This window comes from Leopardus geoffroyi, chromosome D3 (assembly GCF_018350155.1).
Source record: "Leopardus geoffroyi isolate Oge1 chromosome D3, O.geoffroyi_Oge1_pat1.0, whole genome shotgun sequence".
NCBI classification, from domain to species: Eukaryota; Metazoa; Chordata; class Mammalia; order Carnivora; family Felidae; genus Leopardus; species Leopardus geoffroyi.
In genome coordinates, this window is record NC_059339.1 from 40,564,027 (window position 1) to 40,794,693 (window position 230,667).

The window sequence follows — 230,667 nt, forward strand, 5'->3', positions numbered from 1 at the left end:
CCACTCGTGCTGTTTCTCTCTCAAAAATAAATGTTAAAAAAAAAAGTGCCTGGTACATAACAGGTGACTGATAAATATTGGTTTAATGATGATCAAGATTATCTCAGATTTTCCCCTTTTCTTAAACATATAACGATTCTCCACCTGGTTTGATACCGCATGGTGACCTTAAGCTTGGACACGTGCTTTGGCTTTTCTAAACTTCAGCTCTCATAAAAAAAGCAGGAATAACATCTGCCCTATCTACCTCGTGTGCTGTGAGGATCAGATGATAAACGTGAAAGCTCTCATGAAGTGCAGAGCACTATACTAGACCATGACAGTGAAACTGCTCACTCATTTTAAAGAGGATGGAAAGGAAGCCCAGAAAAATTAAGTGGCGGCAAGTATTACATGGTATGTAAATGCATTGATTTCTAGCAGATAAAATACCGAAACAACACTTTTAAGAGAGGGAGAGGTGTTGAACAAAATTGGGAAAACCTTAGTTTGGTTTTTTTTTAAGGTTTTTTTCTCTATTATATTGTCTGGCTTTGAGGATTTTAAATGAACTCCATAGCAGCCTTGTCTGTTCTTCAGTCCTTGCCTATAGTCTATAGTTTATATACTACATGAACTGCCTTCAAACATAGTATTGCTTAAAATCTGTTTTTTAACTGGATACTTTCCTGAAATTCTGTTCAAATCAATTTCTGCAAGTTATTTTAAATGTCAATGACTACAAAATTATGTTAGAATGTAATGGACATGTCTTGACCTTTTAAGCATTTGGGGCTTTTTGCAGGACTATAAACTCTGGAGTTAGGCACCCAGGTTGGAATCCCACCTCTCACTTACCACAAGTGACTCTGATCAATCACTCAACTATGCAGAACTCAGTTCCCTCACCTGAAATACAGCACTAATAAAAATCTATCTCACAAGATTGTCGGGAAGTCAGTGAAAATCATCTGTGTGCAGTGCTTCACACATAGCAAATGTTCCTTTACTATTCATCAGAATCTTCTTAGGCTCTAAGATCCATAAACTGTTCAATGTCTTCTCAGATATATTCTATATTTATCATTCAATAAACATCTGCCTTACCAAAAAGCATTAAAAACACAAAGGTATGAGTTTTTACTGAATAATGATGTTAATTTGTACTTAAAAGCTCTGAAGGGGCACCTGGGTGGCTCAGTTAGTTGGGAGGCCGACTTCGGCTCACGTCATGATCTCGCAAACTTTGTGAGTTTGAGCCCCACATCGGGCTCTGTGCTGACAGCTCAGAGACTGGAGCCCGATTCGGACTCTGTGTCTCCCTCTCTCTCTGACCCTCCCCCGCTCACACTCTGTGTCTCTATCTCAAAAATAGACATTAAAAAAAATTTTTTTTTTAAGTTCTGAAGAACATTGTCCCACATAACTGAAAAATCAGCTTTACCATGAAATTTGAAATCTGTGAACTTGAAAACCTGAAAAAAAAAAAAAAAAAAAAAAAGACTGCCCCAACTACTTTCCATTATATTCCATTTGAGTCACCATAATCTTTATTTCAAAATAGTGTTTTATTATATAAAAATGTAAAAATCCAGCAAAACCAGAAATACCGGATATATTTTCCTGGGCTTTCACATTTGTTGATTTTTATTCGCAATCTCTTTTTCAGAACAATTTACAACCTCAACCCCATTTGCAGTCTGATTATACAAGTGCTAAATGGCAGAAAGGTCTAGAATAAATACATCAAAAAAAGAGGCAAAGCCGTGAAACTAAGTTGCATGCAACAGGTCTATGCGGGTGGGGGACAGTGTCTAGGAGATAAAACAGAGAAAAACAAAGCAATTGGAAGGTTTTAGCTGAAGTTCTTTCAATCATCTTTGTCTTTTGCTCCATGTTTAAGGATGCGCGTGAACTCGATGTAATTGAAATTCCCCTTTTTGTCGATAGGCGCTTCTCTGTACAGCTCGTCCACCTCCTCATCCGTAAACCGGTCTCCCATCGTTGTCAGCAGCTCTCTCAGGTAGTCTTCCTGGATGGTGCCTGGAAGGCAGTAGAAACGGGAGTCACGAACACTTCCTGGCACTGAATGGTTCATTTCTAAGCTAGGTCAGTGTTACAAAATATTTCAGGATATCCACGTGAACAAAAGAAACTAGCGAACTAAGGCAATATGTAACTACATCATCTTTGAGAGTTCTTTCATTTTAAAGGCTCAGTTTGTAGGTTATAATGCTTACACAATTAATTTGAAGCAAGTGTTTTTCTCTAGAGGAGGAAAACAAAAACCCTCTGTATTTCAGAGATGTAAAGGAAAACAAAAAGGCAGTTGCCCAGAAAAATGGACAGTACCGGCCAAGACCAAATGTGCCAGAGGGGTAGTGCGGTTATGACAAGTCTGGAGACGAAAGCAGGAAGGAGGTTGCAAGGTACATCTGAGGAAGTGTGTGGGTGGCTGAGGAGACGGTTAATGGAAAGGAAAGGGGAAAAGGGGAGGAGTAAGAAAATGTGAATAGCTAGGCTTTACGATTTAAAATGAGAGAGAAAAAAATATTTTAATTGTTCAAGTTAGTTCCCTATAATTTTTGGAGAGACTGACAGTCTCTTGAAGAAGTAGTTTTATTGTCCAAGAAATACTATTCAACAGACAATTCTCCATTTGGCTTTCAGGAAGCTCAGAACCAAATTGAAAGATTAACACCTCAAACTGGGAGCTTTATGACCCACATACCTGTGACCTACCCATTCTCGGTCATACTGTCCTACTATAAATGATAGTTGATTCATTTTTTTTTTAAGTTATATTTTATTCGAAAAAAAAGTGGGGGGGGTTGCTTCTGTGTGGCTCAGTCGGTTAAGTGTCCGACTTCAGCTCAGGTCATGATTTTGTGGTTTGTGGGTTGAGCCCCATGTCGGGCTCTGTGCTAACAGTGCAGGGTCTACTTGGGATGCTCTCTCTCCTTCTCTCTCTGCCCTGTCTCAACCGCACTCTTTCTCTCTCTCAAAATCAATAAACTTAAATAAATAAATAAAGTTATATTTTACTCAGTTTTTTCATTTCCTAAGAAGTATTTCATATAGTCTGGAATGAGGGTGGGCATGAACAAAGAGCACTCACCAGTTGCTTCTTCATCAAAGCAAGCAAAAGCATTTCTGATGACATCTTCCGGATCTGTGCCGTTTAATTTCTCACCAAACATCGTAAGGAACATGGTGAAATTTATGGGCCCCGGAGCCTCATTCATCATGGCATCAAGGTATGCATCGGTTGGATTCTTCCCTGTAAGATTTTACATTTTAACATTTAAGGGCAAAGAACTCATTTCAACACATAATTATTTGTTATTGTTATGCTCCCAGCATATTTTTAAGTTACATCATCATCACATGAAACTATTTCTTTCAATTAACTTGCAATAAGAACATTTTAAAAAGACAAATTTTTGACAATGTAAAAAAATCTTTGATACATCATTATAAAAATGTATTGTGGGCTTAGGTTGCATGTTTTTCATTCATTGATACTTTCTGCAACTTGTCCTTCACTATTTTTCATCAAAAACAAGCACCAGAGGGGCACCTGGGTGGCTCAGTTAGGCACTGGACTTCTGATTCCAACTCAGGTCAAGATCTTATAGTGGTAAGATTGAGCCCTGCATCAGGCTCTGCACTAGACGTGGCACCTGCTTGGGATTCTCTCTTTCTCCCTCTCCCTCTGCCCCTCTGTTGCTTACATGCTAGCACCCTTTCTAAAAACAAACAAACAAACAAGCAAACAAAGAAAAACAAGCACCTGAACCCATGAACCAGGCAATGCCACAGTTTTACATCTTGAATGTTGATAATGTTAAAGGTCCATCAGGGCATTTCAATGCCAGTTGTTTAAAAATTTGAAATAATTCATATTTCTTTTTTTATATGTTTATTTTTGAGAGAGAGGCAGGAAGGACGGGGGACAGAGGATCTGAAGTGGGCTCAGCGCTGACAGCAGAGAGCCCGATGTGGGGCTTGAACTCAGAAACTATGAGATCACGACCTGAACTGAAGTCAGATGCTTAACCCGACTGAGCCACCCAGGCGTCTCGAAATATTCATATTTCCAATTGTGGCACAGTTGCCCATGAATTAGTATTTTCAAAAATTTTATTTATAAGTTGGTCATTTAAGCTAAAACTACTAGGTTGGCTTAGAATCCTGAGCTCATTTTAAACAACAGTATCTATTACTCAGTGGCCAGACATATATGCAAATGCTGTTTACTCATATGGCGGAACTAGTTTAGTATTGCTCATAATGGGAAATCTTAATCTCGGTTCCAACTAAGAACGCTTCTCCCCATGGAGGGAGATTCCCCTGACCCTTCCTTTGAAGTTAGGAGAAAGTCCCCAGGAAGGGCCAATCACGGTAGGAATAACAAAGGGCTCCTCTTTGTCCAGGCATTTGTGAGGCCCCCCATGGTATAGGAAAAGTAGCTGTGAAAGAAGGAAGCATCTAGAATTGTGGGTTTCTTTTTTTTTTTTTTAATTTTTTTTCAACGTTTATTTATTTTTGGGACAGAGAGAGACAGAGCATGAACGGGGGAGGGGCAGAGAGAGAGGGAGACACAGAATCGGAAACAGGCTCCAGGTTCTGAGCCATCAGCCCAGAGCCCGACGCGGGGCTCGAACTCACGGACCGCGAGATCGTGACCTGGCTGAAGTCAGACGCTTAACCGACTGCGCCACCCAGGCGCCCCTAGAATTGTGGGTTTCAATACCAGTTCTGCCACTAGCTTTGTTACTTGAGAAAAGGAGGCAGTTGTCTAGGGTTTATTTTTTTTTATCTGTAAAATGGACTGGTTAAACTTGGTTTCTGAAAAGTCCCTCCCAACATTGTTTGTAATGATTCTCTATGAAAAGAATATCTTAAGTTAGATGTTCATATCTAAGGAGAATATCATACCCAACTAAGTGCTAACAATCAAATCTAGAACTGTGGTTCATACGTAGTTTTCATCCTGGGAGTTTGGGCGAAATATGAATGCCAAGTTGGCATCTGTCTTACTATAGATTACTTGTCTCACTCATTACACCTATTCAACATACCAATACAAAAATTAGCCCAACATTAATTTTAAGATTCACTGAGTAAGTGAAAGGAGCTAAAAAGATCTACTTTTCTACCTTCAAGTTTAATTCAACTCTCTTCCCCAATTTTTTGGGAAAAAGTCTAACCCAAAGGTGTCAAGAGAACATGGGTACAGGAAAGACATGGGGATTAAAAATGAATTGGTTTAGGCTAAGCACCTATGAACCCATTCAAGGCATCCAATATAATTTGTTGATCTGAAAGATAAATAAATACGTATCTTTAAAGGCATGGGGCTCCCCAAAATGGAAGGCCCCAAAGTCAGCCTCTTACTCTACCATCCCTCACTCATCCAACAAAAATTAACTGAGCATCTATTATGAGAGGGCACAGGTTTGAGTGTTCATTCTTTGTAATACAACTAAGTCCTTCAATTTTCTTCTGTGGCCTTCTTCAGTAGTGGCGCACCCAAAAAGCGTACACTTAGCTATTTTGAGTGTGAAAAGCACTGGGATCCAAACTACCTCCAAGGCAACAACTTAGTTCAGTATCCTGATTCTACTCTCACTCTGACTAAAGAAAATGTTGCAAAATGTTAACTATTGGTGCATCTAGGTAAAGGGTGTATGCATGTTCATTACACTGTTCTTTCAACTTTTTGCAGGCTTAAAAATTTTCAAAATAGGGACTCCTGGCTAGCTCAGTCAAAAGAGCTTGCAACTTCGTTTTTTTTTTTTTTTTTTTTTTTTTTTTTTTTTTTTTTTTTTTTTTTTTTTGAGCATGTACCTCTTGGTCTTGGCATCATGAGTTCAAGCCCCACGTTGGGCATACAGATTACTTAAAAATAAAATCTTAAAAAGTGTTTTTTTCAAAATAATATATCAGAAACAAAAATAAAATAGAGGAACAAAATTATGTTGTGTTACTAAGAGGGAAAAAAATAACACCCTCATTTTTTGCCCTGTGGCCCCTGTTCTGGCTAACAGACAAACATAAGAAAACTCCAGAGTGCAGACAGAGCCTAACTGTAGGCTATCTGTGACCTGCACTCTCTTCCCTGCCCAGTCTATAGAGAACTCCTAGGTTTGCCATTTCTAACTGTAAAGTCACTGCTGACTTGGGATAGAACATGGAAGACCTTCCCTCCCATCTTTCTTTTTAAGATCACAACAAACAACAAAATCATACAAGGAATAATAAATTAACACCCATAAAACCAAGTAAGGTGCCCGGACAACCAGAGGGCAGTTTATGTTTGCTTTAAATCTTGTTATTTTTACATTTTATTTTCTTCAATTATAAAAAAGTTATAAATAAAATCCTCTTATGACTGGCCAATCCCAACACGGCACTTCCCACCCAGACATCTCTCAATAAGCCTTCGAGGAATACTTACTCATGATGCAAAAAATAATTCAGAAAACACTGAATTATTATTTTGGGGAAGTGGGCATATTAAGGATATAAAAGTCTACCTAGAGAAGCAAGCATATCATGCAAATCTTCCTTGTCAATGAAACCATCTCTGTTCTGATCAATCATGTTGAAGGCCTCTTTGAATTCCTGAATCTGTGACTGGTCAAACATGGCGAACACGTTGGATGTTGCGCGCTGGGGACGCTTCTTGGTGGTCTTGGTCTTTGCCTTTTTGCTCGACATGGTGGCTATTTAATTCTAGAGTTAAAAAGAAGAAACAAAGCAAAGGAGAATGCATAAAACATAAAACAAAAAAGAACCTGTAACACCTAAAAGTTAGCAAGTAAAAATATCTTTTAAAAAGAATATTTATTTCGAGGGAGAGTGACGGTGGGGGGTGGGGGGAGGGTGTGGGTGGGGAGGGGCAGGGAGAGAGCATGAGAGAGAGAGAGAGAGAGAGAGAGAGAGAGAGAGAGAGACTCCCAAGTAGGCTCTGTGCTGATGTAGGGTTTGACCCCACGAACCATGAAATCATGACCTGAGCAGAAATCAAGAGTCAGATGCTTAACCAACTGAGCCACCCAGGCACCCCAGTGAGTGAAAATAGGTTACTGTAGAATTATTACTTCAATTGGGTAAGAATACATATACATTTAAGCTTTATTTCCAATGTGACAGTTAAATGGCTAGGAAAAAAGCAGTTTTGAAAATTTTAAGAAACAGAAATCATTATATAGGTTGTCCCCAAATTCCATGAAACCCATTTTTATTGAGTGGAAATTAGTTTAAAAATACATACCAATAGCCAGCATTTACTGAGTAGCTTACTATGTGCCAAGCACCGTTAAGAGGGTTTGGGGCTCTCCTAAAGAGAAATGCTCCAAAGCTGACATTTTACTTTTTACAAGGACTGTCCCATTGAATCCTCATAACAATCCTATACAATAGGCACTCTTCTTTTTACTCCATTTTACTACCAATGTTGCATAAACTCTCTGAGTCTTGGTTTTTCAAAACAGTGTGGAAACCAGGGAAGCTCACTCGATCTTCAGTTTTACAGCAAAACACAGCCTCTAGTTCAGTGCAAGTGAGACTTAAATGAGAGGACATTTGTAGAGACTAGTATAGTCACTGTATGGTACATGTTCAAAGGCTCTCATCTTTAAAAAATTATCAAAAGCTACTCTTTTTTTCATTGCTTTTTAGAAGTCATCTCTATGCCCAACGTGAGGCTCGAACTCAGGACCCTAAGATCAAGAGTCACATGCTCTACTGACTGAGCCAGCCAGGCATCCCAAAACCTATGGCTCAATCTTGCATCCCTTCCTTTGACATTTCCCCTTTCCTTTGACAAAAACTTTTAGAATACCAGTGTAATACTCAACTATTTTCATTTTCTCATCTTTTCAATCACTCCTCAATTCTCTGTAATATGGCTTTGGTGGCAGCCTCCAACACTCTATTGAAAGCCACCAATAATTTAAAGTCATTTTTTTTTTAATGTTTGTTTATTTTTGACAGAGAGAGAGAGAGGCAGAGCATGAGTGGGGGAGGGGCAGAGAGAGACGGAGACACAGAATCTGAAGCAGGCTCCAGGCTCTGAGCTCTCAGCACAGAGCCCAATGCGGGGCTCGAGTTCATAACCTGAGCTGAAGTCGGACGTTTAGCTGACTGAGCCACCCAAGCACCCCATAAATGTCAAATAGAATAAACACATTTCATTCCATTTTTTATTTGCAGTTTCAAATAATGTAGATAAACGCAACACAAAAATACTATCAGCTTTGGGATTAGAAAGTCCTGAGTTCAAATCTCAGCTCCACCATTACTAGCTACATATTATCTTGGAAAACCCAGAGGCACCAGAGCCATTTTTCAATCCAATGTCTTATTCCATCTTCACAATTGCCCTATGAGATAGGTATTATTTAGGTTAAAATATAAAATCAATGGCCCTGTGTAGTAAACAATTTTGCTCAAAGAGAGTCTTGGCCTTTTCCCTCTGCTCCTGGGAGGTAATCTCTAAGCCTGTGGAATGTCCTGCTGACATCAGGGTCTTGGGTCATATCAGACAGCCTAATAATGTAATTTATTGTGGGGGCTTTGGGTCATGTGTTATCAGTTTGACCACTCAAGGGGCTGGAGACTGAGGTCAGCCACAGAGCTGCTGACAGTATTTATGTGATAGAGCCCCAGTAAAAACTATGGATATCAGAGATCAAGTAAGCCTTCCTAGTTGGCAATACACCATGCATATTGTCACATCTTATTGCCAGGAGGGGTCAACACTGTCCAAGGAAGAGGACAACTGGGGGCTCTGCATTTGGAACCCTCCTGGACTACGCAACATACATCTCTTCCCTTGGCTGATTTCAATCTGAACCCTTTTACTGTAATAAACCATAACTAACAGTATAACAGCTTTTAATGAGTTCTGTGAATCCTAGCAAAATTATCAAAATTAAGGGTTGTCTTGGGGACCCAAACTTGCAACCAGTGTCAGAAATGAGGGTGGTCTTGGGGACTGTTCTCTAATTCTGTAGCCCCATAGTGTGAAAGCAGATGACTAGATGGGACAATGGCTGACCAAGGCAATTTTGGACCTGGGTCTCTAGGACTTTTAGTCTTAGACTTAATTTTTTTGGTATTGTTTTTAAGATTGTAATCTCTACACTCAATGTGGGGCTTGTATTCACAACCCTGAGATTAAGAGTTGCATGCTCGAGGGGCGCCTGGGTGGCGCAGTCGGTTAAGCGTCCGACTTCAGCCAGGTCACGATCTCGCGGCCGTGAGTTCGAGCCCCGCGTCGGGCTCTGGGCTGATGGCTCAGAGCCTGGAGCCTGTTTCCGATTCTGTGTCTCCCTCTCTCTCTGCCCCTCCCCCGTTCATGCTCTGTCTCTCTCTGTCCCAAAATAAATAAACGTTGAAAAAAAAAAAAAAAAAAAAAAGAGTTGCATGCTCGAGTCTTGGACTTTTAATCTACATTGTTTACTTTTCTTTTTTCAATTAAAAAAAATACACCACTGGGTATTCTAAAGCTTGGCTTAGTGGTGCAGGTTGAAGTACATCAGCCTTAGAGTTTCTCATTCTAACATTCCAACTCCTTCCCTACCCCACATACTTGTCCTGAATAAATGTTGATTTTCTCTTCTGTCCTATAACTTAGCTTATTTCAGCTTAGTTATATTGAAGGTTAGAGAAAGAATGTGGTCCACCAGCAAGGCACTTGACTATGCTTTAATTCTTCTTCCCATTCCAAAACTGTTGGATCAACATTTTTTCATGCTAAAAATCCTAAGATTCTATTTCTTCAAGTCATAGTATGTACATAAGACAGTAAATAGGAAGGCAAGAATTAGTTCTCTCAGTATCCACAAATTATGTTTGTAATAGTCACTGAGAAAAAACTCCCAAAGAGTAAATTTTTATTTAAAAAAAAATTGGTTGTGTCATGCTAACCTTACAGCTACCCAAAATATTTAAGCATTTCTGAAGCTTATTTGGAGTTCAGGAAGCTGCTGCCAAGATGAGATTAAACACGCAAAATTTTTTTATTAGGGGAAATGCCTGTGAGAGAGAATGGGGAAGTAACCAACAAGGCTGGAAAAGCCCTTAGATAGTGAGCCAAGTCTGACCCCTAGAGTGAAGGAAACAGGGAAGGAAAGCGAAAGACAAGAGCAATTCACTAAATGACCCTAATCAAAATATGTTACAGAGCAGATAATAGGCTCAATATAACACCACAGTTTCTTTTAAAAGTTTTTTGTTTTTTTTTTTTCTTTCTGGGGCGCCTGGGTGGTTCAGTCAGTTAAGCATCCGACTTTGGCTCGGGTCATTATCTCACGGTTCGTGGGTTCAAGCCCCGCATCACGCTCTGTGCTGACAGCTCGGAGCCTGGAGCCTGCTTTACATTCTGTGTCTCCCTCTCTCTCTGCCTCTCTCTCAAAAATAAACATTAAAAAAAATTAAAAATTTTTTTCATTACCTCATGTTAAAATAGTACACATTTTAAATAGTACACATTTATACACATATAAGGTACCTATAGACACTACACACATATGCACATAAAATATGAGCTGATAATAAAATATCAGCTGAAGAGTGAAGCCAAGTTGTAGCAAAACAATCAATCTCAAAAGAACTCTACCCCCAAAAGAAACTACATTCCTCTTTCTCCTTTTCTTCTGAGATAAGTATCTTGGCTTTCTCTACTTTCTCGCTTCCCACTCACTCTCAACCCACCACAATCTGGCTTTTCTCCCCTCTACTGCAACTGCTTTCAAACTGCCAAATCCAGTCTAACTCATTGGATCCCTCTGCTGTCTCTGACACCATTTTATCCCTCTTGGCCTTGGTGAACAGTAACAGTAGAAATGAACTGTACAAAATGGAAAGAGAATGCAAGGTTCCCAACCTTGTATACCTTCCACTCCTGATGAAGTAACATGGGGCAAGCTGAGGGCAAAGTACAGGCCAACAGCTCCCCCCCGCCCCCAACCCAGGTGGGACATGTATGATACTCCTTGGACACTCCAGGCTACCCAAAACCAGGAAAGGACAAAAAACCCAAAAATAAACAAACAAAAAACACCCAAATGGTTAAACTGATAAGAGTCCCCACTAGTTTACCAGAAAAAGGCAATCCCATCATAGCCTGAAGTCCAGGAACTCCCTGCCACTTAATGTTAATGCTTTGCTAGAGGGAAAAACAACCTTAGGTTGACAATAATAGCTAGGCCTCCAGTAAGTCTTTAGTATGTGAAAGTCTCTTTGGAAACTCCCTGTACCCCAACTCCATAAACCCATAACCCCCCACACTTACAATGCACAGGCCCTGTCCCCATGCCTTAATAAAATCACCTTTTTGCACCAAAGACTTCAAGAATTTTTTCTTGTCCATTGGCTCCGGACCTCACAGACCCCACCCCAAAACCTCATCACTCTCAGGAGGGAAACTCCTAAATGTTATACTGGAGAGGTTCATTTATGTTAAATATTTGGTTGACTTGGTGATACCAACTTACACTTCTCTCAGTTCTATTTCTATGATTGGTCCTCTTCCATTTTCTTGTTAGGCTCTTATCTTCTCCACTCACCTAGGTATTCATGTTTCCCAATATTCTAGCAGTCCATGGCTTATTAAAATTCTTTCCATTCTGCTTTCCTTGGATGATCTCATCAACTCTCACTGGTCTGACAACATTCAATGGCTCCCAAATCTGTATCACCAGGCCTGACCTTTCCCTTGGCTACAGACTCCAAAGTCCAACTGCTTATGAAAGGCACTCATTTGGACATCCCACAGACACTCATAATCAATGTGTTGAAAAGTGAATTCATTATCTTCCCACTTCTAAATTGTCTTAGTTTTCTGTCATTTACCTACTCACCAAGCCAAAAACTTAGGAGTCATCCCCAACTCATCCCTCTTCCAGATGAATCAAGCCCTACCTCTTAAATATTTCTCAGATTTGCTCATCTTCCTCTTTCCTCTCCCACCACCCTAAACTGGGCCTTCATTATCTCTGTGTAGAATATTTCTATGTCGGGGTGCCTGGGTGGCTTAGTCAGTTAAGCGTCCGACTCTTGGTTTCAGCTCAGGTCATGATATTGGTTGCGTGAGTTCTAGCCCCATGTCGGGCTCTGCTGGTAGTGCGGAGCTTTCTTGGGATTCTCTCTCTGCCCCTCCCCAACTCATGCTGTCTCTGCCTCTGTCAAATAAATAAACTTAAAAATATATATATTTCTATGGCCAACTAACCTATCTTCTTGCTTCTTCATCCCTCTAAACTGCCCTTTAAATTCCAGCCAGTGGTGTCTAACACATGAATATGAATATGACCTTATCTTTCCCTTAAAAATCTTTGGCTGTCCACTGCTTACAGTACAGAATACAAGTTCTTAAGCATGGTACACAAGGTCCTCCTTTCCACACTCTAGAATGACCTTTCCAGCCTTATCTCTAGCCATTCTCTGCTTTGTACTTTTCCTTCAGTAACACCAAACTGCTTGTATGTGTCCACAGCACCACGCAGTTTGTTACCTTATATATTTTTGTTCTTGCTACTTTTCCAGCCCCAAATGCTTTAAGACCAAGGAGAAAATTAAAGGTCTACTCAACTTATGGCTCCATTCCATTTATTGAGTGACTCATATGCTAGGCACATTATGTGCATTAAACTTAACACGCCTGCTTCACAAATGTAGAAACTGAAGATCAAAGCAATTAAATAACTTTCCCAAGGTCACCTAGTGGCAGACCTGGGAGCCAAGCCCCATTTATTGAAGGCTATTTCTAACTTTGTATTTTTCACTTTGTACTAAATATTCTTTTAGATATTTTTAATTTACCACAAAATTTTTTTTAAGTTTATTTATTTATTTGAGAGAGGGAGAGAGAGAACCCCAAGCAGGCTCCATGCTCAGCCTGACACAGAACCTGATTTCACCATAGCGAGATCACCAGCTGGGCAGATATCAAGTCAGATGCTTAAGTGACTGAGACACCCAGGTGCCCCTTGAACTTACCACAAAATATAAAAAACTTTCAGTATGACCAATGCAATCTAACACTGATTTCTGAGCAGTGACTTTCCTCTGAATTCAAATCCTTGAGTTTTCCAATAAATTCAGATGATACTGGAGAAACCAATGTACAGGACAGAATTGCACAGTGAAATGGGAACTGCAATGTAGGTTTAAACAAATGACAATATTTCCTGTCAGTCATAGTCTTGGTTTGACATCATAGGTAAGGCTTGAAACCTTTATCTAGGACTGTCAAGTTAATGTTCAACTTATAAATGTTAAGCAGGAAACAACAACCAAACTCCACTCTTAAACTGTAATTACGAAAAAAAAAAAAAAAAAAGCAAAAAAAACCCTCATATAAACCAGCATGTAATTTAATGAAGAACCATCAACAGCAGTAAATACTTCTCACTTCCTCTTTAAATATGTCATTATTTTTATAAATTTCTCATATAGAGTGAACTAAAGGTGTATGTAGCGTTCACAGAACTTATAAGGGTTGGGATACAGGAACACTGGTATATGTGGCTGTGGTGTCAACATATTTAGATAATGATCTAAATGTCTACAAAATCACCTGCGATACTGTTGTGTAAATCAAAACTTGGGCATGATAATCACTATAATAAGCAGAAATTGCTTGTGAACTTTATCCAGCCTATATGACTTTATAGTCTTTTATGAAGCATATTCTGTCAGCTACCTAGGACTTCCTTGACATTCCTTTAAGGGTTCCTTCTTTATATCTTAAGTCAGTTAGGGGCTGTTGCCATATGACAAGTAAATCTGTCTCTCACAACAGTTAACCTTCTAGTTTCAATATTGGCTGCACATTAGAATCACCCTGGAAGTTTAAAAAGAACTGACGCCTAAGTCCTAGTCTGGTCTAACTGAAACTGAACGATGATGGGTAGTGCCCAGGAATTTGTAATTTAAAAAAATGCATCAGATGATTCCATTTAAGAGGGTTGAGAACCAATGAGTTAACCATTTACAAGGCACTGGTTATTTACACATCGAGTTTCTTTTAGTTCTTTTAAAACTTAGTCATGTTTTAATGGAGATGCTAGGGAGCTGGACACTAATTCTAGTTCTGTCATTCACAAGTTAGTTACATGACCTTTGGTCATTTTAGCTTTCCTGGGCCTCACTTTCCTCATCTATAAAATAAAATAAGTAGATCAGAAGTCACAAACTGGCAGCTGCCAAACTATATGCAGTCCGCAGGGAGGTTCACTTACTTCTCCCAGGGATGACCTTTTTAAATGCCTTCTTCAGTAACTGAGTTAGCTTGCCAACATTGTAAAAAACTTAAGTTTACTTTAATAAAAACAACTTTCAGATGTCTTGAAAAACTGTATGATAAAGAATCAATTGACCAGCATTCGTAAGTTCCTGTAGATAATGAGTATTCAGTGAGGAATCCCCACTACTCCCTACATCTTCCTGTCACAGTTGGTATTTGTTTATGTGATGGCCTGGCCTCTGAGAGCATCTGAACTTGTTCCTTGGCTACGGTGGTAGCCAAACTTCAAGATGGGCCTCCACATTTCTCATGCCCTTGCACAGTCCCCACCAACAGTGGAAAGGGTTGACCTGTAAAAAGAGGTAAAATAATTTTCCTTCCACCCTTTTGAGTTCTTGGCTGCCACTTCTGTAATTACATATTCACAAGAAAACAGTTTACTAACATGTGTAACAGCAGAGATACCCAGGGAAAAGCCAACTCAGAAAGGTAGCTTAGAACTCAGTCTAAAAAAAACATTTTTTTAAATGAAAATAACTCAGCTTAAATATCATCTTCAGCTGAAGACAAAGAAGACAGGTGTGTGTGAGGGGAAGAGGCTAGTGACGGAAGGTTACCAGGAAAAGCAAGCAAACAGGGTAAGGCTTGTTAGGTAGATTTAATCAGGGCTTTCTCTGCTGATAAAAGGCTAACATTGTCTCCTGAGAATAACCTTTGTCCTTCCTGGTAGACAGGGGAGGAAGGACACCTATGCAAATTTATGCCCTGCTTTTAGGTAAATAGGAGGACAGAGAGCTTTTCTTGTGTCTGGTTCTTCAGCTGCCAATACCAACTTACCAGCCATATGAGTCAGCCATCTTGGAGACTGGTCTTCCTTCAGATGACTGCAAACCTGGCTGACATCTGGATTGCAACCTTATGAGACTCAGAACCACTAGCTCAGCTGCCTTGGAATACCAGATCCTCAGAAACTTTTGCTTTTTTAAGGTGCTGAGTTTGAGATAATTTGTTATATAGTACTAGAAAACTAAAAAAAGCCACTGTGTTTCCTTGACCTCTTTAATATTAAAATAGGACAATGCCTTTATTTCAGAATTATGGCCATAGTCAAGTTTACATTGGATACGGAACTTTCTATTCCTGGTTAGAAAATTTTAATTCCTTCTATTCAATTTCTCCAAGTTCTGTGGGTTCCTTTTTTTTTTTTTTTTTTAAAGGAATCTCTATACCCAACACCGAGCTCGAACCTACAACCCTGAGATCAAGAGTCACATGCTCTACCAAGCCAACTAGGCACTCCTAACTTTTGGCATTTAAAAAATATTTCTCTAGTAATTTAACCATTCCATCTAGATTTTTAAATGTTAGCTCACAATTACTCATAATACTATTTACTTTAAGTTTATTAAAAAAAATTTTTTTTAATATTTACTTTTGGGAGAGAGAGACACACAGAGACAGAGCATGAGCACGGGAGGGGCAGACAGAGGGAGATACAGAACTGGAAGCAGGCTTCAGGCTCCTCACTGTCAACAGAGCCTGATGTGGGGCTTGAATTCATGAACTGTGAGATCATGACCTGAGCTGAAGTCGGAGGCCCAACTGACTGAGCCACCCAGGCACCCTGGAAGTTTCTTTATTTTTAAGTAATTGCTATCCCCAACGTGGGGCTTGAGCTCATGACCCCCTGAGATCAAGAGCTGCATGCTCTGACTGAGCCAGCCAGGCACCCCTTCTATGGGTTCCTCTTTTAACTTCAATAGAATCAGTACTTCCTCAACATTCCCATCAACACTATCCTGTTCTTCTGATTCCTATGCTGTTTTGCTAGTTCTTGTTTCCTAATTGGAGTTTCCTGAAAAGCTCCATCTTTGAATTATTGTGCTTTTCTCAGGTACTGGTCAAAAAACCAAAATGGGGTAATTGGGGGAACACCTGGGCGGCTCAGTGGGTTAAGCATCTGACCCCTGATCTCAGTTCAGGTCTTGATCTCAAGGTTGTTTGGGCTCCCGACTGGGCATGAAGCCTACTTTACAAAAAGAAAAAAAAAAAGAGGTAACTGGGGAGGAAGGAGAAGATGGTTTTGTGAGCAAAAGGATGATGAAGAGTTCAAGTTTTAGCCAAGCTACAGTAGAATGGTAGTGGAGACGCTTAGGGTCAGGATACTTAGGGGGTCTCCTTTTAGCCAGACCAATTTGTAAGCAGAGGCAGAAGGTGAGACCTGACAGTAAATGCAGAAGACCAGAGAGCAGTTCTGCTAAAAGCTCAAGTCATTTCCAATTCAATTCTCATGCTCACCAAGGTCTAACAAAATCTTTAGAAATTTCTCATGGATTCCCATGGTCATTATTGTAGTCAAGACTAATGTTGGTGCTAATTACGAGGATCAAATGACTGGATACATGAGCAACGGTCTGAAAACAGTAATCATAAGGGAGAATTTAGTATATAATCAAGCTAGAATAGTCCACAAAATTAAGCTCATATACTTAATGACATGTCATTGTTTTTATGCTACATATTTAGGCAAATATGTAATCAGTTCTATAAATTATTATATGTATTTTTTTAAAGAGCCAAACACAATTTTTACAGCTTTCCTCTTAGTACCAGCTAAACTTTCCCCATAGCATACATATTTTAGTATTTACCAGATATGTTATAATGCTGTCATTTTTTAACTATGGGTTTTATGATCACCCCAGTTGGCAGTAAACATTCCATCCCCTGAACACCCATATCATTTTGTTTTATTGCAGTGAAACGTATATATGGTGAAATGCACAGATCTTAAAAATGAGTTTTTGTAAATGTGAACATTTATCTAACCACCATCCCAATCAAGTTATAAATGTTAACATCACTCCAGAAAGTTCCTTCCAAGTCAATGACTTCTCCCAGAGGCAACCATTGCTCAGATTTCTATAAACCAGAAATTTATTAATTTAACCATAAATTTGTTCTGTCTTTGAAATTCTTATAAATGGAATTATACAGTGTATATTCTATATGCCTCACTTCTTTCACTCAATACATTTTTGAGATTCATCTATCTTGTTGCATTTATCTGTGATTTATTCTTTTATTACTGCCCAGTAATATTTTCTTGCCATGCCATTCACCTATACATTTTTATGGCGTTTAGCCTTTTTTACCTTGGATTGTGTGGTATAGTAGACTGCCTTACACTTGGCATGTGCTCCATAAATATTTGTAAAGCAAATACATACATATGCTTCCTTCCTATCACAAACAGAATTACATATACATATATTCATTAAAAAGTAGATCCTGGATCTTACTCCTAAAATAAATCTTTTCTCTATGATTTACCCATGGTTCAGCATAAACTCCAATGGACTTTTCCTCAAGAGATCCTCAACAAAGCTTACCAGTTACCCGCTGTTCCACGCCTGGAAGAAACAATGCTAATAACAGACAATAATTGAGTGCTAAGTATGTGCTAGGCACTGGTCTAAACATTTCACATGTATTAACATATTTAATCCTCACAACTTATGATATAAGCGCTATTATCTCCATTTCTCAGAAGAGAGAATTAGGGCAAAGAGAATAAACAATTTGTGCCTGCAGCCACACAGCTAGAAAATGGTAGAGTTTATTTTAAAGTTTATTTATTTTGAGAGAGAGAGAGAGACAGAGAGAGTGCAAGTGGGGGAGAGGCAGTGAGAGTGAGAGAGAGAGAGAGAGAGAGAGAGAGAGAGAGAGAGTGAGAGAGAGTGAGTGAGAGTGAGAGAGAGAGAGAGAGAGAGAGAGAGTCCCAAGCAGGCTCCAAGCTATCAGCGCAGAGCCTGACAGCAAGGCTCGAACTAAGGAACTGTGAGATCATGACGTGAGCCAAAATCAAGAGTCAGATGCCTGATTGAGCCACCCAAGCACCTGGAAAATGGTAGTGTTTAAATTCAGGATCTGTACTCAGGAAGTCTAGCTCCAGAGCTGTACCACTAGCCCGTTTCTCCTATATACAGACAGCTCAAATTCTCTATCATGAAAACATGGGTAGCTAGCTGGGGGTAACAAGCAATGCCACCACACAGCAAAGATGCAGAGTAAGGAAGATCCCAACGCTGCTGGCAATGAAAAGCATCCCTAGGTACTTGGCGTCTTTGAATCCTAGAAGAGAGGGACAATCAGCCCCATTTATGGGCTGTAAGTCCTCTTATCTTTCCTAATCCCACAACCCTCACCTGGGGATCTGTCCTTCAGAAGTTTCAGTCTATCCTGTCGAAGCTCAGTCTCATTAAAGCATAAATAAACATCAAGCCATCCAATATAGAAGCTGTTTCATTCAACAGTGCCTGAACAAACAAAAAGCTGTGCACTTAGTTATGAGGCCCAGTGGGGTCCACCTAATGCTTACAAAGAAAATGAGAGGCACACGTGAGTCCTTCAAGTGACCTCGGGCAAATTATCTCGCTTCTCTGGGTTTCAATGTCCTCAATTATAAAATGAAAGATAATCTATACGACAAGTCATCTATTTCACAAGATAATCTTTAAGGTTCTTTTGAATTCTAAAAATGCTATGATTCTTCTCTTACGAAAAGACCATTTCAAATCCATCTTAAACAAAGGCTGCCAAACTAATTTTCTAAGCACCCCTTTCTTCATATTACTCCCTTAGTAATGAATCCAAAATGACTGCCTAATGCCTCTTACATAATCTGTTATTTCTGGCCAAGTTTTCAAGACATCCATAAAAACGTCTCACTTACCTACCTATCTACCCTTATACCCACCTATTACTCATTATAGTTCTTGTTCCATTCAGGCTGGTCTCCCCACTGTCTCCTTTTCACCCAACACAATTCCCACCTTTTGAGATTTTCCTCTTGTTACCTCCTACCACAGATCCTGCCAGAAATACTTCAGTTCTACCTCCTAGGGCTGAATTTAAGGTCTTCAAGGAGGTTACGATTTTTTTCTTCAGGAAATCTTTCTTGACTTGTGATTTGTCCTTTTCTTGCATCAACACGCATGACCTGAATCTTTACAAGATGCAAGACACAGTGAGAGTTACAACTCCTATGGGCATCGTTCCATTTTAGCCTGTACCAACCATGCACTCCGGTACAGGTTCTCTTAACAGTTTCCGTGGACACTTCACCTAAGGCAAAGAAGCACGCACCACTAGACTCCTGCACCCACCAAAGCATCCAGCCCTGTGTGCGGCACAGAGCAGGTGCTGGCAGCGGGGCCGCGGGAGGTCGGAGGCACCAGGTGTGTGAAGTCACCCGGGTGATGCAGGGCCGGTCTACGCGCTGCCCGGTACCCAGCCACCTCTTCCAGCAGGGCGTCTCCCTAGCCCGGCTTCATCCGCCCTGGCGCTGCCCGGCCTCTCAACGTTCAGGCCCAGGCCCGGCCGCTGCCAGGGCCTCTTCATCAACCCTCTTCGCCCAGCCCAACAGGTTCCGAAGCCCCCGGTCCCCGGCGTCCGGGTCTATTGGGGCGGGGTCCCGGCGGCGGGCGCGAGGCTGGAAGGGAGGGGGCGAGGGGGGAGGCCCGAGGGATGTCGCGCGCCGGGGCGAGCGCCACTCACCGCCGCCAGACACCAGAGCCCGGTCTGCCCTGCGCGAGACGACGAGCGACGGCGACGATCGCTGGGCTGTGGTGCTACAGTGGCGGCGCCCGGCACTTCCTGCCTCGAGAAGTGGACCGGAAAGCGCACCGGAAGGCGCGGCGAGATCCAACTCGGGACGGGGGGATGCAAGAGGGGTTCTCGCTCAGGACCGAGCGAAGCCCGCTGTGTCGGCCGAGGAGCGAGGCTGCGGCCGAAGAACACAGCCTGGGCTCTAGTTGTCTTCTGTGGCCTGTTGCATCAGCTGCTGCATCCCCTCCTGCGTGCTGCTGTAGCCCCGCGTCCCGCCCGCCTCCCCCGCCTTATGCGGCGGGTTCCCGCGGCCCTTCCGCATTCCTGGGCTGTAGGGCGCCGGGCCGGGCTTGGAATTTGACCCCGTGGGGTGGGGTGGGGCGGGGCGGGGCGCCGTTCCCCAGGATTTGGGGGGTCCCGGGTGCCGAAGGTCTCCCACCCTGGGCTCCCACAGTTGGCACGTGAAAGTACAGCTCGCGTAGTTCCATATGAACTTGAAGTAAAATAACTAATTAGGGTGCGTCCCGCGTAATACTGCGGAAGGTAAGAGGGCGGCGGCGGGGCGGACTCCTGCCTGCTGGAAAACCCTTTCTTTTTCAACGGAGCTCCAGCCAGAGTTCTATCATTTAGCCTTCAAATTGTAAGGTTTATGGCCTTACAGACCACGGCTAGCCTATAACTGTTTCATTCTCCTTACAACCACAAGAAAGTTTTACTCAAAATGTTTTTTGCTTTCCTTGGGTCAACAGATGAGAGAATTAACGCGCACACACATTTATAAAATGCTCTTCGTCAAAACAGGAAACCACGAAGCTACATTACACAAGTTTGTGCCTATAACCTTCACTTCCCTCATTCTAATATAGATGAATGCCACTATTTCTGGGTAATGGAGAATAAGCCAATAGCAAACCTTTATTGAGCACTTGTTACTGCCTGAAAGTGTGCCAGATGCTGGGGAGAGGAATAATAGTCTTTTATATTCTAGAAATCTTTGATCAGAAATTCCTAGATATTAGGAACCATGTGTTCAGCACTCTATAGCAGTTCTTAAACAGCAGCATGTGTAAGCAAAACCTGGAGGGCTTAGTAAAAGATTCTTGAGCCACAACCCCAGATACTCAGATTCAATAGGTCAAAGGCGAGGCGATAATTTGCATTTCTAGTAAATACTAATTTACTAGATGCTGGGGGATGCTGATGCTGTGGTCTTAATCTGAGTAACACTGCCTAAGGTCCAGATAATTAGGGAATGCATTTTCTCAGAATTTGAAAAGCGATTTCTGAAATGTCACACCTGATTCTAAAATAATGACTCTTTCCCTTGGCCGCAATCTGCTCTTTGGTCCAATAGTATAATTTTTTAACACTCTAAATCAAGAGTTTGGCTTCTTTAGGTCTTTGTCATAGAGCCCTTCAAGTATGGTCTACTACCATCCCATAAGCCCTCACCTTTGCCAGCTTAGTTAAGATCATAGCTGAGGGACTCTGACTGCACTTTGACTTTGATCTCCATATTTGTTTATAGAACTGCTTTCCAATACAATAGTCACCAACCACACGTGGCTATTTAAATTTAAATTAAAAACTCAGTTCCTCAGTTACATTAGACATGTTTCAAGTGCTCAATAGCCATATGTGGCCAATGTCCTTATTGGAAAGCAGACACCATTTCTATCATCACAGAAAGTTGTACTGAAGAGCTCTGTTCGTAAAATAATTCTAGGGTATATTGTTCTTTAGATTCAAAAGAAAAACAACATTTATTAACAAAAAGCCAATTATCTAAATATCTAGCACTTGGGTTATGGCTAATTAAGACATATCCTTTTCAAAGATAATTGTGGTCATTAAAAAGAATGGTTACTGGGGCGCCTGGGTGGCGCAGTCGGTTAAGCATCCGACTTCAGCCAGGTCACGATCTCGCGGTCCGTGAGTTCGAGCCCCGCGTCAGGCTCTGGGCTGATGGCTCAGAGCCTGGAGCCTGTTTCCGATTCTGTGTCTCCCTCTGTCTCTGCCCCTCCCCCGTTCATGCTCTGTCTCTCTCTGTCCCAAAAATAAATAAAAAATGTTGAAAAAAAAATGTTTAAAAAAAAAAAAAAAAAAAAGAATGGTTACAAATAAAGGTGGCTATGCCAAAACATGAAAAATAATTTAAGCTATGTTAAACTAAAAACAAGGTGTATATTCATTACAACTATAAAATGTATGTGGATAATAAGACATTATGGCACTACTTGAGTAGGGAGATAGACATCTAGTGTAAAAGGATACAGGGACTTAAAAAAATTAAAAAAAAAGAAGGGGGGGTGGCTGGGTGGCTCAGTCAGTTAAGTGTCTAACTTTGGCTCAAGTCATGATCTCTCAGTTCGTGGGTTTTAGCCCTGCATCAGGCTCTGTACTGACAGCTCAGAGCCTGGAACCTGCTACAGATTTGGGGTCTCCCTCTCTCTCTGCCCCTCCGCCATTCTCACTCTCTCTCAAAAATAAACAAACATTAAAAAAAAAAAAAAACATACAGGGACTTGGAAGTTCAAGAGCAGGTAGAAATGAGAGAAGCAGCATTGGGGAAACTGGGCATTTCTTCCATGTGGGATTAGTTCCAGCAATACTTTCAAGAATAAAAAAACAGGTTTCAGGGAAGTCGAGAAATTGTACACTAAAGGAGGACCTAGAAAGACACAAACAAGTCTAATTATTGGATCTACTCAGGAAATCTAAAAAACTACTTGAGCATCTAGTTGGTCCCAGGAAACTGATAGACTTAATGTATATTCTCAGTAAATCCTTATTACCACCTTTTAATATAATAAAATTCTAGTTTGAACTAATATACTATCAAACAACTATGGACCTTTCTCCTAACCTCAGCCTTTTACTTAATCTCCAACTGACATTAACTCCTATCGCCTATCCTTTCCTCTTTTCAGAGGTAGAAGTATCCATTTTTATTTCTCTAAGGATAATCCTACAATGTGTGATCTAGGTTCTAGCCCTCCCTATCTCTTGGACATAATTCATTTTGTTTCACTGATTGTTTCTTCCAGTTTGTCTTTTTCCTCTGTCTACAAACAGGCTTGAAACTCTAAAGATGAGCCCTTTGATCCTGAACTTCCCTTCAAGCTTCTCTTCATTGCCAAGCTTCAGACCCCACTGGTAAACAGAACAAGAGTGACTTTTGAATACCTACTGTGTGCCAGACCATTTAGCTTTAGTGTTTCTAATTTTCACAACAGGCTCTAAGGGTACCATTCCTTTTATAGGTGATGAAACTGACACAAGTGACCTGCCCAAGTTCAAGTGTGACTCTAAACCCCATACTACTCTTAGTCACAAAAAGTGCTGCATTATATATTAATAGATTATGTTCATATTATGAACCAGTAGCATTACTTCCATTTTACAAATGAATAGAGGTTGAGGGAATCTAATTGACCTAAGGCTATGAAACAATGTAGCAAAAATGGGATTAAAATGTAGATTAGCCTGACCCCTAAACCTAGGCAGTCTACTGTTTCATGCTGCACTATGGATTCTGCATTCGGAACCCTAACAAATCTAGCAAAGGTGACCAATGACTTGATCTAGTGGCCTCCTTTAAACTTTCCTATACTTAACTTTTCTGTGTCTTAACACTATTGACTAACCTCCTCACTCTTGAAACTATTCACTTGGTTTCCACAATACTGTTTTGGTGGCTCTTCTTCTCCAAGCCCTTTTATCATCTTCTATCTGATCCTTAACTTTTCTGCATATTCGTAAGTCTAGGTGTTATACCACTTGTCCCCTCTCTCTTCATACTTTGTAGGAAACGGTTGCCTTTCCTTTTCAGAATTTGATTTTACTAGCTTTGCTTTCCTCCCTTTTTTATCACAGTAGCACTCATCAATTCCTGCTCTTGAGTCATAGGCTCCTTGATAAATATTAAATTTGGGCCCTGAAGTCCAAATGGTAATATAATCATAAGCAGGTAGATAAGGATGCAGTAGGTTGGTTTCATGAGAACTTTTGGAATGTAGGACTTTCATCATGGAGACTGATTTTTCAGTCAAATCCACTTTTGGAGATGTTTTAGCTTTTTATTGGCAATTATCTTTGCTTAAGCAAACCCTAGTTACTATGTGGAGAATGCTATTACTTTATTAGAAGACTTATTTCATTCAAGGGAGACCATTCACTGTTCCTAATGGAAGCTGATTCTTTGAGAAGTTATTTGAAATGAAAATGCAGATACTATAAGAGCTTATTTTAGTAGATGAGATCACTTTGTTTCCGTAGTGGAAACAATGTTATTTGGACGTTTATTAAAAGCAGAAGTGACCATTTTTTTGGTTGAAATGGAAATTCAATTCAACAAACCGTATTTTAGCATTAAGGCTATGAGCCTAGAAAAAGTATTTTGCTTAACTCACTGAATGAAATTCAGAAACACATAAAGGGCAAAAAGTAGGTGCTGAGATTCTAACCTCAAAAGAGGACAGAAGCAGTCTTGTTCCTAGACTTTTTACTTCTCTGTAAAGCTGGCTGCACCAGATTAAAGGATCTCACTCACCTATCCTGTTGAACGCAAAGGTCTGCTGCCTTGAAGGCATTCAGTAATTGTTTATTGAGTGAGGTAATGTCTTATTAATAGTAGCATAAAACATAAAGTTATTAGAGTAATTGTCAATTACTCATCTTTGTAGGCTGTCAACTCTTTAACCAACTTTTCCCCCCAACATTTCAAAGTCTTTTTAAAACTCATGAGTATTTGAAAGTTAGATTTTTGAAGGCCGAAGCAAGTGAAACTCTACCACTTTCTGATTAACTCTGAAAACAGTCCTGCATTTTGCAGATAGCAGAAGTTATTTTTAGGATTGAAATAATGATCTCACTTTCCCAGGCATGTAGCTTCAGCTGTTTTGACTGTGGGGAGGTCAGGAATGTCCAAAATTCATACATGGACTCATGGTGAATCTCTCCATAAACAAACATGGTATTTCAATAGGGACTGTTGTATTAAAGAGAAACTACATACAATAAAAAATACTGGATTGTATTTCCAACATTTTGAAATTCAATACAAAAAAATCTTTTTGGTAAGAAGCATTCCATAAAACCTTTGGAGCTAAAATAGTTTTAAAAATTAGGACAAATTAAAATTAGGCTCAGTGGCCTGGTCTAATTTTAAATCACGTGATGCAATACACAAAAGCTTAGAACAGATAAAGAGGGATGTTGACATTTATGTAAAACTTAAAGATTTAAAGCTACCAAAGCTAGCATGTCTCTGCAAATCTATAGAAAATTATTTTTAAAACTGAAAGACAAAGTGCAAGAAACCCAATTAAGGCAGTTTAAACTGGATTTCTTTGGGAGGGGGAGGAATAAATATTAAAGATAGGATTGTTAGAGAAACTGGATGGAGTAAGGGAGAGGTCTAACAACCATATCTTTTTGTAGGCTTTGCCTCAAGTACTTTTCTTTGGAAGAAGCAAGTAACAAAAGCTGATTTTGGTAAATAAGAAGTTTTAAACAAGCAAGTTTTTATCATAAAGTTTAATTATGGTTCAGAAAAAATTGAGTGAATAACTTTCTCTGAAAAAATATACTGAATCTGTGTAGACTGCAGTTATTGAGGGGGAGGGGCTGGTAAGTTAAATTGCCCTATTTTCTATCTGAAAATCATAAAAAGTCCCATTTCCAGTCTGAATATAGAGATGCATGTGCCCAAAATGGCTGAGAATAAATACAAGAAAGGCAAAAGCTGCAAAGCTAAGGGCATGCAACAGACTCTAAGAGAACGTCTCAGAAATACCCAAAGTGGCAACAAGGAACGTTTGGCTGGAATTTGAAGTTCTTTCAATCATCTTTGTCTTTTGCTCCATGTTTAAGGATGCGCGTGAACTCGATGTAATTGAAATTCCCCTTTTTGTCGATAGGCGCTTCTCTGTACAGCTCGTCCACCTCTTCATCCGTAAACCGGTCTCCCATCGTTGTCAGCAGCTCTCTCAGGTAGTCTTCCTGGATGGTGCCTAAAGAATAAAGAACTGGAGATCAGAATACGTACTCCTCTGGGGATTGATTACAAGGAACATCTACACTTGACCAAGCATATAGTTCTTTATGTTAAGAACTATAAACTTGCATGGGGCGCCTGGGTGGCGCAGTCGGTTAAGCGTCCGACTTCAGCCAGGTCACGATCTCGCGGTCCGTGAGTTCGAGCCCCGCGTCATGCTCTGGGCTGATGGCTCAGAGCCTGGAGCCTGTTTCCGATTCTGTGTCTCCCTCTCTCTGCCCCTCCCCCGTTCATGCTCTGTCTCTCTCTGTCCCCAAAAAAAATAAATAAACGTTGAAAAAAAAAAAATTAAAAAAAAAAAAAAAAAAAAAAAAAGAACTATAAACTTGCAAATATATGAAATATGGGATCTCCACATGCTTAAGCCAGCCTCAGCAGACAGTTGCCTAGACAATGCCCAGCTGCCTAGGTCTATCATCCTGTTCTGCTCTATCATCTTCCCTGCCCAAGTCTTCATAATAGGGCCTAAACCTACACCTAAACAAAAGCAGTAAAGTATGATTAAGGAATCTAAGCCTCATGGTTCCTTAAAGTAGTGTGAATGGTCACACTTAGTTTGGTTTTTGTTTTTGGTTTAAGTAAGCTCTATAGCCAATGTGGGGCTTGAATACATGACCTCAAGAGATCGAGAGTCACATGCTCTACCAAAGGAGCCAGCCAGGCACCCCTGGTCACACTTATTCTATAAGCAAGTAACACTAAAATTAATACCATATCATAAATATCAATAAAGTGCTTCAGTGGAAAGAATACTGAAGTCCTGAGGTCCAGTTTTTTTGTTTTCTTAAGATTTTATTTTTAAGTAATCTCTATACCCAACATGGGCCCAAATTCACAACCCTGAGATAAAGAATGGCATGCTTTCCCAACTAAGCCAGTCAGGGCACCCCATGGCATTGATATTTTTAAAAGGTTCTCCAAATAATTCACATCATGATTGAGAGCCACTAATACTAAAGCAAAATTGATAAATGACCAAGAGATTCTGAAATTCATAAAGTAAAAAGAAAAATCTGAATTTTCTTTTTTGTGAAATTAAGCTAAAACACTGATGATACATTTCCTATGAGTACATATACATTAAATTATAAGGTCAGTTCACAAGAGCAACTCTAGACTTATGGGGTTTTTGCTAATTAAATTCTACATTTAAAAAAGCTCTTTAAATGTTAGTCTCTCAGCTTGTAGAAATAAATCCTCATCCCCAGCCAAGTCATTCAACTATCATATAAACCTATCATCAACGATGTGCAAGGAGCTGTGGTAGGTGTTAGAAGGGGTTACAAAGATGGGAACATAATGCTGTTGAAGACAGAGCCATGGCTCTGGGTGTGGGGAGAGATTTTGTGACGACTGGGAATAAGTACACAACTAAAACAGAAGGCCAGGAGAGAGACAAGAATATACTTTAGATGTGGAATGAAAGGATAGGCTTTAAGTTTTCCTGGAACCAGGAAAAAATATTATATAAAAACACAGCTAAGGCTCTATAAAGAATGTGACCATTGAGATAAGTTTGAAGAATGGATAAGATATTCTGAGACAGAGCACAAGCAAGGGAGGCGCAGAGAATTAGAGAGACACAGAATCTGAAGCTGGCTCCAGGCTCTGAGCTGTCAGCACAGAGCCCAGGGCTTGAACTGAGGAATGGTGAGATCATGACCTGAGCTGAAGTCAGATGCTTAACTGACTGAGCAACCCAGGTGCCCTTGGACAGGATTTTTAACTCTTTTATGGCTGTATTCCCTTCCATTAAAAAAAGTAGCAACTGCTCACAGTAAAAAGCTCAAGCAATACAAAAGTGACTTTAGGAGAAAAAAAGTAAGTTTCCTCTGTCTTTCCCTTCCAGGTGTAACTGTTAAGAATTCCAGTTTTAAAGGGCACCTGGGTGGCTTAGTAGGTTAGGCGTCTGACTACGGCTCAGGTCATGATGATCTCACACGGCTGGTGAGTTCGGGCTTTGTGCTGACAGCTCAGAGCCTGGAGCCTGCTTTGGGTTTTGTGTGTCTCTCTCTCTGCCCCTCCCATACTCATATTCTGTCTCTCTTTCCTTCAAAAATAAACATAAAAAAAAAAACCCAAGAATTTCAGTTTTAAGAGGGAGCAGGTGATATGGTAAGGAAGATACAGAGGGAGCAATGGTAGAGGTAAGTTAGGACAACAAGGCATAGAGGAGCTTGGAAGGAGGTTAGGAAGATGATACAGGAAGATGGTACACCTGAGGAGGCCTAATGGGGCCATATTGTTCGGAAACTATGCTTCCAACAGCAGACTATGCTTGGACTATTTAAAACAGTCCAAGTAATACGTAAATAAAGGGTGTGCCTTCCTTCTCAAAAACTTGCCATGTGAGTTACGCCCTTATGTTTCCTTTATATGCAATTGTGCCAAAGGATCAAGCATTTATGTTGTTAATTTTGAGGTTTTTTGAAAGTTAAGTCTATGCCAGCAGTATACTAAGCACTTTGTATAAATTATCTCATTTCCTCATTTAATAATCACAACAACACTATGAGGTAGGTAATATTAGTGTCCATTTTATACGTAAGAAAACGGAGGCTTAGAAAAAGTTAAGTAACTTGCCCGAAATCACATAGCTATCGCACAGAATAGGTATATAAAACCAGGGAGTCTGATTCTAGAGAAAAGATTAGACACCAGATTTAAACAATCTCAGAGCTGAGAGGTACCTGATAAACAAATACGGGACAGTACTGGTATCAAGGTCTACAGCAATTTATACTTTATCCAAGATTGCCCTGGTAAAAGTTATTCATTCAACACAATTACTGACAGCCTAACCATTATGGAGTTATCCTAGTAAAAGACTAATGTAAGTTTCCTAGAGAAGTCCCAAATACACCTATTAAATTGTAAATTAAATATTTAAGGGCAAAGGCAGTAAAATGAGTGATTAACATGCCATAGGAAAAGCCTGTCCAAAAACAGGTATGGAATAAACCTGAGGGTATTATGTCATCATATTTCAAGTTATTATATGTTTTAGTTACCACAACTAAAAATTAAATCACTTAGTAATTAAAGGTTACCTCAGACTTACCAGTTGCTTCTTCATCAAAGCAAGCAAAAGCATTTCTGATGACATCTTCTGGATCTGTGCCATTTAACTTCTCACCGAACATCGTGAGAAACATGGTGAAATTTATGGGCCCTGGAGCCTCATTCATCATGGCATCCAGATACTCATCAGTTGGATTTTTCCCTGAATAAAAAAGAGGGTCATAATTTTACTTACATCACAAAATGCATCAAGTAATCATCACAGTAACCTTTTTGACAAGAAAGATTATCATTTATGTAGTTTGCTGTGTATTCATAATAGCAAAACTATTTGGGAAAAAGTCTTCTCGGTGAATAAGGCCTGTATTAGGAGTCTAGAGATAGTATGCTATTCTATTGGGATGACAGGAGGAATAACATCGCTCTCATAATCAGTATCAGTGTTTGCAACACACACACACACACACACACAGCTGGCCCCCAGCCCAATCCTGAGGCCTGTCCAGAAACTTGCAGGTGGTCCAAGGGCCATACTTTGGGAAACACTGTTCCAGACTCTGAATCTTAGTAAACTACAGCATCATTAGACTGGCTTCACAGGCATTACAGAAATTCTCTTTATAATATTAAAGTTGATCATTACCCAGGGAGGCAAGCATATCATGCAAATCTTCCTTGTCAATGAAACCATCTCTGTTCTGATCAATCATGTTGAAGGCCTCTTTGAATTCCTGAATCTGTGACTGGTCAAACATGGCAAACACATTGGATGTTGCGCGCTGCGGGCGCTTCTTGGTGGTCTTGGTCTTTGCCCTTTTGCTCGACATGGTGGTGGTTAAATCCTAATTAGGAAGAGAAATATACAAAACACAAAGATTAATAAAAACTAAGCTGCATCAAACTTCCTGACATGTCTGAGCTACTTAGAGATGTGCCTAAAAACTACTCAGCAGGGCAGTATCACTTAGCAAACATCTGTCTCAACTAATCAATACTCTTACTCACAGAACCAAACTACAAAGAGAAAAACCAGACTCAACTTTGAGTTCACTCACCCTTAGTAGTCATAACGTGTAATGAACAGTCCAGCACCAACTTCAAATTCCAAACTGTAACTCACATAATTCAAAGCTCAGAGCATATCAACAAGATTGCATGTCACCCTGTGCTGCAGCATAGCCAGGTAAGTACTGGTTTTACACTTGGGGAAACAGTACTGGTTTTATACTTCAGTGCTGTGGCAATACTGGGAATACTAATTCATCTTCAACAAGTCTTTCCCACAGCCCTAGCCTAAACTAGCCGTCCCATTCTAAGGTAGACAGAAAGTAGGAAGGAAGACTAATTGATGGAATAGGTCTTCATCTCTTAATCTCCATTGTCAAATAGCATTCTTCCACTCGCAACCAACAATTTTCTTGCACCCTCACTTCTGGAATCAAAGTAGCTCATGAAAGAGATTGGTTGAAAAGCTAACTGGAAAGTCTAAAAAAACTATGAATTCACCTATAAGTTTTACAGATACGTCCACTCTGTCAAAACCAATTTCTTGCACAGAGCCAAGCGAAGTCCCTTGAGGTGTGACTAAATTCTCTAGACAAAAGCCATAGTGCAACAGTTTTTAAAGCTATTTATTTGTTTTAAGTTTTAGAAAACATGTTAAGAGCTAAGGAAACTACCTTTACTCTCTAATAATCTAAATTTATCCCTGTAAATTCAAGTTAAAAAGAATGCCTAATAACAACTGAAATGGAAAGGCAATTTTCTTTTCAGCACTCAATCTTTAAAAGACTATAAAAATTTGTTTGATGTTAAAAAGCCCACAGTCCTCAGATAACAAAATGTTACCGTACCATCCTTCAGAGCTGAGGTGGCGATGATAGTCTGCAAAACCTCTAACCAGCGAGACTAGGTCACTGTATTGAGTTATATTCTTCCAAGCAGGACTAAAATAGGCACTACTGATTTCACTCTCTGACTAGGATAACAATTTTAAAGCTTACGTTCTGAAAACAACATTTAGCTATGATGTAGCAAAACACTATGCCCTTGCTCTAAAAATAAATCTGTGGCGTGCAAAGAATGAAGCACTACCTAGATCTCCCCGCAAAGTGACCTTAGAACACAATGCTTCCTATGAGCTTAAAAAGTTGTTTCCTACATTCTTCCCGATTATACCACATCACCCAGAATAAATTCAATTATAGAAATAATTAGAAAAGCTCTGCCTCAGATTTTTTTAAACAGCTAAATCTGTTCTCAGATTTTAGTAGGAAATTCCACAAAGGAGAGTCACAAATTCCAGTCCATCCAATATAGCACTCAGTGATACACTGGAATGTGCTGTTGGTAAGATATACCCTACGCGACCCAGAAGTTATGATACACACTCCTAATTTCCAAGTTTCCTTTAATCACAATTTGTGTGGCTGCCTTTGGAAATTTATCAGCACCATGAATGCCTATTTTCATTCTGTAACACCTTTTGGGGCAGCAAATACCATTATTATCTAATTTTTCCCTCTATTCTAAATGTACTTTTAAAAACTAGCAAGTTATTGGGGCGCCTGGGTGGCGCAGTCGGTTAAGCGTCCGACTTCAGCCAGGTCACGATCTCGTGGTCCATGAGTTCGAGCCCCGCGTCAGGCTCTGGGCTGATGGCTCAGAGCCTGGAGCCTGTTTCCGATTCTGTGTCTCCCTCTCTCTCTGCTCCTCCCCCGTTCATGCTCTGTCTCTCTCTCTGTCCCAAAAAATAAATAAAAACGTTGAAAAACTAGCAAGTTACAGTGTATATTATTCCACCATCTTTTAACTGTACTCAAGAACTTGGGGTTAGTGATCCAGACGTAATGAGTGACACATATTTACCAGTCCACCTCTCTTTGCTGTGTCTTTGCAAATCAAAGCATGTCTTTAAAAATCATCGGTTTTGTTTGACAGCATTGTCTTCCCTTCATGAGGCAGGAATGTCAGTTATTTTAAGAACAAAGAAACTGATGAGAATTCTAGGTCAAATGGTTGACACATTTTTTAATCTATAAAAACTCAGAATACTAAATTTGATGGGAGTCCTCTAGGTACCTTTACATATATATATATATATATATATATATATATATATATATATATATATATTTGAATTTTAAAGCATTTCCCATTATTGTTTCTTTTAATCATGCATTCTTTAAATTTGTATTCATTGTAAAAACGGTTTGTAAAAGTTATAAAGGTTTTTTTTCTTCTCCCTTTGGTCAGCACTGACAGTGGTCTTTCACAGAACTTTAGCTCAATCAATACTTAATCATCAATCTTTAATATGATCGATGAATTATACCAAAGTGCATCAAATGTCACTAGTGTTGAAAACTACTTAAGAATTAAATGTAAGGCAATTGTCCTATCTTAAAAAGGTTAAAATATAGTTGGGGAAGCAACTATAAAGAAATGAAATGAGGGGTACATGGATGGCTCAGTCGGTTGAGCATCCAATTTTGGCTCAGGTCATGATCTCACAATTTGTGAGTTTGAGACCCACATTGGGGTGGCTGTTGTCAGCGCGGGGCGCACTTTGGATCCTCTGTTCCCCCCTCTCACTGCCCCTACCCAGCTCGCGCTCTTGCTCTCAAAAATAAATATACATTTAAAAAAAAAAAAAAAAAGGAAATGAACTGATTGGTTAAATTTATGAAATGACGCATAGTTTTCATTCCTGAAGAACTCTCAAGTTAAAACAATGTGTGACAATAATGAAAAATAACTCAAAGGTGATACATGATTATTAAATACTGTGAGTTGAGGAAGATCTTTGTTTCTAAAAGATCGAGATGGTGGGGGAAGACCCTGAAAAATCTTGTACCATTTAGAAGCTAAGAGACATCCTTAGAATTAAGAGATTTAGATGTTAGTTTTAATTCTAAAAAATTAAGATAGTTACTTCTACCAAAAGCTGGTAGTATAATGTTAAGACAAGTTACTACCTGGGCCTTTTTCAAGGAGGTTGTGCTCTTGTCTAGGAGTTTATCTCCCACCAGAAACTGGTAGCCTTTCAGCAATAGGGAGTTCAGCCTCACAGTAAGTTGTTCTAAAATACAGAAAATGTAGGGGCACCTGGTTGGCTCAGTCGATGGACTGTGCAACTCTTGATCTTGGAGTTGTGAGTTCAAGCCCCACGTTCGGTGTGGAGATTACTTAGAAAAAGAAAATAAAATCTTTACAATAAGGAAAGCGTGGTTAAGTTTTTCCTACCAAACTAAAAGTATGGGTGGAATAAACACTGATGAAGCGGGAGCCATATCAGGAACAGTGCTATGATCACAAAGAGCAGATCACTATGGTATTGTCATTGTCCTCCTTGCTATGATTCTAGTTTGTTATCCATTTTGACTTTCCCCAAACAAGCGAGACTGTAGCTCTCTTTATGTAACAAACAAATGCACCACTCATAGAAATTTAGGAAGCTAGGGTAAAAAACACTGAAAACATTTCATGCATCAATGTCAATATTCTTTATTTAGGATGGGAAGATGTAAGCATCTGAGATTTTCAAGTTATAGAATTCTCACTCATTCAAAGTTAGAGTCTGGAGTTTATTTCTGAAGCATTTAATGAAAGCTCTTTCATGTGAAGGCATATTTGTTGTATTAAACTTTAAAGCAGGGAAACTTGCAGAGCAGGCCTCTATGAAAAATGAAAGGATTTGAGATGCACAAGAAAGTGAATGAAACATAGTCAATGGTGGTCAAGAATATTCAGTTTACAGATCTAAAGGAGTATAACCTTGTTTTAAATCAGGGGACGTAAGTGTTGCTAGCAATGAATTTGGGGGTGTTTTAGCATGATCAAATAGGAAGAAACTCAATTCAGGGTTATGACAAAAGAAGGGATACAAATCATGTAAGGAAAATATTAGACTAGATTAAGTGGTAGAAATAAAGGTCCTCAAAGTCTTTTTCCACACACCAAGGGCAACCAGATTTTTCAGCATCTCAAGATATACTATGGTTTCATTTATAAAATAATATTAATCCATACTAATATTATACTTTGTTACTCTAGTTAGAATTCTAGAGTCTAGCATTTATAAAGTGGTAATAGATATAAAATAATCTAGAGATGTTTCTTCTACAGAACTGATACTACAACTGATAGTATCCTAGGAAGTATGATACATTCTTTAAAGAAAAACTCCCATCTTTGAAAACACTTCCTAATGTGGTAGCATGTAGTATCTTTTTTCCAAATCCAGACCAAATTTCCTATCTCATTTATCAACGTACTTCCCCCTGAAGCGAAGTTTATGCGATTTTTTTTGGTGTCATCCCCCGTTTTTTTTAAAATATATTTTCAGGTTAGTGCTTCTGTTCCAAATGAAGCGAGCTTTCAACTCCTATGCAAACTTCCGGTTAAAGGTAGGATTAGATCTCTTAGCCACACCCAAAAAGTTCTTAGCACTTGACAAAGGCAATTAGTTGTCAAGGTTCACATGCCAGTAAATGCTCACTCTTGAAAACGGAAAGCTTTTCTTGTTAAGTTTTATCAAAAGCCTTCCAGAACATGAAACAAATAGTTTTAAAAAACATTCACTTTCTTCACCTTCAGATAGAAAACATTTTCCACTTAAGTTAAAATCTCAACTGAACGCATATTTGTTCCAAAGTTCTGCTTTAAGAACTGATATATACTTTCATATACCAGCTCAACTACTTTAAAAGGAAACACTCTGGCAAACTGACAATAACCCGAGGTCTCCACCCAAAAGGAACATAGTATTGTATTTTGGAGTTTTCTCAAACGGCAGACTACACCCTCAACCCCTCTTTGTAAATTATCACTTTAAAAAAAAGTTCTAATTACAGAAGTGGATGCTGAGCTGAGGAAGCTGCTAATTTGAGTTGGTTATTCCTACTAAACGTAGCCACACAGCTGCAACAACAGCTGCAGCACGGCGGACACTGGGCTTCGGTTTTTGCGCAAACTCTCCTGAATCCGGCAAGTTTACGTTAGAAACTAAACATAGTCCAGGAGTCAGCGCCGCGGGGTTCGGGTTTCGCAGGCCCGGCTGTCGCCCAAGATCGCGGCGCCAGCGAGCTAAACCACACTCCTCTAGCTCCGACTTTGGGCAAAGGGACAAAGTCCGCGCCTCGGCTACTTCCGGGCGTGGCCTTCGATCCCAGAGCTGGCCCTTGGGCTCGAAACAAGGAACCCGCCAGTACACCTGCCCAGGTGCACTCCCGGCTCCGGTGGCCCGCTACTGCCGTCCCAGCCGCCCCGTCGAGATGGGCCCCCGCGATGGGCCTCGCGCACCTTATCGCGGGCACCACTCACCCTGCACAGCCGCAAGAATCCCAGCACTTCGGTAACCCCTTCGCTGCCCTCGCTGCCGCTATCAGCACTCTTCTACTCCCAGAGCCCCCTAAAACCAACACTTCCGGCCTCCGCTTAGCAAACCGGAAGGAAGCCTAGTCACCATTGTCGGCCGACAGAGTGGGCCTGACTTAATAGAAGGAGGACGGGTGGGGGGAGTTGCCAGTGTCCTAGGAGGGCGCAATTTTGAACGAGTGCACAGGAAGGAGCATAAAGCGGGCGACTTAGAACACAGAAGAATGTGTAATGGTTCGTTCGTGTAATTGTTCTACTGGGTTTCCATATTTTTGTACCTCCTCTTACAATGTAGGCTTTTTCTCCCCTTTCCTGTTGGTAAATGGGTGAGCCTGCCCTGTGGGTTTGCCTCCCTGCACATTCCAGGGCACGTCCAGGGGCGGGGCCTGGCAAGCCCAAGTCCTTGTAGGGAAATAGCGCAGAGGGCTGCGCGGCCCACGTGACCCGCGCCCGCGCTTCCCAGACGGCCAGACCCCGGCCGCCGGACGGTCGTGCGCCTGCGCGCGGGACTCACTCAGGGCGTGGGTCTCTGTGAGGTCTACGGGTAGGAGGTTCTATCTCTGTGTACTGTGCTGTTTCGAAGGGTCCCACCCTTTATACATTGGAGCAAACTTTCCTAAGTCCCCAGGGCCCTCAGCCAAGCGGCCACTACTTTTTTTTGGCCCAGGCGGATGTCATGAGGTCACGGATGATGAAGACTTCCTCCCTCTTCAAAACCGTTTGCTGTTTATCCCACCAGAGCCCCGGTTAACAAGGGAAGTCGGGACCTGACTAGGAGGGAAGACAGGCGACCAGCAAGAGCTAACTAAATCTTGCCCCAATCTCTCACTGTGAAGCGGACTTGCGGCTTGGTGAAAATAGGGATTAAAAAGTGCGGCCTATGTTTTCTCAGCTCTCCTTTTCTTGGACAGCTTCTAACAATGCATCTTGTTAAAGGAAAGCCCGCCCCAGTTCTGTCCTCTGTCCTTTTCCATCCAGAGTCTGGTGAGGAAGAGAAGACTGTGGTGCTGGTCACCTCAGCTCTCTGAGCTCAACTACAAAAGGAGTGAGTTGGACCGATATTACTGAGGATCGTCATCCCAGCCCTGAGGGTTCAGTGCCTAGTTGGGCTCACGTGGCCAGAACAGTTCTGACGTTGGGGGTGGCTGTGGTTTTGGCCTCTCATTTGAATCACCCTGCTAAAAGGAAGCTAAAAGTTGCGTTATTATTTATTCTGAATATTAACACACTGCAACTTCGAGGACCTCAGGAGCATTTTATCTACTAACCAATAGCATATTCCAAGGTTAACATTGAGGTAAAAATCACTGAAAAATAAATAACTGCCCTAATTCTATAGTGGGAGTGACACAAAGATGATTAGTTTCCTAAACGGCCTTGATATTAAGAATCACGGGGGTGCTGGTAAAAATTCAAAATACTGGGTGCCTTATCTCCAACCTAATGATTCAGAATCGTTTTAGAGCAAGTCCTGTGAAGCCATCTGTATAACTGGGGCCCTAAGGAACTCTTAACACTTGGGGATACAGAACTAGACAGCTTAGGGCCTAAGACCTAGGCAGCGACAGGCCAAGTCCAGATGGCTTAGAGGTAGGGGTACCGCAGTTTGGTTTTGGAGTCTGACTTGGGCAGCAGTGTGAGCACCCTGCAGTGCACTCGCACCTCCACTGAGTGGTGACCTGCCACCATGGAGACCTGGAGGCTTCCAACTACTGTCCTTGTCTTCAGAAAGAAAACTTTAACCCACAATGAAATAGTTTAGTCTTCTCAGCTCGGAAGGAAGCAGCAGCATTCTTTTGCTTTTCTAAGTGTCAGATAATTGCCTTGTTTGCCTTGTTTCTTTCCTCTCATTCAGTCAACAGGTATTACACAGCCCCTGTATTTCCAAGTGTTGTGGTGGGTGTTGTGGTTTATGCTGTTTGAAATAGAATAAAGCTGCTATCTCTGGGGGGATTGGCGGAGAGTGAGTAGAAAGGATTGCAAAGGCACAAGGAGTGTCAGGGAACAGTTTGTAAAACAGATTGTTACAGTACAATTGCATAAGGCCCATAGAAGGAACATGGGAAGAAATAAACCTGTGTGGGGATTTGTGGAAGGTGGCCCCTAGAGGACTTTTGAAGAGCTGATTCTAAAAGTCAATGGGGAAGGGCACCTGGCTGGCTAAGTCTGTAGAGCATGCGACTCTCGATCTGGGGTGGTGAGGTCAAGCCCCCACATTGGGCATAGAGCTTATTTTTTTTTTAAAAAAGGAATTAAAAATAAAAATTAAAAGTTAAAAACAGGTCAGTGGGAAAAGAGAGGAGAGGTTCCAGGCAAATGGAGGAGCATGCTTAATTGTCTAAAGGTGATCAGAGAAACTGGGTGATTGAAGAGGAATAGGAATTGTGTGGTCAGTGTTCATTCATTCCTTTATTCATTCCACAAGTAACTCTGGGTACACAAAGGTTAGCAAGCCACTGTGGAAAAATAAAAACCTTGATAAAATGTTTTTCACATTTTCACATGCATCTAATATATTGATACTTGTTTTAATGATTGGACCCACTGCCAAAGACCTCTGACTCTATAATGTCTCTATTCTTCTGACCCCATAAGAGATTTTTGGCCTCAGGTAACAATCTCCTTTTTACCTTAACTTTAGAGACTTGGGTTCTGCATCATATCCGCTCTTCAGCCTACTGAGTAACACTGAGGGCAAAGCACTCAGCTGGCCTCAGCCTCAATTTTCTGGTTTGTAAAATGGGGATAACATCTTCCTGCCTACTTGATAGAGTTTCCTGATTAAATGAGAGAGTTTATGTGAAAGGTCTTATTAAGTATAGAACAGTGGCTTTCAAACTTTTGATTAAAACTTGCTGTATGAAATTTATATCACTAAATAATACTTGAGTACGTACAATGTTTTCTAAGATTTCTATTTCAAAATTGGGCCATTTAACTTTTTTCCCATTCTGACTTCTTTATTGTACAGCTTTACTTTTTTTTTTTATTAATTTATTTGCAAGTTAGTTAACTTACAATGCAGAACCCAGTGATTCATCTCTTACATGTGACACCCAGTGCTCATCCAGAAAAGTGCACTCCTTAGTGCCCATTACCCATTTAACCCACCTTCCCACCTCACCTCTCTCCAGCAACCCTCAGTTTGTTCTCTGTATTTAAGAGTCTCTTATGATTTTCCTCCCCCTCTGTTTTATTGTATTTTCCCCTCCCTTCCCTTATGTTCATCTGTTGAGTTTCTTCAGATTCCACATGAGTGAAATCATATATTTGTCTTTCTCTGATTGACTTACTTTGCTGAGTATAATACCCTCTAGTTCTATTTGCTTTGTTGCAAATGGCAGGATTTCATTGTTTTTCATCGCTGAATAGTATTCCATTGTATGTATGTGGGTGTATGTGTGTGTGTATGCATATATATATATATATATATATATATATATATATATGCATGCCACATCTTTTTTTTAAACTTTTTTTTTTTTTTTTTTTTTTTACTTTTATTTATTATTGAGAGACAGAGCCTGAGCATGGGAGGGGCAGAGAGAGAGGGAGACACAGAATCTGAAGCAGGCTCCAGGCTCTGAGCTATTAGCACAGAGCCCAATGCAGGGCTCGAACCCACAAACTGTGAGATCATGACCTGAGCTGAAGTTGGACGCTTAACCGACTGAGCCACCCAGGTGCCCCTGCATGCCACATCTTCTTAATCCATTTGTCAGTTGATGGATATTTGGGCTCTTTCCATAATTTGGCTATTGTCGATAGCACAGCTATAAACATTGGGGTGCATGTACCCCTTCAAATCAGCATTTTTGGTATCCTCTGGATAAATTCCTAGTAGTGCAGTTGCTGGGTTGTAAGGTAGTTCTATTTTTAATTTTTTGAGAGACCTCCATACTGTTTTCCAGAGTGGCTGCACCACTTTTCATTCCCACCAACAGTGCAAAAGGTCTCCTCTTTCTCCATGTCCTCGCCAACATCTATTGTTTCCTGAGTTGTTAATTTTAGCCCTTCTGACCAGTGTGAGGTGGTATCTCATTTTGGTTTTGATTTGTGTTTCCCTGATGATGAGTGATATTGAGCATCTTTTCATGTGTCTGTTTTATGCCATTTAACTTTTAAAAATGCTCTTCAAGATCTACTACGTGTGAGTTTATGATTCACTAATGCAGAGGTTCTCAACCACAGGTGACTTTTTTCCCCAAGGGAATATTTGAATACCTGAAGGCATTTTTGATTTTCACTGCCAGGGAGCTGCTACTGGCATCTCATGCATAGAGGCCAGGACTACTGCTAAACATTCCACAGTGCACAGGCTAGCCCCCTACAACAGAGCATTATTTGGCCCAGAATGTCAGTAGTGCCAAGGTTGAGAAAACCTTCCATTAATGTTTCAAGAGCTCAGAGTATATAATATTTGATTCTTATGGGTTACTATAATTATTAAAAGGACACTGTTGCCTCAAGGTGAGGCTTTTTTGTGAGACCAGAAAAATCTAGAGAGAAAGAAAGGAACTCCTGTTAATATGTACCTATTATGTGCTAGGTATTTTACCTAAGCATTTTTATCATTTAGTTCTTACAACAACCCTGTGAGGTAGGTATTATTACGTCCACTTCACAGATTAGGAAATAAGGCTCAAATATTTTGATAACTTGCCCGTGTTACCCAAAACGTAATAAAAGAACCAGGATTATAACTCATGTCTCTGCTTGCCTAGGGGTAGGAGAGAAGGGAGGACAGGGACCAGTGTTCCTTACTCATGTATCCCTAACTCCTAAGATAGTGCCTAATTTTCCATGGGTGCCAGTAAATATTTGGTAACTGGTTATTTGTTCAAATGCACATAGCTGGTAAATGGCCTGACCCAAATCCCACATTTTATTTTACAATTCTGTGCTCTCTTCTTTGGTTCAAGAAGGGAAACTCCTTACCCAAACAACAGAAAGTGTGGCTGAATTAACCTTTGGTATTTACTGCCAAAGTCAATAATTTCCTAGTGATCACTTATAATTTGTATTGCATATAAGAAACTTTCGAATGGTGAGAGACGTGGCTTACATTCTGGTTGTGCCTACATAAATGGAATTGTAATTCTTTCTATGTAAACTAGGATGTAAAAAAATTAGCATTAATCCAGGAAAACAGTAGGAGGAGCTCCTTTCTTTTAAATAAAATTAAGGCGGTTAAATTAATCTGTTTGGAAATTAGTTTTAAAGCTGCAAAACTACAAATAAATGTATTAAAAGGGTGTAGAAAGTTCTACATAAAGAATTGCTTTAAAAATTACAATTACTTTTAAATTCAGGATTGGTATACAAGATAAAAAATAATGTGGAATTGAATTAAGAATATTTGGGGGAAGTTATTACTTTCACACTAATACTTTTGAGGGGTGCCTGGGTGGCTTAGTCGGTTAAGCATCAGACTTCAGCTCAGGTTGTGATCTCTCAGTTTGTGGGTTCAAGCCCTGCATCAGGCTCTCTGCTGTCAATGTGGAGTCTACTTCGGATCCTCTCTCTCCCTGTCTCTCTGCCCCTTCCCCACTTGCACTCTCTCTCAAAAATAAATAACAACAAAAAAATACATTTGAAAAAAAAGATAAATGCTTAGAAAAAACACTAAAGATTCAAGAAGAGAGAAGAGAGAATATGAATAAGGCAAACCAAAAGATGAAATAAGAATTACCTAGAAAATAATTTACCTGTTCCCAGCAATTAATTAAAGAATTGCTCCTCCACTGATGAAAAAGCAAATATTTCTAAGATCATAAACTGTTTTTAGCCTGACATAGTTGATATTAATAATAACTTGTTAATGAATGAATGTAGTGACCAAATCACATTTGCTGAATTAATCTTGTGAGGCAGTTTTTTTAAAATACTCCCAAATAAAACGAATACCTAAAACAAAAATTATGGCTTAGGCTTACTTCAAACAATTCTTTGGTTTTCTTATCTAGACAAGGGCATAATGATAGCATCTACTTTAGTCATCCATTGTGTGCATCAGGTGAGATAGTCCATGTAAATTTCTTAGAAATCAACTTCAGTTGTGTTAAGGCACTAAAATTTGGGGTTTGTAGAGCAGTTATCCTACCCCAAACTAACTAATATGCTAATGCTTTGTCTGTTCAACTGGAGGAAACAAGCTGAATGGTCACAGTTTAAGTTTTTTTTCATTTTGTTTATTTGAGAGTGAGAGAGAGAGCAAGTTGGGGAGAGGGGCAGAGATAGAATCTTAAGCAAGCTCCACACTCAGTGCTCAGCCTCACAAGGGGCTGAATCCCACAACCCTGGGATCATGACCTGAGCCAAAACCAAGAGTTAGACACTCAACCGACTGAGCCACCCAGGCACTCCTGAATGGTCATAGTTTACATATGACCAAAGACCTCAAGTGAGCCCTTGATGTTATCTTGATGCTTCTGCTCTCTTCGATATCAATTTAAAATTTGTCTCCTTGCATCTCCGGCACCTTTTCTCCCATCCTTGCTCTCAGTTGATGACCTTTTAAGTCACTGGGCAAAATAGACTTCCACAAGCTCTCACCACCACATCTACCTGCTGGCTGGCATCTGTCCCCATATGTTGTCTTCTTCCTTTTGAAAACTGATCTTCTGGGGCGCCTGGGTGGCGCAGTTGGTTAAGCTTCCGACTTCAGCCAGGTCACGATCTCGCGGTCCGTGAGTTCGAGCCCCGCGTCAGGCTCTGGGCTGATGGCTCAGAGCCTGGAGCCTGTTTCCAATTCTGTCTCCCTCTCTCTCTGCCCCTCCCCCGTTCATGTTCTGTCTCTCTCTGTCCCAAAAATAAATAATAAAAACGTTGAAAAAAAAAAAATTAATGAAAACTGATCTTCTGATCTTACCTACAGCCCCTGCTCTTCCTGCCATCTTCTCCGTCTAGGGTAAGTTGCTCAAGTCAAAAACCGTTGGCTCATCTTTGCCACCTTTTTCTTTTCTGACCCTCATCCAACCTTGTGGTTAAACCATCTCCAGGGTCTAGAACAGCAGTTAGCCAAACCTATTGGTTAAGTCCTTCAAAACATACCAATTTGACTATGTCCCATCACCTCTACAGCTACCATCCTAGTACAAAAGTATCAGTAGTCTTCTAACTGGTCTTCTTACTTCCATGTTCCCCGGAATTCTGCTCTCCGTAGTCACAGAGTGATCCTTCTAAAACATAAATTAGATCATGTCATTGTTCTACTCAACACCCTCCAATGGTGTCTCACCTCAGAGTAAAAGCCACATGCCTTAGAGTGGCCTATAATAAGCCCCCCAAAAAACCAGACTTGGTGAACTTCACTGACTTTATCTCCTATTGCCTGCTTTTGCCAATTGCTTAACCATATTGATTTTGCTGTTTCTTGAAGAAGGCATTTTTCTGCTTTGACACCTTTGTATTTGCTGTTCCTTTTCAGCGATCTTTCTTCTAATGTTTTCATTGCTTTCTCCCTCAACTCTCTCAAGTCTTCACTCAAATGTCACCATCTCAATAATACCTTCTCTGGTCATTCTATTTAAGATTCCATCATTCATTCTTCCACGTCCAGCATTCTCTCTCTTGCTTTATTTTTTCCACTGCATTTATTACCTCTGACATAACTATATACTTTACTTACTTTGTTTACTGCTTATTTTTTTTAATTTTATTTTTAATTTTTTAAAATTTACGTCCAAATTAGTTAGCATATAGTGAAACAATGATTTCAGGAGTAGATTCCTTAATGCCCCTTACCCATTTAGCCCATCCCCCCTCCCAGAAGCCCTCCAGCAACCCTCAGTTTGTTCTCCATATTTATGAGTCTCTTCTGTTGTGTCCCCCTCCCTGTTTTTATATTATTTTTGTTTCCCTTCCCTTATGTTCATCTGTTTTGTCTCTTAAAGTCCTCATATGAGTGAAGTCATATGATTTTTGTCTTTCTCTGACTGACTAATTTCACTTAGCATAATACCCTCCAGTTCCATCCACATAGTTGCAAATGGCAAGATTTCATTCTTTTTGATTGCTGGGTAATACTCCATTCTATATATATACCACATCTTCTTTATCCATTCATCCATTGATGGACATTTGGGCTCTTTCCATACTTTGGCTATTGTTGATAGTGCTGCTATAAACACGGGGGTGCATGTGTCCCTTCGAAACAGCACACCTGTATCCTGTGGATAAATGCCTAGTAGTGCAATTGCTGGGCCATAGGGTAGTTCTATTTTTAGTTTTTTGGGGAACGTCCATACTGTTTTCCAAAGTGGCTGCACCAGCTTGCATTGCCACCAACAATGCAAAAGAGATCCTCTTTCTACGCATCCTTGCCGACATCTGTTGTTGCTTGCGTTGTTAATGTTAGTCATTCTGACAGGTGTAAGGTGCTATCTCATTGTGGTTTTGATTTGTATTTCCCTGATGATGAGTGATGTTGAGCATTTTTTCATGTGTCGGCTGGCCATCTGGATGTCTTCCATGGAGAAGTGTCTTTTCATGTCTTTTGCCATTTCTTCACTGGAGTATTTGTTTTTTGGGTGTTGAGTTTGATAGGTTCTTTATAGATTTTGGATAGTAACCCTTTATCTGATATGTTGTTTGCAAATATCTTCTCCCATTCTGTCGGTTGCCTTTTAGTTTTGCTGATTGTTTCCTTCGTTGTGCAGAGGCTTTTTATTTTGATGAGGTCCCAGTTTTTTTTTTTTTTTTTTACTAAGTTCCATGAAGACAGGGTTTGGGGGACTGTTTTGTTTACTGAAGTATCCTGAAGGCCCAGCACAGTAATTAACACATTAAAGGCACTCAATAAATAAAAATACACATTGAATGAATGAAGAACTGGAAGGTAGGGTATGATGGGAAAATGGCAAAAATATGAGGCCTAAGAGGTGGCCAGAGACCATGCCCTGAATGACCTCAAAGCCATGTTTCTGAAGGTCAATGGGATACCACTGATCTGTCTTATGTATGGGATTAATATGATCAGACTTGTATTCTTTTAAAATCACTCTGATAATAGTATAGAGGATTAGTAGAAGGTAAGCCTGAGAGAAGAAGGAATCAGAATTTCTGATAGATGGTAATGCCTATCACTGAAATAAGGAACATGGGGGAGAAATAGTTTGGAGGGTGGGTATGGTGATGGTAAGAAATGACATTTTAGACATTTGAAGTAGTGGATTAGAAGACAGTACTGAGGCCTTCACCAAAATGTAAGACAGAGAGACAAAAAAGTAAAAATATAAAAGAGCGGTCAAGGGGCGCCTGGGTGGCGCAGTCGGTTAAGCGTCCGACTTCAGCCAGGTCACGATCTCGCGGTCCGTGAGTTCGAGCCCCGCGTCGGGCTCTGGGCTGATGGCTCAGAGCCTGGAGCCTGTTTCCGATTCTGTGTCTCCCTCTCTCTCTGCCCCTCCCCCGTTCATGCTCTGTCTCTCTCTGTCCCAAAAATAAATAAACGTTGAAAAAAAAAAATAGAAAAAAAAAAAAGAGCGGTCAAAAGCCATGGAGGATATATTGAGCTAGTCCATTGTATATTTAATAGGAAATCCAGAACAAGATAAAAATGAGAATGTTGGAAAATGATGTTGAAACAGATGACTGAGAGTTTTCCAGGATTGAGAGTCAAAAATCTTTATAATCTTTATTCCGGTTGAAGATGCACCCAAATATGAAACAAGAAAAATAAAAATAAATCTGTACCAAGTCATGTCCCAGTGAAACTTCAGAACATCAAGAGTAAAAGGGAAAATAGTACAAACTTACAGAGAGAAAAGAGATTGCCTGCAATAGACTGACAGTGGGTCCAACAGCATGCTTTCCTCCAGCAACAATACATGCTGAAGGCGGGTGACCGATATCTTCAAAGTGCTATGAGAAGTACCACCTACTCCTCACGCCATCTGTATGTGGAACTGATGCACAGAGCTCTGACAATTCTTTCTGAAGAATTCCGTATGCTGGTCTCTCTAGAATCTTTCAGGTCTGATCTCCTTGTCTCCTATAATTCCTGAATTGGAACATTAACTAGGGGTCACAAAATGGATTTCATAATTATGAAATTGTATAATCATATAGCATGCCTGGATAGATGTTCTGAGAACTAATGCTCTCAGCCTTTGGGCTATCTGCCAGAATTCTGGGAAACATGAACCTCATATTTAACATCTTATTACACTGAAAAATATTGAATCACTTTGGATTGTTCTTTGCTTTTTTATGTGTGTTTGACTTGCTTTCCAACTAGCTTGTAAACATATCCTGTATTAGTTTTACATTTTCAAAGTGGGAGGTTTTTTTTTTAATGTTTATTTATCTTTAAGAGAGAGAGAGACAGACAGAGCATGAGCAGGGAAGGGGCAGAGTGAGAGGGAGACACAGAATCCGAAGCAGGCTCCAGGGTCTGAGCTGTCAGCACAGAGCCCAACGTGGGGCTTGAATGCGTGAACTGTGAGATCATGACCTGAGCCAAAGTCAGAGCTTTACCAACTGAGCCACCCAGGCGCCACCTGAGTAGAAGTTTTTTAATGTATTCATTAATAATAATAATGAATTATTATTGTTATGATTATTTATTGAGTACTTCCTATAAGCCAGGAGCTCTGAGTGTCTTATTAACATTGCCTTTCAGTCATTGCCCTGCAAGATGGTTACTGTCACCTCCATTTTACTAATGAGGAACTTGAAGCTTAGATTAGTAACTTGCCCAAGTTCATATTGTGGGGAAGAGAAGGGGCAGGAATCTAATGCAGGTCTATATGACCTCAGTGCCTGAGCTTTCAGCCTCTGTGCTGTATTGATTGTTGAAGCATGCTAGCTGTTGATAAAAATGATTGTATCAATAATTTGGAGTGGGAATATTTGCCCAAAATGTTGACTTATTTTTTTGTTCTTCCCAGGAAAAGAGACTTTATGGTTTCTTGCAGACTTTCCAGCAAGGCTTAATTCCACTGAAATCAGTGCCTTGGGGCAATATCCGTTTTGCCAGCCACCTGTAAGTGTATTATAACTTTTGATTCTGAGTTCTTCTTTCTCCTGGAAAAATAATGGTAAATGAAAGTAATTTCTATGGGCAGTCTCTGTTTCATATAACTTGTCAACATTTAACACAGAACACCTCCTTTTGTATTACCCCTTGGAGCACCGATTCAATAAAGCATTAAATCACTGGTCTGGCAGCACTACCCAATAATCCCTGAAAGACCAAAGAACCTGAAGTTAAATTTGAAGGGGCCTTTCCAAGATTCGTGTCCTTCAGTGTCTTACTGTGTGCTACATGATTCATTACCTGCTTCAGGAAGAAGAGCCACGATATGAAAGTACACAAATTTCCTGAGAGTGCCTCCTTCCATTTTTATTCCCATGACCTTGCACTGTGCCAGGCATGTCATGTGTGCTCAGTTAAACCTAAGTTAAAACTGTAACCCTTATTCAAGAACTTTGAGGCAAAGGTAGTAGAAAAAAATAAAGGAGACTTAGGAAGTGGTTAAATGATGAAAGTGGTCCTGTGTTGAAATGCAACCCGATGTATGTTATCAAACTTCTGTGTGGCCTGTTAGGTCCAGAATGAAAATTTTCTTGGTACACAGGTAGTTGTGGTGGCTGGATTAGTCACAGATAGGTTAGATCTTATTTGGATATATAGGCCCCCAAAAAATTATTGCTCAAGACAGGGGAGACAACGAATAAAATCTTGGTGTTCCTCTATTCTTTTTTTTTTTTTAAAGTTTATTTATTATTTATTTTGAGAGAGAGTGCATGCACGTGAGCGGGGGAGGGGCAGAGAGAGAGGGAGAGACAGAATCCCAAGCAGGCTCCATGCTGTCAGCACAGAGCCTGACGTGGGGCTGGATCCCATGAACTGTGAGATCTTTACCTGACCCGAGGTCAAGAACCTGACCCTTAACTGACTGAGCCACCCAGGCACCCTGTTACTCTGTTACTCTGTTACTCTATTAATTCTTATAGTAATTCTATTAAAACTCTTTTCATATAAGGTGCATCTGATGTTTATTAAAATAATATGTATAATAGCTACATGAGATTTATTTTGTGTAACTATATGAGAACATCTGTGTGTGTGTGTGTGTGTGTGTGTGTGTGTACGTGTGTACTAACATTAGCATACTTGCCTCATGTAAAGTCCTTTACTTGACTTTAAAACATTGCAAATATCACAAAGGAACAAAATTCCAGACCTCCAAACCAGGTAGTATTAGGTTTAAAAATAGAAAAATTGGCCAAGGAATGAAATATATTAATAGGAATAGATAAAAAATTATAGGCTCAGCACATGACTTTCCAAGTATAATAAACAATGGTGCAAGAAATAACTATTTATGAAATGTAGTTGAAAAAGAGAATATTAAAACTGAGAAAAATAAACTTTGATTAAGTTCACATAGCATAAACCACAATAAATTGCAGGTGAGTTCCAATTAAGCATAAAGCATAATAAGTTGAATGAAATAGAATTATTTAAGTATCTTAACTGGAAAGAAGAATATATATGTTTTAAAAAATGGTTTAATTAAAGCATCATTGGCATACAGTAAACCACACATATTTAAATGTATAATATCCTAAGTTTTGACACATGTGTACACTTGTGAAAACTTAACCACACTCAAGATATTGAACATATCTATCTCCCCCTAAGTTTCTTCATGCCTATTTGTAAATCCATCCTTCCTGACTCCTCCCACTTCTCTCCTCCCCCACCTTCAGGCAACCACTCTCTGCTTTCTGTCCCTATTGTTTGTGCAAATATAAGTTTGTGACCTGTGAAAGTGTTACTGATTATCAGATTGATGGTTCTACTTTTACAAAAGTCAAAATGTAATGAAATCAAGGAAAGAATTGAAATAGAAACATTTTATGATCAAAATGACAGATGAAAGCTTAATATCCAGAATGTTTTTTAAATTTAATGAAAAGAGCATTTTGGGGTGCCTGGGTGGCTCAGTCGGTTGAGCATCCGACTTCAGCTCAGGTCGTGATCTTGCAGTTCATGAGTTTGAGCCCCGTGTCGGGCTCTGTGCTGACAGCTCAGAGCCTGGAGCCTGCTTCAGATCCTGTGTCTCCCTCTCTCTGCCTCTTTCCTACTCATGCTCTGTCCCTCTCTGTCTCTCAAAAAATGAATAAACATTAAAAAAAATAAAAAAAAAAAGAGTGTTTTATTTTGACTTGTTCGATAGCAAGGAACAGAGACCCAGTTCAGTTAGCCCACGAAAAAGGATACTAGGTGAGGGATATACATGAATGGCATCTAAACTGGAAAGTTACTGAAAACAGAGGGAGCTTTGAGATATTGACTCTTCGGTTTTTCTCTCATTCGCCAAATGATTATTCTCTGATTAGGTCTGCTTCTTTGAGCACACCTACTTAGTTTTCTCTCTACCAACCTTCTTTCTCTGCTAACCCTAGTTTCTGGTGCCTCATAGTTTCAGTTTGTCATGGCTCCTCTGACTCCAGTATTCGCAAAGCAACTCTTCATTCTACCTTTTCCACTTTTGCTCCTTCTATTAAGTGCACTGATGCTCAACATTTCCAAATTCAAATTCTCAAGAGAGGAATGTGATTGGTTTGGCTCACCTTTTGGACCAGGCCATACATAGGTTGCTGGTAAGGATATACATCAGTTACCTTTAGGTCTGAAATGACCCATCACTGTGGGTCAGAGAGCAGGAATCACATGGTGCAAAACATCAGCATGTACTGTGAGCAGCGCAAGCATTGAGTGTTCACTTGTCCAGTAAGGAAGATAGTTCTTGAGAGCCAGATGGAGATGGGTTCAAATACCAGCTCCATTATTTATTAGCTGTGTGGCTTTGGGTAACTTGCCTAACCTATCTGAATCTTAGTTTTCTCATTTATAATTTGGGGATAATAACTGCCTTGTATAATTTTTGTAAAGAATAAAGCAAAACACATGTAAAGCATGGTACAGTATCTAGCACATAGTAGTTCTCAATCAATGATAGCAATTTTATTTTGTTAATATATTAACAGATTAAGAATGATCTCAAGAAAAATAATCTCCATGGCGAAGGTCAAGAGATAGCTCACACAGAGGAAAACCAAATAGTTAGCTAACATTGATAGAAATGTCCAGACTCACAAAGAATTTTTAAAATGCATTTAAAAATAGCTATGAGGGGATACCTGGTGGCTCAGTCAGTTAAGCATCTGACTCTTGATTTTGGCTCAGGTCATGGTCTCAGTTTGTGAGATTAAGCTCTGTGTCGGTCTCTGCACTGACAGCGTAGAGCCTGCTTGGGATTCTCTTTCTCTCCTCTCTCTGTCTTTCCCCACTCACATTCTCCCTCTCTCTCTCAAAATAAATAAATAAACATTTTTTAAAAATAAAAATAATTTAAAAAATAAAATTAAAATAGCAGTGAGATCTATTTCACACCTGTTAAACTTGCTGAAATAAATTAAATTTAAATTAAATAAACTAAATTTATTTAAATTAAATTTAAGGATGCTTGGGTGGCTCAGTCGGTTGGGTGTCCAACTTTTGATTTCAGCTCAGGTCATGATCTCACAGTTTGTGCGGAGCCTGGTTAGGATTCTCTCTCTCCCTGTCTCTCTGCTCCTCTCCCTTGCTAGGGTACATGCTCTCTCTCTAAAATAAAATAAAAAAATAAAAATTGAAAATAAATTAAAATTATACATTGCAATATTGATGTGGCCATGAAGAAAGAGCATATTCATACGTGCTAGATGGCATAGCCCAATTATTCCAAATAGCAATCTCACAAAACATACCCTTTAATTCATAGTCCCTTCCTGGGAAAATACTTACAAGGAGGTGATTGAAAAGGAAAACCTCTATTTGTACAAAATATTTATAGCTCTCTTTTTAATTCAGAGGCTTTCATCATTTTAGAATGGAAAGAGACCTAAGAGATCATTTTTCCCTTGAGCTGCACATTAGAGTCATTTAGGAGCTTTTAGAAATTCTTGTGTCCCACGCCCAGAGATTTTGAGGTAATTGTCCTGAAATATGGTCTGAGTTAGAGTACAGTTTAGAATCTTCTTAGCTATTCTAATGTGTAGCAAGGAAGGAGAACCACTCTTCCAGTCTCACGCAATTGGGGGAACCATGAAGAAACAGCCAGAGAAACAGAGCCTCTGAAGGGAACACACATAGATGTAATAAAAGAGCTGGGTTGCAAATGAAGATGTTCCTAATTCCTAACCCTGACTTCTAGTCTTGATGAATAACTGGAAACATCCATGTATCCAGTATTTAAGGACTAGGACACCAATGATTGTGGAATAGTACAATGCATTCATTAATTGTTATTGGTTATCTATGGATGCAGTAGAACATAGTGTGTACACATTGATGAGAACCAGGTGTGATAGGGGTGTGTCTGTTTCTCTCCTCACCAAGAGATTCCCAGCTGACACTGTTGAGTTGCTCCTTGGAGGGGCATGGTTCCCCCTTCATGCTCTTCCCTCTGCCCAAGGTGGCCAAGTTCTCTGAGTCCCCCATCTATCTTATGGGGAATGGAGTTATCAATGTCCAGGACTGCTGAACTGTGGGCTGTTCATGCAGAACAGTGATGAATCAGAAGTCCCTGTTTTAAAATTGTGGTGAAATACACATAACAAGAATTTACCATCTTAACCATTTTCAAGTTGCACAGTTCAGTGGTATTAAGTACATTAACACTGCTGTACAGTTATCACCACCATCCATTTCCAGAACTTTTTCATCTTCCTCAACTGAAAGTTTCTACCCATTAAACACTAGTTCCCATTTCCCCCACCCCACTGCCCCAGCCTCTGGAAACTACCATTCTACTTTCTGTCTCTATGAATTTAACCTAGGTACCTTATGTAAATAGAATCATATAACATGTGTTCTTTGTGCCTGGCTTATTTCACTTAGCTTAATGCCTTCAAAGTTAGGAGTTTGTTTGTTTGTTTATTTGTTTGTTTTGAGATTGAGAGAATGTGTATGAGGGGGGAAGAGGGGCAGAGGGAGAGAGAGTGACAATCTTAAGCAGGCTCCGGAGAGTTTGACAAAGGGCTGGATCCCCTGACTGGATCATGACCTGAGGCAAAATCAGAGTCAGATGCTCAACTGACTAAGCCACCCAGGTGCTCCAAGAGTCCATTTTTAAGGATAAATTATCCCTTTTCTTTCTCTCTACTCCCTTGTTCTTTCTTCCAAAGACCGCTTTCCTTCTGGGTTGAGGATCACCCATTCCTTCTATTGGTCCTTGCTCCCCTGCTGTAGTGGCTACTCTGCCTTTTGCCTTTTCTTTTCTAGGCTCAGTATTACCTGGTAAGCAGGATAGGAAAATCTAGCTCTGTAAGCTTGTACCTGAAACTCCTAAGTCTGAAGGTTTGTTTTGTTTGTGCATCTTTGTTCTGTTTCAGCATGGACTGGGAGAGAAAGGGGAAGGGACTATCAAAGTATGAAAGAGAGAGAAGAAAACAAAGAATATAATCAAGTTAATACTTGAAGATATATGCCTGCCTCAAATGTGAGACTAGTATCTACATTATAAAAGAATAGAAGAAGTTACAGAATTTTATAACAAGTGGATTGTTCTAGTTATGAGCAAGTGTTGTATACTGACAAGTGGGTGAGGTCTGGATCTGGACTATCTGAATTTGAACATAGTTTCTTTTTTTTTTTTTTAAAGATTTTTATTTTGTTTTTAATTTTTTTTTCCTTAGAGAGAAAGAGCACATGATGAGCTGGGGAGAGAGAGCGAGAGAATTTTAAGCAGGCTCTTTTCTCAGCACAGAGCCCAATGTGGGGCTCAATCCCACAACTCTGAGATCATGACCTGAGCCAAGATCAAGAGTTGGATGCTCAACCACCAGGTGCCCCTGGGTTATCTGAATTTGAATCCTCACTCTTAACATTTTCCTCCCAGTTTTATTGAGATATAATTGACATTCAGCAATGCAGAAGTTTAAAATGCACAGCATAGGGACACCTGGCTGTCAGTTGGTAGAGCGTGCAATTCTTGATCTCAAGAGTGTGAGTTAAAGCCCCATGTTAGGTGTGGGGCCTACTTAAAATAATAATAAAATAAAATTAAATGTACAGCATAACAACTTGAATCACATATATTGTAAAATAATCACCACAATATCTAACACTTTTTAGTTGTATGTACTTGAGCAAGGTACTGAACTTCTCTGTACCTCAGTTTTCTCATTAGTGAAAGTGTATAATAATAATGATAGCACCTACCTCATACAGTGTTCTGAGGAATAAAGAAGTTAATACATATAAACCATTTATAATACCACCGGAAAAATAGTAAGTACTATGTAAGTGTTAGATATCAATATTTTTTGGTCAGTGTTTGGATACTTGTTATCTGTGAGACCAAGTGTGATTAACTATATAAGGACAAATATATTTAAAAATTCAAGACAGCATTATTCACAATAGCCTAAAACTGGTCACAATGAGAAGTCCATTAATTGATGAATGGATAAGCAAAATATGGTATGTCTTTCAGTGAAATATTTCTCAGCAATAAAAAGAAACAAGCTACCAAATCTTGGAACAACATGGATGAATCTCAAAAACATCTTGCTAAGAAAAAAAAAACAGACATAAAGGACTACATATTATATGATCCCATTTGTATGAAATTTCTAGGAAAGGCTAAACTATAGAGACAGAAATCCAGGTCAGTGGTTGCCTAGGCTGTGGAAGGGATCAATGCTTAACTACAAACTGGCATAAGGGAATTTTTCTGGTGATGGAAGTGTTTTAAAAATGGATTTTGGTGATGGTTGCCCATCTATAGAAATCTAAAACTCATTGAACTTTACTCTTTTTTTAAAAATTTTTTAACATTTATTTATTTTTGAGACAGAGAGAGACAGAGCATGAACAGGGGAGGGTCAGAGAGAGGGAGACACAGAATCTGAAACAGGCTCCAGGCTCTGAGCTGTCAGCACAGAGCCCGACACGGGGCTCGAACTCACAGACCGCGAGATCATGACCTGAGCTGAAGTCGGCCGCTTAACCGACTGAGCCACCCAGGCGCCCCGTGAACTTTACTCTTAAAATGGGTGAATTTTGTGACATGTAAATTTTACTATTCTGAAACTGTCAAAAATAAAATGAAATTGGAGATTCAGATCTCTCCCTCTTTAGCCTGGTTCTCATTCATTCATTCATTCATTTATTTAAGACAGAGCATGTGCATGGTACATGAATGAGCAGGGGAGGGAAAGTGGGAGAGAGGGACTCTCAAGCAGGCTCCACACCCAGCACAGAACCGGATGTGGGGTTCATTATGGGGCTCAACGTGGGGCTCAATCTCATGACCCTGAGATCATGACCTGGAGATCATGACCTTAGCTGAAATCAAGAGTTAGAGGCTTAACCGACTGAGTCACCCAGGCACCCCTAGCTTGGTTCTCACTTAAAAAAAAAACAAAGCAGGGGCGCCTGGGTGGCGCAGTCGGTTAAGCATCTGACTTCAGCCAGGTCACGATCTCGCGGTCCGTGAGTTCGAGCCCTGCGTCGGGCTCTGGGCTGATGGCTCAGAGCCTGGAGCCTGTTTCCGATTCTGTGTCTCCCTCTCTCTCAGCCCTTCCCCCGTTCATGCTCTGTCTCTCTCTGTCCCAAAAATAAATAAACGTTGAAAAAAAAAATTAAAAAAAAAAAAAAAAAAAAGCAGAGGGGTGCCTGGCTGGCTTAGTTGGTGGAGTGTGCAACTCTTGATCTCAGGGTCATGACTTTAAGCCTCACATTGGGCATGAAGTCTACTTAAAAACAAAAAAGAAGAAGAAAAAGTTATTGTTTTTGCAAAAATAATGTATGTCAGTTGTTGGGAGGCAGTTCTTCATGGGTCCATCATATTTCTGTATACCTTGCAAGCAGGCCCAGGCTTCCATTTGTTCCAGATTATCTTTTCAGGGATGTCTGTGTAATGAATAGCCTTTGAAGATAGAAAGAGTGTTTCCCTCCGGGGAAAAAGGCAGGCATGCTTACTAGCCAATATAATAAAGAAAATGTCTACCTCTGGAGCAAAGGGTGAACATGCTTAATACTCATTATATAGTATTTGGGTCCATAAGAAGGGAAGTAGGAGTAGAGTTGGTGAATTATACAGGGTAAAATGGCAGATATCACCTTATGCCATGGTACCACAATTATTTTTAAGTAACTACCTGACTTTGTCTACCCAACTACACAGTGGCTACTTTGGGGACATGAGTAAGTCACCTCTGGATCCTGGGTCATGGCACAGTGTGTGATGTAGTAGGTTTTCAATACATGCTCTTTCTTTTTCCATACTGTTGGTGCATGCATTGTACTTGTTAATTACAACTAGAAACTTAAAATTTTTTTTTTTTCAACGTTTATTTATTTTTGGGACAGAGAGAGACAGAGCATGAACGGGGGAGGGGCAGAGAGAGAGGGAGACACAGAATCGGAAACAGGCTCCAGGCTCTGAGCCATCAGCCCAGAGCCTGACGCGGGGCTTGAACTCACGGACCGCGAGATCGTGACCTGGCTGAAGTCGGATGCTTAACCGACTGCGCCACCCAGGCGCCCCTACAACTAGAAACTTTAAAAAAAAGTTCTTGATTTCAGTTGGAATTTAGTTTTTGTTCACATTTCATTTCTTTAAAAAAAAAAATTTTTTTTTTAACATTTATTTATTTTTGAGAGACAGAGACAGAGCATGAGTAGGGGAGGAACAGGGAGAGAGGGAGACACAGAATTGAAAGCAGGCTCCAGGCTCCAAGCTGTCAGCACAGAGCCCAACGTGGGGCTCGAACCCATGAGCAGTGAGACCATGACCTGAGCTGAAGTCAGAGGTTCAACCTACTGAGCCACCCAGGTACCCCTTCACATTTCATTTCTAAATAATATTTATTTTAATTACTTTTTTGGTTTATCTTTTTATTGTTTTTTTTTTTTTTTTTTTTTTGAGAGAGAGAGAGAGAGAGAGAGAGAGTGAAAGTGCAAGCTGGAAGGGGCAGAGGAAGGGGAAAGAGAGACTCTTTTTTTTGTTTTAATTGTTTTTAACGTTTATTTTTGAGAGAGAGAGAGACAGAGTGTAAACAGGGGAGGGTCGGAGAGAGAGAGACACAGGATCCGAAGTAGGCTCCAGGCTCTGAGCTGTCAACCCAGAGCCCAACATGGGGCTCAAACCCACAGACTTCATGGACTGTGAGATCATGATCTGAGCTGAAGTTGGATGCTCAACCGACTGAGCCACCCAGGCTCCCCTATTTATTTTTGCTTTTAGGATACACTACTATTAGTTAAACTCATCATTTCACCCTTAATTTTTAATAAATATTAATGTAATTAATATATAATATACATAAAAGTATATAATTATACTATATAATAAATGTCAATATTAAAAAGATTGATACTATTTATTTATTTATTTATTTTAGTAATCTCTATACCCAACATGGGGCTCAAACTTACAGCCCCCAGATCATGCTCTCCAACTGAGCCAGGTGCCCCCAAAATATTAATATTCTTAAAAGTAAGTTTGAAGAGAGAATATATCTACTTTAAAATTGCTTTTAAAAACCCCATAATTCTAGAAGCAAGTATTTTTTTAAATTTTCAAACTTTTATAGTTCAATGCTTTTTAAAAAGCCATTTCCATTAGATGGTTTCCTAGGAAATTTAAATTAATACTTGGTTAGCATTCCATTAAGTTTTCAGAATAATTACACATCTATAAGGGCTTTATGATTATATGAGAGTAATTGACAAGATGATTTTTCATCTATAAGGGAATCATGATTGAATCACAATAATTGAGTTTTATGATACCAGCTAAATTTTCCTCCTTTAATTTTAGTTTAATTATGTAGTATGTATGTAATTTGGATAGCTATATGTTATTTTTTCATGTTTGTTTTGAGAGAGAGAGATTGAGAGAGAGAGAGAGAGGGAGAATTCCAAGCAGTCTCCACACTGTCAGTGCAGAGCTTGATGCAGGGCTTGAGCTCACCAGCTGTGAGATCATGATCTGAGCTGAAATCAAGAGTCGGATGCTTAACTGACTGAGCCATCCAGGTGCTCCTGGATAGCTGTATTTTAAATAAATGTGTTGTCAGGAAAGGGTGAATCCAGATGACGCTATAGCAGAAAGATCACTTGGTAAACTAAGTTGATTCTAGCTCATGCTGTTTTGTCAAATCCTATATATTTGTTTGAAATAAACTATTTGGCTTTCACTGGGATCTTGAGCATCAGTGTATAAATGATAATATTTTAGTTTTCCACAAGTGTGTGTGGACTTCTCTAATTTTGTATTTTTAACTGGGATCAAAATTCTGTAAATATTTTAAGGTATTGATTTTGTAGCCAGTATATCTTGATGTAATAAATAATTGTTGCACAGGAAATATAACAAATTCTTTAGTAACGGGTCTTCCTTCTGATGGACATTATTGGCATATGGCTCTATCTACACACACACACACACAGTTAAATTGTTGAAAGGCAGTATAGTATGAAATTTGGAGACTACACTCTGTATAGAACAGAACTGAGTTTAAATCCTCTGTCACATTCTAGTTATGTGATATTAAGAATATTAGCCTCTTGGTGGGGTGCCTGGGTGGCTTAGTCGGTTGAGCGTCTGACTTTGGCTCAGGTCAGGGTCTCACAGTCTGTGGGTTCAAGCCCTGTGTCAAGCTCTGTGCTGACAGCTCAGAGCCCCAAGCTTGCTTCGAATTCTGTGTCTCCCTCTCTGTCTGCCCCTCCCCCACTTGTGCTCTGTCTCTCTCTCTCTCAAAAAATAAACATTAAAAACATTAAAAAAAAAAAAGAATATTAACCTCTCTAAATCTCAACTTCATAAAATGTTTTTATGTATATGCAGTGTTCAAATAAGGTACTGTAAAGCAATTCGCATTAATGCCTGACATATAGCAAATGGTCATTAAATATCATCTAGTATTATGATTTATATATTTTATTTTTGTTTATTTTTCTCCCTCCTGTTTTGAGAAGATTTGAAACATGTTGTCTACAGAAACAGCCTACTGGGAACCATTCTGATGCCTGGTGGATAAAAATCAGAACCACTACCATTCTATATTGGGTGTTTAGAGAACAAATGGATGCTTGGGGAACCTGAAACTTGGAAAACTCTCATATGGATTCCAAATAGCTCAAATGTCCATATGCACACTGACAGGAGGTATATGTTGACGAAGAAATGCCAAGTTGAATTTTACCAGGAAACAGCATCAGGACTAAATGGAATGCATTCTTTTACGTACTTTGGATAGCTCAGAAGCAGAGCATAATGTAAGAGAGACTCACAGAATACCTAGTTTCTTGTAAACAAAGTGTCATTAGAGGATACATCAATGCATGGCAAGAAGTGCTGGGATTTGGAGTCCAAATATGGATTAAATGAATTGCATTTGTCATTTACTAGCTGGGTGATCTTTGGTAAATGACTTTGCCTTCAAAACCTTGATTTCCTTGGCTATATAGTAAAGCTGATTATACCTCGCTTGCAGGAAATTAGGAGAATTAAATGAGGTCCTGTATATAAAGTGTCTCTCACAGGGTCTCAGTTTTAACTGTAGTTATCATCAAGAAAGTAATTATAGACTACAATATTAGGTCTGTTTAATATTTTATAGTTACAAGTGATCTGTATTCACTTGAGGTGATATCACTGTAAGATCATGTTGGAGCTTAACCAGTTCAGTACATATAATATGAACAACGAGCTTTCAAATTATTTCTATCAGTAATAATAGTTGATGTTTACTGTTACATGGTAATCACTGGGTTAAATGCATTATCTCATTGAATCTCTATGGCATTCTCATAATTTGGATATATTTTGTAGAGAAGGAAAATGAAGCTTAGGAAGGAGAAATAAATTGCTTGAGGTTGAATCGATGGTCAGGAATCTAGCTCTAGTCTGAATCCAAAATGTAGACTCTAACCACCAGGTTCTACCACCTGTTAATTTGTTACATAGTGTGAAAAACAAAGAAAGAATCTCTGGTTAGATAAACTGACCCTACTGTGACTTTGGCAAAGAGAAAAACGTGTTGCTTCTCAAAGGCTTTAATTAGTGAAAAAAGGGATTCAAATACTCAAGCCTGAAGCTGTGACTTTGAAGCATGAGAGAAACAGTGACTGTGTATTGTCAGGCCAAAGTTGCCACCACATGGGACCCATTTTTTACGTGTTTTGCCTTTAGTTAGCCTCAAGTTCTTTTTAAACCTTGTGCCTTTTAAATGTACTGTACATGTGTTACGAACAGCACACCCAGAACCATATCTTGGCATTAAAATTCCATGAAGTCCATTTTGGGAATCAGATTACCACACCTATTTTTAGTTCACAACACAAACTCCTTTTTCCATTACACTTTTAAATATCCAGCCATAAAAGACATATTGAAAATAGCTCTTCCAACCTCATAAAAATCCTGCATTTGGTGAAATCAGGACAGACCCATTGACTGGCATTAGTGTAAGTACGTGACTGAGGCAGCTACCTGCCAGTGCCTCTCTCCTCCTCTTGGTTAGGACTACCCGCCCCATCCACTTGCTGCTATATTTGTCTGCCTTCTTGGCCATAAAAGGCTGGCTGTGTGGCTCTGACATTCTACAGCCTGACCACATGCATTATTTTTGAACTGGTCCCCAGGGTCCTGTCTTTAGGCCTGCCTCTTCACGTTTTCTTTGGGATTCATCCTCCGTGGGCTTTTCATTCTCTTGTCCAGCTCCACAGCCACCTCGGAGCATTTGTGCACCACCATCACTCCTTTGCAAACTGGTAAGTGTGACACTGAGGCAGAAGAATGCATTTGATATTTTAGGTGCTTACCAGCATTGCATGCATGTGGTTTCTTTCTATCTTGTGAGTTCAGTGGTTTGCTCAAAGAGCTGTCAGAATAGCAGAGAAATAGGAAAGTGGAGCCCCTGGGCGGGAAGACAAAAGCAGCAGGGTGCCAGTTTCTGCTGGCACAGCTATTCTCTCACATCACGCTGTTCTTTTTAAGTTAAGCTACTGTTCCTGGAACTATAAGGAGATAAGATCTGTCTCAGGTGGAACTGTAAGTGTGAGTCCAAGTACTCTTTCCAAGTTATAGTTCTGTGGTTTGGTTGGAATCTGGAATGGATGAGATGACAGCAAGTAATATGTTTTCTGTTTTCCACATGCCTACAATATTCCCTGATTACAAATTAGACCAAGAGGAGGTAAATTCACTCAGAAGTCCCTAGTTTCGAATTCAGTGATTTTGTTATGTCAATGCCATGTGGACAAATGTAAGAGTGCATTATGATATTTCTGACCCGAAAATGGTTAAGTCATAGTTCAGTAGCAACACAGATCCCCACATGATGATCCTGAAGTTCACACTTTCTGTGAATGATTCTAATCAGCTTTGGGCCTCTAACGCTTGCACAAAAGTATCATCTCAGGATTATAATTTTGTAATCAGTATTTCTCCCCAAATTCCCAAATTATATTCAGAAAGAAAATGCCAGTCTTAACCATCTTTCCTCCCCGCATACTCTAGCTGTCACGTGTTGGGGATAATCCTCACTTACTTGAAGCGAAGGTAGTTGTACCTTCGCTCCAGAGGTCAGAGCAGAGGTAACAGCTCTGACGACTACAAGCCAGACCCTGTTTACTTGTCATACATTATGGATGTGCCTGCAATGTTAAGTACTATTAAAAATAAATCTACTGAGGGCAAAATAGAAATAAAGAGAGTAGAAAATAGAATTGGGGCAAAATAGAAATAAAGAAGTACAAAATAGAATTGGGGCAAAATATTTAAAGATTTTGCTTTGTGAAAATGTAAGCATTTCAAGTCACCTGAGCTTATATGAACTTGTCTTATAACTTAATACATAGGAAGGTCATTCATTTGTTTGGACATCTTTTAAACAACCTTTGCCATGCTGCGATGTAGTATGCATCATTAAAGAAACTCATCTATTATCTTTATAACTGCCTAACATATTTCTATATTAATATATTCTAATTCTTTTTAAATCAAAATTTATCTAATAATTTTTCATTACATATGGTAATTATTCTGTATGTTTTAGAACAGAAGATAGCAATCTATTTAAGGGTCGAAGCAAAGTTGCTTGCTAGTAGCTATTTTTTTCCTCTTGGGAAATGCCATGTAGACTGATATCTTCCATGAGCCCCAAGATAAATATTTCTGGAGTGGAGTTTGCTGGATTTTCTTCCCTAGGGAATGCATGCTGACTTACAAAAGAGTCTAAATAAAAAGTTGATTTAACCCTGACAAAAAATATGGCAACTTTAGAAGAATTCATTCCTCATTTAAAATAATCAAAAAAGAGATTTGGAAAAAACTGATTACCTCACAACGACTTTTACTTGTAAAATTTACAAATCACATTTCAGAACATGCACAAAAGTATTAAAAATGGGTGGAGGGACTCCTATAAAACTATTACTTCCTCCAACGTTGTCAGTGTGCCTGATACAACTCCTGTCAGTGGACACAGCATTCAAGAAAACTCATACAATGTGAAGCCTCCCCTCTCTCTGCTACACAGACTTATCTTTGACTGTCAGTTGAACTGTTAGCTGAAGTTCACAGTGCAACCTTCTACACTGATGGCTGACTTTCTTACTTCTTTATGTAAGAAGACTAGAAGCCTTCATATTCTTTTTTTTTTTTTTTTTTCAACGTTTATTTATTTTTGGGACAGAGAGAGACAGAGCATGAACGGGGGAGGGGCAGAGAGAGGGAGACACAGAATCGGAAACAGGCTCCAGGCTCCGAGCCATCAGCCCAGAGCCTGATGCGGGGCTCGAACTCACGGACCGCGAGATCGTGACCTGGCTGAAGTCGGACGCTTAACCGACTGCGCCACCCAGGCGCCCCGAAGCCTTCATATTCTTAATGGAGCAAATTGTCTGGTTTGACACTATACCTTTTTCAAGTGATCATGGGATTTGAGAGAGCTCATTACAGGATAATACAGTTGACCCTTAAATAACATGGGTTTGAACTGCATGGCCCCTCTTATACACAACATTTTTTTGATAAATATAGTACAGTACTATAAATCTATTTTCTTTTTGATTCCTTAATATTTTCTTTTATCTGACTTCATTGTAATAATACAGTATATAATACATATAATGGGCAAAATATGTGTTTATCTACTGTGTATATTATCAGTAAGGCTTCTAGTCAACAGTTGGCTATTAGTAGTTAAGTTTGGGGGGGTCAAAGTTTATATGTGGATTTTCCACTGTCTGGGTGCGGGCGGAGGTTGCCACTTCTAACCCCTGCCATTGTTCAAGGGTCAATCATATAAGCAAACTCCAAGGTTCAGTCCTAGAACTTCTTTTTCCATTTATAATCATTCTGATCTATTTTTTTGGCTTTGCATACCATCCATATGTTGCTGATTCCCAAAGGTAGGTGTCCATCCTGGACCTTTACCCTGTGGCCCAAAGTCATGTGTCCACCTTAACATCTCCACTTGCATATCTAGCAGGTATCTCAGTTGTAGTATATCTCAAACCCATCTCGTGTACTTCTTTCCCTAACTGTGCTTTATGACACTCCTGCCCATCTCAGTCAACAACTTCATTCTTCCAGTCACTCAGGCAAAAACCTCAGCATCGTCTCTCGCTCCTCTTTGTTTCACACCCTAATTCAGAACTTTCAGCAAATGCTGTTGGTTCCACCTTCAAAACACGTGCAGAGTCTGATCGCTTTTCACACTTCCACTGCCACCATCTTCATGTCTAGCCTGGACTATTGCAGTGGCCTTTGTATTCACTTGCTAGGGCTGCCCTAACAAGGTACCATAGACTGGGTGACTTAAACAACAGAAATGTATCTTGTCACAATTCTGGAGGCTAGAAATCTGAGATCAAGGTGTGGGCAGAGTTGTTGTGTTTTGAGGCCTCCCTTATAGATGATCTTCTTGTCCCTCTTCACAGAGTCTTCCTCTGTATATGTACATGTCTGTGTCCTAACTTTCTCTTCTTACAGAGACGCCAGTCATATTGACTGAGGGCCCATCCCAATGATCTCATTTTAACCTCATTTCCTCTGTAATGACCCTATCTCCAAATGTAGTCACATTCTGAAGTACTGGTGGTTGGGACTTCAACATGTGAATCTGGGGGAATACAACGTAACTCATAACAGCCTTCTTTTTTTAAAATTTATTTTTATTTTTAAAGTTTTATTTTTAAGTAATCTCTCCACCCAATGTGGGGCTTGAACCCACAACCCCAAGATGAAGAGTCCACCAACTGAGCCAGGCAGACACCCCCATAACAGCCTTCTGATTGGTCTCCTGGCTTTCCTTCTTGTCTCTCAGTAGTCTATCATTTATATATCAGCCACAATGAGTCTCAGCTTGTAACCTTTTGATGGTTTTTCTGCCCTTTCAGAGTAAAAGACAAAGTCTTTGCAGTCACTTCTCGGGCCCTACGCTGTCTACCCTCCCACCCCACCCCCAACATATCCTCTCCTATACCTCTCTTTGCACCCTGCTCACCTTGCAGCTTCACTGCCATTTGCTACTCCTGGAGTACAACAGGCACGCTCACACCCTCGTGTCTTTGCAATGGTCTTCCATCTAAAACACTCTTCCTCTGATATTCTCACGCTCAGATGTCACTCTCATGCTCAGAAGCTATCCCTAATGAGGCTGTCTAAAATTGCATCCCAACTCTTTGTTTTTTTCCCCCTTTGTTTTTGACTGTAGCATTTAACACATTCTGTTTACTTTACATTTTAGTTATTTTCTCTACTGGCTATCTCCTGCTATAGAATATAAGGTCCTATATAAAGTTATCAGAGCAGGGATTTTGTTTGTTTTGTTCATCTGTGTATTTCTTGTGCTGGAACAGAACCAGGCTCATAGTAAGTGCTCAGTAATTATTTGTTGAATGAAAACCACGTTGACTATACACAGGCTCTCCTCATTACATATTCTCCCAGTAGAAGCCCCCATCAGAGTGAAATGCCAGAAAATTAGAAATACATATTATGAAAGGCCTGAGGAAAAAGCAAATAGCCAGAGTAGGGAAATTTTGTAAAGACCTCCTAGATATTAAAACAAACAAACAAAAAGAAACCTGCACTATTAGAAGACCTAATGGCAGGAGGGGGCTTAAGTGGGCCATGAAGTAGAAAGTTTGCTGAGTAACCAGTTAAGCTAAACTTCACATCATTTTCCATTTGCTCTTTGGAAAAGATAAGAGTATTAACTTTTGCATATTGGTTTAGATGACTTGTTTCTTTCTTTCTTTTGTTTTTCTTTTTCTTTTTTTTTTTTATGTTGAGAGAGAGAGAGGGAGAGAGAGAGCAAGTAGGGGAGGGGCAGAGAGAGAGACAGAGACAGAGAATCCCAAGCAGGCCCTGCACAGTCAGCACAGAGCCTGACATGGGGCTCGAACTCACGAAACCGTGAGGTCATGACCTGAACTGAAATCAAGAATCGGAAACTTAGGGGTGCCTGGGTGGCTCAGTCAATTGAGCATCCGACTCTTGGTTTTGACTCAGGTGGTGATCTCAGAATTTGTGAGGTCAAGCCCCACATTGGGTTCTGTGCTGACAGTGCAGAGCTTGCTTGGGAGCTCCGTCTCTCTCTGCCCCTACCCCACACTCTCTCTCTCTCTCTCTCTCTCTCTCTCTCAAAAATAAATAAACATTAAAAAAGAAAAAAGAAGAATTGAACACTTAACTGACTGAGCCACCCAGGTGCCCACTTGTTACTTAATAATTCACTCAAAACTTGCTACTTTCTTATAGGTTACCTGGTTCCCTCCGGGGCACACGATGTCTTTGCCATTTTATCAGAAGCTCCACCAGCACTATGACAGCAGCTACCGCAACAAGGACCTTCGCACCACCATGAGCCACTACCAGCAAGAGAAGAAAAGTTCTGCCATCTACACCCATGGCTCCACGGCCTACAGCAGCCGGTCCTCTGCCGCACACCGCCAGGAATCTGAGGCCTTCAGCCAGGCGTCTGCTGCCTCGTACCAGCAGCAGGCCTCTCGGGCCACTGCGTCCACCCATGCATCTGCAGCCAGTCGGAAGACAGCCTCAGCCTATGATTATGGCTACTCCCACGGGTATGTCAAAACCAGCCTTCCAACCTTAGGGCAAAGGCACGTTCTCTGAATAACCCTCCTACATCATTTCCCTTTCTTTTTAATCTGGCAGCCCTACATTTAAACCAGGTGTGGAATGAGGCCATGTGTTTGGGAGACCTGGGACTTCTGTCTACCTGTTTCCCTTTACATTCTCTTTGAATTTCACACTTTATAATCACACTGGTGTGCCTTGCTTGCATTGCCAACTGTGATATTGCTAGAAGCAGAGAAGTTTTGCCACAGATTGATTTCAACATTCAGCAGCAGCAGAGCCAGAAAATATCATTTCAACACTCACAGCAGGTTTCCTGGCCCTCAGAATGTTTCTACTTAGATGAGAAGCCAGTATAGAATTTAAAATTCACAGGTCACAGGCGCCCAAACTACAGCAGAGATGTGTTCTACTTTTTCAATATCTGAGAACCAATTCTGAGCTATTGTTCAGGCAGCAGATATTTTCTTTAGCTAGAACACTTTATGTTTTTATTTATTTTTGAGACAGAGAGAGACAGAGCATGATCAGGGGAGGGGCAGAGAGAGAGGGAGACACAGAATCTGAAGCAGGCCCCAGGCTCTGAGCTGTCAGCACAGAGTCCGACGCAGGGCTCGAACTCATCGAGTGTGAGATCATGACCTGAGCTGAAGTCAGACGCTCAACCGACTGAGCCACAGAGGCACCCCAGCTAGAACATTTTATAAAACTAGGCCCTTATCTCAGTCAGCTTAAGAATACCAGGAATAAATCTGTATTCTGATCAAAGTAGATTGATCAACCCATTGCAATGAGGGAGACCACGCCACAGATGGAAAGAGAGTTACTATAGCATTCTAGGAAGAGTGGAGTTTACATGCAGGTTTGGTTTGCAAAGTGAACCCAGGGTCCTGTTTCTACTGGAAACAGTGAAGTTGAGATAAATGAGGACTGTTGTATCCAGAAACCCTTAATGTGGGAGCTCAGCCCCAGGGTTGGGAACTGAGGCTGCTTCTTTGTGTCAACAGTGACTGGGGTCATCCAGGTAAGAGTACATTGTCTCATTCTCACTGATAAAATTTCAAAAGGCAAACTTACTGATAATCTTTGATATTAGAGAAGAAAGTTTCTCAGTGATCTGTAGTCACACAAAGAAGGAGGTTACCACAACCTTTTACAGCAGCAGTATCCCTTGGAGAAATGTTTCCTGTGAACTTTGCAATTGGCTTCTGTGTCTTTTGTTCCAGCCTGATGAATGCTGGGCAGATGCTTACTTTCTCAGCCCAAGCCAGTTTTTATTTTCTTGATATCCAGAATGAAATGTTTCATGGGAATCAAAAAAACACTTGCAAGATTTATGTGATTTTATTAAAAATCCTGGGGCACTTGGGTGGCCCAGTCAGTTAAGTGTCCAACTTCAGCTCAGGTCATGATCTTGTGGTTTGTGGGTTTGAGCCCCACGTAGGGCTGTGTGCTGACAGCTCGGAGCCTGGAGCCTGGATCCTGCTTCGGATTCTGTGTCACCTTCTCTCTGACCCTCCCCCACTCACACTCTGTCTCTCTCAGTCTCTCAAAAATAAATAAATGTTAAAAAGATATTTAAAAAAATCTATCTATAGTCCACAGAAGAAGTTGCTGAACTTGAAAACAGACATTTTTGGACTATGTGGTAAATAACCACTTGCTGCCTTGAATCCCCTCCAAAGCATCTGGCATAGTTGCATTCTTTTGTTATAAACATAATAATATAATCTTAAGTTTTACAAAATTTAAGTCCACAAAATATCTGTTAGGACAACTAAAAAAGTGTTTATTTCTGGGATTTAAAGGTATTATTAAGGAAATAACACAGTGGTTTGTATGAGTCAAAGTGAGGATGATTTCTGAAGGAAGAAATTCCTGAATGAATCCCCAGTGGGTTTAAGCAGCACCTGATCTACAGCTGTTGTTTCTTGGGCACGAGCAGGGACCTCCTGGGAGTTTCTGCTCTGTTCGGTAACAGAGCCAGAGTCTGCTGGGGCTTACCTAGGATATATGATGGCAACATTATGAAATTCCATTTAAAATGGAACAGGATCATCTTGCCATCTCACTTTCATGGGATATTCAGAAGGACTTTGTGTTGGCTGTAAATATGGAAATATTGTCGCTAAGGTGAATTCATTTCTTTTAGCACTTGCTTCAGATGAACTGCCTTCCAAAGGAAAGTTGGGGGGAATTAACACCATGTGTATGTGGCAGCATCATTTTGTTCTGAAGAATGTTCCATAGAACATTAAGAACCTCATTTAGGAAAGCAGCTGTCTTGTAATAGAGGAGGATTACATTTTAAATATCCATTTTCCAAGACTGTGCTGAGTCTATAGAAGAGGTAGAAGATGGGTATTTTCATTATTGTATAGTTGTTAATGTCACTGCTTGTGTATTTATTTCCTTTCCCCAAGGCTATAGAATCTATAGAGTTTTCTGAATTTGTATTAAAATTTTTTTGAAGTTTATTTATTTTTGAGAGAACATGAGCAGGGGAAGGGCAGAGAGAGAGGGAGTCACAGAATCCAAAGCAGGCTTCAGGCTCCGAGCTGAAAGCACAGAGCCTGAGGTGGGGCTGGAACTCATGAACCGCGAGATCATGACCTGAGCTGAAGTCGGACGCTTAACTGACTGAGCCACCCAGGCGCCCTATGAATTTGTATTTTAAAGAGATCTTCACTTCCTCAACTCTATTGCTAAATTTTATGTTAAAATTTTAAACAAATTCTTCTTTTAACCATATGTGTAATATTCATATTTATTAAAAAATTTTTTTATTACGTTTCTTTATTTTTGAGAGGCAGAGAAAGACAGAGCACGAGTAGGGGAGGGGCAGAGAGAGAGGAAGACACAGAATCCAAAACAGGCTCCAGGCTCAGAGCTGTCAGCACAGAGCCTGATGCAGGGCTTGAACTCACAAACTGTGAGATCATGACATGAGCCGAAGTCGGACGCTCAACTGACTGAGCCACCCAGGCACCCCTATTCATATTTATTTATAATTGTATATATTATATTAAACATTAGTAATTGAACTTTGAGCATTTTTATATTTTATTCAGAAAAAAATTGCTCTGTGTTATCTTTGGAACACGTAGCCATTTCAGCTTTAAAAGCCTCACATAATAAGCTTTCTATAGGAAATGGAACTGTAATTATTTTCCTATACTCAACTTCACATCGTGTTCTTTCCTACTATGTCTGTATTTTATGTAAGCAGGAAGGTAGGTAGGTATTCATTAATGGCTTTAATGTTGAAGAACTCAGACTCTTGGTAGAAATATACTAACCTAGGGGCGCCTGGGTGGCGCAGTCGGTTAAGCGTCCGACTTCAGCCAGGTCACGATCTCGCAGTCCGTGAGTTTGAGCCCCGCGTCGGGCTCTGGGCTGATGGCTCAGAGCCTGGAGCCTATTTCCGATTCTGTGTCTCCCTCTCTCTCTGCCCCTCCCCCATTCATGCTCTGTCTCTCTCTGTCCCAAAAATAAATAAATAAACGTTGAAAAAAAAAATTAAAAAGAAAAGAAATATACTAACCTAGAAATGTTGACCCAGAAACAAGAGAGGGAAGAAAACACCAATATTTTTCCCTTTATGTAATGCAATGTAAAGGAAAAGAAAGCCAACCTAATCCTGGGGTTATTTTAGTTTTTCTTTTTTTAGACCTAGAGCTAACAGGTGCAAATAATATTCTTTGAACATTTCAGAATCTTCGTAATTCCTTTAGGTTGTATTTTCGTTTTCTCAAAAAGGAGGAGCAACTTTTCACCGCTAAATGAAATATCTCTCTTTGGATTGTGACAAGTGTTGTTGATTAAAATCCTTAGCGTTATAAATGCAATTCTGTGGAATGTATGTAAACACTAGGCTTGATCTATTTTTACCCTCTGCTTTGTTATTAGATGTCCAGTGGTAAAATGGAAACTATGGAGACTGATATGTGCTCAGGGCTTGGCTGACCTCAGTAAATCTTAGGAACAATGGCTCGTTCAGCGTCAATGTGGTTTTAAGCACAGATCAGTTACCAATTGAATTGTAAGCCAACGGTTATAAAATAAATCCTGGAACACTTATTATAAATGCCTTTATTCTTAGTCACAGTGAAAAAAAAAACCCTAAATTAAAGTAATTCAGGAAGACAAAGTGACACAAGATTATTGTTTCATGCAAATAATCCACAAATACTATCAGTGATTAAAGGAGAAATGGTACTTATAACTACCATTCGGCAAGAGTTCTTAACTTCTATCCTTGAATAGATTTCAACAGGGTCTTGGTTGATCTGAAATTATGTGCAAGATTAGGCACAGTTGAGAATTTGTTTTTGCTGAGAAAGACCGTAGTTTTTATCAGATTCCCAGAGAACACTGTGACTCGACAAAGGTCAGAACCACTGCACTAGAAAGTGTGAATATAAACATCAGACAACCCAGTGTGTGGCCTGAGGGTCCCTTTCCCAATACCAATATTATACGAAGTTAGGATGAATTAAGGCAGATGTTTATAGGGAGTGTGATATTATGGAAATCATGGTAACTTTCTTTTCAGTAAGCTGGATCACACATTAAGATGGAAATAATAAATGAAATATTTTGTTACACTTGGTAGGAATGAATAACTTTCAAAAAGCAGAGACAACACAGCATAGTTCTAGGATGATGGAGGGATTTAGAGTTGTCCCTCAACCCTGTGGTAATGGCAGATATTGAATTTCTTGATTCTAAACAGTTGAAATTCAACCCATATGATGCAATTCAGCACAGTATCCTCTATACTACTGTATCTTTACAGTAACCCTGAGAAGTAGAAATTATTATTCTCTTTTTAAAAATGAGAAAATTTGGGGTGCCCGGGTGGCTCAGTTGAACATGGGTCTCTTGCTTTTGGCTCAGGTCATGATCTCACAGTTCGTGAGGCTCTGTGCTGAGAGTGCAGAGCCTGCTTGGGATTCTTTCCCTCCCTCTCTCCCTCTCTGCCCCACCTGTGCTCTCTTCTCTGTCTCTCTCTCTCTGCCAAAATAAATAAACATTAAAGAATAAAAATGAGAAAATTAGAGCCCAAGTAGACTAAATAAATTTTCTCCCTTGCACTAAGAAATGGTAGAATAATGATTTTAACCCCCATCGTACCCCAAGCCCCCCACCCTTTCCATGAGTACCCAGTGACAGTTATGATCAGCCAACTCCTCTTCGCCTCATAGCCACCAGATTTTTCTTGGAGCAGCAATATATAGTTTTTCATTATGTTTCCTTTTATTTGCCCTCCTACTAGAAAAGCCATTGAGCACCACAATAACAAGATTCAGAATAGGGAACAATCGATCCAGGAGCATTCATGAATGCCAAACTTGAAACCTCACAGACTCTTTAACTTGTCACTTAGAATCAGACATAGTGACTCACAAGGGACTGTAGAAGACACTAGTGTGGGGACGAGAAAACTGAGGCATGAGTAACTTGTCTGGGATATTCTGCCTAACTTTATTTTTTTTAATTTTGTTGTTTTTAAAAAATTTTTAAATATTTATTTATTTTTGAGAGAGAGAGAGCGAAAGAGAGAGGGTGGGGGAAGGGGCAGGGAGAAAGGGAGACAGAATCCGAAGAAGGCTCCAGGCTCTGAGCTGTCAGCACAGAGCCCTATGTGGGGCTCGAACTCATGAACTGTGAGATGATGACCTGAACTGAAGTGTGGCATTTAACCAGCTAGGCCACCCAGGCACACCTCTGCCTAACTTTAAATTATGCCCTTACCTACACTCATGTCACATTGATAAACTACCCTTGGTGGTTACCCAAGTAATAACCTCTTTTGAAACTACTATAGTTTGCAAAGAATATGCTAATGCTCAAAACAATTCCAATTCAGACAGAAGATACCAATGTTCAAAATAGAGACCACTGAACACAGAAGCCTCTGTCTTTTATTGGCAGGTTTGATTACAGCAGGACAGAGGGGGACCTGAAAACTTGCTCTATTTCCCACCCTAGGGTGGTTTCAAAAGATGTTACCAAAGAAATCTACTGCCTGTGGACATTTCTGTGTCTTGACCTCAGCTGCTGGCATCAGATTAATATCCATTTTCTACATATTCATTTCCAGATGTTATAATGCAAAGGGGGATAGTCTTTGGGGTCAAACAGGCTGTGCTTACTTGGAGTTAGACTTGTGACTTCAGATAAGCTAGTTGACCTCTCAGTTTCTTCATCTGTAAAATGGGGAAAATGTTTATCCCTCATGTTGGGAAGTCTAAAAGAAATAATCACATAAGGTACTTGATGTAATAGCTAGCACACGGGGACAGTCACTGAGGTTTAAGTATTGTCCATTCATTCACTAAATATTTATTGAATGCCTCCTGTGTGCTAAGCACTGCTCTAGGTGCTTGGGATAGATTGCTGAACAAAACTGACAAAGATTCCTGCCCTCATGGAGGATATGTTCTAGCGTGGAGAGACAGCCATAAACAATAAATATAATCAAAAGGGCCTTGAATTTTATATCACTCTAGAAGGTAATAGATGTTATGGAAGTAATAAAAAAATCGAGTAGGCTAAGACACATCAGTATGTGGGGTGGGGGTGCAGGTTGGAATTTTAAGTAGAGTAGTCAGACCTCCTCAGGAAGGTGATATCTGAACAAAGATGTGAAGTAGCAGAGGGAATTGTCTGGGGGAAAGGTGCACCAGACATTGAGAACAGCCACTACAAGGCCTTTCAGCAAGGAACAGCATCGAGGCCACTGAGGGAACAGAGGAGTGAGGGGAAAGTACGTGAAGATGTCAGAAAGGAAATGGACAGGGCATGGCCAACCAAATGGCCTTGTGGGCCATTGTAAGAATTTTTTATTCTGAGTTAGAGGGAGTCTTGGCAAAGTTTTGAGCACAGAAATGACTTGATCTGACTTAAGTTGTGACAGGAGCACTGTGGCTGCTCTGTGGAGAACAGACTGGTGCCTGAGCAGAAGCAGATCACCCAGATAGGAGGCCAATGCTGTAGTCCGGGCAGGGCAGATGGGCAGTCAGAAAGGATATGGTGAACATATTTTTGGATTTATTAGCTTTTGCTGAATTCTTACTTCTACCAGATTTGTCACAGGGCTTTTCAACTCCCATAGCCACATAGTTTTGAGGCTGCAAAAAGATCCATGTAGATTTGTTATACAATGAATTTTCTGAGAGTCTCTTTAGGCAGTATAATGATGGTAAAACCATACCCTTATTCTTCATTCCCCAAGATCCAATGAAGTACATTGTTCCACTGTTAGTGTTTTTTATGGTACTTAATAGGAAAAACACCTGAAATAACCATAGTTGTATGGGGATTTAGGTCCACCTATAGATTCAAGCGGCTGAATATGAATTACAAAAAATTATTGAACTATAGACAGTTATGGGAAATGAAGTTTGTTTGGAAAGCCACTGATATATCCAGGTTGCCTACTCTTACCTTTTCTCCTCTAGAAATAGTCTTATAGCCTCATCTCTAAATAAAAGCTTAACTTTGTATATAAGGAAAAAGCACCACAGTTTCTGGGTTACAAAAGTCAATTCAGTGTTCTGGGATTTGTCTTCCACATTTTAAATACTAAGAAAATGATGAGTTACATTATTTCCCATATGAAAGAAAAAGATCAGAGAAAAATCTAATGAAAGCAGAAAAGTCAGTTACTTTTTCCCCCCAAGAAATAGGCAAGTTTATTGCCAATTACTTCTTTTTTTACAAAAAAATACTTTATTTTAAAGTAATGTTTATACCCAACATGGGGCTCAAACTTACAACCCCAAGATCAAGAGTCACATGCTCTGCTGACCAAGCCAGCCAGGTGCCCTGCCGATTACTTCTTTATAAGCCAACTGAGTTATGTTCTGAATCCCTGAATCCAAGGAGAGTAGCCTTCGCCATATGTCAATCTCCTGTCCCTACTATCACTGCTATAAACATGTGGCTTGTTTGCATGGAGAGAACTGGGGCTGTCACTCCTGGTAATACCACTTCATATTATCAGCAGTTTGTGGATCCACAGAACTGTGGAATGGTCAAACAGGAAGAGACCAAAAGCTCATCTAACTTAAGCCCTTCCTTTCACAGGTACTTACACTGAGGCCAGGTAAGATGTGATTCATTCTGTTACCTGTGCTTTGCCCTGTCACTCAAAACCGTTATTTGCTGGGCTCTTTTGCAGGCTAAATTCAAGTTTAGATGATACAAGATACCTCCAGAATGGCATTCATCTTCCACAGACAGGTGAACCATCCTGTGAGAAGGAAGGCATGTCCTTTAGTAGAGTAGGAATAGAATGGGTCAGCCAAAGGTGGAAGGGGGGCAAAGTGGTACCTCCCAGGCTCCAATGTGAAATGTTAGCTCTGTTCCTGGCTGGCTGGGCAGTAGAGTGTAACTGAGCTTCCCTACAGAGATTTCAGAACTCTGGAAGCCCATGGGAGCCGTAGCAACAGGCTTGACCTTTTCCACAGCAGCCTTTCTAGATGAAACAAGAGAAAGTAAGAGCACCTCAAAGGAGGGGGGTAACTTCCATGTAACCACAGTGACCATCCTCAAAGTGGGGTGGGATGTGGATTTCTGGGCTGCCTTATAAATAATAAGACTAACTTTTTAAAACCCTGGACAATTTTCAGTTCACAGACTAAAACTTTATAAGGCATCTCCTTCAAGTGTCATGCATAATATAATATCTAGGAACTATGGAGTAAACCTTTTCACTTCTGCTTAAAAATAGGCCATAATCTGGGTTAATTTCTAAAATAGTCATAAATGGATAAAAAATGAAGGGTATATGTAGAGAAGGACCACAAAAGATTTAAATCTCTCAGTGTTTTACTCCTTCACCTTTTCTAGAACACATGACTGTTCTACATTCATGTTGAAAAGTGGTTCAAACCTCCATGGTATTTGCTTTTTGCTCACGGCTATACATTAGCTGTGGAAAATTACCAAAAGGAAGGTAAAATGTTAATTATCGATGGAAACTTAAATAATGGAAAAAATAAAGCAATAAAGAGAAGAAAAAATTGTGGCTACATTCCTATTTAAATAACTAAACATTTTTTTTAAAACTAAAAATAAAATATTTTCATGGCTGAGAAAGTGAAATGGAGAAGGGGAAAAAAGACAAGTGTAAGGTAAATAATGCAAAACCAAACAAAAAACCAAGAATGTTTACTTATTATGGCGCTACACATCAGTAAATTTCGAGAGTGATGTTAATCAAACAAAATTCATGCTTATATCTTATTAGAAGCCTTTCTGCAAAGTGTATTAGTAAAAAAGAAAGGACTCAAAGTCTACTACTTGTCTAACTTTGATGTTCTCCTGAAACCTCCATAAGTGTTCGGATTGGGAAACAGGAGAATTGAAAGGTCAGTAGAAGTGTTGAGCCTGACATGATACCCATATCAAAGGAGGATCATAGAACGAAGCTACTCTAAATCAAAAGTAGATCCGAAACAACCTTTTCATAAAACCCCAAAGAAAGTATTGTCTTTCAAGTTTTGCAAGAGGGAGATATGACTGATGGAAAAGTAGAAATGAAAAGAGAGACTACAAACTTCAAGTACTTATTCCTGACCCTCCAGGGGGTGCTGAAGATGAAAGAGATAGGGCTTCAGATACCAGAAGCCCCCAAGGAGAGGCTGACTAGCTGAGTGAAGACAGCCAAGAAGGATGACCCATAGTTCACTAAAACCGCTGCCTCTCCCTTTCTTCTGGTAAACAGCTGAGCATTTTGTTTGTCTGCAACAGGAATAAGTTGCAAATATATACGAAGATGCGATTTTAAAGGAAAATTGTTGTAATAATAAAAGTGAGTTCAGTTCTTTTGTGACCACTCAGTAAAGTCTAACGATGACACATACATAAGTCAGCAATAAAAATCGAGCTTTTACTTTGAAGCTTTTGCACCTACCACTGTGTCATCCCAGGATGACCTATCCCTCTTTCAATGTCCAGCTCTTCCACAAAGGATTCCCTGGTAACCCCAGACGGAAGTTGTCTCTCAAGCCTGTGAATTCAACTTTTGTTTGCACTGCTCTTTCTGAGTATCTGCCTGTGTTCCTTCTGTCCTTTTGTGCTTTCTTCCTTGATGGACATTATACGACATGTCAGGCCTGGTAGCATTTATTCCCCTATAAGTTGTAAAGCTCTGAGAAAGCAAGGGTCTTTAATTTCTCTTTATATCTCCCTCCCACCCCAGTCAGGCACAGTATTTTGCACACAGTAGAATATGAATAAATATGTTTATAGGATCTGTTGAATAAATCAAGTTGTTAAGGAAAGTTAAAAAATAAACCTGTGAAAATTTCAGTGGTACTGTTACATATAACACAGTTTGAAAGGCTATTTTTGAAGTTACCTTTCTCCAGCACCTTCTAAAATATCAGCTACATGCTAAGTTTATGTTTAACTTTATGAGAAACTATTCAATTGTTTTCTGCAGTGACTGTACCATTTTACATTCCCATAGCCATGTATGAGAATTCCAGTTTATCCACATTAGTTACCTTCTGTCTTATTTATTACAGCCATTCTTGTCGGTAGGTAGTGGGGTCTCATTTTGGTTTTAATTTGCACTTACCTAATGACTAATGATGTTGACCATCTTTTTATATGCTCATTAGCCATTTATATATCTTCTTTGGTGACAAGCCTGTTCAAATCTTTTGCTTCTTTTTTTCTTTTGCATATTTTTAAATGGAATTTTTCTGCTTATTATTGAGTTGTCAGAGTTATTTGAATATTTTACATACAATCCTTTATTAGATATGTATTTGAAAATATTTTCTCTCATTCCTTTCATTCTCTTAACAGTGTCTTTCAAAGGCCAGAACTTTTCAATTTTGATGAAGTTTAATTCATTCCTTTTTTTTTTCTTTTTGAATCATGCTTTTGGTGTTATTGCTAAAAACTCTTTGGCTAACTCAATATCATAAAGAGTTTCTCTTATCTTCTAAGAGTTTTATAATTTTCACTTTTACATGTAGAAATTTGATCCATTTTTTTGGTGCTTGGGTGGCTCAGTTGGTTAAGTGTTTGACTTTGGCTCAGGTCATGATCTCACGGTTCGTGGGTTCAAGCCCCGCTGTCTGTGCTGATGGCTCAGAACCTGGAGCCTGCTTCAGATTCTGTGTCTCCTTCTCTCTCTGCCCCTCCCTCACTTGCATTCTGTCTCTTTTTGTTTCTTGAAAATAAATGAACGTTAAACATTTTTTTTAAATAAAAGATATAAAAACAAAGGAAATTTGATGCATTTTTAATTAAATTACGCATGTGATATTGAGTAAAGTTCTAAGTTCATCCTTTCACATATGGATATACAATGGTCCAGCTCCATTTGTTGAAAAGGTTTTCTTTCCCCCTTTAATTCCTTAGCACCTTTATCAAAAATGAATTAATTAAAATTGTTACTTATAAAAAGTTTTAAATCGGTGAATATGTCTTCAAACTCAGTTCCTCTTCTACAAAAAATCTTTTGCCTATGTGTTCCTTCACATTTCTGTATAAATTTTAAGATAACCTTGGCAGTTTCTACAAAGAAAAAAATCTGCTGGGATTTTGATAAGAATCATGTTGGGGGGTGCCTGGGTGGCGCAGTTGGTAAGCATCCGACTTCAGCTCAGGTCATGATCTCACAGTTTGTGAGTTTGAGCCCTGCATTGGCCTCTGTGCTGACAGCTCAGAGCCTGGAGCCTGCTTCAGATTCTGTGTCTCCCTCTCTGTCTGCCCTTCCCTCACTCATGCTCTCTCCCAAAAATAAACAAATGTTAAAAAAATTAAAAAAAAATAATGTTGAAACTGTAGAACAATTTTGGAAAATGTGCCTTCTTAACAATATCTTTTAGTCCATGAACATGGAATATTTATTTATTCAGATCTTTTTTCACGTATCATAATAATGTTTTGTCATTTTCAATACACAAGTTTTCTACTTCTTTGTCAAAAGAAGTACTACACCCAACATGGGGCTCAGACTTACAACCCTGAGATCAAGAGTCCCATACTCTACTGACTGAGTCAACCAGGGGCCCCTAAGTGTCTTTGGATATGCAATGGGGCTTTTGTAGCAGCCTACAATTGGATTTTTAAAAATCCCCATTCTGACAATATCTGTTGTTCCTTGGAGTTTTTAATCCCTTCACATTTAATAAAATTACTAATATGGTTGGTGTTATGTTTGCTACTTTTGGTTTTTTTTTCTATATATTTCATATCCTTTGTATATCTCATATCCTTTGTTCATTTATTTCTCCTTTATTGCCCTGTTTTATGTTAAATAGTCATTTTTAGTGTACCACTTAATTTCATTGTTTCTTAACTACATTTTTTTTTTTTCAACGTTTATTCGTTTTTGGGACAGAGAGAGACAGAGCATGAACGGGGGAGGGGCAGAGAGAGGGAGACACAGAATCGGAAACAGGCTCCAGGCTCTGAGCCATCAGCCCAGAGCCTGATGCGGGGCTCGAACTCACGGACCGCGAGATCGTGACCTGGCTGAAGTCGGACGCCTAACCGACTGCGCCACCCAGGCGCCCCAACTACATTTTTTTTTAAAGATATTGCTTTAGGAATTGCAGTGCACATATTAACTTACCACATTCTACTTCAGATTTATACTAATTTAATACTGGTAGAACAGAGAAACTTTGCTTCAATGTGGCTTCATTTCCTCCCCTGTCCTTTGTACAATGGTCATATATATTAAAATTAATATTATAAACCCAGAAATGCAGTATGATAACTATTGCTTTATGCAATCTATGGCTTCAAAGTATTGAAGAGAATGGAAATGTATATATGCAAATACATTTATCCAAATATTTACTTTGTGGTATTCTTCACAAAGAGTATGTGTGTGTGTGGATTCAAATTACTGTCTGGTGTCATTTCCTTTAAATTTTTTTTTAATGTTTATTTATTTTTGAGAGAGACAGAGACAGAATGCGAGTGGGTTAGGGGCAGAGAGAGAGGGAGACACAGAATCCGAAGCAGGCTCCAGGGTCTGAGCCGTCAGCACAGAGCCCGATGCAGGGCTCGAACTCACAGAGCTGTGAGATCATGACCTGAGCCAAAGTCAGACACTCAACTGGCTGAGCCACCCAGGCGCCCCTGGTGTCATTTTCTTTAAACCTGAGGGATTTGCTTTAACACTTTTTGTAAGGCAGGTCTGCTAGCAATGAATTCTCTCAGTTTTCATTTGTCTGGGAATGTCTTCACTTTGACTTCAGTTTTGAGTGATAGTTTTATTAGATTTAGAATTTTTTCATTGAAGTATAGTTGATACACAATGCCACATTAGTTTCAGGTGTACAAGATGGTGATTCAACAAGTCTATACGTTATGCTGTGCTCACCACAAGTGCTACCATTTGTTACCATATGACACCGTTAGAATACCATTAATTATATTCTCTATGCTATACCTTTCATCTCCATGACTTATTCAATCCATAATGGAAAGCCTGTATCTCCCACTCCCTTTCAGCCATTTTGCCCATCCTCCTACCTGCCTTCCCTCTGCCAACCATCAGATTGTTTTGTTTTTTATATTTGTTTATAGGTATGCTTCTGCTTTTTGTTTGTTTTGCTTTTTTAGATTCCACATAAAATGAAATCGCATGGCATTTGTCTTTGTCTGACTTATTTCACTTAGCATAATGCCTTTTAGGTGTATCCATGTTGTCGTAAATGGCAAGATCTTATCCTTTTTTATAGGTGATTAATATTTCATTATATATTATATGTATATTATATATAAGTTAATTTTTTAATATATTCATCTATCAATGGATACTTGGAGTACTTCCATATCTCGGCTATTATAAATAATACTGCAGTAAACATAGGGGTGCATATATCTTTTTGAATTAGTGTTTTCATTTTTGGGGGGGTTAAATACCCAGTAGTGGAATTACTGGATAATGTGGTATTTCTATTTTTAATTTTTTGAGTAGTCTCTATACTGTTTTCCACAGTGGCTGTACCAATATACATTCCCACCAACAATTTACAAGGATTCTTCTTTCTCCGCATCTTCATCAACACTTGTTATTTCTTGTCGTTTTGATTCTAACCATTCTGATAGGTGTAAGGCAATAATCTTGTGGTTTTGATTTGCATTTCCCTGATGGTTAATGATGTTAAGAACCTTTTAATGCTCATAGACACTTCTCCAAGAAAACATCCAGATGGCCAACCGACACATAAAACAATGTTCAATATCACCCATCATCAGGGAAATACAAATCAAAACCACAATGAGCTACCACCTCACACCTGCCAGAATGGCTGACATTAACAACTCAGGCAACAACAGATGTTGGCGAGGATGCGGAGGAAGAGGATCTCTTTTGCACTGCTGGTGGGAATGCAAGCTGGTGCAGCCACTCTGGAAAACTGTATGGAGTTCCTCAAAAAATTAAAAATAGAACTACCCTATGACCCAGCAATTGCACTACTAGGTATTTATCCAAGGGATATAGGTATGCTGTTTCGAAGGGGCACATGCACCCCAATGTTTATAGCAGCACTATCAACAATAGAGCCAAAGTATGGAAAGAGCCCAAATGTCCATCGATGGATGAATGGATAAAGAAGAAGTGGTATATATATACAATGGACTATTACTCGGCAGTCAAAAAGAATGAAATCTTGCCATTTGCAACTATGTGGATGGAACTACAGGGTATTATGCTAAGCGAAATTAGTCAGAGAAAGACAAAAATCATATGACTTCACTCATATGAAGACTTTAAGACACAGAACAGATGAACATAAGGGAAGGGAAGCAAAAAAAAAAAAAAAACAGGGAGGGGGACAAAACATAAGAGACTCATAAATATGGAGAACAAACTGAGGGTTACTGGAGGAATTGTGGGAGGGGGGATGGGCTAAATGGGTAAGGTGCATTAAGGAATCTACTCCTGAAATCATTGTTGCACTATATGCTAACTAATTTGTAGGTAAATTAAAAAAAAAAAAAATCTTTTCATGCTCAACATCTCTTGAGCCATCTGTATGTCCTGTTTGGAGAAATGTCTATTCAGATCCTGTGCCAAATTTTTAATCAGTTTTTTTTTATGTTGAGTTGTATAAATTCTTTACATATTTTAGATATTAACCCCTTACTGGATATATCATTTGCAAATATCTTCTCCCATTCAAAAGATTGCCTGTTTGTTTTGTTGATGGTTTCCTTCACAATGCAAAAGCATTTTAATTAGGTATAGACCCAATAGTTTATTTTTGCTTTTGTTTTTCTGGATATAGAATTCTTTTTTTTTTAATATTTTTTTATTTTTTTTTGCAAGTGGGGGAGGGGCAGCCGGAGGTGGACGGAGGATCCGAAGTGGACTCTGTGCTGATAGTTTGACAACAGCGAGCCTGATGTGGGGCTCGAACTCACAAACTGCAAGATCATGACCTGAGCCAAAGTGGGTTGCTCACTCGACTGAGCCACCCTGGTGCCCCTCGATATAGATACTAACTTTTTCTCAGAACTTAAATAGCTCAGTCATATCAATGCCTTCTGGGATATATTGTTTCTGATGAAAAGTCAACCATTAATATATTTTTCTCCTGTATGTGATTAATCATTGTACCCTTGCTACTTTCAAGATTTCTCTCTGACTTTGGTTTTCAACAGTTTAACTATGATTTATCTAGGTTTGTATTTCTTTTGTGTGTACCTTACTTGGGTTTGTTGAGCATCCTGGATCCATAGAGTAATAGTTGTCATCAAATTTGGAAAGTTTTAAGCCATTTCTTTAAATATATTTTCCTACCCTTTCTCTATCTCTCTTCTTTATGATATTACTATTACTCATATATTGGAATGTTTGATGATGTCCCACAGATCTCTGAAAATTTTAAAAGTTTTACTCATTCTTTTACCTGTTTTTTAGATTGGATAATTTTTATCTTCAAATTCACTGATTCTTTATTCTTCTATCTAAAATCTTTTTTGAGTCCCTTTAACAATTTATTATCTATCTATTTATTTATTTATTTTTTATTTTTTATTTATTTATTTTTTTAAATTTTTTTTTTAAACGTTTTTATTTATTTTTGAGACAGAGAGAGACAGAGCATGAACGGGGGAGGGTCACAGAGAGAGGGAGACACAGAATCTGAAACAGGCTCCAGGCTCTGAGCTGTCAGCACAGAGCCCGACGCGGGGCTCGAACTCACAGACCGCGAGATCATGACCTGAGCTGAAGTCGGACACTCAACCGACCAAGCCACCCAGGCGCCCCTATCTATTTATTTATTTTTAAAGTTTATTTATTTATTTTGAGAGAGTGGGGGAGGGGCAGAGAGAGAGGGAGAGAAGGAGAATCCCAAGCAGGCTCAGCACTGTCAGTGAGGAGCCCAACATGGGACTCAAACTCATGATCTGTGAGATCATGACCTGGGCTGAAATTAAAAGTCAGATGCTTAACTGACTGAGTCACCTAGGAGCTCCTTGAATAAATTTGATCCTATTTTATAATTTCTCTTTGTTGACATTCTCTCTTTTTTTGAGTCATTGTCATACTTTCCTTTAATTTTTAAACATGGTTTCCTTTTTTAGTCTTTGAACATATTTATAATTTTTCCTTTGAAGTCTTTGTTAAATCCAACATCAGAGTGCACCCAGAGACAGTTTTTATTTACTGTTTTATTCTGTTGGTGTGGATCACATTTTCCTATTTCTTGGCATGTTCCATAATTTTTGTTGTTGTTTAGAATTGGACATGTTAAAAAATATATTGTAGTAATTCTGGATTCTGAATTTTCCCTTAAATGTATTGCCATTGTGCTTTGGTTTTGTTTAATAACTTGTCTAAATGTACTTATAGGATCTGTTTACCAGCACTGTGTGACTGCTGATGTCTTTTAAATTATTGTTCTCATTTTTAAGCCTAAATTCATAGGAATCAACTTGTGTGTGCATAGATTAATGACCTGTAAATGAGTGGCCAGACATTGTGCTCAAACAAAAGAGTTCACTCTCTGGCAATAGATCTGCGTGTATATTGGTGAGCACATTTAAAAAAAAAAAATTTTTTTTTTCAACGTTTATTCATTTTTGGGACAGAGAGAGACAGAGCATGAACGGGGGAGGGGCAGAGAGAGAGGGAGACACAGAATCGGAAACAGGCTCCAGGCTCTGAGCCATCAGCCCAGAGCCTGATGCGGGGCTCGAACTCACGGACCACGAGATCGTGACCTGGCTAAAGTCGGACGCCTAACCGACTGCGCCACCCAGGCGCCCCTGGTGAGCACATTTAAAGTTCAGGTAACTTGGGGCATCTGGGTGGCTTAGTTGGTTAAGCATCTAACTTTGGCTCAGGTCATGATCTCACGGTTTGTGAGTTTGAGCCCCATGTTAGGCTCTGTGCTGACAGCTCAGAGCTTGGAGCCTGCTTCAAATTCTGTGTCTCCCTCTCTCTCTGCCCTTCCCCACTTGTGCTCTCTCTCTCTCTCTCAAAATCAAGTAAACATTAAAACATTTAATAAAAAATTCTTTAAAGTGCAGGTAACTTTTGAATACATACTTCCTGGCTTTGCTTACTCTAGACTCTCTTATCTGTCTTCTGTACATGGACACAGGCTTAGTCAACCAATGATGTGTGGATAGCTTGCATCCTCTCCAGTTTTTTCTTTTTTCTTTTCAACGTTTTATTTATTTTTGGGACAGAGAGAGACAGAGCATGAACGGGGGAGGGGCAGAGAGAGAGGGAGACACAGAATCGGAAACAGGCTCCAGGCTCTGAGCCATCAGCCCAGAGCCCGACGCGGGGCTCGAACTCACGGACCGCGAGATCGTGACCTGGCTGAAGTCGGACGCTTAACCGACTACGCCACCCAGGCGCCCCCTCTCCAGTTTTTTCTATGCAGGCATATGGAGAACTTTTGAAGGCCCCCTGTGGTAGTCTTATTTCCAAGATCTTCCTATTAAATTGCTGGCTGAACTCTCAACAATAGCCAAATTGTGGAAAGAGCCTAAATGTCTATCAACTGATGAATGGATAAAGAAATTGTGGTTTATATACACAATGGAGTACTACGTGGCAATGAGAAAGAATGAAATATGGCCCTTTGTAGCAACGTGGATGGAACTGGAGAGTGTGATGCTAAGTGAAATAAGCCATACAGAGAAAGACAGATACCATATGCTTTCACTCTTATGTGGATCCTGAGAAACTTAACAGAAACCCATGGGGGAGGGGAAGAAAAAAAAAACAAACAAAAACAAAGAGGTCAGAGTGGGAGAGAGCCAAAGCATAAGAGATTGTTAAAAACTGAGAACAAACTGAGGGTTGATGGGGGGTGGGAGGGAGGGGAGGGTAGGTGATGGGTATTGAAGAGGGCATCTTTTGGGATGAGCACTGGGTGTTGTATGGAAACCAATTTGACAATAAATTTCATATATTAAGTTGCTGGCTGATATGCCAGTCTGCTGCTTGTCCTAACCATGATTGGAACCTGAGGCTAACTGAGCTTCTGGTCTTCCTTTGTTTGTTTACTACTTAGATTGCTAGTGTTTCCCACAGTGCTTCTGGTTATGGAGTTTTATCATACCCTGCTGCAAATCAAGTCAGCCTGCTCTGGCAGTGAACATTCTGATTGTCATGCCTTTTTCTACTTTGGTAGAACTACCTTATAAACTGAGCTAAGGGAGGGGGGAGGAGAGAGGGCTAGGCAGAATGCCATACTTCCGTTGTTCATACCCAAAGTTCAGTAGCTTTTTTATGAATAACTAGTTCTCAGTGTTGTGTATGCCTTTGGTTGATTTTCAGAGCCCTGAATGGGTTGGTTTTGACACTTGTATCCATTTTTATCATTGCTTTTGGGGGAGAGTAACTGCTGAAGTACTCACTCCACCATACTAGAAGTCCCACCTCTGCATCGGTCATTTTTAACAGCTCCTCAGCAGATTCTTTTTTTTTTTTTTTTATAATTTTTTCAACGTTTATTTTTTTTGGGACAGAGAGAGACAGAGCATGAACAGGGGAGGGGCAGAGAGAGAGGGAGACACAGAATCGGAAACAGGCTCCAGGCTCTGAGCCATCAGCCCAGAGCCCGACGCGGGGCTCGAACTCACGGACCGCGAGATCGTGACCTGGCTGAAGTCGGACGCTTAACCGACTGCGCCACCCAGGCGCCCCACCTCAGTAGATCCTGGTGTGAAGCCAAGGTTGAAAATCACTGAGCTAGGGTAAATACAGGAATGAATGATTTCACTTCATTTAATAAACATTTATTGAACATCATCAGGCACAGTGTGGATACAAAGTGGATAGAGTATGGATACAAAGATTATAGACTATCCCTCTCCGTGGGTGGTCATAGGCAGTGGGAGGATCAAGTAATAATGCAGTATAACCTGAGCAAATAGGGATGGGTGAGGCTAGGTTTAGGAGCAGTGTCAACAAAAGACAATGCCTACAGCCCATCATTTTTCTGCAACATGCCAATAGGTTATCACATTTTCAGAAAGTACTATAGCCAGTAAGCAGATCCCTACTTAATGTAAGTATAAATAAAGTTTCTCATCCTGGAGAACTAGGACAGTTTCCCCAAATTACATGATGATTACAAACATAACTTTAAGGAACTGATTTTACTTCATGTAAAATCTAACGAGTTTTTTAAGGCTATATTTTCAACTGAACTGTGATGATTTCATAATCTATGAATAAATTAAGGAATAGCAAATCACAATGGGAGTCAGTATAGGCAGTGTGATATGGTATTATGGTTTCCAAAGTGGGATATCCACAAAGGCAAACCATGGAAGCATAGGAAGAAATATTAGCACTACTAGTTTTCAAAAACATCAGATTTGGTCTTTAAAATGTTTCTATTGATTGAATGTTTCATAGAATGAGTGAGACTATTTATATAGTAGTATATGCATAGAACTTACAAATAAACAAACGTATATAAGTGGCATGACCCCAATATTTTTGGATTGGGAGTGCTCAGTCACAAAAGTTAGAGACCACTGGTATAGTGGTAAGAACACTGACCTAGATGGGTGCTAGTCCTTCTTGCACTACCAACTTGCTGTGTGAACATGGGCAAGTTATAAAGACACTCTGTGTATTCCAAAGTATAAAATGAGGAGCCTGTTATAAATATCCTTGAGATATCTTCCTATAAGTGGTTTTGTTCTTTATTTTCCTATAAAGTATAATTATGAAGTTGTAATAGCAGAATGTTGTCTCTGGTTGTTGTTCAGTATTTGAATTGGATGAAGGTCTAAGCCTCTTTCCGAGTTCCTGAAATATTTCCGGAGAGAGCTTGGCTACATCCCTTCTCTGTGATGCTGCTGGTTGTAGATGTGATGATGCCACACACACCATGATATTTCTTTAAATTCTGTTAACTTTAGGCATATTAACAGGACATACCCCAATTGGTAGCAGAGTGCCAAAATATAGACACAGTTATAGATGTGTGTGTGCATGTATGCACACACAAATCAATCCTTAACCATTGCTTAATTTCATTGCCTCCATAAATGGAAATTCAGAAAGCTTCACGATTTAAGCTGAGTACATAAAGAACATTAATTGTAGTTTTAATAGTTAGAAAACACCCAAATAGATCCATGCATATCAAGTTTAGTGTCTACTCAGAAATGGACTTGTAAGATAGAGGATTATTTTCAATATTTAGATACAACTAAAAACCCGAGAAGTTAGCAAAACCTTATTTCATCTTTTGATTTAAATTCAAAGAAATTTAAATTTTACATGTTCTACTTAAAATATTCTCCTGTAAAAACATTCAGCTTCAGAATTCAATAGAGTAAGATGTTGGACTTCAGTGTTCACGGATCATTACAAAATAGACTATTGATGGTTTTCTGCAAATAACTATTTGGACTGATTATGACATAGTCAGTTCCTTAAAATTTGATGTTTCTCTGATTTAGTTTTGTTTGCTATCTTCAGTAAATGAGTTATTGCTAAATAGTCTGTTGGCATAGTATTTTAACATCTAATCCCTCACATGCTTTTTATTTATTATTAGTATTTAAAAGCTTGAAGAAACTTTAAAGAACATAACAAAGATTTTTTCCTAAGTACTTTGGATTTTCTTTTTTCTTTTTCTTTTTTTTTTTTTGAGTTATAAGAGAGAGAGAGAGAGCAAGCATGAGTGGGGCAAGGGCAGAGAGAGAGAATCCCAAGCAGGCTCTGTGCTGAACCCCACGTGGGACTCCATCTCACAACCATGAGATCATGACCTGAGCCAAAATTAAGAGTTACACACTTAACCAACTGAGCCACCCAGGCACGCCTGGATTTTCTAAATAATACTATATAATACAAAACATCATAATGCTCTCTGTGAAGTTTTTTGTTCCAAATAACATATGACAGGAGATCGATGATAGTGCCATGAATCTTTACCATAAAGTTCAATGTTAAAAACCAGCTGCTGTGATTTACCTGTACAGATGGAATAATGACATTCAGGTACATTCTATGTGATAAGTGCATCATTTAAAAGATTCATCTTAGGGGCACCTGGGTCGCTCAGTCGGTTAAGCATCCGACTCTTGATCTCAACTCAGGTCTTGATCTCAGGGTCGTGAGTTCAAGCCCCATGTTGGGCTCCGTGCTGGGCATGAAGCCTACTTTAAAAAAAAATCATCTTAAAGAGAAAATGACAGAAAAAAGGAGCAACAATACAACAAAAAGAATGACAAATCATAACCATTTTGATGTAGATAAATGTTGAAAATATGATCTCATAAGAATGACTATAGACAGAATGAAAGTAAAAAAGAGCAAAAATAGAAAAGCAAGAGTTGGGGCACCTGGGTGGCTCATTCCATTGAGCATCTGACTTTGGCTTAGGTCATGATCTCACGGTTTGAGAATTGAAGCCCCACATCGGGCTCTGTGCTGACAGCTCGGAGCCTGGATTCTGTGTCTCCCTCTCTCTCTGCCCTCCCTGCTCATGCTCTGTCTCGCTCTCAAAAATAAGTAAATATTAAAAAAAAATTTTTTTAAAGAAAAGCAAGAGTAAAATGAAAAATGCAAATGTTGTATAAGTAGGAGAAAAGGTAACTCTTAGATTCTAAAATTAATTTTATTTTGCATGGTAATTAATTAAAGAGGAGAAGGAAAATAGCACTTTAAACTTAGACCTGCATTAGCACAGCCTGTACTTTGTAATCTACTGGGGGTATAGAATGCAGTCATTTTGCTGCTGCCTGGAACAGGCAGCCAGGAACAAATTTCACTCAGCCTTCCAATTGGTAACCAATCCACAAGCTTGAATTCAAAGTTCTAACCTTTAATTTTAATGCTGATCATAGACTAGGACATAGCTATTCACCCTAGGGGAGGAGCTAGTTAGTGGGAGAGGAAGAAGTTTGCCACTCCAGTCTGGGGATCAAAGACAGTAGCCTACCCTGTACCCTCAGGCCCAGAGCCACTGCACCCACCTCTGTACTCTCTAGAAGCCCTGTGATTCGGTGCTACTTGTTTAGCAGAGGATAGATTTGCTTGCATTATTATGTGTTCATTTCGCACCATGTGTGCATTTGGCCTGTCTTCTGCTTTGATTTAGGTCATCTCTTTGCTTTTCCTGATGCTTCTTAAAGATTGAGAAAAGGTCAGGTTTGGATGGTTTGGAAAGTTTTTCTGTTTCAACTGGGAAGCTTGCTTTTCCCATGACACATCACACACATGGCTCCACTTTTCCCCCAAATTTTCTGTGGACAAGGGGACTTTTTAGTATTAACATTTTGTTTTAGAATTATTTCAAATTACAAGGATAGTACACACAGTTCTGGTAGAGGTCCCTATTGTGGATATCTTTCATTACAATGTAGACCGGGGGCTTTTAACATGAATCCATGGATTAATTTGAGAGATTCCTGAACTCCTGAAATTTATGACCACTTTATATATTTGAATGAAAATGCATTTCAGTTCATTCAAGAGCTACATAAAGATTGTGCATTTATTTATTTATTTTTATTAAAAAAATTTTAATGTTTTTATTTTTGAGAGACGGAGAGTGAGTGGGGGAGGGGCAGAGAGAGAGAGAGACAGAGAGAGAGAGTGGGGGAGACACAGAATCTGAAGCAGGCTCCAGGCTCTAAGCTGTCAGTACAGCTGACTGAGCCACCCAGGTGCTCCTAAAGACTGTACTTTTAGTTTTATCAATCCTTTTCTCTAGGTGCAACCTCTTCTCTCATGTTTTCCACCATGCTAATACATTTTTTTATTAGAATAATATCTACCTCAAAAAGCACCAGCGTGCATGAGCACATTTTTGTATACAACAGAACTGACCAAATTTCTTTATCACACTCCTATCATTGTCTGAGTTGCTCAACGCTGTGTGTTCACATAAAAGATGTTAACTGTTGTTTGATGAACTTGTGTTCCTTCTAACAGAGGAGTCTGTCTATACTACATAAAAGCCTCAAAGTTGAACCTAGGGGTCCTCCATCAAAATGTTTTGGTGGGGAAGGGAGAATGGTTCCCTATCCAGAACACTTTGCATTTTATCAGTGCCCTGAAAAGACTTGGATAAAACCATTTTTATAGATTGCCTAAAATTTGAATGTTAACAGCAAAGGGTATTTGGAACTATTACAAAAGCACTGCTGTTTTCCCTTGAAACTTTAAAGGGGAAAAAGCTATGAAATTACCATAGACGTATTTTTCTCTTGTGTCTATATAGAGTGCATTATTTGAGGACTTTCTCACTCCACTTGAGTTCTAAAGATAAAAGATATTATAATATTAGCAATCTAGGATTCTGTGAAACCTCCCCCCAAGTTAAAACTTCCCTTTGTAAGCATTTTGAATATTTTCAGTGCAATTTTTGGTTATTATCTAATATTAGGGGTTTTGTTTCAGACTTACAGATTCCAGTCTGATGTTAGAAGATTATTCATCCAAGTTGAGCCCCCAACCAAAGAGAGCCAAGAAAAGCCTTCTGTCTGGGGAGGAGAAGGAAAATCTGCCAAGTGACTATATGGTGCCTATTTTCTCTGGACGGTACGTATGTATTCTCTTCCTGGCTTTAAATATTAGAAAGTGAAGAGTAGGTGTTGCCAGGTAGTAATAATAATTGCAACTAACATCTGTTGAACAATGTTGAGAAAGCTTGAGAAACTTTCCTTGAGAAAGCTCTGAGGAACTTGGGCACCCTGCACTGAGGGAGATGTGTTCATTGTGAAAATCTGCCACCACCTAGGATGGCTACATGACAGAAGAGAATGATCAGGAACTTAGTTCTCATTATGTAACTGGTTGAAATCAGAAGGAGAGCATTGGATGCTAGTGATTGAACACTATATATAGTCACTATAGGTAGAATAGAAAGAAAGGTTTGAAACCGTAAAGTGTTTGATGAACTTTAAAAAAATCAGATGTTATGTTTAGGTAGAGGGAAACTATTGTGGTTGCCAGTGTGATTTAAAAAAAAAATTTTAATGTTAATTTATGTTTGAGAGAGAGAGACAGAGAGAGAGTTGGGGAGGGACACAGAGAGAGGAAGACACAGAATCCGAAGCAGGCTCCAGGCTCTGAGCTGTCAGCACAGAGCCCGATGAACCCATGAACCACCAGATCAGGACCTGAGTGGAAGTAGGACGCTCAACCGACTGAGCCACCCAGGTGCCCCGACAGTGTGATTTTAATTATTATTCATTAGGAAGAAAAAAACCTTAGATAAGGTAGACTAAGTAAAAGAAAGGCATCATAATTTGAATGCCTGTGCTATATTTGTTTAATGTAAAACAGATTACTATGTATTGTGAGGCAAACTCACAAAATAATCACTAAATCACAAGTCCCTTAATGCTGTTAATGTTCATAAGGGGTGTGTGTGTGTGTGTGTGTTTTAAAAAATATAAACTTTTTTGGAATGATTTTAATATAGAGAAGAATCTTGAAACTTGTTTAAGACACCAAATTAAAATTTAATGGGAACCTTCAGATCCTTCCCTGTTTATTTTCCTGTGAATGGAGAGCTATATCCACAGAGCTAAGGCTATATTCAAAATGAAGGGCAAAATGCCATCAGGAAATTCAGTAGGAATGACATGGTTGTCATTGTTGGTGACCTTCTTCCATTTCCCTGTGTTTTTCCTATTTTTCTCTGACGGTTCCTTTTGGAATTATTTCAGATACTAATGTCATAATTGTTCTGATTCTGATTAGGAAGGTAATGGGATAAGTAATATACTATTTTTAGCTTTTTCTTTGATATCTTTGAGATCTCTTATATTTTAGTGTTTATTTTTGAGAGAGAGATAGAGCATGAGCAGGGGAGGGGCAGAGAGAGGGAGACACAGAATCTGAAGCAGGCTGCAGGCTCTGAGCTGTTAGCACATAGCCCAATGTGGGGCTCGAACCCAAGAACTGTATGATCATGACCTGTGCCTCAGTTAGATGCTCAACTGACTGAGCCACCCAGGCACCCCTGATATCTCTGATTTTTTTAAAAGTAGACTTTCCCGGGCGCCTGGGTGGCTCAGTTGGTCAAGCATCTGACTCTTGATTTCAGTTCTGGTCACGATTTCATAGTTCCTGAGATTAAGGCTGCATTCAGCTCTATGCTGACAGCATGAAACCTGGTTGAGATTCTCTCTCTCCCTCTCTGTCTGCCCCTCACCCCACCCCCCAATAAATAAATAAACTTTAAAAAAAGTGAACTTTCCATTGAAATATACATATGTTGCTGAGTATGTTTGCCCAGGTTTGGCCTCTTCACAGTTAGTTTAATATACACGGATATTCTTTATAGGAGATGGCTAGGCTAGAGGAGTAGAATGTTTTATTTTCTGCTTTGTTCCCACTCTGTTTTAAAAAAATATATTTAAAAAGCATATTAACTAATCATGAACCTGCATGGCATACCTCTCCATCTCTTTACCACATGAAATGAAGCTGCTTACTTTCAGTGCCTTCTTTCTCCTAAATCAAACCAGTTTGTCTCCTCAGGGCCAGTCTCAAGAAATGATAATTTACAAAATAAACAGTGATAAAAGAAAATGCAAATAAAAATTTATCTTCTGGGTTTTATTTCCAGTGTTTTTGTTTTTGTTTTTTTAATATGGAGCCATGTCCTGTATTCTACTACTGTGTTGAAAATAACACTTCCTACTGGTGTTGACAGTATTAATCTAAGAGGATGGGACAGAAATGAACCTTTGTTAAGTACCTGTTATTTTCTGGGAATCATACTACATGCTTTATGTAGACTATCTTGCTAAATCCTCAATGCAGCCCTAGAGAGGTATTAGTATACCAATTTATGGACAAGGAAATTAAGGCTCAATGACTTGCTGAAAGTGACGTGGCTGGCAGTGGAAGAGCAAAGAGTCCTCTAGGGATTGGCCGATGCAACATACATAAATGCACTCTGCAATTATAATGTATTTCCGGGAAATACCATTTCTTCTGGATCGCACTTTAAAATTTCACTTCTTGGGGCACCTGGGTGACTCAGTCGCTTAAGTGTCTGACTTTGGCTCAGGTCATGATCTCAAGGTTCTTGAGTCCAAGCCCTGCATAGGGCTCTGTGCTGTCAGCTCAGAGCCTGGAGCCTGCTTCAGTTTCTGTGTCTCCCTCTCTTTCTGTGCCTCTCCCTACCACCCCCTGCCCCCGTGCTCTGTCTCTCTGTGTCTCTCTCTTAAAAATAAATAAACATTAAATTTTTTTTTTTTTAATTTCAATTCTTGTTCTCAGATAAATTGAGTTAACTTTGTGTCACCGGCAGATTTTTTAGTTGAGACCATCAGAGATCGAGTACTGGGGAGGTTTTAAATTCATCTTAAATTTGTAGTAGTTTATTTTTGTCAGCATATCAGCATCATATTCTTGTTCTTGTACCCAGATTATAGCAGGGTTATCACTGACATACACTTATATTTACTTAAAGAAAAATACCCCTGCTGTCCTGGGTGAAAAAAATATTCCTAAATGTGTTTGAGGTCTCTTATGAAATAATTATAGTCTTCCTGAGGTTTAGCTTATTTGCAGTAGAGAAGGCAAGAGACCAGGACTTCATTCTGCTCTCTAGAGCTATGTCAACATGTCTACTGTCAGAGATAATGTGAGCTCAAACTTAAAGTTCTCTTACTTAAGAGTTGTCTCAACTCAGGGCAAGGCTAGCATTGAATATAATCTATTATTATATATATTGAATCATTTTACAGAGCTCATTTCAAACCTCTCTATTATATATTTACTTCTGTATGGAATTCCAAGCAGATTCTCATGATGATTTTTATAATCACTTATTAATTCATTTACTTCCTATCTCATTAAAAAAAAATTAGAGGTAATTATGTCAAGACTCTAAACTGAAAATCTTCCATCTTCCTTTTTCTCTACCTAAATTATAGTGTATATGTTACTGAGTTAGTAAATATTACCTTATTAATATTCGGAAAGATAGAGATAAGGAAAAAGAAATTAAAATTTACCCACTAAGTTCAGTAAGAAACAAAGTGGACTAATCTTATCAGATGTTTTAGTAAAATTCCATGAGAAATTTCAAACTTGGGCAAATGTTGAGCCCTATTTTTCAGCAAACTACACAGATTCAGGTACCAGGAACTTATAAACATAATGCCAGTATTTGCTTAAATTTTAAGTAACTATTCTTGTAAGAAAAATCAAAGGTAAAATTCAGCCTTCAGAGGCCTAAGGAGACTCTATTTCAAGAAAATCTTCAATATGATCATGATACTTCCTCACTGTTGGGGTTGACAACAAAGGTATTGAAGGAGGTTAAAAATCATCTAAATATGTTTTAATTTTTTTTTTCAACGTTTATTTATTTTTGGGACAGAGAGAGACAGAGCATGAACAGGGGAGGGGCAGAGAGAGAGGGAGACACAGAATCGGAAACAGGCTCCAGGCTCTGAGCCATCAGCCCAGAGCCCGACGCGGGGCTCCAACTCACGGACCACGAGATTGTGACCTGGCTGAAGTCGGACGCTTAACCGACTCCTCCACCCAGGCGCCCCAAAAATCATCTAAATATGTTTAACAACATTAATAAATTATAGCACAACTTCTATTATAAAGCATTTTGGGATGTTACCATTCACTTGCCATCATTGTCAATTATGAATAAAAACAAGTCACTTTTATAAATATCACCACTTCAAATGCAAATTTGGTCAATTTTTCTTATCAGGGCTATGTGCAAGCATAAGTAAAAGCTCTCATTAAATGTGTTTACACGCACACACACACACATAACTTTTTAAAATTTTTTCTTAATGTTTATTTATTTTTGAGGGAGAGACAGCACAAGTGGGGAAAGGGCTGAGAGAAAGGGAAACACAGGATCGGAAGCAGGCTCCAGGCTCTGAGCTGTCAGCACAGAGCCCAACACAGGGCTCGAACCCACGAACTGTGAGATCATGACCTGAACTGAAGTCGGATGCTTAACTGACTGAGCCACCCAGGCACCCCCAAATAACTTTTATTATCTTAGAAAGAAACCCAGTAGGCATGAGGCCTCCCCATAACTTTAGAATTTATTTATATATGCAACAGCTCTGAGCAATGCATCACATCAACTCAGTTATAGAATCCAGATCAAGCACATAGTCTTATATCAGGATCACAGGCACACAGGCGATATCTCATTTTACAATATCATCTATTCTAGAAGGAAAGTCTTTTATTATAGACTCAATCATATTTAAACACTCTAAAAAACCAATAAAATGATCTGAGGCAAGTTATCTAATTTCTCTGAGCCTTGTTACTATATATCTAAAATAGAAATGATACACTTTACCTCATAGGGTTGTTGTGGACATAAAATGAGATAATATATATAAAAAGCACTTGGCAACACTATGGCCATAATAGGTATTATTATTGTTGTTACCATTACTGGTTAAGGTGGTGATCCCTTCTGTATGTGAACACTTAGCTCCTGATTTACCAAGTTTTTCTTTGTCAGGTTTTCTTTGGGCATGTTACACAATGTACTTTGAACTTAGTAAAAGTTGGACAATCCTGTCACTGCCACCCATAATATCTATATTTTGCTCTTATTGTATTTTAGTCAAGTACATGTCAGTGGAATTACAGATACAGAAGAAGAAAGAATTAAAGAAGCTGCTGCCTATATAGCCCAAAGGAATCTTCTTGCTAGTGAAGAAGGAATCACAGCATCCAAACAGTCCACAGCATCCAGACAGTCCACAGCATCCAAACAGTCGGCAGTATCCAAACAGTCCGCAGTATCCAAACATTCTACAGCATCCAAAGAGTCCGCGGTATCCAAACATTCTGCAGTATCCAAACGGTCCACAGCATCCCAAGAGTCTACGTCCAGTCTTCACCAGGAGGAAGCTTTTGAGAAGAAGTCAAGGAAAGTTGCAATTCGAGAGAAGGCAGAACGCCTGTCGCTGACAAAAACAGTAAGGAAAGAAATTTAATATAATTTACAAAAGCAGAAATGCATGTACCATTGTGTGTGTACATATAGATTGATTTGTTTCAAATGAAGAAATAAATATGTAGTCTTATGGAGAAACAAAACTAAAAGAAGACAAGGATTCTGCGTCTCCCCCTCTCTCTCTGCCCCTCCCCAGCTTGCACTCTGTCTGTCTCTCTCTCAAAAAGAAATAAACATTAAAAAAAAAAAAAAAAAGAAACAAAGAATACAAAGATAAAGACATTAAAACGTATGGGTCAAAGGGGTGCCTGGGTGGCTCAGTCAGTTAAGTGTCTGACTTTGGCTCAGGTCATGATCTCCCAGTCTGTGAGCTTGAGCCCACGTTGGACTCTGTGTTGACAGCTCAGAGCCTGGAGCCTGCTTTGATTCTGCGTCTCCCTCTCTCTCTGCCCCTCCCCCACTCATACTCTGTCTCTCTGTCTCTGTCTCTCTCAAAAAAAAATAAACATTAAAAGTTTTTTAAATAAAAAAAATGTGTGTGTCAAAGAAAGACAGACTTAGTAGTTTTAAACTCCATGAAATTTTATTTTATTTTATTTTATATGATTTTATTTTATTTTAGAGTAGAGGTGCAAGTGAGTGAGGGCAGAAAGAGAGAGAGAGAGAAGCAAGGCTCACACGAAGCGGGGCTAGAGCTCACCCAAAGCGGGACTCAAACTCACTAGCTGTGAGATCATGACCTGAGCCAAAGTTAGATGTTTAACCGATTGAGCCACCTAGATGCCCAACTCCATGAAATTTTAGGTTCTACAGAAAGTACAGTTCCAAAGAACCTTAAAAAATCCACCATAGGGGGAAATAAGATATGTTGCTGAGGCTTAGAACGTTAAAAACTAAGTGTATCTTTTTTAAAGAGGCAAAGAGAAGGCATATGGTCTAAATACGCAAGTAAAGCTCCAAGTGGAAAAATGATAATTTTGGTTTGTTTGTTCTCTTAGTAGCACAGGCTACTCTGACTCCATAATATTTTGATATATTTTTTTTTATAGTTAGAAGAAACTGAAGCATTTCATAGAAAGTTGAATGAAGATCATCTTCTCCATGCTCCTGAATTTGTCATTAAACCTCGTTCCCACACTGTTTGGGAAAAAGAAAATGTAAAATTACATTGCTCTGTATCCGGCTGGCCAGAACCCCGTGTTACATGGTATGTTATCTTTACGAAAATTACTCATAGAATCTATTACACAAAGTTAATTTTACCTCTAGTGAAAACGTTCAGCGTTATGAATATGCAAGAGTGAATGAAAGCACCTACGAGTTTGTACAGATTTTTTAAATGGTGAAGAAGGGGCACCAGGGTGAATGGTTTATGAATGAGAAGAAAGAACAGTCCTGCATACATTATATTATGATACTTCATAATCCTGTTATACAAGTGGGTCTTTATATAAAGTATTAAAATGTAGTCAACATTTATATACAAAGAAAATCTATGGTTATGACTGCTGTGGGCCATAAAATTTAAATAAAAATTTGCTCCCATACGGTATAGGTATCATTTTGTGACCAGAAGCAATAATATTTTTAAAAAATAGGGGCGCCTGGGTGGCGCAGTCGGTTAAGCGTCTGACTTCATCGAGGTCACGATCTCGCGGTCCGTGAGTTCGAGCCCCGCGTCAGGCTCTGGGCTGATGGTTCAGAGCCTGGAGCCTGTTTCTGATTCTGTGTCTCCCTCTCTCTCTGCCCCTCCCCCGTTCATGCTCTGTCTCTCTCTCTGTCCCCCAAAAAATAAATAAACGTTGAAAAAAAAAATTAAAACCCAGAAGTCTTCATCTCTACTCCTCATAGGAGCTGAGGTTTCAACATGCTTTCTAAAGCCAAACAAAAGAGGGAATTAGATGGAAGATATTTCTCAATATGAGGTCTTTTTTTTAAGTTTTATTCTTATTTATTTTGAGAGAGAGAGATCGTGAGGGGAGGAGAGACAGATAGAGAGAGAGGGAGAGAGAGAATTCTAAGCAGGCTCTGCACTTAGTGCAGAGCCCGATGCGGGGCTTGAAGTCATGAATCATTAAGATCATGACCTGAATTGAAGTTAGATGCTTACCTGACTAAGCCACCCAGGTGCCCCCTCAATATGGGATCTTAAGAAATTTTCTTTCCGTAAAGAATAAGCACCCATGTTCTCCTTCCATCCTATAGCCTATTGTAATTGTCAATGACTTCATGATCCCTAACCTCCAAACTTACCTGTCTAATGTCATGACCTGTCACAGAGACAGCAGTATGAAAATGATGGAGCCAGCTTAAAAAGATGTTTTCTGTTTGAGTCTCTGACACGTATATTTTGCGTGCTGTTTTCTTATCCTCAAGAGTAATGGTAAATTCACCCTATGTTGCAGTATAAATGCTACACAGGATGACATTGCCATCTGTAGAAGGCCTGCCTCCTTTTCCTTTCTTACCCATTTTCTCTGTTGGTTAGACACCTAATTTGGCTAGGACTAATGAAGATAACTGACAAGGAGCATATTTCAGTGAAAACCAAGTGTTTTTTTTGTTTTTTTTAAAATTCACTTACAAGCTTTAAAGCATAAAAGTATACTTCAGTAAGTTAGGAATCAATCAATCTTGGCCCCACATTTCTCTGTGACTATGGTATTGCATACTTTGGCCTTTCAAAGGGACATTTCCTCTTAAAACAGATTACTTCTCACCTCAAAAAATCTAAACTTTTCAATTGAAAATACATGAAGAATAATGAATTTTTAGCTGTAAGAAATATTATTTCTTACAGTAAGTAAGACAGAGGGTAAGACATTCCCTCTTCTCTCATGAATTAAAATATACTACTAATAAATGAATAACCGGAATCCTTAATCAAGTAGATATATTTATTACACAATAAATTATAAATTTATTGAAAATTCATTATCAATTTTCAGTTATCCTCACTAATGGAGCTGAGTAGTGTGAATGACTCCCCAAATCTTTCACTTATGGCTTTGAGATATTTTTTTTCTTAACATTGAACCATATGTCCCAGGGGCTCATTTTAAACAAAAATGAAGACACAGACACAAGGTTTGTCTCAGGAATGATTGGAAATCACTTCATTTACTGGAACAAGTCTTCACAAGTTCCTGCGTGTCATTTAGTGTTTGGAGAAGACAACTCCATTATTTATAAAACTCTCTCCTTAGGGATGGATCAGAGCATTTCATGAAAGTCCTGTTGCCTTGCAAACCAAGTGAAAAGTAAACATTAAAACAAAGAACCAGTGGACCACTCATAATCATAACCATCCTTCAGAGAACAAGATTTGCCCCTGGATAAAGCTTAAATTTAGACAGTTAGCTAGCAGACAACTGAAAATTGACTATGGTAATAAACAAGGTCAGATGCAAGTTTTGTGGGGCCTGAAGCTCATAAATTTGGCAGCACTCTTCACAAAAAAGAATGTTAATGGTCTAAATTAGGCCCTGCGCCGTGAAGGGACCCTGCTGGTGACGGACCCTGAAGCTTCATTGGCCTCCCGGTAAACCCACTTCTGGAGGAAACTTTTGTGTGGGATTAGTGTGCCTTCCTGGGTATGCTGCCTTTAAAAAAAATAATCGTTAAGTGAAGGTCTAATTTGCTTCCTAACACTGGTATAGAGTACACAGTCTACAATAAGCATTTCCTCTGTGAGCAGGGTCCCACAACCCAAGTACAAACCCAGGTTGTTGATGATTACTCTGCTGGCATTTATGTCTTTTTGTTACCCAACTGCACTTTCTGGGCCTGACACCGAGTGCAAGCATGAAAGAAATAATTGGGGATGACCTTTCTGAATAGAAGGCGGTAACTCATGGGAACAAGTGTGTGACGATACTTTCTGCAGTCATGCTACCTCTGCTTGTAGCCCTTAGGTCCTTAGCCATGGTTTTCAAGGGCATTTGTGCCTGGGGCCTGGCTACCTTAGAGCTCTTTGCAAAGAGGGTTAAGTTCCAAGTTTCCACTAGGCACCCTCAGGACATGGAAGTCCCTGAGGCCTAACAAATGATCTGAACACGCAGCAGTAGCAAATGATCTGAACATGCAGCAGCTGCTCTTTGGCCAATCCCATGGACTGACCAAGTCTGTCTAAATGGAATCTAGAGGTTACCCAGAAAGCACTAACTGACAGGAGCACATATCACTCATCAGGGCCAGGTGCAGGGATGCCAAGGAGCACTGTCCTGTTCCCAAGTCACTTTGAGAACAGAAAGAACCCTGTTTAGGCATTGGGTCCAGTAGGAAAGTTAGTTGCAAGGATGTTTCTGCACCACCACAGTGAAGCTGAAGGAGGGCTTTGTCAATGCAACAGGAAGCATACATATATGGTGAAAAATCTCAAAGTTGTTTTACTTAATTTAAGAGGCTATCTTTATGTAATAACTTGTATAATAGGCTATATATTGGTTTAAAGGAGGAGAAAAAATTATGTTTGTATTTGTTTTACTTGCATAAAGAAATTCTGGAAGGATATATAAAAATCTAAGGAGAACAGTTACCTAAAGAGATGAGGGGAGTAGAGGATAGATACATTTGAGAAAGGAGACTACTCCCTGTGTTACCTTTACACTTTCTTGGACCATATAAAGGTGTTGCTTGTTCTAATTTTTAGAATTATATGAAATAAGGGAGAAAAGTTCTCTTTAAAAGAAGGAAGGAATTTGAATTAATTTAATTTTTTTAAAGAGCCAGATTCAGTTGGATTTCCAGTCCAAAGTCTAGATTGATTTTTGTCAATGAATATCTGGATTGTAATGTGTGGGGAGATTCATGCAAACTCACTGTAGCAATGTGTTGGCGTTAGTGAGTAGCATTCATTCATTCCCTCACTGAGTACCCATGTTTTTGGATCTAAATGCGAATACTGTGTTAGATCCACCAGTGAGACATTTAAAATACTTGTTTGGAATTCTTAACATTGCCCCTAAAGTTAATGCCAAAGAGACCCTTAAAGAAATGTGTCATTAGGCATGATAATAATGCAAAACCTCAGAATAAAATAGTATGAGACATGTATCTCAGGAAGAGTCTAGAGACTTGGAAAAGTCTTATTCAATTTTGGCAAAGTATGAGAATTTATAAATTTCATAATAGAATCATGTATTCAATTTGTTTACAAGATTAGAGTTATTCACAATGTATTTAAATTTAGCAGTTACTACTCTATTTTCTTTGGAAAACAACCTACATTTAACATAGTTTAAAATTATTTATAATTTATGATTACTTCCCAACATAAGGGTTTTATTTTAGATTTTTCTTATTTATTTAAGTCCAAAATTTATCCTAATGGGATAGATCTCTCTCAGCCAACTGGATTTTAAAGTGGATAATAGCTATTTATTTAAAATATAAAGCTGGATTCTAAGCACCCATCACAGTTGTAGTGAGATACAACATGTTCAAGATCATTTTAGCATGTATTATTTGTTGATAGAAAAAAAGCAGAATGAACCTTTTTGCTTGACTACTCTTTACACTACCAAAGAGCTTTCACTATAACCCCTTGCTATCAAGTCAGCCCAAGATCCAGTCATTTATTTGGGGGGATGAAGTGTGTGTTTTACACACATAAAGAGTATCCTTCTCCAAATATTTACAGTATAATGGAAGCTCATTAACTAATAAGTAGTTCATAGACTCTACATGAAAATGATAAGGAAAATGGTGTACATCTGAATATTCACAAGAATTTCAGAAACCTTTTGACAAATAATCCCAGAGTGTAGGTTACTCTCCAAAATTAGCGTCTGACTGTCCTGTTTGGAATTTCACTTTCCAGAAATAGCAAGCCCTGAGGCATATACAGAGCAGGCCAAAAATCCTTCTTTTCTTCCCCGACTGAATACTGAGGATGGCCAATCTCAAGTGACTCCCAACGTGAATGACTGGCTGAAATTCTTGGAGAATAGAATAGAATTGCTTCCTAATTTAATCCTTGTATGCTGTTTTTAAACAGACTTTTCTTACACTGACATCTGGAGTTCCAGGGGAAAGACTAGAAGATCCTCAAAGTGTTGTGTGTCGTGTGCATGTATATTTTAAACCGACTTCTTGTGCCAGGGGGTCACATTAGAAAAGTCATGGGTTTTTAGCAGAGGGAAGGCACTAAGGTGCTAAGTCGCGTAGTACTGGAGAGCGAGGGAGGTGAAGCAACACTGCGAGCTGCAAGATACTGTTTTAACTCAACTGTTTATGGAGACATGAACAACATTTTTGGCCAGAAGCCATATCAAGTGTCAGTAGATTATTTGCTCAAGTACCACATGCCATAGCCTTCCGTGTCATATTTCTCTTCTTATGCTAAAAAGAACTACTGCAAACACCCCAGCACATGAAAAAAACTGAGTAGTAAGAGGGAGCTTTTTTTGTTTTTGTTTTTTTAGGAGGGAGCTTTAGAATCTAGTGTGAAATTACTGAGACCAATTTATTCTGAAGAACATGCTGATTAACTCGTGGCACCCTGTCATTCATCAAAACAAGGAATGTTTGAAACTAGGAGCAGCTAGCTGATTTCTTTTTCTAGGTCATCTCTGATCAAATAGTCCTGTCTGCTTGGAGCTCTGTGGGGAGATGGCTGGCTGAGGACCCTTTGGGGCTGGCAGGAAACGGCTAGCAGTTCTACCGGGGGTGGGGCAGAAGGTTGTGCTGCTCCACCTGCCACGCAGCTGTGACTCCTAAGCCAATCCAATCCTCTCATCTCACATCTGAGGGAACTGAGACACAAAGAGACGCAATGTACTTTCTTGGTCTGTACTTACTTTAGATTAGCCATATCATGGGGTGCCTGGGTGGCTCAGTCGGTTAAGCGTCCGACTTCAGCTCAGGTCATGATCTCACAGTCCTTGAGTTCAAGTCCTGCTTCGGGCTCTGTGCTGACAGCTCAGAGCCTGGAGCCTCCTTCAGATTCTGTGTCTCCCTTTCTCTCACTACCCCTCCCCCACTCATGCTCTGTCTCTATCAAAAAATGAATAAACATTAAAAAATTTTTTAAAAATTAGTCATATCATGAAGTTTGAAGTATGAATTTGTCAGAACTCTGTTCCTTCAGCCACGAATTATGAAGCCACAATTAATCTGTTGTTACACTATAATTCTGTTCAATCCAATTTAACGAACAGTGAGTACCTAATATTTGCCCATGATTCATACTTCCTGGAGAGTGGGAATAGAAGTAAATGTGGATCAGACACAATCCCCGTCACCACGACAATGACAGCTCAGTAGAAGACACACATATCCAACCAGAATCTGATAAATGTTGTATCTTGCAGCTTGAACCAAGTAACACTGATGTAGAGAGGCAGGAACAATTAATATCATGTGGGATTTCAATTTTTCTTAATGGCGGGTGTTTGTTGATTTTGAGAGACAGACAGACAGAATGTAAGTGGGGGAGGGGCAGAGAGAGAGAGGGAGACACAGAGTCTGAAGCAGGCTCCAGGCTCTGAGCTGTCACCACAGAGCCCAATGCAGGGCTGGAACTCATGCACCGCAAGATCATGACCTGAGCCAAAGTTGAATGCTCAACTGACTGAGCCACCCAGGCGCCCCTTGTGTGGGATTTCAAGGAGGAGTTTATTGAAGAAATGGCATTTGATCTGAACTTTGAAGGATGAGTTGGGATTTTGCTAGGTGGAGGAGAAAGACACATTTTTTTTTAAAGTATTTATTTACTAGAGAGAGAGAGAGAGAGAGAGAGAAAACAAGAGTGAGGGAGAGTCAGAGAGAGGGAGAGAGAGAGAATACTAAGCAGGATCTACACTATCAGCACAGAGCCTGACGTGGTGCTCACACTCAGAAATCATGAGATCATGACCTGAACTCAAACCAAGAGTTGACACTTAACTGACTGAGCCACCCAGGTTCCCTGACACGTTGTTTAAAGTATAGAAAATGAGCATGTTTTAGGGACATAGGGCATGTGTGTGCACATGTGCGTGTGTGAGTGTGTGAGCTGGGAAGAGGAAGGAACTGACTGAAAATTATTTCCTTTCTTTCTCTCCCTTTCCACCACTTTCCCTGCTCCCAAACCTCATTATAACCATTTCCAGAAGTCTGAAGAAATAAAATGCAGCTAAATAGAGAACAGTTGGACAATGGAAGCATCATATGTTGTCACAAGTCAGACTGCTTGGGTTCAAATCCCAGCTCTGCTATCTAGCTATGTGAACTGGGACAAGTTACTTAACTTCTCCTGGCCTTGGTTTTTTTAATCTGGAAAATGATGTTACAAATAGTACTATCTCATGCAGTTGTGAGGATTGAATTTTCTAATCTATATGTAAAGCACTTAGACTCTTGCCTTGGCTCACAGTAAATGCTCTGAGTTGTGGTTATTAGTGTTATTTACATTATCTGGGCACGTGAAGTGGGGTGTTTGAAAGGGAAGCAAGTGAAATCTAGCTCTTGGACAGAAAATGGCTTAAGCAAAAAAGCCTGGTCTGGCACCATAGCCATTGGCTATTGAGGGCATGAGGAGGTGGTGAAGAATCAAGGTGCGACTTCCAGCCTTGGGGGACAGTGTCTGAGGAAGGGCCCCTCCATGTAGCCCTACCCTCTGAGGGCTGACAGGCTTAGCCAGGAATGGGACAGTCAGAAAAAGGGAATCTTCCAGCTTTTATTTGTCAGACTTTTTCTTTCGTGATTGATATTTAACTTTTCCCAAGCCGAGAGCCATGCTTGCCTTTAACAGAACAAAACGCTTAAATATAATGAGCTTTCAATACAATGGCATTGTTTTTAACAACATGGAAGAATCTTAGTAGGAAGAATGTTTTACTTTCATCCTACAGACAGCCAATGATAAAACTCCCACCATAAAGCCTTCCTTTCTGTCCTGTCAACAATGGACAAGTTTTTCTTTCAGTCTTTTATTGAAGTATAATATACACACACAAAAAGTACATATTACATATAAATGTAGAGCTTTGGTGAATTTTTGTAGACTGTACACACCCGTGTAACCAGTACTCAAACACAAGAAACCAAACATTATCAGCACCTAAATGCCTCCTTCATGTCTGCTGTCTCCCCCCACCCCACCCCCCTCCCCTGGGAAGTCACTGTCTTCACTTCTAATAGCATTAATTTGGTCTTTTCTGGTTTTGTACTTTATATAAAAGCTATCATTATATACTCTTTTGTGTCTGGTTATTTTCACTCAACATTATGTATGTGAGACTCAACCACATTGTTATGAATGGTCAACTTCTTAAATGTAATTTTTATGATGGAAGAGAGGAAAGGACGCTCATCAAGAAGTTTTACTGGATTTATAGTGCATTTTATTTAATCTGCCATAGATTTGTATTTATTGAACAGATACTGCTACTAATCTCAGTGCCATGTTTATAGGTGTCCCTTGAAGAACAAGGATTGTGTGGGTGTGCTTTTAATCATAAAGCTATTTACATTTCTACTTATTTCACCTTGTTCTCTTGTCTCACAGGTATAAAAACCAGGTGCCAATAAATGTCCACGCAAACCCTGGAAAGTACATTATTGAGAGTCGATATGGAATGCATACTCTGGAGATCAATGCGTAAGAGGACATCTGGGTCCATATGTGTGTTGTTCGACAATTGCCTGGGGAGTCATCTCACCACTCCAGTTAACAACCACTCTCCCCCTTTCTTCCCAGTGCAACAGGATCACAAAGTGATCTTAGATTTGAATTTAGTAAAAGATGATGAGAATAAAATTAACTTCTGTCTTTTAATTTATCATTTTATATACTTGAGAGTTTTTCTAGACATTAGTAAGAAAATAAGTTACATAAGTAGGCACTTATATTTAGTTATCCTTCCATCATCATCATCATCATCATCCTTTTTTGCCTTTAGTCGGCAGAGGCCATGGAGATTGCGGTGGGTGGCGGGGAAAGTAAGCTTCCCACCAGAAAGTGTGGGAAATTATCTGCCCACCCTGTCAGCCTGCAGAGGGAGGCAGGACTGGACACCGGGGTGTTTTTAAAGCAAAATGCAAAGCAGAATTGAAAGCAGAACCCACATCAAAATTTCTAAATCCTCAAAGGTTTATCATATCTCCTAATATGGTTTTGAAATCCAAGCTTAGTCATGTGAATGAAAAAGCTAAAACTCCCACTATTTGCAGTTCACATGAACTGCAGTTCACAATGTAGTCTTCTCCTCAGATCAGAACAGCTGCCATATGGGATACAGGGTTTCAAGCAGGACTCTGGGGCCCTGTGACATTTGCCGAGCATCGACCTCCAACCAGAGTTACTTCAATTCTGCCACTTGGTGGTTCTACTGAGGCTGCAGTGAGCTCTGTGGTTGCTTTATAATTCAGTAGTTATGAGAAAGGCAACCATATTGACCTTCCTGGGGTTGTGCTGGTGTCTATAAAATTTCAACAAGAAATAGGTTTTTACAAATGACGCTAAACCGAGAAAGTCAACGAGGAACTCAGACACTGGTTATGACAATACACAAAAAGACCTGCTTTGAAATCTTAGCTTATTCATCTCTGTGAGATCATTCTTTCTTTTGTTTTATTATTAAACACATCCCAGTTTCTGTATTATAACTTACAGGAACTTCCAAATAGCACTGCTTGTGTTGTACTATGGGCTGAATCTCCAAGTGCGACCTGAACCTTGGTAGAGTTGAGACAGAAATAGCATATTTGTACTTTGGAGCTAGAACACAGACCCACCCATTAGACAGACCCAGATCTGGTTTGTGGCTCAAGGAGAGTGGCTGTGTCTTTCCCTCTCTGTTCCCCCCCAGACTGAAACTCACCCTGAGGGATGCCAGCAGGAAGACTGTCCCCCCAGGGTGCTCTGGGTAGTTACTACTACAAAGGTACATGGCTGGACATTTTCTGTTCCTGACACAGCTTTAGACCAGTTAATTGTAACACTGTTTGTGCTGTAATTTATGCGCTTAACACTTTGCTGACATTTTTTTTTTGGACATTTAAAAAAAATTTTTTTTAACGTTTTATTTATTTTTGAGACAGGGAGAGACAGAGCATGAACAGGGGAGGGTCAGAGAGAGGGAGACACAGAATCTGAAACAGGCTCCAGGCTCTGAGCTGTCAGCACAGAGCCCGACGTGGGGCTCGAACTCACGGACCGAGAGATCATGACCTGAGCTGAAGTCAGCCGCTTAACTGACTGAGCCACCCAGGCGCCCCTTTTTTGGACATTTTAAATGAACCTGGGCTAGGGTCACAGTGGACTATAGGTGTCCTCCTCCCATTCTGTGCAGCTGGCCTCAAACTGCAGTAGATATCTTGCATTATATAAAATCCCACAGGGAGCTAGATTGGAGTTAGTAGCTTCATCAAGAGTCCCCAACAGCCAGGGCGCCTGGGTGGCTCAGTTGGTTAAACCTCCAACTGTTGATTTCAGCTCAGGTCATGATCTCACGATTATGAGATCGAGCCCCACATTGGGCTCTGTGCTGACCATGGAGCCTGCTTGGGATTCTTTCTCTCTCCTCTCTCTCTGCTCCTCCCCCTGCTTGTGCTCTCTCTCTCAAAATAAATAAATAAACAGTTAAAAAGAGTCCCCAGGAGCCACGTTGTTAGCCAGTGATTTGCAGTGTGTGATGTCAGCAAAGATACCTTTGATAGAACAGCATTGTTGCAATGGTCACTCACTTCCTTGTCCTTTCAGATGTAATTTTGAAGACACTGCCCAGTACCGGGCTTCAGCGATGAATGTTAAAGGAGAGCTTTCAGCGTATGCTTCGGTTGTCGTAAAGAGTGGGTTTGCTGGGCTTGTTTTATTCAAAATGCATTTTAAAAAAATTAACTCTCATTGCTAAAAATAAATCAAGAAGCAGTTCATATGTATTTCTGCTTTCTTTTCTAGGATATAAGGGAGAGTTTGATGAGACTCGCTTCCATGCTGGGGTTTCCACCCTGCCCCTCAGCTGTAAGTTTAAAAATATATTTGCTGAGTGTCATCTCTATTTAAAATCCAGCATAATAAGCCATTCTATAATGCTGAAATAAAAGCATAGGATTATTATAACATATGCTAGTACGTATATAATAGCACTCTTTTCTTATTTTTTAGATTCTTTGGTTACTATTCTCTTTCTGAATATAATTGCTTTGTTCTGGTTTTATAAAAGCCCAGATATGATGGGCTAAAAATGGCAAATGTTTTTAAGTCTTTCTGTGTTAAACTGAAGAAGATCATTACACAAACCTGGGCAGAGTGGTTTAACCACACACACACACACACACACACACACACACACACACACGCACATGCCCACACACACACACACACACACACACGCACACATGCCCACACGCACACACGCGCACACACACACACACACACACACACACACACACACACACGTGCACACACACTCATATGTACTGTATCAGGGCATCCAGGTCAGCATCACTCCTGGAGACATCTATGTCTGACTCCCACTGCTACCCCACCTCTACCCAGTCAGGGTTAGGTGTCCTTGGTGAGACCATCAGAGCATCCATCACATTGGATGCTGTTAACTGTTATGTGTCTCTTTCTCCCACTGGCCTCTAAGCCACTTAAAGGCAAAGCTGGACCTTTTATCTCTAACCCCAGCACCTGACACAGCGTAGGTGTTTGATAATGAATGAATAAATAAATACATTAATTTATGAAGTACAAATCAAAACACATGATGTCTAAATGTGCTATAATAACAAACTATTAAAAATATTCTGATCTGTGGTTATTTGTGAACTCCAATCATTTTGTCTATATCAGAACTTCTTTTCATAGGAAACAATAAAAACAAAATCCTTATGGTTGTTCAATAATTCAGTGCTTACAATGGTCAGACTGAAAAAGGTAGTCACGCCTGAACTTATTTTCTGAATGTTAAAATGTAAATGGTAGTTTTGAAAATGCTTGATGAAGATACTTTCTCATGGGTTGATGAAGATACTTTCTCATGGGTCAGTTTTTCACCTGCTCAGTTTGATGTCTATCGATCACCTGTTCCATCAGATTCATGGAATGGCTCCTAATTTTAATATTCCAAGTTTTAATCATTGGTACAAATCCCATGGGTGGCTGGGAGGGGATGATGGGTGGGAGTGAGGGAGGAGCACATCCCCAACCATGTTTTTCTTCTATCATTTCGTTTGTATTGAGATAGAATAGTTGGAAATTCTGGAACTATGACTTATCTCCCATTGTCCCTAAGGCTGGTTTATTAATCATTTATTTCATGGTCCTCTAAATGTATCCTGCTCATTCCCACTGCCATATCATCATCCATATTTCTCCTGTTTCTCTCTTCTCCACCAAGCCAGGGTTGAAAAGCCCAACTCAACCTACCTCTCTAACTTTTTAATCTGACCGGTCCCTGAATTAAGTGCAGTTGTTTCCAACAGAGAAAACAGAGGGATTTTATTCATTTATTCAACTAATATTTATTGAGAATCTGTTATGTGCTAGGTACTGGTGTAGGTGCTTGGAATATGCTGGTAAATATCATAGATAAAGCTCCCTGCCCTTGGTTCTGTTTTAGTAGTTAACATATATTGATCAGTTGTACCAGACAGCATACTAAGATATTTTGTTATATGCAATAATCATGTAATGCTCTCCCAAAGCTTATAAAATAGGTGTCTTTTATCTGTGCTGTGCCTATGAGGAAACAGTTTTTGATAGGTTAAATAATGAGACAACACCACATAGAGTGGTAGAACAGGGACTTGTAAATTGGTCTCTCTAATTCTAAGCCATACTCTATTTTTTTTAATTTTTTCAAAATGTGTATTTATTTTTGAGAGAGAGAGAGAGAGAGAGCAAGTGGGGGAAAGCAGAGAGACAGGGAGACACAGCACATAATCCAAATCAGGCTCTAGGCTCCCAGCTGTCAGCCTAGACCCCAACATGGGGCTCGAACTCATGAACTGTTGAGATCATGACCTGAGCCAAAGTCAGATGCTTAACTGACTGAGCCACCCAGGTGCCCCCTAAGTCATATTCTAAAACAGGAGTCAGTATTTTCTGTGAAGGACTCCTATAATTATGATTTGTGAACTACCTGTAATTTGTAAATTGTAAATACTTTAGGGTTGTAAATACTTCAGGCTTTGTGGGTCATATGGTCTTTGTCACAACGACTCAACTCTACCTTTGTAACACAAAGTAGCCATAGACAGTAGGTAAATAAATGAGCATGGCTGCCTTCCAATTAAACCTTACTTATGAACATTGAAATTTGAATTCCCTGTAACTTTTCACACATTACAAAATATTCTTCTTTTGATTTTATCTTGATCATTTAAACAATTGAAATTTATTTTTCTAGTGGTGCAAACAGGAGACAGTCCAGATCTGGCTCACAGATTTGCCAAACCCTGACCTAATCCCAGCTTTCTTTGTAACTGTTATCTCTACTCCTAAGGCAGCTTCGGAGCCAGGCTGGCTCTCCAGACAGTAAGGTCTGATTGAGTTGTTTCACTTTTTGATCTCAGTGGGATACCATCATATACAAGTGGGGCAGATGTAACCTGTGCTTCAAAGGGAAGTTGTTTCACTATTGGTTAGGGGTTGCCTGGGAACACACAAATTCAAGGCAATATCATGTCTTGCTTGAGAGCACAGGTTCTAACAGCCCTCCAGTGTAAATCCTGGCTCTGCAGGGTGAACATGGGCAGTTACTTGGCCTCCCTATGCTTCTGTTTCCTCATCTATAAGACAGAGAGATGATAATAGCACTTACCTGATTGAGCTATTATGAGGTTTGAGGTAATAGCTCTTTAACATTTGGAACACTACTTGGCACAAGTTGAACTCGATACATTTTAGCTTGCATTTTCAAATTAATTCTAAGACGTTTTAGGAAGAGAGATGAAATCGGAGAGAAATTTTAGAGTTTGAATTTCAATTTCACACATAGTACGAAACCTGGACATTAGCTGTATGTTATTTTTGTGAACTTCTGCATTCTCATCTGCAAGAGAGGAAAAAAATATCTATGCCATGGGGCTTTTGCAAGGAACAGACGACATGTCAAATGTAAAGTGCCTGGCATGGTAACTGTCCATAGAGTCATTATTTTCCCAAGTCCTTTCTTTTGAGAAAAGAGAAAATAAAACCTGGGAGGGTTTATGATGCAGGAATTTACTTAATCAATGAATAAGTTATTGCTAAGAAAAATATTTTTAAAGTCATATTATTGTGAACTTTTCAGTTTGACATTTCTTATAATTTTTTTTTTTATACAGATAGTTAAACTGAAGCGACTTGCTGGAAAACTGTATTTTTATGAGTAATTTGTATGGCTGTTTGAACAGTACAGCAGTTCAGTTTTAAATGAACTAGGAATCTAAAAAGTACATATATTGTGCTAAGTAGTTAAGTATAAGCTAAATGTGGTATTAATTTATATGCTATGTGAGGTATTAAACCTGATCCTTTAAATTCTATTCATTGCAATAATAAAAACAAACATTTAGCTTATCTGACCAATGAAGCAAGAATTTCCACACCTAGAATTTCCATTTCACGTAGTAATATGTGGGAATGTGCTTTGTACTTCTTTATAAGACTTAATATTTTGCCCAAATAAACCATTTGATCAGTGTTTGTTGTAACTGCTTGTTAAAATGCTTGCGTCTGTCTGATGAGAAAAAACAAGTTAACCAATGTTTGTTTTTGTCGTACCCAGTTGCTGTGACCCCTTATGGTTATGCGTCCAAGTTTGAGATCCACTTTGATGACAAGTTTGATGTGTCTTTTGGGAGAGAGGGCGAGACGATGAGTCTAGGCTGCCGTGTAGTTATCACTCCTGAAATTAAGCATTTCCAGCCAGAGATCCAGTGGTACAGAAATGGTGAGACTCTGTGATGAATTCTCATTTAGATTCTTATTCACAGAATAAGGCTTGGCACCAGAGCATGAGTGTCCACAAGACTGCAGGCCTGTTTATCAGAGCTAGCAGAATATGGACATTAGGAGGCATAACCTATTGGATGTTGAAAAAAAAATTCATACATGTATCAAAGTAGCAGAACTTTTATAATATATTTGTGGAGATTATAATTTCTTATCACCAAGTAACGTGGAAAAGATTATGAAAAATGTCTTTTTGTAAATTAGTTATATATTCGTTTTGTAAGTTAATTTTAGTTGGTAAAATAAAGGGAAGTCCATTGCAGTTCAGTTGAACTATGGAGCATGACTACTGACCCTTGGGAGTGGTGGGCAGCAAGCAGAGTAGTCACCAAGCAGTTGGCCTGAACTTCAGTTGTGCAGACAGGCATCTGGGGCAGTATGGAGCATCTGGGTCCAGACTGAAGCCAGTAATGGCAACAGCAGTATTAACAGTGAACATGGCCCTAGAGAAGAGGAGGGACTCCATGTGGGGGCAGCATGGGAACCTACAGTGGGAGATTGCCAGGCTGTTCTTCCTTCCCCAGAGCTCGCTTCTATGGGATCTGCACAAATACTAATTTACTAGGCTAGCATCAGGACAGGAACTATCAGCAACTAGGCAGTGAACTTTGTCAGTAAAATTACAAAATAAAAGCATGTATATAGACATCGCACTTAAGCATACAAAACAGTTGTTGGAGATCTTCAGTTTAGAATCTCTGGTTTTGAAAAACATTATAACACTGCATGGCAAATATTCAGAGGCTTAGAAATATAAAATAAATTTAAAGATTGTCACATTCAATGAAAAAGAACACTATTTTCATATGAAACTTTGGATGAAGCAATTATTAACAAGGAAGATAATTTTAAAATTAATTTTCCTTATAATTGAAGATGCAGTGATAGAATGCATAAGCAGACATTTGATTTATGTACAAATCATTTTCTGTCTCTTGTATAACCTCTACAAGTTACAGCACATGTTAGAGAAACTATTAAGATGTAATTATGTAAATTTACATTTAAAATTAAATTCAGACTTATGTGAAACTGATTTATATGAAGAATAAAATATTTTTTCAAAGTTTATTTCTTTATTTTGAGAGAAAGAGAGAGTGCAAGCAGGGAAGGGGCAGAGAGACAGGGAGAGAGAATCCCAACCAAGCTCTGTGCTGTTAATGCAGAGCCAACACGGGGCTCGATCTCACGAACCATGAGAATGTGACCTGAGCTGAGATCAAGAGTTGGACACTTAACCGACTGAGCCACCCAGACACCCCAAGAATCAAATTCTTTTAGAAATTTTGTTCCTTAAGAATCAATAGTTCTAGAGTACTAAAATTTATATTTTGAAATAATTTATCAGAAAGTTAACCCAATTTAACTTTATAAGAATATGGCTATATATAACTATGTAATATCTGAATAGCTGCAATAATAGTTGCATCAGCAGAAAGATCCTTCTCAAAATTAAAACTTAATCAGCTCATTTGTGATCTTGCATTTGCCAAGAGTGACTGATGTTGCTTTCAAGTATATTGATTTAAAATAACGCTGCCTGGGTGGCTCAGTCGGTTAAGCGTCTGACTTTGGCTCAGGTCATGATCTCACTGTTTGTGGGTTCGAGCCCTGCATTGGGCTCTGTGCTGACAGCTCAGAGTCTGGAGACTGCTTCGGATTCTGTGTCTCCCTCTCTCTCTGCCCCTCCTCCATTTGTGGTCTGTCTCTCTCTCTTTCTCTCAAAAATAAAATAAACATTTACAAAATATTTAAAAAACAAATAGATAAATAAAATACAGTTGCTAAAAGTATATATCTGATGACCTAATAACTGAATTTGTAGAAAAGCAAGCCAGAAATATCTTATTATCAATCAAGATATTACATTGATAAATATTTTTGTGTATAAAATTATGGCATAAAAATATTATTTTTTGTATTTTGGGTTACCCCAATTATATTTTATATGCAATAAAGTTGTTTTAGAGAAAAAAAAACCTTATATTTTAGTACCTCTAACTGTATTTTTTTCTCTACTTTTTTTTTAATTTTAGAGAGCATGTGAGTAGGGAGCGGGGAAGAGGGAGAGAGAGAGAGAGAGAGAGAGAGAGAGAGAGAGAGAGAGAGAGAGAGAGAATTTCAAGCAGGCTCCATGTTCAGTGTGGACCCCAACATGGGGCTTGATCTCATGACCCTGGGATCATGACCTGAGCTGAAATCAAGAGTTGGACACTCAACCAACTAAGCTACCCAGGTCCCTGTTTTCTCTGCGTTTTAGACAGGGGGATTGTAATTTCATTTTGCACTGGACCCTGCAGATTATGTATCTGGCCCTGGTCCCCTCACTTCTGATCTAGTATTTTCACCAATATTAGCATGGCAGAATGGCCCAAAGCCCTAGAGACTTCTACTAATTGTCAGATCTCTTTCAGTATAGAAGAGGCAGACAGAGAGAGAGAGAGAGAGAGAGAAGGTGAAAGAGAATGAAGGAGAGAAAAAGAAGGGAGCAATGGAGGAAAAAAATCACTTAATTTTCTTACTTTTAAAAAAAATTTCTAGGAGCACCTGTTTCTCCATCAAAATGGGTACAAACACACTGGAGTGGAGATAGAGCAACGCTGACGTTTTCTCATCTCAACAAAGAAGATGAAGGCCTCTACACGATCCGTGTGCGAATGGGAGAATATTATGAACAATATAGCGCTTATGTCTTTGTTCGCGGTAAGACCTAGCAAAAAGCAGAACACCCAAGCATGTTTAAAACACTGAGACTAAATCAATCTATCCAAACATGTTTTTTGTAATGATGAAAGAGCCATTTGAAAATTCTTCCAGTATGCATGGCATAAGATTATTAACTTCCAGTGAAATTAGACTTAGTAGAAAAAGGTTAACCATCAAGCACCAACCCCAAGGTAACTTGTTCCCAGACTGTGTTAATATCTCTGATGTCATTACTTTCTTCAGCTTCAGTGAGCTACCAGTGCAGGTCTCTATAGGTGTTCCATTGGAGATAATCCATCCTAATGATCTAAAAAGCCATTTCAGTTTATGGGAGCTGCAACAAAAGAGGGATGTGCTACTTGGGGACTTACTCTTTAATATCTATTTCAGAGAGCAAATTTATCATTTCACTCCAGCCCCCTTCTTTATACTTTCAGCTTTAATGAACTAGGAAACAAGGTGCTACAATTTAATCTTTAAAAAATTTTTTTAATGTTTATTTATTTTTGAGACAATGAGAGACAGAGCATGAGTGGGGGAAGGGCAGAGAGAGAGGGGGAGACACAGAATCCGAAGCAGGCTCCAGGCTCTGAGCTGTCAGCACAGAGCCTGACATGGGGCTTGATCATGGAGATCATGACCTGAGCCAAAGACGCCAAAGATCAGGAGATCATGACCTGAGCCAAAGACGCCAAAGACTGAGCCACCCAGGCGCCCCTACAATTTAATCTTGAAGGCAAACTAGAATTGTGATTTTAGGAGTCTTTTAATTCTTCAGCTGTGTTTTAAATGGATTGGCTATATACAAGTGGGAATGTGATTTGTATGGGATCCCAGTGCATTTGGAAGACCATTGACAGTTCCAGGTTACAGGAGCAGTGTTCTGTGTTCTCTTCTGTGATGGTTAGTCAGGTGTGGCCACAAGAGGAGACACAGGAGAGGATCCAGAAAACGAAGTTTATTGCACCCACAGGTCCTAGAGACAGGAGGTACTGCACACCACACAGGGCCACATGGGGGAAAATCAGCATTGGTTGGCCAGGAAGAAGGGGTAGGAAGGAGGGGAGAGCTTAGGCCATGGCTTTTATTGGAGTTTCTGTGGGAAAGGCAAGGCAAGGCAGGCAGGATAAACAGTTTAGGATTGGCTAGTTTGAATAATTTGGGTAGACTCTAAACTATAGGCGTGGTCCGTACCGGCCTGCTACCAGGCCCTGGGATGATTAAGGCAGGGGAATATTGCTTCCTGGGGTGCATAGACCAGATAGAGAATGTGTGGCTCTGGATGGGTCAGTTTGCATATTAAAGGCATGCTCTGGCTGAGCCCATTCTATCCAAGAATTGGCTAGCCCTGGGAGGGGCAGCATCTCCCCAGTCAGAAAGGCTTTTAAGGTGTCAAAACATCATAATATACAGAAAATTAAAATATAAACAATACAGGAGACTTACTATATTTTTTAAAAAATCTCTCATGCACTAAATAGAATCATAAACTCACAGGAATTTTGATCAAGATGGAACTTTAGAGGTCAGGTGTCCTTAAGTGGGATCCACAGACTCCCAAAGGGTCTATGATTAGAATTGTATTTTGGGGTGTCTGGGTGGCTCAGTTGGTTAAGCATCCTGCTTCAGCTCAGGTCATGATCTCACGGCTCATTAGTTCGAGCCCCACATCAGGCTTTGTGCTGACAGCTCAGAGCCTGGAGCGTGGCTTCAGAGTCTGTGTCTTCTTCTCACTCTGCCCCTCCCCTGCTCATGCTCTGTCTCTCTCTGTCTCTCAAAAATAAATACACATAAAATTTTTTTTTTTAAGAATTATATTTCAATATATTTAGTTTCTTTGGTAATCTCATGTCTTTTATTTTATGCATTTGAAAGCAATATTCTGAAAAGAGGCTTCTAGACTTTCTTTGCCAGTCTGCCAAAGGAGTCTATGGCACAAAAAAGTTTGGATTCCCATTCTGGTCCACCACTTTAATTTTAAGATGCAGAAACTGAGGTTCAGAAAAACAAAGTGATTTACCAGTAGACTCACAGTTAGTTAAAAGCAGCAGTGGACATAGGATACAGGTCTTCGGAAGCCTAACCCAGGATGTCAATTAGGGTATAGGCTAAGCTGCTGAAATGATACGAAAAGGTTAATTTCTCTTGTATGTCTGTCAACTCAGAAGTAGAGGTATGGTTCAGAGTCCCAGGTCCTGTCTCCATTGGTGTTCCACTGCCCCCGTGGTGTTATCCCATGTTCCCATCCCAGACTATGGGAAGGGAAAGGAAGTGGAGGGGGAGATGCAGAGTTGCACACATCCCTTCTGCATGGTAAACACTTAGCCATACACACACATTTCACTGTGAGAGAAGCTAGGCGTCATGTATCCACTTGGGCAGCCACGTTTCTTGCTAAAGCTGGGGCATCTAGGAAACACAAAGAATGGATAATGGGGATGGTTAACAGCCTATACACACCAGTAGTGAACAGTAACGATTGTTGAATTTTGCCATGGGATCAACAACCGATAAAGATACAGGAATATCTACATCACCTGAAAATGTGTCAGACTTTCTCCTACACAAAAGTGTTATAGGAAAAGTCCAGTATCACTGAGGGAAGACAGATGCTAGCCTCTGGATCAATTGCAGTGAAAACAGACACACTGAAACTCATCAGCAAGTAAGTTTGTTCAGCCAAACCACCTGGATAAACCTGGCTAGACAAGGACTGAATAAGCAAAGTCTTTTCCTTTGCTCTCAGTTGTCTTACCCAAACAGAGAGTATCTCTTGGTGACTCAAAAAAAACCTTAGTTATGCCTCGATGATTCTTTATTGGACTTTTTCTGGGACCTCTGACATAGCCTAGGGGTTTTTTCAGTGCCATTTTTCAGTGCCTATAACCAGAATTGTGGCTCTCTGCCAGATTTAGGCCAGACAAATGTGATGCAACATAACAGTATTTGGATTTGGCTTCTATACAGAACCTGTTTTGTGAGGGACTGTCATGCCCATCCCAAGGATGGCATAGTCCAAGAAATGTTATAAATATGCTGAAAAATGGCTCCTGAAATGCCTACCATCTGATAGGCTCTGTTATATATAATGGATATTCAGCAAACTAAACTGCTCTATCAACTCAGGGATTACTGGTTGTTACATTATGGGCCTTTAGCAAAAGGACATGGGTAGAGGTGACCAGCTGTCCCCATCCAAATGAGCAGCTTTCCAGCCTTCCTCTTCTGCCATTTAAGCCTATTAACCTCAGCATCTCTACCCCCTTCCAGCTCTGCTCTAACTTCACCATCAGCCGGCTCTGCCCCCATCCATTGCTCTCAAAGCCTGAAAGGAAAGAAGTGTCTCCCCACCAAAACGCTTGCTTTTAGGCACCAGGATTTAGTTAATTCTACACTAAGTTAGTCACTTACACCAGAGAAGTTGCCTAGAAACACTTTCCTACAGGTTCATGGGGCAAAAAATAGAATATTCAAAACCAAAGTGACTTTAGCTCTTCTCAGGTAATGCAAACCTATCAAATTCAGAAGTGCACAGATATCTCTGCCTTCTTATCAAATATTTTAGTAATTCATAAGAGTTACAGAAGTGTAGCTCATTGTAAAAAAAAAAAAAAGGATTTATTCAGTCAACAGGAGTGTTTTGCCTGAGTTGAGTGGTCCGACATGTCTCAGCCTCCTCTCCTATTAGCTCCAGTTATGAAAAGGTTGGCTGGAGTTCAGGAGAAATTGGCAATGTGGACCCCACCTCCAGGAACTCCACCTCTCATCTTAATCTCACTTAAAAGGCTATTAACTGATTATTTTCATTCCCCTTGCTCTCCTAAAAACATCCCTGACTCACTATGTGAGCTATGCCTGAAGACACTGCTGAGGACACCCACTGTCAGAGGATCCTGTTTCATAAACAGCCACTGCCGTCTCTTTCCTGTATAATCCTGGACTTTTACTAAACTCAGATAAACTCCACTCAGATGTGGGTATTGCATCAGAGTTCCTTTCGCAAGTGTCTTCAGTCTGGGAACAAACATTTGATTAAAAGGAATGTTTTCCTTTATCTTCCAAAATGGTAGTGCCCAGCAGAGGAGTGGGTAAAGTTTTTTATTCTTTTGTGGATGCATCGAGAAGGTGACAGAAGGGGCTCTTTGTTCCCCTTTGGGGTGGCTCATGTTTCTGAGTAATATTGTACAAGAGATATCTTAAGAACAGACTTTCTGACTCGGCTCACCTTAGACTTTTCTGATAGCAATTCCTGACATCTCCATACTTATTTTCCTTTAGAACATTTTGGGTAGGCAAAGGCCATAAAGCAAAGGTCACGGGTCCTTTTGAGAGCCCTTACTAACATAATGTTCTTTGTGCTGATGATGAAAACACACATCATCATGTTGGTAAGCAAATTATAAGGTTGAAGCTTGCTCTACTTGAGCCAAAGATGTAGCCACTATAAATGTGGTAGGAAATGTATGCACTAAGTCTTGGATTGCCAGACTGTGATGGAGCTTATCTGAGAGGGTTAATGAGATCCTTCTGTGTCTCCACAGATGCTGATGCAGAGATTGAAGGAGCCCCAGCTGCTCCCTTAGACGTGATGTGCTTGGATGCCAACAAAGATTATATCATCATCTCATGGAAACAGCCAGCTGTGGATGGAGGGAGTCCTATTCTGGGATATTTTATTGATAAGTTAGTACTTAGTCTATTTTCTTTTCTGGTCTCCTCTCCCTCTTTCTCTGTCTCTCTGTCTCCCTCTCTTTCTTTCTCTCTCTCTCACAAATACACACACACACACACACACACACACACACACACACACACCCCCCTATCTATTGACCTAAATCCCAAAGACAATTTTTGAATCTGACTACTAATGCAAATCACTAATTTGGCAAGAATGCTATGAATTTATAGACATTCTGGAGACCACTTTGGAAATAGCTGGTGTCCATTATATTTAACGTCCATATTCCTAATTTGTTAGTAATTTTAAAATATTAAGTAATTTAAACAATAATGCTTTAGGAATACTAACAAAATCCTATTTACATTACAGGATGTGGTTTCAAATTAGACAAAGAAATAACAAATATCAATAGTATTAAATCATATTCTTTCTATAACTTTTTGTTGTTCACATTCTCTAAAACTTAGAACTTCTGATATTTATAGCAATTGGGTCTTACACATTAATTATACAGTGAGTTTGGTCAATATAGACAACAAATTTAGATTATCAACCTAAATACATTATTATCTGACTTAGTTTCTATTCAAATAGTTGTTCCAATTTTCTTTCCAATTTTCAGTAATAGAATCTAATTGTAGAAACCACTAGGGACAGATAATCTGTGCCACTGTGGTACAATAGGTTTGTACTAAGGTGTATTAAACCTTGGGGCGCCTGGGTGGCGCAGTCGGTTAAGCGTCCGACTTCAGCCAGGTCACGATCTCGCGGTCTGTGAGTTCGAGCCCCGCGTCGGGCTCTGGGCTGATGGCTCAGAGCCTGGAGCCTGTTTCCGATTCTGTGTCTCCCTCTCTCTCTGCCCCTCCCCCGTTCATGCTCTGTCTCTCTCTGTCCCAAAAATAAATAAACGTTGAAAAAAAAAAAAAATTAAAAAAAAAAAAAAAAAAACCTAATGTTTATAGTAATAAGTAAATATATGCTTATTGGGGCACCTGGGTGGCTCAGTTGGTTGAGCAGCTGACTTTGGCTCAGGTCATGATCTTGCAGTTCATGGGTTCAAGCCCCACATTGAGCTCTGTGCTGATAGCTCAGAGCCTGGAGCCTGCTTCAGATTCTGTGTCTCCCTTTCTCTTTGCCCCTCCCTCACTCATGTTCTGTCTCTCTCTCAAGAATAAATAAACATTAAAAATTCAGTATAATATATATATAATGTATATATATATGTGTGTGTGTGTATATATATATATATATATATATATATATATATATATATGCCTATTGGGGTCAATACCATGCAGAGAAATATTTATAATAAATAATACACTATTTAACCCATACTAAATTCTTCCACATTGTTTTGTCATTTAGTGATGATGATGTCATTTAGTGATGTCATTTAGTGTCATTTAGTGATGATTTAGGTAGATTCTTTTTCATTTTTACAGACTGCCTTATTGTCTTTGGCAGATTTCCAAGGGATTTGCAAACTTCATCAGTGAAAGACCAGCAACAATTAGTAGCACATTTTGCTTAGTCATCATGAAAATAACCATATTGTGGCTTGTATTTATTAAAATTGGTTACATCCATGGCACTGTTCTAAACACATCACATATATTAACCATTAACCTATAACCACCATTTGAAAGGTAGACACTCTTGTTACAAGTAGGAAACAGTAGCTGGCCCAAAGCCACATACTCATGAGAAAACACTAAGTTGCCTAAAGTCACACTAGAATTCAAATATCAGCCTGGCCATATGTTGGTGTCCTTTCTGCTCCAACATGCTGTAGGCATCTCCAGAGCAGCTACTGCCCACCTTTCTTTCTGCCCACATGAGGGTTGGGAAACACACTCTACTATCACTGGGTCACCATGACAGTATCTGCATAGGGAGAGAGAGAGAATCTCTGGAGACAGAGGCAGTTTGAAGAATTGTCCTAGGCCTCTTGGCTCCCTCCCAAACCCTACCCATAGCAGCTCCAGAATTTCTGCAAAGGCAAGATTTAAAGGTGAAAGGCAGGGATTTAAGCCATATTTGACAGCACTTTACATAAGGGTGAGGAAAATGTCTATTGTCTATATCAAAAACTGGAAGGGTGAGGCTGAGTAAGTGAAGAGAAACTTCCCACCCTGACCAACTTTGCACTGCCATTAGAACTCCCTCCCCCATCAGAATTATTTGGGAATTAGATGTTTTAATGTTTTTATTTATTTTTGAGACAGAGAGAGACAGAGCATGAGCAGGGGAGGGGCAGAGAGAGAGGGAGACACAGAATCTGAAACAGTCTCCAGGCTCTGAGCTGTCAGTACAGAGCCCGACGCGGGGCTTGAACTCACAGACCGTGAAGTCATGACCTGGCTGAAGTTGGACACTCAACCGACTGAGCCACCCAGGCGCCCCGGGAATTAGATGTTTTAGACATAGACCATATTGGGGAAGTGACATAAACTAAAAGTTCTGTGTTCTCATAAAAGCTGATGAGTTACTTAATCCTAGTGTTGTATAATTTAATCACATGCTGAGCCCCTAGCCCCGTCTATCAGGCCAATAGCATGATATGAACCACTCCACCCCAGACACCAACTGCAATAAAAGCACCCAGTTAGAAATCAGAAGTTCTAAGCACTTAATCTTTCCCTGCCAGTGGGCCTGGGAATTTCCCTGCATCTCATCAATCTCATCTGTTAAGAAACAAGTATATTATAATACTCTCTTCACCCTTCTACCTACACAGCATATAATGATCATTAAGTAGGCTTTTTCCAAGGGTGCCTGGCTACTCGGTAGAGCAGGCAACTCTTGATCTCAGGCTCATGAGTTTGAGCCCCACATTGGGTGTGGAGATTACCTAAGAAAAAAAAAGTGAGCTCTTTCCAAACTACAGTATAAACAGGTACATTTAAGGTGTTAACTTCCTCAAACAAAATTTTTATTTTTAAAAGAAAATGTGTAAAGAAGACAAAGAAAGAAGTCACCAACAATGGAATTAAAGACGTCAGCCAGGGAGATGTCTGGGGGATCCTCCCTCTTAGTCTCTCCAATGTCGAGAGTGTACATACCTGCCTGCTGCTTCTGCTTTTTCTCCCCAAAGTTCCTCTGCCTAGCATACAAGGCCCTCAGCTGCTAGTTTTCAGGGAATTTAAAGGAAGTATATGTGTTTAGGAAGGATCTGAGGCTTCTTTCTTATTAAAGAAGACACATTGCAATTAAGTGGAACCGAGTGCATGCAGTTAAATAACTACTGAACCACACCCGAGCTGGATATTTTATAGGGAGATCTGAAGCAATTGGGTGGGTTTGCAGCTTTGGAGCTATTAATTTAGTCAGACTTCTTTTAATTCTTATTGATCACTCTTTTTCCCCATAGGTGTGAGGTGGGCACAGATAGCTGGTCTCAATGCAATGACACACCTGTGAAGTTTGCTCGTTTTCCAGTCACTGGGTTGATAGAAGGTCGTTCTTACATATTCCGAGTTCGAGCTGTGAATAAAACTGGAATAGGTCTACCATCTAGAGTTTCTGAGCCCGTGGCTGCTCTGGATCCAGCTGAGAAAGCTAGACTGAAAAGTAAGCATTTTTCAATTTTCAGGATCTTCTTGAACCTTTTTTTAATATATTTATAACTATAGTACAGCTCATTGCGAGGTCATTCCTCCCCCTTCCACTAGAGGGAGAAGAGAATAGGAAATCCTTTATGGGTTAGAAAATCCTAGAGGACAAAAACAAAAACAATTTGTTTTCTTGACTCATCCATTCACTAAGAGCTTTATTTTTTTATTTTTTAAAAAATAATTTATTTATGTTTAAATTTAAATCCAAGTTAGTTATCATGTAGTGCAACAATGATTTCAGGAGTAGATTCCTTAATGCCCCTTACCCATTTAGCCCATTCCCCCCCCCCCCCACAATCCCTCCAGCAACCCTCTGTTCTCTATATTTAAGAGTTAAGAGCTTTATTTCTTATTGTGATTCAGAAAACTTCTCCTTATTAAATTGAGTTCTGGTCATTCTGTTTGAAATGAAATATGATAATCAAGAGCCTGGGAAGCATTTTTATTCATTTTATTAGCACACTCCAAATATGTTTTTCCTTTAATTCTTAAAATTATAAGATGGTCACATCTTTTGATGGTCACAATGGGGAAAGGAGGTCGTTATTGGCATCTAGTGGGTAGATGCCAGGGATGCTTCTTAACCTAGAATTTGCCCCCTAGAGCATTAATATCTCCACCGTGAGTTTCTTTATATCAAAGGAAAAACACATTTACAACATATCTGATCTATACTTGAGTTTCCATATCAGACCATCAAAAATAATCTTTTCATATATTTAAACTCCCAAGTCTCAATGTCAAAACCATGGTATATGAATTATGCTCTGCATTTGTTTCATGGGAACCCATATGCATCCTCAATAATAGAAACCACAAAATGATATTTTAAAAAACTGTTCGAGGGGCACCTGGGTGGCTCAGTCGGTTGAGCATCTGACCTTGGCTCAGGTCATGATCTCGCAGTCCATGAGTTTGAGCCCACGTTGGGCTCTGTGCTGACAGCTCAGAGCCTGGAGCTTGCTTCGGATTCTGTGTCTCCCTCTCTCTCTGCCTCTCCCCTGCTCATGCTCTCTCTCTCTCTCTCTCTCTCTCTCTCTCAAAATTAAATAAACATTTAAAAAAATAAAAATAAATCATTGGATATTAACACTTCAGTCTATAACAGATTTTTCAACCTTGGCCCTATAGACAGTCTAGGCCAGATAATTCTTTGTTATAGGGGGCTGTCCTGTTCATTGTAGGATGTTGAGAAGCATTCCTGGCATCTACAATCTATCTATTGTTATAGATAACAATAACGACCTCCCTTCCCCATTGTGACCGTCAAAATTGTCCCCAGACATTACCAAATGTCCCTGAGGTGCAAAATCACCCCAGTTGAGGACTGCTAGTCTATGTCCTATTTGCAGTGTTTTTTGTTTGTTTGTTTGTTTGTTTGTTTTGTTTTTGCCTTAGGTAGATGTATGGCGTCACAAAAAGCTAAGCTCCAGAAAAAGTCTGGAGACTTTTTCTAATCAGGCTCCTTGATTGCCCTCTAATTACTTTTCACTTACTATCTGACTTCCCTCCCTCTTTCCTAATTCCATCTCATTCTTTCATTTACTCTATTTTTTAAATAAATTCCAATGAGAGTAAGATTCGTTTGAATTGAAAATAGGTTATCTTATGTATTACCTTTCTGTTTCTGTACAAACTATGCTGAAAAGTCTGGTGATAAAGCAGGAGTTGAACCATTCTCTCTGATATTTGTGGGAACACAGAAGTGAATTTCCTCTTCAATGAATGAATGAATGAATGAATGAAATGGATTTAAATGCATTTTACTCTTTTCCTGCCCATCTCACCCATTTTTCTTACTCCAGATCTAAGCTGGTTTCCTTCATAAATAGCACTTGTCAAAATACAATGGAAAGAAATCGCTTTCATTGAACTGTACTGCAGGATTCATTTCATTCACTTTCATTTCATTGTACTGCAGGATTAGCCCCCCTGTCCTCTTTGAGCTTCATTATTGCAGATAAATAACTACTGGGCTTACAATTGTTCCAGAAACGTTTCCCCCAAATACATGCTATCTCTTAAGAAGACATGAGGGAACCTACATGTTTCCAGAGATCTATATTGAATAGTAAACAAACACAGGTTATTTACCTTGCTTGCAAAAGTACATTTCCAGAAATACTGACTCCAACTAGGCAGGTTCTGTGCTCTAGCAGATTGTGAGTCCCTTGAAGACGTAACACCATATATGTGCTCAGTAAGATTCATTATGAAAATACCTAAGCAAACTAGTAACAAACTCAATTCTGACTAATATGGCCAGTTTGTGAATACAGTTGAAACTACATTTAAGAATTTCGTGATTTTTACATTTATCTATGTTTAGGTCGCCCTTCAGCACCCTGGACTGGACAGATCATTGTCACTGAAGAAGAACCTTCAGGTAAAACTCGGTTTTCCCCAGATATTATTGCCCATGTTTTGCCATGTGGTTTATCCTTTATTGTGAAGGGTACAGTGCATATTATTTAAGATGTTTAGAGAGGACATCCTGAAATATTTGGATACCATAAAGGAATTTATATTTTCAGAGAATCACTGTTTTAAAAAAAGGTTTATTGAGGTACAGTTGACATATAGTAAATTGATATCTGTAAAATGTACAATTTGATAAATTCTACATGTGTATATTCCTGTGAAACTGTCACCATGATCAAAATAATGAACATATTCATCACCCCTAAAATTTTCTCAGGCCCCTTTGTAATTTCTTTCTCATACCTCTTCCCCATCTCCAGGCCATCACTGATCTGCTTTCTGTCACTATAGTTTGCATTGTCCAAACTTTTAGATGAATGAATCGTACTCATTTTTATCTTATTTTCCTCACTGAGCATAATTGCTTTAAGATTTATTCATGTTGATGTATATATCAGTTCATTTCAATTTTTTCATCCATTTACTGTCAAAAATTTCTATGAATATCCTTATTAAGTGTTTTTAGGGACATATGCTTTCATTTTTCTTGGATGAATACCTAGGAGTTGAATGGATAGGTCATATGGTAGGTGTGTTTAATTTTTAAAGAAACTGCCAACTGTTTCCAAGATGTTTATACCACCTTGCATTCCCATCAGCAGTATGTGAGTTCCAGTTGTCCACGTTATCACCAGTAGTGGTATTTTATAGTGGGTGCATAGTGGTTTTAATTTACATTTTCCTAATAATGTTGGGCATCTTTTTTTTTTTTTTTTTTTTTTTTTTTTACATTTATTTCTTTTTGAGAAACAGAGTGAGACAAAGCGTGAGCAGGGGAGGGGCAGAGAGAGAAGGAGACACAGAATTTGAAGCAGGCTCCAGGCTCTGAGCAAGCGGTCAGCATAGAGCCTGTTGCGGGGCTCGAACCCACAAACTGTGAGACATGACCTGAGCCAAAGTCAGACGCTCAACCGACTGAGCCACCCAGGAGCCCCAATGTTGGGCATCTTTTTATGTATATATTGCCATTTTTGCATCATGATGCTTGAATCTTTGCCAAATCAAGTTTACTCAGATATTTTTCCTGCTTTGTTTTCTAGAAATGTTACAACATTAGCTCTTAGATTTTAATCTATGCTCCATTTCAAATCATTTTTTTCTATATTGTGTGAAGTAAGAACCCAAGTTGTTATTCTTATTATCCTTATCATTTTGCATATGGCTATCCAATTATTTCAGCAATCTGTTCAAAAGATAATCCTTTTCCCATTGAATTGCCTTGGCACCATTGTCAAAATCAATTGGTTGCATATTTCTGGACTCTCTATTGGTCAATTTTATTTTCTCTACACCAATCACACTATCTTGATTACTGTAGCTTTTATAAGCTTCAGGTTGTTGTTGTTTTAAAAAGCTTCATAGTTTAAAACAAAAAACCAAACACATAAATAGCTTCAGAGTTTTGAAATTAGGTAGTATTAGTCCTCTAATATTTTTCCCCAAAGTTGTTTTTGCTATTCTGTCTTTGCATTTCCATGTAAATTTAAAAATCAGCTTATTAATTTCTATTAAAAAACTTATGGAGATTTCAACTGAGTCTTTTATATCCTTAATGATTTTCTATCTACTTGGTCTATTAAATTGATAGAGCAGTGATGAAATCTCTGACTGAAAAATAGATTTATGTATTTCTTCTTGCAGCTCTACCAGGTTTTGCCTCATATAGTTTGAGGTTTTGTTATTACATGCATAAGTAATTTATCTTCTAATGAACTGACCAATGTATTATTATAAAGTGATACTTTTTATTCATGGTAGTGTTTTTTGTTTAGGAATCTACCTTGTCTGATATTAATGTAATCATTCCAGGGTTGTTGTTTTTTTTAATTAGTGTTAGCATGGCATATGGTTTTCATCCTTTTACTTTTGACCTATATTTAAATTGTATTTTTGTAGGCAGCATATAACTGAGTCTTGATTTTTTATCCACTCGGGTAATCTTTGCCTTTTTACTAGAGTGAACAGTTTACATTTTGTGTGATCGTTGATATGGTTGGATTTAAATCTACCATCTTGCTATTTATTTTCTGTCTGTTCCATGTGTTTGTTTCCTTTTCCTCTTTTTCTACTTTCTTTTGGATTTAGTATTTTTTATTATTCCATTTTAGCTGTGTTATCTTATTAGCTGTAATTCTTTATTTTGTATTATAGTAGTTCAGAATTTATAATACACATCTTATCACAACCTTTCTTCAAGTAATATATTACTTCACGTATAGTGTAAGAACTTAAAACAGTATTATTCCATTTCCCCCTTCAAGCCTTGATGCTGTTATTGCATGGATTTTATTTGTGTATATATTATAAATTGCACAATACATTGCTGTTATTTTGGTTCAAATAGTCACTTATCTTTCAAAGAAATTTAAAAGTAAGAACAAATTTTCAAATATTCACTCACATTTTTACCATTTCTGTTGTTCTTCATTTCTTTGGGTAGGTCTCTTTGTTATTTAAGGTTTATTTATTTTTGAGTGAGAGAGAGACAGACAAGTGCTAGTGAGGGAGGGCAGGAAGAGGGAGACACAGAATCTGAAGCAGGCTCCAGGCTCTGAGCTGTCTTCACAAAGCCCAGTGCGGGACTTGAACTCACAAACCATGAGATCGTGACCTGAGCCGAAGTCAGCGCTTAACCTACTCAGCCACCCAGGTGCCCCTGTGTAGATCTCTTTGAATCTCAGGCATTTCCTTTACTATTTCTTATAGTGCAGGCCTGCTGGTTATGAATTATTTTATTTTTTTTGTATGTCTGAAACAGTCTCTGTTTCATCTTCATTTTTGAAATGTATGTTCATTGGTTATAGAATTCTAGGTTGACAGTTTTCCTTTCAGTACTTAAAAAATTTTTTTTTAATGTTTATTTATTTTTGAGAGAGAGAGACAGAGTTCAAGAGGGGAAGGGCCAGAGAGAGAGGGAGACACAGAATCTGAAGTAGGTTCCAGGTTCCAAGCTGTCAGCACAGAACCTGATGTGGGGCTCAAATTCATGAACTGAGAGATCATGACCTGAGCCAAAGTCGAATGCTTCAACCAACTGAGCCACCCAGGCACCCTTTCTTTCAGTACTTTAGAAAGGATGGTCCATTATAGCTCAGACCTACACTATAAGAATGACTATTGTTATTCTTATTTTGTCCCTCAGATCTTTTCCTCTCTACCTGATTTTAATAGATTCTTTTTATCACTGGATTTACAAATTTGATTATGATATGCATCTGTGTTGTTTCCTTCATGTGTCTTGTGCTTGGGATGTACAAGTTCTTTGGATCTATGAGTTTACAATTTTCATGAGATTTGGAAAATTTTTTCACCAGTATTTCTTCTTTAAATTTTTAAAAAATGTTTATTTTTATTTTTAAGAGAGAGAGAGAGAGAGAGTAAGTGGGGAGGGGGCAGAGAGAGAGGGAGACACAGAATCTGAATCAGGCTCCAGGCTCTGAGCTGTCATCACAGAGCCGATGTGGGGTTCGAACTCATGAATTGCAAGATCATGACCTGAGCTGAAGTCGGACACTCAACCGACTGAGCCACTCAGGCACCCCTCACAAGTCTTTCTTTAAACATCTTTTGTCTGTATCCCTTTCTCTCTTCTCTACTTTAGGAAATCCAATTACATGTCACTTGAAACCACAGCTTGCTGATGCGATATCCATTTTTCCTTTCAGTCTTTTTTGATTTCTGTGTTTCATTTTAGACATTTTCTACTACTGTGCCATAATTTTACTATCCTTTTCTTCAGTGTCTAACTTGCTGTGAATTCCAGTCACTGTGTGGGTTTTGTTTTGTTTTGTTTTCATTTTAGGTTTTGTAATTTACAGCTGTAGAAGTCTAGAACGATTTGTATTATTTTTACATTTTCCATGTCTTTAATTAACAGGTTTAATCTTTATGCTCTGGAACATAATGAATATATTTATAATAACTGTTTTTATATCCTTGCCTGTTAATTCTATCATCTGTGACATTTTTGGTTTTGTTGTCATTGATTGATTTTTCTCCTCAGAAGGGGCTATATTTTCATGATTCTTTGCATACTTAATAATTTTTCATGAGATGCCAGACATTTCGAACTTACATTGTTTGGTGCTGGATATTTTTGTTTTTTTATAAATGCTCTTGAGCTTTGTTCTGGGGAAACGATTTGATCTTTCAAGGGTTGCTTTTATTAGGTGAAATCAGAACAGCCTTTAGTCTAGGGATAATTTGGCCATACTACAGAGGAAATACCCTTCTTAGCAGTATTCTACCGGATGCTTGGGAATTAGATTTACACTCTGACTGGTGGGAATATGGACTCTCCCAGGCCCCATGAGAGCTTTGAGGATTGTTCTCTCCAATTCTTTTGTGTGGGTTTTCTCCAGCCTCAAGTGGTTTCCTCATATTCATGTGCTGATCAGTACTCAGGTGAACACTCCAGAGAGACCCTCTGCAGATCTCTGAAGCCTCTCTCTCAGTGTAGCCCTTTCCTCCAGTATTCATCCTTCTGACTCTATCTGTAGATAGATACCTTGCCCTTCCTGGAATTCCAGCTTTTTTTCCTCCAGCTGGGGAGACTGCCAGGCTCTACGTGGTTCCTCTTCCTGAGCTGCTGTCTTGAACTTCTCTCTGGACAATAAACTAGGACAATAGTAGAGCTCACTTTAATTTGTTTCTCTTCTATCAGTCATCATTGTCCTAAGACAGCTAATGTCCAATGTCTATAAACAGGCGTTTCATGTATTTTGCATGGTATTTTAGTTATTTGACATGGAAGGGTTACTCTGATGTCAGGAACTGTGGACGCTCTAAAATTTTACCCGACTTACAAACTAATACATTTTCTACCACAGTTTCATAGATGCTGGCAAAAGACAAGAGAGTCCTAGATCAGAAACAAAGGACTCTATAATTCACAGCATAGTAGACCACATGAGCTTCACGTTCCCATTATTTTTCCCTGCACTGTCTCCCCCTCCCCGCACCAACTCCCACAGGGTGGTATGGAGGAGCACAGATGGGTGTGCACACACAGTACATTTGTGTCACATCTGAGAAACCTTGTACTTAGAACCCCCCAGTCTTATAAGGGGGCTGCTAACAGATCTACCCAACCTTTCTCTGAAGGACATTGTCTTTACTACTCTGGGCAGAAAACAAGACAACTTTCTCCCCTAGAGAATATACTATCTCATATTCCAAGTTTGTTTGCTTTCCAAACATCCTTGAAAAGATATTCTATATATTTTCTTAATGTTTATTCATTTTTGAGAGAGAAAGAGACAGAGCGTGAGTAGGGGAGGGGTAGAGAGAGAGGGAGACATAGAACTCAAAGCAGGTTCCAGGCTCTGTGCTGTCAGCGTGCCCTGAAAAGATATTCTATAAAAAGCTGATATAAGATGTACAGAAAGTAAAACTTATGTCGTTACTACTGTTTTTAACGACCAGAAAGAAAATCAAAACTGTCAAGCAAAGAAAGTAAAATTGTGGCTTTGAGTGAATGAATGAATGTTTTAGGAAGGATTTCAGAGTTGGGGTATTTCTTTATACTGTGGAGAAGTAATGAACTCTTCCCCCAGTAGGAGAGAAGCATCTGTGCCTCTTGGAGCATGCTGGGCTTCCCAGAGTGTGTGCTTTTCACTTTTCCTCATTGTTTTTCAGAGGGTATTGTTCCTGGACCCCCCACAGACCTCTCTGTCACAGAGGCCACCCGGAGCTATGTGGTGCTAAGTTGGAAGCCCCCTGGCCAGCGTGGCCACGAGGGCATTCTGTACTTTGTGGAAAAGGTAAGACTCTGGGATCAAACATTATTACCTCATGCCACTTCCTAAAGATTTCTTTAGAGAACTAGGGCTTAAATTTCCATTGTGTCCTGAACTCTTCAAACCCATATAAACTATGAACAATCTTCACGGAAAAATGCATATCACACAAAACTTTGCCTAAAAGTTCAGGGGGTGTATAGATCTGTGAAGCTCACCCATAGACTCCAAAGAGGTCCACAGACCTCAAATTATAACCCTTTAAGAAGAGAATTGCTCCCGAAACTGTAGATTGTTCATATGGCAGTTTTCTAGAAGCTTTCTCTGTCTCTCTCGCTCTAGTAATAGCTTTTCATCTCTCTACAATTTGTCTTAAGCAGTCGAAACTGAAGATCAATGAGGGTAGATGAGCCAGAGGAATAGAAGTGACAATACTTTCAGAATACTGTCAAATAGCTGGAGGATCAAAGAGAGAAAGTCCTTACATGCTGCCTGGCACTTGGCCAGCACTACTCTAAGTGCAGGTAGTAGGATGGGGTCAGAGATGGCAAAACAGCATGAGATACTGGCTAGTTCTTTCCCTCAAATATCTTGTAATTTTATTGTCATGCTCTTGGAGAGGGCAGCGTATAATGAAAGCCTAAAATGGGTGGAATGATGAGAATTATATGTGAATCTACCATAGACACAGATCTAAGGGCAGTTACAGTAAGCATTTATGCCCAGAAAATGGAGAAGAGCCAAGTCCTAGACAGGACGTTATTTGGGGCAAGTGCCCTAGTTTCAAGGGCAGACACAAAGGAGGAGTATCTGCCAGGCAAAACATAATTGCTCCCGGGACGGGGCATTTCAAGAGAATTTACTTAAAATGAAGTTCAAAATCCATTCATTAAGAAAGTTTTGATTAAGATATAATTGAAAAAAATGAAAAAATAAGCTTATTTCCTGGTACCCATAAGAACATTTACATTTATACTGGCAGCCACGCACCATTATTTTTGAAGAACAACAAATGAAACAATTGGCTGTATTTTTTGTGTATTTTGTTTTTATAAAATTGTGTGATAACAAGATAAGTTGTCATTTACTTTACATTTTAGCTTCGTAGTAAAATTATAGAAAAGGTTTCTACTTGGCAAAAATATTACGGAGCTTGGTGAGTTTTCCTAAGAGCTTTTGCGTTTCATCCTTAATGCTATTCTGATCATTCAATTTCAGAACATCTATTAGGTCACCTTCCCTGATAATTATTACAGGAAAATAGACATGATGGGTATATAGGTACTTGCAAACTTCTGCAAATTAGGTGACAACATGAAAGTAATATGCATCTATCTTCATGGCCTTTTAGTTATTTCAGATCATCAGAGAATATTATACTAGCATTAAAAATGCTAGGGTCTGTGGTTTTCCTATTTTAATTAATAAATGTATTAATTTATGTCCTTTTTAAAGACATTTATCATGTCTTTGAGGAGCATGCCTCACTTCTCCTTGTCCCTAGCACATTGGTAACAATAAATGGATTATTTCTGTAACATGGACATCTTTCAAAAGAATCTGATTTTACTAAAAACATATTAGATTTTTTATTGTTAGTAATTTGTGTATTTTCTAGATATTAACCTCAAATTAACTAGAACTTGAGTAGCATTTCTGATTTAAAAATTTTTCTTTTCTTTTTTTTTTCTTAATAGAGGGCAAGACTAGAGTGGAAAATGTTTATTTCCTGGTGTGCTTAATACATACCCTCCACTGAATCTTTTCGAAATTCTCCACAGGAAGAGAGTTCTGAGTAAGCTCTCTGACAGTAATTACCATCTTTCCTATAATAATGACACAGTAACAATGTACCACTGAGGCGTTTTCTTCAAATGAGTCAACTTTGGCTTCTGTTAAACATTTCCTCTGGTCACATAAACTCTAATTTCTCCAGGAAAGTCTATTAACTTCCCTAGACCTAAATACATATGAGTCTGTGATTAAAAATGTAAGTGTTCATCCACGAGCAAACCTGGCATGGAACAGAGGGAACATTTTGAGTGCAGGGTGAGCAGAGAGGCCTGTAAAGGCATGGCTGACGTATACAAAAAGCCCAGGATGTTGACATATTGGGGGAGCAGAACATGTCCAGAGACCTAGGGCACACTTACAGAACTATCCAAACATCACACCGTTGTCCTGAGCTGAGACTCAAGCTATTCTGATGAGCCACTTCTAATACATTGACCTTTCTAAAGAGAAATGTTCTACATGCTTTTGTCCCGCAGCACGTTTTCATCCCCAGAATATTCATGCCCGTGGGAGTTCTGCTTCTTTACCCCTGAGCTTGCACTTCTTTACAGAACTTTTTACCAGGATTTGCATGCACATAAAGCACAAAGTCACCTGTCATGGCTAAAGCTTATGCCCAGTTACACCATGTCTGTGAGCCCTAAAATGGTTGATAGTGAGGGGTTTATTAGCAAGGTTATTGGATGGATCGGTCTCCAGTGTTCCCAGCCTTCCTATACTGTGTTCGTCTCAGCCCCAAACTTTTTTCTCAGATGTCTTATGTCTTCAGCTCTTTCTCTCTCATTCCCTTATCAAAAATCTGGTCCTGTCAGAGATAAGGGTTGTATCATTTGCTAGCTCTGTTTCTGCATGCAGGGATGTTTATCAATGTCCAGGCACTGTTCTTTTTTTTTCCTTTCATAAAAATTTATGTTTATTATGCTTAATCAAATGTAAGTGATACATCCAAGGAAAAATTTGCTATTTTTTTAAATGAAATTTATTGTCAAATTGTTTTCCATACAACACCCAGTGCTCATCCCAACAGGTGGACCAGGCACTGTTCTAAGCACTCTGCACATGTTAACTCACCTAATACTTACGGTAACCTTATGAGGGAAATGCTTTTATTTTCATCATGCCTATTTTGTAGATGAGGAAATTGAGGCTTCGATGGGGCATATAATTTGCTCAGGGTCACACATTTAGTAAGAGACAGAGCTAGTATTTGAACCCAGACAGTCTGGCTCAGTTTCATATACTGTATCCAACTAGTATACATTGCTACCTTTCAACCTTCCCAAGCCTGTCTTCTCTGGAAAACATGGATAATCACACAGTGCTACCTCCACAATACTTAGTTCAGAGCACAGTTGAGAAGATTAAGGAGTTACAATGACATAAATCCCCTAGCATAGTGAAAGGCAGCTATTATTTTTTATTATGAAAGTATAAACGACTGATAATTGTTATATGTTCCCCAGGGGAGAATGTGTCAAAATGAATTAAAGCCATAAACTGAAGAATTGAAGGTCTGGGAGAATTTTATCCCTCAGTTATCAGCAGATTGACTGGTTAGGGGGAATTTATCCTCTCTACCCTTCCACACACAATGACACATCATGAAAGATTCTACAAGGGACTTTAGAGGTTACCCTGTCACATTTGCTTATTTTGCAAATGTTAAAACTGAGACCAAACAATACTCATGTGACTCTCCCCAGGTCACATGTCTTATTCTTAACAAAGCTAGGACCAGAGTGGATGCCTCTGGATCCTTTTCACCATACCATGTTGTCTCTCATTTCAAATCCATGAAGGTTATGCCAAACAATATACCAGTATTTTTATAGTCCCAAGAATGTATCATCCCTCACAGCTGGTCACTATATCGCAAGGTTTGGATTTCTGGAAAAGTCTCTTGAAACTGTTCAAAAGTTCCAAAGCAAAATCATTTCTGCTGACCTTGGGCAGAATTGAGAGTACAAATAGGAGGGGAAAAGGATTACTGAAGACTACTGATAGTTTTCTCACTATATTCTCTACCAAAGTGCAAATAGACACCACATCCTTTCAAGGATTTCAGAGTCACTCTAGACCACTTTAATTCCAAGAGTAGAATTGCTTTAAATTAGTTTTTCCCATAATTTATTCTAAAATATGGGTAAGAAAAAAAGAATATCTTTATCTTTCATTAGCTTCCGTCCTTCCTTCCTTCCTTCCAAATTAAAAAAAAAAATTCATTCATTCAGGAAAAAACAATTGTTGATTATTTCCTATGTGTCAGATATAATTCTAGGCTCTGGAGGATAGCAGTGAACAAGACAACTCGCTGAACTCAATTCACTGAAACTTATTTTCCAATGGAGGAGATGACAAATAACTTAATTTCAAATAGAGATAAGTGTTTAAAAAAATAATAAAGCAAGGTAAAGGATAGAGAGTGATGAGAAAGGAACAAAGAACTCTTTCAGATTATTTGGTAGAATAGGGAGGGGGTGATCAAGAAGGGCTTTCTGAGGAGGTGGTGTTTGAGCACAGACCTGAATGATATTCTGAATCATTAAATAACACTCAATGAAAATAAAAGTTTATAGCAGTGAAAATTAAAGTATTTTATATAGCACATTAAATTGAATTACCCACCCTAAGAATTAGAAAAGGATCTGACCCCAAGCAGTCCTCAAAATAAATTAAAGTCTTTTATAAGTCGATCAGTGATCTTACTTGGTTAATAAAGTCAGTGAAGTATTAAAGTATTTATCAAACAATGCAAAGCCAATTTTATTTAGATAATCCTATGGACTACAGATGCTTCATCCCCATTTCCTCCAAATCTCTTCTCCAGTTCAACTCACTGGTAACAGGTAGGTGGTTTGTTGACGGATAAATAAGACTGCTAGATGCCTGGCCTAGAGGTCCCATTTATTCTTGCCGTGCCGTGAATGGGTCTCACTGTTTGGGCTGCAGTGTGACGCAGAGACAGAAAACTGGCAGCGGGTGAACACAGAGCTCCCTGTGAAGTCTCCCCGCTTTGCTCTCTTCGACCTGGCTGAAGGGAAATCCTACCGCTTCCGCGTCCGCTGTTCTAACTCGGCAGGAGTGGGTGAGCCCTCAGAGGCAACGGAAGTGACCGTGGTAGGGGATAAACTTGGTAAGTGTGGAGTTCCCTTGAACAACTGTAAACTTCTTTTACTTCAATTTAAGAAAAACTTCCAAAGCAAGAACTCATCAGAACGTATATGCCCGGAAGCAAAAGTAGTGGCATCCTTCTTTCGTATCATGAATTTAATTGATGACTATACTTGACTGATACATTTCAAAAATTCATTATTATGAATGATGAAGTTATGAAAAGTAAACTTCTTTGGGAGTTTCAACAGTATTGTTAATGTATTTTTTCTGGAGTGGGTTGGTAGGTTCCTGGGTATTTAGTTTATCATTATGCCCCCACACTAACATATTTATTTTTTTTATTTTCTGCTTTAACAAATATAAAGTAAGTAACTGTATGTTTGAGATGATTACTTACGTAAAATTTGTGTGTGTGTGTGTGTGTGTGTGTGTGAGAGAGAGAGAGAGAGAGAGAGATAAGAATGAAGTTTTTTAAACCACACCTGAGTTTGATCATCATTTTCCTCCTTTGTCAGATATCCCAAAGGCCCCAGGCAAAATCATCCCAAGCAGAAATACAGACACATCAGTGGTAGTTTCATGGGAGGAATCCAAAGACGCCAAAGAACTGGTCGGGTACTACATAGAGTCAAGCGTGGTTGGCTCTGGCAAGTGGGAGCCCTGCAACAACAACCCTGTGAAGGGCCCACGGTAACCACAGTGTTGGGGGGTGGGCTGTGGGGAGCCTTCTGACTCTAGAGCATAGAGGCTCTCAGGAGGAAATCAGCCATGGACCCATACAGCAGCACCAACATCCAGTGGAGGAAGACTTTTTAAAACATTATGCTTTAAGGGGTGGCTCAGTTGGTTAAGTGTCTGTCTGACTTCAACTCAGGTCATGATCTCATGGTTCATGTGTTTGAGCCTCACGTTGGGCTCTGTGCTGATAGCTCAGAGCCTGGAGCCTGCTTCAGATCCTGTGACTCCCTGTCCCTCTGCCCCTTTCCTTGCTCATGCTCTTTCTCTCTCTCTCTCTCTCTGTCTCTTAAAAATAAATAAATATTTAAAAAATTTAAAAAGAACATTATGCTTTATATATCCAAATGAATTAAAAATTGAACATTATCTACTGCTATATATTTTTTTAAAAGTTTACTTGGGATATTAAACACTTAGAAACACATTAATGCCAGCTATGATGGGTTCACTTTATAGCTCTTTTCTGATTCTTTTCCTTTATGCTATTTGTTCTTTCTACCCCTCTTTTGTGGTCTTTAATATCCAAAGTGATAAGATTTCAAGGGTCTAACAGGCTCTAGCTGACATAAAACAGCCAGGCATTTTAAATGAACAGGAAAAAAGTATCAACATTTTACAAATTTTGAACATGGTGAAACTCAGTGCTAAGGAGGCATAAGTAACACCAAAAAAAAAAAAAAGGACACTCAGAATACTTTGCCACTTCTTTACATCTGTTTCTAATATGGAGAGGGTTTTTTTCTTGCTTTCAAATGTTTTGTCAACCAGCCTTGCAAGTTGATGATGAATTCTGGTCTGCAACCAAACTCTGAGACTCCTTTGATTTAGGACCCATCTGAGAGGAGAATTCCCCCTGCCCCCACCAGAATTGTCATGCAGGCTTGTTAGGCAGCTTCTGGCATGACCACTTTCAAGTCCAAGGACCCCCATAGGATGAATTGTTTCTTTTGCAGAACATGAGAGAATAGAGACAAATCAATTAATGGGTGAAAGCAATATGTTTTTCAAGAGATTCACTTGGCCTGTTTACTCATTTCACTGTTACTCTCAGTTCCCAGCATTTTCCTGGGGTTATTTAGAAATATTTATAGAGGGTGAGGCAGGGTCTGCCTTTCCACAAACAGATGGCAGCTTCTCAAGGGCAGGCACCATTTTCTATTCATCTTTGTGTCCACAATACCTAGCTCAGTGCCTGGAACACTGAAGTGCTCAATAAATATTTGCTGAACTGAGCTGACCTGAAGAATTGGCCTAATTTATGTCTGCCTTCATTAAATATTCCAACTTTACTAATGGTAATAGAGTCATTAGCAGACCTGTTATTTCCTCTGGTTACAGTGTTCAGGATGGATTAAAATGTTACAGTGATTCATGAAACAGCTATTTATAGCCATAATAGCTAGTAAGGAAGGAGGCTGTTTTATGTGTGAAACTGCCCATGGATTCACACCTCATTACTGGATCCTCATTTCTAAATGGTTATCCATTTTTCATCTTATTTTCAGATTCCAGTGTCATTTCTCAAGTCATTATGCCTTCCCTGGTATGCAGGGAAGCAGTAACTAGGCCTCTGTAACAGGGAGCAGCCAGTGTCTTACAGCCATAAGTGTAAGCCTGAAATAGCCATTAATGATATCATTAATATCACCTATTATTTATTAAAAGACTCCTCTATTCCAGACCCTGAAATAAGTACTTTAAATACAGCCAATCTTTACACAAAAGTTATTATGGAGGCATTATTATCCCCATTTTACTGATGAGCACACAGAGCCTCGGAAAAGTTAAGGTACTTAATTCAGGGGAAACCCAGGACTCTGAATTGTTTGATAGAGTTTAGAAAATCGCCTTAATTAGCTGCCTTCTTGTCTAAAGCACATACATTACCTGATCTCTCTACGAATTATTTTTATAAACCCAGATCATTCAGTTAAGCTAAAATCATCTTGTCTAATTTGCCTGCTAGAAAAGTTTTTAAAAACTCTTTTTCCTTTTAGATTTACTTGCCATGGACTGGCAACTGGCCAGAGTTATATCTTCCGGGTCAGAGCAGTTAATGCAGCTGGACTTAGTGAATATTCACAGGATTCAGAAGCGATTGAAGTAAAAGCTGCTATAGGTAAGTACCTTCTGTGTAGCTTTGGAGGGCAAAAAGTGCATTTTTATGTTATAAAGGAAGATACCATCCTCGCCAGAAATGGTTTTAAAGCTTCTAGTACTGCTCGAGGGTTCTGTCCTCAGATGATCATTTTCTCTGACTCCAGGTGACAGCTAACCTTCCATAGCCATCATTTTACAGATCTTCATCACTTACCCAGACTCTGTGCATCTGTAGCCTTGCCATCTTCACAAGTCCGAGTGTCCTCAGATAGTTCCCATTGTGTGAAACTCCATTCTAACTTCGTGCTCATCCTGGGAGTGTGGAGGGCCATCCGGTTCCGTGAAGTGGTATATCGCCCATAACCCACGTCATTTTTTACCTAAATGCCATTTCACCTGCGACAAAGCCTGGCTTGTTTTCACTAACAACATGCTTTTTATAAACTCCTCTAAATTTCGTGCAAGATACTTGTGGTTGCTTGGTCATATGCTACATTTTTGCTCACAAAGTAATCAACAGAATAAAACCCGTAATAAAGTAATTGTATGAGTGTACATGATGTGCCTCCCAATCTTAGATAAACCAGGGAAAGGACCCACATAGTTCAGAGCACTAAAAATGATGTCTGTGATAGAGTGACACACATTTGAAGGGAAAGATTATTTAATACCAGTTATCTTCAGTTATCATGCCGTATTACTTTTTAATATTCCTTATAATGGTAACGTTTTACCATTTTACCATTATACGTTCCGTATAAGGTAACGTTTTTTTTTTTTTTTTTTGAGGTTGGGAGGTACAGACCGTTAATATTTCAGTAATGTACATAATTCTAGCTGTTATAAAATCAGGATCTTTAATGTATGTCCTGTGCACTTTATGATCCATTCTGCCCCCTCATTCTGTGAATTAAGAGGACTTAATATCTTTCAAAAAACATCAGAAGTTTGCTTTTTTCTTGTATATACTTGGGTTCTGCAAATCAAAATGGTTCCTGTTTCTGTCTGTGGTTTTTTGTTCTCATTTCTTCTTTTCCAGAATATGGAGAAGTTGAAATGTTTCCTTGGTATAAATTATGTGAAACGTGTGCTTTCCATATTTCTTGCAAATCTGAGTGATTTCTGTTAAACTAAGATTACTTGTTCTGTTTGTGGTCCTAATGGTTTTCCCTTTGTTCTGTTAAGTAAGAGCAATTTGGACTGTGTCTGGGCTCAAAGCGTTTCTGTTGTTATCTGGTGATTGTAGGGGGAGGAGTGTCTCCAGATGTGTGGCCTGAACTGAATGATACACCTGGTGGACTAACAGACTCCAGGGGAGGCATGCATGAAGCCTCCCGGCCAACCTTTAAGAAAGATGCTTTGCTTGGTAGCAAACTTAACAAACCTTCACTACCCAGTAGCGCTCACAACCTGGGCCAAACAGAAGTGAGTAAAGTAAGTGAAACAGTTCAGGAAGAGCTTACCCCATCACCACAGAAGGCAGCTCTTAAGGGGAAAAGTAAGTCTGACCCTCTGAAAAAGAAGAAGGACATAGGTGAGAGTTGAAAGAGTCAACTGTTCCATCTGTCTCCATCAGTGTCCTCACCTCATTGTCCAGATCACACTCTTCCATCTGTGTTCACTTTCATCTATGTATATTCTTAATTTTCTGTGTTTTCAGCTATCCATTTGCAATACTTTTGTCTAGTGAGTTGTAAAAGTAATTTTATATGAGCTTGGCTTTTATACATAGTTTACTGTGCTTAATGACAATAGAATAAGGTGATTTGGTTATAGAGTCCTTTTTGGTTTCTCAGACAGACACAGGTTTAGCCTCATTTTGCTAAGAAAATTAGAGCTAAGAGCACAAAGAATTTGAGAATCACAGCCTATGTGAGGTCCTTTGAAATGTTTATGTTCAGTACATGTATAGGAAAAATATTTTACAAAGAAGTCACATTTAGTCAGGATCATAGTTATTAACTTCCATTGTTTATCTTTAGGTGTTCAAGTTATCCTTCATATTTAATTCAAATAAATATGAGTAACATTATCTCTCTGAGTTACCATGAAAAGTTTAATAGGGTATTATAATCATATAAAGCTAAATTCTATGATTTATGAATCACATTCCCAGAACTGTTTTGTTTAAGACTATTTATCAGTAAGCTCAGAATTTTCTGATTAGGATATTTGATACTGTGTCTTATATATTCTAGGAGACAGTATTTTTCTTATCAAATAAAAATGAAATGATAAGCATATACTGACAAACTATAGCATGCCTGTCTTCCACCCCCTATTACTACCCTACCCCTAACTTCTGTAATGTATTTTTTTTGACACCTTTATTGTCCCTTCAACTTTGAGATGGGATATTCATTTGAGAATTCACATTCAACATTGCTTTGTAATAGGGAGAGAGAGAGAGAGAGACAGAGAGAGAGAGAGAGAAATTTCTTTTTTAATGTAAAGAATGAAGGAGGTTGGTGAGGGGGAAGAGAAACACATGTATTATTTTTAAAATCTTTATTGTTCTGAGAATCTTTTGAATAAGAATAAATAGTTCTTTTTTTCCTATAGTCCAAATAAATATTTAGAAAACTCTTTCTGATGTTATTGCACATCTAGATGGATTTCTTTCCACCATCTCACCTTCTCTTTCTTTATCGAAAGCCATAATTTAGCAGTTAGGTGAAAAGTTGATCAGCAAAGCCACATAAATGAAGTAAGTCTTTTAAAACATCATCCACATGTATTTCTGGTTATGCACTAATAAACACAGTGACAACTATTCAGTATTTTGTACTATGAATAATAGTCCAACATCAGATTAAAAATAATGCAGCAAAAAGTATTATGTAATAAGAGAAAAATCACATGGCAGATTGTGCCTAGCTTTAAAAAAAAAATTTTTTTTTAAGGTGGCATTTAGCTGAGTTCCAGAATAAGATTTGTCCTGTGTGTAGACAGAACTTGTTTAGTTGTAAGGTCTCACAAGGGTATGTATGCCCAAATGGTGAAATGCTATCCTTTTGGAAATAATATGTAAATTCTCAGTAAGGAAATTGAGGGAGAAATTAATATACACATTTCATTTTCCTCAAGGAGCAAATAGAAACAAAACTACATAAAGAAACAAAAATATATATCTTGGGGGAAAAGATGTCTTCTTACGGGTAACAGAATCACTTTTCATATTATTGCACCATCTTGCTGTTAGTATTTCAAAAATTATTCTTCCGTGGAGGGGTGGGGCAGCTCCTTTTTATCTTTGCAATAATAATTGCAGTGCCCTTTTTACTGTGTGTTGGCTTTTTTCTCATACACCAGATTGGATGCCAAGTTACTGATCAGTCTCACAATTTAGTCTCATACTGCAAGAGTCTAGTGCCCTCTCACATGGTACTAATGACATGAGTTTAATGTACATAGAATCATAAATGCATTTCTGTCTACTCACGAGCGATTCATATTGCAACAGCGGCACCATCGCCACCCTATGATATCACTTGTCTTGAAAGTTGTCGTGACTCGATGGTACTTGGATGGAAGCAACCAGATAAGAGTGGAGGGGCTGAAATTACTGGCTATTATGTGAACTATCGTGAGGTAATTGACGGGGTACCGGGAAGATGGAGAGAAGCCAACATCAAAGCTGTCAGTGATGAGGCATATAAGGTAAATGTGTGACCTTCTGTAGTGTGGAGTGTCATGTATATGATGACACGGTCACTTGCACACCATGCACACTCACCTACACACCCAGCACCTTGTAAATGATTCATGTCATTACTCCAGGGTCCATTGTCTGCAATGACATGAGTTTTGTCATTGTCATATACGGTAAGTCATATAAGGTAAGTAGAAGTGATCTGACCAGGAAGGATTTGTATTTTCTGATTCATACGCATAAGCAATAACTTCCCAGAACATTTACTGTGAAATGTATATCTATTATAAAAATTAGTGTTTATTTCAAGACTTATGAAATATCTGTAACCAATATGCCACTAGCACCAAGGGTCCCAGGATCCAAATGACTAGATTTTTAACTTTCAGTGTTCAAATGACAAAGGATAAAGGGACATGGGCCTGGGGGTCAGACTCAGCTCACCACTTGTGAAGTGTCCCCCATGAAGGGATGGTTCACATGTGTCTACCCACAAGTTTCCCTTCTTCACTGCTTTGCCCATCTCAGCACACTTGAAGGGTCTTACTGTTGCCACAACTATGCCCCCCCCTCTTTAGAGCATTGTCAGCTGGAGGAAAGTTACCACCTCCTAGTACTCACAGAACCCCAAGCTGTGGGGGCAAGAGCAGGGCGAGGCTGGGGGAATGCTTTCCCTAGCTCAGTGCCACGCTTTTTAAATCTAACATTTAAAATTTATGAAATATCACACACATACTGAACACATAAAGAATAAAACAAGAATACTTAAAATAAAATTATGTTTTTAAGATTCTTCCATGTCAATGTGTAGCTATGACTTCATTACTGTGTTGTATTCTATCATAGGACCATCTCACAATCTACTTTTCCATTCAGTTATTGATTGATATTCAGGCATTTTTGCATTCATAGCTATATCAAACAGTGTAGCTATGAACATTTTTGTTTGCATCTGCTGGCACATACATGCACTAGTTTCTGTAGGTTATTATCTAAAAGTAGAATTGCTGGTCCAGAGAGTCTGTTTGTCTTCAATTTTAGTAGATAATTCTATACTGTTTTTCTAAAGAGTATGAGAATTCCCATTGTTGCACATCCTTCTAACACTTGCTATATTCACACATTCTCAGTTTTGACAGTCAAAGTGTCAAATGAGTCTGAACATCTCTTCCTGTATATACATATTCCACTTGAAATCTCCTTTTATAACATGCCTATTCAAAGGTTTTGCCAGTTTTCTACTAGGTTTTCTTACTGACTGGTGATGTTCTTTATATATTCTGAGTTTAAATCCTTGGTAGCTGTAGAATCTGCGTCTATCTTCTCCCATTTATTGGCTGGCATTTTCTTCTTCCTATGGTAATGACACTAATTTTAATGTCAGATTTATTGTGGCCAGACTTAACAGCATTGGCTTTGTCATTAGTGATTGCTGTACCCCCGCACCCTTTTTTTAAGAGATGCCTTCGCTATTGAAGGTCATGGGGATATTGTATTAGATTACCTTCTCAAAGTTTTATGGTTTGCCACTTACATTAAAGTCATTACTTCACCTATAAATTTTGTGTGTGGTGTAGAGTAAAAGTCAACATTCACTTTCCCCCCATGGGTTTTCAGTTGTCCCAGCATTATCTATTGAAAATTGCAGCTATTCTGCTAGGCTATCTGTATCATGTATCAAGTTTCTTTGATGCGAGTGTCTGCTTCCCTGTTCTCTATTTTGTTCCACTGGTCTGTTTGTCTACCACTGGGCCAGTACCACACTAATTTAATCATTACCACTCTATAGTAAATTTGATAACTGGTAGATCAAATTATCTTCGTTTATTTTTTTATTCCAAGGCTATTTTTAACCCTTTGCACTTTGATATAAATTGTAGAATTAGGTTACCAAGTTCTACCAAAAAACAAGACAAGCAAAAGAAAATATAATAAGAAAAATTAAATTAAACAAAAACATTTTAAAATTCTGATTGGGATTGTATTGACTCTACAAAGAAATTGAGGAATCATTGATATCTTAAAATATATTTTTAATGTTTATTTATTTATTTTGTGAGAGAGAGAATGAGTGCAGGAGTGGGGGAGGGGCAAAGAGAGAGACTCCCAAGCAGGCTCCCTGCTGACAGCAAGGAGCCCAAGGTAGGGCTCAACACGGGGCTCGGCTAGGGGCCTGATCTCAATCCCATGAACCATGAGATTATGACCTGAGCCGAAATCAAGAGTTGGACTAACCAACTGAGCCACCCAGGCGCTCTTGACATTTTTAAAATATTAAATCTTCTAATACATGACCATGATATTTCTCTCCATTTATTTTGGTCTTCTTTAAAGTTTCTCAATAAAGTTTTATAATTCTCCATAGAAGTCCTACACATCATGTTATTTATTTATAGGTGTTACATATTTTCAGTGTTTAATAGTATATTTTTATATCATTTTGTTATTGCTGGAATATAGAGATATACCTAATTTTTATACATTGATTTTACATGTCATTGTTATGTATAGGTTTTTTGCTAAATTGTCTCATAATTTAAAAAAGCTACCTATGAACTCTTTTTGATTTTTTATGTATCATCATATCATCTGCAAATGACAATTTACTTCTTCATTTCCAAATTTTATATTTTTTGCTTCATTTTCTTAACTTTCTGCTTAGAGTCTTTACAAAATGTTGATAGAAGTGGTGGTCTTGGTCATTCTAGACTTGATCTTTATCTTAAAAGAAAACCTTTCAACATTTCACTGTTAAATGTTATATTTACTATCAGTGTCTGATAGACATCTGTTATCAACTAAAGGAATTTTCCTTCCGTTCCTAGTTAAGAATTAATTTAAATTATCAAATATTTTTTCTGAATCTATTGATATGGTTATACAATTTTTCTCTTGAGTTTTAATGTGGTATATTCTACTAATTGTCTAATGTTAAAACAACCTTGCGTTCCTGGCATAAATCCAAACTGGACATTATGTATACTGTGTCTGGATATTACTTGATTTTTTTTTTTTTTTTTTTTTTGCTTATTATTGTTTAGGATTTTTTGCCTCTATGTTCATGAATGAAATTACCCTGAGACTGTAATGAATTTGATATAAATACCTGACAAGGATAGTACTGGAAGTGAAAATTCCAGGAAAATCTCACTTTATTGAGATATAATTCACATATTGTAAAATTCACTCAATTAAAATGTTGCTTTATATATTTTGAAGGGATGTTATTAGATGCATACGAAGTGACTTTCTGTATCACTAACAATATATTTTTCCTTAAAGTCTATATTATCTGTTATTAATAGAAACTTACCAATTTTCTTTTGGTTGGTGTTTGCATGGTATATAATTTTTCATCCTTTAACTTTCTAACTATCTTTAACTTTATGCTTTATATGTGTCTTTTAAAAATAGTATAGGGTTATGTATTTTTTCCTACCTGAGAGTCTTTGTCATTTAACTAGAGTAATGTTACTACTGGTTACTTTTTTGAAAAACCAGTTATCTTATTTTGTATTTTCTATTTGTTGTGCCTGTTTGGTTTCATTTTCTGTCCTTACTTGACTACTTTGAATAGTTTTTTTCCCCATCAGTCATCCCCTTATTCCTCTACACTACCTTGAAAGCTATAGATTCTGGGTTTCTGGGTTTGTTTTTGGTGGTTATTCTAGAAATTACCGTGAGCAAATTAACAGTCCAGTCTGAATTTATTCTATTGTTTTACCCTTGTCTGAGAAACATAGAGCCTCAAAATACCTTAAGCCAGTTCCCAACTTGTATGCTATTGTGTGTGTTAAGTCTTTTTTTGAATCCAAAAGTATTGTTATTATTGTTTTATCTCAATAATTATTTAGATTTATCTACATATTTTACATTTTATTTGATTTTATATCTTTGGCCTTCCATTTGAGATTACTTTCCTTTTGTCTAAATTAAATAGTTTAGAATGTTCTTTAGTAAGGGTATTCTGAAGATACATATTCTTCACTTTTATCTGAAAATAACTTTATTTTCATTCTTCAAAAAATTTTTTCTGGATAAAACATTATATAATAGTAGTTCTTTTCTTTCACACTTTAAAGGTATAATTTCACTGTCTTTTGGCTCATTGTTGCCACTGGCATGTCAGCTCTTATTTTTATTTTTTTAAGATTTTTTTTTTTAAGTAATCTGTGTACTCAATGTGGGGCTTAAACTTATAACCCCAAGTTCAAGAGACACATGCTCTACCAACTGAGCCAGCCAGGCACCTCAACATGTCAGCTTTTAGTCTGTTTGCTCATTGGAAGATTATTTGTCTTTTCTCTTAGACAACTTTTAATATTTTCACTATCTCTTTGGTGTGCTACAGTTGAAGTAGTATGTGTCTAGGTACAGGTTTTTTAACAATGTCTCTTCCAAGGATTTTGACAGGAGGATTTTTAACCTGTGGGTTGGATTTTTTTCAGGAAGATCTTTCTGGAAAACTCTAAGCCACTATCTCCTAAAATACTGTTGCTGCTCCCTTCTCTCCCCTCTTCTCCTGAAGCTCTAGTTAACATGCATTTGGCGTTCTCATTCTATATTCCACGTCTATTAATCGCTCTTCTCTCTTTCCCATCTTTGTGTCTTTCTGCACTGCGGTCTGTGTAATTTCTTATAACTTTCTATTAGTTTACAAAGTTGCTCTTCTTTTCATCTGATTTCCTGTTAATCACATCCCGTTATTTTTTTCTTATTGTATTTTCCCTTTTATAAGTCATATTTTACAAAATATTTTATAGTTTGCTCTCTCCTGCAGATATTTGAAATTTGTATTTTATATTTAAAACATAGTAACCATAGCTGTTTTTCTAATCTATGTCAGATGATTACATCATCTAATATCTTTGCAGGTCTATATCTGTTATCACTGGTTTTGTTGTCTTGCTCATGGTATCTTGTTTTCTATGCTTGGTTATCCTTGATTATGTGATGCTCATTGTCCTTAAAATATTACTTGCATTAATAATTTGAGGTTTAGCATGAAGGCATCTTTCTCTGGAGAAAATATGTATTTGCTTCTGCAAAGTACCTGGGGATACCCCATGTTCAGTTTTTTCTTTAATCAAGTATAAGGCTTTAATTTTTTGGACAATCAAGCAATGTGAATTTACACTGTATGAAGGCAGAATGATTTCTAATTCAACTTTATCCCCAAAGAGTAAAACCCTTTGGGGTTCCAGCTTAATTGTAGAGAGTTCCCTTTTATTATCTCCTTTTTGGTTTGGCTCTAGGCTTTGATTTCTGAGTTCCTCTACTTGTCAGATAATCAAAACCAAAGGTCAAAAAAAAATTTTTATTGGCCAATTCCCCAAAGTAAAAGCCACTTTGATGTTTCATTTATCTCTCTTTGTTCCCTATTTCCCTTTATGCTGGCCTGATAATTCTGTAACATCTTGACACTAATTTGATGCTTTTGAGAAGATGTTTAAAAGATATTTTTATCTAGTGTTTTTTAATTTTTTAGCAGGGTGATTAATCTCTATAGCCTAGTTCACCATTGCCAGAAATAGAAGTCCCATGCCACAGTATTTCACCTAAGCCTAGAATGACCAACTTTTCCAGTTTGCTTAGGACTCTCCTAGTTTCAGCACTAAACTGCCTACATCCTTAGAAACCCCATAATTCCAGGAAAATTGGACTAGTTGTTCACACTAACGGAGCCCCAGAACAGCTGGTACCTGAATAAAGTGCTTTTAGATCCAAGTTATCTACATGATAGTTTCCTCTTAATTAACAAGATTTCCCCTTCTTAAAGGGAGTGTATGTATGTGTGTGTGAATCAAAAAGGGAGTTTGTATTATTCTGTTACCAAAACATATAGCCATTGTATTCTACTTGTACCCTAAATAACTGGCAATACACCCTCTTGCAGATGAACTTATGACTTCATGATCAAATCAGGAGTAGACTGGATCAGAGATATATATTTGTCTTGTGTAGTCTTAAATCATACAATGGGTAAACTTTGTTAACTCAGGTGTTTCCATCAATACCTCCATTTATTAAGTATTTTTAGTGCTCAAAGGATTGTTCATAGTCCATGGATTTTTTTCACACTAGTATATTCTGTCATTTCTATTTTGCAAATGTTTTCACGTTCCTTATTTTATCACATATATGTACAATAACCCAATTTCTTCTGAGGGATATAGAAAATATCAGGTCTCTTAGTAAGGAGCACAAAAACGACAAGATTTTAAATATTTTGATTCCTAGTTTAGAATTCTCTTAATTTTTATCTGTACAAGCATTAATTTTCTATTGCTGCATAGCAAATTACCACAAACTTTGTGACTTGAAAAGACTCACATTTGTTACATCACAGTGTCTGCAAGTCAGGAGTCTACATATGGCTCAGATGGGGCTTCTGCTCCCCGTCTCACAAAGTTTTTTTTTTAATTTTTTTTTTTTTTCAACGTTTATTTATTTTTGGGACAGAGAGAGACAGAGCATGAACGGGGGAGGGGCAGAGAGAGAGGGAGACACAGAATCGGAAACAGGCTCCAGGCTCTGAGCCATCAGCCCAGAGCCCGACGCGGGGCTCGAACTCACGGACCGCGAGATCGTGACCTGGCTAAAGTCGGACGCCTAACCGACTGCGCCACCCAGGCGCCCCAACAAAGTTTTAATCTAGGTGTCAGCTGGGCTCATTTGCATCTGGAGCTGAGTTCCTCTTGCAAACTGATTAAATTGCTGACAGAATTCAGTTCCTTCAGCTCTGAGGCTGGGGCCCTCTGCTCCTACAGACTGCCCTTCTCCAAATGTGAGTGGCTAGGCATTTCTCAACCTGACATTTGCTTCTTCCAGGCCATCAGGAGAGTGTTCTCATTAAGAAAGTCCCAAACCCCATTTTAAGAGCTTTCATCTGATTAAATCAGGCCTACCCAGGATCATCTCCCTTTAGATGAACTCAAAAATAAACTAAGTAGAGACCTTGATTACATCTATAATATCCCTCCTCCTTTTCTGTATGATGGAACAACAATCATGGGACTGATATTCCAATACCTTTGCCATATTCTCTTGGTTGGAAGCAGGTTACAGGCTTCACCCACACTCAAGGGGAGGAGATTACAAAAGGGTATGACCCATTGGGGGTCACCTCAGGGTGTATCCAGTGCAGGAGGTAAGTAAATAAAATATTGAACAACTTTAAAAAAAACAAACATGAATCAACATCCACTCTCTGTGATGTTGTGTTGCAGATTAGCAACTTGAAAGAAAACATGGTGTATCAGTTCCAAGTGGCAGCCATGAACATTGCTGGGTTGGGAGTGCCCTCAGCAGTAAGTGCATGCTTCAAATGTGAAGAGTGGACCATTGCTGTTCCAGGTAAACTATATTAACCATATCTTAGCAGTGAGGCTTGGGGTTTCTTCCAAAAGAAACTACAACTTGGAACTACATTTAAGTGGTATATAAACAACTCCTAAGGGAAAAGAATTCTCTTGACCCCTTATGTTTACTTAAAATATTTTTATAATCCTATTAAATAATAGGTACCTATATAAAATAAAGTATAATTTCTTGTGCTTGTATTCCAAATACATCCGAGAGCCCTCATAGTTATACCTCTGCTTGGAATAGGATTAACAGAAGCACAAAATAGGAGTGCCACGTGATCATTGAAAAGGAATTCTGGGGGTGCCTGGGTGGCTCAGTCGGTTAAGTGGCAGACTTCGGCTCAGGTCATGATCTCGCGGTCCATGAGTTTGAGTCCCGCGTCGGGCTCTGTGCTGACTGCTCAGAACCTGGAGCCTGTTTCAGATTCTGTGTCTCCCTCTCTCTCTGACCCTCCCCCGTTCATGCTCTGTCTCTCTCTGTCTCAAAAATAAATAAACGTTAAAAAAAATTAAAAAAAAAAAAAAGAAAAGGAATTCTGATTTTTACTTGTGCTTCTTAAAGACCGCTGAAGGCCATCCAATTCATATCCCCCAACAAAGTATCTCAGAAACTTCTTCCTGCACTCCCTAATTCTCATGCATTCTCTCACTGCACTGGAACCTTTCATTTGGCAACCTGCTCAAAATCTCTCTCTCGGGGCTCAGCCAATATGTCTCCTCTTCCTTGGTGTCTCTCTCCTCCCTTGCTGCCAGCTCTTTGTTATGTCATGTAGGTGGACTTAACATGCCTGCCTAGGACTTAAGCCATAGACTTTCTCCACTTATCTCTCGTCACTTCTCCAGTCCTTTTGCTCTCTCTACACCTTTGTCCCAACTCTGCATCATAACAAAGGTACTGGTACCTGGCTGGAAGTAGTCTCTTTTGGAGGTTGCCATTGTGAGTAGTTGGCTGAACAGGGAAGAAAATGGAAGAAGGCAGAAACATTTACCTATGCTTTTAAAAACTCATACAGCTACAACACTGAACAAATTAAAAAATTGAACACAAACAAATGTATGAAGCCATTAGGTTTCAAACTAACAATGTTAATGTATTTGGTAGATGATTTTATTTTGCTTCCAACAGTACTAACTTCAGAGATCCAGTAAGTGCCACAGGATGACTAGATTCTCCCACTTGGCTTTAATATTCAACATATGTAATAACTGGTGTAGCACCATTATTGACCACATTAGAACACAAGGCCACACTGGAACATATTGGGTGGATCCAGCTTTGTCCTTAATGCCACCCTCTTCCTCTATTTGAAATCCTAGTGCCCTGGAAGAACCATCATTTTGCCTTCACTTAGTGAGTGTTTATCTGCATGACTTCTCTATCAAGTGTGAATAAAAAATTACAAGAGGAACGCAAGAGAAGCTCAAGCACTCACTCAACTTCAGTAAATATAAGACGCAAACATGCTGCCTTTCCTTGTACCTCCACTAAGCCGGTTGATATTTCTTAAGCTCCTTCTGTCACCTACATGAAAGCGGATCTGTTTTTTTTAATTCTGTAATTCCTGAATAAAGTTAAAACATGAGTGACCAGAGACTATGAAATTCTGAGCAGGCCTGTGGGAAATGTATGATTCAAAGAGATATAGTTAGCAAAAGAGGTTGCAGGGTGAGTGCTAAATGTTTGGATGCCTCATTGGGTTCCAAGGATGACACAAGAAAATGGTTTAGGGGCGCCTGGGTGGCTCAGTCGATTGAGCGTCCAACTCCGGCTCAAGTCATGATCCCACAGTTTGTGGGTTCGAGCCCCGCATCAGGCTCTGTGCTGACCGCTTACTCAGAGCCTGGAGCCTGCTTCGGATTCTGTGTCTCTCTCTGCCCCTCCCCCGCTCGTGCTTTGTCTCACTCTGTTTCTCAAAAAAAATAAATAAATGTAAAAAAAATTTTTTTTAAATAATAAATAAAAAATAAAAAAAATAGTTTAAAAGCCCTTTGCAAAACAGAACATGACACACTAGTATAAGGTATTGATGTTAATATTTAAATCTATCACCACATTATTTAAACCTCTTACCTTGTCAGAAGGCAAGGCTGACACAGTTCTGTGACTGTTAAGCCAAGGTGCAGGACCCAACAAATATTGACCTATCAATTGCAAACTGCCAAGGCACAGCATGGTAGAGTCTGTGTGTGTAGCTGGCTTTTTAGGGCACTGTGAGTCAGTTCAGGGGATTTTAATTGATTGATTAGGAATCACTTTTTTTTTTTTTTTTTTAATTTTTTTTTTTAACGTTTTTATTTATTTTTGAGACAGAGAGAGACAGAGCATGAAGGGGGGAGGGGCAGAGAGAGAAGGAGACACAGAATCGGAAGCAGGCTCCAGGCTCTGAGCCATCAGCCCAGAGCCTGACGCGGGGCTCGAACTCACGGACCGCGAGATCGTGACCTGGCTGAAGTCGGACGCTTAACCGACTGCGCCACCCAGGCGCCCCTCACTTATTTTTTTTTAAAGGACAGGAAAAAAGAAAATATATCATCTGTAAATATCACTAGCTAGCTGGTGGTCATGGAAAGATGTAGGAAATCACTTAGTAGTTTGGAATCTCCCAAGAGTACAAAGAGCACACGGACAGGGAGAACATTTTTCTCTCTTCCTGAACAGGTGGATCAAGTTATTTGGCTTCTCTGAGCTTTCTGTTAATTGTCTTAAGGATGAATGGGATAAATAAATAAGTATCTAGCAGTGTTTAGCACAGATTCAGGGCTCACGGGATTGATTGTATCTGTTTTGATGAAAGTTCTTTGTAAACTGTAATGGTAGTTTGGTTTAAGTCCTAGATGGGATATATGCTTTATGGGAAAGATTTCCCTCCAGAGGGGAGCTCTTTGGTAATATATTCCTTTTTCCTATAAAAGAAATATTACTATATATATTCACATGCCATCAAATAGAGTTGCTTTCTTCCTCCTTATTTGAGATTTAGGAAAAGTTTCAGATTACCATCGAAAAATAATCTGAAATTGAATCTGCAACCACGTTAAAGTGTTCTGATGAAAGGTGAGGACCACAGGGCCAAGGACACCCTGAAGGCAAATTTTCATCCAGCCTCTGAGGGGCACCTTGAACTGGCCCCTAACCACCTACTGCTCATAAAGGGACTGAGTGGGTTGATGTAGAGCCATTGAGTAAACTTGATCTGAAATGACCACAAAATACCTATTTCTAAAGGAATGGTAGATTTTACAAAAGAAAAACACTGGATTCAGCTTTAAGCCTTTAAATGTGGTTCTAGATTTACATGTATTTGAATGTTTTCATATACATCATGATTTTTATGTATTGGTCTCTTTCTCTTTCTCAGGACCCCCACACAGTGTCAAGTGTAGTGAAGTCAGGAAAACCTCCCTAGTTCTGCAGTGGAGGCCTCCGATCCACTCTGGAAGGACTCCAGTCACTGGTTACTTTGTGGACTTGAAGGAGGCCAGTGCCAAAGATGACCAATGGCGAGGACTCAATGAGGCAGCTATTAAAAACACATACCTGAGGGTAAGAGTGTGCTCATATTTTGAGAAACACTTTTTTGTTTTAAAGAAGAAATGCTCCTCTAATGGTATTAACTTTAAAATTAGCAAGATAGAATACAACATTTCTGCTTTGGTCTGTTTCATATATTGGGCTCCTGGTAAGTTTCCATTTGGCAGTGGTTGGGGTTGGGGGCAGTTTCTGATGCTTAAAGCAATTTGGTTCTATTTAACCAGAATCCCTTAGCCTACCTCTGGAAAACATCCACAAGCTCCCTTCTCCCTCTTCTTTCCTTCCTTGCCTATACTTACCTACCTCACATTTTTGTTACTTACAGTCTTAGAAAGGTGACTTTCACATTTCCACCTCTGATTTTTTTTTCTTTTTTTTTTTTTGAAGATAGTTTTTGCTTTGAGTGTGCTATTTTCCTAGTGCTCATGCCGGCAAGTGTTTACCTGTGGATTCCTTTGAGTCATGCTGTGTCTCACTTCACAGGCTTCCTCATGCTTGTGTCACATGAGCTCTCCGAGGCCAGTGGAATTAATTCACTCAACTCTTGACCTAATCCTCACCCTTATCTGTGCCTTTGCCTTCCAGATTCCTTCAAAGTGCTCTAACTGAACAAATTCCTAACTTCATCTACCAAAGACTGTTCTACTAAAGCCACTGAATCTCGCTTGTACCAAATGGATATCTCCAAAGAATGTTTTCCCCTATGTCACCCTTGGCACCTGGAGACCCTGAATCCATACTAGGGCTTCAGAAACTGTGGGGCGTATGATTCTAGCTCTTATTACTTAGGATGAAGGGTAGCTTCACCATAGTCATATAGAAATACCTGTTGGCAGAATAAGCCATTGCCTAGATGGTGGACCTTGGAAGATATTCAGAGTATGCCTGCTCTAAAAGATCTCTACCATTGACCTGCCACTGTGGACTAAAGTCCATACCATCTGTCAGCCACTTTCAAAGGTTAAGGTATCTACTGTCCCCATAAAAAAATATAAATATATCTTCCAAGAGAGATGACCTTTAAACATGACATCTTAGCATATGCCAGTGAGTTCCCCAGCCCCTTACAAAACCTTGAGGAGGTAGGCAAGGTCACATTTCATGGGGAAGAGAAAAGGTAAAGGAAGGGCAGGAAGGTAGCATGCTGTTTGGTTCTTCAAATGAGTCAGAAGGCCAAAGGATAGTGTAAAATGAAAGTCAGACACATCCTGGATGGTGGTGGTATGTGTTTATGGCCAGGATTATCTCTACCTCCCCAGTTTGCACAGCACTGGATCCCAAGTGCTGAAGTTGGACTTGACTCAGGTGAAGCAAAACAAGGATGAGAAGCCAAGCAAAGGGGATCAAACGCCCAGAAAAAAAGGGGGGAGGGGCAGAAAGAAAAAATAATAGAGTTTAAACCTATCAAAGAATGGTTAAGTTCACTCATTTAAAAAAACAAAAAGTAGAAAGGCAAATATAGGAGAGAGAGAGAGAGAGAGATTGACTTGATATAAAATGAATGTGCCTCACAACCCGGGAAGTAAATGTTCTGTGAGGAAATTATCTTAGAGTTTGTCCACAGTTTCTAAAGTGAAAATAGAATTATTGACTTTTCTGATTATAAAGCTGACACAGGCTCATAATGAAAAATCCAAACAATATAGACATAAAAAAGTAGAAATGTCCTGTAATCTCCATACCCGTTGAGATGTAGATTCACTCTTCCAAATACTTTATATTCAGAAAATTTTCATGTCTGAACTGGAGAAAAAAATGTACATGTTAAAAAGTTTAATCTGGGGTGTCTGAGTGGCTCAGTTACGTGTCTGACTCTTGATCTCGGCTCAGGTTGTGATCTCATGGTTCGTGAGGTTAAGACCCACATTGGGCTCTGGACTGACAGTGCAGAACCTGCTTGGGATTCTCTCTCCCTTACTCTCTCTGTGCCCCTCCCCTGCTAGTGCTCACTTTTTCTCTCAAAACTGAAATAAACACTTTAAAAAATTTTATTTAATGTTTATTTTCAAGAGAGAGAGAGACAGAGACAGAGACAGAGAACGAGCAGGGAGGGGGCAGAGAGAGAGAGACACAGAATCTGAAGTGGGCTCCAGGCTTCAAAGCTGACAATACAGAGTCCAACACGGCGCTCAAACCTACAAACCGGGAGACCATGACCTGAGCCAAAGTCAGACGCCCAACCAAGGGAGCCATCCAGGCACCCCAATAAAATAAACATTTAAAAAAAATAAAAATTAATAAATAAAAAGTTTAACCTGAAAAAAAAAGTTTAATCTGGTCAATTTCAGTATGGATGGGAGATATAGTTCCACGAATGGGAGAATTTGGGCTACACAACTAAATTGTATTTACAGAGGAAGAGCACTTCTGTTTAAATGACACAGAACACCCATCACTTCTGTACCTGCTTCTTCCAGGTGCAAGGCCTCAAGGAGGGTGCCAGCTACGTGTTCCGTGTCCGAGCCATAAATCAGGCGGGTGTCGGCAAGCCGTCTGACCTTGCTGGGCCTGTTGTGGCAGAAACCCGTCCAGGTAGGCTTTTACTTTTTTTAAAATTAAAGTTAATCTCATCTTTGTAAGATACCAAAGTAACATTCAACCTTACTTTCTATGTTTTTCCTAATTTTTAAAATCATCAACATATGCCAGCTGAATAGTTGATAAGTTTGGCTTTCAGACATGAGTCATTTATTGCATCAAAGGTGCTTTCAGGATAGGGGTAAGCCAGGTTTGAAATGATCCAGGGCTATTCTGGTCTACACCTATAAACAAGGAAGTTCTTGATCAAATTATGCTTCCTGGACCGACTGTTTCAAGTATACATTCCTATGACATTATTCCTTGGCCATTAAGTCCTGTAAGAGTGATTTGCCCAGTCATAGGAGAAGCTGGAACAGCCCAGTGAGCAAGCATGATTCTTAAACAAAAGCAGAATTTATATAATTGTAACTATTATGTTAAGCCAGGGGTCAGTGAATGTTTTCTGTGAAGGGCCAGATAGTAAATATTTTCAGCTCTGTGGCCATATGGTCCCTGTCACAATACTCAACTCTGCCATGGCATAAAAGCAGCCATAGATGATACATAAACTCATGTGCATGGCTGTGTTCTAATAAAATTTTATTGTGCCAGTTATGTGCATTATATATTACATGTATTATGAAATTTAAATTTTAAATAATTTTCACATGTCTTGAAATATTGTCTTTTGATTTTTTTCAACTGTTTAAAAATGTAAAAACCATTCTTAGCTTGCAGACCATACAAAAGGAGGCAATGGGACAAATTTAGCCTACAGGCCACATTTTGCTGACCCCTGGATTAAACCAACAGCAGTTTTAACTGGATGATCTATAGAGTGGAGGCGCTTTCACTTCCCAGTTTCAAGAAACACCATGATTAGACTAGAGAAGATAGTCTTCCCCTTTATTATGTAAACAAATTTTACAATGTTTACTGTGCAAATAACTTCCGATTATTACATTATTATTATTTAGTCATTTAATCTCTATTACTTTTCAAAGTTATTATATATTTCAGTTCATAGAAGTTACATAAAAGGAAGCACTGTAATATACAGTGTAGGGAATATCGTCAATAATTTTGTATACTTTGTATAGTAACAGATGGTAACTAGGCCTATTGAGGTGATCACTTCTTAAGGCATGAGAATATTGAATCACTGTGTTGTACACCTGAAATTAACATGATATTGTGCCAATAAATCAATAAATATATTTTTAAAATGAGGCACCTGGGTGACTCAGTCAGTTAAGCGTCTGACTCTTGATTTCAGCTCAGGTCATAATCTCATGGTTGATGAGACTGAGCCCCGTGTTGGGCTCACGTTGACAGGATGGAGCCTGCTTATGATTCTCTCTCCCTCTCTCTCTTCCCCTTTCCTGCTTGCACTCTCCCTCTCCCTCTCTCAAAATAAATAAACATTAAGGAAAATTTTTTTAAACATTGGAAATGAAAGAGGATAAAAAAGTATTAACCAGTTATTTTCAGATTAAAATAAAGGCTGGGTATGTAATGTAATATTTATTTTTATGACAAGGAAAGAAAGTAAACATAGAAACCTTTGATCTCACTACAAGTTACTTGAAAAGTATACCAAAAGTATACTTTTAGGAAATATCTACCCCTGTCATCCTATCACTTCATAACCTACTTTCAACTACTCTTATAACTACCCTCTAAGACTGGGGTGTGAAAGTGACCTTATACACAAGTGTGCAAGTTGTCTGGACAGAGTGCCACACCTCATATAAGTACCTTTTATAAAATCCCATAAGAAAATAGGAAAATGCTAGAAACACACATAAAAGGCAACACACGAAGACACCAGGGTATATATTCCTGTAGGAATCAGACTCTGCAGTTGCCCACTGTAAGGAAATAGAAAATGCCAAATGGCCAACATGCAAAAGGATCCAACTGTAGACCCTTGTAAGAACAACATTTAGGTTACCATGAAGGTGAACTCTTAAGCTAGTCATTGATAAGTTAAAAGCACCCTGGAAGCAGTGGATTCCAAATCAGATTAACTGAAGGAAGGTTAAATTGATTTTTTATTTTCACATCAATAGCCTCAGAATAGCAGATGGCCTGGCCTGACATTAACAAAGCTATCACTATGGAAATTTTACCACCAGAGAATGATCTTCTGGTGAGTTCCTGGGTGAAGAGTTTTGTTTCACTGATTTGTAATAAAGCAACACAAATCATTTTGGGGGCCCATTCCATTCTCAGAATATAACTGCAAAGAGCAGTTGCAGACACTGATCCACTAAACAGCACCAGATTAAGCCATTCTCTGGCTCACAGCTTAGGACAAAATCCTACGATGCACAATGTCAAAGTGCTTCACCATGAAGAAGCCCCAAAACCAGGAAACACTTGGACTTGTTCATATGCAACAGGCACATTCATTCTTGGAATATAGATTTCTTCAGCACCTACAATTAATCAGGTGCTGCATGGGCAGCAGGAGTAGAGGAATATGATATCATCATTGTATACTGGGCTTACAATCTAGTGGAAAACCCAGACTTTACACCATGGTGTGAGATGACAGCTATGACAGACATTCATAAAGTATTTGTCATAGGGGCGCCTGGGTGGCTCAGTCGGTTAAGCGGCCGACTTCGGCTCAGGTCACGATCTCGCGGTCCGTGAGTTCGAGCCCCGCGTCGGGCTCTGTGCTGACAGCTCAGAGCCTGGAGCCTGTTTCAGATTCTGTGTCTCCCTCTCTCTCTGCCCCTCCCCTGTTCATGCTCTGTCTCTCTCTGTCTCAAAAATAAATAAACGTTAAAAAAAAAATTAAAATAAATAAATAAATAAAGTATTTGTCATACCTGAACAGGCTATAAACTGGGTTTCATAACTCCCTGTAAAAACTTATGTGTAGTGTAAGGTTGTCTATATTTAATAATTTTGTTAAATACCAGTATTTTATTTTTACCCAGATATTTATTTTATGTTAGAATGGATAGGGCAGGGGTGGGAAGGCATGTTATCAATTTCAAGATTTGGGATGTGAAATTTGGATTGCTATTTCAGAAAAACAGCTTCTTTTGGAATGCATTATTAAAATTTCAGATAGAAAATAAAGCTTATCATGTAACAGCAAACCTCAAATACATCTAACAAGATACCTCAAGTGTAATTTGAATTTGTGTTAAAAGTTAACTTAATCCACCAGGACTGAGAGGATCACTGGTCTCCCTTTGAAGTCAATGAATATGCCAGCAGAGTAGCTCAGCCACAGCCAGAAAGTCCATTTGTGCTGCTAATGATGATCCAGAAAAATGGACTAAGTGTATCATGCTTTACCAAGAAATCTATTAAGCTAGAAAAGCCTATAAAGAAGAATACGCTGTAAAATATTGAATGTAGATTTGTTGGCACATAAGATGGATGCACTTCTATTCTCGATATTCGATATTTTTCAAATAGTGTCTTGCTGATTGCATCAGGCCTGGGTGGAGGGGGAGGTAAGGTGAGCCTGATTAGATGGGAGATAAGAGAGAGACCTGCCAAGGTGTGGCAGGTGATCTGGCCAGCAACAAATAACTGGTGGTACAGGCTGCAGGTATTTTTACCAGTGACTCACCAGCAGGCAGGAGAATTCAGGTGATGGGCAGGAGGACCCAAACACAAGGCAGAGTCCCAAGCAGGACCTGGGTTACCAGAAGTTAGGACTTAGTCATTAGGAGGGAGGTAGTTAGAAGAACTAGAGGGAATAATGAGCTGGGGTTGAGTTAGCCAATTCCAGTTTCTAAAACTTGCTTGGTCCTAGAACCTGGCAGGACCAAGAAAGCAAATGTAGCCTGGAGGTAGAGTTTTAAAGGATTCTGAAGCTGGAAACCAAGCTGACTGTTAGACTCAACTGGCTTAATTTAGAAATATTCACTTGTATTTGCTTATTAACTGTTCTTTTTCACCCATTAAAACAGTAGTTCTCAAATTCAATATACATTAGAATCATGCTAGGAACTTTTTGATAATACTGACTTCATTCCAGACTCCATTGCAGACCAATTATATCAGAATCTCCAGGACTGAGTCTGGGCATAGGTTCATTTTTGTTTGTTTGTTTAGGTGTTTGGGTAATGAAACCAGGGTTGTAAACTGTGTTACACTGTAGGCTCCTTCAAAACAGAAACTGTGTCTTTTCTCCCTGTATGCGAGGGCCTAGTACCTGGTGTGTGATAATCATTTGTTTCAAGGAAAAAATAATGAAGGACTACTATGTTTTGGCCAGTGAGTATGACTCTGTTTTATAGCCACAGAGTATAAACTTAATGCTAGATATTTTGTAATGGAGGCCACAATGTGGACAGCAAAGTGATAGGTTAACCCCGTAGTTCTGGTCTTAAACATAGGGAGCTAAGTTATCATATGTGGCTGATTACATTAATTCATTTCTATCTGTTTCTATTCTGTCCCACTCTCGAGACACACACACACACACACACACACACACACACACACACACACACCATGGAGGACAAATAACTAAAGCTTGTAAAAAGTGATCTATTAATGCTGATGTTAAAGACTAAATTATATGAAAAAATCTGCATACCAGATTATGAAATATATGGGAAAGTGAACAGTTTACTGTGATTTCATTTTAGCTTTTAAATTTTATTTTTTTAAATCATTTTTTGAAGAAGAGAGAAAAGTAGGACAGTTAATTTCCAAATCATTCATTTTAGCCCTGGGCTGTACCTTACCTCTTTCACATATTGAGTGTGGTAGCAGGCCTGAAGGGACCATTAAAATGCCATTCCACACAATCTGGTATATCCCTGTGTCCATATGTAGGATTTGTGTAGGATTGAGGCAGCTGACTCAAGACAACTCTTCTTAAATCCTTTTTAGACCAAAGTAATCTCTCATTTTTATGGCCAAGTATCTTGTGTTCTTAACCAAATTCTTCATGTTCAAAGATTCACAGGTCATTTTTGAGAAAATCTAAGTCCTGACAGATTTTGGTCTACTTTTCCAGTGCCAGCTATGTGGGAAAGTGAGATGGCCTTTCATCCAGATGAGAATATCCACAGAGAAGCCTTTAATATGACAGCAGCATATCAAATTTACTGCCTACCTGTCAAATATCTGAACCATTTTGATCATACATTAATCAACTTTAGAGAATGTGGCTCTTCAGACATTTATGAGTTCAGCCGTGAATTGACAGTAGCTCAGTACCTGACAAAAAACAATTAGGCCATGGGACATTCTAAAAAGAAAATTCGAGGATGTCATAGCTACAGCTTTCTTACTCTGACACTGCACCAGGTCCCTCTACACGGGCATTGTTAGGTGGATTAGCCTGGGGCCTATTAGAAATGCTGGCGTTACTTTTGCTCTTGTTTTTCTAGAGTATTTATAAAAAGAATCACCCATTTGAATGTCATATATCTTTTTGAAAATTGCTATGGAATTTTTTGCCCAGTGTATTTTAAGGACTTCTTTATTTAAGGAATTCCACTGCGGAACTTCCTCTTATTTTTTTTTAATGTTTATTTATTTATTTTGAGAAAGAGAGCGCGTGCCTGGGTTCGGTGAGGTGAAAGAGAGGAGAGGGAGAATCCCAAGCAGTCTCCAAACTATCAGCATAGAGCCCAACACCAGGTCCATCTCACCAACCATGAGATCGTGACCTGAGCCGAAATCAAGAGTCTGACACTTAACCGACTGAGCCACCCAGGCGCCCCATAAACTTCCTCTTAGATTTTAATATGTGGCAAAATTAGCCCTTCCAGATGACCGTAGTGATTTCCTTTTTTATACAAAGAGGAATATACAAGCCAACATGTCCTTCCTTTTCAGATACGAGAAACTGAGCTCATTTTTCAGTTGTTTTCAATTTTCCAAGATATATCTTTTTGTTTTAAACTCCTCACATTTATTCTTTGTTGTCCCATATAATTTCTTTAAAGTATTTTCCCAAAACACCATTTTCTCTGTAAACCCTGAACACAGGAAAACTCTACCTTTTTTTCCAAAGGAATTTCCAATCAATCTCCTGTTATGGTACTATTGTAAAGTACTTGGCTTACTAAGTCACTCTTTAAAAATATCTTTATTCAAAGAACTATGTTAACAAATTAATTAAAACTAAACAGTAATGGAAAGCTTTGAATTTGAAAAGCATTGAAAGATTGGATAACATCAACATTGTAATTGATGTGACAAATAAGAACAAGCTATAACTTGCTGAGCATTTTAAGACAATGAACTTATTTTCTGTTTACAAAATGTTTTTAAATTGCATTCTTTCTTTGAAGTGTTACTTTGACTAAACACAATGTCCTAATGAGAATTGTTACGGAGTTCAAGAAATAGGCTTATATAACTAGTATTTGAAATATTTGTAGTGAATTTGATTTTTCAAAAGCTTGAGATGATGATTACTTCTAGAGTGATAATTTGAGCCAATTGACATGTTACTGATTTGTCATGGAAGAGATCAAGCTTTCAAATCTGGGTATAAAATTAAGTAGGAAACCCATTGTGATTAGAATACTTTCTTATTGGTATTTTTATTTCACTTGTCTGTTTATCAAAATATTGGTATTATACTTAATCTTTACCAAGATAAGTTTGAATAAGGCAAACATTGCAATTCTAAACTGACATTTTTCTTTTAAATCTGTTTTTTTTCAATCCAGTCCCTTGTAAATGTAATATGTATGGAAAATATGGAACACAAAACCCCTGCTCTTTATACTTTAATCCTGTTGTTGATAAATGAAACATGAATATTCTTTTTGAAAAATGAAATCCAATCAAATACGGGTCTTAGCAAGTATTTGATTTTTAAACATTAAGTGCCAAATATAGCTTTATTTTTTATTTTTCCTTTTATCTATATAAATCAACTAATAGTACTTACTATAGCCAAAATTATGTGTGCATAAACTGAAGAATGTTCATGCCTCTTTTTCTGCCCACTATATATATAGTCTACCATGTACTTTGACATGATTAATCAAGAAAAGTCTCACAGGTGAGGAAACTCTCTTAGATACTAGCTTACATTACATCTAATCCTTCTCATTTTGTCTCTCTAGGCAATTACTTAATTTCAAATTATAAATTTTAATCTAAGACTTCCAAAAAATTATCATATTTTTTTCTAAAAGTATAAATTAGTACATTTCTTATGTTAGAACCCAGCTATAAGGTAATGATGTAAGACTTATAGGTTAAGGTAGAAACACATGTATCACCTGGGACTTTAAAATAGCATCTTTTCTTTCACTTCATATTTTCACAAAAGACCTCCAACTACTTTATGAAAATTGGTTCTCCAGAATAAGTCAACAAGATAATTCTATAGTCTTCTCTCAGTAATTGGGACAGTTGAGACAGCAACTAAGCAGGGTTTTCTTATTCTTCAAGTTGCATGAGTTTGGGATCAAATTTGGCCATTCAGACACCTGAACAATGCCACAGCACAGCCATGTATTGCAGCTGGCCCAGACACCAGCCCCGCCCACAGCCCAGCTGTAGACACAGACTTGCCACAGAACATGAGTACATGCAGTCCAAAAAAGGAATGTCCCTTGAGCATCTAGCTCTGGTGGTCAGAAGGGGTTGCACTTCTGGGCTCCACATGACATCTACACAAGACCACTCCTTCAAGACCAGGAGCAGTAGCTGATTTGTCTAATACATAAAAACAAACACAGAGAGTCAGGAAAAAAATTTAAAGAACAGAAGATTATGTTCTAAATGAAAGAATAAGACAAAACATCAGAAGAAGACATTAATGAAATGGAGATAAGCATTATACCTCATACAGCGTTTAAAGTAATGGCCATAAAGAGGTTCACTGAACTCAGGTAAACAATGGGTTAACATAGTGAAAGCCTCAACAAAGGCACAGAAAATATAAGGAAAATTCCAAATCAAAGTTACAAAGCTGAAGAATATAGTAACTAAACTGAAAAATACACTAGAGGGATTCAACAGCAGACTGGATGAAGCCAAATATCAGATCAATGAGCTGGAAGACAAAGCAATAGAACTCACCCAGACAGAGTAGTAAAAAGAAAAAAGAATTTAAAAATATGAAGATACCTTAAGGGGTCTCTAGGACAACATCAAGAGGAATAACATTTGCAGTATTGGGGTCCCAGAAGGAGAAGAGAAAGAGAAAGGGCCAGAAAACTTATTGAAGAAATACAGATGAAAACCTGCCCAATCTGGGGAAGGAAACAGACATACAAGTTCAGGAAGCCCAGAGAGTTCCAAATAAGATGAACCCAAAGAAATTCACACTAAGACACATTTTAATTAGAAGGCTAAAAATTAAAGAGAGAATCTTAAAAGTAGCAAGAGAAAAACAACTTATTGTGTACAAGGGAAAGCCCATAAGGCTATCAGCAAAATTTTCAGCAGAAACTTTGCGAGCCAGAAGAGAGTGGCACAACATATTCAAAGTGCTGAAAGAAAAAAATTCTCAACCAAGAATTTTCTACCTGGCAATGTTATCATTCAGAATTGAAGGAGAGATTAAGAGTTTTCCAGATAAGCAAAAGCTAAAGTTCATTATACTAAACTAGTCTTACAAGAAATGTAAAAGAGACTTCTCAAAACCAAAAAGAAATGGCAGTAATTAATAATAAGAAAATATATAACAAAGTAAAAATCTCACTGGAAAAGGTAAATATGTAGTAAAGATAGTGGATGCATCCATTATAAAGCAAGTATGAAGGTTAAAAGACAAAAATAGTTAAAATTAATTAAAACTACAATAATCAGTTAAGGGATGCATAAATAAAAAGATGTAAAATGTGACATCAAAAATAAAAATGTGTGGGTGAGAGAAAAATGTAAGGTTTTGGAATATGTTCAAATTTAAGTTGCTATCACTCAAAACACACTGTTATATACATAGAAAATTATATATGCACCTCACAGTAACTACAAAGCAAAAACCTATGGTAAATACATTTGAAAAATGGGAAGAAACCTAAATATAATTCTGAAGAAAGCCATCAAACCACAAGGGAAGAGAGAAAGAGAAGAAAAAAGGAACAGAGAGGAACTAGAAAACAGCCAGAAAGCAATGCACAAAATAGCAATAAGAACATCTCTGTCAATAATTACTTTAAATGTAAATGGACTACACTCTTCAATCAAAAGATAGAGTGGTGGAAGGGGCACCTGGGTGGCTCATTCAGTTGAGAATCTGTCTCTTGGTTTTGGCTCAAATCACGATTCATGGTTCGTGGGTTTGAGCCTCACGTCAGGCTCCACGCTGATGGTGCAGAGCCTGCTTAGGATTCTCTCTCCCTCTCTCTCTGCCACTCCCCTGCTCATGTGCTTGCTCTCTCTCTCATTCTCTCCCTCTCTGTCTCAAAATAAATAAATAAACTTTAAAAAATAAAAATAAGATATAGAGTGGTGGAATGGCTAAAAAAAAATCAAGACCCATTTTAGGGCGTCTGACTGTCTCAGTCAGTTCAGCATCTGATTCTTTATTTTGGCTCAGGTCCTGCTCTCACTGTCGTGGGATCAAGCATTGCATGGGGCTCCACACTGGGCTGGTTGTAGATCCTGCTTAATATTCTCTCTTCCTCTCCCTCTGCCCCTCCCCTGCTTTCTCTCTCTCTCTCTCTCTCTCTCTCTCTCTCTCTCTCTCTCTCTCTCACACACACACACACACACACACAAACAAAAACACCCCAACAAGACCCATTTATGTGCTGTCTACAGATCTAAAGATACACTTCAGATTTAAAGACACACAAAGACTGATGGGAAGGGATGGGAAAAGACATTCTATGCAAATGGAATGAAAAGAAAGCTGTAGTAGCAATACTCATACCAGAAAAAAATAGACTTTAAAACAAAGACTGTAATAATAGACAAGGGCATTTAAATATATATTCACCCATAATAGGGGCACCAAGATATATAAAGAAAATATTAACATACCTAAAGGGAAAAATTTATAGCAATACAATAATAGTAGGGAACTTTAACACTTGTATCAATGGTTAGATCATCCAAACAAAATTAATAAGGAAACATCAGCCTTAAATGATATATTAGACTAGAGGGACTCAATAGATATATACAGAACATTCCATCTAAAAGCAACTGAACATTCTTCTCAACTGCACATGAAACATTTTCTAGGATATATCACATGTTAGGCCACAAAACAAGTGTCAATAAACTCAAGAGCATTGAAATCACATCGACTATTTTCTGTGACCACAATGGCTTGCAACTAGAAATCAATTATAAGAAGAAGACTCAGAAAATTAAAAAAATGTGGGGATTAAACAACATGCTACTGAACAACCACTGGGTCATCAAAATAATCAAAGCAGATATTAAAAAAAAAACCTAGAGACAAGTGAAACCAGAAATTACATACCAAAACCTTGGGGATGCAGCAAAAATGGCTCTAAGAGGGAATACCTTAGCAATATAGGTCTACCTCAAGAAACAAGAAAAATCTCAAATAAACAATCTAACTTTACACCTAAAGGAGCTAGAAAAAGAACAAACAAAGCATAAAGTAAGTACAAGGAAGGGAATAGTAAAGATCAGAATGGAAATAAATGAGATAGAGACTAGGAAAAAAATACAGAAGATTAGTGAAACTTAGAGCTGGTTCTTTGAAAAAGTAAACAAAACTGACAAACCTTTCGCTATGCTCATGAAAGGAAAAATAAAATTAGAAATCAAAATTAGAAGAAGTTACAGCTGACACCACAGAAATATGAAGGATCATAAGAGACTATGAAAAATAATACACCAACATAGAGGGCCACCTAGAAGAAATAGACAAATTCCTCTAAACATACAATCTTCCATACAAGACTGATTCATGAAGCTATAGAAAATATACTAATTACTAGTAAGAAAATTGAATCAGTTATCAAAAACCTCCCAACAAACAGAAGTCCAGGCCAGAACAGCTTCACTGGTGAGTTCTATCAAATATTCAAAATTTGATACCTATCCTTCTCAAACTCTTCCAAAAAATTGAAGAGGAGGGAACACTTCCAAATTTATTTTATGAGGCCAGCATTACTTGATCCCAAGACCAGATAACACCACAGAAAAAGAAAATTACAGCCCCATATTATTGATGAACATTGATGCAAAAATCCTAAACAAAAATCCTTAGCAAACCAAGTTCAACAATACATTAAAAGGAATCATCCACTGTGATCTAGTAGGATTTATTCCAGGGATACGAGGATGGTTCAAAACCCACGAATCAATAAACATGATGCATCACACTGACAAAATAAAGGATAAAAAATATATGACCATCTCAACAGGTGCAAAAAAAGCATCTGGCAAAATTCAACATCCATTTATGATAAAAGCTCTTAACAAAGTGAGTATAGATTAGAATGTACTTCAACATAATAAAGGCCATATATGACAAGCTTTCAGTTAACATTATACTCCATGGTGAAAAGCTGAAAGTTTTTCCTCTAAGATCATGAATAAGACCAGGATTCTCACTCTCACCAGTTTTATTCAATATAGTAGTTGGCATCCTAGCCACAGCAAGAGAAAGAAATAAAAGGCATCCAAATTATAAAGGAAGAAGTAAAACTGTCACTGTCTGTAAATAACATGATACTATACATAGAAAACCCACAAGACTACACACACACACACACACACACACACACACACACACACAACTGTTAGAGCTAGTAAATGAATTCAGTAAAGTAGCAGGATACAAAATCAACATACAGAAATCCGTGGTGTTTCTATACACTAACAAATTATCAGAACAAAAAATTTAGAAAACAATCCCTTTTACAATTGCATTAAGGGGTGCCTGGGTGGCTCAGTTGGTTAAGCATCCAACTTCAGCTCAGGTCATCATCTCACAGCTTATGAGTTTGAGCCCCCTGTCAGGCTCTATGCTGACAGCTCAGAACCTGTAGCCTGCTTTGTATTCTGTGCCTCCCTCTCTCTCTGTCCCTCCCCCACTTGCACTTTGTCTCTCTCAAAAATAAAAAAACATTAAAAAAAGGGAATAAAATACCCAGGAAAAATTTAACTAAAGAGGTAAAAGACCTATACTCTGAAAGCTTTAAGATATTGAAAAAAATTGAAGATGAAACAGACAAATGGATATACCATGTTCATGGATTGGAAGAATTAATATTGTTAAAATGTCCATACTACCCAAATCAATCTACAGATTCAGTGCATTCCCTATCAAAGTTACAATGGCACTTTTTCACAGAACTAGAACTAGAACTAGTAATCCTAAAATTTGCATGGAACCACAAAAATACAAAATAACTAAAGCAGTCTTGAGAAAGGGGAACAAAGTTGGAAATATTATGCTCCCTGATTTCAAAAATACTACAAAGCTATAGGAATCAAAACAGTATGGTATCAGCATAAAAACAGACACACAGACCAATGGAACAGAATTGAGAGTGCAGAAATAAACTCACACATATATGGATAATTAATTTACAACAAAGGAGACAAGAACATGCAATGGAAAAGGAGAATATCTTCAATAAGTGGTGTTGGGAGAAATGGACAGCCACACATAAAAGAATGAAACTAGATCACTATCTTACACCATACAAAAAAATTAACTCAAAATGGATTAAAGATGTGGATGCAAGACCTGAAACCATACAATTCATGGAAGGAAATAGGCAGTAAGATCCTCGATATTGGTCTTAGCAATGTTTTTGTGGATCTGACTCCAAAGACAAGGGAAACAAAAGCCAAAAAAGAAAAAAAATGATTACATTAAGCTAAAAATCTGCTAGTGAAAGAAACCATCATCGAAACAAAAAGGCAACATACTGAATGGGAGAAGATTTTTGCAAACCATGTATCTGAAAAGGGATTGATATTCAAAACATACAAAGAATTCATACAATTCAACAACAAAAAACAAGCAACTTGATTAAAAAAATGGACAGAGGGGTACCTGGCTGGCTCAGTTGGTGGAGCTTGTGACTCTTGATCTCAGGGTTGTAAGTTCAAGCCCCACACTGGGTGTAAAGATTACTTAAAAATCTTTTTAAAAATGGGCAGAGGATCTGAATACACTAGACATTTGTCCAAAGACATATAGATGGCCAACATGCACATTAAAAGATGTTCAACATCACTAATTAGTAGGGAAATGCAAATCAAAACAATAATGTGATATCACTTCACAATGGTTAGAATGGCTATTATCAAAAAGACAAGAAATAATGATGTTGGAGAGGACATGGAGAAAAGAGAACCCTCAAACACTGTGGAAATGTAAATTGGTGCAGCCACTGTGGAAAAGAAAATATGGAAAATTCCTTTAAAAAATTAAGAATAGAGCTACCATATAATCCAGCTATTCAACTTCTGGGTATTTGTGCAAAGAATACAAAAACACCGATTTGAAAAAAATATAATCATCCCTTTGTTCTTTGCAGCATTATTTATAATAGCCAAGAAATGGAAACAGCCTAAATGTCCACTGATGGATAAATGGGTAAAGAAGATGTGGTATATATATACAATTGAGTACTACTCATCCATAAAAATAATGCAATATTGTCATTGGTGACAACATGGGTGGACCTCAAAGATATTATGCTTAGTGAAGTCAGTCAGATGGAGAAAGACAGATATATCACTCATATGGAATCTAAAAACTTAAATGAACAAACAAAACAAAAGCAAACTCATAGTACAGAAGATGAATTGGAGATTACCAGAGGGGAACAGGGGTGGGGGTGGGAAAAATGAGTAGAGGGGATCAATTGCATGGTGATGGATGGTAACTAGACTTTTAGTGGTGATCACTTTGTACTACATACAGATATTAAATTTGTGTGTTACATACCTGAACCTTATATAATCTTTCTTTATTCCTTCCTTCCTTCCTGCCTTCCTGCCTTCCTGCCTTCCTGCCTTCCTCCCTCCTTCTCTCCCTCCTTCCTTCCTCCCTCCCTCCCTCCCTCCCACCTTCCTTCCTTCCTTCCTTTCTTCCTTCCTTCCTTCCTTCCTTCCTTCCTTCCTTTCTTTCTTTTAAAGTCTGGTTATCAGCAGTTTTTATTTGTTTGTGTCAAGTTTTTATTTATTCTATTTAGTTAACATGTAGTGTAATACTGGTTTCAGGAGTAGAATTTAGTGATTCATCACCTGCATAGAACACCCAGTGCTTATCACAATAAGTGCCCTCCTTAATACTCATCACCCATTTAGCCCATCCCCTGTTGCCCTCCCCTCCATCAACCCTCAGTTTGTTCTCTGTAGTTAAGTATCTCTTACGGTTTTCCTCCCTCTCCTCTTTTCCCCCTTCCACTATGTCCATCTGTCTTATTTCTTAAAATCCACATATGAGTGAAACCTATGGTATTTGTCTTTCTCTGACTGACTTGTTTCACGTAGCATAATACAAAGTCCACACACTAGTATTCCTGAACACTCACTGGAGAATTCTAGCTCCATCCATGTTGTGGTAAATGGCAAGATTTCATTCTTTTTGATGGCTGAGTAATATTCCATTGTATATATACACCACATCTTCTATATTTATTCATCAGTCAATGGACATTTGGGCTTTTTCCATACCTTGGCTATTGTTGATAATGCTTCTGTAAATGTCAAGGTGCATGTGTCCCTTCAAATCAGTACTTTTTTTATTCTTTAGGCAATTGTATTTTTTATTCTTTAATAAAAAATCAGTATTTTTTATTCTTTAGGCAATTGCTGGGTCACAGGGTAGTTCTATTTTTTATTTTTTGAGGAACCTCCATACTGTTCTGCAGAGTGGCTGCACACAGTTTGCATTTGCACTAACAGTGCAAGAGGGTTCCCCTTTCTCCACATCCTCACCAACATCTGTTGTTTCCTGTGTTACTAATTTTAGCCATTCTGACAGGTGTGAGGTGATATCTCATCATGGTTTTCATTTGTATTTCCCTGATGATGAGTGATGTTGAGCATCATTTCATATGTCTGTTAGCCATCTGTGAAACTTATATGCTATAGACTAAATTTTCCTCAATAAAAAAAAAAAAACCTGAACAAATTATTGTTTTAAATTCCCGGTTGTTCTATTTACCTGAGAATTTACTGCTGAAGCATTAAGATTTGAAAATACATTCTAAAACTCTTTGATAAAAAGTCTTTTGAAATAGATTGGACATTTTAGTATGTACTTTTCAACCTTGGATTCAGTGTACTGAATCTTATTTACTTCTTTCGGTGTGACTCAGGGCCATAAAGATCAACCTTATTTATTGTACAGTGTTGGAATACAGTGATGTCATTAAGGAGTGAGGAGCCATTTGTCCCTCTTTAAATATGCCTTTATGCCTGCATTTATGTTTTCTGCCTCCTCTCTTCCTGTCATTTTCCTTATTCTCAGTGTACCTGCTGAGAGTAGTTTTTTGCTTCTCTGTGCTTTGGGGGTTTAATCTGCTGACAGAAACCAACCAACCAACTTTCTCGAAGTGAAGTTTAAATAGATTCCAAGTGACGATCTACAGAATTCTCCAGTGAGTGTTCAGGAATACTAGTGTGTGGACTTTGTCACATCAGCACTGCCACTTAGGGGCTTGTTTTCCTTACTTCTTGGTTTTGGGCAGGGTTCCAGATGGATGAAGTGTTACTGCACAAAGGCTAGCTGTGGAATTGAGAAAACAGCTAAGCTAATTATATACTATTCATATTTTTTCAGTTTTGTAACTCCTTTGCAATGAAGTAAAATCTTTCACTTTAATAAAAACAAACCTCACAATTCTTGACCTAAGCAATATTTTTTTTCTGTTGTAAACTTAAATCATGCCTCTAGTATAATAAACAGCAAGCTTATGGATGATTCACTTCCTTTTAAAAGGGATTACAGATCAGACAATGAATGATTAATATGAATAATCCATCATGCCTCCAAAATAGATATTATGCAAATAGCAAGGAAGGTTTAGTCAACCTCTGTCATTTCTTTCCTCTTCATAACAACACAGATATACAGAAGTTTTCTTATTTGTACTCTCTCTGTGACTCAACCATGCTGTGTATTCTAACACTGCCTCAACCTCCACACTCTTAGGTGTTAGTCTTTTCTTAAGTTTTAATGAGAGGACTTTCTCATTATTTGTTATACAATAATGGATGGTGAGGATTCATCATATGTTATCAGGAGTAGAACTAAAATATTGTCTGCAACTTTCAGTAGAGTAGACTCAGCCCTTTAGAAGTAATACATGGGGGACATTTCACTTAATTAAGTCTTTATTTGATCATTATTTCAGTTTATAGCCAAATATGAAAATAGCCCTTTGTTTGTTTTTTAAAAAGTAATTTTAAAAATCACTAGAAGTAGTCTTCTCTAGCCATTCCATGTGTTAAAAATCACTTTTTGAGAGTTTATAATTGAAGCACACACTGCCATCAGTAAGGACACAAATTAAATCAACTGCCTGGCTTAGGAACCAAGATCTTCATGTTGCCATGCACGACTTGGGCACTCATTTTCTTTTGGCCTTCCCCTGGGAGGAGTTTTGCAATTTTTTCCCCCTGACAAGTTTTACTGCACAGTAAGCCAGGATGCTGACTTCTTACAATTTAGAGAGAAAAACTTCAGTCTTTTGGCAGTATCTATTGGAAGACTTTTTTAATGCTTTCTTTTTAAGTTTATTTATTTATTTTAAGAGAGAGCAGGGAAGGGTCAGAGAGAGAGAGAGAGAGAGAGAATCCCACACAGACTCCACACCATCAGCGCAGAGCCTGATGAGGGGTTCGAACCCATGAACTGTGAGATCGTGACCTGAGGAGCCAAAGTCAAGAGTTAGACACTTAACAGACTAACCCACCCAGGTGCCCCTTTTAATGCTTTAAAAAAAACAAACCTGTACCTTTCTTAGATTGAATATATTTTTCCTAACATATGGAAACAAACTGAGTTTAGACTGGTAACTGAATGAGTGTCAATTTGAGAAGAGCATTTTACCTTTCAAACTGGATTTATGCATAGATGTGAATGTTTTATGTGCTATAGAAACTCTTTGAATCGCCAGATTAGATGCAGGTGCAATTTATTATAACTCACAAAAACATAAGAACTCAAAACACTAACTGAATTGTTTTCTTTTAAAAGCTAAAAACTAATCTTCTTGAAACATCTTGATCTCTTGAAATTAATTTCCATTTAAATTTCCATACAGTTTAATAACAGTCATGTCTAGATTGCTGTCATTCTAATCTAGAGGGGCATCTTTAGATTTATATATGCTTACTTGATAAACAGAACAAGTTTCCATGTATTTCATCATTTTTTAAGTGATTTACAAACTTTAATCATGTAACTATAGGCAATTTTTACTACCTCTGTTTCTCCCCTTTGGTTTCTTTATCTATTACCTATCCTTTCCTGATGAGTAGCTGGATATGGGTGTTATTGAAGCAAAAGTCATCAATTCAGTCCTAACAAGGATCATTCAACTTTTCTTTTGCCCAGGGCTGCCTTGTCCTCCTTATTATGACCAACTTGCTCCTATAACTGTACTTTAAGTCACATCAACTAATTTTTATTCAGCCCTAGACTGGTGGTGTCTCTACCTGAAAAATATGGCACATTAATTAAATTCCATGTTGCAGTATAGAAGTTGAATTGTAGAGCAGGATGCAGGCTTGTCCATCCATAGTGAGCAGTTGGGTCTTTTCTCTTGCACAGGCTCAAGGCCCTGCTTGAAGGCTAAAGTAACGGATCCCAAAGTAAGGAATTCTCACTTTGTTGATTTCTATTAGGAAATAATCAGTGCCTTGTTTTGGATCTTCTAGGAACCAAAGAGGTTGTTGTAAATGTGGATGATGATGGCGTAATTTCATTGAATTTTGAATGTGATCAGATGACTCCAAATTCTCAGTTCAACTGGTCCAAAGATTATGTATCCACTGAGGGCTCTCCACGATTAGACGTTGAGAGCAAAGGCAACAAGTATGTACCATTTCAATCAAAATTAAATGGGTTTCCTTTAATGATAGGAGAGTGAAGTTAAGCGCTTTGCTTTCTATCTCAAATACTTGGCATAAGGGGATGAAATCACAAATATTTTATATTTGGTCATGTAAAAAGTAATAATGTCAACCTTAAAAAATAACAATCCTACTTTCATATTATTTCATTTAAAAAGCTTTCTTGTATGTTATCAAATTTGCAATGTTGGAAAAGCCTTAATTGACATTTTAAAAGTCAGCTTTAATGATGCTTTTCATTATTTTATGAAACTTTATAATCTTAAAGTAATGGTGAGGATGCTTATGGGGAGGGAGCAAGGAAGAACTTGCTGCTTGCTGATTCAAGTTATAGTCAATTAAACGAAATAGGTATAATCTCGTCTGTTTTTTTCACCCCCACTTAAGAATGACATAATAATACACTGGAATGAACCTTGTTTGGAAAGCAGAGGACAGATGAGTTCTAGCCCTAGCCCTACGAGGGGCCAGCTCTGTGACCTGGGGTAGCTTTGAACTTCCATGGGCCTCCAATTTCTTTTTCTATAAAATGGGAGAGATCGAAGATTAATTTTGTGATCAATTACTTCTTTCACATCCAAGATTTTAAGTTTTCTTTTTACTTTGCCTTGTTTAGCAAGTTTTATATTTTTATAGTTCCAACCATATTGGATTGCATTTGGTAAAGCAAAATGCTTTTAAGTATTATTTTTATTACAAAGATGCCCAAAATATCTCAAAAATAAATAGTAATTTTGTTGGAGGATGACAAGGACATATTGAATATAACTAAAAGACATTTTCCATCAGCGTGCTATAAAGTCCTTGAAGTAAAACATAAATCTGATTAAAGAAAAGGCAAACAAACTATACATTTTTTCTTCCAATTTGTGCACTTGGCTCACATTTATGTTTGGCTGATCTTAGACACTGAGTAGCAACATCACTCACCAAAGTTAGAAAACACAGTGAACTAAACCATTGACCCATTCATTTATTCATTCCACAAATATTTACTAAGCACATATTATGTGTCAGAAAACTATTGGATGCTGGGAGACACAACAGGAAATAAAACATATCTCATCCCTAAAGGCACAATGACTATATAGTGGAGGCATACGTATAATAAAATAGGTAATACCAATACAGTATGATAACCTCAAAAAGGAAAGTTCAGAGGTTAACTAACATAAGAGGGGCACTTGGAGTTGTCAACAGAAAGTTCTGCCCTGTGGAGGAAAATGTTTTTTTAGTTTCCCCCAGCAAGGGCTGATAGTTAAAAATATCTTTCTGGGGGATGGGCATTGATATGCAACATAGCTTGGGGATGGGAGGTTTGTACCAGCTCCCCACTCCTGTCCGCCTGGCCTGTCATCCTCGCAGCCCCAGGAGGAGGTCAGGAAAGTCTTCCTAGAAGCTGCAGAAATGTGCAGGTTTTAGGTCAGTAGGGGAGTTAGGAGCAAGTGCTCCCAATGAAGGAAGTCGCATAGGTAATCACCTGGAGACAGTACAGGAAACCAGCCCACAGACCCTGGACAGCCTCCCTTCTTAACAAGAGTATTCTGTTCTGCAGGACGAAAATGACCTTCAAGGACCTTGGGACGGAAGACATAGGTATTTACTCCTGCGATGTAACAGATACGGATGGGATAGCGTCAAGCTACCTGATAGACGAGGACGGTAAGCTTAAAATCAATCCATTCATAAGTCTAATGCTGCTCTGATTCATCAGTGATCCTCTGGGATCAGGTGAGTTTTGTTTTAGTAGTTTAATTCTTCTTTTTTTTCTCCCTACAGAGTTGAAACGTTTACTAGCTCTCAGCCAAGAACACAAGTTCCCAAGTAAGTGTCCACAGTACATTCACAGAGTTTAGCAATCCTGCTAGGTGCTGACTTCTGGAATAGGTCAGAAGACAACTCTGACAGGGTCAAGACAAGAGGCTCTTGAGAACACACAATGGAATATAGACTGGTAGCTACAAATGCACTTTCCAGAAGTGCTGCTTTTATCTTTGCCATTGTTCTAAACAGATACAAATACTAACATAGAAAAAATGTCACATGCTCTGTGACATAGTGAAGTGTCAGGTTACGTAGGTGTAACAGCTGAATAATCAAGTTCTTCACCTTTTGCCTATGTATTTTGGAACCCTATATATTATATAATTCTGGATACATTAATTCGCCTGTTTTTTAGGCAAACCAACCTCTTCCTGAGCAATTTAATGTCAGCACATAATAGAAAAATCATACCTCTAATTAAAGATAATCTAAAGACATTATCTACCATTTTAAACTCCTGGAAAATAAGGTAAAGATGCCTTAGTCAGAAAAAGAATCTCTCTGCACTATCTACAAACTCTTCAATAAAGCACTTTCCACATAAAAGATTAAATTTTGCAGTTGACACCTAAAAGAAGAGAAAGAAGTGTGAAATGACACACGGAAAGTTCCATTGGCCTGATAAGATCTCTTGCCACTTATATCTATTGACCAAACTAGGGGATTATCTAGAAAGTTACACCCTAGAAATTGAGAAAACAATTAGGTAGTGATAATCCACACTCACTCTTTTAAACCAGGACTTTTTTTTTTTTTTTTTTTTACTGTTTGGTCCCTAAAATATAATTCCTTTACTGATACAGAATTTTCAGGAACTCAGGAAATTATACCGTGATCCCAGACCATAGACAAAACCTTGCATGTTTGTATATGTGCATTTTTCTAGGAGGAAGGTCTGTAGCTTTCCTGAAAGTCCCAGTGAAGGCTATGATTAAAAAACAAACACTGCTCTGGAACCAATTATCTGACTTCTTTTCCATTACCAAGGAATGCTTGTTCCATTGTGAGGCTGAGTGTTGGTGACTATTGGCCTCAGTGGTTCAAAACCACATTTGTTCAACAAAGCAGCACAGCAACATGCTTATGGGGTGTGAAAGTAGGATACAGACTTTCTGAATTCTGGGAGAGAACCATATTTTGTGTGTATGCTTATTCACTATGAAACTGGAAAAGTAATACCATGGTGTCTTAAAAGTTATTATCATTTTTTAATTGTATGGAAGGTAGATATTTGGCCTGTACTCTCCTTATTCAGTACTTTTGACCCAGTCTATGAACCTGGGAAACTCATTTTAATTTCCCTGTGCCTTACTTAGTATCTTTACTAGCAATGGCTGTTGTAATAGTTTATAGCACCTACTGTATAGAGATGTTGTGAGAGATAATATAGTATTGGTTGATCCTTGAGCTCTTCAGGAAAAACATAAATACTAATTGAAGTAGAATAGTGATCCTCAAAAAACCCACTTGTAGAAGATTTTCTACAAGCTGTACAGGATGCTCTCCCTTCATGTCCCCAGGGCTGTGAAGTAGGGAGTAAAGGAGAGGGTCACTGTGCTGACCATTAGTGATCATGGTCTACTTTCAAACATTGGTAGAAATGGAGACAAACAGCAGCTTCCACTTATCTAGTTAGACAATAAACATTGGCAAAGCATCTGGGCAACAGCTGATCCAAACGACATTTACATTTAGCTTAAAGGATGGAGATGAGACAATGTTGGGTGTCAGTGTTGAATTGGAGGTGCCCAAGCCTCCCTGAAGTTCAGTGATCTTATGCACTTGGAGGCAGTAATTGCCCAATGTCGCTGTCATGGATGCTGAGATATTTTATTTTGCATAAACATAATCACTCGAATTACTGGCTCTAGGGGAGAGAATAGTAGCAAACTGAGGTTCCCTTTTTATTAGAGCCCTGGTATGGCATTGGGTAGGCAGAGAGAGAGAACTCAAGGATGTGTTAAAAACTCTGACATTCAAGTATCAAATCTCCCAACCCAAGGGTGATTTGCTTAGCCCATTGAAGCAGCATTTTATTTTATTTTATTTTATTTTATTTTGTTTTATTTTATTTTATTTTATTTTATTTTTAGACAGAGAGAGATAGCACATAAGTGTTAGAGAGGGGGCAAGAGAGAAAGAATCTTAAGTAGGCTCCAAGCTCAGCACAGAGCCAGATGCAGGGCTCAATCCCATGACCCTGGGATCATGACCTGAGCCAAACTCAAGAGTTGGACACTCAGCCAACTAAGGCACCCAAGTGCCTCGAAGCAGCATTTTAAATAATACAGCTCCCACACTTTTCTTCCCCTACCACTATTGGATCAGCTTGGCCACTACATGAATGTTTTCAGAGATCTGATGATAGGGTCAAAGTAGCATATCTAGTTTCTCAATTTATGCCCACTTCCTTCTGGTAAATGTTGACACATAATTCTTTTCTTGAGACTTTGTAAAGTTTTAAATGGGTCTTACTTCTTACCGAATGTGAAAAAAGAGTATGGTGTTCCTTTAGCCCTTGGCACAGTAAATTCTCCTACTTTAAGCTGTTTTCAAAAATATTTTGAAAACCACTAAACATATGCCTTAAACATACAAAAAACCAGATATTTTGCTGGAGGAAATTAACTGCCAGAGAAAAGAGCCTAAAGAAATTTAGGACTGAGAAGAAGAAAAAAAATATGTATAAAACTAAAAACAGAAAACAGCCTACCGGGTCTTACCAGCTTTGATATTAAGATGCAGTATACAGAGGCAACCTACTTGAGAGAAACTTACTTTATTCTCCAAAGATTTCAAGGTATTATGAGGGAGATGATGAAAAGTATACTTCAGTATCATCAATGGCTTGCATAATATCTCTTGGTTATTATCCCACGTGTACCTATGTGTGCAGGTGTATGCAAGCTCATACACATCACTTATATCTATTTGGTATGTCCTTTTAGGTATCAGTGTATTATATTTTATCAGGGGTAGGTGTAGGGTTTTGTTGAATTAACTGGAAGAAGAAAGAGGTACAAAAATATTAATAGCCAAATTTATAGAGCACTTATTATATGCCAGCGTATCTATAGGGTGCTTAAATGGAGTATATCATTTAAACTCCACAATGACCTGAAAAGTTTCAGTTCTAAGGTGATTTAATTTTAGAGATGTATACTATGAGGCCCAGAGAGTTTAGGTAACTAGACCACAGGTACACAGCGGATACCCGTGGTTAAGCCCAAGTAGTCTGTCACTAACCAGGACAGGAACTGTTACTGTGTGTGCACCTGCTGTTTGCCACCACACCCTCTCTGGCAATTACTGGTGGCCAGTGTTTCCTCTGGTGATTTTCCTATTACTCAGAGAGAACCGTGAATATTAAGGGAGCTTGAAACTTCCAGGAGGGCATGCCCTTTCTCCTCCACCACCACTCTGGCCCTCTTAGATAACCTCATCACTTATGTATTAGATTTCCCAGAACAAGGTCTCCAGACTTTTCTAGGACAGATTATACTTTCCATTCCCCTTAAGAGTTACTAGTAGCAAGCAGGAGTGTTCTGTAGCGAGAAAGCTTAGCTTCTGCTCTCACAAGCCTAGAGTCTGTCCATGGTGCCTTATTCAGACATGTTCACACTGGAAAACCACTAGTGTTCTTCAGAGTGGACATCCAGGATGAGGAGGAGCACAGAATCGAGGGCATAGCCCTGGTCTCAGCTCTGCTACTCAGATTTGTTACTAACCTTTCCTGGAGGTCACTTTTTTCATCAGTAAATTAAGAGAGAAAGAACTAACATTTCTTGAGCACTGGTCATTATTCACAGTGTCTTAGGGTCTTCTGGTATGATATTCACTCTTCTTGGTGGTCTTATGAGGCAGATAATATCCATGTTAGCAAGTGAGGAATGCAAGGTTTTAGAGGAGATTCCTGTCCAAGGGCATGGTGTGACACCAGAGCCCATTTTCTGCCCATCGTGGACACCCCTCAGTAGATGACATCTGAGCCTCCTTTTAGTTCTGCATTGGAACAAATCTGTAACTGAGTTTTACAGTGACTATGGAATAGTGCAAATGATAGGCATCCCTTAAGCTTAGAAAGGATAGTTTTAGGATAAGTACAAAGAAATATTGATATACATTTCATACAAGTTTGGGAAGCTTACAATTTAAAATGTAGCATGTGTTGAAATTTTCAGGTTAGTTTGAGAACAGTTTAGAGAAAGCAAAGGGTGATGATTTCTCCTAAAGGAAGTGAAGGACTATTAAACTTTGAGAAACAACCATGCTTTTCCACAAAGTTTGCCCTGGAGTCACCTCTGATACAAAACCATTGGTTGCAAGAGTCTTTATAAAGAACACTTTCAAGTTACAAGAAATTTAGAAAATGGTCTTTGAGAGATATCAGCCAAAGACTGAAATTTCATTCAGACTTAAATGGCTGAAGCGATACAGGTATAAATCAGAGATATCATATGATTTCTTCACTTTCTTTATGAGGCAAGCCATGCCATATTTTAATATACCTTCTCAATAGTGACTCAAGTATTTGCCTCTGAAAAATTTTGCCTAGTCTAAGAACTTAAATGAACTGGTATTCCAGTGGGATGAATAGAGTTTAAATGATAAGCTGGTTCATCTTATATATATAATCAAAATTAATTCTGTTTTAAAATTCATCTTTAAAAACATTCGAAAGACTGTCCATAGACAGTTAAGTTGTTGAAAAAAATAAAATTTAACTCCTTTCCCAATTTGAAGCAATTGAGATTATCGAATGTTGGTGCTGGAAACTATCTTGACCCTTTAGGACATTCAGTTCAATCCCCTTCATTTATAAACGAGTCAGCTGAGGTCCAGATATGTGAAGTAATCTGCCTAATATCACACAGTTTGTTAGTTGCTGACATTGACTAGGCTCCAGATCTCCTGGGGCCAGCCCAAGGCTATTTCATCACACTTTGTTATTGTCCCGAAATAAACCTAACCAAAGCTACAGTAGAGAGTCACACAGGTTAGCTGAAGGAACCCTGGAGGTAAGTTCATCTTCCTCATTTTTACGGTTGACACATCTATGACTCAGAGAAGGGGAATGACCTGCCCAATGTGGCAGCAGGATTAGAATCCAGGTCTTCCATCGCTGAATATCGCTCTTTCTCTACAACTTTCTTACTGCCTCCAGGCTTTGCCAGAAGCAAGGTGCTATATTGTCATTTCTGTTGAGTGTTTTTTTCACTGAAAAATCTGTATCAATACAATTGGTTACCAATAAAATTGCTATTTTTATTTTTATTGTGCATAGTTGTTCCAGTTAAGTCAGAGTTGGCAGTTGAAATTTTGGAGAAAGGCCAGGTTCGGTTCTGGATGCAGGCTGAGAAGCTATCTGCCAACACCAAGGTCACCTACATATTTAACGACAAGGAGATTTTTGAAGGGCCGGTATGTTTTACGCTTTTTAGATTCTAAACTTATCACTGTAGAATGTACTGAGGAAGCCCTATTAAGATGCGGGTAAGTTGTCATGAAAACCACTGAGCACGGAGTGGTGGGGTTTAAGTCATTTCATATGTAAAAAAAAAAAAAAAAGGAGAGGAAAATATAGATTGACTATATCATATTATCCAAACTGGGACACTTTTGAGAATGAAAGAGGGTCCCAGTAATAATTTTTCCAGGACAACAATCGAACCAAAACTGTCCCAGGCAAACCAAGAAGTATTGTTACCCGTGCAAATGGAGCTGCTCTCCTGAGAAGTCAGAGGAGCAAGAACACTTGACTAAACTCACATACTCCCATCAGAAACCCCAACAGGAACTTGGTTCTTCACGGGGGAAGAAATGGCGTCTATTATTCTGATGGCTCAGAAAAAATTACAGTAAAAATATCTTTCATTGGTCTTCTGGTTAAAATGCAATACATTTTTATTGTAAGAAAAAGTTTAAAGACTCAGAAGAATCACAAATTCTTACAGTTTTGTAATACACATATCGGTTTATACTTCTTGGTCTGATTCTACACTTCTGTGTGTGTATGTCTATTGATATCTTATTTACATAGGTAGTTGTGTATATCTACTCTTTGCTTTGCTTTCAACACATAGTTTCCATAGACAGAGTTACAACATCTGCACTTTATTTGTCCTCCCTAGATATCAGTAGAGCCAGGATCAGGCCAGCACTGAGTGGTACTGAAGAATTTGGGTTTAGGAGCTCTGGCTCTTACCTGTGCTATCACAGGTATGAATGAGAGACTCACAAGATGGGAGAGAAGTGTGACTTGTGGCCAACATTAACAACCTGTTCTCCTTTCATCAAGATATGTTTTTAAAACATTTCAGAATTCGTTAGTGAAGGGGAGAATGAATCACATAAATAGCAAAAGAATATGTAATGTATTTCTTTTCAACTCATTTACCAACTGTGTGTAGAGCCCGAATAGGTCACGCAGAGTCCACTGTGGCCCATCTTCTCCCTGTTTTCAGAATATTCTCATTGACTGTGTGCTCATCACCTGACCAATGGAGTGGAAGGAAAAGCAGCGTTGGCATCACCCTCTGACCACTCATGCACACGTGCACATAGACACACTCCCCTTCATGTGTTCGCACACGCTTTCATGTTGTTGCCCACATACACATACGTACCCTGAACTTGGAGACCTGCCCATTGCCATCGAAATTAGTTCTTATACTATTTCATTGGGTGGAAATTACGGTCTTAGGCTAAGTTCCTTAGAAGGACAGTCTGAAATAAGTTTCTCTTCCAACTGATTTATGGGAGAGTACTCTCAGGAGTGGGGATTAGGGAAACAAGCTAAGGTAGATGACAGCTAAGCAAGAATGTGGTCTCAGTTGGAGACTGGCTTCCTTCAGGGGAAGCTCTAGGGCATGAATTGCAGCACAGAGTTGATCCCAGACATGAGCCTTCATTCTGTGACAAGTTATAGGAGAACTTTATTAATTCCAATCCATTATAGAACTTGTGCTTGTATGCCAGAGCTAAGATTTATCTTTACATTGAAAAGAAGTTGCCTAAGCAGTATGATAAAATAAGCACAGTTCAGTAGGGCAATTTCAGTTTATTAAGAACAAATGGACTTCAAATGCTTTGGAAGCATTTTTATTCACATGTTAATTCAGCAGATATTTATTAATTGCCTGCTATATACCATGCATGTACAAGATGCTAGGGATATAATCATGAATGAGCCAAAACACATCTGCATGCTGCCTATTTTTTGCATTGTTCTGCTAATTGAAGCCAATGTAATCTGGAAGGTAAAATGGGAATCTAAAAACACGTTTTTGACAAAATTTGTGACTTGGGATGATAAAACTTTATTTGTATTTAAAAAATTAAATTTCAGAGATTTTAGTAATCATTTCTGGTCAAGGTCATCTATTCTATGTAATGTTTTCCTTTTCCTGGGCACAAGATTTTGAAAGCTTGCATCTAAAAAAAGTGTGAGCAAGAAATTGTGTTAACATTATGATTCTTTGGAGTTTGTGTTTATTCTATCAGGCATCCTCATCATATCTAGCTCACTGATTTCTGTTTTCCTTTTCACACTGAAGAAATATAAGATGCATGTTGACCGAAACACTGGCATAATTGAAATGTTCATGGAAAAGCTACAGGATGAGGATGAGGGCACATACACTTTCCAGCTTCAAGACGGAAAAGCAGTTGGCCATTCTACTCTTGTTCTCATTGGAGATGGTACGAATTCTGTGAAACATCAGCTGAAAGATTTCCCTGCTCCCTTCAATGCAAACACCCATGGCACAAAAGTAGTCGCGTGGAAGGCAGTAGGAATTGCTTCTTGTATTTCAAAGTTGGAATCCAATTTTCAGTTAATACTTTCCATAGTACTTCATTTCATAGACACCAGATTTATCCTTAGCCCACAAGGAAGACTGCAGTTCAGTCATCTCATATATAAACAAGTATTTATTACTAAAATTCTCCAGTGAAGGAGACTGCAACACAGCCAAGTCTGTATATGTATCTCAGAAACGATGCTCCTACCTTATATTGTGTACTTACTTTAAATTACTTAACTTAAGAAGAAAAATATGCAAAAGTAGTGTATGCCAAATCAATTAGTCATAGTTTAGAACTAGATTATATGTCAGCTGCCATAAGCCACTGTAGAAACCACCAAGATGTAAAATGTGGCATTTAGCAAGTGTGGCATTTGGGAAGGTTGGCCAGATCTCTACATTTGCAACTTCTGATACTGCTTCACTATTTCCTAGCGCAATGACCTTAAACAATTTACTTAACCTTTCTAAGCCTACTTCTTCATCATGAAGACTTACAACAAATAGGGGGTCATGATGTATGAGTGTTATAATAATGAGTACAAATCACTTAGCACGGTGACTGGCATATACATTTATACCACTCAACTCAGTTTCATACTTCTTTATTTTTCAATCTTTAGTTTATAAAAAGCTCCAGAAAGAAGCTGAATTCCAGCGGCAAGAATGGATCAGGAAACAAGGTAAAAATGGGCAGTGAGTAAAAAGAATAACTTCAATTTCTTGAACAAAATATTCCAAGATTATTTCCATAACAAGTTAAAATGCATTATTTTTGCTTATGTCACTAATGCCCTGGTAAATAAAAAATAATTGAAAATATTTATTATTAAATATGTATCCATTTAAATATTTGAAAATTAATCTTGAATTTTAAAATATCACTTCACACATGTATTGCTTTAGAATTTAAGAATGAGCTTTGATTTTGCATTTGTGGTTAATAGGGTGATTACTGATGTCATTAAAATTTTATAGGTCCTCATTTTGCTGAGTATTTGAGCTGGGAAGTGACTGGTGAATGTAATGTACTATTGAAATGCAAGGTAAGAAGTAGATAAGTTTTTAATATTTGATATAAGGGAAATAAAGATAAAATAGAATGTGAGAAAAGGAAGATCAATTTTTCATCTCCTCCATTTGAACCAAAATGCTAAGTGACACATTCTTACTGCTGAATGTTACTGCAATCATTGGTTGGTAAGAAGCATAAAGTAAAATGAAACATAAAATAAGATAAAACAACATAAAAATATGGGAAGACAAGATGATGGCTCCTATTCATTACACCTTAGCTAATAAGGACTGGCTCTTCTTTTCTTTTTTTAAGACTTTGTGGGTTTTTTTTTAAAGCTTTTTAATGTTTATTTTATTTTTGAGAGAGAGAGAGAGGCAGAGATAGAGTGTAAGTAGGGGAGGGGCAGAGAGAGAGGGAGACACAGAATCTGAAGCAGCCTCCAGGCTCTGAGCTGTCAGCATAGAGCCCGACGCAGGGCTCAAACTCACGAGCCATGAATCATGACCTGAGCTGAGGTGGGTTGCTTAGCTGACTGAGCCACCCAGGCGCCCCAAGACTTTACATTTTTTAGAACAATTTTAGGTTCACAGCAAAATTGTAGGGAAGATACAGATATTTCCCATATACCCCGCCCTGTCCGCACAAATGTACAGCCTCCACCTACATTACATCCCCCACCAGAGGTGCACATTTGCTACAATTGATGATCCTACACTGACACATGATAATCACCCAAAGTCCACAGTTGACATTAGGGTTCACTCTTGACATTATATATGCTATGGGTTTGGACAAATATGTAATGACTTGTATCCACCATTATAGCATCATTCAGAGTTTTTTCACTGCCCTAAAAAGCAAAAAGCCTCTGTGCTCTGCCTATTCATTCTTCCCTCCCCACTCCCAACTCTTTAAAAATTATTAATCTCAGAAGAGTCTCACATGGTCTTTGTTTCAGGCCAAATGTGCATTCTAACTAGTAGATCTATTCCACGATCATTCTAGATACACTGTCCTTCCCTGGAAATTTAGCGATTTGGTATCTATATTCTGTGACTGGTGCAACAATTCCTTTGAGTATTGGCTAGCTCAGAGGCTGGTTCTGGAACCAGCATGCTGCCAGGAGGGGAGAGGTTTGATGAAGAGTGTACAGCTCTCATTAGGCCTTGGGAAAGATTTAGGGGAAAAAAGGCCATATCACACCCTTAATCATTTTATACCTTAGCACATGGTGTGTTCAGCCGAGTGAGTCACCAAAATGTTTTGGACAGGGAACTGCTGGATGAGGTCGGAGTGTAAAGGTCATGACAGCAAACAGTGGCTCCAAGTAGAAGCATGGATCTGGCATTTGGCACTAGCAAAGCCAGAACCCAAGCGCCCCCGTCTCTTCTAAGTCTGATGAAAGTTACAGAAACATCAGTCTTCCAGAAAGGTGTCTGAAAATTAAATTCTAGGCTTTAGTCTCAATGGAAATGGCAAAGCTTCCTAAAAACAGTTTCTCAGGCAGCAGCCAAAACCCTCTCTCTCCTCCTGTCCACTGCCATACAGCCCCTGGCTCACTTTCTCCTCCACAACTGCCCACCCCACAAACCACCCTTTCCCAGGGGCCCACACATCTATCCTGCTTCTGTCTGTACTACCCACCTGTTGTACTAGCCTTTTGGGATGTGAGCTCCGGTGTCCTGTTCTGACGGCTTTCCTCAGGAGAATCAGCCCCTTGCCCAGATTCTGAACAACCATGGAAGCCTAAAAATAGAATCTAGATATTCATACATTATGTACTTATGCTGTTCCAGTGTCTGTTCCTTATGCTGTTTCAGCTTCTCCGACAAAATCCTTTCTCTAGTCCCAGCTTAGTCATCTTTTCTGTAAGACCTTTTCCTTCTCTGTGCAGGTAGAATGAACCTTCCTCTGTCTTCCCATAGCTCTTTGTTTCATTATTAGAGCAGTTTAGGGGCATTTAGCAATTTATATATTCATTATAGTTAATGGAGTATGTGTAACTAAACATTCAGACTCATGAGACTATCATGGACCCCATTTGGAACTAGTCTACTCAAAAGAATATAGGACAAGAACCCCAGCATGCCTGCAAGGCAGAGCTGGGCACTCCTCTCCTGCAGGAATCCACACCACCATTTTCTTCATCTGTTTGTTATGTAGTTTGTTATATAGTTATATTTCCTCTTTGGGGAATTGTGTGTGCATTTCTTCAGTCGTTCAGTGGAGTCTTAAGGATTGTTCTCTTGATTTGTATGAAGTCTTTTTTTTTTTAACGTTTATTTATTTTTGAGACAGAGAGAGTCAGAGCATGAACAGGGGAGGGGCAGAGAGAGAGGGAGACACAGAATCTGAAACAGGCTCCAGGCTCTGAGCTGTCAGCACAGAGCCCGACGCGGGGCTCGAACCCACGGACCGTGAAATCATGACCTGAGCCGAAGTCAGACGCTTAACCGACCAAGCCACCCAGGCGCCCCTGAAGTCTTTACTTTTGACACAATATTAATTACACAAGAAATACAAGAATATAGTCTTCTTTGTAGAAAATTCAAACATTGTAGATAAAGGCCAAGATCCCTTTAACTGTACGAGTTTGAAACTTATGATGTTATGATGTATGGATATAGGATTTAAATGAGTTTCCTCAAAATTGCTAAGCAATTAATTTACTAAACCATACTTGATGGTTTTTAACGAAACTTACTGTGAGAATCAATTCACAATGTATACATATATCAAATCAATATGCTATATACCTTAAACTTACACATTGTATGTCAATTGTATCTCAACAAAACTAAAAACATTTTAATTAAAAAATGTTTTCACAAACATACTTCCCTTCCACACTTCTTTGCAAAGCTTCAGTCATCCTTTTAAAAATATTTAGATATACATTGGGGCTTACTCATTCTGTTCTTTTGATAAAGCCATTTGTTTTTGTGACACAGGCTATATTTTAATGTGATGGGATGTGTCTTCTATGGTTTTCAGATATTTATTATTTATTTAAGTATACATGTTAATATGTACATATCTATTCTTTCCTGTCCACCAGACAATCTTAAGGTCAATTTTCACTGCTAGAAATAGGTGCTATTGATTTAGGTTTATTCATTTGTATCCATTTTATTCTAAACTCTTTACCAATTAAAATTGCTTTCAATTGATCCCTTCGGATATCTATGCCTTCTGGAGTGCCTGGGTGGCTCAGTCAGTTAAGTGTTTGACTTTGGCTCAGGACATGGTCTCAAGGCTCATGGGCTCGAGCCCCATGTCAGGCTCTGTTTTGACAGTTCAGAGTCTGGAGCCTGCTTCAGATTCTATGTCTCCCCCTCTCTTTGCCCCTCCCCTGCTCATGCTCGCTTGCTCTCTCTCTTTCTCTCTCTCAAAAATAATTAAACATTAAAAATTTTTGAAAAAAAAGAAATCTATGTCTTCTAATTTCATGCATTTCTTCTATCCAATGCTACATTAGAAACTAGTTTTGTGGGGCGCCTGGGTGGCGCAGTCGGTTAAGCGTCCAACTTCAGCCAGGTCACAATCTCGCGGTCCGTGAGTTCGAGCCCCACGTCCGGCTCTGGGCTGATGGCTCAGAGCCTGGAGCCTGTTTCCGATTCTGTGTCTCCCTCTCTCTCTGCCCCTCCCCCGTTCATGCTCTGTCTCTCTCTGTCCCAAAAATAAATAAACGTTGAAAAAAAAATTAAAAAAAAAAAGAAACTAGTTTTGTAAGAGCAGCATTCCCTTACTTCAAGAAGTATAATTATGGCTTTTCTTCCAGGTGGCAAATATTAAGAAGGAGACTCATATTGTGTGGTACAAAGATGAAAGAGAGATATCAGTGGATGAAAAGCATGACTTTAAGGATGGCATATGTACACTGCTTATAACAGAGGTAGGTGACTATAAATGTGAAATGTAATTTATTAGTTCTGTACCCTACATTCTTCTAAAAAAGAGATAAGATTCTGTATTCCTTGACTCCAGGCATTTGTAGTACCTTACTTCTAGTTGCTCCAAAGATCCCTGCCCTGACATCACCCCAAAAATAAACAAACCGTAGGAACACAAAAACTCTCACTTTGTGATAATGCATGGATTTGTCAGATATCCAACCAATATTGGCTAGACACCACAACTCTGGCCTCTCTAAGCTACTTCTTTTCATAGATGGGTGAGGGGCAAGGCAATTAAGTAGATTCTTCTTGGTTTGCTCTTAAGCCTCATGATAACTTGTTCCCTCAAAGTATAGAGACATCAGACGTAGTATTCATGTAAGTGTAGGGTTTTACCTCCTTTTTTGTCTAAAAGGCCATATCTTTCAAATATATGTGATCATTAGTTTTTAATATGAAGGAAAAGTAAAGAATAAGGACTTGATAGCCTTAGAGGGTGAAAAATCAGGACTGCTAGCTGGTGAAATGATGATGGACACGTTCGTCTGTGAACTCCTCATTGCTCACATAGCCAGATGCTTGTTTAATGTGTGATTTGATGGCAGTTCTATAAACCAGAGGACCTTAAGAGTGCAAACACGGTACTCTGAGGCTGCTGGAAGCTGCAGTGTGGTGTATCCATCCCCCCCTTAGTTTTCCAAGAAAGATGCTGGGATTTATGAAGTTATCCTGAAAGACGACAGAGGAAAAGATAAGAGCAGACTGAAGCTTGTGGATGAAGGTCAGTCCACCAACTGGGGGGGTCCATTTTGTGTGTTCTGTGTACAGGTTACCAGACTGGTGAGTAAGGCTGAGTGACAACTGAAGTCCTGCTGTGTTTGTCCACAGGTTTTGTTTTAATTGAAACTCCAGCAGAGTGAACGACTGTTTTATTCAAAAATACTGCACGTTTAGTCTTCATGGATATCAAAAGTGTACTTTAGGCGTTCAGAGAATTTGTAGTCCATAGTCCCCTAGGGTTCCATTTTCAATATAAAGCATCATTTTTGTTTCAACCGTATAAAAAATGTTCCAGGATCAAGAACTACTGTGAGGGGCGCCTGGCTGGCTCAGTTGGAGGAGCATATGACTCTTACTCTCAGGGTTGTGAGTTCAAGCCCCACATTGGGTTTACTTTTTAAAAAGATGTTCACTTAAAAAAAAAAATTCTATGAAAACCATGTCGCCAAATAGTCCATTCTTAAAAGGTGGCAAGAAAGACTTATATGTGAACTGTGAAACCTCTCAGGTATTAGCAGAGCAAGAAAGAAATTTCCATTTTTGAGAGACTTCTAAGAACAAATATATCATGATAACAAAGACCTACCTGTGACCACCAAACTTCCAAGTGCATTCTTGGACAAGGTCTTTAACAGTATTACTAACAAACAGTGTGAGTCTGACTTCGATTTCACCTTCCTGCTCCTCGTGGAGGCAAGATTAAATGTGCTTGTTGACAAAAAGCATTATAAGGCTGAGAAATATCAGGGACCCTGGATGGTTAATTCATTATGAGTTGATGGCACAGATGAGAAAACTTCCTCTTAGGTAAACTAAGACTTCTTGGGATTTAAGAAGAAGAGAATCCTAAAGCCAAGAACCTTTCTGGAAATCTCACGGTGGCTTTCTCTAGAATGTATATATAGTTACAAAGAATTAGAGGGGGGAAAATATCAAAATAAGAGCAGGGACCTTTTAAAAGTTGATACAAATTAAAGTATTATTCCCTCAAAGAGTACTTATTCTCATTTGGTCAGCAAATTCACCTTATGGCCAACACCCTTCACCAGGCAGGATAATGTTGACAACACATGCTACTAACAATTTGAGATTTGACCTTGGTGAGCATTTTTATGCTAAAGTTCTGTCTGTGACTCTCTATCCACAGCCTTTAAAGAACTAATGACTGAAGTATGTAAGGCAATAGGTAAGTTAAAATGGTCTCCCTCTGACAATGCTTCATTATGCTCCTGGTTAGGCTTACAGCTGTATGAAATATGCTGTTTTCCTCTTTCAGCTTTGTCTGCTACAGACCTGAAAATCCAGAGCACAGCCGAGGGCATACGGCTGTACTCTTTTGTTACTTACTATCTGGATGATCTGAAAGTTAACTGGTCCCACAAGTAAGTAAGTGGGAACTTAACTGCCCTGTAGAAACTCTTTCTCCATGTATGTGTGTGTGGGTGCACATGCGCATGGCAGGGGGGCAGGAGGAGGGCAACAGCAACCCTCTGTTCCTCTCATGTAAGGAGCCTTCTTACTTCTCAGGTCTGACGTTGATGTGTGTAGGATACAAGCACCCCCACAATTCCCTTAGGACAAGGTTAGCACTTTCCCTCAACACATACATGGAGAGGCCAGTGATGGCTAAAATCACCTGTCTTTGTGATTTGGGAACTATCATAATCCATACACGTCTCTATAATGCAACCTCCACCTCCAGACGGTAGACCTTGGGCTACCTCTGCTTTGCCGGGCATCCAGATCCAGATTCTGATTCTTCCCTCTCTACCTGCAGCTAACCCCTGCTATGGTCTAGAACAAAACTGAAGCAGCATGCACCAAGAGGCACCAAATTTCCTGTTATTTGAATGAATAGCCATTCGCCACAGAAACCTGACCCAGTGGAGTGCCTGAGTTTGTTGTTAGCGTTAATAGCAGTCGGCATAGTTGTGCATTAAGTTGTTTCTCATCCACCCCTGGAAGGCTTTGGGGATTTGCAATTACTTTCAGAATGTGTGTTTGAGCTAGACTGAGCCTGCATATCTGTTCTAATCCCAGGGTCCTCTGTGCTGTTATAGGTGAACTCAAGTTCACCTCTGGGATTCTAAGAGCTGAAGTAGGTTTCTAAGTCAAACCAGTTCCCCATTATACTTTTGGCCGTGACCTCAACCTCTGCCCGTCCTTGAAATTTCCTGAGCTGAAAGAGAACTGCAGCCTAGCATAGACATCTGATGGGGTACAGTCCCCTTCAGTCCACTCTTTGGATGCAGACCTCCTTAGCAGCCCCACTGGGCAGTAGGTCACTGTGGCAGCCCTGGGAAGGGGTGCACAACAGTGTTTATCTTCCCTACAGTGGGTGTTTATAACATGCTGGCCACTGCTCCACGCCCTTTGCATGTATGAATTCAGTTAATATTCACAACTCTAGGAAGCAAGTAATTCTCACTTGGTGATGAGGAAGCTCAGGCTCAGGGAGGTGATTTGCCTGAGGTCACACGACTAAGTGGTAGATGGAGAACTGAGCCCAGACAGCCTGGCTCCAGAGCCCCTCATCCTGGCACTACTCTGTGTTTGTGTTGCTCTAAAAGTCTAGATTGAACATTTAACCAGAGCTAGGTCCCACAAAATAGTCATTTGTGTTTTCTTTAAAAATGACTTTATTGTGATATAGAACACAGTTTTTATTCGTATTCTTATTCATTTCCTGAGTTCTTAAAAAAACAGAGCGGGGAGGGGGACGTGGGGGTGGGAAGAGAAGGAGTAAAATTCCAATTTGAACGCCTGGGGTTTCATTCCTTTGTTCTATTTCTTTCAGAACATTTTAGGAAAGTAATTATAAGTTAAAATAGATCAAATTCTAGGAAATTCCTCTGTGACAGCTAGGACATCCTAATATATCAGTCTGAAGAATAAGAGAAGATAAATTAACTGAATCATCAATCAAAAGTCTTTACATCATCTTTAAAAGAATTACTTGTTCACAAAAATGAGAGCATTCAGTTTTGAGGAAACTGCTGTTAGACTAGCAAGGCATAAACCTCTGACTCCATTCAGTCTAGTCAGCTGAATGACTGTTTTATGTACCCGGGTACCTATGAAAGATTCAGGAATCAAGGACTCATTGTCTTCACTGTCTTTATGTAAATATGCGGCATAACAGGAAAAAAAAACCTTGAAATGGGCTTTAGTCTTGACTTGGCTCCTATCTTCCTTTGATTCTTAGGCCAGTCACTTAATTTTCTGAAATGTCAGGTTTCTCTCATATGAAATAGCAAAAATAATACCTGTTTTATCTCATAATACTGATGGACCCAATGAGAGAATGAAAAAAGTTATGGCACTTTGTAAACTGTGAAGGGCTTTACAAATGTAAGGTATTATGCATGTTGGTCAGAGATTAGAGATTTCAAACAGATTTATTATAGCAAACCAGAGGACTATCTATCTTTCTAACTGTCTAAGACATATATATTGCTCAGACTCAAGTCTGTGGGTGCAGAGGGGCTCCATTACTGTTCATTTTATGGCAGTTTAACTTTTAATAGCTTTTAAAGAATGTAGTGTATAAGAAAAATGCTGTGAATGTTTATTTGAAAGCTGAAAATTTTTAGTCGTGATTTTTGTTTTTCTGTTTTTAAAGTTCATTTTGTTTATTACAACTACAAACATAATACATTGCTTCTTTTAGAAAATACACATAATATCATATTACATATTAGAAAGAGTTTATAATATGATATCCTCTCTAGTTTTCCTAGCCATAGGGTAAACTTTTTGGTGTACTTCCAGTCTTTTCTCTATGCATAATTGTTGCTATCATTAAGTAGTTTTGTGCCTTTTTTTCTTATTTCCTCTTGTGTTTACAAACTCTTCGTAAAGTTTTTTTTAGCATCATTGAGAGTATATCTACCTCTACCTCTCTCTTACCTCATTTATAACAGTAACATGTCTGGGCCATCAGATCACAAAGCAAAGGGTTCTATTTGCTTTCATTCTCTTGTAAAGAATGCAATATATGTGTCTGCTCATGACCTGCTACAGAATTTAGAGAAACTCACGTTCAGGGACAGAGAAAGTGCCTCATTCATTTTGGCAGAGATTCTGCTTTTCATTTACTCTAGGCCTTCCTACCAAGTACATATTTACATATGTTTTAAATAGCTTTGTAACCACGTACATGTCAATAGATTTCAGCCACAGATGAACCTCCTTAAGTCTGCTTTTAATTATTTTGTAAAATCTGATTTATAGCCGTAGACCATCTGCGTGAAATATGCTGTAATATAACATGGAGTTTGGCCTTTCCACTTTAAAGATTCTCTTAGCCCTACAAATAAACCCAAGCAAACCCAAAACAAAGATCATTAATACCACTGAGAAGTATTGGTGTTGCAATTGGCTAGGGCCCCACACTGCTGTTGGGAGTTAAATGTACAGACTGTCAGACCCCCTACCCTCACCCCCGCCCTGGGCCTTTGAATCCAAGTTCTGTGATGCAGGGCCCATAATTTTTCTGAAGCAGAACATATGTGGATCCCATGTTGTTTGAAAGCCTGTAAAACTCTATGGTGAGATCTTCAAGAAAGAGTAAAAATGAGCTCTGGATGAAAGCAAACAATAACAATGTTTTCTTTGATATGAACAGCGGGACTGCTATTAAGTACACAGACAGAGTTAAGAGTGGGGTCACCGGGGAGCAGATCTGGCTGCAAATCAATGAGCCCACTCCGAATGACAAAGGGAAGTATGTGATGGAGCTCTTTGATGGCAAAACTGGACACCAAAAGACAGTGGATCTTTCTGGACAAGGTAAATGGATATTTTGCAGGTTAGAAATTCCTGAGGAGGAGAGGGCTTTTAAAAAAGAGTGAAGGGTGACAAGAAGCCATTACATTTGACTATTGAAAGATGATCGGGGATTTTAATCAAGTAGTTTAAATTTAGCGTGGTGGTAGAAGAAAGAATTCAGTGGGTCTTGGAGGATCAGTGAAAAGTATACAGTGGAGACAATAAACATGGAGAGAAAGAACTACCTTTTCAAGGTGCTTACAAAGAAGGGCAGGTTGATTTACAATCACTTGAGCAAGGACGATCACTGAAAAAGAAATGTGTTATGGTGATTGAAATTTGAGCATGTTTAATAGAGTTTAAGAAATCAGTTGAGATGGAAGGATTGAAGGTGGGAGTGGAGGGGAATAACCAATATATCAGTGTTCTGAAGAATGGAAGGCTTGAGATCTAGGGCTGAGGCGGAGGTGTTGACTTTGGGAAGAGCAAAGGATCCCTTTTCTTCAGAAACCAGAGGAGGGTAAATGTGAATTGGCAAAGATCAATATTAAGGAGAAGAGAAGAAAGTTGGAAAAGTTGCGTCCTTATGGCCTCAGATTTCTTGGTCATCTGCTGAGAGAATGGGGGCATCTGGAGAGAAGAGGAAAGAGGAGCAGGAAGTAGTGAGAAACATGGACAAACACAGACCAGAAGTAACACGCAACTATCAACCACAAGTTAAATGGTTAAAAGAGGTGGAAGAGGAAAGCGAGTGTGTGTTCCTCACGCACCTGTGGCTCTTGATCTGTCAGCCCCAAGGCCTTGAAAGCCACAGGGTCAGGATATTGTACCCTCAGGCTTTTAATGTGTAGCTTACTTATCACCATCCTTGCCTCCAGCTCCTGTTTCTATCATCCTCCTTCAAGCACTTGGGACTCTGCCTTGGGGTGTTCCTTCCACTGCTCCTGTCTAGCTTCTACCTAATATTTCTCAAGGAGACTATGGACTGACTTTTTCTTCCACTTCTTCATGTACTCAAATGCAATCTAAATATCCCAGAACTCTTAGTGTTTTGAATCCTCAGAGAGTAGATTCACAATTCAGAGCACAGCCTTTTCAGTCCTGCCTTGAGTTATTTTGTGCTGACTCCCCTTATCTTTACCCCCCATCTCCCACTCATTTGGACTGGAAAGATTCAAATGGGAGTGGTTGCCTCCGCCTCCCCCTCCCCCCCCCCCCCCCCCCCCCCCACTGTGCCTGAGTCACACACTGCAGTGACGGGATCTCTCGCATTTTGAAACACAACAGAAAATGGGAAACAGGAAGGGGGTGGATTTAAAAACAAAAACCAGAACCTAAAAAACTTTTTCTTTTACTCTCCGGCTCACCAAAGCATATTGGTTCAGCGATGCCCATGTCTCAGTGTAGTGTGGACAAAAGGAAGGGCACTGAACGCTTAGCTAGGGGTAGCCTAACTGGCCTACCTCCCCAGACTTGAAGCCTGACTTTGTGCTTATTCTTCCCATCCATAAAAGCAGGGGGATGGACTGGTATTATGTAAATACTTTCTAGACATAAAATATCATGATTCTCAGACCAAAGAGGAGCTTAAAGAAGAGATGAGAGAGACTTCAAAATAAAGCTGCCTTTTTACCTGAAGCATTCCAAGCGGCTTGCTCTGCAGGCTCAGGGGGGAGAAGAGATTTTAGAACAGTGTAGCTCTCATTTCCTCATCTGCTGTCTTTTATCTCGGCTCCTGGCCAGCTCAGAAGCATTGCTTCGGGCCCACGCTGGCACAGACTGTGAGTGTCATAGTTCCTGTGCCCTTTCACACAGATAGACGGGCCAGACTATGCAACATGGAAACACTTAACTGTCCAGCTAGGAAGCTGTGACGTACATGGGGGATGATTTAATAACAGAAAAGCCTTTTTGATGTTCAGGATGTTTAACCACCTTTATTACCATTTTATCTTTGGCAGAGTGAATCTTTGCCTTTCTGTTTGAAAGGATGGTCTTGCAGCCGAATTGGGAGCTTCTAAAATCCACTACTTCATCTTTTCTCCCTAGAAAGTATTTGCTTCCCCTGTGAAGTCCATCAAGTTGCAGAGTAAAGGAGGCATAGCCTTATTCAAAGTCAGCTTAGTCATGTCCGGACTGATCACACCGACCTCAGGCTGTGAATTTTAATCCACTCCTGTTGTGTCCTCAGTTCTGGGTGAGAACATTCTAACTTCTCTTTTTTTCTCTTAAAGCATATGATGAAGCCTTTGCTGAATTCCAGAGATTAAAGTAAGTCCCTTGCCATTTGCGTGCACTGATTTCTCTGGAACATGGTGTGCTCAGGTATTCCCCCACCTGAGGGTTAGAGAGGGTCTTTTATTTTGGCAAATGCCTAAAAGCAGCACTTCCCACTGCCTTGTTGAGCAGCAAGATGTCTCCCAGGCAATGAAGTGCAGTCCAGGTTTCGCCACTTTGAAGTAACACTAAAACAAAATTCTTCTTTGTTTTCATGTTTGTTCCTGTCTCTCAACCACAGACAAGCTGCCATTGCAGAGAAAAGTAAGTAAAACCCCCTTCCCATTTATTCCTGGCATAGTTTCAAAACATAACTTTCATTTGTTTATTGTGACTGCAGATGGAGAAGAATGAATTTTTTCTCCTTTCTTTTTTCTTTTTAACCTTCTACATGTGTTTTCATTTAGTCTCTTGAGTAAGAATGTCTGTGAAAGGAAGGTCTCAGGTTACATTTTAAGACTGTCACTCAGCTCTTGAGCTAACCACCCAGGTGTCCTGAGAAATCTCTGGGCACAAATTATGCAAGTTGTTAACCACTTGCAGCAGGCACAATGTGTCAGAAAAATTTATATATATTAAAGAACAGAAGAAATAAGAAACTTTGTGGGGTGCCTGGATGGCTCAGTCAGTTGAGTGCCTGACTCTTGACTTCGGATTATCTCACAGTCTGTGGGATCGAGGCCCACGTCAGGCTGTGTGCTGATAGCATGGAGCCTGCTTGGGATTCTCTCTTTCCCTCTCTCTCTGCCTCTCCCATGCTCATGCTCTCTCTTTCAAGATAAATAAATAAACTTAAAAAAATTTTTAATAAAAAAAAAGAATTTTTGTACATTTGGCATCAGGTAAATCACTATCACTGATTTACTCCTGCATTTTCCTAAGAACCTTTGTAGGATAAAAGCTGCCAAATAAGGCCTTCTTGAATACTTCACGGTCTGAGTGAACAAATGCCAAACTGTCAAGTCTGTGTACCCAGAAATGTGCTCACTACTAACTTCTGTCAGCTGTTTGCCTCACACATGGAGATTTCTGGAACGCCCAATCTTTTAGGATTTCAGGGGTCATAGACTAAATATCGTAATCATGCAGGTTCTCTCGATGAGTGTGTGAAGCAACAATTTGAAAATGGTTGAAGGTTAAAATTGTAGAGTCAGTCCTGAGCTGGAATGGAATGGAACCATAGGGGAGTGAGAAATGAGGTCATCTGCCAGCCTTTTAGTGGCTCCAGGTCATTCAGGATGGAACTTTTCACCTTTGACTTGCACTGCTTCCCGCCTCCTTCCTGCTCCTTCCCTCTTCCTGCCCTTGTGCTGGGTTTGTGTGGCTGCTGCTAGTGGTGAATGGGGCAGGCACCGGGGCCCACTGTGGGCCAGAGGGGAGCGCTCCTTGTTGGTACCCAGTGTGCCCCTCCTGCTCCTGTACACACGCACAAGCAAATCCAGTGTCCACAGTTGGTGGCTACTCCCCATTCTCAAACTCTGGTGGGCAAGGAGCCTGACCCTCCTTCCAGTTCACGAACTCTTTCTGAAATTTCTGTATCAAAGCAGTTTAGAGCTGGAAGAGACTTTAGTGCTTTTCTAGCCCCGTGTGTTTAATCTTTTATATGTTGGGGGATGCTTCATTCAAACACCATCTTTCATGCAGATCCAGTATCTGTGTGAAAGATATTTTACCAAAATAGGTAAAAGCTGAGTTAGCTTCATTGGAGTTGGGATGGGGTCTGAGCTCCCTGACTCAGTGCCCCTCCTCAGAGGGCCCCCAGAGGAATCCCACGGATTCTGTGGAGCAGAGCTGGGTAACATCATGTCCACAGCTGTAATGCAACCCTTCCTCCACGCCACAGATTAGGAGACTGGGGTCCACACAGGTGCCCTGCCTGATATCACACATTGGGTGTGGCAGGAGCCAAATGACGAGTTGAACTTACAAGTGGTGCAAGGTGCAATGGAATCAACAGGAGAAAGCAGTGAAGATTCAAGACTCATTCAAAGCTTTAGTCTTCTGACTTCGGGATCTAGAGTCACACGTTAATTAAAGTAGGCCTAAAATTGAGAGTGTGATGGCTACTGCTTTAGTGGCAAACAGTGTCCCTTTGAGCAGATTATACAAATGTTCTTCTCTGGGGCTGGGCCAGTCACACCTAGAACACAGGGCTTAGTGGGGGCAGGGGGGCAAGAGGTCAGCTCTGGATTTCAGCACCCTTCCCACACCTCGCCCCCTCAGCTGGGGCCCTTGCACTCATGGCCATAGATCATAGCCCTACATATCAAGAACTAGTAGGAGACAAGAAAGAAAAGCTCTCTAGAAAAGTCCACAAAGAAAGCCCACAATCTGCATAAACCTCCAGATCTCATGGCTTATAGCCTCCAATTATGCAACTTTTTTTTTTTTTAATCATAGGGAAGCCCATAAAGGAGGCCAAGCAGAGTTGGAGGCTGTCCATAGAGATCTGCTCTGCCTCCTCGAGCTGAGCCCCACTGAGCTGCAGAAGGGCCAGGGCTGAAAATAGCTGTGAAAATTATAGAGCAGGTCTTGATGCCACAAAGCCATCCATCTTAAGCTGATAATTTAGGCACAGATAGAGGCACCCACGCACACAAAGTATCTGTATGAGGAAGGGTAACATCCACAATCACTGGATCATTTTCTTATTTTACATATTAAAAACAGGTATAAAGGAATTATAAGGAGAAGGAGGCTAAATTGGAAAGTTAGTTCCCTGGGGTGGTTTTGTGAATGGGATCACTGACGCTCATCATTTCAGTGATTAACCAGAAATGCCTATGCTTGCAGATCGTGCCCGAGTGCTGGGTGGTCTCCCCGATGTGGTCACCATCCAGGAAGGCAAGGTAAGCATGCACCACTCCTGTCCTCACGTCTTCCACACTAGCAATGGGTTCCAGTGGCCCAGACTTTGTTCTAAGCAAGTCCCCACCACTGCTTCTTAGGGTTCATTTCAGAATAGCCAGATTCAAAGCACAAACCAAGTCTGTTTTTTAGGCCAAGGATCAGGATACAAGTTCGCCTTACACAGGCCCATGTGGACCACAGAGTCTATTTCCAGAGGTGCCCTTTCATACCATGAGAAGCAAAAAATGTTCGATCACAACTATATGACAAACATAAATGAAGAAAGATGTGAACGTTAATACCTAGTGGAAAATAGGCTGTTCTGTTAAATACTTCGCCTCTGAAGGGAAACATGCTGCTCCGCAAATTTCTGTTGGCTCTATTTCGATTGAAAGCTGATTTCTTTCCATTTAACTTTAAACTGGTATTTCCTGGCTCTGTAATCATCTCTCTGAAAAGCAATGAACATAATTTCTAACTTGGAGTCATTCTCTTCATCCCTATGTTTCATGAGACAAATTTCAGGGGTGCCTGAGTGGCTCTGTCGGTTAAGCTTCTGACTTCAGCTCTGGTCATGATCTCACAGTCTGTGGGTTTGAGCCCCACGTCGGGCTCTTTACAGATAGCGCAGAGCCTGGAGCCTCCTTTGGATTCTGTGTCTCCCTCTCTCCCTGCTCCTCCCCCGCTCACACTCTGTCTTTCTCTCTCAAAAATAAAATAAACATTTAAAAAAAGACTAATTTAATAAGCCAGCCATAGGGGAGGGGTACCTGTAGTGGCACAAAACCTTTTCCCACCTCAGAAGGACACTGAAGACATTCAGTAGGTAGACTAGGGATAAAACAAGGCATGTAGAAAGGCTTTAGTGAGAGGCAGGTTTCATCCAGCTAAATTTCTTTGCGGGTAGAATATGTGACCACAGCCGACTTTAAGCTCAACCACTGCAGGGTTGCAGGTTTTCATGTTCCTCATCTAATGGGGTTCAAAATATTCAGCTCACTAGGTTGTAGTGAGAATTAAGAGATAGAATGTATATGAAAGCACTTTGTGATCTATAATGGCAATAAATCTAAAGTATGGATAGTAGTTTTCCATGCCACCTAAGGTATTTGAGAGTTTGGTTTGGTTTTGTTAAAAGTTTTAACCCTCGGGGCGCCTGGGTGGCGCAGTCGGTTAAGCGTCCGACTTCAGCCAGGTCACGATCTCGCGGTCCGTGAGTTCGAGCCCCACGTCGGGCTCTGGGCTGATGGCTCAGAGCCTGGAGCCTGTTTCTGATTCTGTGTCTCCCTCTCTCTCTCTGCCCCTCCCCTGTTCATGCTCTGACTCTCTCTGTCCCAAAAATAAATAAAAATGTTAAAAAAAAAAAAAAAAAAGTTTTAACCCTCAAGGCGTGCCTGGCTGGCTCGGTCAGTAGACATGCAGTTCTTGATCTCAGAGTCATCAGTTTAAGTCCCACATCGGGCATGGAGCCTACTTAAAAAAAAAAAAAAAAAAGTTTTAACCCCTAAGTAATCACAGTTTCCAAAATCATGTACCTGATCCACTTGGGTAAGTTTAATGGCAATAGCTTGACTATTTTTCTTGTTGAAATGTGTTTGTAGAATAATTCAGTAAGAAATGCTAATTAACCATGGAAAGGAAACTGATTTCTTAATCTCCTGTTTTTAAACAATACTCTTATAGAAGAGATAATAAGTGATCATATAAGACTCTTTAGAGAAGAATATCCTTTTCCCTGTATGTTGTGAGCCCTAGTTCTTTTTCTTATAGTTTCTGGATTTCAGTAAGAAAAAAAAATGCAAGAATGGAATTTAAAATGTGAAGTAATTTCAGAGAAACGCAAATTACAACCACAATGAAATATCCTAACACACCTATCAGAACCGCTAAAATAAAAACAGTGACAACAACAAACACCGATAAGGATGCAGAGATACAGATCACTCATACATTGCTGGTGGAAATGTAAACCAAGATTGTACAGCCACTCAGGAAAACAGTTAGACAATTTCTCAAAAAAGGAAAACATGGATTTACCATATGAGCTAGTAGTTGTACTCCTCAGCATATATCATAAAGAAATTAAAATTAAGCTCAAATAAAAACCTGTATACAGATGTTCAGTAGCCACTTTAGTCATAATAGCCCCAAACTGGAAACAGCCCAGATGACCTTTATAGCCACACACACACACACACGCACACGCACACACACCATGGCACACTATTGACCCATAAAAAGGGACAAACTACTGATATCTGCAGTAACTTGGATGAATCTGCAAGGAGTTGTGCCAGGTAGAAAAGGCAATCTCAAATGGCTACATACTATACGATGCTATTTATATAGCGCTTTGGAAAATTCCGTGTTGGAAATGGAAAACAGATTGGTGGTTGCCAGGAGTTGGAAGTGAGGTTGGGAGGTTGGGGACAGGGGAGTGGGTGTGGGTATAAAGGGCAACATGAGAGATCCTTGTGGTGATGGAAATGTTCTCTGTCTTGACTGAGGGACTAGATACATGGACCTAGACAAGTGACAGAATTGAATAGAACCACACACACACACACAAACACCAATGAGTGCAAGCCAAACTGGGGAAACCTGAATAAGAACAATGGATTCCATCACTGTCAATGTACTGGTTGTGTTCTTATACTATCGTTTTGTAAAATGTTACTGTTGGGGGAAACTGGGTAAGGGCACATGGGATCTCTCTATTATTTTTTACAACTGTTTATGAATCTACAATTACTCTTAAACTTTCAACAGAAAACTATGGTAAAGTAAAACTGCAGGCCTAAGCACTGATCTTTTAAAATAAGAGTGTTTCAGCACAGATCGTAGTATAATAAGATATCAGGAAATAGGAATACATTTTGGTAGAGCACCTTTGCAACTGCAACAGACTGGGTGGAGTTTTGGGGGAGAAATAAAATGAGGAAGGTGGAACCTGAAAATCAGTCCCATTATCTGAAACAGCTGTTAGGATTCTGCTGCCGGGCTCTGTAAGGCAGACAGAATGCAAAGTGAGCCCGTGGTAATTACGGCAATGAGATTTCTCTACCGAGACAGCGTCCAGATGCCACATGAGAACAAAACGCATATCTAGGTGTTTACGAAAGCAAGAGTGCCTGTGGGACCTGGAAGCAAACTCCTTCGTGTGGTTCTGATGATAAGCACTCCCAAAGCCAGAAGGCCGAGGCCCTACAGAAACCTACTCAGGACTGAAGTCAAATTGTAATCCACGCAGGTGCATATGCCACGTAACTCCACCCATCATTCCATGGGTTTTATATTTATCCTCCTTTGGGTCCTGCCGGACCACCAGAAGGATACTTGAAATTGGATTATCGTACCAAATATATTTCCTTCACTCTGATAAAACCTGTTTTGCAGGCGCTTAATCTCACCTGCATCGTGTGGGGTGACCCGACTCCAGAGGTGTCCTGGCTGAAGAACGAGAAGCCTCTGGTCACAGACGACCACTGCAGCGTCAAGTTTGAGGCTGGCAAGACAGCCTACTTCACCATCAGTGGGGTGAGCACCGCCGACTCCGGCAAATACGGGCTGGTTGTGAAGAACAAGTATGGCTCGGAGATAAGCGACTTCACTATCAGTGTGTTCATCCCAGAGGAGGAGGCAAGGAAGGCCACTGAGCAGCCCCAGAAAGGCAACAAGAAGTCCAAGTGACGGGAGACCGCTGAGAGTTTGCGCAGGGGCAGCTGCACTGAGCTGCCTCGAGTTACTTGTGTGCAAATGGCTTGAGTTAAGCATAAAGAAGTCTTCATGCTTTCTACTCCCTATTTTTGTGCTGCTTGGGGGAAAATTGTGAAATCTTTTACTCCTGTAAAAAAGCATCAACTAACAACATTTTAATAGTTTTTCTTTATCTGCAAATTCTGTGTTAAGAAAATATCATTGGTAGCACAAACATTAGGAAATGGTTTTAAGGAAAAGGCCAGAATAAAAGTCAGAGGGACGTTGAACTATGGTCAGAGAGCAGACGAATGTGTTGTGGAGCAGAGTTTGGACTTGGCTAGACTTTCCCCGGTGAATTCTCATGGGTTGCAATCATACTTCAGCATTTTTGTCAAGACAGGGATGAATTGTTAAGCCAACCAGTATGTTTTGTGTGTTGTTACGATAGTGACGTGCATTTCTATTGGCGGTCTTGTGATTTGGAGCCTCCTTGGTATTAATAAACAGTCCTCACACCTCTCCTCTTCCCCATCAGTGTTTCTCTTATTCTTCCTGTTCGGCTGCTCAGTTTAGTGGTCTCTGGTGCATTCTTCTCATTGCTTCTTATAGCGCATCTTCTGATGTAAATTCCTCTTGGTTAAAGTGGTACTTTCATGGAGCACCTGGGTGGCTCGGTTGGTTGGGCGGCCAACTTCGGCTCAGGTCATGATCTCACATCTCGTGGGTTCTAGCCCCACTTCGGGCTCTGTGCTGACAGCTCAGAGCCTGGAGCCTGCTTTGGATTCTGTGTCTCCCTTTCTCTGTGCCTCCCCCACTAGCGCTGTGTATGTGTCTCTCTCTCAAAGATAAATAAATGTTAAAAAAACATTTTTTTAAATAAAGTGGTACCTTCACAGACTTGTCAGAGTCATCCAAGGTCAATTGAAGATCCAGGGTGTAAAATTGAGCTGTCACTGTACATCTGGTGGCTTACTGTACAATCAAGTCTATTCCATTGTTAAGATACCCAGAGTAATTGCATGTAATGTGTCAATTAAGGATAATAAGATGGTGTGGGAGTCTAGTGCCAGAATTGGCAAATAAGGGTGCACAGCTAAGAAAAGAAGAACCCTGATTCTGAGTTCAGAGAACTGCCAGCTTTGGAGCCTGCCCCTCTTTGCAGGGCTTGCTGGCAGACAGCATTATGCTTTAGGAAATTTGATTCTTCCTCCATCACTACCCCACAACCACCTCTACCACACACATTCACACGCACACTCATGCTCACTCACCACTAGAGGAAAACAGTAATGGTAAAAGGAGGTTTCCCCTCTCCATCCTCCTGCCAAAGGTCAGGGATGGGACAACTGACCCTCTTATAAGTTTGGAGGTACACATACACATCTTCTCCTTTGCAACGTTCAGGACCGGAAACCCCTCATCTGACTGTTGCTGATTCCCACGTGCAGCCAAGTGCCCCCTGCTGCTGCTGTGACATTGAACGCCAGTCAGCGGAGAGACGCTGTGCTCTCACTAACAGGCATGGCAAGTTGATGAGCTTCCCAAGGGTCAAAGCCAAGGGCAGCTGACCTTGTGTAGTCTGAAGCTTTCCCCCCTTCAGCAAGAGGGCTGTCTCTGGACAAGAAGACCTAAGGAAAGTGGACACCAGCAGGGAAGCCAAAGAGAGGAGAAAGGAGTAAAGCAGGGGCAGTTCTGCATGCAAGGGAGCTGTGCAGGTGAGAGACCCCCAAGACTCTCCTCCACACCTCAGATGCCCCCCTTATGAGAACCAGCAGCAAAGTCGCCAGTGTTAGGGGAAGGGAAGGAGGAGGGAGGTGTGCGTGTGAGCAGAACCTGCCACCCCCAGTCCCAGTTCCAGTCCACTGGAGCCCAGACCAGGGAGAAAACAAGAAGGTCGTTGAATCCCAACAGTGTGTCCTGAGTTCTGAAACTGTGTGAAAACTTGGGAAATCAAAGTGTGCGTCACCAAGATCCCTGCCATCCAGTTCTGAGGGACTTGATGGAGCAAGGTGGCACGTACGGGGAGAAGTGGCTTTCATATTCATAGCTCTATAAGCTGAGACTTCTCAACAAGATGGTCGTAAGAATTATTTCAGCCATTGTAACGACAAAGCTAAATCAACTACATTATGGTTTGATGGTTTATGTAAAAAGCCACTGTTTCTACAAGGGAAAATAGAACAAAAGTGTAGATCTATCAATTTAATGATGCCGAAATCTTTCTAACTCATGAGAATTCATGGATCTGTGACCTGCTAAATGTGAGTTACTCGTACACAAAGGATCATATTGAAGCACAAAAAAAAGACTCTTCAGAGTTTTGTTTTTTTAAATTAATATTTACTCTATTAAAGTAATGAAGTTAAAAATCTAGTTCTTCCGAAATCCTTGAAGGTTAGCTTTAAGATCTTATTTTTCTATTTAAAAAATCTAACCATTGAAAAGATTTAAGGGTGCTTTAATAGTATAACTAAATTCCCTTTAACTTGTTAAGCTGTATTTATAAATTAATATATTTGGTTTCCATTTTAGGTACTACTATTGTCTGACTTACCAAACAAAAACTTTCCAAAAACTTAAATAACCTTACTTACCTATGAAACTGAGTATATAGATGTGGAAGATTTTGAGTTCTCTTAAATTTGTCATTTGGTGTATAAACTTACTAATAAGTCTTCCACATAAAATTACAGTTAAACATTTTAGGTTAAAATCATAAAGCTGAGCTATTACTGGGATAAATTATCTAAAACATCCCAGGTACCTAAAAATCAAATATGTCCAGATGCCATAATGCAAAAGTATTAATTCTACCTAGATCAAGCTCCTCCAGCGAGAGACGTGGCTCCCGTTGCTGGAGATGGGTGGCTGTCCACCAAGATCCTGCACAAAGCTGGGGTACACAAAGGGTAGCTTAGTCAAAAAAAATAGGAATGGTAAAAATATCACCAACTGACAGAGAAGCTATATGGAAGCTTGCCATCTGCCTGGGGGTGGTTCTGGGTAGAAAAACAAAGTTAATGGATTCCTGAAGCCAGTACTGCATGCTTGTGGGGTCCAAATTTACAGCACCACATGGTGTAGGAATCTCAAGCCAAGAGTTCCCATAAAAATGGCCAATGTCTGGGGCCCTAGAGAAGCAAATGTAAAACTACACCACAAGGGACTTCTGTGTCTGCCCACAAAGGATTACTGTTATGGAAATTGTCCTCCTACCATAAACAACTAGAAAACCAGGCAAAATATATGGGGGAAAAAACTGTTTAAGGAAGGGCACCAGCGTGCAGACATAGAGGACTGTTATCCCGAGAGAAAGAGAAAGAGAAATGAGAGATCTGTGATTGCCTGGATGGAGCATTGCCCTGGACAGAGTGTTCAGGCTGGAGTTCAACCGGTGGGAATCCAGACAGAGCCTGACAGTCTCATTGAGCTGAAGGCGCAGAGACCAAAGTTCAAAGAGGCTGAGGCGGCTAGAATTTGTAGAGAAAAAAGGATAGGGACAGAGTGTTGCATAGAGGAGCAGGGCTGGACAGCTGTACATGGGTCTCTGGCTGAGCACTGCTCTGTGAGTGCTGGGGAAAGAGCCGCGGGGAAGCAGGAAGCCAAGCAGTTTTTGCAGCTCACACAGGTTGGGACTAGTCCTTCCTCCCACCAGCCTAAATGAAAAGACTTTGTAATATGTGGAACATCATGAGCGTCCTCAGAAGTTTCTCACCTTAGAAGCAGGGCTAAATTAACCCTACACTAAAAGCCACTCTGGACCCACCTTCACAAAGGGTAAATGCAAGCCTCAAAAGGCTCAAATATCTATCATAATCTAATGGTGTGTCAGAACAAAGTGCAGCAGAACTTAAATGGATGCATTATCCAACAGTGTGAAATTCATTCTACAGGATATTCAATAAAAAAAATCAGCAAGCAAACCAAGAAGCAGGGAAATACAACTAACAACCAGGAGAAAATTACATTTAAAATAAATAAGGGGCACCAGGGTGGCTCAGTCAGTTAAGTGTCTGACTTCAGCTCAGGTCATGATCTTACAGTTCAGGAGTTCGAGCCCCACGTCAGGTTCTGTGATGACAGCTCAGAGCCTGGAACCTGCTTTGAATTCTATGTCTGCCTCTCTCTCTGCCCCTCCCGCCCCTCAAAAATAAATAAACATTAAAACATTTTTTTAAAAAGATAAATAAATCCTGGGGATACAATGTATAGCATGGTGACTATACTTAACAATACTATATCATATATATGAAAGTTGCTAAGAGAGTATATCTTAAAAGTTCTCATCACTCAAATAAAGTTTGTAATAGTGTGAGGTGACGGATATTAACTGAACTTATTGTGGTAATCATTTTACAATACATGCATATGTCTAATCATCATGTTGTATATCTAAACTAATACACTGTTTTATGTCAGTTATATCTCAATAACACTGGAAAAAATACTTCATACACAAGTATTATGGAAATATCAAGAATAATTCAATATAAATTTAAATTATTTGAGCAGATAATGAAAATCCAAAATAAATTTTAGTAATTTTAACACTATGTAATCCCAACAGCAAATATAATAATAATTTCAAGAAAAGATACATAAGTAGCTTTTGAAATATGGCAAGCTGTGTGTATATCAGCAATTTGTTGGTGGATTGTAGGAATATAACTTGAAATGTCATCAGTATAATTTTATAATCATTAACCTAAGTTAGCAGATCTCTATAATAAATATAATTTAGCAGATCTCTAATAAAATAATGCATTCTGGAGGCAGGGAGGAGAAATACATTAATCAAAGCAAATCCAGAAATGACAGAGATAATAGAATTTGCAGGCATGGACTTTAAAACATCTATTATAATTACATTCTATATTTTCAAGAAACCAGAGGAAAGATTGGATTATTAAGCAGAGACATAGAAGAATACCAAGAATGACCAAGAGTCATAATAAATTTGCTGGAGAACATTGGTGAAGACAGTATCTTAGATACAGCCGGAGAGAAAAAGACATCATGTACAGAGGAATGAAAGTGAGAATAGCAAAAGACTTCTCAGGAGAAACTATAGAAGCCAAAGGACCATGGAACAAACTCTTTAAAGTGCGGAACAGAAAACAAGCAAAAAACTCTCAACCTAGCATTCGCTACCTGCAGAAAATATTATTAAAAAATTAAGGCAACATAAAGACTTTACCTGACAAACTAAAGCTGGGAGATCTATCACCAGCAGAATGCTCTCTGCTCTCAGATCTTTGTCAATTCAGGCACCCCCGGTTCATGAGCTTCCCCCAAAGTCCAGTCCCCATCCACCATACTGTCTCAGGAGATGTACCTCTTCCTCACACACCCAGAAACAGGGACCACAATGCCAAGAGGGGCTTTTTATTTCTCTGAAAAGAAAACTGTACCAAGGGAGAAGAAAACAACTCATTCATTGCTGGAGCAGAATCAAGAAATCTGAAATCCTCCTCTCAGAAGAAAGTTTCAGCAGTGTTGAAAGTAAAGATAAAGAAATGATGGCAATGGAAAAAAATCTGTGTTTCCTTCTCAAAACTTAAGGAGATGGCAATGACCTGTACCTTATGCCAATAAAAATATAAGCTATCATTTTTTTTCTACTCATTCATTCATCAACGAATATTGACTTGGCACTGGTCTGGTCCAGGCCCTGTTCCTCACAGGCTTCCCAGCATGACAGGCTGAACCTCAGTAGTGGGGAGAACACCCTTGGCCTCTAAAATCCCTGCCTTCTCACCAGGTTTATGTCCAGTGACAGTGGAAAATCCCAGGCAGCTTTGCCCTCTGCACAGACTCTCCCAGAAGTCATGGAACTGAACTGGGGTGAGAACTGTTTTTTTCCGCCTCTCTGGAGGGGGAATGAGGCAAGACGAGAGCTGCTGGGTGTGTGGGAGGCTGGAAGCCAAGGACAAGGAAGGGAAAGGAAAAGAGACTATTGGCTTCTATGCATCAACTTCACATCTATAAGAATTAGACTATTTTGTGTCAACACTTGTAATTGGACTTCTCAATTTTACATTTCTTCAGTCTTTTAATATTAATTTTGTTTCTTACCTAGGCTACATCATGGTTAACATTTCAAAAACTTGCTGCACACTTCTAGCACTATGTTAAAGAAGGCTATTGCCTTAAAGTATGAGGCACCAAAGAAATAGAAAAGCTGTAAGTAAATATATAACTTAGTGTCCTATTTTTATTTTAATAAGTGTTATACAACAATTTATTACTGTTGTAGCTAGAATGATAAAAGAAACTATTTGTATTTTAAAATATGGTCATGCTCAAATCATTCTGCCTTATAAAACAAAGACATTTGATTGTCCCTAGTTCTGCTAAAATCTGAGTCAATGACATTTAACAACTTTTATGAAGTAGAAGTAGATTGATCTCTGGTAGAGCAGAGATGCAGAGCCAATTTAATACTTTAAATTTAAATTTAAATACTTTCTACTTTAATAATATGAAACTAAAATAAAGGGAAAAGTTTATCACCACAAGGCAGAAGATATTCTGTAAGTGTTCAGATCTCTGTTGATAAATAAAGCAAAATAAATCAAGGTACTAGGAAAAGTTAAAAATCTTGAAACACATTACTTGAAATATTATTATGGTGGTATGTTCTAGAGATAGAGTTGTATATTATCATCATTGTATTTTTTGTATTATAGATATACTATATATTTATATATTATGTATTATTTAGAGATACAGTTGCATATTATGGTTGTATTATATTTTATTAAAGTGTATATTATAGAGAGATACACATGATAACAATTAGGGAGATTGAAATCTCAAAAAAATTGCATAAAGACCTTAAACTAGCAAGACATTTGGAACTGTTCCTCATTTCTGTGGAACTGCATTTACAAAAATGCAGTATGTCTCTTGACAACACAGGAGATTTGTTATAAAGACATCATTCAAAACAAAAGTCAAACTCTGGAAACTCCATTTAAAATGAAGTAGAAAAAAATTCAAAAAGTGTCTACTTTTCTAGCCTTTAAAGTATCTCATATAGAAATCAATTGAGTCACTGCAAAAAAAAAAAAACAAAAACATCCAACCCATCACTTCTGCTGTGGACCTCTTGTGTGGGTTCTTGAGAATTCCACGTCATTATAGCATGACATTCTTCTCTCCACTAAAGGTATCCATCTGCCCATACAAAGGCATATATTAATTTCATGGTTCTTCTCACCTTCAGTAGCTAGCAAAAGTTCCACTAAGCATGTAAGGTCTTGCAATAAGTCAATTATCGATCAGAGATTTGGGGGAACTTCTCAATACTTGACTTCAAGTATGAAGCATAGGTCAGTTTGGCGGTCACTGTTAGCATTCATGTTTTCATTCAACAAGTATTCAGAGCAAAGACTGTGAGGACACAAAGGTGAATCAGATGGAGAACCTTAGATGCTCACCCCTAACTGATGAGAGGGCAGGAACATGAAGAACCATTATAAGCAACGAGTTCACAAGGAAAATACAGACAGCAGGCTGTTATCTGAGTTCAAACGAGGGATGCATTACTTGCTTTATAGTGATAGGAGGATGAAGGAGAAGGTGGGATACAGGATTCAGAACAGGCTTTGTAGAAGTAGGAGGATTTTTTCTGAGCTCTGATGAGCCCATGGGGTTTAGCCATTTTGAGACTGAAGAAAGAAGTATTTCAGTTAGAAATCACTCGGCACCATGAACACATCTCAGGAGCAGACAAGTCTACACAGGAATAAGCTGGAATAAGTGCTCCCACAGAAAGGAAGTGTCCAGCAGAATTTTTTCTGTCCTTGTTATGGGCTGAATTGTGTTCCCCAAAATTCATGTTGAAGGCTTAAGGCCCGGTACTACAGAATGTGACTATATTTGGAAATGGAGCCTTTTAAAGAGGAATATAATGAAGTTATTAGGGTAAGCTCTAATCCAATATGACTGGTGTGCTTAATAGAAGAGGAGATTAGGACACAGACACACACAGAGGAAAGACCATGTGAAGACACAGGGAGAAGACAAACATATACGAGCCAAGAAGAGAGGCCTCAGAAGAAACGCTGCCAACTCCTTGATCTTGGACTTCTAGCCTCCAGAACTGTGAGGAAATAAATTTCTATTGTTTAAGGCCAGTCACTCTGGTACTTTGTTATGGCAGCCCCAGCAAACTGATACAGTCTCCATCTAGACATTAGACTTTAAACATTCACCTGGTTTGGATCTGGCTTGATTTCCCAGCTCTCTATCTTGCTCCAGTTTACAACTCAGCCCAGACTCGTAGACCACTAATGGGGCATCTCACCAGCATGCCCTGACCCGTTAGTCATGCATATGACACAAAGCAAAATACAGCAATAGAGGCAGCGATAAACATCTCCTGAAGCCCTACGAGGCATAGAGCATTCTGTAATTTAGCACTGGGTCACTGTATTAGTCTTCTTAGGCTGTGATGACAAAATATCATGGACTGGGTGGCTTTGATAACAAACATTTATTTTCTCACAATTTTGGAGGCTAGAAGTCTCAGGTCAAGGTTGCAGCCAATCCAGCTTCTATTGAAATCTCTCTTGCTGGCTTGCAAATGGTCACCTTCTCACTATTTACTCATGTGGCCTTTCTTTGGTATGGGCATGCAGACACCATCCTCTTGGATTAGGACTCCACCCTTATGACCTCATTTAAGCTTCAATGTTTCCTAAAAGCCATAGCTCCAAATGCAATTACATTAGGGATTAGAGCTTAACCATACAAATTGGGGACGGGGGCAATGCAATTCAGTCCACAGGAGCCACTGATATTTGTGTTGCAACTACTAATTAATAAGTACTTACAATATTCCAGGTACTGTTTTAAGGATTTTAGACACTGAATCCTTTTAATAAGTCTATAAGGAAGATACTACTATTGGACTGCTTTTCCAAATGAGGAAACTGAGGCACCAAGAGAGACATAACTATTAAGTGGTTGCACTGGGTTTTGAGCGTAGGCATTTAGATTTCAAAGTCCACATTTTTAATAGTTAATTATACTCAACTGCCTCTAGGTTACATGTGGATAGAAATATATTCATAGTCTGCAAGGTATGCCAAAGGACTTATCATCCCCAAGGGGCCCCTGGGTGGCTCAGTCAGTTAAGCATCTGACTTGAGCTCAGGTCATGATCTCGCAGCCTGTGAGTTCAAGCCCTGCATCAGGCTCTGTGCTGACAGCTCAGAGCCTGGAGCCTGCTTCAGATTCTGTGTCTCCCTCTCTCTCTCTAACCCTCCCCTACTCACGCTCTGTCTCTGTCTCTCAAAAAATGAATAAATGCTTTAAAAATTAGAAAAAAAAAAAAGAGGACTTAGCATCCTCTAACCTTTGCCAAGCAAAGGTGGGAGGGGAAGAACAACTGGGCTTTCTGGCAAACTGAGTCTCTGCGGAGAGATGCCCTCTCCCCCATAGCCCCCACATACATACATATAGAAGTGCTGGACAAAATGTAACAAAACTGTTTCTAAAACATAGGGAGAAGAAAGAGAAATCTCTCAAAAGTAAAATGCTTGAGGGCAAAGACATTGTTTATTACTAATTCTCTAAGGTTTAGAATTGTGCTTAGCACATTTGGATGCATTTGATAAATGTTTGTTGAATGAAAGAAACTAATTTTAAGGGCTAGAAAATGAGCAGTAAGCTCAAAGCCAAAGTAAGAGTAAAATTGGACCGAGGAACAAGGTGTTAGAACTCGACACAAGCTTCAGGAGTTGGGAGCTGGGGTTTTGATGTTCATGTACCCAATGTTCACAGATCAAACACATGATGTTCACACATGTCAGAAGATGAAGCCACTAACCTGTTTAAGAAGAACTCCTGTATAAGGCCAATGAGTTGTCCCATGTGTGAAACAGAGACTAGGACACTCAAGGCAACCAGTCCTGAGAAGCCACAAGAAACTGACCTGCCCTCCCTGTAATGTATCTACAAAACCAAGGAAGGTGGGACTCATAGAAAACAACATCCACCACAGATGAGCTCATAGGTAAAAGCTACAAACCATCTAGGAAGTGAATCACTCCAAGGAAAAACCACAAGTGAGATAATTCCTATCTAAGAACAAGAGGTACTAGAACAATATGAAAGAATATTTAAAATAATTGTGTTTAAAATGTTGAGAGAGGTAAAAGAAGAAATACAATTTATAATGCAGGAATAGCATATTAACAAAAAATATTCATTTGGAAAAGAACATATAGAAAGAAATTCCACATATGAAAAATACACTAATTGGAATTTTTTTAAAAACTCAGAGGATGGGGCACCTGGGTGGCTCAGTCGGTTAAATGTCCAACTCTTGGTTTTGGTTCAGGTTATGATCTCACAGTTCATGAATTCAAGCCTCTCATCAGGCTTGGCAGTGCGGAGCCTGCTTGCAATTCTCTCCTTCTTCCACCCTCTCAAAATAAATAAATAAAAACTTTAAAAACAATCTCAAAGAATAAGCTAAACAGCTGAGTAGAGAGAGAGTTAATGAAGTGGAAGATAGGCTGAAGACATATTTTAGAATTCAGACTAGTGATATGAAAAAGGAAACCATGGGGGCGCCTGGGTGGCTCAGTCAGTTGAGCATCCAACTTCAGCTCAAGTCATGATCTCACAGGCGGTGAGTTTGAGCCCCGCGTTGGGCTCTGTGCTCACAGCTCAGAGCCTGGAGCCTGCTTCAGATTCTGTGTCTCCCTCTCTCTCTCTGCCCCTACCCTGCTCATGCTCTGTCTCTCTCTGTCTCAAAAAAAATAAATAAAAACATTAAAAATTTTTTTTCAAAAAAAAAAAAGAAAACCATGAACGTCATTTCAGAAACCTGGAGACTAAAATGAGAAATACCAAACAAGTCAAACAACACTTCCAGAGAAGAAAGTAAAAAGAACAAAAATCACTATTGAAAAATGGATATTTTATCTGAAATTAAAGATAAGTGGTGAAGTTCCCTATATGAGCAGAAATAAAAACTAAATCCACATGTTGACTTCTCAGAACAAAATGCAGTAAGAATATTAAAGACGAAGGGAAAATATTAGAGTTCCTGTGTGAGGGGGCCTGCTTGAGATTTTCTTTCTCCCTCTGCCCCTCTCCTGCTCACATGCATGCACACACACGCTCTTTCTCTCTTTCTCTCAAATAAAAATTTATAAATAAATAAATAAAATGAAAGGACTGACTCTGAAGTAATGCCAATATATTATTTGTAATTCTATTCACATTTTCCTTAACTTTAGTCTTGCTTCAGTTTTGGATAGATTCCCCAACCGTGTTTTTTATTGAAGATAATTAAAGCATAAATCAATCAGTGAACAAGCTTCACTGATCAGCATCATTTGTTTATTCCAAAAATATTTATTGAGCATCCACTAAGAGTAAGATGCTTTGTGGAAAATTTTAGAGTTAAGAGCTATGAAAACATACAACAGGACAATGGATAATGAGTTTAAATGGTTTAGATAGAATCATCCAGGCAGAGCATTCAGCAAGTGCAAAGGCCCTGAGCCAGGTCTGCATTTATCATGTTTGAATAACAAAGTAGATCTGGAACATAGTGTGCCTGGAAGACAGTGATTGGGGAGAAGGAAGCAGGGGTCAGATCATATGAGGCAATTTTAGAGTCGGGTAGGAGTTTGGACTTTATTCTAAATCCAATGGGAACCCCCTGGAGGATTTTAAGCAGAGGAACAACATGAGTTGATTAATTTTTTTAAAAGGTCATTCTGGGTGCTTAGTGGAAAATGGATTGAGGGATAAAAATGAAAGAACGGAAAAGAGTTAAATTGTTTTCCCACCAATTAAAGAGAGAATTGATGACAGTTTTGACTAAAGCTAACAGTAGAGTTGGAGAGAGGCAAACAGATTTGAGATATAACTTGAGGGTAAAGTTTTATTGGTGCATTGGATCTAGTGAATGAAGGAGGAAGAGAAGAATCAAGGATAACTTCAAGATGTTGGCCAGTCCACTGGAAGGGTATCACTACTTGAGGTAGGTAAAAAGATGGGGAGAAACAAGAAAATCAAACACCCCATATTGGGCATATGTTATTTTGAGATACTTATTATACCTGCCAATGGACATGGATACGACAGGTAAGAAGTCAGATGAAATCTGTGGTTCAGGGAAGAAATCATGAGAGAGATGGCTATTTTAGAGTCACTGGACTTTAGACACTACCAACATCTATCGGCTTCCAAGAGAGAACCACCTCTGTAAAGAAGGAAATGAGGAAAGAGAGTCCTGGTGCAGGCCAGCATGAACGTTCCAGAAGACGCAGAGAATCCAGCAAAGGAAACTGGGAAGTAGTAGCTTCGGAGGTAGGAAGAGGACCAGGGAGTATCCGTCCCAAACAGAGTGGACAACTGTATCAGATGAGGATGACATTTGGTATTGAGTTTAGTTTTAGTAACAGAAGCCTTGAAGTGGGTTTGAGAGTAAATGGAAATGGAAAAAGTGGGGACACAAAGTACAGATAATTATTTCAAGTAGCTGTTGTGAATGGGGATTAAAGAAATGAGATGGTAGCTGAAGGGGACTTGGAGTAAGGTGGAAGAGAATTATCTAGGATGATAGATATCAGAGGTGAAAAGATGTTGATGAGGATGATTGAGCAGAGAGGGAGAAAGAGAGGATGCAGAAGCCCTTGAGTAGCAGGAAGGGACAACATGCAGAGCACAGGCAGAGGTTTGGCTTTGCATGGACGGGAACCCTTTCCCTGTGCTGCAATAGGACAGAAGGCAGCAGACGTGAGTACTTAATGGTGAGGTGATGAGGAAGTTCCCATGTAACTGTTTCCATTTTCTTCATGAATTACGAGGCTAAGTCATCAGTTAGAAGTGAAGATGCAGGAGGAAGATGAGGATCGGGTTAGGAATTGAAGAGAGGAAAGGGAACAATATAAATGTCTTAGCAGAAAATGTGGGGGTTTCCAGGAAGTGTCCAGAGCCCATAGAAACCTGTGACTCATCTTAAAAATGAGACTCACAGGGGCGCCTGGGTGGCTCAGTCGGTTGAGCGTCCGACTTCAGTTCAGGTCACGATCTCGCAGTCCGTGAGTTCGAGACCCGCGTCGGGCTCTGGGCTAATGGCTGGGAGCCTGGAGCCTGCTTCCGATTCTGTGTCTCCCTCTCTCTCTGCCCCTCCCCCGTTCATGCTCTGTCTCTCTCTGTCTCAAAAAAAAAAAAAAAAAAGAGACTCACCAGCACTGTTGTGCAACTTTCTACAGTATTAAGTTGCACAAGTGTAGTTAGGATGGAGGACGGACGCTTTGCCAGCTGAGTAAGTGGAGAGAGAATGGAGAAATGGAGTCAAGGCCAGTTGGTGCGGAGGCAGTTACAGAGTTGGACTGTGGAGTCTGAGGCTGGGCAACAAGGGGAGAAGAATACTTGAAAAATGATGCTCAACAGATGGGTACCCCCAATAAGATAAAACCATTTGGAATGAAGCATTTTAGTAAGTAGGCCAGAGGATAACGAGTCATGGCCAGAGAGTGAAATGCTTAAATTTGAGATTTCAGAGATATTTCCCACCCCCTTAGCCTCCCCTTATGAGTAGGCAGAGTAAGTAACCATCTGTGGAGTGAGGTTACAGAAATAACAAGAAAGGTTCATTGTCTTCACCTTGCCCAGAATACATCCCCCTACTTCTTCACAGTTGGCTGAAATTGCATAATTAAAAAGCCATTTCTCCATCATCAAGTGACTTCCTGTTAAAATGTAAACCCTGTGGGAGAGATGACTTATGCCCGCCCAGGCAGGCACACCTCATCCATTCCTTTCAGTAATTAGTAAGCACCTCTCAGCAATGCTGCTCCCAATGGTGACGTTCTCACAACCTCACCCTTAGGTGAGAATAAATTTATCAGATTATTTACAGAGCACAGGTTTTTATGTGGAAAAGAGCTTGATATATCAAGCACCTGAACCAGAAAGTTTGGGCCTTCACAATTTATCTCGGCCTGGCATTGTTTCCCTAAAGTTAGAGCATAGCTCAAAGTTTTATAAAAGGGGGCAAAAAGCAGAAATATGGATTGAATCAACATTGGAATTCTGCATTAAACAATTTATTGTAAAGAAATAGACATGATCTATTAAGATGTTTGAATAAGAATGTTTTTGGGGCACCTGGGTGGCTCAGCTGGTTAAGCTTCCACTTCAGCTCAGGCCATGATCTCAGGGTCTGTGAGTTCGAGCCCTGCTGTGTGCTTGTTACAGCTCAGGGCCTGGAGCCTGCTTCGGATTCTGTGTCTCCCTTTCTTTCTGCCCCTCCCCTGCTCATACTGTCTCTCTTTCTTAAAAATACATAAACATTGAATGTCTAACATGATACTACTTATAATATCAAAACATGGAAAACAATTTTAATACTAAGAAATAGGAGGGGTGTCTGGGTGGCTCAGTCACTTAAGTGTCCGACTCTTGATTTTGGCTCAGGTCATGATCTCACAGTTTGTGGGATCAAGCCCCACATTGGGGTTTTCTCTCTCCCTCTCTCAAAATAACTAAATAAACTTTCTTTAAAAAATAGGAGATTGGCTAAGGAAAATATAGTCATCCACAGAGAGAATCCTAATGCAGGAATATTCATTGGTATATTGCCTACTTGGAAAAGAAAGTGCTTTTCCTTTTTTTTTTTTTTTAATTTAAAATCATATAAATAAATAAAAAGGAAAAAAGAAAAAACTATCAAACTTTTAGCATTTTGTATCTGTAGGGTGGGACTATGGGTGGTTCTTAGTTTATTTTGTTTTTTCTGTCTTTGTGCTTCACTATGTTTTTGTGTGAAAGCAAAGCTAAATGTGAGCATATTTGGTCATCAAAGAAAATATCCAATTTGATTTTATTTCCTAGCTGTGCAGAATATACATATATACCAGCCTCAGAATTCTGCTGTAAGACTTAATTAACTTTAGCAAATAAAGCTTTTAATTCACAATATTTATTCTGACAGCATCTATCACAAAGAAGCAGTTGACTCAAACTGAATTACTTGATTATAAAATTATTCTTGTCAGAAAATAATGGTGCCCATGAATAGACAAGAAGGTACAACATTCTTTTTTTAATATATGTTTTTTCTGATAACTAAATTATCCTGCTTTGGGAAATGTAGTTAATGCAGTAGCGTGAGCTGGAAGACACACACTATTGTAAGGCTTGGTAAAAATAGTTCTGGCATCTTCCTGGAGTCAGAGTGGGAACATTCAGGGAGGAAATGGCAGGTGATAACTGCAGTGACCGCCATCCATCCTGCTGGACACAGGAATCAGCAGGCAGCACTGTAGTGTCCTGTCCTATCTCATTTCCTGTGCTGCTTTCTACTTTAAACTCCAATAAATGAAAGGAGGGAGAGAAAGATAGGCAATGAATCTGAAGGTGGAAAAAGCAGAGAATATTTAAAAAGAAAAAAAAAATACTTAAAAAGAAATGGGTGATTCAATAGGTTGAGCGTCTGACTCAATTTCGTCACAGGTCATGATCCCAGGGTTGTGAGATCAAGCCCTGTGTCAGGCTGTGTGCTGAGTGTGGGGCCTGCTTAAGATTCTCTTTCTCTTTCTCTTTCTCCCTCTGCCCCTCTCCTCTGCTCACTCTCTCTAAAATGAAAAAGAAAGAAAGAAAGAAAGAAAGAAAGAAAGAAAGAAAGAGAGAAAGAAAAGGAAAAGAAGAAAGAAAAAGAGAAAGAAAGAAAGAAAAGAAAGAAAGAAAGAAAGAAGGAAAGGAAGGAAGGAAGGAAGGAAAGAAGGAAGGAAAGAAGGAAGGAAGGAAGGAAGGAAGGAAGGAAGGAAGAGAAAGAAAGAAAGAAAGAAAGAAAGAAAGAAAGAAAGAAGAAAGAGAAAAAGAAAGAAAGAAAGAAAGAAAGAAAGAAAGAAAGAAAGAAAGAAAGAAAGAAAGAAAGAAAGAAAGAAAAAGAAAAATGGGAGGTAAGAGGAAGAGGACCATGTCACTTACTGTATTCCTATTGGAATAAAGGAGGGAGGGTGATTACTTCTATAATAAATAAGACATTCATTTATTTATTCATTCTCTCAACAAACATGGACTAGGCCCCCACAATGGCCCAGGTCCTATGTTAAGAAAGAAAAGCATTCTTCTATCCCAGTGAACACAACCAGACCACTGTTCTAGAATGTACTTTTTGCTATTCCTCTGCTCACAACTTCATGACCTTGCTCCATGAGTTTGGCTCATGATTTTCCAGCCCCTAGAACCACAAGTTCCTCCATGTTGCATCACCAAGTCTTAATTGTTCTTTGCTGCTTATCTGCTCCATGAAGTCACCTTTAACTTTTCCTTCCAGGCTATGTGCATATTTCTTCTTTGAACTCCTATTTACAGTGAGTACTATGTTTACATGTCAGAATGAAACTATTCTCTGTTTGTGTATTTTCTACTCAGTGTGTAAAGTGGGTCTTGTGGATTCTTCACACTAACACAGAAATTGACGTGTGGTGAATACTGATTGATAAACACACTATTATGGTAGTTGACTGTATGATTACAGGAATTGTGTGATAACCAGGGATCAATCAGTAAACCCTGACCGTTAGACACACCATTATTGTCTTTAGTAACTAAGAAGTAACACAAAGCAGGTGATGATCACCTGATTATAGCAAGGATTTATAGAAATAGGTTGACTTCATTTATTTACTCATTCATTCAATAAATATTTATTAAAGATTCATTCATTCAGAAGATTCATTCCCTCCCTTTCTGGTTGTTTTGCCTAAAACTGAAAGGGGGGAGTAAAATTCCAAAAATAGAATAGAAAAAGATAGAAATAGAAATAGAAAATAGAAAACGATCAACACAATAAGCTAATGACTGTTTGGCTAAAGCCACTCTACCTACCAATGCTTCCTTCTGCACAAAAACACGTGTTGGGTGTATATTTACTTAGGGAAACTCCAAGAAATATTTCTTTTTTTTTTAAGTTTGTTTATTTTGAGAGAGAGCAAGTACAAGTGTGGAAGGGGTAGAGAGAGAGGGAGAGAGAATCCCAAGCAGGCTCCTTGCCATCAGCACAGAGTCTGACATGAGGCTCAAACTCACTAACCTGAAGACCATGACCTGAGCCAAAATCGAGTTGAATATTTAACTGACTCAGCCACCCAGGGGCCCCAATTCCAAGAAACATTCCAAACACTTTGGGGGAGGGGGACTAGAGAGGACAAGGTATCTTATTCTTTTTCAAATTTTGATACAAGAAAAAAATTGCAGAGGGACTGATATTGCAAAACTGAAGCTAGTCATCGTCAGGCTCATCAATGTTGACACCAAACATTGATTTCACATCTCTATGAACTGTGACAAGGTAATAAGTGTAGAGTAACATGAATAAAATACAGACCCTGCTCAGGAGAAGCTTAAATACCTAATTGAGAAAGATAAGAACATCACCCATAAGTTTGATATGGAGGGGTTTGAAAGTATCATCCATCACCCAAGAGAATGCAGTCTTAACCAGTCACTCCCCAAAGACACATACCCTGGTCAGGGGAACATAGAAATGTGTCCCAATTTCCCAATTCAATGACCAACCAGTTCAACTTCTAGTCTCTCACTCTTTTCTTCCTTTACCCTCTGGGGTCTTTTTACCCATCCACCTTCCTTCTGCTAGATCCCTAAGACACTGGACTTCACCGGGCTCCATCCTACCAGGACAGCCACAGGCCCACACTGGCTTATGTCTTTCATGTTCAGCCCACAAGACAAACAAAACCTTTCCCTTCCTGTTAGTGACACCATCTCTGTAATCTGTAAGCCAGGTAGAAAGTAGGAGGACCAATGAGAAGAAACATCCTGTCCTGCAGCATATCTAGAGCTAAATATAATTCAGAGAAGAAATTATTGAAAAAGTATGTATTTAATAGAAATAACTTTGCCTCTGAGAAATAAAAATTAAAAATAACAGTGACTAAAACAGGATAAAGGCATATTCCCCTTCTTATGTAAAATTCCACAGGTAAGTATCCAGTCCAGGGTCTACTCCATGAAATTCTTAGAGACCCAGCTCCTTTCAGCTTACTGCTCTATCATCTTGAGGATGTGGCCGTGGCCTTCATGGTCCAAGATAGCAGCTGGATCCCCTGCCATTACATTCTTATTCCAGACAGAAGGATAGAGGTTGGGGCAAAGAGAAGAGACAAGGGGTACAGGTAAGTTACTGTTGTTTTTTCATTTTTTTATTTTTTACAAATGATAATGTTTTATTACAGAAAAGGCATCCCAAATATAGGATTCCATAAATGCTAGTAGATGAAGAAGTATAATCTTAAAGGTACATACAAAGTAACGAGGCAAAACCTACAGGCTTTTTGCCTTTAAGAGAAAATATAATGATCTCCTGGAGAGGTGATCCCACCAAGAGCATGAATTGTGGCTGCACCTCTCATGAAGACATCAGGCTTGCTTTCTGAACTCACTATGTTCATTTTAACAATTTCAAAGTGATGGCAAGAAGTGGCATTGAATACATTACTAAAACCCCTTGATTCTTAACTTTCTATTGGCACTCAATAAAAAAAAAGATTCCACGTCATGGTTCATGACAGAGTTTGCGTTAAACCTGATTGTTTGTCCTTACAGAGGGGCCCAGCGGAATACTATTTGCAAATAGATCTATTTTTCCTGGGCTTGTGCCACATTATTGTGATAGATTCATATACATTGGATATCACACTGTTCTCTCGGAATTTAGTTTAAAATAATATTTGGGGTGCCTGGGTGGGTCAGTCAGTTAAGCGTCCGACTTCGGCTCAGGTCATGATCTCACAGTCCATGAGTTCCAGCCCCACATCGGGCTCTGTGCTGACAGCTCAGAGCCTGGAGCCTGCTTCAGATTCTGTGTCTCCCTCTCTCTCTGCCCCTCCCCTGCTCATGATCTGTCTCTCTCTGTCTCAAAAATAAATAAAAAAAATTTTTTTTAAACCTATAAAATAATATTGGCTGTTGCATGCTGTGCAGTAAATCCGGATACTTTCTAGCTCCCTTACTCTTCTTGCCGTCATTCTTTCAATACCTTTCCTTCATTTTGGAGAAACCATTAAGTAATCTAACCTGACACATTTTAACACTGCTTCTCTGCCCACTCTCCAACTCCTCAAGGCCAACGCAAACACAAACTCACATTCTAAACCTCAAATTCAGGTTCGTATTGGCTGGCCAAGCTGCCTTGGAATAAGATATTCTGGGTAAAACCATTTTCTTATGAAAATGTTTCTGTATAAACAGCCTTGCTTATTTAGGCACCTAGAAAAAAACACCAAACCCGAGTTCCACCTTTTTTATTAGAAACACCTCTTCACCAGCTGGTCAGTAACTACAGGTCAGTTGTCTTTTGAGGAAAGTTCCCAGAGGTCACCGTACGATAATCCTACTTATATCTCATTGGTCAGGACTTCATCGCCTGGTTACTGCAAGCCAAAATAAGCTGGCAAATGGAGTCTTTCTATGGAAGAAAGAGAGAATGGGTATTGTAGGAGAACTGGCTTCTCAGCCACAAATAGCGAACAAGATGCTTTGGCAGTAAAAGTAGAAAAAGATCAATTTGAAACTAGGAGAACTGAGGATCATTTTATGAAAGAAAGTTGGGTCTTGAAAGTTGTACTATTTGGACTGGCAGAAATGGAGAGGACAAACCAGGTAGAGTGAATATAATGAACAAATGGACAGAGGTGGGTACATGTACACCCATGCATTTTTTCATTTCCTTTATTTACTCAATCTAAAAATATTTTGTATTATAGAACTTTTCAGTGATACATAAGTATAAAAAGAATAATATAATAATGGACCTTCAGAGCTCATCAACTGTTACGACTAGTTTGGAAATGATCAATAAACATTTATCAAATAGGTGTTCAACTAAGAATACAGAAATGACTAACATGCAATGGCCCTAAGGAACTTCTGGCAGCGTGGGTATGTCCAAAGGGATAATGCATTGAAGGAAATGAATGAATGTTTGGTGAGGTTGGGTGGTAAAACAGCAGCAAATATAACCAGGATATGCATGTGTTAATTCTCTACTCTGTTCCAGTCACTGGGCTTAAGGAACTTGTATAAAAAGCCCAGTGTTAGCCCTGTGAGTATTTACAGTCCTGCAGATGGGTTCACAGTCCAGTGGAAATAAATAGCCACGAATCATGAAGGCCTGGACTATCATGTGGTGGAATATGAGCAGGCAATACTCGGGCAATAGGAAATTATCAGAAGTAGTAGTTTGACCAGGAAAATGACAGAGTATTAAATCCATGTTTTAGAAAAGTAATTAGTACTGGAATGAGGGATAGAGTATAAAGAGAAAAAAAAAAAAAAGAAAATGGCTAATGAGTAAAAGTGCATTTCAGGGGCACCTGGTTGGTTCAGTCGGTTAAGCATCCAACTTTGGCTCAGGTCATGATCTCACGTCTGTGAGTTCGAGTCCCACATCAGGCTCTGTGCTGACAGCTCAAAGCCTGGAGCCTGCTTTGGATTCTGTGTCTCCCTCTCTCTTTGCTCCTCCCCTGTTCTCTCTCTCTCAAAAATAAATAAACATTAAAAATAATAATAAAAATTTCTTTAAAAAGTTCATTCCAAAACAACCTGAGTAAAAGGAAAAGAGAAGAGAATTAATGTATTTTGATGTCTGCATTGTCCCATGCATAGTGGTTTGTCCTTTACACATATTATGCCTTACATCAATCTTCATGACCATCCCAAGAGGAGGGTGTCATCACCCTGATTTTTAGATGAGGAAGTAGAGGCCCAGAGTGACTTTTCCTTGGGCTCTATTCATAGGTTGCAGTGGAATCAGAATTTGAATCTATTCTGCTGGTCCCCATATTTCCAGCTGCACCACATGCCTCCGAGTCTTGAAGTGTAGAAGCAGCGGAAGGAGTAGGAGGGAGAGCACGGATGGTAGGCTGCTCCTGAAGAACGGACCTGGGTGAGCAACAAAGTTGCATGGATAGAGAAGAGGGAGAGATCGGGGGTATCAAAGACCACCAAAGACTCCAGGCTGAGCGTTGGGACAATGGTAATGTGCTTATCTGAGATATATGAGACAAAACAGAGAGAGTTTGGGAACAGATAATGCATTTGAATTTGAAGCTGTTGAACTGGAATTGATGTCTAGCAAACAGTTGTAAACTTGGGTCTGAAACTGAGGAAGACACCAAGTCCCTACACATACATGTAAAAGGTGCCGGTGTGGTGTGACAGCAGCAGTACAGCGTTTGTGAGGTCTCCGGAGAAAAGGGGACGTGGTGAGAGAAACAAGTGCCTGGGTGAGAACCTTAGTTAACACCCTTATTGCTTGGATACAACAAGGAACCAGAACGAGATCTGGAAAAGAGCTGCCAGAAAACAGGAGAAACAGGAACGTAGCACATCACAGGAACTGTAGAAGGTGACAGTCCCAAAGTTCACAAGTAGCTGAGCGGTGAGAGGGTCATCAGTGATGTCTTCAGGAACAGTGACCTCTTGCAGAGCGTCAGGTAGGGAGGGAGCAGAACAATGGTGGGCTAGGAGGAGAGAACAGAGACGAGCTGGTGTGTCCTCCATTGAGAAATTGTCATTGAAGAGAAGGAAAAGTTAAGACTGAAGCAGGATAGGAGATGCCCGGCTGGAGGAAAGCTTTTCTTTTTAGAATGAACGGTATTGGTCTGCTTGGGAACAGAGAGAGAGGTGCTGTGGAGAAGCCAGACACGTTTTTTCTGGGCCAGGAAAGAAGGAAGGGAGGCCAAAGGGAAAGGTGAGAGAAAATGTGAACATCATTGCATTTTTTGATGTACTTGGGCAGGTTTCCAGGAATTTGAGAGGTAAGGTGATGAGTGGAGTAAAGTGCAAGGTCATGCTTCTGACTGGAGGAGAGTGAGAAGGTTTGGAGCAGACGCATAAAAGGACCAGCAGGTGAGGCTGAACAGCACTGGGCCTGGGCAGGGGCCAGGGTGGGGATACCGACAGACTGTGGCACGTGGAGCACAGCTTTGTGGGCAGTGTGGCAGCTGAGGAATGCAGGGCTCAGGGAGTCTAGGGTGATGGTAAGAGCTTAGCTGCAAAGAAAATCTGTGGCCTCAGACGCCTCAGACTAACCCATGGAGCCAAGCGAGGGAGGAAATTTCCTTCAGGGCAGAAACTGCGTCTGATGCCTTAGTACATCTCTCAACTGCTGGCACGAGGTAGCTTCTCCATAAATGTTTCATCATAAACGAACACGCTGAGTACAAGATACAAGGTTTTAAGAAAGTGCCCACCGGGTAATACAGACAGATCCAGGGGAAGAGAGGTGACGTGAGGCCAAGGCAGTCGGGCAGTTGAGAGAATACTATTCAGAAAGTTCCTCTTGGTTTATTTCCCCCACTAGCATCTTGTTCTTCTGTCCTCTTTCTGTGTGCAACTTTATCAGAGTTAACTCCTCCTCTTTGCACCTGGCACTGTGTCCTGTGTCTTGCACAGAGTAGACATTCAATGCATGTTTATGGGATTGGATGCAAAGCAAGTCGTGATTGGTATTTTGTGGTGGTTGTTTATTTTGGGAAGCATAAAGCCTGCTGAATGTGGGAATGGCTGCTTCTGCTTCCTTTCACCATCCCTTGGCCTCGTTATGCCATCTGTCCTGCTTATTTCACAGCTACCTGGGTTACCTTTTGGCTTCCATTCCCTCAGCCTCAGCTGGCCTTAAAACAAGCGCCCCTTACCATTGCAGCACTGGGGTAGCCCAGCCTGGATCCTGCATGCCGTTTCCCACCCTGCCTCCTCACAGAGGACTTCTCCCCAGGGTGCTCAGGACTCCTCCCCAGGGTGCTCACTATTGCCTTGCTCCATCTTGACTACCTTCCACCAGGATTGGATCTCTTCTCAGTCTTGAGTAAATACTTGTCCCTGTTCAACCCAACCCTAGGCCATTTGTGGATGACTTATCTACACAGTTAGCCCATTTCAGCAAGCAGAAGCTAGACCAGAACTGTTAGTAATCCTCAGACCTTTTAAAACCATTTTCTGGAATTCACAGACTACTTTTCCACCACGGAAGCTCTTTTCAGAGGTAGTTTAGGGGCATGAGATAGTCTAGGTGAAGATATGAGTACTGTGACAGAAGTCATATAGAAGCATGGCTGTGTTATATATATTTCAAAACTTTTCAGTAATATCTTCTTCCCTGAGGGCTAAATAGTGTCATTACTTCCTTTCTTTCCTAAGAAAGCACCCTTGTTATTACAAGTGAGAAAAGTTAGCACAGAAAATAAAGAGTCAATCACCAGGCTAGACCAAAAAGCTGGACCCACCACTCCTGACTAGAACAGAAAGCAACCTATTGGATTTCTAACATCAGATTCTACCTTATCTTACTAAACATCGCAATGGGGGTGGGGCCTTATTCACATCATTAAGCTGAAGCTATTCAAATGAGTCTTGCTACTCACGACCAAAAGTTCTGTGTCTTATGCAAAAAGTTTGACTAATTAAAGGCCATTTGAGACAAAATTAAACCTTTTATGTGTAAAAATTTTTCCCATTGTGTGTATAAATGACTGTTCTCGCTATTCCCTTGTAGATCTGCATTATTGAGCAATAGAGTTGAGTTGGATTCTTCTAGTCCAGTAGAAAAATCATGGAACTAGACAGACTGACCTCAAATCTACCACTTTCTGACTGTGTAAAAGTTAGATTTCCCCCTGTGCCACAGGAAAGCACTGGAAAAAGTTAGATTCCCGACCTATGCCACTAGAAAGGGACAAGGACATTGCACTATCTCCCATATGGAGATTTTGTGAGTTCATTTCTTTAAAAAGTGCCTAGGAGGGCCACCTGGGTGGCTCAGTCGGTTAAGTGACCAACTCTTGATCTCAGCTCAGGTCATGATCTCATGACATGTGAGTTCAAGCCCCACATTGAGCTTTGTGCTGACAGTGTGGAGCCTACTTGGATTCTCTTTCTCTCTCTGCCCCTCCCCCACGCTGCATGCACACACGAGTGTACTTTTTTCTCTCTCTCTCTCAAAATAAATAAACGTAACAAAATTTTTAAAGTACCCAGGAACGCACCTGGCATATAGTAGGTGTGTAAGGGGCTTCCCTTCCCTATCCCTCCCTTAGTTCCTGCCTTGTTTTCCTGAGCATAACTTTTTAAAGGGCAAATAACATATTACGAAAGTGCTTCTATACCCATTCACAGTACAGAAATCATTTGGAATGTGTAAAATCAGGAACTCACTTTTGTGAAATTTTCTTACTTACATTGCCTAAAATTTTACTGGAACTATTTTATTTTTGTATGAAATATGTTTTTAAGTGCTTCCTAGTTGAGACAGCACTATGGGCATACATAAAGTCATACATACAACCTGGTGAGGCAGTTCAAGTTATTTGTCCCCATTTTATAGATGGGCAAACTAACACTCAGGGAGGTGAAGCACTTTGCTCAAGTTCATGCAACAAGTAAGGGCAGGAAGAGTGGAACCCAGATCTCTCAACACCTCACCCCCATTACTTTCTCTTCCCAACTGCGCTGAGGTACCAATCTTCAAAAGCCCAGGGAGAAGCCATCTTTGTTAGATGAATTCATGACTTGCTATGGGGTATGAAAAGAACAATGTCCTTGACGAGGAAAGAGGGTGGAAATGTCAGTTGCCCCAAGTACCTAAGAATTTCCTCTATTACAATGCCAGCTTCCCATGGCCCTCCCCCAAAAGCCTAGTACAATTTCTGTATTATTGGAGAGTAAACACTTTGCCTTGGAGAGGACAGAGAAAAAATGGGAGGGGATTAAATAAATAAGAGATAAGAATCAGGGCAAGAGTCTTGTTCTTGAGGAGGCTTTCACAGTTTCATCAAGACAGATGGCAGCTGTCTATAAAACATGCTTGCAAGTCCTACTTTCTTCTTCATTTTGGTTTGTTGTGACAACTGGCGTTAAGTTTTAGGCAAATAAATATATAGGAGCATATTTTCACTCCAAGTATTGGAGTAACTAAAGCAATAAGATGCTTCACAAATTTCTCCATTCACTTTGCACAAGAAAACTTCTTTCTGTGAAGCGAGTATTCTTGCTTTTCTGGGTTTTGATAGGGAGGCAAGGGGAGAATGTTAAGATCTATTTCTCCAATAGTAAGCACTCCTGGTGCAGTGTAACTAATCGGAGTTAGCCTGGAGCAGTCTGCCACTCAGGGGAATTATCTTCATCCATGTGGTATCCCACACCTTCCTTTTGCGAGTTACACCTGGAGCCCGCTCACCTGATGCTGGCTCCCGGCTGATCAAACCTCTAGGCCCTTGGGCTGTGATGCTCACATCAGGCCCGTCTCCCACCACAGTCTACCTACCCCAAGAACCAGCCCCCTCATGACATCCCTGTGCTGAGCTCCGTTCCCTCACTGTCCTCTAAGCTGAGTGATGGGACCCCGACTGGAAATTCTAATCCCTTTGGAAAAACATATTTTACTTTAACAAAGGCCCCCAGTGCTAAATCTGGGGCCCATGGTAGGGGCTATGTTTCAGGGGAGCAAGGTCTTTCAGGATTCCAGTCATGCTGCCTCTGTAGAGCCAAATGATTGCTGGTAAAAGTGGAGAGAACCCCACCCAAATGATCTCCTGCCGGAGCAATCGCTTCCATTCACCAGATGTCAAGAGAGAGCATCTTTCCCTATGACTCAGACTAGAACCTCCAGGAGAAACAAATGCTACACCTGAATTACTGAAATGCAGTGAAGCAAGAACTGAGTTGGAAAGATCTGAAAAGAAATTAGGCTCAAGATCAACAGTGGGGAAAAAACAAGACCTGGAAGGACAAGTAACAAGAGGAGAAGACACGGAAACATGCAGAAATGCGCTTCATGGAAGGAAACTTTGGGCAATGAATGCCAGGTGAAGTTAGGAGCAAGAAGGAAATAACAGGAGATGCTTCTGAATAGCTCCTCTGTGGTGTGATGAGCATAATTTGACCTAATGAGACTCTCTAGAGTTTCTGATTTATGTAATGCAAAGATAGCTGCTCAGTGGTGGTCTGTGTAATGTTTACCTTTGAAAAGCCCTATGCTTTCTTGTCTTATTTTAAATTTAGACTTGTGGGCTCTTTCATTTTTGTCATGTCAGTTTGTTACTTTGTGGTACTGTGAGATGCTAAAAACAGACAAAATGGCCCTCTGCCAAAAAATAAATTCAATCACAGGGCGCCTGGGTGGCTCAGTCGGTTGAGCATCTGACTTCGGCTCAGGTCATGATCTCGCGGTCCGTGAGTTCGAGCCCTGCGTTGGGCTCTGTGCTGACAGCTCAGAACCTGGAGCCTGCTTCGGATTCTGTGTCTCCTTCTCTCTCTGCTCCTCTCCTGCTCATGCTCAGTCCCTCTCTCTGTCAAAAATAAATAAACATTTAAAAAAAATTTAAAAAAAAAAAGAAAGAAATTCAATCACCTTTAAGGTTAAAAGGTGAAGGACACTGCCTGAAGTAGTAATTTTCCTCTTCAGCCTGAAGTTTTAAAAATATATTTTTTTTCCCCTCTGAGGCAGCTGGGTAGCTCAGTTGGTTAAGTGTCTGACTCTTGATTTCAGCTGAGGTCATGATCCCACATGTCGGGGCTCTCTCTGCCTCTCCCTGGCACTTGCTGTCTCTCAAAATAAGTAAACTTACAAAAAAAACACCTTTTTTCTCTTTCTTGTGCTTTTTCATTACTTCTTCACTTACATTGATTTGTGCAGACATTAAAATATCCTGTTTCTGTGCTCCCAATGATTGAGATGACATTGTTCCCCTGGTTTCTAAAATTTAAGTGGATTGGGGAAAACACAATTTATGGGAAAAACTAAATTTCACAAAGGCTTGTATAAAGTTGAACATGTATGATGGTCCATTTCTCACATGTGCTAACCGGGCTTACATAGTGTGGTAGCTTTGGAGCCCGCCAGTCTCTGATGGCAATTGCCACTTGTTAGTTGTGTGACTTGACATTTGGGCATCATTTTTTTTATCCATAACATGGAGATAGTAAATAATGTCTACCTCTTAGAGTTGCTGTGGGGATGGAGTTGATATATATATGTAAAGCACTTATTAGGACTAGGCTTTTATTATTATGCAATAGGTTATATAGTCTTAGAGGAGTCACAAAAGTTAGATGTTATACCCACTTGAATACTTAGAAGAAATGTTTTAGGCAAAAAATGTGATTTGATATGTATTTAAGTGATCTTTATTACGGTGTAAAAAATTCAGTTTCTTTTCAGGTTGCAAAATGTCCAAACACCAAACACTAAACAATATGGTTGAGATAGAGACCCTATTTGGCTTAGTTGGTAGCTAGAACTAACATATATTTAGCACCAGCTTCTAAGAAAAAGTAAGTTTTAAGAAGCAAAGTGTTTATCTTCACTTTGTAACTTCTACTTAAAGGTTTCGCCTTGCAGTAGGTATTTGTCATTTGGTGGCTGCCCAAAGTCCAAACCCCTTTCCTTTGTTCACAGAAAACCCCACTGTATGAATCTTGATGGGGAAAGCCAGAAATAGACCGTGCCTTATTTCTCTCCGCCTTGTGCCATGTGTAGAATCCTTCCAGGTAGACAGGGTATGTTGGTTAAACTGAAAATATAAACAGGAAGAAGAAAAGTTTCACAACCAGGAAAAGCTACACAGTGAATCAGGGGTTATTCTCTGTTCACAAGTAACTCCACCGTGATTCACTGAGTATCTTTGGTCAAGTCACACAACTGGCTCAGTTACTGACTGGTTAATAGTTTCTGCATCAGTATATGTGATATGTAAATGAACCCATTGATCTAAATGGAGTGATATAAGGATTAATCAGTGAATGGAAATTAACTGGGGTTATCTATATAAAATCGTGTGTCTGTCATATACTAAAAAATATGTTTAGTTCACAAATATATATCCCATTGTGTTTTTAGATTGGTTTAGTTGAACTCCTAGAATTTTCTATGCTATATGTTGTTATAAACATTAATTTATTCTTTTTTTTAAGTTTATTTATTTATTTTTGAGAAAGAGAGAGAGCACAAGCAGAGGAGGGGTATAGAGAGAGAGAGGGAGACAGGAGACAGAGAATCACAAGCAGGCTCCATGCTATCAGCGCAGAGCCCAATGTGGGGCTTGAACTCACGAAACGCAAGATCATGACTTGAGCTAAATTCAAGAGTCGGACGCTTAACCAACTGAGCCACCCAGGTGCCCCTATTCTTCACACAATTATGAAAGTAAAATAAATGTTTTATCATGTGTCCAAATTCCATATTTCCAGTTTCTGAACATTTAGGAAATTTTCCTTCCTCAATCTTCCCTTTTACTTAATTAGGAATTTATTTAATAGTTACCACCTTTTTAAACTTTAATTAAATTATATATTTCCTACTTTTTTATTCCATATTCTTTGCTCTCCTTTAAGGGGCTTATATAAATTCAGCTCCCATTTTTTTTCTTTAAACAGATGCCTTTCTTACCTCCCCCCGCCTTGAGAAATGTGAATTAAAAATTTGCCATGACTGCTGTAATTACTATTTCAGCCCCCTCCAAATATTTCAACCCAGCTCTCCTAAAATATGTGATCCATGGCCACATAAGCCAACTTTATCTTTTAACACACAAACACCACATCTAGAACAGAAACATTCACATCTACACACCTCTCTGCTTTATGCTTTCCCACTTTCATTAACCTCTGAGATTTTTGCAAAGAATAAATCACTAAAGCCAATAGACCAAATCCCCAATATGTGTGTGGCTCTCTAAAGCCAAGGTGATTTATGATGCTAAGTTTAAAACAAATATCACTGCTGCTTATTGATCTGCCTGCCATTTTATGGCTTTTCCTAATGAAATGAGACAGGAAAACATTTAATTAGAAGTGCACTAAATTTGGAAGACGTTAATGTCTTTAGTAATCTTTGAAAATTAAATACTGCATGTGTGGGAGAGCTACAGATGCACTTCACTTCACGTCATAATGCTGCCATGCTCCTGACATCTTGAACATGAAAGGGATTTTTTGACATGAAGCTTGATTCTTTTTAAAATCTATCTCGAATCTTTTTGTAAAAACAGTGGAGGACCTTAAATTCAGCCTGGAAGGGAAGGCAAGACTCAGACAGTTAGAAGCAGAGGAGTAAGGAATTTCAGATAAGAAGAATGCCTTAATAAAAGCTGCAGGCCAGGAATGAGTCTAATGTTTTCCAGCAGTGATGAGGAGATGAGTTTGGCTGGTATGTAGAGTAAAGGGAAGAGAAGGGAAGCCAAGTTGGAGATTGGTGGAGGCAAGTACTCTGTGTTCTAGCCTGGGTCGGGGCTGGGGAAATTGCTCACTGACCTGCAACTTTTTTCCCTTAGGACACCAACTGTATGGCACGATCCACCTACTGGGTAGATACATCTTTGCTCTTACTTAAGGCCACATTCATCCATTTGTGCATCAAATATTTATTAAGCTTTTTTCTGCAATGTGTTAGGCGGTGTTAGATGTTATTGAAGCAACAATAATAAACTAGCCATGTATCAGGCAATCGAGTGTCAAATAATCTGGAAAGGGAGATTGGATTTATACATAAATAATCATGATAGGGGGCATTATGTGAGACACAAATTGCTTTGCCATTCAATAATATGAAAGGAAAAATGACATCTAGTTGATGTGCTTAGGGAAGACTCTTGCAGATGCAGCACTTACTCAGAACCTGGCAGAATAAGTAGAATTGTGGGCGTGGGAGAACATTCCAGAAAGAGGAAACAATATGAACAAAGTTGGGAGGATATACAGATGCACTTCACTTCATGTAATAATGCTGCCATGCTCCTGAGATCTTAAACATGAAAGGGATTTTTTTAACGTGGGAGGGGAGGACCGGGGGTGTATCTAGTTAACACTCGGGACCAGAGGATGGATGAAAGAAATGGTGGGGATAAGAGGGAGTGATATATGTCACCAAAGCCTTCAGGGTTTCATTTG

General features: G+C 39.3%; 3 protein-coding genes across 11 annotated transcripts; 1 reads left to right on the forward strand and 2 right to left on the reverse strand.

The window, feature by feature from the left end:
- Positions 1 to 1,528: 1,528 nt before the first annotated feature.
- Positions 1,529 to 20,180, reverse strand: LOC123587895 (myosin regulatory light chain 12B). Of its 5 annotated transcripts, none has more exons than XM_045457961.1 (5): positions 19,802 to 20,170; positions 16,541 to 16,656; positions 6,522 to 6,720; positions 3,098 to 3,259; positions 1,529 to 2,022 (listed from the first exon to the last, which is right to left on the reverse strand). In XM_045457961.1, the coding sequence occupies exons 3-5, from the start codon at positions 6,703 to 6,705 to the stop codon at positions 1,850 to 1,852; spliced, it is 519 nt and encodes a 172-aa protein (XP_045313917.1). In that variant the 5' UTR covers positions 6,706 to 6,720; positions 16,541 to 16,656; positions 19,802 to 20,170; the 3' UTR covers positions 1,529 to 1,849. The 5 variants fall into 5 exon arrangements, with proteins under 5 accessions (XP_045313917.1, XP_045313919.1, XP_045313916.1 ...); XM_045457963.1 differs by having other exon boundaries at positions 18,451 to 20,108; XM_045457960.1 differs by lacking the exon at positions 16,541 to 16,656 and having other exon boundaries at positions 19,802 to 20,180.
- A 5,195-nt stretch (positions 20,181 to 25,375) lies between these two features.
- On the reverse strand, positions 25,376 to 35,392 carry LOC123587893 (myosin regulatory light polypeptide 9). Of its 3 annotated transcripts, none has more exons than XM_045457959.1 (4): positions 35,256 to 35,392; positions 29,575 to 29,773; positions 28,972 to 29,133; positions 25,376 to 25,866 (listed from the first exon to the last, which is right to left on the reverse strand). In XM_045457959.1, the coding sequence occupies exons 2-4, from the start codon at positions 29,756 to 29,758 to the stop codon at positions 25,694 to 25,696; spliced, it is 519 nt and encodes a 172-aa protein (XP_045313915.1). In that variant the 5' UTR covers positions 29,759 to 29,773; positions 35,256 to 35,392; the 3' UTR covers positions 25,376 to 25,693. The 3 variants fall into 3 exon arrangements, with proteins under 3 accessions (XP_045313915.1, XP_045313914.1, XP_045313913.1); XM_045457958.1 differs by lacking the exon at positions 35,256 to 35,392 and adding an exon at positions 32,909 to 33,044; XM_045457957.1 differs by lacking the exon at positions 35,256 to 35,392 and adding an exon at positions 30,785 to 30,914.
- Positions 35,393 to 44,858: 9,466 nt separating this feature from the next.
- On the forward strand, positions 44,859 to 201,238 carry MYOM1 (myomesin 1). 3 transcript variants are annotated; one of them, XM_045457955.1, is made up of 38 exons: positions 44,859 to 45,282; positions 46,199 to 46,293; positions 64,091 to 64,416; positions 88,320 to 88,460; positions 93,502 to 93,859; positions 94,887 to 95,044; positions 103,328 to 103,420; positions 105,524 to 105,612; positions 105,722 to 105,784; positions 109,542 to 109,706; positions 112,310 to 112,471; positions 117,016 to 117,157; positions 120,529 to 120,728; positions 123,102 to 123,158; positions 128,891 to 129,015; positions 133,735 to 133,918; positions 134,415 to 134,589; positions 136,635 to 136,756; positions 140,201 to 140,397; positions 147,619 to 147,745; positions 151,116 to 151,300; positions 153,706 to 153,820; positions 171,605 to 171,761; positions 173,355 to 173,461; positions 173,579 to 173,623; positions 178,908 to 179,044; positions 181,180 to 181,324; positions 182,052 to 182,111; positions 182,407 to 182,474; positions 186,228 to 186,341; positions 187,036 to 187,123; positions 188,270 to 188,308; positions 188,399 to 188,504; positions 191,750 to 191,913; positions 194,127 to 194,163; positions 194,411 to 194,433; positions 196,963 to 197,018; positions 200,416 to 201,238. In XM_045457955.1, the coding sequence occupies exons 3-38, from the start codon at positions 64,118 to 64,120 to the stop codon at positions 200,707 to 200,709; spliced, it is 4,797 nt and encodes a 1,598-aa protein (XP_045313911.1). In that variant the 5' UTR covers positions 44,859 to 45,282; positions 46,199 to 46,293; positions 64,091 to 64,117; the 3' UTR covers positions 200,710 to 201,238. The 3 variants fall into 3 exon arrangements, with proteins under 3 accessions (XP_045313911.1, XP_045313912.1, XP_045313910.1); XM_045457956.1 differs by lacking the exons at positions 44,859 to 45,282; positions 46,199 to 46,293 and adding exons at positions 58,863 to 59,091; positions 137,984 to 138,271; XM_045457954.1 differs by lacking the exons at positions 44,859 to 45,282; positions 46,199 to 46,293 and adding an exon at positions 58,868 to 59,091.
- Positions 201,239 to 230,667: the final 29,429 nt, after the last annotated feature.

Bases quoted from the DNA above. Each gene is read 5' to 3' on its own strand.
- MYOM1 (XM_045457956.1), top strand. From the start codon at position 64,118: ATGTCTTTGCCATTTTATCAGAAGCTCCACCAGCACTATGACAGCAGC. The intron at 138,272-140,200 runs GTGAGAGTTGAA...ATATTGCAACAG, and splicing joins GAAAAAGAAGAAGGACATAG to CGGCACCATCGCCACCCTAT. The intron at 151,301-153,705 runs GTAAGAGTGTGC...TGCTTCTTCCAG, and splicing joins TTAAAAACACATACCTGAGG to GTGCAAGGCCTCAAGGAGGG.
- LOC123587895 (XM_045457960.1), bottom strand. From the start codon at position 6,705: ATGTCGAGCAAAAAGGCAAAGACCAAGACCACCAAGAAGCGTCCCCAG. The intron at 3,260-6,521 runs GTAGACTTTTAT...AAAATCTTACAG, and splicing joins TGATATGCTTGCTTCTCTAG to GGAAGAATCCAACCGATGCA. The intron at 2,023-3,097 runs GTGAGTGCTCTT...ACTGCCTTCCAG, and splicing joins CTTTGATGAAGAAGCAACTG to GCACCATCCAGGAAGACTAC.
- LOC123587893 (XM_045457957.1), bottom strand. The intron at 29,134-29,574 runs GTAATGATCAAC...TTTTTTATTCAG, and splicing joins TGATATGCTTGCCTCCCTGG to GGAAAAATCCAACTGATGAG. The intron at 25,867-28,971 runs GTAAGTCTGAGG...TTTATTCTTTAG, and splicing joins CTTTGATGAAGAAGCAACTG to GCACCATCCAGGAAGACTAC.